Source organism: Cuculus canorus, chromosome 19 (assembly GCF_017976375.1).
Source record: "Cuculus canorus isolate bCucCan1 chromosome 19, bCucCan1.pri, whole genome shotgun sequence".
Classification (NCBI taxonomy): domain Eukaryota; kingdom Metazoa; phylum Chordata; class Aves; order Cuculiformes; family Cuculidae; genus Cuculus; species Cuculus canorus.
In genome coordinates, this window is record NC_071419.1 from 3,479,283 (window position 1) to 3,752,279 (window position 272,997).

The 272,997-nt window shown below is 46.9% G+C and overlaps 1 protein-coding gene across 2 annotated transcripts; it reads right to left on the reverse strand.

The window, feature by feature from the left end:
• Positions 1-32,262: 32,262 nt before the first annotated feature.
• COL5A1 (collagen type V alpha 1 chain) lies at positions 32,263-187,005 on the reverse strand. 2 transcript variants are annotated; one of them, XM_009569507.2, is made up of 66 exons: positions 186,803-187,005; positions 151,248-151,415; positions 145,674-145,887; positions 144,877-145,039; positions 118,596-118,727; positions 116,708-116,854; positions 116,337-116,585; positions 112,043-112,195; positions 111,697-111,753; positions 107,710-107,751; positions 107,401-107,463; positions 100,019-100,093; positions 98,382-98,474; positions 95,333-95,389; positions 95,142-95,195; positions 94,453-94,506; positions 93,536-93,589; positions 91,090-91,143; positions 89,820-89,873; positions 88,335-88,379; positions 85,183-85,236; positions 83,923-83,967; positions 83,269-83,322; positions 82,603-82,647; positions 81,366-81,419; positions 79,000-79,044; positions 77,371-77,424; positions 75,351-75,395; positions 74,179-74,232; positions 72,529-72,636; positions 71,886-71,939; positions 70,315-70,368; positions 65,827-65,871; positions 65,441-65,494; positions 64,473-64,517; positions 63,314-63,367; positions 62,669-62,722; positions 59,147-59,200; positions 57,457-57,564; positions 57,187-57,276; positions 57,040-57,093; positions 56,318-56,425; positions 54,479-54,586; positions 53,815-53,868; positions 53,112-53,165; positions 52,805-52,912; positions 52,656-52,709; positions 52,459-52,566; positions 52,293-52,346; positions 51,804-51,911; positions 50,669-50,722; positions 50,246-50,299; positions 49,722-49,775; positions 49,240-49,293; positions 48,414-48,521; positions 47,920-47,973; positions 47,769-47,822; positions 46,969-47,076; positions 46,421-46,474; positions 45,718-45,753; positions 44,880-44,933; positions 44,270-44,528; positions 43,777-43,889; positions 41,051-41,119; positions 37,072-37,305; positions 32,263-34,887 (listed from the first exon to the last, which is right to left on the reverse strand). In XM_009569507.2, the coding sequence occupies exons 1-66, from the start codon at positions 186,900-186,902 to the stop codon at positions 34,741-34,743; spliced, it is 5,514 nt and encodes a 1,837-aa protein (XP_009567802.1). In that variant the 5' UTR covers positions 186,903-187,005; the 3' UTR covers positions 32,263-34,740. The 2 variants fall into 2 exon arrangements, with proteins under 2 accessions (XP_009567802.1, XP_009567801.1); XM_009569506.2 differs by lacking the exon at positions 41,051-41,119 and adding an exon at positions 41,174-41,242.
• Positions 187,006-272,997: the final 85,992 nt, after the last annotated feature.

Sequence of the window (272,997 nt, forward strand, 5' to 3'; positions counted from 1 at the left end):
TAGAAGTACAGAAAAACCTAAAACCTTTGGCTTTCAGCTGCTCAGAATTATATAGCCTCCTTGATAATGACTTAGTACTTAATTAATAGTCATTGAAGTTACTCATCATACCTGACTCAGTCTTGCCTATGACAAGGCTGCAGAAGCTTTCTGCAATAAGAAGGCAGTTTAACCCCATCCCTCCTGGATCTCTGAGCTGCTCCCTGCTCTCACCCAAACATTAGCTAACATCTCTTAGGACCTGCAAAGCCAGGGAAGCATCACGTCAGAGCTCTTTTCTGCTACCCCGTTTCCAAGGGCAGCAGTCCTAGAACTGAGGGAAACTGTTTTCTTGGTCACAGGAATGCTGCAGCTGAGGGAAGGGGCAGATGCAGCCCCCAGAGCTGCAACACGGCTGCAAATGCTGTGGACATGCAATCAAACACCCTGCACTGAAGAACTTACTGAACTGATCTTTAAGGGCAAAGGGAGGCAATGCACATTCAGCACAGCTTTATGTGAGCACTACAGAAATGCTTAAGAATAAATTAAATGCATCCAACTCCCCTTCGAACGACAAATCAATCTCATTTACACGTCTCACTCAGAGCTCTCAAAGTGCTGATGCTGGGAGAAAGTTTCTCCGATTTTCTTTTCTTCTCATTGTCTGTCCTCATAGGTATATTCCCTGTCTCCCTCCAAAGAGGTCTCTTAAACAGCAATCTCCCAGTCCCACGCTGGAAGGATGGAGCTGAATCAGACCCTGTGGAGGAGAAGGGAAACCTGCACGCATCTGACTGCATTCTTGAGGTGAGACTTTCTGCACAAGCTCATTTGCTCCTGCTCCCTCCATGCTGTCATCTCTAGCACCCAGCGACAGTAAAACACAGCTCGCTGTTACTAAATTGGGATATTCTTGACAATGACATGGCAGGAATCAGCAATCTCGGTTAAATTAGCACTGGGGCATTGTTCCTGTCAGACACTGCCTCTGGACCAGAAAGGAGCTTTTATTACAGGATATTTCAGTATCTTCATATCTTCCATATTAACTGACCCCTACATCACGAAACCAGGTTCTACAGAGGCTTTGGCTGCAGGGGCTCTGTGGTTTATAGCAAAGGAATCAGGTTTGTATTACAAAGGCCAGCAAGGAAAGCTTTCTGTGCTGCCTTCTCCAGGTGCTAAGATGAGCCATAAACTCGAGCTGACTGGAAGCCTAAAATATTAATTGATCAGCCTACTCCTGCCGGCTACACAGAAGTGATTGCTATGGAGTAAACCAGAGAAAAGATCCATTTATGTCTCCCATGGAGTATTTTTCCTCAAAGGAAATTAGCACCTCTCTCCTAAACAGGGACTGTGTGATTTTTAGTCTCTTTTTGTATGCTTCCCACACCTTTTTTTTCTCTCATCCTGAAGTGTGCACACCTGCTGGCTAAACAGAAATGCGGGAGAAATGCTAAAGAATGGGAAGAAACATAATCACAAGTTCTTGTCACACATACTAGAGACACACCGGGGTGATACAGCTCTCTGGTTAACCGTGGAAGAAGAAATCTGTAGGTGTAAACACATGCACGTACAGAAGCAATTGAAGGTTAAAGCTATGAATCTTCTACGTAGGTCAGGGGTCCCTCCAGCATGGGATTCACACTGTGAGCCTTATCGAGGAGCTGAGGCACCCACTGAAGAAGTGGATAAAAGCACACGCTGTGAATGATTATTGCCTACAGCTCTCTATGCCAACGGGACTGCCAGCAAGGGAACCAAACACTCAGCTGGTGCTGGGTTTGGAGGGCAAGGGAAGAGACCACCAGGAGTGATGATGCTCTCTGTACTAACAGCTGGCTTGGAGGAGATAAACACACTTGTAATCCCTAGGCACGCTCCCTTCAGTGCTCTCTGGGAGGTGAAGCAGACACATTTCTGGGATTTCATCCTAATCGCTAACGTTCTTACTTGTCTGCTTCCAAACTGAATGTGGTTTATGCTCAGGAAGTCTTTGGCCATAAATTGATGAGGTCTCAGTTAATTGGAGGCAGCTGGGAAAGGACTCTGGAGCCCACTGTGGTTATTCCCATGAAAACATCTGGTTCAAGCACAGCTGGAACAGACTTAGCACGAAACACCTCAGCAGAACCAGGCAGAAAGCATCCAAAGGGATGTGTGATATGAGCAGAATGCGTGTTTTGTCAGCAAACCCGCTTTCTAGAAGTGAGACTGAGAGGTGGCTCGGTGCCTTTCTCCTCCCAGGCTGAAGGCTCCAGGTACACTCCCCAGCCGGCACCAACACCCACAGAGAGCCCAGGTTAACCCCGAGAGGCACAGGGGTGCATTTATGTGCCGCTTTCCAATGAAAGAATATTTACAGGCAATGAATAAAAAATGATGGTGTAGTATCAGTTTTATGGGCTTGGCTCGCTGGTAGGGAGTAGGAGGAAGCCTGCAAACCCCAGCGTTCATTACAAGCCGTGCATCCTTGGCTGTTGTACGTAATAGTCTGTTCCTAATGAAGCTTGAACCAAAGCCAGTGAAGTTGTAGAAACGTAAGGGAGTGGGGAAAAAACCCAAGCCTTGTACTCTAAGTCTGCATTAAATCTTGTCTGCTCCATAGATATTAAATATTACAGATGATTTTGGACCTCTGGGTGATGAGAGGTAACAACACTGAACGCAGCACCTGCTGTATTTCATGCTCAAGCCCAGAACCACGGGTACCTAAAAGAAATACATTGGAAAATATAGCTCTGCACATGTTATAAACCTTATATATAGGGTACCAAATTCTTCAAAGGTTCAGCACAATCTGTTGAACTTCTCTAATGAGGAGGAGGATCCTTCACACAAAACCAGTAGTTTATGAATGCGGACTTTCATGCACTGTGCTTGACTGCTATTTGTCAGACTAGATCTGGCAGCTCTGAAAGTGGTTTGGAAACAACAAATCACTTAGTACATTGCCTCCAAAACTGAAGTAAATAAAATCCCAAGGCATAACCAGTCCACGGTCACTGATTCCATCAAGCTCTCTGCTCTCGACATGTTTTTATACGCAGTTATATTTCAGTGGTGCTACAGGACTATCTGCCCCATTTTTAAGCATATCAGCTTTCTAACAGAGATGGTCCAGTTTCATACTTTTCATTTCCCCCTCTGAACACCAGCAGGAAGGAAGATGCAAGGGTGTCACAGAAATAAAGGGAGAAAGAATATTTTACAGGGCTGCTCACCTATTCTGGTACAGGCACGCTTGTAGCTAGTAGTTGCCTGAACTCCCTCTGCAAGCCTTTTTCCATCATTCCTTGATGATGGAGGACATTTGCTCTGGATTTCAAAGGATTAATCTGAATTTCAGACCAGAAAAAAGGCTTTCCTGATTCTCACGCCCTGCAAACTGAGCCAACAGTGAACAAGCAGTAAATGCCTCCCATCCGCTTGAAGCTTGAGTGGAGAGTGGTGCCGGTACAGCTTAACAGAGGAGACCTTAATTGTTAGCAAAACGTAGACTGAATCAGGTTGTTCCTGGGCCTTGAGCAGACACAAGTGAAATCATTAAGAGCTTTGCCACTGACTTTATGAAGTGCATTATTCAATTCCCAACTGGTCCAGGAAGAGCTGGCTTTGCTTCTATCAGATCCTACCTTGACATCACTTTACATTTAAGGGGTCCCCAGTGGTCTCAGAAAGAATTTCCCTACACTAGCACCCCAGAGCTGAGCAGAATTTGGAGGGCACAGAGCACAAGTGCTGCACAGGGGTCTGCCTTTCCATTGCTTTTGAGAGGGGCAGATCCCCAAAGGCGAAACGTGAGCACCCTGTGCTTATTCTGACCCGTTTGCTTATCAGGTGAAGAGCAGTGCAATGCATAACCCTCAGTGACAAACAGATTTCCCCCCAGAATGCCATAAAGGACTTGGAAAGGACATTTATGACTTCATAAAGCACTTTGCTAACGACTCGCTTTACCACTGCTAAATCAACTGAAATCATTTAGCGCTGTCCTCTTCTAACTTTCCACATTTGGTCTACAAGGGAAGGAAAAAAAAAAAAAAAGGAAAGAAAAAGAGTGCTGACATTTGCAAAATACATCTCAACCCATATTAGATGGTGTTAATTAAAATGACTTGCTGGGTAATGAGCTACAGGGAAAAAAAAAAAGAAATCAATCAGAGTCTAAGTGCAATTAAAATCCAGCTCGCCCTGCTCTGTGCCAGCGTGGGCAGCACCAGCGCTCCATCCTCAGCGGCACAGGGCACCTTGCAGCTGAGCCTGCACAGCTTCCTTCCATGAATAAACCTTTCCAGACCACACCTCCTTCATCCCTGCAAGACAATATGATGGGGCTCATGCCTTTTGTAGGGGAAGCCAGTGGCATCCTGGCCTCCGTCAGAAAGAGCGTGGCTAGCAGGAGCAGCAAAGTCATCCCTCCTCTGTGCTCAGCACTGGTGAAGCCGCACCTCGAATCCTGTGCTCAAATTTGGGCCCCTCACTACAAGAAGGACATTGAAGGGCTGGAGCACATCTGGAGAAGGGGAAGGGGCTGGAGAACAAGAGCTGTGAGGAGCAGCTGAGGGACTTAGGGTTGTTTAGCCTGAAGAAAAAGAGGCTGAGGGGAGTCCTTATTGCTCTCTACAACTGCTTGAAAAGGTTGTAGAGAGGCGAGTGTTGGTCTCTTCTTTGAAGTAACAAGACGAGACGAACTGACCTCAAGTTGCTCCAGAGCAGGTTCGGATTAGACATCAAGAAAAATTTCTTCACTGAAAGGATTCCCAGGCACTGGCAGAGGCTGCCCAGAGGAGTCGAGTCTCCATCCCTGGAGATGTTTAAAAGATGGGCAAATGAGGTGATTAGAGATACAATTTAGTAACGGACAGGTATGATTGGACTTGATGATCTCAAAGGTCTTTTCCAACCAAATCATTCTATGATTAAACAACTCCCATGGGTGCTCGGACAGGCAAAAGGAGCAACCAGGAAAGGCTCAGCAAGGCACCAGGCACCAGCAAGCCTGTGCCAAGGGAAAGCAAATGCTTCTGCTGCCCTTTTCCCAACATTTCTCCCTCCATTTCCTCAAGATGATCATTTCCATCATTGCTGGAAATGAAGCCCTGAGCCTCTCAGCTGCCCAGGTTCACCCCAGCTCCGCTCAGAGCACACACTTCAATACCTGGCTATGATCAACACCAGCAGAGAAGTCAGAGGACGTTTCAAGAAGAAGGAAAAAAGTAATGAGACGGGGAAAAAAAACCCTGCAATATGAACAAAACGCACTGTTTCATCCCTCAAAAATTGCCTTTCCACTGGTTAGATTGTAGTGCAGATTAACAGCAAGGTGAACATTTTATAGCATCATTGCAAGCACTCTGTGTATTTGAAAACTGAATTACAGGATGAACTGTAACCGCATCGCCGAAGTGGAGAATTGCTCTGTTGTGGAGCAAAGCCTGGCTGTGTATTCTCTAAGCATTTTGCAGCTCCTGCTCCAAAATTCATGTAAACATCTGCCTTCGCTTAAGTGCTTCCTTCATACCAGTGCTTTACTGAGCAGGGGCCTATTTCAGAAAATGCAATACAAGGCTTCTGCCTTCTAAAGCTCTTATTAAGTGTCAGAACAAAATGGGCAAAACTTGGTAGTAAAAGGAGCCTGGCTGACAGCGCTGGAGAAAAGTGGCTTTTATTCCTCTTCTGAACAGGTACATTCAGGCAAGCGGCAATAACAACCCTCTGCTCTTCCCAACCCAGCCCTGGAGGACAATATGCAGAGATAGAGATGAAGTTTAGTCTCGCAGGCTTGCCACCAAACCCAAATAATATATACATCATATAATATATGACAGCAATGCTGCGTTGATTCTCTTGAGATTATCCGTGTCACCAACCTGGGGAACAGTAGCCGGGGGAGAGCCGGCAGGTACAGCTCTGCTGAGCTGAGCAGCGTTCCCCAGCAGTCAGGAATCTCGGGTAACTCCCTTTCAGTTTGGGTTTGGCTTTGAAGCAACACTGCAGAACCAGAAGTTCATATTTCCAGACTTCTTTACTAGACCCTTACATGATGTGTCACTCATGGGGTCCACTACATTCACATTTCACCATTTATTTCTAAAAGAATGGGGAGAAAGAGTTAAAACTGAATAGAAGACGCATTTTTTTTCCTCTCTCTAGCTCTCACCACCCCTTGTGTGTTCAGACACACCACAAAACTAACACAGCCTTCAATTTTTTAAATAACTTATTACTGCACAAGCGTCTGAGAGCCTCCCTGCTCTCCTCCCTCTGTTCTTTCTTCCCCAGCTGTATTTCTCTCATGCACAATGGGAGCTGAGGCAGAGTGGACCAAAATCAGCAGGAGGCTAAATAGGGAGAGGGAAGAGCATCTTCTGTTCCCAGTGCCCATGGGAGAGAGCTCTCCTCCCATCTCATGCCTGCTCCCATTATTCTGCCGTTAACAATGAGGCACAGCTGCAAGGACTATGTAGGAGGAGAAGCCCTGGATGAGGCTTGATAAGAAACCTTTTCTGCTGCTCACAGACACACAGCAAAGGAGGAGGAAATTCCTACTCATCGCCAGCATCAGAGCAGGCACCATTAAGGGCACCCAGGATTTTGGCCATCAGTCTTGCTCACCAGCAACAACCGGCATCACGGCACAGAGCCTTTCCCTCCTAATGTTAGCCCAAATAATTGATAAGCACTGTCAGAAAATGTTGGAATGAAGGCAACTGTACCAACAAGCGCTAAGTAGGGGCTTCTATTTATTCCAGCAAAGCCCTCCCCGGTGTGTCAGGGGAACGGGCACATATGCACGGCAGATTTAATTTTCTTAAATAATGTATTGTTAGCCAGGGTGAGAGCCGGGGAAGTGCTCTGGCAAGTGGTGATATACTGAAGGCAGCTCTGAAATGTCATCACTGCGATAGAGCCCTTCAGAGGACAGGGCAGATCATCAATCCAGATTTGAGCCTATGTAAAACCTGGATTGCGTGCAAGGACATATGTAGCAAGTTGTTATGAAAACCCCTCCGCCTCCCTGCTGCCAGCGATAAATATCTCTGAATTTTCCCCAGCGAGTGACAGGAATGCCAGCCTTCACTCTGGGGAAGGCAGAGCCAGGGAGACAAGCAGGGTAGCAGATCAGGAGGGAAATGGATGGGGTTTCTATAAAGCGAGGGGGATCCAGCCAAGTGGGCATGAAGTGTTTTGACAAAGCTGAATACCTACAAAAGGGCTGGCAGAGCTCCGGGTGCCACAGTCGCAGGTTGAAGGTTGCTCTGGCAGCTCAGGATGGATGCGACCCCCACACGCTGCAACATCGCAGTGCATCAAGACAGGAGTGAGTTTGCTCTTCACACCTCGGGAGGACTGAAGCATCTCCCCCACACTTTCACAGCCAGCAAAAGTGTTCGAATTTTCTTCAAGGAAGACACTAAGCAAACAAATGGGAGTATAAGCTATTCATCACTGCCTGAAAACAAGTCCCTTTGACTCCTGTGAAGTTCAAAGGGTAAAAGAGAGAAGTGGGCACACTCAGCTGCACCTGAGCTGCTTCAGAATAGCTCTCCTCTCGAGATGTGTGCACACTTTTAATTATCTGTGTCGAGAGAGCATGTTTTGGTAACCAGAATAAAGATGGAAGGATAAATTTAAAACCCTTTTCAGAGTGTTTTTTTTTTTTTTTTTACAGAAACCAAGCCAAGCTTTGTGTAAACCATCACTTTATATCCAGACTTGAAAGACTCCCGATCTAGCATACGGATATTTGCTGAAGGGAGGTAGGAGCTCCTGACTCAAAGCAACTGCCTGTAAGAGTCAGCAGACACTCTACTGTTGTCTCCTCCTCACTAGCTTTCAGTTTTGTCCAAAAAGTAACTCAATCAAGTTCTCTGTCCCCCCAAAAAGCACCAGGCACCGGTATCAAGAGCAGCAGGGACACTTCAGTATGTAACTAACACTGGTGGGGAAGGAATCCTCCTCTCTTTCTTGTGGAGCTGGCAAGACTACCTTAAGCAAAAAGCAAATTAAAAGAAAATAGCTGTGTGATTAAAAAACGTACGGGTTAAAGAAATCGTCAACAGAGATGCAGATGCCAGAGGAGCCTGTTGCCTTCAGAAAACATTGATCAACGCCTTTGTCAGAAGGAAGCCTTATTTCCTTCTTCCTTCATGAACTACCAAAGATGATGGGATGCAGAAATAAATGATGAATGAAAAGCCTTAATTAAATGCAAACCAAGAGGGACTTGGGGCACTGTATTTTAATTCGGTCTTCTGACAGCACTTCATAAGCCTGAGGACAACGTCTTACTTGCATTTTGTAATGCAAATGAGCTGCTGCACTAGCAACCTTCACTCCCCCAACAGAAAAGATAGGAGAGTAGACAGCTTTGGGAAAAAAAACCACTTCTGAGAGGCCACGAGGACCTAGCCATTCTTGAGAAAAATGCTGCAGCAAGCAGTTTGCTTGGATACCACAAGCAAAGCCCTGTCAGCCGTGAATGTCCTCCCCAGCCCATCCTGAATATGTGGGATTTTCCTGGGAGCTGCCTGAAGTAGCCAAGGAAATCCAATCACACTGGGAATAAGGGCCAAAAAACAGAGGATGCGGGAGGAGGCATTGAGGACAGGGCCTTTCTGTGCTCGTCTTCTCACATCAGAGAAGTCCATTCTGTTGGTTGGGTCTAATGGGGAACTCAGTTGATAAGGCTCTGAGCTCGTCTTGGCCCCACGCACCGCAGTGCTGCCAGAGCACTGCCTGAGGGCCATCATTAACTCGGGCAAAGGCAGAGAAGGTGTTTTGTGGCAAGAGCAGGTCATAGTCCCCAGTAAAGCGATAGGAAATGTCTTCCCAAATACTTTCAGGGCCTTTATATATTCTACCCCAAACTTCTAGCCTTTAGACCCACCTAGGGGGGACTTGAAGAGCTGCTCCCTGCATCTGAGGGGGTAAAAGCCAAGGAAGAAAGGATCAGCCTTTAACGTTGGACTCGCCCACTACAAACATACAGTGCCCAAATAAAACATTAGGGCGGTAAGGCTGCAAAGGTGTCTCTCAGAGTAGCATTTCATCTTCAATCCACATCACTGTCCAGCGCAAGAAAAGAACTGAAAGAGCTTTCCCTCTGTGGGCTTTTTCTTCCTCCCCTAGTCCTTCCAGATCTAATAAACAGAGCTAATAGACAGCTACATCCCGAGATTTACTGCATTTAAGGCTGACACAAGAATCCAGAGATGGAGCCCTGAAGCATTGATTTGTATTCAGCACGAGCTGTTAGCTCGGGGAGCAATGCCAAGCGCAGCGCTGAAATTCCTGATTTCACAGTGGAAGACTTAAAAGGCTACAGGCACAATGTCATCAGAGATGGTTTGAACTCGTTCATGAGGTTTTTAGTAAGACTCTCAAGCCCTCCGTTTGGGTTCTTGGAGGATTTATGGGTTTAGAGAAGAGCGGTTCTTAATACATCTTATGAGAAGTTCAAACAGGAGAAGAATAACTCTTTGGGAGACAAGTGACAGTGGCTGGTAACAGGGGAACTGACTCCTACAGCTGCGATGTGCTCCTTTTCCCAAGTCCCCTCTGGGGCCCAAACAAGTCTCCTCTTTCCCAGAGTAGCCTGGAGAAAGTGTTCATTCACATCCAGTTTGGCAGCGTTCTTATTTACCTCCAATATCTTGAATCTTTAGCCATTCCAAGGAACCTAGAAGCATTTCCAAGTCTTTTTCTTCAGCTATACCATTAAGAAGCAGAATCTTTCTCCCATACCATCACAGGAGCTGATAGATTTTGAGGGGTCTCACAGAGCAACCAATGTCACAGGGCCAGGGCTAATTCAGGCTCACACGATACAAGGAATCCATGGCCCCGTGGAAAGAAGGGCAGGTATCATTTACACTCCAGCATGAAACCATCCCATCTGTCCTCCTTGGAGGCTGGGCAACTGGTGTCCCTGTCACTACTGGCAGACCACAGCTCATTGAACACTGCAGTCAGACTCACTACTCATCTCCGGCAGACAAACTGACAGCTTAGTGCTCTAGCATCAATATTAATCGGCTTATTAACAGAGGCTTGTAAAACCAGTCCCAGGGATAGGGGGGGGAAAGGCATGAAATCAGCAAAACCAATCCATCTTTCAGATTTTTAAGCTTTTGACTATAGATTTCTTTCCTCCACCCAGAGTCAGCTGAGCAGGGAGGGGGCGAGACCCACACAGTTAAACAAATCAATTGATGAATTTTCTCCATGACATTCAGGGACTCAGTCCTGGGCTAATCGTAAAAAGGCACTGCCAGAGGATTTTAATAAATCCCTTTAATTAAGTGATATGTTTTAGAATTAAATTATGATGAAAACTATAAATCCTTTTCCAATGAATGGAGTTCAGCGTGCACAGAAAGAAAAGGGCATTACTCTTCCTTTATCTTGTTTTTTCCACTCCTTAATACTACAGGATTCAAACAATTAATTAGCAAACAATATAAGAAACCATGTCATTTATCACCCTGCAATCTAGCCTATTAAATTAGCGGGATTTAACCTTGTGCTAGCTAATCCCGTGCTAGTAGACAGGTTTAGCTTTTTTCTCCACTTTAAACAGCTCTGGGGCTTTGCTCTGAGATAGGTCCCCATAGCTGAGACTGGGGCAGCACCACAACCACCTGGGAATGCAGGTGGCCCAGTCTGGGACCTCTCCATGGGATGCCTGAACGGTATCCTCTCTCCAGCACAAGCAAGGTCCATTCCTCCAGCTTGCCAATGCCGCTTGAGAAACCTCAGCCCTATACATTATCCCCAATGACGTGTTCAACCAAACAGCCTCAAGGATATACGAGCAAAAGTGTTATTCATGCCATTGAGCACAGCAAAATACCCTTATACGTGAGGGGTTTACATTGGGAGTTTGCAACAACCTGGCACAAGGTAGGTGGTTCACTTGTCCCGGATGCCAAAAGACTTGCTCGTGCACCTCATTGATAGTCACAGCTTGCAGCGGCACTGAGACCTGCTCAGCTCCAGCTTTGGCAGGAACAGATTTGTGTCCTGCTGCTGCCCTCGTATCGATCCCTAGGCACTTGCCTGTTTTGCAGTACATCGTTCCTTGAAATGAGAAACATCCCTGTGGGACCAAGCTCAGCACCTTGCCAAGTCCCACAGGAGAATTGAACTGCTATTGAACAGGAGCATGCAAAGTAGAGCAAGAACAATCCCTAGTTCGTTCACCTCAAGCAGACCCAAAGGCAGAGTGGAGAGGAGCTCCGTGCCTTACATTGATTGTTTGTTAAGAAAGGGACTGGCAGCAAGATGACGATTACAGGGGAACGAAGAGGAGGGAACGGGATGTCTTGCTGTGACATCACCCTTCCATTGTGTCTGTGCTAGGAAGGCTTTGCTGAGGTTGTTTCTCCACTGCTGGTTTTTGTTGTACATTGAGCACAGAAGCTCCTACAACTCGGTACAGGAAAACCTTGAACCAGGGCAGCTAAGCAGGAAAGAACGGAGTTGCATGAAAACAGTTTGGGAGAAAAAAAACGCATAGAGCACTGTGCACAAAGCTTTACCCGCTCGATGGGTTGCTTTATCCATCACCATTTTGTTGTATAATGCAAGGGCTGTCTCAATGCGGCACAGAGAGAGTCAATAATGACGGGAGGGAAACTTAACAAGAGAGATCGTTCTCCAAGATACAGCCTTGTCACAGCTGAGAGAAACAGAGGTTCTTTGTTAACATATTTACCTTGTTCCACCATCATTAGGTTTGCTGCATAAATAGAACTGTTCATTCTCTTCTCCTAGCCAGTTCACCTCCTCCGCTGGGACATCAGTGCAAACAGCACAGGGTACCAGGCCGCTGTAATATCTTTTTCCAATGAGGCTGATGGTAATTTCAGGAAGAAAGAGAGAAAAAAAAACCCCAAAATAACAAAAACTCAATTGGAATAACTGTTTGAAGGTTGTAAACAAGGTGAAGGAAAGGCACAAGTAACATAACAGAGTACTGAGAAAATAAAGAGACTAATAATAGGAACATTCTTAATATTAGCTTCTCTGTTGCTACAGGAGGACCAGTGCCCTGCTGCTATTTCTGAATTCCACAGAGGCTGCACCAGACCAGCAATATCGCTCATCACACACTCACTGCTTTCTGGTTTAAAAACATTGCTCCATCACTAAGCAATTTACCCCTAAACCAAGCCGTGGGTTTTTTTTCCTCCTGGATCTCCTTCACACAGAAAGAATTTGGGAGTCAACAGATTCATAGAAACTTTTCACAGTCATTTGGAAATATCTCTTATTTGAATTAAAAGCCCCAATCACCATAGGATTTTTCAGCTTCCAAATGCTGCCAGCATTAAATTCTTCCAGCTTACGCCTACTTGACCTCAAAGGAGAGGTACACATGCAATGAGCTGTTTCAGAGCCCCTTACAGTTTGCAAAGAGGAAGAACTCAGCAGGTTCTGGCTTTTTATGGAGCAAAAGCAATCAGGAGCCTCACCTGGTGAAAGACTGGTTTACTACCATGTTCCTCAGAATTAACTCTCTCAAATCTTGGTAAATGATGCAATTCTGAATACATTTCAAAAGGGAACAAAATAAGGGTTACCCTGAGGTCTCCCACCCTGGAAACATTTTCTGGGGCTTTTTATTTACTCTGCCATAAGCATCACTACTTGAAAAACAGGGATAGTTTGCACAGAGGTGTTCGGCAATATCACTTTGGGGTGGCATGTACGCATCTCGCCTCTTTATTGCCTGGCAGCCCAGTTATCCCATGCTTCTTTTTTTTTCTGGCCAGATGGAAAAACCTACAGGAATCAAGAGCAATACTAAGGGGAGAGAAAGAAGAACAGATGCTGCTGTTTATCCATTCCCTAGAGAAACAGAGGATCATAAATTTTCCCAGTTAAAATTCTCTTGAAAGATGGCAATTCACAAAACACAACTTAATGCTGGTAAAACAAAATTGTTTTCAATAATTAATATACAAGATACCTTTAAGAAAGGCAGAGGGCTTGTGGAGTGGAGGTGCAATTATTGTTTCATCAAAGATTGATTACATGTGTGGCCAGTCATTTGAATAATGGCTCTGCTGACACCTTAAATGGAATGATAAATGAGGTTGGGTCCACTGCTGTGACTTGATGCACAGGTTGACTCATGGATGCTAGTGAGAAACAGCAGCATCTTCCCAGCCTAAAAGGTCATCTGAAATATTAAAGAGCTGAAGATCAAGTAACTATGAATAAGGTCAAACAGAATGTTATGGTGATAGGACTGGAATTAATGGAGTGATAATTTTCCTCCGTTTATGCATTCATTTTTATTTTATTTGTGTTATGAAAGGAATCCAAAAGGATGGCCTCGCTCCGAAGTGAAAGGCTGGGTGTTTGTAACCAGGCACAGCAGAACAGCTTCTCTGTTCAGAGAGAGAAGGAAAGTTCCCACTTTAAATGACAGGAGCCATCTGGAAAAGAGTAGTTGAAACCATAGTGGTGTCATCAGCTCGTGGGAAAAGTGCCATGAAATCTCTAGGAGGGAGAGGAGCCACCTCCCTCTGATCCACAGGACAGGGCAGGCAGCTCCGGGAAGGGTGGAAATGTGGTGTTGTTTCTGAGGCTGTAGCATGGCCAACCCTGGCAAGGGCTCAGAACACCAACCCCTGCCTGCTATGCTCACCAGATGCCCCCATGGGCAGGTCTTCCCACACCTGAATGATGAGCCTGGAGGGATGCTTATCAGTCCCGCTTGTAACTGTGCTGAGCAAGGAGGATCCAACCTCTCGAGGCTGAGGCTGGAAGCCTGGGGGGCTGTAGGAGGAGATGGAGCCCTTGATTTCTTCCAGTAGCCACTGGCAGCCGCGTACACAGACATTTCACACCCCTGTCCCTCCAGCTTCCCTCAAAGGGAACATGAAAGGAAAGCAGCCAAAGCTCATTGTCTCGGGGAACAGAGAAGGGGGACACATTAATTACTAAAAGTACATCTCACAGTTGAACGCTGTGTTCAGGGCCCAGGAAGGCAAGTGATGGGTGTGTATGCCAAGGGTTTGAATTGCAGAGACCCGGGACCATCAGCCTTCTCACAAGCCTTCTCCCTCCACCCCTCAGCACTTCTCACAAGCCTTCAAACTATCGCTAACACTGATCGTACTCGAGACAAAAGCATTAAGCCCAAGACATCTTGGCCACGGCATCCTTGGGTCGTTGTGCCTGCAACCAGCAGAACTAGGAGTGAAGTGGCCCCTCTCTTCAAAGTGGGGAGCAGGGCAACGCCAACATCATTCTGCAGCCAGCAAAGTTTGCAAGGCAGGAGTTACAATAAGAAATAAATTTATGTCGGAAATAAATGTCACAATCATATTCATGATCAGTTTTGCCCTAGAATACAGAGCTAAGCAGACCCTCTTCTATCAAAGTCAATTAAATGCTTGCTATTCTCCTAAAACCCAGCAATAAAACAAGAGCTGTACATATCCATTAAACTGCAGTACACATCCATTAAACTTGCTTTTGCTGCTGCAGCTCATTTACTGCCAGGCTTGGACTTGATTCTGATCTTGTTTACATGAGTTTTACCCTGGTGTAACAGCAGAGGTTTTGCAAATTCACTCCAGCTGATTTACTCCAGGTGCTGACAATCACAAAGGGGATGAGACAGAGGCTTTCATTTCAGAGACCTGCAAATAATCTTTGTTCCTCAGTAAACCCCAGAGATGAATGGTTTGCTAAACAGCCAGGTTTCCCTACGCATGCACAAATTTATATGCAACTCTTGAAACAAATTTCTCCTGGAGATAGGAAAGCTTTCTCCCTGCAGACACCTTTGGGAAGGTCTGCACTGTCTGCATGATCCCCCTTGGATCCTGGGAAATAAGAGTTGGAGGTGACAACGGAGGGTGCAGTGTTGGGGCTGGCTGGGCCATCTGCACAAAGTTGAGTTCCTGGTGTGTAATGAGCTTCATTACCAAATTAACAGCAGAGAAATCCTGAGTGGGGAACCTCCAGGCCCTCAGCTGTACTCAAGCTGTCAAACGAAATCACTTAAGAAGAACAAAATCTCCCATCTCCACCGTGTATGAGTCTTGGCTGAGAGTTTGCCTGTGTCAAGAGGAGTAATGTCCTTAAGTCTGGGACTGAATTTCTCCCCTGTGCTTTACCAGACACGAAGAGCTTTACTGGATCTTATACTCCGCAGTCAGCCATGCCAATCCTTTTAAAACAAACCTTAGAAAAGCATCTTGAGCTTCTCCTCTTTGCTGAGACTGAAATCTCTGCCTCACTTCCATCCCCTCACACCTTTACTAGTGCCCTGGGTACAGTAAAAGTATGTTCCCTCCCGTGTATTCAGGATTCATCGTACGGACGGTGTTGAAGATGATGGCTGTGATGGCAGATATAGCTTAACCACCAGGCATGGACCATAGAGCATCCAGAAAGTTTAACTTTCTATAACTCCTGTTGGAATATCAAAGTGCTTGTGAGGAACCTGCTCATGCAGTGCAAGACAAGGTGTTGAAAGTATCAGCACTTTAAAGATGCTTTTGCTCTCGTAAGATTTCCTTAAGAAGCCTCTAACGGTAGTTTTCTTAAAAGGAGTGGAAGATAACAGAGAAATAGTAGAAAGGTGGAAAAGGGAAAGGAAAAATCCATGTCATTCTGTAGGCAGAGCATGACGGATGTCAGGCAGGCAGGGAGACAGTTTCACAAGCATCTGCACGAATGAAAAGCTTGTGTCCCTTTGGCTTTCGTACAAAGTTGAGCAAACGCCTTTGAAAAGGAGATCCATACATCCCAGAAGGCAACAATACCTCCATCCCTTGGCCTCTGTGGAGACTGTCCACCATTAGCTGTCCCATTTCTCACTCCCCCACTCCCAGGAGCTGTAGATTAACAGAGAGAAAAGCACACATGAAGGTAGACACCAAGGACTTCTTAGTTTTGGATGATGTGCTTGATGTGCCTTTGGGCTGACCCCCAGTTATGGCTTTCATTTTGCCTTTAAAGCAGCTGCAAGCACAAAGCTATGATGCTTTGTAGCAATAAGCAGGGCTGTAATGAACTCAGTGAAAAAGAAAAGGTCGCTATGCCCTTGTCTATTAACGTGGCCCGGCAGAAGGACCTAGTGATTAATTAAAACTGTGGCCTTCACATGAAGGGGAAAACCAACCCATATTCAGTCTAATTGGCTTAATTTTTATAACTGTGTTCCCCCAGAGATCCATTTCTAAAACAATTTGGACTATTCTTTCAATATCCTTTACTTATATCCTTATGATCATCTCATTCATTCTAATTTGGAAGGAGGCCCCATGAAAGAAAGAAATAAAATGGAGTTTTTATGTCTGATGTAGTGCCTGATGTGAATTCCCTGACAGCAAGAGTTCCGGGTCCTCTCCTAAGCAACAATTTTATTTTTTTTTTCCCATTCCTGACTAGGAATAAAAACTGCATTTTTGAGAAAGAAGATGAATAATGACAGCAGCAATATTCTAATGTTTGCGATGGACTCGTCTTAACTTTAAAACCAAGACAGGATATTTTCATAGAATCACAATCATAGAATAGTTTGGGTTGGAAGGGACCTTAAAGCCCATCCAGTCCCAATCCCCTGCCATGGGCAGGGACACCTCCCACTGGATCAGGGGCTCCAAGCCCCATCCAACCTGGCCTGGAACCCCTCCAGGGATGGGGCAGCCACCACTGCTCTGGGCAACCTGGGCCAGGGCCTCCCCACCCTCACAGCAAAACGTTTCTCCTTCTCAGCTTGGCCTTTAATTATTGAAGACAAAAGGGAAAAAAAAAAAAAGAAAAAAAGGTGAAGGTGAAAGCTTTGAGATTTATAGCGCCCAATAAAGGCTCTGTACACAGTGATTTACAGAGCCACAGCAGCGGTCTGACTCCCGGAAGAAAAATGTCCTGCCCTGTAGGATTTATGAACATCCACCTGGCACTTCCAAAATTCTTAGAGCAGCTCTCTGTTAGCGCTCACCACAGGGGGTTCGGTGAGGCGACAGACACGGAACATACACCTGGATGCATGTTTATTTACTTTTTAAATCACCTTGAGGGCCACAGACATAGGGGGATGTTCCTGGAGATTCCTAATCATCACTTCTGGCTTGTTTTCCTGGATATCTGCATGAAAGCCATCAAAATCAAGTCTTTATTTTGGCTGTTTCAGCTTCCCAAGATGAGGTCTCTGTGGCTGCAGATGCCGCCCCAGGCCTGAGACTCACCAGCAGACGGGGTGCTGGAGGATTATCACAGAATCACAGAATGGTTTGGGTTGGAAGAGACCTCAAAACCCATCCGGTTCCAACCTCTCCATGGGCAAGGACACCTCCCACTGGATCCGGTTGCTCCAAGCCCCATCCAACCTGGCCTGGAACACCTTCAGGTATGGAGAAGCCATGACTTCTCTGGGCAACCTGGGCCAGGGCCTTCCCACCCTCACAGGAAAACATTTCTTCCTAAGATCTCATCTCAATCTCCCCTCTCTCAGCTTGAAACCATTTCACCTCATGCTATCACTACACCCTCTGATAAAGAGCCCCTTCCCAGCTTTCCTACAGGCCCTGTTTAAGTTCTGGAAGGCTGCTCTAAGGTCTCCTCAGAGAACTTATTATGCTGGAGGGACTAATTACACAGAGGGATAGGGATGCCTAAGTCCCTTTTTAAATGCCAGTCTAAAATTTGTGATTAAATTCTTCTCCCATCAGTTATCTAGAGGGAAAGCAACTGGTTTCAGGTGAGCTCAGTTCAGCAGGGAAAGAAAGCAGCTTCTGGAAGGCATTGGTCCCACCTCTCCAAGGAGAGTACAAACTTTAGTAGCTGATGCCAATGCCAAAAAGGATGTATTCCCTTTTTAATCAGTTCTACAATGTTTCTGCATCTCCACCGTACAGGAGAACACATCTGGAAGCATCAGACTGGTAAAAAATAACATAGGGAAAGCATAATTTAAAGCGGAAGGCACGGGAGCTAAGAAATGTTTCCAGTGCAGAACTGAAAAGCACTGGGGAGTTGCTGAAGATGAACAGGGGAGAAGGCTGACTCAGAAGGGGGTGATGGTGTGGAGGAGACATCAGGAAGAGGTGGGCAAGGAGCCCCTAATTTCTCTTCCCCTCTGTTGTGATGGGTAGGAGACCCATTCCCTGGAAATTCACAATTCTGCAAATCCCCTGGTTCCCTGGAGCTGGAGAGATGTCAAGTTATGGCGTGCAAGAAAGCTTTAAAACATATTGATATTTATGGGACATCAATTCATTTGCAAGCCATTACAGCAAATCTCGATCTGGATACGAATCTGAGCAATGCAACACTCTCTCCTCCTGCTTCTTTTCCCTTTCCCCCACCTCCCCTTGAATATACAAAACACGCCTTAGTGCTGAAATATATATATAGCCACCCTAAAAGCAATGGAATAAGTGAGTCAGCATCCAAGTTGAGTGATGAGATAACTCCCACAAGCAAAAGATGGTGAGAGTAAACAGTGGTGAGAACTCCATGCCATAGTTAGGCTCTGAAATACCAGCCCCGTGCCGATGCTTCTTCTCCAAAGGCATATTTAATTTTGTTTTCTTGGAGGGAAGTGAGCACCAATGGTCCTGCCTGCCGGCATCAAGGCAGGGCGGAAGCTCAGCAGTGGGGACAGATGGACCCGACTGTGAGTCATGGTGAAGAGGCTCCTTGTGACAGACGGTGAGAAGGAAAAACAACTCCATGGTATGGCAATCTGCCTGTCTACCCATCTGTGCCAGCAAAGCATGGGGCAGGAGCAACCCCTGTGAACCTCTCGTCCCCATCGCTGACTGCCCCTCAGATCAGGATGCTTGGGAAAGACAGATCAGGTCCTTCCATGGTCCTTGCCCTTGGAGAGAGAGTCCTCTGGGTGGCTTCTCTTCTTCATCTCTTCTCTCTGGTGACCAATAATAGGACCTGAGTGAATTACAGGACAACGTGCCAGGGGAGGGTTAGGTTGGATATCAGAAAAAGGTTCTTCACCCAGAGAGTGGTGGAGCACTGCAACAGCTCCCCAGGGAAGCAGTCATGCTGCCAAGCCTGACAATACTCCAGAAGCATTTGGACAATGCCGTCAGAAACAGGGTGTGAATTTTGGGGTTGTCCTGTGCAGGGACAGGAGCTTGACTTGATGATCCTTGTGGGTCCCTTCCAACTCAGGACATTCTGTGATTCTGTGGGTGGAAGATGGGCTGCTCTCAGCCCTCATCTGCAGCACTGGATCCGTCCCCAGAGCTTCAATCAGAGGAAATTGTTCTAGAAAGCCTAGGGAGATGTTCAAAAAGTCATTTAGCACTGTGCCGGGCTATGCACACCCGGGGGAAAGGTGTGGTGGAAGAGGTAATTGGTTAGAAATGATTTTTTAGCAGAAGTTTCTTGATCATTAGCATATTAATGAAGTTTTTAATAACATGTTAACCTTTCCTCATTCCTCCACCCTGAAAAATCACACCACTTCTTTGGTTCACTGAAAAGGGCTGCCCTGAGGAGATGCGGTTCTTCCAGCCGGTATAGTCATTAGATCCAGCACAAGAAATAGTTTCCTCTGGAAAACACTTTTGGTGCCCGCAGGCCCCCCTGAATCGCTGGCATGATGTCTGTGGGGCAATCCAGCCTTCTGCTGCTCAAGGCCCAGCTCCCTTCTTGGAAGCATCTGCTTTGTTATTTATTTTATTTTGTTGCTGGCATTTATTTATTATCTGGTGGATTTTAGTTTTCCATAAGCAAACATGACTGGGTAAAAACTCAGCAGGGATAATAGATGCTTTATAGGTGCCAAAAATAAAATACCAGCAGATGCTACGCAGGAACTAAAGGTGTCAAACAGCTTTCGCTGCCTCTCGTGCTCCTCAGGATGCACCATTCCTTTCCTCTCTCTGAAACTCTATTTAGTGAATGAAACTGTAGTTTTCTCATACAGTATTTTACCCAGCAGACCCCAGTTACTGACCAAGGATGTACGCTAAGGCAAAGGAGATTTCTACCTCAATCTCAGAGAAAAATAGCTTTGGGTAAAATGGATTCCTTCTCTCCTTAATGCCTTTTATTTTACTCACGTGGCTCCTCCAGCCTTTCCTGAAGCAGATTCAGTCCAAGCAGACAATACAGATGATTACCTGTTATTTCTCCTCACTACTAGGGTTTCCACAAGCTCAGAAATATCTCCTGCATACACCACCAGTTATAAAGGGCTAAGCTGAAACCTAAGCTCTGGATATGCCACAGGATTGATGAATTCAGCATCAGCCCTGGTCTAGTGGGGCTTGTAAGCGCCTATAATTTCATTTTTCCTGCTGTGATTTATAGAATAGAATCATAGAATCATTAAGGTTGGAAAAGGCCTCTAAGATCATCAAATCCAACCATAAACACAGTATCAAAGCCCACTAAACCATGTCCTGAAGTGCCGTATGTACACATTTTTTGAACCCCCTCCAGCGATGGTGACTCCCCCACTGCCCTGAGCAGCCTCTGCTAATGCTTTACCATTCTTTTAGTAAAGAAATTTTTCCTAATATCCAATCTAAACCTCCCTGGCACAACTTGAGGCCAAAATGACACAAGGTGGAAAGCCCTGCTTGTATTACTTTTGAGGGAGTTGCTGGGTGTTCGCAGACAGGTTTGAACTTTAAGACCAAGCAAGCAGGGAAAAAGAAAACTTCACTAACAGCAGCAGCAGCAAATAGTGAGATGCCACACGGCTTTGCAGAAAGCAGGGATATGGAAACTTCTCACCAAGTAGCTCAGAGTTGTTGATGGCAACGAGAATACTAATCTTTTCTTGATTGCCTGTCAGCCAAAATTATTCATCCCGGGTGAGCAGATATTTGCAAGGCTGCATTTCTTTGGTATTTAAACATATGGGCAGAGGATCCATCACAGTGATAAATGAATCTCGACAGATTTAGAAAATCAGCTACAGCCCAAATCTGGACAGGGACCAGGAACCTTTTCCTGTCTTTGAAGGAGTCGGAGCATCCTCACCTCTGTGCACCGTGTTGCAAGTGAAACCCACCCTGCAGCAGGGACATGCGAAGCAGAGCCCATCACAGATGGGAGAGGCAAGTGGGCTCTCTGCTGTCAGAGCCAAAGCGGGTCTGGGACCGCCAGGATCTGGTGGTCTGGACAGTAGTAAATAAATTAACAAGTAAAACCAATGCAAATGGAAAGAGATGTTAATCCCCTGCGGCATCCTGCGCAACCTCTGTCACAGTTGGACCTCCTGAACACCTTCCTGCTTGATTAACTTAGACCTCCACACCTTAGGTGTGATTCACCTCCACACTCTGGTTTTGGAAGCCTGACTCTGAAAAAGAAGGGGAGCAGTGACAGCTCCGTCAGGATGAAGAACCGGAGGGCTGGAGACACACAGGTGCCTCTCCCTCTATCCCTCATCATCCCAAATGAGCCTGATTGATAAAAACGCAACTTTACATCCTGCATACAGGAACAAAGCCCACGGATCCGATCCTCATCTGGTGCAATGGGACTCTGCACTGCTGGCGCCAGCAGAGCATCCATGCTCTGCACCAGCTGGGGAGAAGTCCAAGACTTTGGCTTCACTGAGTGCAGTCAAAAAAGCATCTCTTTGCCATCCTGTCTATAAATCATCTATGCAGTGCCTATAAATCTCATCAGTCAAAGGAAGCGATACCCAAAGATTTATTTTTACAGCTAGCTGAAAAATTTTCCTCAAAGCATCTCTTTTAAGTGAAAACATTTTTTTTACAATGTGGACATGCAGCAAAGTTTCTTGTTTTGAAAAGTTTCTCATCCAGAAAACTGCTGTTTCTGAGGATTTCTGGAATTTTGAATGGTGAAAGGAAAACGGAATATTTTGTCTTAGGTTTTCTCCCTCTTCTCTACAAGAAAAAGGATAAATATATTTCAACTCCGTTTTATTTTACATTATTATTAACATTTAGGCTTCAACCACATCAGGGACACATTACAGGGCATCCATAGCATTACATGATATAGAAAATTCTCTGAGCCAAGAAATGTACAATCAGGCTTGAAACATGATGGATGGATTGTGAGAAAAGACGACAGGTAGAAAAAGCTGCAGACTTGGAGAGGGCAACAGGCTGGGACCCAACCATGCATTTAATTCTGTTATCCGCCTCGGACTTGGTGTACTCTTGACCGAGTCATTTAAACCATCATCTCCCCAATGGCTGTTGGAAGGGGTAAAGCTGTTACTCACGTCTGCTGTAGACTTATTCTTGCTCCCATAACGTCTCTCTTTGCTTCCTTGTCCACATATTGGCCTCTATTTTCAGCCAAAGTCTTTCAGGGCTGCTGCAATAAACAATAATAGTAACTATATAATGAGATTCCCACTCTCCCCCCCCCCTTCATTTGATTTTTCAGGCTTGATTACTGAACTCATATTTCCTCCAGATAATTTACACTGCCTTGGCTGCAAACAAACGGGCACTTTATTATCTGCAATCGGCCTCTACAAGATGACTGTGGCTGTTCATGTATCGATGGGTTTGAGCTCTGTTTTTCATTTTACCTCTGAATGATATTTCTGAGCCCTTTCCTGGGTGAGGAGAGATAGTGCATTTGTTATTGATAGAATTTCCATTTAAATTGAGGATGTTGCTCAGTGCAACACGTGTACCAGTTAAGAGACTCTTTCCCCCAGCAAAAGGCAGCAAATTATATGAAGGAAAAAAAAAAAATGTTAGAAAAGGGAGGGGGAGAGGGAGAAATCACAAAACTTAATATGAAATCCAGCTGGATATATGCCTGCAATAAAACATCTAGATCTTAATAAGGCTGTGGGTAAAGCTTGGATTACACACCCAGCTTTATATGCTATCTGCTATTCAGCAGCTGCTTCTCTTGAAAGCTCCTTTCTCTGCTCGTCGATCCGATTAGCTCACTAGAAAATTAGAAACAAAACAACATGAAATCTTCTGCTTTTACAAAAATAAATAGAAACACAGCCACGAGAAGGGAGTTGGAGCAGCCCCAGAAAAGCCTTTTCAAGTGGATAATGACTCTATGGGACACACGTTTCAGGTGCATTTTCTTTTAGTCAGAAATTGTTATTTGTACTGGAAATTAGAGGGAGGAACAGTAGGAAAATGAATCCTGATGGGGTCTGCAAGTCCTTTCCAGCCCTTCCCCTGGGCAACCAAAAGAAGGCGCCAGAATAGCAAGAGAAGAATGAGTCTCCTCTCCTCCATGGCCACACACCATCAGCTCTGGAGCAACACTGGGCAAGGCAGCATCTTGGAAGCAGATTAAAGGGGTTCTGCCCCCTGCCTCCATCTCAGCTGGAGCCTCCTGGACTCTCCACCTGAGATAAAAAGAATGGACACAAAATAGACCCAGCAGCTCTGCCCTTGCAACGTAGCATCCCATCAGGGTCACATCCTGCAGCCCCTAGCACGGGTTTGCACCAATCCAGAGTCCAGTTCCAAGACACTGAGCCCACTTGAGCAAAGCGAAGTCAGGAGGGTGTAACTGGTGCCCTGAAGATGCTCCTGTCTGTTGGCTGGCAGCCTGGGATAACAGGTAGTGGTTATCCAGAGCACAGAAGGTGCAAGAGGCAGCTTCATCTGTCACGGGCAGTTTCTAGCCATTAGGATCCTTTGGTACCTGATGGGATGGCTCAGCACCACCTGCCCTCAGCTGCTTTCTATTTCTACTGCGATGATAAAAAAAGCTTTGCCATAAGCCAGCCTTTCCGATCACATCTTATCAGCTCTGGGCAGCTGGGGCAGGATCCAGCAGGCACGGGTATGCCAGCCTGAGTCCCATCATCCTGCCAAGTAGAAAACACCCATACAAACCACCTTAATCCCTGCAAAAAGTGAAAACCAGGCTGCATCTGCTCCAGAAACGCACTCAGGCATGGACTCATCTGGCCAGGCTGTCCCCGCTCTGGGTGTTGGGGACAAAGGAGGGACACTGGGACCATAGGCTGCTTTCTAGGACTAATGTGCTGAGCCATGTTTCTGTGCCGGGCTGGTTTGTTCCTCGCAGGCAGCTCAGGATCCATGAGATAAGCTCTTTTATTTATTTATTTTTTTTTTTGCCATTTGCAGGGTGACCTCCAAGTCTAAATCACAGGTGTGAAGTAATCCGCTCCATATTGTACGTTGGCGGTTGCTACGGGGGAAGAAATGATTAATTTATCACCCATTCCAAGATGTGAAGAAAGAATGATAGAGAGGGAAAGAGAGAAGGAAAAGAACGAAGAAAAGGCAAAAAAAAAAAACCCTTAGAGTAAACCTGCCTGAGCTGCAGAGGAGCATTATTTACAGTCCAAAACTTCCACAACCATCTGAATGTAAAGCAGAATCACATCATCGATAACATCATGTCCTGATCAGAGGGAAAAGACGTCTGAGAAGGAAGAGGAGGGCAATAATGGCATATTTTCACCTAGCTGGGGAGATTGCAAAGGGATTTTAATTCCGAAGATGCTGAACAAATTGCAGATGAGACTATGAGAATAAATAGTGTCTGGTCATAGATCAGCACAATTTGATTTTCTCGCGTTTAAGCACAACGGTATCAATCATTAGAGGGGAGGGAGCGAAAAAATCAAGGCGGCAAATGACTTATTCGTCATTCCTTACACAGGAGAAAAGGAAAACCTTGCACTCCACGGCATGCAAGCAGAGGAGGAGATGGGGGATCTTCACAGCCACGCTGGTGGAGCAACTGCAGCCTTTCCCCAGCAGTTTGCAAGCTCTGGCTGGAACAGGAGATGCTGCAGGAGCTGGTGCGTGTGTGTGGGGGTTCTCCACTACTTTGTCTACAGTATTTAACACAAATATTTTGGGCCTGGAGCTTCACTGACCTTATTAACAATGTTTAATAGCAAATAGCTGGCTTTCAACCAAGGGTCTCAAAGCCTTTTGGAAACATTTGTTTAATTAGCTTATACAACACTCAGCAATAGAAGCGTCTGTGTTTTGCCAGACATGAAATGGGGAAATTACAGGAAAAAGATAGGGAGCAAAGTATGGAGAATGTTCTACAACCCCCTCAGACCTACTAAAAATACACGCGTGGTGCTTCATGTTTTCCAGACCCTGGGAAAGAACTAATTAATCCCCAGGGAGTTTGCATGTAGCAAGTGGAAAGAAATATTGGGGAAGATTACTGATCTCTTTTTCTGACCTATTTCAAGATCTATATTTGAATCCGGCTTTTCTTTTCCAAGCAGACCAGCGTCCACTTGTAGCAGTTGAAGATAGAGGCGGCGGCGGCAGCGCTTGAGCTGCAGAGGCTGACGGTGCCGTATGTGACCCGCAGGGGGTTCTCTCAGGGCTCCTTCACAGGCAGGTGATGGAGAACATCAGCGGAGGCGTTTTGGGGTGAGGTGATGCCTGTCATCGGGGTGGGCTGCCTGGCGAGATCCCTCCCAGTGTACGGGGCAGGCTGTCCTGCATGGAACAAACAACAGCAGAATTGCTGATCAGAAAGACATTGGCTCGGTGTATAAAACCCATAAGGCTGAGAGATGAGAGGCGCTATTCAGGACTGAATGGCTTCGCCAAAGATGTATTTCAGCACCTATCCTTTCTTCCCCGTCTGTTGAGGCTATGGGCTAAAAACTGTGCATTATTTTATCGCCTCGGCCACTGGCTACGAGGCTCCCCAGGCACCACAGCACCGGAGTTCGGGATGCAGAAACAGCAGACGGGTCCTGCTGTGTCAGTCCATACTCAAAGACAGTTCCTACAAAACCATTTATGTTTTCCAGCAGTAATAGATGGATTAGCAGCTGTATTGTGCAGCAAAGGCACTCACAATCCAGGCCATAGCGTGAACCAGGCACGCCGCTTAGCCGGGTGCATCAGCAAATGAAATGCAAAGCAGGACAGAAAGCTGGGGTGGGATGAAGGTATTTATATACAATAAATATTTAACACTGCTCAGTGTTTCCTCCTGTAGAAACTTATTGCAGGAATTAATTTTTCACACATTCTACCTGCTCCTCTCTCGCCCTTCAGCAAGGTTAATCTTTGCCCGATGCAAGTTTGAAGATTAAATCCATGGTGGTGTACAAACTTCCCATATAGTTTGATTCAATTTCTTTCATTCGCCAACAAAATGATGGACGCATTTTGAATTCACAAACACTTCCTCACAGAGCAGATAATTCATGAGGAGAAGCTCCCCTCCTTCCTTCTCCTCCTCTCTCCCTGTTGTGTATCTTAATTAATGTTTCAAGTCTGGCAGCTTTTTGATTTCCATTTCAACAGGGTCTCTGATCAGCCTGATTGAAGAAAAACCTTTAAAAGGGACATTTTTTTCCTGCTTTCTCCTGAAATTCAACATCACACTGGCAGCAGCAAGGAGCAGCTCTGGCCTGGGGTCCAACCTGCAGCAGAGATGCTTCAGCTCCCAGGGAGATTGGAGCTGAAAGGAAGCACTTTTCCAACCCAGGCTTCTCTCTGGGAGGCCCCAGCAGATGTTTGGATGTGAATCAGTACTGCGACCCCAAAGAGACCAAACTCTTCACCACACTGGTGCGCGTATTAGGACTCCAGGGAATGGCAGGAAGATGCTCGAAGGGAGGGTTCAGTTGGACATTAGGCAAAGGTTCCTCACCCAGAGGGTGGTGGAGCACCAGAAAAGCTCCCCAAGGAAGCAGTCACAGCCCCAAGCCTGATGATATTCCAGAAGCCTTTGGGCAATGCCCTCAGGCACACGGTGTGAACGTTGGGGTTGTCCAGTGCAAGGGTAGGAGCTACATTCAATAGCTCTTGTCAGTCTCTTCCAGCTCAGGATTTCTATGATTCTACGTGGACAGGAGACCACCCATGCAGAGGGACCCGGGTTTCAGCCCCTGCTCAGCCACCCAGGTGAAGTTTTGCACTTCACAAGGCATAGACAGTGCACCTTTTCCATCTGCGTCCCCAGGCAACGGGGCTGCAGGGCAGTGCTGCAGCTCAGCACCCACCTTTTGCAGGGCTGGGACTGTGGCTTGGTCCCATCGGAGGATGTTCCCAAGGTCAGGCTGGCAGTCAGTGCCAAAACGATGCTTATCTGACATGGTTACCGTCTTGAGCAACCCCAGGGTGCTCAGGGAAGGGTTCCCAGGTGCAGCCTGTGGATTTGCCCTGCCCGAACTGAGGGGGTACAGAAAAACGAACATTTGCCAAGCTAAGGAGCAGCTGACAAAAAGCCAAGGAAAATTTCTGCAAAGAGGAACATCTAGTTGTCAAATTAACATATTAATAATTAGTCAGAATGAGAACGTTAAGTCCCATTGCAGGGCCCAAAGCTGGCACGTTTGCTCTCTGCGTTCAGCTGTGTCGAGCAGCAATTCCAGGGGTGCCTCTGAGCGTGACAGCCTGTGCCTTACAAGATGTAATTTTAGCGCTTCAGAGCTCTCTTAGTTATGCATCTCTTAAAAAACAAGCGTGTTGGCTTCTCTCTGAAGGAGAAAAACAGCTTCTTCTTTAGGGTTTTCATGCGTTTGATTTCTTTGGGGTGTTTATTTTTGCTCTGGGCTATTTGAGAAAACCCATTAAATACAAGTATAAATTGCTAAGTTTTGTTTGCTGTGAAGGTAGAAACACGCAGGGCCTGTCTGAACTATTGAGTTTGTACCTCTGGAGAAAATCACTTTGCTGCCGTGATGCCCCAGGATGGAAAAAATCTGCAGGCAGAGAAGTTACAAGGAATAAATGAAATGGCAATAGATGCCATAAATAAAACTACAGCACAGTAACACCCCCCTGCTTTGGAGATCAAAAGTAAAACCAGCTTTCAGTGCTGCAACTTGGGTAAAATCCAGTGAGGGCTCCGAATCCAGCAGGTTATTATGCACCCAGAGAAGATGCTGGTACTGAAGCTTTCATTGGTGCAACAGAGGACCACAATTCCCCACAGCTGGAAGTGTCAAGGGAGGGATAAGTTAATGGCAAATTATTTCAAGGCTGTAATGACCTGAAGGATTGCTCCCTAGTGCCCTTGAAGGACAATCGCGGTAGACCAGAGCTTGGTGCTGGTGATTTGCACAGCATCCTGCTCCTCTGGGAGGAGAGGTGGAGACAGTCCAGGGGGAATCATAGAATCATTGAGGTTGGAAAAGACCTCCAAGCTCATAGAGTTCAGCCATCAGCCCAACCCCACCGTGCCTGCTAAACCATGTCCTGAGTGCCACATCTACATGTTTCTGAACCCCTCCAGGGGTGGGGACTCCACCAGTGCTGTGGGTTTAAAAGATGGGTAGATGAAGTGCTTAGGGATGTGATTTAGTAGCGGACGGGTATGGTTGGACTCAATGATCTCAAAGGTCTTTTCCAAACTAATGATTCTATGATCACAGATTGCTTCCGGCCACGCTGTGCGTGAAGGTCCTGAGCATCACTGCTGCTGCGCCCTGAACCCTGCGAAAGGGACATGATGCTCTTGGCAGAGGAACACCAGGCTGGCAGTGCCAACGGACACAACAATCAGCCTGGCGTGACTCGCAGCAGTGCTCCATCCTGCTCAGATCACCCATGGTAAAAAAAGAGAACGTATCTGGAAATTGTCTGTCTGGTGGAGCACCCGGCTGCCAGCAAAGCCAGAGCAGTGAATTTGCAGTGGCACGGTTCCTGTGCAAGGTGTTAAGAGAGAGGGGATGCATTTGACTTGCACTGCATTAGCTTTCATTGGATCCTCTGCAGCTTAATTTACAAGCGGAATGGAACTGCCAGGAGGCATCACCAGCTCACTTGCTCTTTTCTCATAGAAAGCCACAGAGGTGTGAGGTTTTTTTTCCTCCAAGAACTGTAGATCAGATCAGTTCTAACCTTTTTTTTTTTTTTAATTATTGTCTCAATGAAAAGACTAACCAGGCTCAGCTAGGGAGAAGATGCTCGACAAAAGCAGCTGGACGATGACGATAGCTCTAGCTTGCCTTGTATGCTGTGAAAACCTCATTCTACCCAACACTTTACATATTCTTTCCATGTTAAGGCACCTTCCTTTCCCCTTTTCATTATAGCCTCCCACTTTGTCTTGCTCTTTCCAGGAAAGATTTAGTCACGCTAAGGAAGCCCAATACTTTGTATAAAATACCCATTCAAAGTTTTTCTTCTGGGTTGTGTGCCCAAACTCCCATAGACCACAGGGAAGAGATGCCCAGGATTCAGTCTCTAAACGTAATCATAGCTAACACCTCTTTTTCAACCATTTTTATTTTCACCAGCCTCATATAAACGTGGTATTTAAGGAGCCAAGAGGAGCATTGCTTTGAGAGATAATAATAGATCAGGGTGCATCCCAACCAAAGCCGTCGTGTCTCGCAGAGAGCAAATGATGTGCGATCACGGTATGATCAGATTGGGCTGGGAATGGTGCATGGCAGAGCTGTTCCCCCCCAGCAGGGGCTGCTGACCCCAGCGTCCTCCTAGGAGGAGCAGGAACGTGCTGGTCACTGCTAGTACAGCCCCAGATGAAGCATAATTAGAGGGAGCTGCATGTTGGAAAAGGCACTTTGGGGCGTGCCAAGTGGGTACTGCCGCGCGGGCAGCCGGGCTGGCAGATGGTGAGGCCGTGGCTCCATCCCAGTCTGCCCCCGCACACCAGCTGCTCCCAAACAGCCCCGGCCAGGAGGCACCTGCACCAGTGCTTCATCCCAGCGAGCACCCCTAGTTCCCTGTGCCTCCCGTCCTACAGGTAACATCTCAGTGGAGTCTCAGGTGGCTAATACATGGCTGAGCTCATGCTGAAGGCTGTTTACCCCACTGTCTCCTCTTACAAACCACATAAGGATGGGCTCGTTTAGGGACAGCCACTGCTCTACCAGCTGAAGCAACCCAAGAGGCTTCAAGAAGCAAGACAGGGAGCCGACAGACACACAGCTAGCATGAGGACCTGGGCTCCTTCCTTCAGGACTGGGCCAAAAAATAAACCAAAGAATAATTCCCATTTTACAGGCAGAAAGCAAGTCACACAGAGATTCGTGTTTTACCTTGGGAAACAGCAGGAAGGAAACGCACAAATCCTGGAGCCTGGGTCAGCTCAGGTGACTAGATGGGAAGAACGGTCCAGGCTTCACCTTCTTTCTTAATACACAGAAGTGCATAAATCTCAGCCTAGTTAAGACTCTGCCTGTTAAAAAAAAAAGAGAGGGGGGAATAATCACAAAATCCAGTTGAACTAAGCCTGGTAGACTTAAAGCTTCCCCTGCTGCTGGCCCAGCTGCTTTTAAAGGTGATTGGAAACATATTTAGGCTCAGCTGCTCTAGGTTAACTCTCATTCCCCAGGTTGCACTGGGCGCTACTCCGCTCTCCCCGGGGCCAGCGTGGGCTTTGAGCTTGGTCCTCCTGCTCTCCTTGCTGCATCTTGAGGTTTGAGCTGCTGACCCTGCCCATCCCTGGGGCTGAGCCTGGGCAAAGCCCTTGGCTTGAATAGTCTCCTCCTCACCCCATCCTCAAAACAAATCTGACCCGCCTTACACTGTTTCAATAATCTTCTTTCTGTTGTGGTTCTTCCAAATTTACCCTTCCTATTTCACCCGTTAGAGATACTGCACTGTAGCTCCAGCACCAAATAATGGATTTTCTGTTATACAAAAAGAGGTGAAAACCATGCCATGGCTTCTATGTCTGGCATCTCCAGAAACAGTCGCATTCCTGCTCAGATCCCTGTTTTTTCCTAACAGCAGATCAAAGCCCCTCCCAGCAGCGAGACCCTCAGGCATTTGTTAGGAGTTCGTGGCAACCAGCAACGATCAAGAGCAAACAGCAACTGGCAAGTCAGCATAGACCAGGTTCATGTCACCTTAAATCATCATCAGGATCTAAACTAAATATTTCTAGCCAAGCCTAAGTAATTAAAGCCATTTTCCCACTAGTTTCTTCCCCCAACTTTGGCACCTCTGCACTTCTGGGGTCCTTTTGGATGAAGATTTGGCCATAAGACCTCAACATTTCCCAAACTATTCCTTAAGTAGGAGTTATATACTTCAAAGATTATCTACACTACAATTACAATTATATACTGAAAGACTTTGGTTCCTTATCTGAACACCTCTCTTAATCTGAGATCTACCCCGAACTTTACCCAAAGAATGAAGAGGAGAGGCTGATGGGACACACATCTGGGCTTGGTCATTGCAAAGCTTTGTGCACAGGGATGGGTTGGAGCAGGTACATGTTCTTGTGCTATACGTACCTGCTGTGCTGCAAATAAGGACAGGTTTCTGTGGTGCGGGCGTCTTCTTGGACCTGCAAACCAGCAGCACCAACCTAACGATCTTGGCAAGAAGCCCTTGAGAACGCAGCAGCGGTGGCTGGTGTCAGGAGGCAGATGCATGCAATTTCTTCCATTGTGTCCAGAGGAGCCATCACCTTCTCACCTATCCCTGGAGTGAAACCCGCAGAGAGCAAGGAGGAGAGGATGAGCAAAGTATCCCCGACCTCATTCCCCTGAGCACATCCATGCAGCAGTGCCCTGGGGCTGAGACATGAGTTTGGGGGTTGAGGAGCTCACCAAGAAGCTGGAGAAACAGTCTTTTTTCCATCTTGGGATGTGAAGATCAACTACAGCAAAGGCTGTAATATCAAGCAAAGATTCCTCGAGTGCAGCTGCTGCCAGGATGGAGAAGATGGAGATGCTGGTGGCAACCTCATCTTCTCATCCAAGTCCGGCAACTGAAATCTCCACGTTGGATTTTGACACCGTTGGGTCTCACTGAGACAAAAAAAAAAAAGATTCCAGGTTTGGAAGTTCTCTCTCTGGTGAGTTTGTGTTACTACTTTACAGTATATATTACCTTTAAGCACTTCCACTGCTCCTCTGATGAACTCTGCAGGCTCCACCGAGCAGAGGGGTCGTGAGGAAATCACGCTGCAATCAACTCCAAGAAGACATTCACATCACGTTGGTTTAGGTGGAAACAGTAAACTTGATTTATTGAAAAAAAAATCTATTACATTTATTCCTTTATTACACAGGTTTAAAATATTTAAAAATAGCTCTTATGGGCATTACACTTAAATTTTATGACATGTTTATTGGACTTTGAAGAAATGTACAATATGTCATTTGACACTATATTTTAAAAAGGGCCTTATGTACTAAAGTTTTTTTTCCATAGGTTTTATTTTTCTTATCAACATTTGTTCAAGTCATATATATTAAAGGGAGGAGGGAAATAAAATTACACAAAAAGAAGGTCTGCAAATACAAGTAGTAATTTTATTGCAATATACCGTAGCTAAGTGGTCTGGGGGAATCGGAACAGTTTGGAGCTCAGTACAATTACAACACTGTGGAATTCAACAGAGGAATTATTATTATTTTTTTTTACTTAAAGCAAAGAAATAAAAGGAAAACTAAAAGAAAAAAAAATAGCTCCCTTGATGAAAATTGAGAACAGAATCACATGACCCAGACAGACGCACACGTGTGTACATACAGCGAGATATGGCTTATCTGGCACAGAGAGGAACGTGCAACCCTTTCTGACCTTCCCACTGGCCCTGGACAAGGTTCTTGCCAAGGTGACCTAGAAGTTGAATTTTCCAATATATTATTGTTATATCTCCTTTTCACTGCCCCGCTGCCGGAGTCTGCACTTTTTAGGGTAGCACCTTTTTTTTTTTCCCCCTTCCCAAACGGAAGAAAACTATGAGAGAATACACCAGCAGAAGGGAGATGGATGGACATGGCTCTCCCAGCCCAAAAAGCACCGCGCGGCATCGCCGCTGCCTCCAGCACAGCTTTGCCTCCCTTCCCCGGCTGCTGCTGCTTGGGAAGGAGGGGGGAGAAGACATCATCTATAGGCTTTTCTTCACAGTAAACGTGACATCTTTTCCTTTACGGTGAAAGCCCCTCCTTGGCTCAAGCATTAAAGGTAATACTCCAGGCCAAATAAGAGTAATAAACAACCCCACCCTGCAACATCTATTTTTCCAGCCGTGATATCTAAATAGGGAGAAAACAAACAAATGCAAAGAGAAGAGGGTGTCAGCAGGTTGCAAGCTGAAAATGCTTCAGGCATATATATAACAAATAAAGCTATGCTGGCAGAGCCACCGAGGGAAGAGCAGGAAAATTGCAGATTCCCAGGAGCACGTGGTGGGCGAGCGCCCACCCGCCTTCAACATCGCGTCAGGACATCCAACACAGGCATAAATTAGCACCACAAACGTTCAGCGACGGAGTACGAGTTGGTCTGGTTACCACCGTATCAACTGCATGAATAGTCTTGGAAAACATAAAACCCAAGACAGAAGCACATTTAATACTTTTTCTACATGGGCTGTACAAGCTACCATAATACAACGAAGGAAAGGAGCAGGAATTCTGCGTAAGGAATATGAAGGTGGCATGCATTTATAATCCGACCGCAGCAAAAGCCTGCAGCCTGGGTTGAAGGTGGCTAAAAGCAAACTCTAGGGGGAGATTGGCCAATGGCAGGGTATCACCAGTGTTGTATTAAAGTTCTTCAAATAGATAGCACCACAGAGACATGTAAAAATAAAAAGCACCTTTTTTTTTTTTCCTTTTTTTTTTCCTTACATTTTATATTCAGAGAGGACAAATGGATTTCCCCTGCCACTGCAATCTGCCGCTGCACGTGGAATTTTGCTATTATTTTCAAAGAATGCTGAAGAAAAAGGAATTTAATTAATTTAAAACACGTATGTTAAGGTAAGCGAGTGCATCAAAAGGCAGAGATTCAAAGCAGATCCTGCTTTTAGGCTAGGGTTTTGTAGAAATCTCATTAAAAAAGTGGCTTTAATTTCCTTATTTTGAAGCGAATCGTTCCAAAAGGCATCCGTGGCTCAGCGGGCTGGTTTGCCACTCAATGGGCCCTCATCCTGCAAAGACTCAGGCCTGGGTGTAACTCAAGTCTCTCCGGATCCAGGCTTGGGGTTGGGAAGAGGCGGGAGCAATGGGGATGTGAGCCGGCTGTCTTCGTTCCCAGGTGGATGCTTGGCTGGGACGGTGGTGGGAAGGGTGGTGGGTTTAGTACAGACAGGTCACATGCAAGTTTTGAAGCCGGAAACATTTAAACATTTAAAATAATATACAATACAAATATTTACTTACAAACATACAAAAATAGAAGCACCTTTAATACATGGGAACGAGATGCCCAGTGTGGCTTTGAGCTATCGAATTCATGGGGTTAAATTCGGTAAAACTTAGAATCATGCCATTCAATGGAGATATCAAAAATTCTAGACACGGCGGTGATGGCTGCTTGCTAGAGCCGATCCAAATGTCGTCGAAGTCAATGAAATGCCTCTGCTGAGCTTTGGCAGGGTTAGGATTGGAGCCAGGACTGCCCAGATTTCAAGCTGAACACGGAGTTTCAAGTTTTTTCCATTTTTCCTTAGAAACAAACAAAAAATAATCTATAGACAAGCGCTCGGTATCGCTTCATGCCGAGAAGAAGACCTCTTTGATGGTGGTGGGGTCTGCTCGGTGGCCGTGGAGCAGCAGCAATGGGAGCAGCAGTGGTGGCCGTGTGGGGACAGGTCTCCGGGCCACGCATGCGGCGGTCGGTCATGCGATTCTGTGTCTGTTGTGGGAACGGTCCTCTGGGTCGGTGATTCGGTATGTCTGGGTGCGGTGGCACAGAGGAACTTGGGCAAAATGAAGAACAAAACAAAACGGAAAAAAATAACCCATCGCTGTCCAGTTTCAGAACGTGCATGTGACAAGGAATTCTTTTTTTTTTTTTTTCTTTTTAATTAATTCAATGGCGCAATGAGGTTACGAGGTTGCTCATTTGGAGACTAGTTTTCAGGTGGCTCTTAGCCCATGAAGCAAGCTGGTCCCACCTCGAATCCAAATTTCTGTGACGCTTCTCCGAAGTCATTGAACATGATGTCGACTATAGGTACTTGCTCTACTTTGGGCGTGTTGATTTCCAGGATAGTCTTCTGATAGCCCTTCTTTGCCTGATGGGAAGAAGAGGGAGAGAGAGGAGCTCTGATGATGCCTCCAAGCCAGCAATAGCAAGTTATCATGGATGAGCATTCACCGGTCAGCTGAGAATATGGTGATGATCTTGCCTAGGAATTTTCTGAGTTGAATTAGAGGCACCCAGAACTCAAACGCTCTACATTTACCATGCAGACACGCTCTAAAGTGGGATGGTGACCACTGAGCAAACCCCGGGGGAGATAATTGTCCTGAGCCCAAACTTTGGAGCAGAAGAATCTGCTGCCATAGAATCACAGAATGGTTTGTGTTGGAAGGAACCTTAAAGATTATCCAGTTCCACCCCTGCCATGGACAGAGATACCTCCCACTGCATCAGGGTGCTCCAAGCCCCATCCAACCTGGCCTTGAACACCTCCAGGGATGGGATAGCCACGAGTTCTTTGGGCAACTTGGGCCAGGGCCTCCCCACCCTCAGAGGAAAACATTTCTTCCACGCCATAAAGATCAGAAGACACTAAGTCTGCTGTCAGCACATCTCAGAGCTTGAACGGGAGCGTGGTAAAACTGTTGTGTCTGTTGTACAGCTTTTTTGCCTCCCTGAGGACACGCATGGGTTGTTGAGCAAATGCGAGTGATTTAATTTGAATATATTAGTTTGACTATTATCTGAGCACTACCAAAATGATCACATTTAAAGTTTGATGGAATCCACAAGGTGATGTTGTCTTTTTATCGTGCCTGGTAGCCATACAGTTATTTCTGAAATATAAATAATTATTAGAGGAGCAGAAGTGCACCCGAGGGCATACAAAGCTGCACAAACAAGTGAATTTATGGAGCAGCTTTTGGCTCTACCTTACCCTCTGATTTGTGTGTCTCGGAAGAATAGCTTATATCACAGCTACTGAGAAAGGGCTGTAAGATCAGGAAAAACACATTCAAACAACGGCCTGAAGATTAGCCCTGGAGATCCACCAGCACTGGCTGCAGCATCCTCTGTTATGGCCAGAGTGGGGGTCCTTCCAGGACCTCTGTGACAATGCCAGGTGGGGAAGCCTAACCTCATTTTTCGTATATAGAGCTCAATCTTATAAATCCTGCCTGGGGTTCATCGAGGATGACCTACCGGGGTACTGTAGATGGTCTAGGAATACAGGAGATGCAGAACACCTCTTTCTGCAAGGCTGTGATAAACTCCCTTGGCATATTTTACCCCCTCTTACAGCCTACAGGAATATCTCTAGCAGAGACAAAGGACTGGGACATGCTGGTTTGGAAGCAATGCCCAAAGCTCTGAACCAGGAGCTCTGTGCCCCACCATCACACCAGGGCTTGACCAGCCTCTCCTGGTGGACGCTTGTTGCTCCCACCGCTTTCGTTCTTGCCACAGTCGTTTATTTGCAATACTGACACTGGCTGTGCCTATGGTCGCCTACGAGGAGCAACCAAGCAAACAAACTTGAAGGACCTACAGTCCTCATTCCATGCAAATGCCCCTCCTTAAAGAGAGGAATGTGGGGCACCTGAACCAAATCACTTAAACCAAGAATCTTCTTGGCTTATCTGGCTTAAAATGTGCAACGTATCATACTGTAGCATTCCTGAGACTTAAGGGAAAGGGAGAAGGTACTCTCTACTGAGGACACATTCAGCAGGAGATAAAACTTCCCCACACATCTTCCAGAAGTGGGATGGACGGCCTCTCCCTCTCAGTGAGAGTGTTTAAAGAAGTGATTCTAATCTGATTTTCCTCATTGCTCCTACAGCACAAACCATGCATGTGCTAGAACAGAACTTCAAGTTATATGGAGAACTTTTTCTGTCAAACATCTCAATCTTTCTGTCTCGTGGGCTTCAAGTACTGCAGTTGCAGAGGGTGAGAATTATGCACGATTTTGCACCAGCACGCTGGGTCTCAAAATAAAAGCAAGCAGCACCTGCTTTGCCAATTTTCTAGCTCCTAAGGGCAGAATTTTGAGAGCTCAGTCCTGAATCAGGCACCCATCAGAAGGAGGCAGAAGCAAAGAGAGGGCTACCCAAGCAAGTGGTTGAGTCACCATCCCTGGAGACATTTAAAAGACACGTAGATGAGGTGCTCAGAGATATGATTTAGTAGTAGAGAGGTACAGTTGGACTCAAGCACCTCAAGCCACGACCCCTTTTATAGGGACTGGCCAAGAGCAGCTCTGCCCACGTACCGCACAGCCGTCGAGGACGGCTCGGATGTAGGGGTTGTTGTCGTAGGACATCTCCTCATCGTTGGAGCCCAGGAAGCGGATGGCCTTGTCGTAGCTGTTGGTTGTGGCATCGTGCCAGGCTACAGACTGGTAGCAGTTGTAGGTGATGTTCTGGTGGGCCGAGGCGCTCAGGAGACGGAGGAAAGTCATCTGCACCACTCCGATGGGGTTCCCATCCGAATCCACGTAGGAGAGCTAAGATAAGTGGAGAAGGGGAAACACTGGGCAGTGAGGGGTAACGCAAGACGCTGGAGGGGCTCTGAGGACCACCAGTCTCACTCATCTTTACTACCACTGCATAAGGCTCAGTTTTATCATCTCTGTGGGGTGCAGACACTGCTCCTGCCTCACTACGGGCATGGGGCTGCTCTGATCCTCCTGTCACCAGGATGTGGCTACCAAGGACAATTTGCTATCTCTCCTGCTGGTTGTGAGTTAAAAAAATAAGGCTAATGCAAGGCAGGAGGGAAGAGGGAGCGGGATTTCAGACCCGGTTGCAGAAAGGTGCAGTGATAAGCAAATTTGGGGACTTACGTCTCAAGTTTAAGCCAATACCGAGCATACTTCTCCAACTTTTGAAGAGGAAATAAAGCAGATTGCTGTAAGGGTTTGGGGCTTTTTCTGCCCTATTTGAGATGATTAGCTGACCACTGTAGGTATTTTGTTCTGCACGCACTGGGGTATTTCCCATCCATCTTCCCTAGGCACCGCTGCCCTGGCTTTTAAGCAATCTTTGTGCTTAATCTGCAGCAATCCTACTCCTGCTGAGAGAGAGGACTCCACGCTGCCCTGGTCAGCGAGGCTACTCTCAGCTAAAGGGAAAATGCATTTGCTGTCCTTAGGGCACTGTTATGAAACACAGAGCCGCGCTGACACAGGGATACGCTCCATCCTGCACCATCTCCCTTGCAGGAGAACAGTGTCTAGAAACACATTTCTGCAAAACACGATTTACTGAAACCCAATTCCAGCACCCAGTGGATCCAGGTCTGTCTGGGACTTTCATCCACCATCAAGGAAGCAAACGCATAGCGGGACAGCTAATTTACACGGCATCTCCAGCCATGGCCAAGCTACCAGCGCCGCTGTTCGTTACTGTCCTCTACAGACAGGGAGTTTCTTTAGAAACAACCAGGAGAAAAATAAAGGCACACAAACAACATGGTGTTCTTCGAGGCACCGTGGAACTTCGGAGCAAGCTGCAAACAGTAGAAGAGATTCATAACCAGGCAATAAAATAATAAATATAATAAAAATAAAGAAGTATACTAACCGGTTGTCAGGATACCGTTGCACTGTCCTCCTGAGAGTTAAATATGACTGACCACGAGAGCGCCACGCACGCCAGGAGGAGAGGTACCAAAAAACCACCAGGACGAGGAAGGAGAGGGACACAAAATGCCAGCTACTTGGCACATACCCAATGACACACAGCGCTACTGATCTGCAGGACCCACTTTTCTTATTTGTTCTTATTTCAAATCAGTTCTTGGGTTGGGAGCCTTGTTAAGGGGGTCTCGGTTGCTGTTCTGCCTCTGCAGTTTGCATGAGGCTCTGTCCCAGCTTTGCAACTGGAGGCACTGGGAGCTGTGTGCATCAGGCTTGCACGTGAGAACATGGTTTCACAGATATCAGTTTTATCATCTCTGTGGGTTGCAGACACTGCTCCTGTTTTCCCTGTGACAGTATTTCCCTGTGGCAGATGCCACGTGGCTATGAAGGACAACGGGAGAGGATGGGTGCTGGCCTTGTTAGAGCTACGGGGAACTGCACTTAACATGGGAAGAAAAGCAAAGCCCAGAAGAAAACATCTGCATCTCTTTTATCCCCCTAAATGCAGTCTCTGGCTGCATCATGAGAAATGCTAGAAAATAATCTCCAAGTACTCTGTGTCATTTATTAATGACAGTTCAGAAGCATCAAAAGAAGACACTTTCTTTGTATTTCGTATTTAATATGTCCTTCTTCCTTTAGATATCCCCAGAAGAAAAGCAAGCATCATCAGGGCTGCACACCTCATGCGAGCACTGAGATTCACATGGAGACCCCCCCATCAGCTGCCTGCGCCCTCGACAGAGCTGAGCAGCCGTGTGGAAATCTTCCCCTTGGCTTTTGGGATCCACATGGGCTCAGCACCCTGAGAGACCATGCTCGGGCTGCATGGAAAGGCACCAGGGACCTTCTGGAGCAATGCTGCATCCAGAGAGGAACTCAAACTCCTTCATCCTGCCCATCTGCACACAATTGATTTTGGATTCAAGTGTCTCCCCAGTTTACCATTCTCATGGTTCCCAGTACGGACTGGGGTGAAGCCAGAGGTACATTTTAAAACAATCAAACTTTACTTTGTGTGTTAAACAACCCTGTGGTTTGCTTAGATGGGTCTTCTACGTGCTGGTGGCTTTTTTTTTCCAAACAGAAAATGCAGGACAGGTAAAAAAGCAAGAAAATAGCAACACAGAAAGATGGAACAAAGGGCTCCAAGTAGCACTGAAATTGCTATTTAAAAAAATAGCCCTAAGCTCTAGGTTGGCAATTCAGCCACTAATATAGCTGGGAAAGAGTCTGGATGAAAAAAAGCAAAGAAGATGGAGAAATGGAGGTACTCATAACGTTAACTGATGAAGTGCTCTGTAATTAAGCTATGAGTAGTTGCCCTCCAAGGAGCTAAGAGGCTGAAGCCTTGGCTTTGCGGCCTGATTCGGTGATGCAGAAAAGCTGCAGAAGCCATATTCTTCTTGCGGGCAGAATCAGAGCAAATGTGTTTAGTGGCGATGAAATGTGGCTTGGGAAAACAACGCGGTGGTTTTCTTTGTTTTTTTGCCTTTTAAGGTGGAAGTTTGGGGCACTGCAAGAAACTTCTGCCCTGAGAGAGGATGACTGTGGGAAGCAGCTCAGTATGGTACATCAGAGCGTCTCCTGCTTGCAGGGGCTCGTCGGTTTTATCCAGTGAATATTCCTTCTTCCCTGATTCTCCTGATTTGATCGAGCTCATTATCTGCCTCCTGCTAATCCTACAAGAACTGATACACACGTAGGAGATTTCTGCTGCTTAAAGAGACCTGGCTTACATTAATCAGTTACTGCTCTGACAAGGATGCTCTGACATCCCTGACTCTGTGGGAGTGATCTATCCACAACGTGAATGTCTCATTACAGGACAAAATACTACAGCATTCTACGTGTAGCTGTCTGTCTTGCTCACTGACAGCAAGCATTGTTTGACCTTACGACAGTTCTTCTCCCTTGAAAAAATCCTTAGCTGTGTCTAAGTCAAATTCCTGTCCACAGGCTTGGCAAACGCACCTGGCTTGAAATCTTCCTTTAAACCCATGAATTCATGTCTCCCAAGCTCTGGGGGATGACATGGGAGCACCAGTGTGGCTCATCGCCAGCAGGGGAGATCTTTCTGTTGGGGAAAAGCTGCCCCAGATCAGAGATGTGCAGATTCACTGCCTCAGCCTGGGTACCAGCAAGCACAGGCTGTGCAGCAGCACATCCAGCTTCAGGCTGAAGAATCACATAAGGGATCTCTGAGCTCTTGGGATAAGGTTAGACTACTGGGGGACAGCAGCATGGGACATCCTTGCCACCACGGGAACTGCTTAGGAGGCAGCAACAGCCTCATGCAGGATGCAGCCCACTGCACTGCTCTGCGGAGACAGACCTGCAACAGCTCCAGCTCTGCAAGGTCCTCCAGCTCATCAGCGTGTCCTCTTCTAACACAGGGGAAAGGTCATCGCCTGCTCCTAGGTTTCCAGCCAAGCAAACTGGAAAGAAGTGTCCTTATTGGGTTTCGGTTCAGTATTCCACCGTAAATGTTTTTTGACTGCAGCTTGCAATGGATATTAGTCCAGCATGCAGAGTGCAACAGGTCTGGCCATACCAAAGCAGATGACACGCTCTGATTCAGACTAGAGGGCCGAGGTTAGCCACTTACCAAAGACCCCCGCTTGTATTGACTATACCATGTGGAAGGCTTTTCTTTGGGCCAACGAGCCATTTTACTCTGTAAAATATGACATGGGTTAAAGAAAACAGAAAGCACCAAGATGCATCTTACCAGTTTACCGCGCTTGAATTCACTGAACCAGGAGCCTGGGTTCTCCTTTGGCCAAGAAGTAATTCTAGCCTAGTTTGTGGACAGCAAGGAGGAAAGAGAGAAAGAAGGAAAAAAAAAAAAAGAAAGAAATAAAGTTACATTCAGTTCCACAAGCAGAGTCTGCATATCTTATTGAAACCCTCCAGTTTCCTTTAAAATATTTCCTTAATCTTTATACACCAGTAACAAGACCAGTTGGCAGAGTCTTAAGGTACCAGAAGCCTCTCAAGAAGAATGGGATGGCATTGTGCTGCCCCAGGTGCCCAGCGCTGCCACGGCACCAGCATCCCTTGCTAAGGGGTGATGATCTCTGCCTCCTAGATATTTTGGATAGAAAACCAGCAGTGCAGTTTATTGGAAGGAAAGATAAAAGGGGGAAAAAAAGGAAATATCAGTGGTAAAAGGTGCATTGATCTTCATAGGAGAGCTAAGGTGGAAAAGAAATGCTCATACAGGAGAAAGCTGCTGTCAATCAATGTCAAATCCAAGTGTTGTGGGGCTGGGAAAGGCAAAAAGCACGAGTGAGGAAAAGCCTCTGCCTGCCTCCTGTGTTTGCGCAGCAATAAGGTGCAGTACAGGCAGCGCATCCTCCACAGTCAGTGCTGGACCATCACACATGATGGAGCTCCAATTACCTGGAGTGATACAGAGGGTGACCTTGACAAGAAACGAGCTAGCAAAGCATCCTTTATGGCAACCCCATCTATGCAGCTGAATCAGTTTTGTTGACTCGCAGCACAAGGAAGGACCGTGGCTGCCGTCTGCTCCCTCGCCCTCCCACAAGCTCCCTCCCTTCTGCCATAAATCTCTCCGGAATCAACAGCCAACCCATATGCAGGTGTCTTGGGATTGTTCTTTCCTTTCCAGTATGTGAACCATAAAGCCAGTGTCCTATAATAAAACCACTCAACCAATACTTAATGCTGCTCCGGTAGCTGTTTTCATTCCTCTACATGGAAAAGGAGCAGGCTGAAGCCTTTTCTTATTTATGACGGTATTGCAAAAGCATAGCACAATTTGCATTCGAGGAGCAGCCTGCAGTCAGAAGAGCAGCTCCACAGTGGATGAGATGGGGCCAAAGAGCCACTCACAGAATCAGCATGGCAGGAGCCTGAGCAGCTGTAAGATTATGGGCAGACTCTGCTTTTTGAGCTGTCAACATTTTGAGGAGAGCCATGGCAAGTTAATGCAAAGGAGAAGAAACCTATCTCCTGTTTAAACAGCCCTAACAAAAACTCAAGGAAGATTTATGGTGCATATTTGCCCTGTGCTGGCACATATTTCTGGTGGATGAAATTCAGCAAGCAAACGGCTTAAGCCGTTTCTCCAGGAGGACACTTTGTCTGCACCTTAACCCAGCTAGAGCTCAACTGTGACACTGAGAGCTCCCCCAGGCTGCTTCACAAGACTTTCTGCTGGGCCAGGGCGAGAGCTGGTCTCCAGGCATTGGGGAGAGCAGCTCCAGAAAACAGAGCACATGGATACAGGACAGAAATGAGGAGTATGGTTGAGCTAAGCACATCATTACAGAAATAACTTGATCAACCTGGTGCATCAGTGCCAGGAAGAGCACTAAGGCTACCTTCAATCATTTAGAAAACCAAATATCCACAAGAAACACCAGGAAAAATGACAGGAGGTAAATGTTTATCTGCTCTGCCTGAAGAGGAATTGGCAGTGCTTATGCATGCAGACAGCAGAGCCGCAGCCCGGCTGCGGGAGGGAAGACAAGGAATGAGTTAAATGAAGTTCATAGGGAGCCACAGCTCCTACATCAACATTCACGTCTCCCTTTGTGAAGTAACGTGAAAAAAATTAAGGTTTTAACATTTGTTATGCCTGGGAAATCACCAAAGGCTTGACCCAAATCACACCTTATATCTGACTTACTCAAAGAAATTGTCTTTGTAAACATATTCATTATTATGGAATGGATCTATTAGACCATATCCAGAGGAGGCCACGAAGATGACCTGAAGGCTGGAGCACCTCCCATCTGAGGATGGGCAGAGAGAGTTGGGGTTGTTCAGCCTGGAGAAGAGAAGGCTCCGAGGAGACCTTATAGTGACCTTCCAGTGCCTGAAGGGGCTCCAGGAAATCTGGGGAGGGGCTCTGGATCAGGGAGTGCAGGGACAGGAGGAGGGGGGATGGCTTTCAGCAGAAAGAGGGGAAATTTAGATTAGATATTAGGAAGAAATGTTTTGCTGTGAGGGTGGGGAGGCCCTGGCCCAGGTTGCCCAGAGCAGTGGTGGCTGCCCCATCCCTGGAGGGGTTCCAGGCCAGGTTGGATGGGGCTTGGAGCCCCTGATCCAGTGGGAGGTGTCCCTGCCCATGGCCGGAGGTGGGTCTGGATGGGCTTTGAGGTCCCTTCCAACCCAAAGCATTTGATGATTCTATGATTTTAGAAGCCAACTTTGTATAACAAAGACATGTTCTGGATCTTTAATCTTTACTCGCTATTGTTCAATTCTGCTGAAATTGTCTGCCTATGAATATTCATCTTAGGAAACAATCTCTTATCACCATAATATAGGGGGGTGGAAAAAAAAGTTGTGTGGACTTACTCCTTCAGATTTCTTATCAGGGTAGATGCAAGTCTCTCCACCAGCCGTGAAATTACAGTAAACTTTGAAAGAGTCCCTGGAACATCCTTGGTTAGGATCAACCCAGTACTCACCTGGATGCACAAGAGGGAAGAGAAGGGAAGAAAGAATCAGCACCGTAAGGGAAGGATGGTAGGCGCTTACAGCAACTGTCTCACCAGAGAGCTTTCATTTCAGTCATAGGCTGAGATAAATAGATTTATATGTATTTTTTTGAAAACTGGTTGCATTCTGATTTCAGATTATACTGTGGCACCTTAAAGGAATAGTTATTTTGCATTAAACATCCCCATTCTTCTCCACATATTGCCTTTTTGTTAGCCACATTCCTCGTGGGGAACCAGAGGCCCAGGACTCCCCAGATTTACCCCTCTTCCTGCATTCCCTTGTGTATTCATTGCATGGAGGTGGGAAACCCAGTGTCTTCCCGCACTCCCCCTATCCCAGGACGCACCGTCTGGGAAATCAGGGTGACAGAGCTGCAGATCCTTGCAGGTACGTGCTGGGTTATGTTGAGTGCCCAATGGATGCTTCATTTGCTCAATTTCCAGTTTCAAGGAATTCAGCGAGCCGAAAATTTCCTCCATGCCATCTGCATAGTCCATGTAGTTGTCGGCATTTCCATCATCCACCAGCTGGCTGGCATCGATGTTGCGCCTGGTCCTCTTGGAAGACTGGATGGGCAGCGGCTGGATGACTTCTCCAGGAGGACCCTGGTTTGTGGAGAAAGAAGAGACAACTTCTCATTACTTTGGCGGTGGGGAAGAGACAAAAGAGATGGCCAAAGCCACCACCGGTGCTGAGAAGCAACATCATAAGATACACAGTAGGCACATAAACCACTCATGTTGGCTTGAACACTGGCTCCATCTTTTCTCGTTGTCTTCCCATTAGTAACTTCTCCCTTCACATTCTGCTTTCTTACTCGACATCTCTAAGAGATGCCAATCCATTGCTATGATTCCTGATATGCTCAGTCTTTGTCCAGAAACCTACTTCCCAACATTACAACACCCAATAAATCTGAACCTCATTTCACATTTCATGTAATGGGTTCTACTTACAGGAGGCCCTGGGGGCCCAGGAAGACCCGATTCACCCTTTGGACCTGTTGGACCCTGGGTGGAAAAACAAAGGAGAAAACACATGAGCCACTCAGAAAAAAGCATTTGTCTATTATATCATATATCAGATATTTATTTAATAATCTCTTGTGGCAAAAACTTTCTTCCTCTCCCTTCAAGAACACAAGAGGAACATCCTTGCAGCCCCCCAAAAAATGTTTGGTTTGGTTATTTTTGAAGCTTAGGTAAGAGAAAAAGATCAAAAGCTTGGGGTTAAACAGTCAAATATTGGTTAGGGTTCCTAGGGAAAAGGAAGGATCTTCCATTGCATCCAAAACATTAACTCTTCAGATTAATTCAACAGTTTTATAAAGTAAATAAAATCTTAATATGAATTAAACACCGAACTCGGCATGGGGAAAAGGCTCTAGGATGCTGCCCAAGAGGAATTTTTAGCTGCCTGCATAGGAGATCTGTAACATGAATTTTGCTTCAGTGTCGCAGTTCTCACCGAGTTCTCTGCTTTTCAGCTCACCACCTCCCGCCTCACAGTCTATTTTTAATATCCTCTCCTTTACAGCGGTAGGTTTTCTCCTAAGGACTATGCACTGGATTCCTCCTTCTGATCATTGCTGCACTGATGTTCAATGAAGTACAGTGTGTGCAACAGAAACCTTGCCCAATTATAATTTCTGGGCTTCGACAGCCTGAAAAGCCTGTGTTTGCTACAGCCCTCATTGGCTAATTGCCATAATGCCACTGATGTGGAGGTGTCGCAGCAGGTGATGTGCTTAATAAGAGCTCTTCAGCCTCATCATTTAACAATATCTATACTCACTGATGATCCTTTAGCACCTTTGGGACCAGGTGGACCCTGTAGAGAGAAAAATACGGAAAGGATTCAGTATATTTCCTAGCAGAGAAGTCAGACTCTCCACAGAGAGACACAGAGCAGTGTTATGCAAGGTGGGGTTTTTATTAATTCACTTCCTTTCTGCTTCCACTTTTCACATCCACTTGAGCTCGGTGTTGCTTTGTCAACACACAAAAAGCATTTGTGTCAGACCAATCTGTGTCAGCGCTCCACAATCCTGCTTGGGTGGGGATGGAAAAGCTGCTGTGTGATAACTGTAACCCAGGGCTGATCCTGGCTCCACGCTAAGGACACCCAACGACTGCAAATGCTGCGCACCCAGCGGGGCAGGATGCAGCCTTTGGGCATCCGGGCAAAGCAAATGCAGAGAGCAAAAAGTGCAAGAAACCACCACGTGATTGTAGATAATCCAAAAAAAAGGGGGAGAGAAACAGGGTGGGCCAATTTCCCTGCCTTGATCACACCGTGCCCATCTCAGCTCATGCGTCACCCCCCAGGACTCCAGTAACGCATTCAAGTGTTTCTGATGGACTCAGCTGGGTGACCACCATCCCCACCAGCGTCCTCATCCAAGGTCAGGCCAGGAGGACTGAGCTGGGTATCTGGAAGCACCAAGGCAACTCCAGAAGGGCTTGGAGGAATTAAAACATAATTACTTGTCACATACCGGTAATCCTGGTGGCCCTGGGGGTCCAATTGGTCCAGAAGGACCTGTGATACCCTGGAAAATAAAACCAGAATAACATCGGTTTGCCTGCGGCAACACTGGCTTATGACTACACAAGTAACATCTGTTCACAGATGACCACCTGATTTTCAAGGACTCTGTACAAATCTGGAGCTTTAACTATTTTTTAAGCATGTGCAGATCCAGACGTGCATGACCAGGGAACTTCACATCTCATTTAGGCACAGGCTTTTAAAAATCAGTTCTCTAGATGCATATTTAATGTTACCATCCCTCCAAATCTACTCAGCGCTTTTCATATGACCCTTGAGAATCTGCTTTCTACTAAAATGGGTCATTTTGGAGCATCTCTACATTTCATATGGAGAATAAACTACATTAATATAGAAATTAGTCCTCAAAAATGAACACGAGTTTCCTGCTGAGATTGACCATCTCTGCTATGCCAAACCTGTACAAAGTCAGCAAACTCCACAAAGCACATTAGCTCAAAAGCACATTTAATTAAGGCCTTATGGAATATTTACCTGCTCTCCTTTGGGCCCTGCTGAGCCCTGGGGGCCTGGGAGACCTCTGTCACCCTTTTCTCCCTGCTCGCCTGGTGGTCCAATAAGACCAATTAAACCTGGATGACCCTAGAGGAAAACAGCAGATGTTAATTACGGTTTCTCACCAGAGGTAATGGAACTCCAAAACTACCCAGCAAAGACATTTCTAGATACAACTGCAAATATCTGAGCAAGGTGATAGGGGTTTGTAGCTGTCCCTGACACCTGGAAGGGACAGAGCAGAGCAAAGCGCTAGCTTATTGCAACAGAAAATGCTACAAATACCATACAAGAACCATTGCACTGCACTAATGCATATTACATCAATTTCTACAAGACTGAGAATCATGCCCCAGAGCAAGCCAGGTGTCTGCACCTCCTCGTGCCCTCTGCTAAAGCGCCCGTGTTCAGGCAGCCCCAACAACCACAGCTGTGAGGGACGGCAAAGGCTGACACGCAGCGACTCAGCTCCTCCGTGTCACCTCGTCATCATCAGCACTGGTGATTTGGGGATGGGAAACCCGATTTTGGATCCAGATGGGCAGTGGCACACGCTTGTCCACAGCACAACCTGCTTCATCCCTTGGGACACACAACTCTCCATCTCTTCTCTAAAGAGATGTCCAGTGCTTCAAGAGTATGAGAGAGTGCACATGAGGCTGGTGGCACTCCTCAGCCTTGCCCTGTCAGCTGCAGGAACCCTCTACAAGGATGCTGTTTTTCCCATATCCAGACACAAGCACCAGGTCACGCAGGGAGATCCTGTGTGCCATCCTTACCTTCTCCCCTTTAGGACCAGAGTCTCCTTTAAGACCAGGCAAACCCGGCGGCCCCTTTGGGAGACAGGAAGAAAACAAAGGAGATTATTAATTCCTGTAAAATGCATTCATCACTTTCAAAAGCTCATGGAATTTGATGGTTTGGACATACCATTGGGCCTGGAGGACCGTCTGGGCCAGGGGATCCTGGGAGACCTTGTTCACCCTGCAAAACAGTGCAATTCCCTCAAAACAATCATTCACAACAGCAGTGCTCCCAGCTGGGATTATTCTGATTATTCACCTGTCTTCAGCCGGTCCCTGTGCCAGGGAACATTAGCCCTGCCTTCTCACAGATGGCAAAGGCAGAAGGATTTACGTTCCTTTCATGATCAAATCTCTACTGGAAAAGGAACTTCGGAAGTCACGGAAACTCTTACCAATGGAGAGCGGGTGAGCAGTCCCAAGACTCAAATGAAACATGCAGTGAGATGATATTCACAATTATATTATTTCCACTAAATATGTTTTATCAGGCATTTAAGCACAGACAGAACATTATACCGAGAGAAAGACATCTTCCAAAGCAGATGGGTTATGGTGAAGCACTAGGAACAACTCTGCCTAGAAGCTTTCTCAGATCTTACTCAGTTTGGGAATACTCACGACAGGACCAGGAATCCCTCTTAGACCATCAGGGCCAGGCTTCCCTGGAGCACCTTGGGGACCAATTGGGCCAGTCTTCCCAGGAGGTCCTTCCAACCCAGCTTCACCCTAAATACAAGAGGTAGGCATGGTTTAGTTTGCATTGGGGCACCAAATGATCTTCTCAAATACGCTGTGGCTGCTGCCAAGACGTCACAGAGTGAATGCAGTTCTGCGCAAAGCGTGTAAAACTTCCTGTTCATCGATCTTTCTCCTGCTTCCTACACCTCATGCACTGAGGACAAGTCTCCCAACACCTTCACTTTTCAGCCTTGCCTGTTTCTGCTGATTTCCAGCAGGAACGGCCCTTTGACTGTGAACTTTTCAGAGCAAAAAGCTTTCCTGGGCTCAGTCCTGGGAAATGGACATCCTCCCCCACCAGCGTTCCTGTGGCTGCTGCGATAATTGGATCTATAATTTTGCGATCCTACTCTACATTCCCCCACTACCCCTACCAAAACAATAACGGTCCAATAATGGTGGGTTTGCCCTGGGAAAGGACACAGGGCTGCCTACGCTGTATTATTTACCACACATTAAATTGCTAAATACAGCATGTTGTCCTCTCGAAACAAAAAAAACCATTCCCGTGACCTTACCAAGCCCTAATTATCTCCACAGAATTTGTTAAACATAAGCTTAGATTTGAGGCCAACGGCCCCAAATTCAGGCTAATTTGTTATAACGCACAGCAAAATCAAATTGCTGTTGTTCAAACACCAATGTTGTCTGAGGGTGAGCCTTTCGGCGCACAAAGGACATAAGAGAAGTGAAATTCAGCTCTTACCTTGGCTCCTTTCTCTCCTTGCCTTCCTTCGGGACCGGCTGGACCAGGGGGGCCCTAGAGAAAGCACAAAATAGATGCAAAACACAATTAGATGGCACTGATCTGAAGTAGTTATTGGAATTAGCGAAACGATACTGCAGCCCCAGGGAAGGAGACAAAATGGAGACAAATATCCCTGAAAAGCTTTTTAAATTAGCTCCTTGCTAAATTAATCCCTGGGCTCTGCCAGCAAGGCAGGAAGAGCAGGAGCACCTCATACTTGTATTTTCTTTTGGGTGTTAAATCCTCTTAATTCCACAGGATTTGGCTGACAATTTCCCATCGATTTCCAATGGTTGTAGATGGTACATTGAATTTATTGTTATTTTATACTTATTTGATATGCCACTGCCTTGCATTTACTGTAGACCAAGTAACAACATCAGTTTCAAAAAAATCAACACAAATACATTTGGAAAAATGCTCCTGGGCAATCGGCTTACCCTTTTTCCTGGGGGTCCGGAGGGGCCTGGCTCTCCCGTGGGACCAGGGGAACCCTAGATGGAAAGGGAGGAGAACAAGTCATAAACGCACTGCAAGATACGGGAGGAAGGAGCAAACATGTAAAACTCAAGTTGAGATGCAGAGTCAGTGCTAAGCCAAGGCGTGGGCAGCCAGTACAACTCCCAACACCTCCTCGGGGGTGCAGGTGGTATCTTGTTTTATCCCTTCCCACCAAGAAATACCATAAGGCATGGCAAAGTTAAAAGGGAAGACTTGGATTTTGGGTTCTATAAGTTAATTTTTTGCTCTCAGGATGCATTGCCGAGCAGCCTGGATGGATGGCAACAGCCAGGCTGACACAACCAGCAGGGAGGACAGGTCTGGACAAGCATCAGGGGACCAGCGCAGCAGAAGCTGGTCGGAGTTAGATGTTATATGTTCTTCTGTGTTAAAAGTCCTTGGACTCACACACAGAAACCGCAGAGACTGAAGAGGAACAGATCTCATCTATCCAGTTACTCACAGTCTGTCCAGGTTCGCCATCATCACCTTTGTCACCAGGAGGACCATCTTGACCCTAAAAAGGAGGAAGAAAGAAAGAAGCAGGAGTATTTAGGGCACAAATACAGTTGAGCTGTGTCAAGAGTTGCAGGTGGGGTTCATCTGGTCTTCACATCACCGGGCACCATCCCTTCACATCTCTCGCTGAGAACACTGACAACAGCAAACGTCCTCTTGTCAAATACTGTGGACAGCAACATCCACAGAGCTCCTGCCCTGAAGGCTGTAGCATGGGCAGACAGTCTTATGGTAAGACTTCCTACTCTTTCCCAAAGAAAGGAAGAGTAAATGCCAGAGGAGCTACTGGTGCACGAACAGCACACAGTCCTGTTTCACTAAACCAGGAGGAGGAACCCAACTGCCCTTCTGTGAGACCAACACTTACAGCTGGACCGGGTTCTCCGGGAGGACCAGGGTCACCAGGGAAACCAACCGGACCCTGCAAAGAGAGAAGGAGGATATCCCTAAGTCAGTGATATTGCATCTGCAGAAGTGGAGAGCACTAGTGCCTGCTACCCCAGCGACAACACAGGGGGTCACTCTACGGAGTAAAAACTTAGTTTCCTACCCCTAACACAATTACAAATCACATCCCTTCTTTGCATCTTCTGTAATTTCATCCTGTGACAGCCACCGGTTCAGCTCTGCTTCCAGACTGTGCAAAGCTCCAGAGGCAACACTGGCAGTTTCATCTACTTTTTCATAAATGCATTGGACAAGTGACAGCGAAACCCTCACAGCTTTGGGGAATGTGTAGATTAGAAGATTTTGTTTTTGCTTACTACATGATGTGTAACATTTTTCACATGAAGATCCTCTCAAAGCATTTAATGACTAAAACACTTCACCATTCTTCTCCGTACAATGTCTACTGTGTACTTCAAACGATTCTGAGACCAGCGTTACGACAATAGGCTTCAATCAATAATGCGATATCCCAAAAACCCATCTGTTAAGAGAGATGACTAACTCCCCTGCCTCCTCTGCTGTTTCATGCCATCTTTGCTTATCGCATAATAAATTTCTTCAGCCAGCAAGCATCAAAGAAGCTGGCAAGATAAATACTGTACCATTGTCATCTGGTATAAATCAGTATAGCTCTACTGGCTTCAACAGAACTACAGCAATTAGCATCAGCAGGGATCTGACCCTAGAGGTACAACTCCCAGATTCACATAAATCTCCTCTACGCTATTTTGGAAGCCACGCTCTGATGCTGAGGACCTTGGCAATAATTTAGCTTAAGCACAGAATAAACCGACTGCAGGCCCTCTCCATAGAGGTGAGTTTCGTGATGGGCTGCAAAAAGGACTAATAATTGAAGTATTGCTGGGAGGTAGGGTACAGCTGTATCTTCTCCTCATTAGCACCCTGAAGAAGGGGACTAATATCACATGTCATTAGAGGAGCAGTTTGTTGGCTGGTAAACTACTTCAAATTTCCACAAAAAATCTGTGCAAAACATCTTTTCATGCAGAAATCTCTGATGGGCAGGACAAGGAAACATTGGGGGTACTTACAGGGCTGCCTTTGGGACCATCATCGCCTGGTGGACCTTTGGGCCCAGGTGGACCAGCAGCACCAGAGGGACCTGCTTCACCCTTTTCACCTCTTTCACCTTTAGGCCCCTGTAAAGGAAAAAGGGTGTTTCTATTATCCAAGCGAACAACTTACCGCTTTCTAATTATCCTTTCATCAATTCAGAGAAAGAAGCTCTATTTGTATCTTAAAACATGAGGACATGATGTAGCAGTCCCTTCCCACAAAGATTAAATGGCGCTCATGGTCTTCAGCCATGGGCAGTCCATATTCGGTGACTAAATATTATACAATAAATACCCAGCAACATGGTGACATGTTGCCTGAGACCCAAACCAAGGACATGGCTTGCTCTGCGGGTCCAACCACATCCACACCTCTCTGCCATACCTTCCTACCAGCAACTCAGGGGACACCACTGAAGGAAAGCTCTTCTCTATTACAGAAAAACCACCCCACAGCGTACTTACCGGGAGGCCAACCTCGCCAGGAAGACCAGGCTCACCAGATTCACCAGGTTCACCCTGCAGAGCGGGGAAAAGAGGATGAGCAGTTATATTCCTGCAGGGTGCTGAGTTTGCTGCTGACATAGCAAACCTCCTGCACGCTTTAATCAGGTTTATCTGGATGCTTTACCTTCTCTCCTACTGCACCAGGATTGCCTATTCCCCCGGGAGAGCCCTGTGGACCGTCTGCTCCTGGTGGTCCAGATGGACCTCTGGGTCCAGGCGGGCCTGGTGGGCCCTGAGGGAAAGGAGAGGTAAATTTAAGACATGTTTCTTGGAGCAATCTCTATGCCAATAATGAAAAAAAGAAGTATGAAAGCATCTTACCATTTGCCCAACATCGCCTGTTTCTCCCTTCTCACCAGGTGGTCCAGGCAAGCCCTGTGGAAGTGGAGAAGATGAGTTTTGGCTGTGAACGTCTCAGGTTGCGTTGCAGCTCTCCTTACTCTAAGACGTCCCTTGATGCTATAAATTACCTGCAAGCCCACCGGGCCGGGTGGACCAGGGAAACCTCGGGGTCCTTCATCACCTTTCTGACCAAAGAGGCCTTGCTGTCCTCTGGGACCTGGCTCTCCATCGGCACCCTATGAGGAAAGAGTCTAGCACAGCTTGGCAAAGACACAAAGCAGCTGCAAAGCTCCATGCCCACCACCTCCAACAGTGATGACCTACTCGTGCGTTGGGCATCAGCACTGTTAGGCAGAAACTGACCCTCTTTGCACTTTCCCAGGACAGTTTTTATGGCAAGAAAGAGGATTTCTGCTAGCAGAGGACAATACTCACAGCTGGGCCAGGCTGACCGATTGGACCCTGTGGGCCGGTAGGACCTGGTGGACCCTGTAATGAAACCGAAGTGCAAAGGCATCATTAGGAGCACAGAATAAAAAACACATCTGGAAAAAATGATGCCCTTCAACACAGCCTCCATTAGACTTGTATTCTCAAACCAGAGGGTGAGGACAGGGGCACGTGTCTCAGAACACGCCAGCATTCCTCAGCCCTGGTGCCAATGGCACAGCAGACCTATCTAAACGTGTTTTTTTCTCCAGCAAAGCCATTTCACCCCTATTCACATCATCCCATCCCATTCATTCAATATTATCCCATATCAGTTCTACGTAGATACTTAGGTGTAATTAATCTTCCTCACACTCTGAACAGCACATAAAGGCTGCTTCAGTGTGCTACAAGCAACTAGAAGAACAATTACAGCCAAACATCCAACTTTAATGGCTGCCAACATTCCACAGATATTTACACAGTACACGGATGACCTTGAAACATCTCAGTGTGTTCTTGGGAGCTAGAGGAGAAACACGGGTCAGGCACTCATTCTCTTGTTACATCATGGGTATTTGATGAAACAAAGGAGAAGATGGAGCAATGATAGGAAGAAATTAAAATGATATCATTTTCTGTTTCCAGCAAGTCACTCAACACCCACTTCCTCCAGGGAAGCAGCTAAGATGATGTCCGTGTCACTCACCTGCTCTCCTTTGTCGCCCTTGCTGCCCTTCTGGCCAGGCTCCCCGATCTCGCCCTGCCAGGTGTGAAGGAGCACAGTTAGTTCACTTGGTGACCACTTCCTTATCCCAACACTCAAGCGAGAGCCCTATGTGTACGCACCTTCATCCCAGGCATGCCAACTCCCGCAGAAATACCTCACTAAGTTCTGAAAAAGGCCAGAGGATTGGCCACTTTAGGTGTCAACAAACCCTTTCGCATCCCTAAACTTTCCTTAGCCGCCATGAGATGCTGAAGCATCATTTTGCAGACGTTGTTAGCAGTGATGAGTGCTTCATCCCGGCTACTCTAAGAATCCTCCAGTCCAGAGGGGCTTAATGAGAGACTGGGGAAAGTTAATTAATTTGGAAAGGCCAGGTATGGACAGACCACCTGCTCCAGGCTTTGGGGAAGGCTAGTTAGCTTCAGCAAGTGGTTCGGCCAGCAGAGCACACGCAGCACAATGCCTGCTGCTCCCCAGAAGACACACACTACTGATCTCGCAGGATTGCCAGTGCCATAAAACATCCTTGTGTTATGACCAGCAGCAAATCCAACCCAATGCAGCGGATGCAGCATGGTGGTAACAGGGCACGTTGTCCTGTTCCTTCCCAGAAGGACCCTACACAGCAGGGAGCTGCTCCTACCTTGTCTCCATCCTCTCCGGGGGGACCAACAGGACCTGCTGGACCTGGAAGTCCCACTGGGCCCTGGATGCCATCTCGGCCAGCTGGTCCTTGAGGACCCTTCTCACCCTGGAAGCAGAACAAGCAGGTAGGTCACACAGAGCTCTCCTCCCCCCTCAAACCAATCCATTACATCTCATTAACGTTTTATTCAGCTGCTAATGACCCCTCCGCTATATAAGCATGCATAGCAAAACCGGTCTCCAGCTGATATTTCATCAGGCTCTCTCTGCTCGCTGTCTAAAACAAGACAAACTTTCTACCTCCAGAGATAAAGAAAGAACAAACAAATCTGAACGGTGAATACCCAGATCACAGCTGCAATTTCACTGCTAAAGCAATACAATCAGATTTAATCTGAGCCCTCTGCTATCTCTCTCTGGATGACAAACAAGACCCCAACTAATTTTCATTCCCACAAGGCAGTTTTTATTGATTCTGGTCCTGGCTGCCTCAGAACTATATTCCTGCTCCCTTCCTGTCTGATTCCCAACTAATTGGGGTTTCTCAGGAGGCCCCAATCTCCCTCCTGAGCTTCTGGATAAAGGAAAACAACTGAAGTGAATAAAGCAATCTCTGCTGGCCTCTTGCTTAAACATCTACTCATATTTCTCAGACCCAGAGCCTCAATTGAATTTATTTGTTTGTAAGAACTGAACAGTGAAGATTTTTCGGTTTCCTTGTACATAATTTAATTACATCTGAATCCTGGGTGCTTTCTCTGAATAATTAGATGCCACATAAACTGCTTATTCATCTCTCCACCAATACACCACACAGGTACTTGGCAGGACAGATGTTCGTAAAGCTGATTCACCTGGACGTTCTTGCCTCTGGACTAGCTGCTGAAGTTTCTAATACGCCAGTGAACATGGAATGCAGTGGCTGATAAACACTTTTGATAACAACAACCAATCAACCTAAGTGTCCTCACACAGCCTGAAGTCACCGGTAATGAGCATTTGCTCATTTTGCTGAGCCTGAAGCTGAGCTTAAGTTTGCATCAGGCAACCCAACAGTCCCTGCAAAACCGTTTGGGCGTGAATTAGAGGCACAGCCTCCCTCCTCAGGACCGTCACGGTGATGTGCTCTTCAGGGACAGAAATAGCCATCCCAGCCCACTCTCTGCTGCCCGCACGTGACATTTTGCGCGCGTGCCTGGGGAGCGAAAGACGTGAGATTCTGCGCGGGCTGGCTGGTGAACGCTCAGGAGAGGGACCATATGGCAGGACTCAGCCGGGCTCTGTTCGCGCTCCGGCTGAAAGCAGCTCTTTCCACGGGCACCAGCAGGATGCCTGGGAACGCTGATGCTGCAGCAGCACGTGGCATCCTGGGCAACGGAGCTGAAACCACCGCAGCACCTTCCCGGGCCGTCCCTTGGCCGGGGCAGAGCGAGGGCAAAGGTTTATTTGGGCTCAGTGGAAATTATTGCTGCCGTTGCATCCTTCTAAGCAGTGATGGAGTTGGCTCCCCTCTCTGCCCTGAGGCCTGTCCTTCAGCTGTTTGTCACTAGGTCACACATGCTGTCATTTCACCTGTTCGGTCCTCATCCCTTTTCATTGCCTGAGGACATTTCAGTCCCTGGGATCACATCCAAATCTGACAACACCAATGTCACAAACGAAGCAGCTGAGCAGCTAATGCTCAGTGGTTTGATGCACCCAGAACTCCTTCCTAATTGAATATATAGATATATTTAATCTTTTATACGCTTAGCCCAGGGAACGTTTCCATGCTCAGCTTCCTCCAATACACATTTCTATTTGACCCACAGCTGTCAAGCTTTATACTGGTACTTACTGGGGCTCCCTTTTCGCCTGCGGGTCCCGGGGGTCCCTGGGGGCCAGGTCGCCCTGGCAAGCCTATTGGCCCAGCTGATCCTGCAGGACCGCGCTCACCGGGAGAGCCCTGTTCAGAGAAGGAAGGAAGCATTACCTGGAGTAGCAAGCTTCACCAGACAGAAAGAAATCCAGCAGTAGGATGCTGCAAATGCATTGTCAGCAAGTGAGCACAGTTGATGAAGTGACTGCCATGTGATGACTTGGTATCATCAGCCTAAGGGGTGTTACAGATCTTTTTTCATTCAAAACCCTGGAAGGGCTGAATTCTCCTCTGGGTGGTGCAGGGAGCTCAGTTCCTGGGGGCACATTATCAGCTTGGAACAAGAGCGTGAGCCACTTTGTGGCCAATGCAGCAGGGAGGGTTGGGTGATGAACATTTTCTTCCCAGAGGGCTGTGGGGATGACTTTTAGAGAGAAAGCAGGTGACTTAGAAGCGAGAATCTTGGTGTCCTGAATCATTCCAGCTCCCTCAGCTTGTCACGTATGTTCACAGCGGACACTACAGAACGATTGAGCTATCGCATTTACATGCGTGTCTTGTAAAACAAAGCAATATCCAGCAAGTTGTTAGTTAGGGCAAAGGAAATAACAGATAAAGCACCGAGCTGTGACTAACCCTCCGTTTCAGTTGCCAAGCTTGTAAATACATTAGATGGTGCCTGTAAGGGCAAGGATACTCACTGCTGGACCTGGAGGGCCTGGGGGACCTTCGTTGCCTTTCAGCCCTGGAGCACCCTGGAGGGAAGGAAAACAAAGTCATTTGGGGAGGTGGGTGCAGCACCACCCGGGCATCCTTCCTGCCAGAAAGACTGGGCAGTCTCTACTCACGATGGGGCCAGGGAGACCTCTTTCTCCAGGGAAGCCTCGCAAGCCTGGGGGACCATCCTTCCCTGGGAGGCCAGCGGGACCAGGGTCACCCTGTAACGACAGTGATAAAGAGCTGAGGATCTACAGACTCGGTAGAGACCCAGCTCCTCCCTCTGGGCTCAAGTTGTGATGAGACAGTGCAAACATCATTTCTTTTTCTGAATCATCCCTCTCCATCTCTGGGAGTGGGGCTGGCGTGGAGGGTGAACACAGTAGGCTGCTAGTCTCTACCTTGGTTCCTTCTTTTCCAGTGAGGCCAGGAAGACCTTGTTCACCCGGGGGACCTGGAGGGCCTGGATGTCCCCGCTCACCCATTGGCCCAGTCTCACCAGTTGGACCCTGAAGAAACAGAGATCGGATGGTGAGTATCAGCAAAGCAATAAAGGAAGAAGTTCAGGCTATCAGTTTATTCTTTTAGGTTGCAACGGGATGGAAAACGCTCCTTCCCTCAGCTGTCCCCTGCAGTGCCACCAGGAATCCCTGCAGAGATGCTCCTTTGGCATCTAAAAGGACCTTGTTTTGGAAGTGGGCATCGTTGCACTTGACAGACTATAGGCATTAGGAAACTCTTTAATGAAAGATTTCCCATAAATGAGATATTATTACTACAATTATTATTCTTAGGGATTTTTTTAATTGAAAACTTCCCAAGTACTCTGCAATCACACTGATTTGTCCTTATATGGAGCATAAATAATGGATTTAGCTTGTACTATGCAACAATTACTGACTGGCTCTGTACTGTATGCAGGCATTAAATGGTAATGAGTGTAGGCCCAGTGCAGAAGGGTCCCAAGTGGCCCATTTTGAAGGAGGACAGAAGTAATACACACAAGACTATAGCATTCCTGCACACTGGCGTCCGCTGGGATGGTGGCTGTAATTCATGTCATGCTGCAGGGTGCCACTTAGTGTAGGCAGAACAATAACACTGTGATTGCTCAGCAACCACCAATCAGGCTTACCATGCACAGCGGGGCCAACTAAAATTGCCATAGAACCTAAGGTGCACTTGAGAAGATTGGGGGAATTGACCCTAATCAGGGAATTTACAAATCAGGGGCTTTACACTATTATTAAAGAGGACAAATTATTTACTTTGTAATTAAAGAGCAACTTCCCCAGCAGTTCAGGCAAGAAGACTCAACCCAAAGCCGGTCCTACTTAGTCTAGGACTCTGCCCACAAAACCAATGCTTGAGCCTTGCCTGCCTGTACCTAAGGGCTACAAATTCCGGATGTGCAGCTACTATTTCCAGATTGCACCAAGTTCAATTCAGAATCCAGCAGCACTTTATACTGAAGAGGGATGCGTTTCTTCATAGCAGCACGTAAGAGCACTCTTGCATCACACTTACGCTGCCCTCGATGCCCCAGCAGCTGTACTGCCCTATGAGATTACGTTCAACTCTCTGGTTGTTTAAGGTCTTCTAGTCAGGCTGTGTGTAGCTGATCTTTCTCTCACCCTACACCAATTTTACACCATAGTAGCTCTGTTAAGTTCACAGGAGCCAACTTACTCACGGCAGCCTTCAGGCACGTTGTGTAAATGCCATCCTAATGTTTTGACATTAGACATTAGGAAGAAATTCTCTACCATGAGGGCGGTGAGACACTGGAACAGGTTGCCCAAGGAAGTCGTGGCTGCTCCCTCCTTGGAGGTGTTCAAGACCAGGCTGGATGGGGCTTTGAGCAGCCTGGTCTGGTGGGAGATGGATTTGCAACTACATAATCTTTAATGTCTGTTCTAACCCAAACCATTCTATGATTCTATTATTTTGCACCCTGGCCAGGAATTTCACAGCCATAAAGCTTTCTTCAACACGATTTCGCCTCCCCTGGAAGACGAGACTCTGTGCTCTATAAACTGCGGTCCCAGCAGCTCCAGCTGAACCATCAGAGCTGTGCCAGATGGCTCTTACCTGAGGACCTACGACACCAGGGGGTCCAGGAGGGCCGGTCTTGCCTTGGAAACCCTGTTAGAGACAGGAAAAAGAGAAAGAGATGACACTCCTACAAGAAGTGCTCCAGCGAGGGTCACAGGCTGCCACCCAACTGCTCCTCTTCCACTGGTGAAACTACTGACCAGGAACGGGTGGACACCCAGAGATAAAAGAAACAAGAAATCAAAAGGAAGGTGGAAAATGTGTCTTTGTACATTTACACAGGGATGAATCAGAGGAAGAAAAAGGGATTCTCAAAGCTCAGCTCTGCTGTTTTAATGGAACTACTGCGGTTTGGCTGAAGGATTGGCCATGTATATTTATAAAAAAGAATTTGCTACACATGTAAAACCTATAGAGGAAACGGCTATTAAAAAAATCAGAATGTGCGAGTTTCTTCATGTTAAGTAATCCTTAATAACCATTTCCCTTCTCCTGCTCCCCGTTTTGGGACTGGTTTAGGCTTAGCTCTGTTTCAGGCTTAGCTCCCAGGAGCTCGGAGGCTGCGTGACCATCTCCCACGTGGGGCACGGGCAGCTCCAGTCTCCAGCCCCGCTGAAGCCCACAGCCCACCAGCCTGGGGCTGAGGGAAGCTTTATTTCCTTCATCACCGTCTGCTGAAAGACATCGCAAATGTGTTTCTCTCCAAATGCTGATGAGTAGCGAAGTCTCCATGACAGCTACTTATAACGACATTTGAGGAGTGACAATAACAAACTATCACCACCGCAATTGTTGAGCTCTCCTAAGCCACTCTTTAAAAAGCACATTAATTATCATCCTCGCTATAGCACGCTGACAAGCTTGAGAAACGGCGTTTAGGGCATACAGGCTATTTTCTCATTGCCACAAAAGACGATCAGATAAATCCCAAGCCAACGATAGTGTGTCATGCTAAAAAAGCTACTCAACGCTATTCTAGAGCTGCCTGCAGATCACAGAAAATGCCCTGTCGTTGATGGGGAAAAACTGCAAAACATCTTTGTGAAACGAATGTACAATTTAAACTCTTATAGTAGAAAAATATTTCAGCCAGTTCTGTGCAGGATGTTTGTTATTAATCTGAAGAAAGAAGTTTACTTTTATCCTGTCTGAGCCTGGGGCACAGAGCTTTTAGAATTTTTCTTGGCTTTTTTTTTTTCAGATCCAATCTTTGCGACTCTAATACGGTGAAATATTTCAGCAGCCGTCAGCATGCCTATTTGCTACTAAGTGAGAAGTAAAACAAAGGGAACTATTTGACACTCAGATTTCAAGCCTAGGTTTTCTTGCGTGAAGCCATGGAGTGTGCTGACAAGGCTACTAATGTGGAAGTATTATTTAATTCATTTTTCTCTCCTCTGAGTAAGGAAAAGGGGACAAAAAAAGAGAAACTTCTGCTACCTGGTGCTGCACATGTCTGCACTCACCCCAAGAGGATGCAAGGGAAAGGCATCTTTGCAAGCTTGCTGATGGCACAGATTAACATACTTTTGGGTTTCTGGAAGTATTTGCCTGTGACTGAAGAAAGCTATCGGGTAATACTTTCAGACCTCAAATAATTGAAAGCCCATTCTCCATTTATATGGATGTAGACTTGGAGTTTGATGCTTTATTCCAAGTTTATATAACAGCAGACAGTAGTAAAGTTTTTACTGCTTCTAATTTGAATGTAGGTATCCTGGATGTCACAGACAACTCAATGAAGGAAGACTAAATGTCACAGCCAGGCTCTGGCAGGTGAAAATTCTTCTCTTCACCTTTAAGTTGATCCTGACCTGAGGACTCTGTGTTCAGAAATACCACAACCATTGCCTCAAACGTCAGCCTTACGGAGTGTAAATAAATACCCGGTATTGCACTGAGTGGCATTTGCGTTGCCTTGCTTAACAAATGCCAGGCGAGTTAATTAAATTGTTGTGTGATAAGTTGAAGGGGAAAAAAAAATGCATCATGTGCAAAGCCTTTTTAATGTTCATCTGCTTGGAAAGGCAGTGGAGAAATATGCAAAGCTGAGTAAAGGAAGGTGTTTTTTTCCTCCTGTAAAATAAACACAGAACCAAGAGTCTAAGGGCTAACATGCAGCATGCAGCGCTGGGGAGAGGGAGGTACCAACAACAAGGAGTGAGCTGGATTGTAAACAGCTAAGGAAAAAGAATAAACATCCCAAAAAATGCCAAACAGAGGGATAGATACAAATTACCACATGCAGAGGAATGCACAGCAGAGGGGCATTTTTGCTTAGGGGATCCCTCAAGCAAAAAAATGAAGCAGAAAACAGACCAGAGATGCACAACAGCCAGGGGATCATACCTTCCACATGCCTCATCATTCTCCTTTGGTGAGAAACAATGATTACATCTGTGCAACAAAACCTTTGAAAATGGACAAAGCAGTACGCGTACGATACAGGGAGGAACCTAAACAGCCAGGGACTGCTGCCTGGGCCACAGAGAGGGATTATTGCTGGCAGCGGCTTAAGAAAAACTTGGTGAGTGACTTGTGCATAGCTTTGGCTAAAAGGTAGCATTCAGCAGAGATGCTCTTCTTAACCAGGTGCTAAGGCAGTGTCAGATACAGGAGTGTGCTGCAGTAACCGGTATGGACAGGGAAACCAGAGCAAAACCATTGCATCCCTCATCTTGGCCAGGAATTGCCTCCCTTTTAAAACAAGCGCTGCCAAAACTGGGCTGCAACTCTTTTCTGATATGCAACAGTTCTTGGCATTCACCATATGGTGCATCAAGGTGTGAAAGGCATCCCCATTGCATGTTCCAGAGAAAATAAAACTGCGTCTGACCTTACACAGGCAGGTGCAAAAAGCTGAGCTTGTACAGGATGAAGCCTGTCTCACATGAAAAATCTGCTATTGCAGCCCTAGAGTTATGCCTGTGGAACACAGAGACGTCAAACCTGCACATCTCCAAAGGACAGGGTGGGAAAGAAAGCACAGACTTTACCCTTAATGCCCCAAAGAGCAGAGAGACAGCCTCCAACCCTTGGGAGGGGCAAAGGGACAAGCTCTTCAGCAGCTCCTTATGGTAGAAAACCTGGCTGCAGGGTCTGCTTTGAAATCATCCCCCAGCTTCTCCACCTCTTGAAAGCAAGTGCTACACCAAGTGCTGGTGCTGACCCAGACTCAACCCTAGCCAACGTCCTCCTACTTCACAAGGAGCCTCTGCAGAGTCCATCACAGCAGAAACCTCTGACGCTGATCACCAGCATCACTGTATCTCTGCTCACATTTTCGCTGTGCATGATGCACGTTGACCACAATCTACTACAGGGACGGAGAATGAGGAGTTGGTGCACAACCTTCATATAAATCATCATTAGACCGACCCGTCCTGCTCAGAAGAGGGTTGCTTCCTATAGACCATCCCATACAGCTGGAGAGACATAGACCTCTAGGGAAACCAAACGGGACCACATCTCCCCAGCTGCACAGAAGGGTTTAGAAGAAACAACCGGCAAGACAAGACTCAGGACTAATGATCTGCCCAAGATCTTTTATCTACTTACGGTTTCTCCTCTCTGTCCGGGGTGACCAGGCAATCCATCCTTCCCAGGAGGACCCTGGAGCAGAAAAAAAACCAGTGTGAGAAGGAACACGACCACATGCTCAGCAGTAGAACTGTGATAAGGACTGGATCAAGCCTGCTTGCCTCCCTGCATTAGTTCCCATCCATTTTACAGTGAAAAGGGAGCGCTCAGAACCCTAAGAGATACATCCCTTTCCCATACCAAAAAGAAAGTTTTATCTTGCAGGTCCAGAGTAGGAGCAAGCTGTTCACTACAAGGAAAGAAATCACTCCAAAAAGGTTTCTGAGATTCCCCCCAGCAGTGTACAATAATTGCAGATGAAGAAGTGTTACTCCGTTGTGCTGTCCTCCCAGTATAAGAGGGAAAATAAAGAACAGAGCAGCCATGAAAGATCCTAGTGATACTGAGTCATTAGGAAATGAACATTCATAATCAGCTGCAATTTACTTGGCTATTTAAAAACTTAAACCGTCGGGTTATTATCATGATGTCTCAGTAATGCTTTTTATTGGGTACGTCACCGAGTGTCAGAGAAGCAGCAAAGACTGAGCTGGCACAGGCAATCGCAGCTGGCTGGGAAAGATTCTATGTATTTCTTTGTGTGTTCTAAAAAGAGTTACTTACAGGGGGGCCTTTTGGTCCAGGAAATCCAGTTGGTCCTTGAGGCCCTGGTGGTCCCTGGGATGCAAAACAAGCCAGAAAATGTGGTTAAGGAACCTGCAGCACTTTACTGTGAAATACCAGCTCTGCGTAAACAGCAGATGAGCACAAAGACACGAAAAGGCAGCTAACTTCTACCTCAAAGAAATGCCCCAAAGTGCGAGATGCAGCTGCACAAGGCCATCCCTTTCCCATCTCAGCTCAAGTGAGAGCATCAGGGAGCTACCAGCTCATGCTGGAATGAAAAAGAAGAGAGCTGGTAGCTTTGGAGCTGCGCTTCAGAGCGCTGCTTCCCTGGTGGCAGCAGCAGCTCTCCCCCTGTCCTCCTTGGCACAACCGGCAGATCTAATACAAAGGAGGAACCAGATTCACGTATTTTCTCCCTAGGGAATTTTGTCGAAAAGTCACAAGCAAAACAAAAATATGGGGGAAAAAAAGCAGAAGTTGATACTAAAACCCATGAAAGTCCTGTTGTTTCAGCACCTTCTACTCAGCGTGCTGTAAACAGGAGAAAGCAGCACAACGTTCTTGGTGACCACCTCCTCCAGGAAACTGGGGCTCTGGCTGTCTGCACAGACCCCAAGTGTGACTTTTCCCTTTTCCCTTACAGGCTGCCCAGAGAGGTGGTAGATGCCTCATCCCTGGAAACATTCAATGTCAAGTTGGATGGGGCTCTGAGCAACCTCATCCAGTGGAAAGTGTTCTTGCTCACTACAGGGGGGGTGGACTAGATGACCTTCATGGTCCCTTCCAACCCAAAGCATTCTATGATCCCCATGGAGTGATGCTCACACAAAGCACCCAAGGTCCCATTAGAGCCTTCCTCGGAGAGCTCAGAAGGGAGCTGAGGGCTGCAGGCGACTCATAAGACCTCTCTCCATGTAAGTATGTTTCACCTCAGATTTCTAAACAGACTTTTTCAGTTTGCTGACAGAGATGTGCTAAGCCACATCCCACCCCCAGCGAGCTGTTCACCCCTCTGTGCTTCATGTGATTCCAAGGGTAGGATGCTCCCTGCAAAAACCCCTCAGCACCATCTCAGCCATGCAAATCCACCTCATTTTGCATGTTAAAATACCAGGCTTGGACCGAGTCCTTCTTTAGCCTCACCAGTTTGCCTTACCCTTTCTCCAGGAGGACCAGGGGGGCCATCACCACCAGAGTTGCCCTTTTAGAAATAAACAAACCAACACACCATTAAAAATACATGCGGCACCGTTGCAGCTGCTTTGCTCAAAGACTTCAAATGGCACCGAGCCCACAGCGACATCCCACCCCACTGACTCCCCCGGCCCCTCTCTATTAATAATTCTGTATTGGGAGCAGCATCTAATAACAAACGAAGAGCTGCTCATTCCCCCCACGTTGCTTAATAAAAATACAGGAAAGATAACATCAGCAAGCTTAGGATATTTCCACCAGATAACTGCCTCCCTCTGAGAGATAAATGCTGCTGCAAAGATGAGTTATTTATCAAAAATTCATGCCGATACAAAGCCGAGACATTTATTTTTAAAGCCGGCAGCACAATGGTGACAACACCTCACGACGAAAGCTTTGCTTCCATCACACACGTGATTGATGGTCACTTAATCAGTGTCTGAAGCAGTTTCTGGAGCTGAATGTGCCTCCAGATTGGCTAGCAGAAAAAGTCCTTTTTTGCCCAGTGACCAATTGTGGGTGCACAGTGTGCATGCAAAGTGGCTCAGCAAGGTGCAAGGTTCTGGAGCTCAGCAGTAATACGTCCCCCTTCGCCTGTGGCAGATCTCTCGGATGCTTCAGGTGCTACTTAAACACCAAAAATTAAGGCTTAGGGATCAGTGGATCGTAGGGTTGTGTGGGTCCCTGACGTGAGGGTGCTCCCTCCCCTTCTAGTTGCAATGGCTCTCCATTCATCCATGCACTTGATGTCCTGCTGAAAGGTGGGCCAACACATGTTTAGGATCCATGCGTGTATTTTATGGATGGGTTATGAGCCTTTCGGCTGGGCAACAAAGGTCAGGAGAGAAGCGAAACACAGAACAATGAACCAGACGTTCTCTTACACCAACACTTTTTAGGACAACTCCAATAGGCTCCCCAAAACCTTACCTTTGGGCCGGGTTTCCCAGTGCTTCCCCTAGGGCCTCTTTCCCCACGTGGACCCTTAAGAAGACACAAAAGACAATGTTTTAGCTCTTCTTGCTACCCACAGCGCTACATTAAGATCAGGCAAAGCATCGAGGCACCTGGGCCATGTGGTGTCACAAGCCTTCCCACCAGGAGCAATGGGATGACAGAAGCCTTCGTCACTGCCACTGGAGGTCTGATGACTTTAAACCACATTCACTGTGGGGCTCAGCCTCAAATCACTGTCCCCCCTTTGCTTAGCTTTAACCACTGAAGGCCAGATCCCACCCAATGAAGAGAAAAAGACCCACTTTCCTCTGGCCTTAAAAGCTTTCAAAATGCACAAGAACGAAAAACTGGATCGTTACCGTTGGACCGCGTTGCCCCCTTGGACCTGGTTTGCCAGGTGTCCCCTGGAAGGAAAAAGAAAGAGGAGTTAGCAGTGAGCATCGCAGCCTGAACTTGCAGCGGATGGACTGAAAGGAGAGCCTACAGGACATAAACTTCGCCTCAAAGTTTCCCAGTTCTCATTTGCAACGAAAAGGACAAAAGTATGTTGATTTTTGGCTCCTGATTCTTCCATTTATTTTCATTTATAACGCTTGGACAGGCCTGGATGGTAATTCCAATGCCCAAATGATACGTAACACCTGAAGGAAGGAGATACGTTAAAAGAACATCCTGACTCCTTCCAAACACCACAATGACTTTCAAAGATGTGACCACTCTCTCAGATCAGGCGGTCTCCTAAAAACCATCCAACACGCCAGAGCCAGCAGAGAGCTCAGCTCTGCCACCCCAAACCCACCAATCCCTTTTTCTGCTATCTTCGCTGGTCCCTCCCCTCAGCTCCCGAGGTGGGGAAGGTCTGATCCTCACCTTGGATGGCTCACCCCGACACACACGTGCGTTACGAGCCCTGCGCTGCTAAATATTTACAGACTGCCAGCAGCAGAGCAGGGCTCCCGCTCTGAGCAGCTATTCTACGCCACACAAGCCAATTAAGCTGCCCCACATATTTACAAATCTTCCTTCGTCTCGGTGAACTTTGTGCTAAATAAGTAATTTAAGACATTGTTTTGCAGCAGCGACAAAGCAGCAGGCTTATGAGATCTGACAGATGCACTCAGCTTCCTCTAATGGGGGACTGTGATTAATTCTGACAGGGAGAAGACAGAGACGGCTGGGTCCTAAATCTGGCAGTGCGTTAAGCTCCATTACCCTGCCCCTAAAAGAAAACTAATGGCCTAGAGCTTGCTCCCTGAAAACGCTATTTTGGCTAGTGTCAAGTTGTTAAAAACACCCAGTAGGTTTAACTTTTTTCCCTTTGGAGTTGCACTTCGCTGTTGTTACCCATCGCCTGGTAAAGGAGGGGAGAGAAACACTTGCTTTCTCCATAAGGAACACAGAATGCTTAAAATATCACTTGCCATTTTCTGCCCCAAATCCATCATCTCACAATCCCGTCTTTTCCTATTTGGCACTTATTAACCAGGCAAACGTACAAAGAGGAACTGGGAAACTTTACAATCAACTTTCTTCAAGCTACTAAAATTAGTCCTGCTGAATCCTCCCTGTTCTGCGGCTCCATTTAATAAACCCTGCTGGCATATCTGCTTTTAATTAATTACAAAAATAATTTTAAAGCACTCCAGCTGCTTTTCCTTTAGCTATGGGAGGTTAAATTCAGTGCAGGTGGAGAGGAGCGTGTGCCGTTTTCCCTGCAGGTAGCCCCATGCACTCCTTCATCTTCAATTCTATTTTTAAGCAAAATTTTCTCCCGCTTATTGCTATCATTAATCATGCATGCAGCACTCCGTACTGTTGGGAAGAATTTATATAGCACTGTAAATGTACACAGACCTATATTTTTCAAACTAGGATACTGAGGGAAAGGCATCTAAATTCAGATTATTTTCTAGGCGCCCAAATAAATGGTTGGATTTTGGTGCCTCCACGCACCCCCCCAGGCTGTGTCAGACTGGGCAAGCAGGGAGATCTATTACCCCGTGCTAATGGCAGAGGCCCATTAGCCCTAAAAATAAAACCAGTTACTCACATCTAACTATTGATTTTCAGATCAGGTTTTAAAAACATCCAGCAAGCTCACCCGAGGTGCGGGCAGCAGAGTGGGAACGAGCACTGCAACACGCAGCCGCTTAGCAGAACCACCCCAATATTTAACAAGTTATACTTCTACAAAAACCCCAAACATCCTTCTTTCCCCCCGTTTTTAACTTTGCCAGCACTTTAGTGCAGCTGAACAGCTTCAGGTTTGGGGAGCTTCAGTGCTACAGGCTTTGCCGGCACCAAAATTCATCTGCCGGCGCTGGCAGGATCTGCTCGTGCTGCTCTGGTGCCTTTGGGTTTCACCTATTTTTAATTTAAGGACTTGGGAAGACTACTTGCATTGCTGAAATAATGAGATGGAAAGCTTATTTCCATTCCTAGATTATGACGATTGTAAGAGAAACGTGATTCATATCACTTTGGACACAAACAACTGCCTTGAACAACATCATAGTAACACCTTGTAAAAAGAAAAGAGAAACAAATGGGTTTCGGTTGTTTCAGCGGCAAATTGGGCTATGCCACAACACACTGGGAAAGCAAATTGTAGAAACGCTCTTTCTTGACTATACGTAGACATGCCCATAAAATAGCAAACGTAGTGGTCTCGGGAGAAACAGAGCAGGATTTATCAAGTCTAACTCAACAAGGCTTAAATTAAATTGATGGTCTTCCATTCGGTTTGTGCAGTGTGATCCCAGCTCAGTCTATCATTCAGCATATATTTGTTTTCCATTTCTTTAAAATCAGATATTTAGGAGGAAAAAAAAAAAAAAGAAAGAAATATATCACAACAGTTACTGAAAATCAGTGGTTTTCCTACTCTTAAAAAACTTTCATGCTGGGCTCCTTAGAGTAAAAGAGATATTTGTTCAAGAAAATCTTCTATCTCTCTCTCTTGCATTTGAGCGCATCAATAAAAAGAGCACATGCTGCTGGACTAAGTGTGGAATGGCATAAATTCTCCAATCACACCTTGGAGAGAAAAAAAATTAAAATTATAATAAAATAAACCAACTTATTTCTATTTGACAGACGTGCACGAGACTGTGCTTCCCCTTAGGGGTCAGGGAAATCCGGACCCTGTTCCTCACGCATAAAAAGAACATAATTTCTCCCCAAGTCCCTGCCTCCTTCCTTTAAATCAGAGGTTTGGGGGCTGCTGGTGCAGAGGTGTCAGCACACCCCGGATGTATCTCAGCTCCCAAGCCAGGACAACGTGAGCTGCCCTATCTCTTTCCAGGCTGGGCTTGAAATGCAAAAACCCCTTTCAGTTTCCAGATGAAGAAATGTGGCATACCAGGGGTGTAACGTAAGTGTCCTCACTATCTTCTCCTAGGAGCACAAGGCTCACTTAGAATAAAAGAGAATAAACCACTGATTTTGTCTTTCCTTGTCTTGTTAGCATTGACTTGGTCCTAAAGTTGGGCCCATTCCTACCACATCTGCTCCATCCTCAGTCCCCTTCAGGCTGGACATTGCTAAAATTCAACCACCCTAATCCTTACGGAGGGTTTCCCATCTCAAACAACCAGCTCCCTGTCCCTGCTTCTCCTCCCTGAAAGGTTTCCCATCCCAGCAGTCTGGCTTTCCATCCCCTCAGAATAAAACGAGCAGATGGAGTGAGAGGGATGCGGATGCTCGGGGATGCAAAGCAGCACATCTCTGCTCCGCTGTGGTGCCAATGCTCTGTTTTACATCACCCAAAAATCCAGCTCAAGGATTTTATTGCTGTATATTTGATAAGGCGGGTGGTAATTATAGGGCTATAGTGAATTCAAGGCTGTTGTAGCAGCTGCCTTATTCATGGCCTCCCTCCTCCCGCCCGGCCAGAGCAGAGGGAAGGGAGAGGCTGCGGCATCTGTAGTTCAGAATGAAATGAAAATTACTCAGTGGAAAAAGAAAAAAAGGGAGGTGGTTATAAACCAAATTTCAGTGGCCTGATATTAATGCAGAGCAAAGTGATTTATATTTTTCTGGGCTCCTACCAAACACGTCTGTTAGAAGTCATTTGTATTTAAATGAGAGTAAAAAGGAAACTAATTCCACTTGCTCTCCTCGCTCCCCCTTTTTGTCTCCGTGAGCAGAGCTGGTGCAAGAAGATGACTTCATATTCGCAGTCTGAAACCCCCAACCCAAGCACTTCTTCCCCAAAATAAGAACATCACCAGCGTGTTTAGACATCCCTGCCTGGGAGCAAAGTCTGTGGAGGTGGGTTGAGAGGTAGAGACAAGTCTGGAGGACGGAGCTCCCACATTTTAAGAGTGTTTAGGAATTTCATATAGCTCTGCTTATTGAAAGGAGGAACTCGTAAGCACAATTTCAGCTATGCGTTCTGAATCTCAAGTCAGCCTAAAGATGGTTCTTGCTGCTTCTGAACAGATTCACCCATCTTTCATAATTACTGTTAATTAAAAAGCTCTTTGTGCCCTGAGCAAAGTCTGACAGCACGGGAAGAATTCAGGTTCAGAGAAATCTCTTAAAATATCTTGAGGGAAACATTTCCAGGGTTTAATTGGAAAGCTGCTTTCTGCAGAGCATCCTCCTCTCCCAGCTGCCAGCATCAGGAGCTTCTGGCCTGCTCCACACTCTCACCCGTCCTGTGGAACCTTCTCCTGGGCTGTGAGTGGGTGGGATGACCCTTCCTGGAGCATCTTCTTTGTGCAAAAGCAACCAGAGGATCAGCCCAGCAGCTGCTGCAACGGAGCATTCCCCCCATCCTGCCCAAGGATCTTTCTTTGGAGACGAAAAAACCCGGCAAAGCTGCTAAACAAAGTGGTTCTTACCCGTGTGCCCTTCTCTCCATTGGCTCCTGGAAATCCTGGGAAGCCGATGGAGCCCTTGAGGGAAGAGGAAAGAGAGAGAGGTTCAAGGCATTGAAAGGGGCAGCTCTGTCCACCCGCGCCAGGCGCCCGCTGCCCTGGAATAACCCCAGCCAGCGCCAGTGATGTCTACGCCTCCCAGCGCTTCGGTTTAACCTTCCTTTAATAAAAAACAAAAACGAAGACAGACCCCAAATGACCTCAGAAGAAAAATTTCCTCCAAAAATAACAAAAAATAAGGTCTATGCCTCATTAGGAGTCCCTACAAAGGCCCAAGTTGTATTGGGTGCCCGAGGAACAGGCAGGCTTTTGGGTTTTAGTTCCTAAGTCACTGTGTTGCACATGAAAATTTAACTCCTGCCTTGTTCCTTTCTGATGTGAGTGCCTGGAGAATAGCTGCTGCTGCTTTTAAAATATGAATTAGTCAAAGAAATGCCAAAAAAAAAAAAACCAACCCACCCTACCCCAGATAGACAACGCAAATTAAAAAATAAACCATCAACACCACAACCAGGAAATAATCTCTTTCAGATAATTATGTCTCTAGTGTTAAACAAGCCTGGTGTTTTCTTTTTCAAGCAATGAACATAAATAATAAAATATGATTCTTAAAAAAAAAACAAAACAAAGTTAACAAAAACATAAGTTCCCAAAGCCTCCAGGGCCTCGAAAACCAGGCTGCAGCACTGGAATTCACAGTTTTAATATAAAAAGAACAGTTAAAAATAGTTCAAATGAAGGTGGGCGTGGAGATAAGATGCAAAAGATGTTTGCATTTTAATTTCAGGGAGGCCCTGATTCATTACCTATTCTACTTAATTAATTAGTCAACACTAGCACGGATCCTTGAAGATATAAAACATGATACAAGGAGAAGGGTTATTAAGCCTATTACCAGCATGAAAGCTCACATTGAGTCTCTTTATACCCATCACCAAAGCAGTTCTGCATCTCTTTGTGCAGTGCAGCCCTGTCCCACCGCATCTCTTCACATCGCTTTGCAGGAGATGGAAGAAACACAGATGCAGTCACCGATTCCCACCAGCCAAGGGCTGGGAGCGATTTTAACCCATCTATGAATTTGTCCTGCATGGGTTGGAAGGAAGGACTGTGAAGTGGAAAATGCTGCTGTTCCACCTCATCCCATCCATGGGGGATTGAGCCCTGTACTGGGTTCAGTTCCAGAGCCCTCCACACAAGGAGAACATGGACCTGTTGGAGCAAGTCCAGAGGAGAGCTACAAAGATGATCTGAGGGCTGGAGCACCTCCCGTATGAGGACAAGCTGAACGAGTCGGGATGGTTCAGCCTGGAGAAGAGAAGGCTCCAGGGTTGGATGAGGCTTTGAGCAACCTGACCCAGTGGGAGGTGTCTCTGCTTCTGCAAGTGGGGTGGACTAGATGACCTGTCGAGGTCCCTTACAACCCAAAATATTCTATGATTTTCTGCACAGCCCCACCACCAGAGCTTGGCTGGTGGCCGCTTGCCTTCCCAGCACACGCTGCACCTCTCGAGGACTGAACCCATCCGAGTTACCTTTGGGCCCTGCCTGCCCGGGTAGCCGGGTAGTCCTGGCACGCCGAGTTTTCCCTGAAACACAAATAAAAGTGTGTTAGCGTGGACAAGAGAGACTTCGTGAGCAGCCGCAGATATTCCCAGAAGAAAGGGGAGATGCCAAGTACAGAGAAGTCAAGAGCAAGGCAGATGTGACATGGGTGGAATAAAGCTCTCAGGGCATTGGATCATCCTCTGTCCTCCTTGGGGAAGCCCTAAGGGTTGATGCAGAGTGAGCACTGTAAACATTTTCAATTAGATGCACCTAGAAATTAGCCTGCAGTCCATGATACTTCCCATTTTCTCCTTTGTTTTTTCTCCCCCTTGATCTTTTTGCCAAGGCATTGCACCCAAGCAGATAAACCCAAAGAGACCAACCCCTCAATGCACTCAATTCACACCTCTGAAATAAAACCATCTCCCCTGGGTCCCCTCTGGTCTTTGTGTTGAACAACTCAGGCCAGCCTTCACATAAAGCATCTACAGCTCGCCTTCATCCCTCTGCCCTAAAATTGACCCCCCACCAATGGAGGGCACTGGCCTGGCCACCCACCCAAGATCCACCCCAAAGAAAAGTGGGTTTTGCTGTTAAACATTCCTGGGCGATTCCATCCTTGAGACTCACCTTCTCTCCAGCAGGACCAAGAGGACCAGGATCTCCATTAGGGCCAGAGCGACCTTTGGGACCTTCTGGACCATCCTCACCCCGGGGACCAGGAGGTCCAATTTCCCCCTGTTAATTACAAGACAAGCATTGATGAGGCAAGCAGGTCCCAGAGCCTGTGTTTGCTGACAGCACTTCCCTCTTGGCTGCAATCAGATACTCCATGGAGCTGCGAATGCAACTCTTGGTCTTCACCAAAAGGCTCAGCTGAGACTGTCATTGAGTAAATTGCAGAGCGTTATTAGAGCACCAAGCTTTCATTCACACAGCCTGGCCGTTATCTCCAACAACAGCCAACAAAATCCCGTGGCCCAATTATCCCATCTACACACAGCACCTCTCCACCAAAACATCCTTCATTAGCTCTGATTGCAAAGTGCCCTTTTACCCATCTCCTGGTTCCAAAATCGCAGTTTGATGTGCAAGCAAAACCTGGGAAGTGTTTAATTGAGGGCTGAACCGGGGCAACTAGAGAAGAAAGACGGGGCTGGAGCTTTTGTGTTGAAAATCATTAGGAAATCTGAGAGCGGAGAGGACCGAGCTATTAACGTGAATTGTTGTGGCACCGCAGACTTCAGCACACAAAACAACTGTAATTTTGTCATGCAGGGTAACTGGATATGCTTCCACGCTGAGAACACAGGCAGCCTTCTTCTTGCTCACCAGAAGCTGGGTGCAGGCTGATTTATCTCTGAGGTTCTTGATTACCCCTCATACTTTCACTGCTCATCACAAACACAAAGAGTTTACTGGTGGGAACTGGAGTTGTGAGCTTTGCTTGAAGGAGCTTATGTCTATGTGCATTTGGCGAGGACAGGAGTCGCCTTCCCGAGATGCCTCCTGTGGTCCTTCTTTCTTGGCAAGAAGTGGGGGGCTGGAGAAGCTTCCAATTGCTTTAACTCCTCAGGGTTAAACGCCAGCAGAAATGGCTGATTTGGTTTGACTTTGACAAGCCTTCACTCGAGGCACACATTTTTCCTTTAAACACAAGGATGAAGGACTACAGAGCTCTCTTGATCACTAGGAGGTTTTGGAGGGACACAAAGCCCCAGGCAATGCATCACTTCGAGGAGACGACATGCTCTGTGGATTTTAGAAGCTTCTGTGACCAGCCTGCCCTGCTGTTAACAGTACCAGCCGAATATCAAACCGCACCCGCGGCGGTTCTCACAGCGCTGCTTTGGTTTCTGCTAAAGCCCATTCCCAGTAACTTTACACTTGATGTTGGTGGTATGGAGGTGCATTAGGCTCATTGAAGAGAGATGCCTACCAGACCCTAGATCTGATATTATGGGGAAAAAGAGGTACTGGAAATAAATACTTAACACAGCTGTATCACACAGTACCCTCACAGTCAAAGGAACAAGACAGGGCCCTCTGGTATTACTTGGTTTTAGCTTACCTTTGAGGTGGGACCAGCAAATCCAGCAATTTACAACTGCTGTACTTGACATGAACATGGAACACCCAAGTTCCTGCCTCAGCATCAGACACGTCAGAAGGACTCTGACAAGAGCCCACCTCACTGGTCTCCCCAAGCCACATCTGCACAATAACACATGGGCTTGAAAGACAAAGTACTACCAGATCACATCAGTCACACGCTCTTACCCGGTCTCCTTTGATGCCCATATCCCCTTTGAAGCCAGGGAAGCCATCTTCACCCTAAAGAGCAGAGGAGGAAAAAAAAAGACAAGGTGTATAAGTGGAAAAAGATAAAAGGCTTTTCTAGCCTCACTGTATGGCCTCTACCCGACAGGACACGATTAGGTCCCCAACTGCCCATCACGTCGGCTTCTGTAAGTCTTTGGCGTGCACAAATGCGCGTGAAAACCCAGCAAGGCTGTGACAATCGAGGTCCCCCAAGGGGTCACAGCAAGTATTACCTACATGCTATCCTGACTGCAAGTCAACAAAACATATCTGGCCCAATGTGAACACCAACATCTTGCCAGTATCAGGAACTAACTATTTCTGAAGTACAACTGGTTTTATTTTCATGGAGGATGTTTTACACATCATGCTTTGAGGCAACCTCTAGGACAGTTGCAGTATTTCTCTCAGCTAAGAAGGTTTAATTGCAGAGCTCAAATCAATAATGTATTTCATCCTACAGCAAAGTTCTCATAGACAATCAAGACACAGTTTCCAGAAAGACTTTTACAGTCCCTGGCAGGATTCCCTAGCTAAAACTGCTGGATTTTCTGCCGGAGTACTGGGGCAGGAATGAAAGAACACGAATCTGTTTATGGGATTCGGGAAGATTTTTTTCCACCTCCTACTCTTCCTCTGGGAGAAACCAATTGCACGTTTGGGATATGCAGAGAGAGACTGCGTTGACTTTCTTACCGACTTGGGTTTCATCGGCTGTTTTGATGACCAGGCTGGGCAGCATATCCCATACTCTCCTACCCAGCTGCAACACCCCCAAACCCTCCAGCTCCATCAAATCACTCAAGCTGCAAATTTTATCGGAAGGAAATCACCCCAATGCTGGGCACTAAGCTATCGGTAACGGCTGGTTCCACCCGAACACATCACAGAGGCTCAATCACTCCCAGGTCCAAGCCAAGATGTGGCAGAACATCATAGCTGGCATCCAGACCCAGCCTGCGCACACTCTAAACATAAAGAGGTTATCAGTCCTTTGGGGGCTCAGCCCCCTCTGCTCATCTAAGGGAAACCCCGCTGTACAGGAGAAAATGTCACAGGGAGCATCGTGGGGTCTGCAAACATCACCGGAGGCTTCAGAAAATCAATCCGAATGCACAGTGTTAACTCACCTTTTCACCCTTAGTGCCTTTCAATCCACGAACACCATCTGCTCCCTTGCAGGAAATAAAACAAGATGTTACAAGGGTATAAGCAAGCTGAAGACTAAAGAATCATTTGTCATAGTGATTTTTACTTCCTCTGATGTTGACAGCAGCATCTCTGCAAACTGTGCTGTTCCAAACCAATTAATTATCAGCCCCTGACGCCTGGCTCTTGGGTCACCAGTGGGTACCTGACCCACTGCTGACTCGATTTGGCAGCTGGGGTTGGTGGTCTCCGCCCATTCCCTGCCCAGGAATTACATTTCCAGTGTTAAAACTCACTACGAAATGTTTTTCTGCTCATATTTTCCAAAAAAAAAACCCTTTTCCACAACTGCCTTGCCAGGACACTGAACTCACTCAAATATAGACAGAAAAAACGGTGCTCGAGCTGTGCATGGACACTTGGGAAGTGAATTCCTTTTAAAATCTCCAAGCACACAGTCAGAGCTTCCCGTGTTGCTCTGCAGCGGGTAGCAGCTCCGTGCTCAACACCCCCAAGGGTCACACTTGGCTCTTTTATGAAGGCGCTCCCCTCTGTGCATGTGCTTTTTCTTTTAAAGTACAATTTTGGCACCAAAACGAGGGGGGGAAAAGCAACATGACTGGTGTGGGCATTCATGACACAGTGCAGAAGCCCTCTAAAGCTTCACCGAGGCGTGGAGGTGCTGAGCGTGGTCAGGATCTGTCCCCTGCTATACCCATGAGCCCAAATCTGTTGTACTTCTATATGCTTCCCATCTATTCCACCTCTTGGGATAAAACCTCACCCTCAGGTATCTACACCAGCTGCACTGTGCAATGCAACTCTGAGAGAAAAAGCAGAAGATTTTTTCCTTGAGGAAGAATATTTTGCTTGGGGTATTTAAATTTTTTTCTTCCCTTTAGCATGTTAAGAAAAAGTAGAATTAAAAGTACAACAAAATTTGGGCAGCAGGAGAGGGTTCTGGTAAGCAAGGCAAGATCTGAAAATTATTTATAGCTGCAAACCCAATTAGATGCATTATTTTCCCCCTGAACTGGAGGCTTGTGCAGATAGTAGAACACTGCTTGTAGGAAGCAAAACCTGTCTGCACGCACAATGGGTTCGGTGCCTGACACACTTTCTCTAGATCATTCTAATGTGGAACAGTTCCACTTTAGCAGCAAACACCACAGCAAACCATTCCCTAATGGACTACTACGTCTCAATCTGCAACCTTGCAAGAAACGAGATGAAAGCTTGTTTTGGCTAAATACATCCCGCTTATATTTCGAAGGCAGAACGGCAAATGGGTTTCTGCTACCGAGAAAATATACATGTGGGTTTAAGAAGGCTTAACGTCGCGTACAGTCGGTCCCCAAGCTGTGTTTGTACCTGCTAGCACAGATCCCTGCAGATTCATTGCACCTTTGGGATGCAGGATGCATCTGCACCTGTACTGATACATCTTGACGGGCATAAGAGCCAGAGCTGAATGGGGAATAACATACCCACCGCCTCCTTATCAGCATGCAAGCGCTGCCGGCAGCGGGAGCAAGGAAAGAGCTGGAATTCAGTCTAGTGAAAAAGCATATCGCTGAGACACACAAGCTTCAGCTAACAAGGTTTTGGATCAGGAACATGAAAAGCTTGCTTTGTTTTAGTAACGGGCTATTTTTGCTTTATTAAAGAGCCTTGTTACGGCTTCACATTCTGGCTGAGATTTACTTGGGGTGTAAACTGGAAACAATTGGAATGGGACTGAGCCACGCTCACAAAGAATTAAAAGAGAACTCTCTCCAAAGCACTGGATGATGGTAGAAGGGGTTATCGGAGAGCAGGGGATGTGTAATCCTCATGGCCTGTGAGAGGACATTGGACCAACTGTCTTGAGTGGTAAATATGATCAGCGGTGGCCCCTAAGCTTCCTGATGGGGCACGTGTGTCCACTGGTTCTCCAGCATAAGCCAGAGAACTCGGGTTGAACAAGTAACGCCATGGACACTCCTTCAGAGTCCTCCTTACCTTGACTCCACGTGGTCCCGGATAACCGATGGGGCCCTGGGGACCTGGTGGACCCTGGGGTGGAAATAAAAAATAGCATATCAGAAATCAACACAAATGTGCAGCAGTAAGGAAAGTGTGGGGAAATCAAATATTCCAGCCTCCTGGCTGCTTCAGACTGAGTGGAAATGGCAGCGGCCATCTGAAAATAACTCAAAATAGCATAGAGTTACAGGAATGTCAACACAAGCAGATGCACCAGGCTGAGACAAAGGCAAAGATTCATACAACAGAAAAGGAGGATGAGAAGAATCGGGATAGCAACAACTTGTTAGAAAGGGGATTGACACACAGAAGATTAATGGTTTGTGTTTTGGATTAAAGAAAATAAATTCTCTGAGAGGGAAGAACGTGTTCTTCTGTCTCTCCTTTCCCAAGCCATCCTGCTTTCACAGTAATGCCGCAGAGCTTGTGGTGATGATGATCACAGAAGAGAGTTATTGCTTGGGACACAAGCCTAGGGGTCATGTCCTTCAGCCTCAGCTGTGTTGGAGAGGAGATGTTCACAAAGCTCCTTTCCAACTCTGAAAGCTGCAAATCCCAAGGGACACCACAAGCTGTGCCGGACATGGTGCCCAATATGAGCTCTCTGACAACTCTCCTTCCCACCCTCACTGCTATGCTGTCTTATACCTGAAAATTAATCGTTATTGAACCCAGCTAGCTTTTGTTTTGTTCAATTCCCTAACTAAACAAATACCCTTCCACTTCTCCCAGCCTGAGATAGACAATGTTTTCCAGCCTAATAGGCAGATGGAGCTGATGAGTCGGTGCTGCCCATGGTCTGCTGGCACCCCAGACCTCACTCAAGCGTTGGTGAGAGGAGACCATTGGCATGAGCCCTCCTCCAAGATCACCTCCCTGATGTTTGCTAAGTATCTCCCAGCGCAGGGAGCACAGACACAACCACTTCTTGGCTTCTTATTTTCTGCAGAGGTGAATGGTTTATTTTTGCCCTCTCACGCCACCAGCCAGACAAATGGCTGCGGCCATGGGTTGTGCTCCGTGCAGCACCCGAGCAAGGCTCGAGTGGATGTCCATCAAACCAGACTGCGCTCTAATCAAAGGCCCTTGACTAATGTAATGTTTTTCAGCTGAACAGGAGACAGCGGGGATGCAGATGGTAAATCTCCTGGACAGACGGACGACTGTATAATTCAAGGACTCTAGCCTCTGGCAATATTCTCAAATATATTGTTATAGAGGGATTTGGAGAGGGAGGAGAAGAAAAAGGAAGGTCAGGAAATACAAAAAGAGTTATTTTCTGCATTTGCTGTGCCACAAAGGATATTTATTTGTGTCTAATTAAGAGAAGGCTTCCCTTCACAGTTTCAGTTTTTGCATCTGCAGTGTTGCTTGCCAGGAAAGCTGGGAGGAGTTGAGAAGAGACCAGCCCAAGCACCAGAAGAGATTCCCAGCAGATAAAATCTGGGCTCAGCTTTCAAAATTCAGCCAGATTTGCTTCTTGCCACTTCGACTCACTCGCATTCCCTGGCTGCCCAGCCATCCCCAGAGCCCCATGGAGATCTGTCTCCATCCAGCTACCACGATCTTGCCCACAGCAGTGATGAGGACCTTGTTGACACCTACCTGACTCCCCTTCTCTCCAGGAGGACCTTCCTTGCCAGGATGACCCTATTAAAAAAAGAGACAAAGAGAAGAAGAAAAGAGGTCTTAGTGCACGCCCAGTGCTTCAGAAGCCAACAAGCTCTCTCAGGCAGCTATGATTTATTTCTAAGAGAAAGCTCTTTCCAGGAAGTTCTTACTGATATAAGCAGCCCATGAAGCCAACTTGCAAGATCAAGCTTTTCTCAAAAGCAAGCGAGCTGCACTTGGGTCCTTGGTGGTATTCTACCTGATTATTTCACACTTTCACCCTTTACCAACTTTCAGCAAAGCACAAACCGTTTTGCAGTATTATTCACATATTAGAACACCTCGATGAGTTCAGTAGCACATAAATTTTGCAGGTAGGAAACCAGATGAAATTAACTCCGCGTGTTAGCAAACTTGTGAAGTTCACAAGGCGCCCAGACTGGTCAGGGCCCCTCATTAATTTCCTAATTCAGAGAGTCCATTACAAGATCTCATGACAAACGCTCAGCTAACCTGCATCCCCGCTAGACGGCGGCTGGCTGGATGCTGGCCAGGATTCGTCTTGGGATTTGGTGCTGAATAACTCAACATCCTAGAGTTTCCATCATATTATTATTCATAGCTTTTAAGAGCTTTTTGCTGGGATGGCAGTCAGAAGAAAACAAAAGTATGAATTGCCTCATATATAGCTTGGAGGATTAGTGAGAAACAGGGGAAATCCACAAAAGTGAGTTTCAGTGTTGATTTCCCTACTGTTCAAAGAGGAACCAGGATGGACGATAACTCTTTGGCTGGCAGTGGCTGTACAAAAGCAATCAGCTCCTTGTGAGGGCACTCACTGCACGCCCAGAGACCTCTTCTTTTATAAAGATGACGAGAGCACATCCAGCTGCTCTAAACCCACTAAGACCTTCTGCACTCAACAATTTCTTTACTTATAAACTCTCCTCGAAACACACAAATGACTTTCTACCAATATAACAAGGAATACCACAAGAGTATTTTCCATCATCCGTCTTCAGAATGGGAATGTCAGACAAGCCAGATTTCATAAAACAAGTTGGTTGAATAAAGAAATAAAATGACAGCTGTCATTTTTACATCAACAAAACAGAGGAGAAAATGCAATTTGAATTCGTTCTGAGAGATAAAACGGCACCAAGAGCATTAACGCACAAAGGGAGGCAACCCCGTGCTTGCCTTCAGCTCCTGAAATCTCTCTGCACCCCAGAGGAGGCAAAATGGAAATGCAGCAAGATTTCAAAAGCCTTTGTCTGCTCTGCACTAAATCATCATATTTTTCAAAATGCCCATCTCCATTACTGCTACTAAAATAAAAAAATTGATGAACAACTTGGTTGGTTTTCAAATCAAGATGCTTCAGGCCCTCGGGGATTTTCTGACGTCATCCAAGACCAATTTCTAGAAAGAGAACGTGAGTAGGTTTTTGTCTTTGGAAAGAGCATCCCACATGCTCACAAACCTACAAACTGTCTGTGGCTGCCGGTGGCCGAGCAGACCCACACGTGCTCAGCGTGCAGGTCTTATACAGCCTTCAGCCTGCATAAAAACAGACCTGGCACCTTCTCCAGCTGAACTTCCCTGGAGGATGCTGGAGGAATTTCACATTGAAAGCTACAGCCTTAGAGATGGTCTGGGCTTTGCTTTAGCTGCTCTGTTGACTCAGCGAAGAATTGCACAGATGTTTGAAACACCCTCCATCGAAACGATCATCCCAAGGTAAGAAATGTAATTTTTCTTGCCACACGCTGCATTTGCATTACTGGAATGTAACTATTTTACACTCGTCATTCTTAAAGCCAGGTGCCTCCAAGGTGTGGGCAAATGAGATCAGGTTGAAAGGCCAAAGATTTCTCAGACCAATTTCCAGAGCAAGGGGCAAATGAGGTTTAAAGTAGGATTAGGAGGAAGGTGCAAGAATACAACACCTCTGTGCAGTTTCAACCTGTTCTTATCACCATACAGCAGTGCCCAGAGGCCTCGAGTGAGATGAGGACCACCCCATGCCAGTGGTGCAGTACACATAACCACACACACAGAGGAGAGCAGCTCTACCTTGGTGAGCTGCCAACGTAAGTAAAACAGAGAGGAGAAACAGGAGGAGGAGCAAGAGAGGCTCAAAGAGAAGGTGAGAAGCACCTAGTGCTGTGGTGTGAAGCTGAGCAAAGCTTGGAGCAGGGCCAGGGCTTCTCAAACACTTCCACCCACTCAAAACGTGGGCAGGGTGAGCCTCACCTTGCAGGTTCACATCCTTCGTAAGGGTGAAGGATGTGGATGGGTGCAGGAGCAGCTCACCCCAGCCCTGGCACCAAGCAGAGACACAAGAAAAGATGACTTACCGGAGGACCATCCGCACCAGGCATGCCAGGAAGGCCGGGTTTGCCCAGCGGTCCCTAAAAACAAACAGAAAATCAACAGCTGCAGTAGTCAGAGTCTCCAGAGCATCAGAGGATGGGGCTTTGGAAACACATTTCTGGCTTTTCCTAGCTTTGAAAAGCTGCAGAGATGCAAGAATGTGCAAAAAGCTGCTGCCATTTGTAGGGAATCTGCTTATTCCCTTGGGCAGAATTGTTCCAGCATCCTGGGATGCTGCAGTGTTAGCGACGCTGCCCCACACAGCAATGCGAGTTCAATGGAATTGCCAGGGTATGAGGCATCAAACTTCTGTCCTGCCCAAAAAAGCATGGTGCTGCACGTGTGCATAAGGACAAGTTATCAAACTACAGGGCTCACTGGACCGAGAAATGCCCATCCTTTGGTGACAAGTGCAAGGCGATTAACCAGCAAAGGAAGAGCAGAGCTGCCCCCATTGACTGTTCTTGCCACTTTAACACCGTTCGATGATTACCTTTTTAATTAAGCAACCCCCTGATTTCTCACACCACCGGAGCGTCACTGCTGCTTCATACGTGTGACTCAACACCGAAACCAGAGTGTCCTTTATGTGGCAGAACTGCCAATGTGCTCCTGCACAGGAGGGTTATTGATAAATTGAGTCCACCCCAAGCTGCCAACACAAGGGATTCTCCCAGGACACACACCATGTCGCTGCCCAATGGGAGCTGAGCAAACACTGAAGGATTACTCCTCTATAAGCAAAACTGTTGCCCTTGTTGAAATCCTGCTGGTCCCAGGGCTGCCAGGAGGAACCAAGACCAGCACCTACCCCACATCAACAGCAACGGAGAATAGAGACAGCTGGCACAGGCAGGGAGGAGGCAGAGGGAGGGGATCTCAGCTGAGCAAGCCAAATCCACCAGCTCTTCCCATTACCATCCCACTCAGACTTCCAGGCATTTAGCCCACAGAAAGAGACAATTTTCAGCCCTCTCCTAATGTTTTACCATAGGCCGCCTTCAAAATGTTTCTCTTCAGAGGGGAAATGAATGCAAATATTATGAATTAGAGGTAAACCGTGCTCTCTTGTCTCTTTTTTGTCTGGAATGAGACACATTAGACTTTCATAGATACAGCTGCGAACAGATGTTGCATATGGGGCAAAAGAGCAGCTGAAGTAGCAAATGCATATTAATGGAAACAGTTGTCTTAACTCAGAGCTGCAGTATTTAAACGTACTTTCTCTCCTGGGGGACCGATTGCGCCTTGTGGACCTGGAAGACCCTGCGAAAAGAGGAAAAAATAGGGTCATTAAGGAAGAAGTTATTCCTTCCAAATGCATTTTGGCAGTGCCTCAGCTGAGCATCATTCTAGTGCCTGCGATGGCTGGGGATCTCCCCAGCTCCATTCATTCTCAAAACGTCCTGCAAGAGACTATAAAACTTCATTTTTGCACAGCACATCTCCTCTGGAGAGCTGCACCGCTCTGCTGTGGGCAGCCAGGCTCATCCCCCGGATGGAAACAAAGATGGTCCAAGGAGCAAGATTTGGTGAGAACCACAGAGAAGGCTGACATCAAGGCTTGGACATCTGTATTACCCATCTGGCTCCAGAGCAACTTGACCATGAAATGCTGAAAGTCAGACATGAGCTGCAAGATGCGAGTTGGCCAAAGAGACTGCTCAGACCAGGGTTTGGCTTTGCACCACAGCAGCAAAAGCCAGGTGAGAACCCGGAGGATGTGAAACTGAGAGCTTTTTCAGGAAGATTTTGGGCCGGGAATGTATCATCAAGCCAGTTCCCAGCAAATCTCCACATCGCTGGTCTCATCTCTGCAGAGGTGTAAAGCTTGTTCAAAATCATCATTCCTTTTTTCTACCCCTGGGAAAGGCGTTACCCTCTTACCTGAGCGCCTGGGTTACCCTGCTGTCCTGGGGGTCCTGGCTCTCCTTGAGGACCCTGCAAGGAGACAAAGACAGAGCTGAAGGCAGGAAAGGTGAGAGCGGAGCCTGCCCTGAGCTCTCTCACAGCATCTCGACAACCTCTCTAACTCACTGCCAGACACCAAGAGCTCCTGGGAAAGGGAAACAGCTTCTCTCCGTAATAGGATAGGGAAGGGTGAAGTTATTTCAAGGCACGATCCCTTCTCTGTATGGACATGCAGCCCAAATGAGCTGAGCAGGGCTGTAACACAACCTGGCTTTGTGTTGGCTCTTCCACAGGGATTCTGTTTCATCCCATTAGTACAAAGCACGAGGCACATAAAGATTTTTTCCCCTCTACGTTAAATTACAATATTTTGATATTCACTAGAACAACACACATCTTGATGAAAACGTTTGATCTTTCATGGGGAAATAATGTGTAATTCCATCAGAAGTTATAATAAATTAACATCCATTTGCTGTAGCAAGACACCCTCTGTGGTTTTCACACACTCTGATAGGAATCTGGACCAAGGTAAAAAGCAATTAGCAAATCTAATTTAATACAGTACATTTTATATTTCACTCTATATAATATCTGAACTGTCTGTGAAATCTGCGCTAAAAAACTTACCACGTTCCCTTTAGGACCGGTTTGTCCATCCATACCAGCCACACCCTGAGAAAAGATACAGAGAACAGCACCACTAAGAAAATCTCTCATTATTTCACACCACAAAAGCAGAAAAATTGCCATAAAAATAACAAAACACCAGGAGGCTCTTTGGACCGGGTGGAAAGGGAACCGTTTTCTAAAGGTGTTTGGTAAAGCAGCCAATTCCACGAACCCAGTTTACACTTTCAAAAGCCATTTCAATGTTTCCCCACTGGTTTATCCTGCCTGTGAGGCAGGAATCAGCGCCAGGTCAAGCAAATTCTGGCTGAGGACCGCAGCCGGATCGCCTCCAACAGCAAGACAGCATAGAGTAGCAAACTAAAAAGAGAAATGGGACAAAAGACCTCACTCGGGACACGAAGGCATCGTTCAATAAGGCAGTGAATGAGGTGAATCCTTGTGCCAAAATGAGGATTCAACCACATAAGGCAACTGGGGTCAGCCACCCCCTAAGCATTTCACTAAGGGGGTAGCATGGGACACGGTCAACTGGAGATGTCTCGCCGGGGGCTCCCCTGCCACTGTTTTGCTCTAGGGCAGGGAAAGATATCTGGGTATAATGGCATTCTTGTCAGAGATAAGTTTTGGAGCAGATCCTGAGCCTTCATTAAATTCAGCAGCACTCGGAGCTCAGAGGGAAGATGTCTTTGTGTCCCAGGAGGTGCTAAGGGCTTCACAATGCTCACCATTAAACGCTGACCCCTTTAGCTTTAACAGCAGCCTGGGTTTCGATTTTTAAGTTCTGGGACTTGACTGAGCGGCAGTGATTTATGGAGAAAGCCCCTGCATCAGCACTTCCAGCAGCGCACAACAGATAAGGTGAATGTCTCCCGAATAAAAAAACTGCATGTTCTTTCCCTGGCTTTCACCCGAAATATGAACAAACTGCTTTAAAGTCTCACCAGCCCCCAGGCAAAAGTTAATAGCAAAGCCACTGTGTTAATAACTCTCATTCTTCCCTTTCAGCCTGAACGAGGCATTAATATTTACTCAGGTGGGCCAAATCTTGAGCTGCCGTCAATGGACGTGACGCCACTGAAAATGGGGAGAATATGGACTTCGAGCCATAACTTTTCTTTGACCACCACTTCTTTGTATTGCACAGATGTACAAAATTATGCGGCTGCATCATCTGCTTGAATGACTAATGGGGACAGGGTACTTTGCCTGGAAAGCTCAGCTGTCTGCTTGAGGAGGGCAGCAGCCCCAGGAACTCACCGGTGGCCCTGGAGGTCCTGGTGGCCCCTTCGGTCCCAGAAGTCCTCGGGGACCCTGTTGGGAGGAAACAAACAAGGTTAGCGTTCCCAGTGCCCCACTGTGCTGCCGCGAGCGTGGATCGGGGCGAGCTCGTGCACGGCTGAGCATCGCCCTGCCCGGGGAAGCGTCAAGGCTGGGACAGCAACGACCTTGCTGGTTTTGCAGCAACAGCAGCCTTCTGGGTTTATGAACCGGTGAGAAAAATCCAGTTTGTGTGCATATAGCCTTGACTTATAAAGATAAATAACATAAGCACAGGCATTTTTAATTTGGATTGGAAGAAGGCCCACTTAAACCAACTTTTCTATATTAATTTAATCATATTCTCAGATTACCCTGTAATGCACACAGTGATGCAAACCGCTTTGCAGCCAAGTCATTGTAGCCGAGGACCATTATGAAGAACGACTTGATACCATAATGGATCATTAGGGTTAGCATTTCAAAATCTCTCCAGATTCAATTTTTATCATTGCAATCCATACGACTCAGCAAGGCTGGGAAAGGTTTTCAATCTGCAGCACAAACGTACATTTTCAAAGGCATTTTGTTCTTAAACTTTAACCAGTCAGGACTCCTCATATCACGGTGTTTTCTTTCCATTTCTAGCCTTCTCATCAGATTGAACCTTACATTATCTTCAGGTAACTCGGTAGGATCGGAGCATCACACTGAATAAGCAGAGGCATGGCAGGAGAAATGCATTCTCTCTGCAAATCACAGCACAGCACCTCCTCTACCTTCAAATTTCAGGTGGGTTTGTAGTAAAAGGAAAGGGACGGTGTCTTGTGCGCACTCAGGTGCAGATCTGAAAGATCACCTTTTAAACATTGGCTCTTCCTTAAATCAGGGACCGCAGAGGAACTCCGGGTATTTACACGGATGGTCCTTGTTCACTGCCATTGAGGAAAATCGTTCTTGATTGATAGGCAGTTTTATCTGTCTGCCCAAATATTATATATCCCTTTCTATGGTGCAGAGCGGACAGAGGAATTAAAATGTAATGTTACAGGATAAAATAGGAGGTTTGAAGGAAGCGTCAGATCTTGCATGATGCGGGGTTGATCCTGCAAAAATGCATTTCGCAGCAAAAACTGCATAAATTGAGTGGTCTGTCCCAGGCACCAGAGACCTTCACGGCCTGAAGTCTTGCACACTGAGCCCCAGTAGAGCAGAAACTCTGCTTGTATCAGATGGTGGTGGGAATTGGAAGGAAACAGAGCAGGAGAGAGACAAATTGTCCCACCACTAGCTTCACTTACCAATAGATTTGGAAAGACTCTGCTTTGGCTTAGGGCAGAGAAAAAAGACAAACATGCAGATTTAAGGTGTATGTATTTTTGGCAAGAAGTTCTCTGGAGCAATTAGAACTTTTACTCTGCCCATCACAATTATTTTTACTCATGTTGCTGCAATAAAAATAAACTGCCCTGCATGCATTACAATCATTTCACTTCCTCTTCTGTTACTGTGTTACCTGAGCACATAAAAGCTTTTAAGAAGTTAATAACCCATAAGTTATTGCTTAGACATGTGCTAAGGAGATAGCTGAGTTGATTAATCTTTCCCAGAAGTTAATCGGACATCTCGTCTATAATTTAGTTCCAGTAAGTCCGTAAATGCCAACCCTTCCCTTTCTCACATGAAGGGTGCCCAACAGTTCTCATCAATTACTCTCGTGCCACCACGCTGGGCCTTAGAACAACAAAATAAGACATTTTGAAAGCAAAGCTGACAGTAAACGAGAGATAATGTTCTTTTCATAACAAAGGAAATGCATATTGGATGAAATAAGCAGCCAACAACTGCACTATACGTAAAAATCGACAGACAGCCCAAAGCAGAATTTACGATTGCCAGTAAGATTAAAAATACTTGTTATTGGGGGGGGGGAATTATTTCAGAGTCTCAAACTGACAACCCAATTGTTTTTTTGGGAATGCACTTCTGAAGTGCAGGGACAGGATGAGGGGGAATGATTTTAAGCTGAGAGAGGGGAGATTAAAATAAGATCTTAAGAAGAAATGTTTTGCTGTTCAGGTGGGGAGGCCCTGGCCCAGGTTGCCCAGAGCAGTGGTGGCTGCCCCATCCCGGGAGGGGTTCCAGGCCAGGGTGGATGGGGTTTGGAGCCCCTGATCCAGTGGGAGGTGTCCCTGCCCATGGCAGGGGGTGGAACTGGATGGGCTTTGAGGTCTCTTCAGACTCAAACCATTCTATGGTTCTTTTCGTGGAATGCTCCCTGAAAGCATTTCTTTGGTCGGTCCGGTGGATTTTTGTTCAACACCACTAGCCTTTCCTTTTAACCGGACTGTTACTAGGAACTCCCTCTCTTGCTAGCCCTGGTTTGGCTGCTCCAGCGTTAGCAGGGTGGGGAGGCCCAATCATTGGCAAACTCTGCAGATTTATGAAGTTTTCTTCACTGTGAACGGAATATCGATCCCACAAAAGTCAGGGCTAAAAGTCCCCTTGAGCTCAATCCTGCCAGGATCTCATCCTGCCATTTAAAAGAGATCGCTCGCGCTGCGCGATGCTAAGCATGGGGACAAGGGACAGTAAGGTTAATTGATGCCATTACCCATACAATTGCAGACAAAAGCTTTAGTCACTGATGTTTGCTATGAACACTCATGAAAACTGCATTTCACGTATGTTTACCACGCATAATTTCTACCCCAGCCCACTTACCTGAATCCTAAATAACACATCAGGAAGAAGGCTATGTGCAGGAAAGGAATGAGACCAATCTAAGGTAAGCTTTACATTTACAGTTACATTTTTTTTTCACAGAGTAGCCAGTGAGCAAACAAGACCAATGAGAATTTTCCTCATTAAAAAAAAGACTAAACATAAAAAAACCAGTCAAACAACAGAAACCCAGAAAAAATCTTTTCTTCTTGGTAGCCATCGTAGTGAGAAAAAAAGCAAACCAGAGTTGTTATAGCATAGATACTCTCTAAACCATTCATATGGATCTTCAAGCAAGAGAAGCTCAGTCCCTGCAGGACCGCAGGGGTCAAAAGAGCCACCCCATGGGTTCCCTAAACCCATTATTGTCATATCAAGACCTTGACCAAAGCAGTGCTGCTGTACATCAAGCCAGAGGAGATACTCACAGGTTCTCCAGGAAGACCTCTGGGTCCAACTTCTCCATCATCTCCCTGGCTCAGCAGCAAAGGCACAGAGAGAAGGAGCAAAAGAGACAGAAGCAACCAGTTATATTCCAGTCACATCGCAGGTGTTTCATTCTTGTTAAATAATAATCACACAGAAAACCAGCTTCCCTGGAGTAATAAAGAGGTAGCCATGCATAAGGAAGACCTCGTAAGCCTGGAGACTAATACTGCATGTGCAGAATTTACCAAGGATTAGAAATGCTATAAGGATGCTTCATAATTCATGTCGATGCTTATAAAGATGGATTTGGCTAATAGGCAAGATATTGTAGAAACAATTCAGGGCATACAAGTCAATAGCTGCAAGATTTAGTACAATACCAAACCGAAGGGCAAGGCAGTGTGGGATCGTCATTCTGGGAATGTGATTTAGCCAAATTAGGGCTCCTCAGATAAACTAGAGGCTGCAAAAGGGTAATTCTTCATCTCTCTGCTTCCATCTCCTGCTGATGCCCCACTGATCCCCCGGGAATATTAGATGGTGCTTCCCAGAGTTGTTTTTAGACCACCCAAAACTTGAAGTTTCCTCTTCAGAAATGAATGCCAGCGGGAACCTTTGTAAACTCTCCTCTTCTGACGATTAAATTCATGCTCTTCTTCCCAGTTATGCCCTCTGAGCTTCTCTCCCCACACACCTTGAATGGTTTCTTTTACTCTTTAGGATTAAAGTTCTCCACACACTCATTCTTCCCCCGCAAGACATGGGTTTGGTCTTTTCAACTTCAAAGCACTTTACAGCCGCAACTAATTAATCCTCACAACCTCGTGGGGAGGAAAGGTGTTATTATCTGCACTTTACAGAGGAAACAAATAGCCAAAAGTGGAAAGAAATCATTGTGGAAGTGGATTAGAGCTTGGGAAACCCACACTCACTCCTCTAATTAAACCACGTGCTCCTCACAACCAAGGATTCAGCATTTTCCATGTCTCCTTTTAAACCAGCCATTCTAGAGCAGTAACCACTTAGTTTGAGCTTTGCTAAAGGCCTTCGACTATTGACTAAAAAGCATAGAAGGAGAAATGAACAATTTAATCTGCTTCCCATGTCTGTCTGGAACTTCAGTTCTCCAAGTCTTGCTGCAATTTGATGGATGATAGAAAATTCGACGTGATAATTTGCTCACCTACACAACAAACACTTTTCTTGTGTGATTTTTTTAACAGAACCTGAGTTTTCTGACTAAATCTTTAAAAACAAGTTCTTCTTTTGACTTTTATTCCCATCTCCTTGCTCTGGCTCCCCCCCCCCTCACCATGACCACCAGCAGCAGCCCCAGGACATGAGGACGGGCAGCAGATCACACGGCAATGCTTGAGCGCTGTCTGCTCTTGCCACGTCTCTGGCTGATATTGCATCTGCTTCTTGTTTATAGGAGTTACTTATGAATTCAAAGGAGTCAGTTATGAATCCAGAGACAGACTTACCCTCTCCCCATCCTCTCCGGGTGCCCCCGGGGGTCCATGGGGGCCTGGCTCACCCTATAAAGGAAAGGCAGAAAAAGTTTCAGAGAAGACAGCCGTGCTCTGGCAATGGGAAACATTGGTTAACGTTGATAAACCAAGCGATGGGCTTGACTTGTCTGTCTGTACCATGTGCTGAAGGTACTCATATCCTCACAGTTCCAGTCTCTCTACTCAATGAAGCAGCAACCCCTCTGCTCAGGGCCACACATGGGCTCCAGCACTGCAAACCAACGTTCTCCAGGGTTTAGAGCTCAGGATTTACTGATGCCACTTTGTCAGGGGTCTGGGAACTGAGCAGGCATTGTAGCCTTCAAGGAGAGGAATTTGGGTTCTGCACACAGTTATTACTTTACTCAATGCATGCTATTCCATTTCTGGCTGATTAAGCATCTCTCTCGGGCACAGCCATCCCTTTCCTGTGTAGTTTGCAATCACGATGCAATCTCTGCTGTTCAAACACTCCCCTGCTTTCTAAAGCAAGGGCTGCACTCTCTAGGAAGAAGAGATACAAAGAGCCTGCCAAAATAACTGGCTTCCTTTTATTTTATAATTAAACAATGTGGGGGGCAAAAGCAAGAAGAATCCCGTTACCTGTTTTGCAATTCCCATCCACAACTACTGTCTGAAAGCATGGGTTTTAGTCTGCATTTTGCTAAAGAGATTTTTTCCGTCTTTCCAATTTCAAGCAATCCCAGAAGGATCTTGCAGCTTCCAGGGACATAAACGCTGCACTCAGGAGGAATCCTTCCAGTACCTGAAGGGGCTCCAGGAAAGCTGGAGAGGGGCTATTCATAAAGGCTTATGGTGATAGGACCAGGGGGAACGGGGATAAACCGGAGAGGGGTGGATTAAGACTGGATGTTAGGAAGAACTTCTTCACTACGAGAGTGGTGAGGCCCTGGCCCAGGTTGCCCAGGGAAGCTGTGGCTGCCCCATCCCTGGAGGTGTTCCAGGCCAGGTTGGATGGGCCTTGAGCAGCCTGAGCCAGTGGGAGGTGTCCCTGCCCATGGCAGGGGGGTTGGAACTGGATGATCTTCAAAGTCCCTTCCAACCCAAACTATTCTATGATGCTATGCATACTGTGACATCCCACATGTCACGAGGCGCTGTCATCCTCTCCTAATTGCACATTGAGGCTTATTCCTAGGAATAGCTGCCCTCCTCCCAGCACCTCCTCTTGCCAAGGTTTCATTACAGACAGCAGTCAAAAAGCAAGTGGAAGATAACTTACTCTATTTCCTTTCTCACCAGGCAAACCAGCCAAACCATCAAAGCCTCGGTCACCCTAAAAGAAAAACCAGTTCAGTACACATTTCCACCTGCTGTTGAATAACTTTCCAATTTGTTTCCTTTCTGTGTCAAGGAGGGATCGATTTTCTCCCTCAGACATTCAGCCTTCACCTCCCATCAGACCAGCGATGATTTCAAAGTTGTAGATTAAAAAAAGAAAAAAGGTCACTACTTCCCTTTCCTTCAGCACCTAAGGTTTTATATGTTTTTCCATGTGGATTTTGGAGCTTCTCTGGGTGACTTCTCCATGATCTAAGGCATCTCACTTCTGAACAGGTTCATCTTGCCCATTATTTATTAATTCCATGGAATTTCAAATCCACTGGTAAGCAAACTGGACACTGATACTCCCACACCTGCCAACAGGTTCCTAAACTCCACCTTGAGCTTTATAACAACCACCCCATACATCCTTTTAATCCTCCTGGACACTTCAAGGAAACAAATATCTATACAAATAAAATCTGGAAACTGTTTTAATGAAGTCAAGATCAGATCTGCTCTGACCTAAAAAGGAATGTCATCAGCTGGTAAATTGGGTGACTTCACACAGATGCTTAAGGGTATCACAGGGTTGGAACTTCGTGATCTTTAAGATCCCTTCCGACCCAAACCATTCTGTGATCTCCACGCCACCCTGCAATGAGCAGCCTGCTCTGCCCGACCCCAGCCTGAGCAGCCACAAAGCCAGCAGCGAGACCAGGGATTTATAGAAGATATACAGTCCCAAAGCACTGATACTGGGAAGGCAAACTGAGGCAAGGACGGCTCCCAGCATAGCTCATTTCTTACACAGCACCAGTAGCTCCTGCCACTGCTGTAAATGCAGCTCTGGGCCAAACCGAGCTCTGGGCATCCTTCTGGGGAGCACGATGCTGAGCCCAAAATAATGAGCTCTGCTAAAAGGTCGAGTGTATTAATTTGTGCTTGGCATTGTGCTAACAAAGGCACGCAACCTCAGGCTGGCAGAGCCCAGGCAGTGCTTGCCAGCATCTGCCTGCAAACGACCGTGCGAACGTTCCCTCAGAGTGCTCCCTCAGAGTGCTCTTCACGTTCCCTGCCCAGATCCATAGATGCTCCCAAAAGAAACAGGCAAAGTTAAGAAATTCAAGTGTGGAGAAGAAAAAGCAAAGCCTCATTAATCCTAGATCAGGCAGGTCAGTGGGAATCAGCCTTAACGGGGCTTTCACCCATGACCACATGACTCCCGTGGGCTGGTATGTTGAGAGCTCAGCAAGCTGCAATAGGGCTTCTCTTCTCCAAACTTGTGCCCAGTTCCAGTTTCCTGTGTTTTGGGGGAAAACGGGCCCCCAAAATGCACGGAGACAGACTTTTAGGAAAGCCTCAAAATTTTGGAAAAGAGAGAAGAGACAAGGTGTTCGCAAATCGTGAGGGACACCATCTCAACATCTCCTAATGCCTGGGGCAGAAGGCATCACCTCACAGAGTTGTACTTTCACACATCAATGGTATGTGAAAACAGCAGCAGCCCCGCTCTTACACAAATCCTTTACCTGCTGGCAAGGAAAGGAAAACTGATTGCACCTGAGTAATCGGAGGACAGACAAGTTCACCCAGGGTAACCATCAGCTCTTTTATTTCACCAGGTCCTAGAGCATTGCTCCATTCCCACTCCCAGCAACTTCCCTTCCCCTTCCCAGCATTACTTGTTATTCTGTTTCCTCTTCACCCCTGGCACCCACTCCCTCAAGGGCAGTCGACGCTCGTTAAAGCACTTTACTGGATAAATGATTTGCAGTCTCCTTTCTTGGTATCAAAACCCCCATCTATTCCAACTTTAAGTATCTACATAATAAAGTACTTAAACCATCTCATACGTGATTCCCTGAGCAAACTTTCTCTGCATTCAGTTTCAGTGGAACAGCTTCTTTCTTGTTTGATAATACCAGCAGATCAGCACTGAATGAAGGGATTTTGTCTCAAATAAAAATACAGGGCATTAAAATTCCTCACCACGCCTTCTACATTTCTTCACTCAGTTAATAGGTATTCTTTTTTTGGTAGTTATATTTTAGGACGTTTCCAACCGCTCATTCATGTTTGTTTTTCATAATTGGGATTCCAAAGTATTTGTTCTATATCTGCAGCCAAGGGAACATATTTCATTCTTAAGAGGATCCAGCAATTTTAAAAATTTGCATCAAGAAAAAGGAATGGATAAGAAAAGAAAGATTGCTATTCATCCTTCTAGGTGTGTGTTTAACTTCCCTTCTCAAACGTGAAGCCCACAACTTCAGAGGAGTCGCTGGACCATTTCAACAACCTCCTCCAAGCCAGGTGGGCTCCTTCTGCCAAGGGTCCCTCAGTTCATCCTTGCTAAAAAAAGCAGATGCAGATTCCAAAAGCATATAAAGATGTGGCGCTACCTTTGGTCCTGTCTGGCCTGGCATTCCCCGGGCACCGTCGCTGCCAGCTCGTCCCTGCAACAGAGAAAGGCAAAGTCAAATATAAAGGGTAAGGCAGGACCGCAGGGACATCTGCTCTTCGGTCTGCAGCCGAGTGAAGTTTTATTTAAGTTGGAGCTTGCCAGGCGGGGAGCAGCTTCCCTTGGCGAGGGAAAAAGTGCTGGTCTGTTTTTGAAGCACCATCCCAGACTCAGCCTGGCACTAATGAGGAGGGCGAGACAAATGGCAGCAAAGCTGCTTCACTGCGTGGGATGCTGGGACATGGTCATTGATTTTAATTTGAACTAATTAATTTCCATCACACTTTAAGATACGCTAAAGATGTTTAAGGTATGCTGAAGAGGATGCCTACAAACTGAAATGAGATAAATTGTTTTTAAGAAAACCATAAGTAAGCACACAAAAGGCTTTCTCATTTCTTCTCTTGGCAAGCTGAATCACGACGAGCCAGAGGATGGTGTGAAATCAAAAATCAGCATCAGGGATGTTGACAGCGAGTGAGGACAATTTCTACCAGCTCCAGAAACCCTCCTGGGACTGGATCCTCCTTGCACACTATCAAGACCTGGAGACTGTCCAAATCAGCCTGGAGCGTTTATACAGCTACAACCTCAATGCCACAGAGCAAAAAACCCCAATGAAGACAAAAGGGTGGGAAGTGTGGACTTGCTGTTCTCCCCACACTACCCAGACTTTTAGCTCTCATCCTTATTTGTGTCTGCCCAGATGGACAGAGAGGTCCTGGACAAGCCACCGCCTGGCCGCCCGCCCGCTCTTGTGCAATGCTCCTGGCACAGACAAATTGTTTGGCAATGGAAATAACTTCTAGCAGAAATCGTAGCTAACTCAGTCATCAGTGCAGCTCCCAGGACACTCACCCTGCGGCCTGGTTTTCCTGTAGGACCGGGAGGACCCTGGATGCCTCGTGGACCCTGGAAGGCATCAAGGAGAGAAGAAGAAATGCCATCACTCAACAGCACAACAAATGGATCAGCACCTGCCAGCATCACAGATCAGGCACTGCTCGGGCTCTGAGAGTCACCCGGGCTACAAAATGGGATGTGAACCCCTCAAGCAGAGTCCATGGTTCAAAACACACAAGGAAAGCTCAGGACTGAGTGTCTCCAGACAGGAATTACAGGCATTTATCCATGAGGAAGCTTTTGTCCTGCAAGCAGCTACTTGTGGTGGAGACAAATCACTTTGTCCACCCTGAAAAAGTGATCTTTCTCTTAATGCAGGATTTACAGCACGGAAGAACAATTTCCCGAGTGTTAGCAAACTCCCCCCACCCCAGCCTATCTCATATTTACGGGACTCCTCTGCAGATGGCTTTGCAGGAAAGGACTACCACCTGCAGGATTTTGCATGGCTGGCTTAAGAGTATGCCTCAAGTCTGCCTTTGGATACCTGATGGGACATTAATATGCAAAACAAATGTTCCCACACCTTCTAGCTTTCAGCTGGCATTGGGTTACTGAATCACTCCTTCACAACAGCCTCTAATGCAGGATCGGTTGCTCTACACTTTCGTTTTCCCCCAGCGCCCCACTTTGCCCGCACTCACCTGAGGTCCCATTTCTCCAGCTTCTCCCTTTAGTCCTCCACTGCCCGGGGGTCCCTTTGGACAGAGAACATCATTTATTACATTTTTCCATGATAGAGCCAGAGAGAAGATTCATATCATGTTAAGAAAGAGTCATTCATGCAGGTAACCCAGAGCACCTGGGTCTGCTCCATCCTCGCCCATCCACTTACCATAGGGCCCGGCCGTCCCGTCAGACCCATCGGACCCGCTGGTCCTCTCAGCGCCAGCTGCAACAGAAAGAGAAACGTTGCTCAGTTGGTGTCTCTGCTTTGTTGCTGCACTGGGACAAAGCCACCATCACATCATCAGCTACATCTTCTCTCTATGCCCAGAGAACCGGAATCCTTGGAGCAATATCCTTACCCTTAAGTGAGTTTATCCAATATCCAACCTGCTGCCCCATCAATTCCTGCCTGCGTCTGCAAGCGGGCAAAGCCCCCGCAGGGTCACTGGGCATATAGACCTACACCATCTGCCTGTAGGCATCTTCCCCCGTCCACCCATCCTGCACTGGGCACGAGGTACCAAACCGCTCCGGATGCGTGTAGACACATCCTGGCCCAGACCCAGAGCAGATGGAAGAGTTACCTACGTTTAAAGCAGATGGGAATCTGTCTCTGCAGGTCAGATCCTTTTTCCCATCATCACGTAGAGACAGAATTAAACGGACACTTCAGCAATTAATTACTGAAGGTAAATGACAAACCTTTGGGTCAGTAGGCTACAGGGGTTTGTTCACGCTTTTATGGTCTCAGTACAGGAGGATTTTTTTCTTTGTGATCCTAAAACTTCAATTCTGGAGGATTTTTTTTTCCTCTTTTTTTTTTTTTTCAGTTACTACTTCATATCCTCCAAACAGGACAACAATTCTATTTGCAACAGGGAGCTTTTAGCTCAGTAATTAGGGAGCCACATAACCATAGATCAAATCCGTAATTTCCATGGTGGGTAATAGGGCTGGGTCCACACTTTAAAGCATCACTTGGACAATTTGTTCCCTTGTGACAATTCAAGGCTTTAAAAGACTTGTAATTATCTGTGTACTCCAGTAATTAAAATCTCCCTGTGATTGCACTTGGAATCGCATAAATATTGCACAAATGCTAGATTATGTGGCATCTTTTTACAACACCCCATTAAAAGGGAGCTGCTCAGAAACATTGACAATGTTCAGTGTCTACTGAAAGCCAATTTTTAAGAGAATAAATCAACCTAATGATACAATTAATAATGACAATAACAAGAAAATCAAACCTCCAAAAAGGAAAGAAGGTATCCTTCCCGCTACAGGACCCCGTTCTCTCCCCCTTCCTGTCATATCCCACAAAAAAAAAGTCATTTTTTTCCCTTTCTGCCTAGTAGAAAGAGTTTTCAGCTGATATTGTCTGATAATAGGCTGATGTAACTAAAAGAAATGGACTTTTTTCCTTTCTAGAATATTCAACATTGCATCCACAGCCCAAAAGTCACTCAGGATTTGTTTGGGTTTTAAATTCTTCCCAATGTTTAACTGAAACTAAAAAACAAAACAAAACAAAACAGAGAAAAGGGGCAGAAGGAGGGGGAATTGTCTTTGTTTTTTTCCATAGAGGTCACAATTTTCAATGGGCAAATAGGAAAAAAAGAATAAAAACAAAGAGTCTGAGAAAGCAGATGCTTCTCATGAAATTGTTCATCTGGTCAAAACCCCTATTTCCCAGCAAAATAAAATGCTGATGGAAAAGTTGTAGGCAGCCTCGAAATTAAGACTGACAAGGTAACATCAGAAACATAATCCAACGATATTATTCTCCAAGCAAGGCTAATGGACAGGAAAATGCAGTGGCTGGTGGCATCAGGGCCCTGTTCTCTATCTGAATATGTATAAAATCAAATTCCTTTGTAAAACAGGAGTCGGATGGAAATGAGCATAACCTCAGCTAACCCAAACCCCTCGTTATAAAACCGAACGAGGCATGTGCCACACAGGTAAGTGGAGATAACAATGGGCTTTATTTCCTTCGTGGGTGAAATAAATTGCATTTTTAGCCTCTTTCAGCAGATCAGCCCAAAGTGTCTGTGCTAAAGCAATCACCGATAGCTCCGAGTAACAGACCGGCTGTGTCTGAGCCACAGCCCAGCTGCAGACAGATGTGGGCTTCAGACCCTGAGGAGCGCAGCGATGCGCCACCTCTGGATGGCTGCATTTGGCCAGGAGGGGAGCAATGCCCCTAGAGCAAAATGTATCCCTAAACCAGCTTGTATTTTGCCTTTTACTGCAAAGGTGTGCTTACAGCCTGAATTTGGCCCCTCCTGGGCAAGACCGGGGCAAACACAGCAGGATGGCGTTTGTGGAGTCCCCACATGTTGCTTTCCACAGTTTAGAAGGCACCGTGGCGTTGGGCTGATGGTTGGACTGGATGAGCTTGGAGGTCTTTTTCAACCTTAACAATTCTCTGATTTCTGATGTAATTGTGCGTCTCGCATCTCTGCGTTTAACATGTACCAAACGTAACTTCACACAAGCGCTCACGGAAGAAAAATGTCAAAGCTGTGTTGGCTAGGAATTAAGTTTTACTTTGAACAGATGAGTATGACGCCTTAGAAACTAAGGTACTCATCAAGCCAGGGAACAGCAGTTGTACTGGGAACGTGCATGGCCGATCTCATCTCACCAGCAAGCCTACAGAATAAACACCTCCAGGGATTACTTGATCATCAATCAATAAGGTCATCCAAGGGGGGAAAAGGCTGCATAGGTAGTCAACACGTATTTCTAAATAACTGAATTAAAGAAAATTAGAGTCTGTTGAAATTGGTGGAGCTGGGAGCAATGGACATCTGAGACAAACATTTAATTATTATGATTTACTGGGAAAAAAAAAACCCAAACAAAAAAAGAGGAAAGAAAACTCCTAAAGGACAGTGCAATTGTCCATATAGACTCTCAGCATAAACAGCAAACACCACTGAAGTCAACAGGTCTTTGTCTACTGGCACCAGCAGAAGGCCAAGATCTGTAGGCAATTTAAATCCATGTTTCTAGGGCCACCAGCAAAATGCCAAGTCATCCAGATGTCATCATCTCAAGCCACACAAGCCATTCCCTCTCAGAGAGGCTGTTACCACCACCATGGATGGTGTGATTGTGAAGACATCCCCTCAGACACATTTATCCTGCTACTCCTCCACTTCCTTGGGTGCCTGCTTCGAGAGACATCCCCACCATCCTTCACTTACCCGGGCCTGCTGCAGGATGGCTTGGGCTTGTGCCTCCTGGGCTGAAACAAGAGGTCCTTTAGAGCCAGCATCTCCTCCTCCACTAAAGCGGAACTGATGGGAACAAGATGGTGAAAGCAGGTCACAGGGTTGCCGTCCCTCCAACCTCACGCTAATCTAACTCCTAAACAACTCTGTTCAGCATGACTGACCCATCCCCATCACTGTCCTTCCAGACCATCCTATTAACCATTGTCCCCTCGGGTCACCCAGCTCACAGGCATAAACCAACTCTTTCCCATGTCCGTACCCACACAGTAAATTCTGCCAGTTCCAAGTAACGCACAATAAGAGGGATTGTAGGCTCTGAACTCTAAGGACCTCACACACCACCGTTCAAAATTAGATGCAAAGTTCTCACAGGGCCGATACTCCCCATGTGGATGCTGCTGGCCAGGAGACCCCCAGAGATGGGGTTGCATCAGGTTACTTGGCTGGAGCTGCCTGTTTGCCCTCGGACAAAGGCTGTATTTCTCAAGGGTGGCAGAGTGCTTCAAAGAACAGAGTTTGGCCTATTGTTCAAGCCAGGATCCTCCAGCACACAAAGGATTTAAAAAAAAAACCCCAAGCATTGATGTTTTATTTTCCCAAACTTGAATGGGAAAGACTTTAATGTTTTCTTCTGTCTCTTCCACCCCCAACAGCTACAAGCCCACTTCCCAGGACACACACCCTTCTTCTGCCTTAATTGCAATGTGTGTTTGGGGTTTTGTAAGAAGGGTTCTCCACGCTGCAGAATCTACTCGGCGGCTCTTTCACCTCCATTTCACCTCTGCGTTTTGCTTGGTTGGCGCTAGGTGTACGACCACACAATCTTGGCAAGCAGATCCAAAAAAAGATGCAATTTATAGACCTACAGTTTGTTACCGTAGAGGCCAACAAATGTATTGTAATGGTCAACTAAGCAGCATGTTGAGCACTTGGCCCAGGCTGTCGCAGGCACCCTGCCAGGAACCTACACAAGTATCACCCTACCATTTGGAGCCTGGACAAGGGTGCTGTGGTTTTTTCACTGAAGACTCTCTCCCTTTGGTACCTAACCACTTATTTTCAGCAGCTGTTTTCCTTGGGTACTCTCGCATCAAAGCAGACACAAAATATAACCATTCCTTTAGCATCCCAGGATGAAGAAGGCTGACTCAGTACTTGGTAACTTCATGCACAAGAACAATGCAAATTAATCACTGATCATCAAAAGAGATCAGTTTATTCAGGTGCTTACAATTTTGGCACCTGCTTTGAAGAGATATTAGAGGTTCCCACCAGTAGGAGGGAGGGTTCCGCCTGGAAATCGGGCCCTTGAAGGTATCTCCAGTTGCTTCTTTTATGACTTTCTCAGTCAGAAACACTTAAGCTTATTCAATACTTCTGAGAATTTTAACCTTCTTGCCCTGTGCGTTTGACCAGTGAAGAAGTTACAGTGCTTTGCAAAAAGTAAATTTACAAAGGGAACCATCTGGATCCATCTTTTATACCATGGAAAACGTGTCCCTGGTGTACAAGAGACAAGAGATTTCTGCAAGAACAAGTACTAATCAGTAGGCAAAGCCAAGAAGCCCGACTGATTTAAATCTTTTTTTAGTTACACTCGTACTTACAGGCAACATAAGCATTGTCCCTGGTGGTCCTGGTAATCCATCTGCTCCTGGAAGACCTGGGCGACCAGGTGGTCCCTACAAGAAGAAATAAAAATAAACTTCCATAGCGTCACTTTAGTTATATCCGTACCTACGTAGTTGTGGCTGTAAAAGTCATATCTCATGATCCAAAAGGCTCCCTATCGTGACAGACTTAGTCCCTCCCTCTTCTTGCATCCTGCGCCTCCCTAGTTCCAGGGTCTGCCACATGTAATTTTTGAGTGAACAATAGCAGTCTCTGCGATGTTTGAAGTTAATGGAATCAATGTTTAGTTGGACCTGTTAAAATCTATTAAAAAAAACATATGAAACTTCATAATTCAGTGAGATAGAAATGTGGAAAGATAAATACACTTCTACACATGTTCAGTCATCTGGGTAATTTCATTTTTCTCTCTTCTTTTTGTTTTTAGTCTTATGAGGCTACTTCCATCTACAACGGAGCAATCCTGTCAGAAGTAGTAAATCAGCAAAACTCTGAGGATCTCGATGGAGCTGTGCTGATTAACATCAGTCAAGTGTCTTTAAAGAAGATACTAAAGAAAGAAGTATACAGTAAAAGATATATTGACGAAACTATAAATAATCAAATATGGCCAATTTTCCTAGAACGGCCCATAGATTATTTGTATTCCCAACAGTGGACTTGCAAAAAGATGAAGTTAACCCAAATTTGCACATCCATCCAGCAATCCTACACGCACATGAGAATGACATCCAACTACTCCATTTGCGTGCCTAATTGCAATTTTCACACCAGCTTAAGGAACTGAAGGCAAGAATGACTTGATCGCATCCCAGGGAGGCCAAGAGGAGCCCTGCTGCTCGTTTCATGGCAGGACGGACAGGACTGTCTGGCCAACAGCTCAAGCTTGAGGACCGGATTTTCCTCTAGTTAGTAAACACCAATAATAAATCCATCTGTGGGAATCCAAAGCTCTTTGAAGGGCAAGCAACAAACATCTATGTTAGTTCTCACTCTCTTCAGCCTGCCTGAAGCCCTTCAGCTCATGGAGACACCAAACAAAGGTAAAAATAAAACCCTGCCTCAAATCACAGACATATGGACACATTACAGGGACACAGAAGAGGCCAACTTCACCCCAGAAAGTTGCACAGTCACTCTAAAAGACAAAGGGAGATGGATAAAGATGAGAAAATGAGAAGAGAAAGAGAAATAGGCAACAAAGTCCCTAAAAAACAGAACATTTTAAAAACCCCAAAAACCAAAATCAAAATATTTGATGTGTTATCCCTGTCCCAATGAACTGAGGGCTGGAACACCTCCCCTGTGAGGACAGGCTGAGAGATATGGGGTTGGTCAGCCTGGAGAAGAGGTGGCTCTGGAGAGACCTTAGAGCAGCTTCCAGAACCGAGAGGGGCTCAAGGAAAGCTGGGGAGGGTTTTTATATCAGGACATACAGGGATAGGATGAGGGGGAACGGTTTTCAGCTGAAAGAGGGGAGATTTAGACAAGATCTTAGGAAGAATTTCTTTATTGTGAGGATGAGGAGGCCTTGGCCCAGGTTGCCCAGAGCAGTGGTGGCTGCCCCATCCCTGGAGGGGTTCCAGGCCAGGTTGGATGGGGCTTGGAGCCCCTGATCCAGTGGGAGGTGTCCCTGCCCATGGCAGGGGGTGGGACTGGATGGTCTTTGAGGTCCCTTCCAACCCAAACCACTCTATGAAGATCTTGGCGCCTCTCTTTTCATCCCTCACAACTTTGTTCCCTCTTCTTCCATTCCCTCCATACCACATTCAACTTTACATTCCCCTTGTTGTCTCCCTCTTAAAAAGGAACCCAAAACATTGAAGCCAAAGTTTCCAGCACTAAATTAGAGCCCAGCACCAGGGTGGGGTTGAAGAGCTGCCACCGCTCCGCCCTGCCCATCGCTCCGGCTGGGCTGCGGCTGGACTTGGACCACAATTACAGGGCAGAGTAGGGCTACGGATGAAGAACCGAGGTCTGCACTGCAACCGGCCTGGAATAACAACGCTGCTCCAGCACTGCAGCAGACAGCACTGCAGCCAGTGATTTATCAGCAAAAAAAACCCCCTAAACCAGCATCTCCCTCAGCACTGAAGGGAAACTGCATAACACACCAGCCCATCCGTTTTTCAAGACAAGCTCATGATGCTACATTCCTGCTGTTTACTCAGTCTGGCCGACACCGGAGTCCCAGACTCCACTGATGAGGGGCAGAGGGCAGTCTCATCTGTTGGAGCAGAAGCACAAGCACAATAAATAATTTAGGCCACACTCATTTCATGTAATAAACTTTCTCCCCTCTCTCTCTCTTCTCCTTTAAGTCCAGTCCTGCGTATGATGGATCAGGAATGAGCTTGTTTATCTCTCTTTGTGTACCCTGCCTGACAAATGTTGACGCAATGTTTTTACACATAAACGCCTCTTTGTTTCAGGTTGGGTACGTAAGGTCTTTTCCTTGCAGGGTAGAGCAGTGGGGGGCAATGGTATGGAAGAAAATCAAACCCATAAAGCACTTTGTAAATTTAAATTCATGAATGCCTTTAAGAAATGCAGCATGCCAGGCTCTCAGCTGGTGTAAATCTGTGTCACTCTCATTATGTAAATAGAGATTTGCTGATATACAGCAGCCAGGGATGGGGACTTCAACTTTCATTTGGTGCAGTGCTCTAAAATGCCACGCTGAGTGCAAACACTAATGCAATAATTCAAGGGAATATTTAAACTGAAGCCCTGGTGTGTTAGTGCCTGGGCTCCTCGAGTAGCAGACAGACAGAGTGGTGCCCAGCAGACCACAGTATTAAGCCTCAAAATTTGCTTTAAGCATCTCTCTCTAGGATTATCTTTTTTTTTTCCCCTGTCGTTTTTAGCCCTGGTTGGAAAATTGTGCAACAGATTTTTCTGGCTGTGTTTGGGGTCTTTAAAGTAAGGCAGCACTTTGCCATCTGATGGTAAAAAAAGGGCACCCTGGAAACGTCAAGGCATTCAGAAACCCAATAAGGATTTTAGGGATCCAATCTCTGGGGAAACCCTAGAGCAGCTTTCCCATACCTAAAAGGGGCTCCAGGAAAGCTGGGGAGGGGCTTTTTATCAGGGAGTGCAGGGACAGGACAAGGGGAAGCGGTTTTCAGCTGAAAGAGGGGAGATTGAGAGGAGATCTTAAGAAGAAATGTTTTCCTGTGATGGTGGTGAGGCAGTGCCAGAAGTTGCCCAGAGCAGTGGTGGCTGCCCCATCCCTGGAGGGGTTCCAGGCCAGGTTGGATGGGGCTTGGAGCAACTGATCCAGTGGGAGGTGTCCCTGCAGGGAACTGGGTGGGTTGAGAGGTCCCTTCCAATCCAAAACATTGTGATTCCACTTCTGAGATGCAAAACTGCCCTCAGGGGGAATAAGTCATTTGGGATGCAGTGACCGTATGCTCTCAGAAGATACAGCTTTGTGACCAGCCTTCCCCTGGATGCTTGCTGATGGAGCCCAAGACACCCAGACACCCCAGATTTCCAAACACAGAGCGGGGTCAGTGACAGAGCTGCAGTTTGCTCTAGTGCTGCATCCCATCTTGTTCAAAGGAGCACATTTTCCTACTTTCTTCATTCCAGTCCAGAGTACCCATGCTTTCTGGTCTCCTAAGTGCCATATTTTCTTCTTCCCACTACTTGAAGGAACCTGCCTAAGTCCTCCTAAACCACCCTCCCCCCTAGATGAGTCCTCCGAAACCTCCCACTAACAGGCTGCTCTGCAGCTTTGCCGATGACACAAGCTTTTCTTTGCGTTGCAAAATAACTTGGATAAATGAACAAACTGACATGATGAATAAAACAGAGCTAAATGAGTGTTGGCCAATATTAACATAGCTGAATATTGTTGGTATATTAATTCAGTGCACCTGCCTGATTGCAAATAAAAAGTCTTTCCATCAGATGCAGGCATAGGAAATGTTCCTCACTGTACACATAGAAGCGTCATGTAAATTCATGAGCTATACGCAGGGTTAATAATAAACAAATTAAACGAGGAGCTGCTCTAATTGAAAAGGAGTATTTTAATACAGTTGCAGTTCCCAGCTCTGCAAGTTCATCACTCCTCTCTGCACAATATGTTGTATTACATTCTGTTCTGGACACTTAGAAAGGCAGGATGTGCCGTCTGTGCTAGAATGCAAATTACGCCTTTCATCTAAGGGTGTGGAGCAACATCATCTGGGACAGTGTGTCTGCTGCTGATTGGCTTTGAAAGGCCATTCAAGAGGAACCTGGCTAGCAAATCTCTGCATCTGCCTGGACAAATAGTGGGAACACAGACTCTCTCATCACCAGGGTCAGCATCCATCCTGCCAGGCAACGGAGTTCTTCAGAGCAGAGGAAGCTCATCAAGATACGAGAAAGCTGGACAACATGTAGGACCCATGCAGGATGAAAAGCCACCAAGAGGACAACAAAGCCACAAAGCTCCTCTAATTAATCCTAGACCACTGCAAGATACAAAACACTGCTGGGAGCTTGTCAAGCTTGCCCATCCTCTACGAAGTCTGACATCCAAAGATGCAGAGCCCTCCTTTGGTCTTTCTGCCAGAGCAGTATAGGAGGAACAGGGACAATAGCACCTTAAGGGTTAAGCAACCTTGCTGAGCTGTGGCCCTGGCTCCTGGCCATGGGCTGAGCCCACAGCTGTGTATTGACTTTCTGAGCTTGCAGGCACCGATCGATGGAGTACAGCCAGGGCCTCTCGTTCTCAATCATGTCACAACCACAAGAAACGTTATTACTGTTGCATCAAAAACCAATAAATACACCAGGAGTGTAAATGATGTGTGGGTCTTCACAGCAATGCTCCGGGGGTGTGGGAGCACAGCCGCCTCCAGCCAGGTCACCAGGAACCACGTCAACAACAAAGGGCTTTAATTAAAGAAACCCCAAGGCCCAGGTTAGGGTCACTGCCACGAGAATGCCCCAACATCTGAGTAATATCCTCAAGTACATCTTAAAACCAGTGCAGGCCAACAATGATTTTACTTCTCTCAGTGACTGTATTCCTCAACATGCACCTCAAGGGACCGGATAATGAAGGTTTGGAGCTAGCTGGTTGCTTTCTGGGTCGCCCTCACTTGTCCTCCCCAGGCACTCCTACCCCTCACGGGCAACCAGGAGGCAAACGGGATGTGGTTCCCCATCTGAAAACCAACCGTTGGATCACAGAATCACTAGGTTGGAAAAGACCTTTGAGATCATCAAGCCCAACCGTACCTGTGCACTACTAAATCATAACCCTAAGCACTTCATCCACCCATCTTTTAAACACCTCCAGGGATGGTCACTCAACCACCTCCCCGAGCAGCCTCTACCAGTGCTTGAGAACTCTTTTCGTAAAGAAATTTTTCCTCCTGTCCAAGAAAATCAGTGGAGGACGCTGCAGTGCACACGAGCCTGCCTGGGCTGCCTCACCCGCCAGGAAAACATGCTCAGGACCACAGCATTCAGATCAGGGAAGCAATTGCTGATAAGCGCTCCCTTCCCTCAGGAAGGTGTTTTGCATTCACCGGGTGACAGTGCTGACAGCAGCAGGACGGTGTGTGTTTGGGCACATCTGCTGTGACCTGTGTTGCTGCTGCTCTCCTTCCTCCTGCACCTTCCAGGAGAAACTCTGGGAAAACAGACCCCCAACCTAGCCTGCCTTCACAAACCCACCTGCAGGCACCTTTTTGCCACCAGGACTGTTGGGATGCCTCAGGCCACAAGGAGCCCCACTGCCCAGACGGAACAGCAGTACACGAGAAGATATTTTGAAAGCATATTTGACTGCACTCAACATCAAGAGGTGCCAAGGCATGGAAACGGTGTCAAGCTCCAAGCTCCATTTGTTTTGCTCACTCAGATCTGCTGAAGTCAATGTATTTATTGATGCAAGACAACTGCTGCAGGTACACGTTTCCCTGTGACACACCTGCACCAGCCTGCAGCCCCGCACAGCGCTCCATCGAGACAGGAACTACTCTATTCAAGCCAGCACAGACCCGATTTTGGTGCTCCACCATCCAAACCAGTATTGTTCAAGGGTATTGGATGCACTCTTCTACCTTAAGATCCAAACCCAGCTGCCGAGGTAGCCAAGGCTGATCCCAGCTCACCCTCTGTGCAAAGCCAGAGTTTGTTTGTGCTATGGTGAATCTTCCACTCGATGTCAGGCCAAAATTCCTACTGGGCACAAAGTTGGGAGTGGCATGGAACCTGGTCCTCGTCTGCCCAGGTACCCACAAATGGGTACCCACCTGTGCAGGTACACCTGTGTGTCTGCTTCTGCCAGGGATGGGGAATGTGCTTGAACAATGGGGCAGTGGTTCAGATACAAAAGCAAATGAGGAGTGTATTCCAGAGACTCAGTTTGGGGAGTGAGGAGGGTGGGTTTTAATTTTTGGCATTGCTAAGCATATGGATCACCACTTAAATGGCGCTTGTGCACCACTTACCGACCCGAGGTTTGAGTTCAGCACCTCCCAAAACACAGATCACTCCTTATCTCAGGAGTGAGGACTCATCAATAATAAATAAACATGCAACACTGACCAGTGTGGTGCTAAACTATGAGATTTGGGGTCACAGTACACGAAAATGCTTGGAAGCAGCTGCATTCAATGAGACCCCCCCCGAAGCTGGGGGCTTCTGCAGGCAGTTTACAAAGCTGTGGCTGCCAGGGACATAACTGATTTAAAGCAAGATCAAAACCAAACACGCAAAACCTAAGTCACTGCATTGCTAAAGCATATAAATCAGTCTCTAGTGTTCGCTGGTACAGACCAATAATCCACCCACAGAAAAGGCGAGGTGCTGTGTGAGAGCCACCTTCCCACTGGGAACAGTCTGGGATACAAAATAAGCCTAAGGGAAGACCCACAATAGGGGCGCCGGCACAACCCTGGGACCATCCTGGACCCAAACTAAACAAAATCCTCTAACGGGACTCACACCTCCAGCTGGAATAAGGATGAAGAATCGCCACTCATTTGACTGTGCTAAGAGCTATTTTGTGTGTTTGCTTATCCTGTTTTCCCAATGCCACAGCCCAGTTCCTGCGCTGGAATGAGCAGCTCTGTGCCAAAGGGTGCAGAAAGCAGAGAAAGAAAGAGCCTTACTCTTGGTTTTAACCTAGAGAAAACTGCTTAATGCGTTTAACTAGCATGTTTGCTCCTCAACCTTTTGCCCCTGGATGTAAAGGTCTGCCCTAAGCTCCTTTTGGGTTGACTCGGAAGAAATTGCTGTTACAGGATGAGCATTATTTTAGGGCTCCAGGGATATAACACAGTCCCACTCTGCACAGATAAAATGACCAAAGGCTTCAGACAAAGAGGAGGAAAACTTAGGTACTCACTCTCTCTCCAGGATCACCCATTAAACCCACGGGTCCAGTTGGTCCTGGAGGTCCTGGAAGGCCCTAGCACAGTAAAAAATAAACACAAAAATAAGCCACTAAAAGAAAATATGTTATTATTTGTAACATATTTGTACAACGAGCAGGAAAAGAATTAGAGCTTTCTGTTTATTTTTGCATCAGAAAATCGATCCCAAAGTTCCCCATACACGTGCGTGGCATATGGAAGCGATAGAGCCCAGGAACAGCTGTGTGCTGAGCCGTCCATGCGCATCCTTCGGTGCAAGGTGTAGACAAAGTGGCACTTACCGCTGGGCCTTCGGGACCGGGTGGGCCTTCCACCAGCATGCCCTAAGCAAGAGGAAGACAGAAAAGCCATTAGCAAGGCACACTCTCGAAGTCACTTTGATTGCAAGGCAAGAAAGCCCAATGCTTTTTCTGTTCTTAAGCGTTTCAGGTCTTGCTGCTAGGTCTGGACATCCCAGAACTGAAGGGTTTCCACTCTTCAGATGACATCTACTGTGTCCCCATTGCCAGAGGCACAAAGGGCACTGCCTGTTTAAAGCCAAACGTCATCTATTTGAATCACGCAGGGCATGGCAAAGCAGCCCTTTCCCCCAGCACCAAGCCCACCCTCGCCCCAAAACACCGCGTCGTGACTCTTGTCCCTTAGCTCATAGCCAGCCAAAGGGCCAATCCAGCAGCATGTCTAGCTTAGATGGTGCTGGAGGGGGAGAAGAGCTCCTCTTCAGGAAGAAACTGCTTCTACACCCAAGTAGCTTAAAAAAAAGAAATTTATAATCAAATCGCAAGGTTTTTTTTTCTTTTTTTTTAAAATTACTTTCCTAGCAGCCTGCACGCTGTGATTTACTCTGTGTACCTAGGAAATCACTGTGTGGGCAAAATGGTAGAATAATGTTATTCCATTCCTTTTAATCTAAATATTTTGTCATAACTTTAAATCAGGTCTATCGTGTACTCAGTAGAAATGAGCTTATTTTTTTTTTCCTGCTCATGGGGACGTAAGAGGCAGGAAAGAAACCTCCCAATAAAACTGGCAAATGCTTGCCAGAAGGCATCAAGATGATCTGTTGGGAAGAACCCTACAGCGAGCACTGCCCTTCTACCTCTGGAGCAGTGGCTGTGCCCCCAGCAGCACCCCTTCAAGACAAAGCAGACGCGGTGCTTGCCAGCTCCTCTGCAGCAAACAGGGATGTTCTATGGGATGAAATCAGCCTGGGAGAAGCCCAGATGAAGCGAGTGCAAGGACCGGTCTAGGGTCACCCTTAGCTGCTCTCCTGGGCTCAGACTCTGGTGCCAAAAGCCTCGCTGACCACAGCAGAAAGGGCACAGCTGAATGAACCTGAAATGTTTAGAGGAAAATCCAGGCATTCCTGCCCCAAAAGCCACAAGTCTCTCAACCCAGAGGAGCAAAAAAAAATGGGTAAAGCATGCTGCCAGGAACCACACCTGCTTCCATGAGTGAGATGCAAGCTTCTGCACAACTAATACATAGCGCCAGCACTATTTTCTATCTTCCCAATGTCCTTACCACTCATTGCCACCTCTTTTAAGATCTTTTAAGGATGTGTTAGGGGAAAAATGCTGCTGTCATCCCAGAAGCACCTGTGCAGTCGTTCCTTACCAGTAAAGGACTTAGGTCATGGACTTTGCCCCACGTCCATGTTGGTAATTTCACCATATACCATGGAGACACTGTTCTCTTTTGGGTGGGACCTAGAGGTGAACCCTACACAACATTCCTCCCACCTACACTAAGCATGAGTTCTTTGCTGTCGGAGGGTACCTAGAGGTGAGCTAAGCTGTTGGAGAAGGTGTTGCCCGGGACATCCACTAAGGACAGGCTCCTTTTCAAACAGTCAATAGGGTCACTGTGCAGGAAGCCACACGTGTCCCAGCAAATCTTTCCCCACATGGACACCCCAAGGTTCCTCCCTGTTGAGGCCAACGATGGCATGTTTCGGTGTGGCAGGCTCTAAACCAGAAACTAATAATTGTCTCTGGGTTGACGCAGAGAGCCGTGACCCACACACACCTCCTCAGGACTTCTCTGGGCTGCTGGGTGCCAGCATTACCGTGATTTGAGCGTGCACGGCACTGAAGCTCTGCTTCCCATGGCTGGCTGCAGAGCCTTGGGATGCTCCTCCACAGCAAGGAAAAGGTTGGGCTAATTAGTCAATTAGCGATACAAACATCTTTGGCATCTCCCCATATTTATCTGTTGTGTTTATGTTGAGCTCTAGCTTTAGGGACATCTGGAGATTCTCTTCGGAAAAAAAAGCCTCCACTGTTTATACGACTGCTCATCAACAGGAGCAATGGAAATGTGGGTGGGTTTTGGGACCAGGACCAGTGGAGGGATGCCACCAAGGGCAATCACCTCAGGGGTAGCAAGCAAACCATGGATTTGAGACTGTTCCAGCAGAAAACAGAGTGTTGCTTCCACTCAATCAACACCCAGGTGCTGCCCACACGTGAAGGTAATATCCCAGCAACAGCCTAAAACCTGGCTGCAACACAAAGGTGCCATGCAAAGGCTGCACAAATCCTTCCTGAAGATGGGTGCGGGTACCAGGGTCCTCCAGGAAGGACAGAAGGCTCTAAGGAGGCTGAAGCAGCCTGATGCCTCCAGAGCTGGGATGCAGGGGGTCCCAACCACCCCTGGCTGCATCCCTGCGCCTGTGCTGCCCTGCTGCCTCCAGCAAGCGTCAGCACAGAGCAAGGATTGAAGGACAGACTGAAGGAAAAGGAGAGAAAATCCAGCAGAATCTGACATGTTTGGTTTTTATTTCCACCTCTGCTGCAGCTCTCATTAAAAAAAAAAAAAAAAGAAAAAAAGAAAACTAAAGGGTGCAGCAAATCTGAATTTCTCCCTGCTGAAGAAGAACCGCACAGAGAGGGAAAAGACGGCATTTGGTCTTGTTTACTTTCTGGCAAAAGCTATACATGCTCCAGTGTTTTGAAATAGTGAAGGCAGCCAAATTCTTTCTGGATGATTAATCTTAACTATTTTGTTCGCTTTGTAACATTTTCAGAATGGTCCTGGACAGGGCAGGGCTGGATTTCAGCCGTCGCCTTCATGGGGTTCAGCTGCCACCCACCCTTTCCATAAGCAAATCCCTTTGTGTGCAGAGGGAGACCCAGAAAGAAGGAGAAGGAAGGAAAGGTAGGAAATGTTTTTATAAGGCACTCGCTTGGGCTTTTCAAGACCCGCTGCTGCACCCTGGGTACCCCCTGCTCTCTGCAAAAGAATCAGGCAAGGAAGGAAGAGTTAAAAGTAAAATAATGGCCTCCGAGCGATGGGAAGTGCTGCCGTGCTGCTGGGCGCCGCGCTGGCCCTCTGCCAAGGAAAATTAGGTTAATTGAGTTGCTGGTGCGCAGCGAGCGTGTTCTCGGCCCTTCGGGGACGGTGGTTGCGAGGACCTGAAGCATCGTTTCCAGCCTAGGGAGGAGCAGGTAGAGGGGTACCTCAGCATCCCTGGCACACAGTGAGGGACGGACACACAGCCACAACCAACAGCTCTGCTCAAGAGGCGCAAACCCCAGCCGTCCCCACCACGAGGGCAGCTGGGGACCAGCGCCATCCTCACCCCAAGGGGCTGCTCCGTTCAAGACCCACTTTATTTGCACACTGCAAAGGGCACAGACAGTTTATGACTGTTCTTTAGAAAGAAAAACAACCTCAGAAACAGAACTGAAAAGAAAGAGTGCCAGGTTTCACCTGGGACGATACAGGGTTTCTCTGAAAGCAGAAGGCTGGTGGACCCCAGAGCAGGCGTAGAGCAAACCTCCCATCTCTTCTCTGCTCCCACAGCTGTGTGCAGGGAAAACCCTTTTATTTCCACAGAGATGAACCCATTAGTTGCACAATTAAAGGCAGCCCCAAGCTGCAAGTTCAGGTCAGGATATGACCTGGCCACTGGCTGCAGGCGCTTGGGGAACAGGTTTGCAGCTCCAAACCCCCAGAGAGGTGAGACATGCCTTCTGCTCAATGCCTCAGCTCTAAAAGGCCTAGATTTTATTCTGTTAAATGAGAGATTTCATGGGAAATTCTGCACTTCCTTCATGATTTAGGTCACTTCGTGAAGTGTAATAAGAAAAATAATTACAATATTTTAGATTAAAAGTTTTTAAATGAACCAAGTTAATTCTTCCGTGGGAAATTTTCCGCCCAGCTGTACCAGTGAGAGCACCAAGCCACACTGAGCATACCCTGGGTACCGTTTTCCTTGGGAAGAAAAAATAACCCAACCAAAAAAACCAGCTGATCCTTACCGGCTCAATAATCGCAGGCTCTCCTTTCTGTCCTTTCTCACCCCGTGGGCCACCGATCTGCAGCACACAAGGGAAACACAAAGTCAGATAAAGATGACATCACCTGTGTCAGCATCACCACTCTGAGAAGGAATCAGAGATCCTGGGACCAAAAACTGCTGATATATATGTAGAAAAGAAAACGGACACCTCCTCCTCTCCTTGTGCAACACACAAATGCATTGCAGGTGGATGAATGCAAGTGAGATGCTCTCTCAGGGTTTTGCATCACGAGTCCTTTCGCTACAATTATGGGCAGACAAACATTTTGACGTAGGCTTATCCTGAATGGAAAAGGCACTCTCACCCCTTCGTAGATGGTGTCCTGGTTAGCAGGCATGCCAGGGCCAATGTCGGGAGAGACTGTTCGGTCGTAATAGGTATCGTAATAATTCCCATCATATTCTTTTATCGTCTCCTCAGTGAAATCTTTATCCAGGTCATCTCCTCCTTGAGCAGCCTGGAAGCAAAAGATCAGCAATACATCAGGCTGCAAATCTCTCAAGGCTGAAAATCTAAGGGGAAGATCATGGAGGCTGCACTTCATAATAATAGCTGCAAATCAACACCACAAGGAATGTTAAATTATGGAGTTTTAAGGTCTCCAGTGACCCCCAAGAGTCTTTTGCAATGGCAGGCAAGAAGGTTGGGGGCTCTTCATGACATTTCATGAAGATTTCTCTGTCAACTCCCAAAATAACACTGTGAGTGTAAAAGTCAGAGCGAGGAAAAGAAAACACACCACAAAGAAACAGCTCGTGTCAGGAGGATCCTGCAAAGTCTAAAGGCCTAAAGAAACAGAGAATGGAAGTTTTACTTATCTGTCACAGTCTCAATATTAGAGACAATGGATTATTAAGCCTAAAAAGTCACACATCAACTTGCATACATAAAATCCATATCAAAACCACAATGTGTCACTATGAGTATCCGATTGCAGGAGGAAATGTGGAAAAATCCAAGTTCCTGTCTATAAAACCTTCCTGTTTGTTTAGTCTGGGATCTAAGCTGTGATTGTGCTTGTCCAAAGCACAGAAGGTGAATTTTTTACAAATCTGATGCATTAAACCCTGAATCCTTTCTGAATCCTTTCAGCAAGGGATGCTATGGACCACAAACAAGGACATCTAACATGTAAGAGAACCCTTGCCTTTCTCTGTACTACTGGGCTTTCTGCAGCCTCACAGCCAACCTTTACTCTGAACACCATGTAAAGAAGAAAATGTGCCTAGAATATTTTCTTCTGTTTCTTTCCCATTCAGGTAATGACCAAAATGGTCTATGAATTGAATTATTTCCAGCGCTTCCCAGACAAATTATCCCCTCGCTACTATGAATTCAAAATCACTTAAATGCCACCACCACTTTCTGACCTCATTTCTGTGCCAAAACTGCTCAGAATCCCTAAGCGTGAGCATCTGTATCTAAATTCAAGAGGTTTTAAAGTAAGAATAAGCCCAGTGGCAAAGGCAATCATTACTTTGCCACCCCATCTTCTTTTACTGCTGCAAATATCAACTAGTCTTTCCTGAAATTAGTTTGGTGATTACTCTATTAGAAAATATGGAAGGGTTAGTACTCGTTTTCCTTCATATCATTCAAATGGATCCAGTGCTACCATACATCTTTTATTCTGTTTGAAATCTTTTAGCTAGGTTTGCACTTAAAACCTGTTTATCTTGCTATAAAAGCTTTTGGAGATAACATAGCAAGCTTTTTTCACATTGCATTTTTTGAAATTAATGTCAAAAATGTTTGTTTTGATATCCTGATTAAGGTCCCCAAATCAATTTGCATGGCAAGATGTGATATTTTGAATAACTGGGCAGAGGAGGGAAGGCCTCCATGCTGAGATTTGCAGGTGCTTTGGAGAAAGAAAAACAGAACAAGAGCCTAAAAATAATCTCCTTAACCATGCTGTTAGACAACCTGAATCGGAAAACAGTCCACAAAGGAAAGAGGAGGTTCAAAAATCACTGTGCTAAGTATCACGCGTCCCCTTTGCTGATAAAAGCTTCATTTAAATCACTTCTCAGTCTTCCCTTTTGAGAAGCAAGGCAGACGTAAAGCCCTGCTGTATGCATCCGGACAAGGAAAGCAAACTGCCTGACGAACAGCAAGCAATGAACGAAATATATCTGTCCCCAGCTCCTCTTGTTCACAGGAGCATTGCTGCCTCCTAAATCTCAGAACCGCTTCCCTGGCATTTATCATGGAGTTATTAGCCATAACGAAACCCAAGCCCAGGAGAGTTCAGTGACTGCACCTGCCTCCAAAACCTCTCGTGCAGGCTCCACAGTTCCACTTGTATAAAACAAAAATCCTATTTTAATTCCCACCGTAGGAATTAGGAGTCTTCCCAAAACACGGAGAGGTGAACTTCAACAGCAACAGACCCATCCTGACCTTGCAACAGGCCTGCGAGGGGATGCTAAAAGTGACTGTTGTGCCTCAGACCAACATCATCCTGTTGGATCCCACAGCCCGGTGTCGCAGTCAGCCTCCGCCCTGCCACACGCTTGCATCCCCGAGCCACAGCTTGGGAACGGTTTCCAGCTGCCAACGGAAACCTGGACTACTTGAAATCATGCCACGCTTATTTGTGACCACAAGCACTAATTTCTTTCCTAAACTAGCCAAAAAAATTTGGTTGGGTTTCTTTCAGAGCAAATAAACTTCTCCAAGCACTCCAGCAGCCTGTCTCCCACAGAAACCCTGATCCTAACAACAGGTAGTAGGCAGGCAATGACACACACAAGCTCCTGATCCTCACTTCCATACCGCTCATAGAGCAGCTTGGTCTGGATTAAAGGATTCGCCTTGCCCAGGAGATCATGGTTGCATGAAGGGCCCTTAGCTCCCACCCCAAGGTGTAAACCTGAAATCCATATGCTCTTAGGTGTTTGTCCCTCAGGTTGGCACATCTGGGAGTCTTCCCCAGGTCACACTGTGTTAAGCCTTCACCTCAGAGCACGGGAATCTCCTTCAGCGAGGCAAGCTGTGTCCTTTTCTCTGCTTAAGCTGAAAGATTCACTGGAGCAACCTTCCACCCCAGGAGCAGCCCTACAGCCCTCTCTATCCAAACGCTGTCTCTTTTGGAGCTGCTGGAAGTGAACAGTTTGCACTCTGCCCCTGTGAGATGCTTTGCCAAGAGCAGGCTGAGCTTTCACATAGGAAAGCTTCGCCGTGTGTTTCCCTACCTGAACTTTCTTCCTCTTCTTATTTCCTTTTCCTAACAACTAAAGCAGCCCTTGAGCCTCCTACTTCCTCATCCATTTTTTTTTTTTAAGGTCATGCTATCCAATCTTTAATTCCTCTCTATTAGAAAGTTCAAGCTTGGCCAAAGATTTCTGACTCATTGTCAGGAAACAAAAATTTCCCATCCATGGGTTCTCTCAGGTTGGCACTTGATTCCTCAATAGGTGCCTTTTCTGTTTCTTTCTGTGTATCATTCTGGGCTGCTCAATCTCCTTCACCACAGCATTTTTTATCCCCCGTTGGCTAAACCCAAGCCCTGATGTGCCACCAGCCCTCAGGCAGTTGGCTCCCTTCCTGCCTCGCTCCAGCTGCTCAGCTCTTTGCTTGGACACTTTCCCTGACACCTTCTCATTCAATATTCCAGGTCCAACTCCAAACACATCGGCCAACTTTTGCTGCCTCTTTTTGCCACCCTCCAATGCCCTCCTGAAAGCCCTGAGGTTTGGCAGTCCAATAACCAAGTAGTAGTTCTCCTTTTGAGGAGGAACCACAAAACTCTGCCAAGTCTCATCTTACCTCCCAGGAAACTTTATCTCACTGTTGACACTCCTGGATAACGAAGAATTTGCCTCATCTAGGACAGTTATTTCCTTGCATGGTGAGCTACACAGCACACAGCTGCATGACAGTATCTCAGTCTCATCTCAGACCAATGTTCAACTATTTAAAGACCAATATAAAAGGCAAAAACTGGGCAAGTCTTAAGGACAGAAGAGGCTTAAGTGCAATGCATTTCAGCTGAAGTGTATTAAAGAGTGGGTAATTGGAAATGTAATTGCTCCAACAGAAACGTCAGCTGTGGGATCTGGACTGATCTCATCTGTGAGCAGATCGGTGCTCAAAACAGAGGGTCTCTCTCTGGCTGAATGCAGTAGTCTGAAATCAAGGGTTTATCCCAGTATTGAAATGAAAAATATAATGATGCTATTCAGTGAGGACATTAAAGTGAAAAATATTGATGTTCTCCATCAAATCAACTTTTTAAGGATTTATATTAATAGCTTTAAAACAAAGCGCTTTTACTCAGATTTAAACACCAACCCTCATTTTTCTTGTCAGATAAGCATTTTGCACAGGGAAATGCAGATGTCAACATGAACAGATTTTTCCAGGGGAATAATTCTCAACCAGATTCTAAATATCTGTGTTCCACACCTTGAAAGATCTGTATTGAAAATGCTTTACAAGAAGCTTCCTCTTCCAACAGCTGCCCGAACTACTTACAGATTGACCATATGGGTGATCACATCTCCTTTGCTCTCAGAGCTATAAAATACCTGAATTGGTTTAAAAAAAACCCAAAACAACCCAATGCAAAAGGAAAAAACATTCATCAAAATTACATCGGTTTCATTGTAGGTGATGACAGTACTCGTGGGGAGTTCCGCTTCCACTGCATTTTCAGTGAGTCCACCCTGGGGGTCTACTTCTTCATTGTAGTTGACATCTTCATAGGGGAGAGGTGTGAAGTACTCTTCGTTAATGGTTTCATAGTTGTACTCATCCACGAGGGGGTCATCCACCGTGGCATCCCCTTTCGGCCGCTTGCCAGGGCCCCCTCCAGCAGGTGATGGTGTGGGCGCAGGATAGTCCTGTTGCAGAAATAAAACACCAGAATCAGAGAGACAAAACCAATTCTCCATCATCCTCCACCTCCACCTCTTTAAAGGTGCTATTTCTCAAGAGCAGCTTTGCAAGGACCCCGTGTCAGTACCTGCTTAGTTTCAGGTCTCTCTCCAGCAGCCACTTCAGGAGTGTTAGGTTTGGTGGTAGGTGCTTCTGGCTTTACAGCTTCATCAACATCTTCATAGTAGGGGTACTCATAGTAGTAGGTGTCACCTTCTCCCTCTCCGTCGGTGTACTGCAAGGAGAAGATGAGAAGCAGAAAATAAGCTGGCAGCACCCAAGCACATTCCTGACAGCTCTTTTAGACATTATTTCATGTCAACACGGCCATGCCATGGTGGCGATATCTTTCCCTCCCTTTTGTTCATCATCACCTTTGATACCTTCACAAACAGCCTGGCTTTGGCAATGGCTGTGACTTGAGGATGCCGTCCTGTGGCACGTATTCCCATTTCAGACAGGATGAACCTACCCTGCAGCAATTCAGTCACCCAAGATAACACGATAAGAATAGAAAAACATTCATTTCTTTAACCTTCCCAGGCCACAAATCTGAGAAAAAGCCACTGGAATCACGCAGCTGCTTCGAGAAGCGGCGATGCTATTTTCACTTATCCAACTACAATTAATAGCATCCGTGTTGCTTCCCATCCACCCGTGGCCCGCAGGCAGAAGGGTTTCAAGACTAAGATATTTTCAGAGTTTTCCACAAGGCGTCAGTCATTCTTCAAAATGAAATGCAAACAAAACATTTGGTTACAGCCGGGCATGGCAAATCTCTCCGTCAGCCCATCGCTCTCACTGGCAGCAGACGCTGGCGCGTGGAAGAGTTATTCTTACATGGAGCAACACAAGCTCCATTACAAGCCAGCCCTTGTTGAACTGCTGGCTCCAAAAGAAGAGTTTTATTTTCCTACTACAACATATTTTGACCATCCCAGAGTCTATTTTATTTTCCTTATTTATTGTTTCTCCAGAAGGGCTGCTGGAGCGGTTACGGCATTTCCCTGGGTCTGGGTGGCTGTGCCTCGCTGCAGAGCATCGCTTTACTCCCCAAAGCCCTGCTAGGTGCAGGTTTTGAATTCACTCCCAAAGCTAAGTCAGAACAGGTTGGTATGTTTACAGCTTTGCGGGGATACGGCAGGAGCCCGTGGATCCGAGACCAGCTGAAGACAAGACAGCACACGGACCGGCAAATCAGACCAAGAGAGCAGCCAAGATGCCGAGAAGTGGCTGAGAATGCCAGGCACTTTAATTGCTGTGAGCTGACCCTGAGACCTCTTATAAATGTGGAACATTCGAGTGATGCTCTTCTGGAGATCAGTCACGCCCAGGCATTTCTAATTGAGCAGCAGAAATAGAAAGGGACCCTGAACTGGTCTTTTTTGTTGTTGTTTTTCTGGGTTTTTTTTAAAGCAAAGATCTGAGGCTAACAAAAAATACTTAGCACAGCATCTTACACAGATGAGCCTGCAGCCCTTCAGCAAAACCAAACTTCAAATACCAAATATACAGGCAAAAATGTTTCCCTTTCCTTTCATACTCATTTTTTTTTAAGGATATTGAAGAAGAACTGATTAGTCTTTTCACATGTTCAACAGTAAAAACAAAACGTAGATACAGGCGCCTGTTTTGGACAGGATTCAACCAACCAGGGAAGGTCAGGGTCTCACACTCGGCTCAAGGTTGTCCCTCCTGCAAGTTTTTAAGCTCTAAGCAAATATTCATTTCAGTCTCTGGAAACATGGACGACTGCAGGAAAGGAAGGGAAACTCCTGAGGGCAAGAGCCAAGGTGGCAGAGCCCAGGCCAGAACCCGCAGATCTTCAAAGCAACCTTTGTTTCAGCCCGTGCCTTGCAGATGAGTTGCAGGGAAGGTGAACGGGAGGAAGCAAGTGTGGCATGGGGCTGGATGCTGCTGCCCCAAAAGCATCCCCATCCCTTGGTGAGTGTCTCCAGTCCGCGCAAGAGACTTACGTATTCATCCTGGTTGGGGTCCTGGGACTGGGGGGAGTCGGGGATGGCGGTGTCGCAGTCGGGGCTGTAATGCTCGCAGTAATCATGGGCTGCTCGGGGGTCTGCCACGATCAGGAGCTGCTGGATGTCGCCCTGAGGAGAAGGAAAGCCACAGAGTTAAGAGGTGGATGCTGCCCATGGAGCCACAACAGCCCAGGACTGCAGTCAAGGGGATAAAACACCAAGGAACAAAAAGCAAAACGCTTGACAGGGTGACCTCTCTGACACAGATATGAGATGAACCAGGCAGAAACCTCCCTGTGTCCAGGTCCAGGTCAAGCAGGCACTTATCTCCAGTTGCTCCATGAGGTGTGAAGCCACTGTGCTTCATGCCCAGTCCCGAATGCACCTTCCCAAAAGATAACCACATCTGCGGAGAGGTCACCCCTACGACTCCAACAGTGCTGACAGCCCCGGGCAAGTGGGTGCAGTAAAAATAAGAGAAACCACCCCAAATCAGCAGTATCTCATGAACAATAAACAAACTCCTTTCCTGCTCCATCCCATGCTGGGCTCTGGAGTTTCCCTGGCCAGAATACTGTTTCTTAGCTTCAAAACTTCTCTGCTCCATCCCATCAGTTGGTCCCAAAAGACACCCGGGTAGATGTCTTTCTATTTAATGATAGAAAAACATGGCTAAAGCATCAGGAGGAGCATTACAGCAAAACTGGGAGGATGACTTGGGTATGTAATAACAACCAGAAGCTGTGAATGGAGCCTGGCCAGACCGGCGAAGAGCCTCCTGGAAAACCAAAGGATATTCTTCAAAACATAGGCCAAATCTGCCTTCGTGCACACAAGCTGCACTCGCTCCAGCCACGGGCGCTGCTGCGTCCACAGGGAGCTCAGTCTCCCGTGAACGTACACCATCGACTTCACAAGATAACGTTTACATCTTTGGCACAGATCTGCTGGCAAAGAAGGTTGCAAGGACTGTATGGACCCGGCCGTATCCTACCCTGCTCCCAGAGTCAGGTTACAGCTGCCTGGAGTTTCCCTCCTCAATTTCCAGGTTATCGCATCCATCCCTGCAGCAGCTCGCTGTAACATCTGTCTCACGCTACACAAATTACCTTAAAATTGAGCATTAGTTTAAGTTTATTAGTCATTGCTTCCTGTGAATAACCTTTACAAAATTAATAGAAATGTCTGCAAAATGGCTTTCAATTACTATTTTAATAGAGAGAAATAGTCTTTCCCTCCCTTTCCCTTTTTGTTTTTTACTATTCTGGCTATTTTTTTTTCCCCAATGTAATCACCAAAAGAATGATGATACAGTACTGGGAAAATAGAAAATGCCAAATTCTCATAGAACATTTCACTTTCCCATCCAGCTCTGGTCACCACCTGACAATGTGACCTGCAGAGTGAACTCGGCCATGGTGTGACCAAGAGGACATCACCCAGCTCTGAGCAGAGACCTGAAGGAATATGGGGGTGATATGGGGTTACTCACACCATATAACATTGTCCCTGTCTCCAAAGACAGTTCAGAGCAACAGAACATGCTGTGCCTTTGGAGGCCCCTCCAGGGGAGGATGTCCAACCTGGCCAAAGCAATTTGCTTAACATTGATGATGTCAAGATCCTTCCAGCTGCTATTTCTGCACACAAGACCTCAACCACCCCTGCCCCTCATTGACAGCTGAGTTAAGCCATTTATACCCTTCTCTCACTTAGGTGGTTAAAGCTCCCCAGTTTCCATAGGGTTATGGGGAGTGTCCAGCACTGTTGGGATAAGCTGAAATAAAACAGCCACAAAAGCAGACTTAATGCTTGTCTCCGAGAGGCAAGGAAGGAAGGCTGAAAGCTTTTTCTTCCTGATAAGGTTGGATTTACACCTCAAGGAGAACTGATAGTCTGCATCCTGTAAGCGACCAGGACTACAACTGTGTTTCCTCGAGGAATAGATAAAGCAAGGAAAGGCATGTTGGCTAAACACAGTGCAAAAGGTTAAGCAGAAGAGAATTTGCTAAAGCTGAGTTTGCTTTTAGTCTCTGCTGATGGCAGCTACTGAAACACACACGGAGAGGAATCTTGGCTCGGTCCCACCCTGCTTCCCTGCAGCACAACTGGAGCTGAGTGTTCCTCTGGGTCTGATGGCTCAAGGCAGCATCTTTCAGTACATGGAAAGATGTCACCTGCAAGTCCCATGAGCCACAGGGCCATGGCAGAAACCCCAACCTCACTCAACACACCAAAGGACGCGCTGGTGGTTGCTGCTGAGTGAGCAGGGGAAAATGAACAAGGGAAGCTTCTTGCTAGTTCTGGGTCAAGAACCTGAGAAAATCAGTGCATAACTGAATAAATTTTGTATGCAATGTGTGCCAGGAAAAAGCGTGAGTCGCCTCAGACAGCTCCTTCAGACCTCACCACGCTTCACGAGCATCATTCAACATGCCTACTATTTTCCCATTTCCTTTTCAAACCAAATCAATCACCCTGCCAGCAAAGTTCATCTTTTTCTCGTTGCTCCACCGGCAGCATGCTAAGTCAGAAGGAAAATCCAATGCACCCGGTTTTGGAGGAATGAGAGCCCCAGGGAATAAGCAAGCTCAAGCACACTGACATGGGTTGAGGAGCTCAGTGGTGGGGGAAGGAGAGCTCACAGAGCTGCTAGACTGACCATTCATCTTTGTTTCATTAAAGCAAGTGCACGTCACTGGTGGATACCCTGTGTTAACACTTGTAAAAAGCAGACAGGAGTAAAACCTTGTTAGCAAGATTCCCAGTCAACTGACCTCATCCCTCAGTGCAAAACAATAAAATGGGCTAATTTAGCCTGTAATAAAAAGCCCCACTATCTGAACTTCACAAAAGATGCACAAAGCTCTGCTGTCAAGAGCCCCATTTCTTTGATTTAAAAAGCCAACTTTAAATAGAGCAAGCCGTGCTGGGAGGTTCGCAAGCTTTTTGTGTCCTCTCAAGTGTGTTGCCACTAATAAATTTCACCAAGACATAGCTGCCCCCAGCGCGGGCTGACAAAGGCAGCAGCCAGCTCCGCTCCCGTTCCTTGCTCAAGTGTCTATTTTTTTCACTGTTATGGTTACACAAAATACCCAAAGCCTCTCTCCTTCCTATGTCAGCATCTGCTTTTTCAGCAAGAGCAGAGATAACGAAGATACCAATAATTTCTCCACACACATGCAACAGCTATGCATTTTCCATGAAGCCTTTGTAAGAGAGAGAACTTACCATTACACCAAGAGAGTGGTTTAAAGACTTTACCAGCCAAGTCATTTAGGTCTTTAAGCCTTACTTGAAAATAAAGAAGTATCCAAGTCAGTGAGCAAGTCAGGAACAGATTGGTATTGCCCTGAAGGAGAGGTCACCAGCATAGTGTCCTCCAGTCTCAGCCACCCATGCAGATAGTGTAAAGTCCTCTGCTGGTATGAGAACAAGTTGGGCACATCTGGGCACAGAGGGTTCAAGAAAGCGCTGCGGTAACCAGCGTACTAGTTAGCGGGGAGAGGCAAAGCACAGTTGGGCTTTACTGGTTTGATTAAAAATTTGGAAGTGGAGGAATAAAGAGGTCATTTTTTGCCTGAAAATAACCAATATTTCATCCGTCAGAAGAAATCGTTTTTAAAAAGGGGAATAAATCACATTTTGACCTTTATTCATAGAACTTCCCGTGAAGAGTAAGATGCAGGACAGCACATTTATGAAAATGATGGTGAAATGCGAGGCTTTTATTTCCTCCACCAAACAAATGTAAGTGCTAACTGTCCGGACCAGTAAGAATCTACCTGACATTTATGGTAAAGCCATTTATGCCGGATGACTCATTTGCTTTATGGATTAAGTTCCATCCAACCAGTTTAATTCAACTCCATTCAACTCCCCAGCCAGCTCCCAGACAAGAACGGAAAAACTCTTCTGGAGCATTTTTTAACACTTATTCTATATGTGTGCAAAAATGTCACATCGCTTCCAATGACATCAACTGCAGTAACTTGGAGAAATCGCTGTGGTTCAACAAAACAAACAGCTGGAGAGGATAATCAGAGTGACTTCATCTGGCATTGGCAGCAGCTCCATAAACACTGGGATTCTTTGGGGCTCTCACTGTGACACACTGATAATTAACTGGACTGTTGTTTCTGTGCATCACCTACTCCAGAACTCTTAATATTCATAAGAATAAATGCTGCTTGATGTGCCTTTTGACATTTAAATTGGACAACCACGGGCCTAGGACAAACAATTGTACATGCACACAGAAAATCCGCAAAATTATTGGAAGCAATTGGGATGTTGCTGAGTTTTATTATGACAAACTCACTGGTTCCATAAATACAAAGTCAGTCAGGTGGGTTTAAGAGTGGCAGAGGTTCAATGTAGCTCTGTGAAGTGAATGCTTAGAGATCTCAGCCACCAGCGAGCTTCCAAAAAAACTAATCCCTGTCTCGGAGACAGCCTGCCAGCCTTCAGATGTTCCACTTGATAAAACCTGTCAGCACCACTTGCCCATGGATGGAGAGTTTCTGCTAAGGACGCAGTGGCTGCCCTGCTCCTGGGCTCCAAGATGTTCCTTGCCTGCACATGTTGGAGTAAAAGTGGTATTGGAGAAGTCAAGAAAGAAGGGAAGACCCAGAGCACACTGTGCCCCCAGTGCAGACAGATCCCAACTTAGAGGTATGGTAACTACTCAGAGCATTGCTGTATCCTTTGTTGTACTGGCATCATCCCAGAGTCCTTTATTTAAACACAGCTGCTCCAGAAAAGAAGCCAAACTGCAGCCATGGGGTCAGATGAGGCCTCATCACCCCTGCTGCCGGCTCCTGCATACCTGCGTCCTGCATCCCTCTCACTGGCCAGCTGTGGACAAGAGTGAGCTCACAGCAGTGGGGGAGCAATTGGTACCCAAAGGGCATCCTTTGGGCTTCCAAAAATTTTGCACAGTGAAATGCGAAGGCAATAGCTGAAGGTCTGGCTAAAAAGAATAGAAAAAAAAAAAAAAAGCCTCAACTCACATGCAATCATGAGTCAGCTACAGATATTTGGTGGTTTGGATAAGCCCAACCCGGATGTTTGCTTCCCCAACCCACGCAGAGGGGCCGCAGGAACACACGGGGCAGCTTTGCTGCGAGACCTCTGCTATTTTGCCTGTCAGGCTCCAGTCACCACAAGAATGGCTCCCTCCTGGCTTTTGGCACTCAGATAGGAGCCTCTTCCGAGCCTTCTTTAGAAAAAAACAGGTTTAATTACACAGAAAAGGGATATAAATTTCCCTTGAACTAAATACAGCTTCAAGGAAAACCCCCTCTTAAGGGCTGATGATAGTTTCTCTTTCTCACTACATCTCGGTTTGGGAGAGAAGGTACCTTAAGAAACCCTGTTCCCACAACACATCAGCTTCATCCTCCATCCCCAACCCACCTTAGCATTTCTGTTATTAAACTTAACAGAAACTACAGTAATTACTTGGACAGCCCACATGCCTCTTCCCCTGACCACAGCAACAAGAAGAAAATAAGCCCTTTGGCTCAAAGGTAATTAACCTCCCCAATAATTTTCAACCTCTATATTTTATAATCTCAGGGAAGAACCCAGTGTCCTATCACGTAGGGACCCATTAACTTGTTGTTAGCCCTGGGCACTTGCTTTGAAGGAACAGGGCAGAGGAGCACAACCTCCCCTCTGTGCCTCTTGCCCTGCTACCCTTCACTCCAAGCTGTCCTCAACATCCAGCCCTGCTCCAACGTAAGAAAACGCGGTCAGGCAACGTCATGTCATGCCTCTTCCATCCATAACTGCTGGATGCTCTGGTCAGCTGCTCTATGACCTTTATGACTATGAAAAAGAGGCTTTTTGAGCAAGGAGCTGTTTTTGTACACGCGTGCAGAGGCCACAGCGTGCTGTAGGTCTGTCAGCATCATATTGGAATACAAATTACACGCAGTTTAGCAATGATTCGTTACTGGAAGGGAAGGACAAGTGCTTCTCTAAGAGAACAAAAGCCAGATGGCTTTGCTAATTCTGGAAAGCTCTCCCGAAGAAGCTGTTGCTCTGCCAATACCCAAATACCAGTCAAGGACTCAAGTCATTAGCAGAGCAGAAGACACTAATAGGAGGTTCATTTCTAGGCAGCTACTTTCCCCCAAGCTCTCATAACCACACAAGGTAAATAACGCCTGCCCTAACGTAGGCACATAGGCTCCCAGCAGCAGCTGAAATGTTGAGCACCTTCTGCGCTTGCCAGAGTAAATGTGAAGTCAGATCTTATACCACCCCATCCCCTTTTTTTTTTTTACTTAAGGGACACCACAGAACTAATTCCCAAAGACAACGTACACCACAGCCATCGGCAGTATGGATTATTTACATGACAGAGCTTTACAGGAGACAGACAGACCCATCCACCATTCCCATTTCTTATTCACAGTGGGTGAAAGATTGTTTTGCCTTTCCAAATGACTGGGTTTGTCAAAACTATTAATCATTGCTAACTTCCTTCAGCTGCTTTCCCTGGAATCCTCACCAAGTCCTGGCAGCCCTGAGCCCTTTTTCTCTCTCTGGTCTCATGCAATACCTCTACAGTTGCCCTTTCCTCAGCCCTCTGTTACCCCTGTCAACTTAACCCATCACATCCTACCCCAACAGATTCTTAAGAAGGGACTGGCGATACCCTGAAGAGAACAGAAAAGGGAAAAAGATGAACAAAACTGACCAAGCTCGAATGGATGTTTAATGATGGGGCAAGAGCTTACGCCGAGCTCCAGATTTGCCACTCTGACCACACAGTCCCATCCTCCCCGCACCAGCTCCCGGTCCCTTCACTGCCAACATTGATGTGTTCCCAGGCACTTCGCCTAATTGGAACCTCCATCCTTCCACAAGGGACATTTAATCACCAGTTTAAAGATCCCCAAAAAGCTCTGGGGCTGCTTTATGCTTTGAGGCAATTGTACTTCACCTTATTCATCCTCGACCCCAATTGACTGAAGGGGGCTGTGCACTCAGATGAATGCACAGCTCCCACCGTAAGCCATAAATGAGCATTGCTTGCAGTGGGCGATGTGTCTTTCCTAGCTAAAAGCTGATGCCTCGGCCTTGGATAACAGTTTTCGTTTGAAAACCTACCAAATGGGTGGAAAACACCCGATAAAGCAGATTAGAAACCTGCCATTTAATTAAGACCCAAGAGCTTCAGGGACTCAGGGTGGAGAGCAAAGCAATCTTTAAGAAAGAGGCAGCCTGGAAAACAGGTGGCATTGGCAAAAGAACTGAAAGTTATCAACTCTGAGTAGTTACTGCAAGGCTATCACAGCAATGCGTTACTCCAGGGGTTTTGTTTCAGAGCTGGAAAAGCCACTGTGGGAGAACACAGCATCTCCCAGTAGGTTCGCCTGATGCAGCCCTCCAGTTGCAGCAGGACCCGTGGAGTCAGGCTGCGCAAGAGGCATATCAGCTGGTAGCAAAGGAGATTTTCTCCAGCAAATGGGAAAATCAAAGCTAGAAAAAAAAATAGAAAAAAAATCTGAAGGTAGACATGGCCAAGGCAGGAGAAACTGGACCGTGGTTTAAGCCTCATCCTCACCACACTGGCTGCAAGGCTCCCTCAGGAGCATCCCAGGTCAGGCAGTGCAGAGCAGGAGGCAGCGTCCATCCCACGCACGTACCAAGGGACTCGTCCAGCTTTCCTTTGACTCATGTCTGGTGCTGCAAACCACCAGACATCGGCTGCGTGCTCCACAGGCTGCGCTGCAAAGCGGACAAATACTTTTAAGAACTCTTGCAGCTAATTGCACAAGGGATCGGGACCCACCCAGAGGAGAAATGACTCCTCGGCTTCTGTTTATCCTCACGCCTTAGAGCTCTGTACGGACCGCTTTCCATCAAACGTGTGGCATCACCACCACGCACTGCGGTCCTCTGGAACAGAATATCTGGAACAGAATATTTGCATCCCTCCCACTCCAAGCTCCCCGTTCCCCTGCTGATCCAGGTCCCTCTTAAAAGCACTGCCATCCACAGGGCCAGCACTCAGCTGTCGATTTGTCTGCTTTTCTCCTCCTTTGAGTGAGCACAAACATCGTAACTCTTGATGGGACAGGAAAGTACACCCAGGGCAAAGCAGCAGCCAAGCAGTAGGGACTGAACGGAAAGGAAAGGCAGCCAAGATGCCTTGAAAATACAGCAAATGCAAAGAGCTGCTAAAAAGTACCCAATAGACAGATATCCTTAAGTCAACAATCGTCATGCTCAGACACTCAGCTCCACCAGCTATTTTAATATATTTATGTCTGTTAAACAAACCACAATCTGTCTGCAAGGATTTCTGGGTGTGAAACAATCAGTTATGGGTATGGAAAGTGGGATGGGACTGAATAGCTTCCCGTACTCTGCAGCCCCAGCCTGGAAGGGCAGACAGGCAGGGAGAAGGGTTGTGTAGACTGGTGTGACAAAAGGCTGCTTTATATTCACTCCTTCTCTACAGCCTGGCCAAGCACTGTGGTAACATAAGAGGCAAAAATAATATGAGAAGTTTCTGCAGCTATTTTGCAAAGAGGGGGGAAAATAATAGCACACAGTTCAGGTCTTTAAAGGCAAAAAAAAAGAGAGAGAAACAAAGAAAGAAAAGAAGAAACCCCTGACTATTCCACCTCTCTCCACCACAATAAAGAGAGGACATTACTCTCAAACTTTATTCTCCTGTTGTAAAGTCAGTCTTTATATTTGAAGAATAAGCATTCTTAAACGTTCTTCCTTTACGCTGTGTGTTCTGGGCAGATGATCTGAAACCCCCCCAACATATTAGAAACATGTGCAAAGAACAAGGAATCTAAACCACATGTTTTTATTAAACTGCATGACTTCCAGTTCAAATTTCATCACATTGAAGTAAATATTTTCTTTCTAATGTAGCAGCTGCATGTTAGGTTATCCCTAATAGATGTTTCATATATGTACCCATATGCATAGATACATGCAGGTGCCCATACACATGTCCTACGCTGATAATCTTGACAGACGTCAATGTGAGACCACAAAGCTGATGCCGATTTTGCTATTTTTCTTCTAAAAACAACCTGCACACACACACAATTGAAAACTAAAGCTGTAAGGGTTCCAGAATTTCAGAAATACCTGATTTAAGGCTGCATACTCTAAAATCCATCCCTCTGTCTAGACATATTAGCACACAGGCTTTAATGATGACCCAGGAGCACAATACTTTTCTACAGTACTTCCACCACATGTGGTTCACGAGGGCCCAGGACGCTCTCCTCTGCACCTCTTTGCACACCATCTGCACGCTCCTCTAACCTCCACTTTGTAGCCCCAGTGCTTGCATACATGTATATTTTTAAGTGTGACATCTATAGATGCAGATGTTAAGCACTACTACCTTAAATGCACTCCTTCACTGACAGAGGAGGAAAGCATCCAGATTTAGATGCTTTTGAAATGCTCTGACTTCCTAATAACTTAGTTTCCACTTGGGGCATGCATCCTGCTAAAATTTCACATATCCCTAGTGGCTTTCCTGAAGCCAAGGCTTAATCCTTATCCCCAGCCTCTTCCAGCGGAAGCTGGGACATGCCTAATGCAGCTATCGCTGGGTGTTTACAGAGCGCCTGGGCATCACCTCTGGAGCACAGCATGCATTTCCCACTGGAGCACTAACCACATGCCACGTCCACAGGGATGGACACTGACCCGGCCAGCACAGCTGCAGGAGCCCACACCACAGGCACCGATCTTACCATGAAGTACCAGCTTGAAGCCAGCTGAGCATGGACCATTTATCCCACTCACCGGTCACCCATGCCCTAATAATCTTTGGGATTTCTACCACCTGTAGCAGACGCAAAGCCAATCCACAAGTCCTGCTCACACCAGTACCCACCAGTGCTCTCATTTCAGCTCCAGTAATGCAAGAAGCCCATACCCTCAGGCGGTGAACACCAGGTTCCAGGTGCACCTTAGGGCTGGAGGATGAAGAACTGTGTCCATCTAAAACAAACAGCCAGCTGGGGACCACCAGTCCTGGCCAGCTGGGGACCACCCTCAGGTGACACTTCTCTCTGCGAAACCATTTACAGCTCTCCTGCAGTAACACCTTCCCCAAGAAAAGAAAATGGGATAGGAACTGGAGTTCCTTGACTAAGTCACCAAAGGCTTCAGAGGCATTAACAGCTGTCGGATGGAAACCTTGCAACGTGATCTATCTAGACCATGTTACTAACCAGGCTTGATTGGAAGAAATAAATCCTCCGCTGGCTTATTTTTGAGCTGCTGGCCAGGCAAAGGTGTTCGTTCTATTTCAGGGGAAGGGTAAAAAAAAAAATAAAAGGGTAGAAAACCTGATTATAGAAAACCTTTCCAAAGTGACTCAGTTTTCTTTGGCTGCTCCAAAACTCCCATGAACGTGGTAAATAGCCTGACTCTCTTTTCCCCTCTCCAGTTTTGACTGAAAAATAGGAAACTCATTTCTGAGAAGAGCTGGAACAAGAGAAAAGTAGGTTCAGACTCTGCATGAAGGGCCAGCTTGGCAGAAGGACTTGGCACGCTTGTACCACCTCCTAGGGAATGTGTGAGATGTTAAGGTCAGAGCTGGTGTAGGTCCTTAGCAAACCTGATCTGTGCATGCTCCTTGTGTGGGATCTTAAACGCTGCCTCCATTCATTTAAGGCAGAACCTGTTCTTGTAGCTTTGCCAGCACAAGGAGCTAGAGCAGAACTGGTTCCTCCCTACAAGGGTTCTACCTAGAGGAAATAGTTGGACTATGAGCTGCTGGCATGCTAGAGGGAAACATCTTCACCAAAGAAACTACACAGCCTTCTGGCCGCCTCTGTAATTACAACTGCTAGCAACTAAACGCTCGTTTCTCCGGTGTATACCAGAACCCACACACAGTTATTTAATTTGAAGGTTTAAACTGACACGTAAGGAATCGTCCTCTTCTAACGAATTCGTTAAGACAGCAATGTCTTTTTTTTTTTCAGGCTGGTTTTGCCTGAAAATAAGCCATGTGTGATCTCTGTGCTGCCACAGGTGTGTCCATCTACTTCAATAACTCTTGAATTCAACCTTTGATTTCAATCCCTTTTGACAGAGGAAAAAAGCTCAAGATAATTTAAGTTCTACAAATATCATAGAAACAGACAGTCAGGTAAAAGAAAGGCATCGTACAAGTTCACCGTCTGAGGGGAGAATTTGCAGCATGAATTCACATCTGATTGGATATAGAAGAATATATAAGAAGACATCTCTTTAATGTTCCTACCACGGGGAAAGCTCTAAGCAACCACAAGGCTGAAATTAGAAGGAATCTGGACTTAGGACTAATGTCAAGGTATCTCTGAGGTTCCCAGTTGCAACAACTGGAAAAAGCTGAACTGAAGCACCGCAAAATAAGCAGTTCTTTTTGCATTTCTGCCTATACATGGAAAACACCCTTTTAACCTCAATTTTCCAGACCCAAGATGAATGGAGGAGAAATCCAAGCATCTCTAGGTGTCGGCTTGCCAGCTCCCCCGGCAGCTCTCAGGGGAACACCGTGGGACAGCGGTGTTTGTTGGTACCTGTGATCAAATGCCAGTGACATCCAGGCTGGCACTGCCACCCAGGAAACCTCAGAGGAGCCTTTAGTCAAAGACAGCAACTTTTCCATCTGCACAACAGACTTTTAAGCATTACTGGCTCTCCGGCAAACAGTAGGATCAAACCCTTAGAGTTTTTCTATATGACCACACAGCCGCTTGCCGCTCTATGATTTCTGCCTTCAAACTCTTCATTTGGGAACTTCAAATCAGCATTTATGTCATAGTCCACGCAAATTACAGCCTTGATCCCTAAAAATAGAGGCCCCACAATCACCATGTGCTCTGTTGTCACCGTCTTTACATTTAACTTCATAGCTCAGCCACTGTACAGTTTGGTTTCATTCCCTTCCAGATTACAAATGCTTAGCTAGACGTGCAAATCTACAGGACAGCTTCAAAAGAAACACTAAAAACTGCTCAAAAATTGTACTGCCAAGTTCGCAGGTACTCTTTAATAGGCGCACAATCTGTTTACAATATTAAAACCACCAGCTGAGAGTGACTTCATAGCAATAAATTATTCAAAAGAGATATAATGGCATTTTTTTTGAATAAGCCAGAATCCAGACGTTATTTTCCTTTTAACTTATTGACTATTCCAAAGTGTTCACAAAATAAGGTATTAATAACACACCAGCAGAAGTGTTTCAAGCAGTTACTTCTGGTGTTTTTCAGCCAGGACCTGATTTGGCTCCGGTCTATTCACACGGTGCGGTTTTGTTCCCTAATTGAAGCATCAAAGCAGATTACGCCTCTGAACACTTGCAAGCAGCAAATTAGACTATTCAAAAAAAAAAATCCCTTAATGCTTGCTCAAAAAGTTTGCTTCCAGGGATAAGCTTAAGCAGGGCAGTTCGGAGGCACCCGGCAATAGGTTTTTATAACCCCAGCCTCCTCTTGATGCTCCAGGCAAGCTTTCCTGCAAGGATAAAACCATAGGATTAGGTGATAAGGTGCTGCGCTCCCTGACAGCCATGGAAGCGCCTGATGTGACAGCGGGGCTCACATTGCCAACCAGCAATGCCAACTGCTGGGACAATCAGGGAAGGTACCAGAACCAGGCAAAGTTTGGCTTCACATCAGTGGCTGCAGTGAAAAAAACACCACTGAAAGATTTTTCCCTCCTCTGCACGCACACCCTGCCTGCGGTGCTGGGGAGGAACAGGCAGCAGGTTGCACCCACCACACCACCTGGGTGCTAACAGCTTCGGCAGTGCCCCGAGGCCGGGGTGAGGGGCCCAGCGAGGTCGGCATTGCCAAGACAAGAGCCCCATGGGCAGCATCCCACAGAACTCACAGTCAGACCCACTCCAAAGCTGCCTGCCTATTGTGGGTGGCATTCCCATAAAGGGAGGACAGTGGCAGCCTGACCTTCCACTGTCCAGCATGGAAATTACAAGAAAAACACAAAAGCCCAGCCCAGGCCTCTGAGAAATGAACAGGACAAAATGAATAGATGTCATTGTCTGCCATGACCTGCCAGCCCTTTAACTAGTGGTTAATAAAGCTGAGAGGGGAAGAGGAGAAAATGAAACAATGAGCTATCTTGAAATAACGCCCTCATTTTGCATCCCATGTATTCCAAACAGAGCTGCCTTTCTGAAGCATTTGCTCAATATCCTGCGCTCCAAAGATCAGGCTCAAAAAAAAGTGATTTTCTCCATTTTCCTCATCGCATTCATTAGGAATTCCTGGAAGGAACCCAAGACCCCATTTCCCCTTGTATTCCTCTGCCCAGGGCAGCCCTGCTCTCCCCCACCACTCTCCCAGTTGTCACCACACAAAGGGCATCTCCACTGCAGCAGTGTCCAACGCGCGTGGCCTGAGCAGCCCCGCGGCCTGGCTGGTGTCCCCAGCTGCAGGCTCTGGGACGTCTCCTTTTATCCAGGCCATGTTCCTCATCCTCATCCCTGGGAGGCCACTTTGGATGAGGCTTTGAGCAACCTGATCCAGTGCAAGGTGCCCCTGGAACTGGATGGGCTTTGAGGCCCCTTCCAACTCAAATCGTTCCACGATTTTATGATATGAAGTGAGGAAACTGCAGCATTTCCCTTAGAGAGGAGCTGCACCCTAGAGGGGAGCACGCAGTCTCTGAAAACTCCACTTAAACCCAAATTAGAGTCCACGAGGCTGCCCAGCCTTCTGGTTTCTTCTTGTGGTTGTGCTGACCTGACCACACACTCAAGTGCCCCATTTTCTTTACCATTTCCCTCAGAGCTGCATTTCCCCCATCCAGCTTCATCTCCTGATGTCACTGCCTTACCAAGATCTGACCGTACTGTTCCAAGTTTCCTCTCTCCATCCAAATCAAATAATCCACTAATAACTAAGCTAAAGGGCTGGGTTTTTTTCCTATAGAAGTTATTTTTCAATGACATATGTGTGAACCATAAGGGATAGTTTAAAAACAGATTCTCCTTCATTACAAGCTGCGGCACAGCACATCGCGGTGTTGCTCTTTTGTGTCTTCCCCTTCCTCGCCAAACGATGCCGTTTCCTGGCTCCAGTTTCATGTTGATTTATTTCCCTTTCATCTATGGAAAATTAGGAACGAGATCAGCTTCTGCTGGCTGCGCCGCCCACACGAAGCTGGATACGCCAGCATATTGTAAAGGGGACTCTCACACAGTGGAAAATATGTAGTGAAGTGAAGCTCTTGGCTTAAGCCGCCCATCTGAAACTTGCTGTTGGAGCTGAGCTGAGCCAAAGTGGAGGCAGTTGCTGAGTTTTCAGTTAGCCCTGTGTAAACAGGGTCGTGGTGTCTGCCTCGGAGGTGTTGGTCCCAACGACCCAGAAAGTTTGGGCTTCATTCCCACCCCTGGCTGTGATGGAGGGTGGGGGATGCAAAGGGAAAGAGAAGGTCTAGGGAAGGTGGCGAACAATCTGAAGGGAGACTTGAGGAGCAGCCAGTCGTGATACAGAAAAGGAGAAGGAGGCAGGAAAGAAATCTGATCCAAGATCTCATCAAACTTCATGGCGATCAAACACAGCAGATAGCTTTTTGCAGCTCCACCAGACAATTCACACCACAGCTACAAGAGCAGGAAGAGAAACCAAGGAGCAACTCCATGCTGCTGCTCTATGGATTTCCCATCCTCTCCCTAAACACTTCCCAAATTCCAGTGCGAGCCATCACACAGCTCCAAAGCTCATGGCTCGCTTTGGAAAGCCTAACTTCTCCCTAAGTCTGGGCTCCCTTCCATCGCCAAAGGGTGTCTCTTTGCTTCTAGCAGCACATCAGGGCTTCCTGCTCCCATCCCACAACAGCTGGAGCTCTTCTGAGTACTAAGATGTCAAAAAGCTGCATATCCCTTCCTTTCATCCCATTGTTTTTTTTTTTTTCTCACAGCTGAAGTAATCTGGAAGCTGAGCTGCCACTTTCTCAGCCCCACAGACAGTTTTCCATCCCCGTGACTGCCATGACCCCAAGATCCACCCTGAGACTTTATGCTTAGCCCTACACCCCAAGGTGGCTGAAGATCAAGGCGCTTGTATACACAGAGGCTTTTAATCAGGACTTGGAATGTTTTCTGCCCCAGGAGGTAAATAGAGAATCCAGGTTTTATGGATTAAAGGGAATGGGGGGAAAATAGACCTGGCTGCCAAAATTATCTCAGGATATAAGTGGGATTACATGCTTAGCCGTGGGGATATCTGCTGACACACTCAGAATTTAACTTAACACCAAATTTTGGTTGGCAAAGAATTTTCCGTCATTTAGCAGGTGACAATCACCAAGCCAGGGAGCACTAAGCAGGACACATCTGCTGGGACCACCCGAGGAGAAAGCTTTTGTGCTGGTTCCTATTGCTTTTTCCCACTGTTGCACCAAAACTGGCCAGTGTTGCTCAGGAAAAAGCTGAAGATGGATAGGTGAGCTAGTGTGCAATACCTCTCATCCATCTCCTTCCCTCTTTCTCCAGGAAACCAGACCGTCTCCTTTGATGATGTTCACATACTTCTCACCTCCTTACTTCAAAGTATTCCTGCAATTATGTTTCAACACTGCTAATTGTCCACGAAAGATGATTTTTCTTTTTTATTTCCTTCATGAGGACTTCTGCGTAGCACCTCCCAACCCAGCTTCAGCATTCAACAAGTCTTACACCTAAACCATAGAATCCTGCATAGGTACCATAACAAAGCTAATCCTAATTATCCAAGCTTCTCATCCCACAGAAAGGAAGTGGGTTTGTACACCCTATGGCCTGAAGAGTAGATGTGAGGTTCAGCCCCGAAAAATGGTTGTTTGAATAAAATCCACTAAGGAACAGCAATGGATGCAGTCTGACCAGCAATGGCAGCAGTAGCTGAGCATCACAGCTCAGATTTCTGTATTCTGAGCAGCAGGCTGGAAGAGGGTAAACACAATTTGCAGATAAATTTGCTTATGCGAGGCATCAAAGCCTCAGGAAAACCTTCCTATGTCTGCAGAAATTCCAGAGCAGAGAACAGTGCACAAAAGTAATATTCACCACAAATTCTCTCATCTCCCCACACATTTTGCCTCAGTGGCCAAAGCACTGTTTGTTCAAGCAGCCTTGACCTCCTGAACCATGGCCAGTACGTGGCTACGTGTGGAGAACAATGAGCCCACGGTTAGAGACTTTTTTTCTGTGTTCTTGGAGGGAATAAAACACACATACACACAAAAAAACCCCACAAATCCCATCCAATATTCTGCACAAATCATTAGGAATACCCTCTTCCAGCCCCCATCCCCAGGGTGATGTATTTATTGTGAACATATACATTCGATCCCGCTTGGCTCTGACAGACTAAGTAGTACACCTGCACGCTGGGGATGTCTGGAGTGGGCTAGGATTTTCCTTTGGGCTTTGGCAAGCAGCCCAGACTGCCTCAAAAAATAAAAAATAAAAAGGCCTCGCTGTGCGTAAGGAACATGTGTTTCATTTGTTCATACCTAAATGACAGGGGAACGGGTTGAACACAAAGTCAACTAAGAGGCTTCTAGTTAGGATGGGTTTTTTTCCTGTGCTGGGTTTACTCTGTCCTCTCTGCAATGAGAGGTTATGTGCATAGAACCCTAGCTGAGAGAAATGAAGACTTCAAGCAGTATTCTGCAAAAGCAGGACAGAAGCAAAGTCCTAAATTTCAAAGAAACATCAGCTGGAGCACTGGCAGGTCAACAAGGACGCAAACCCAGCTCCCTGCCTGACCAGCTTGTAGAAGCTCAGCGCTCACCATCCTCTTCCTCAACACCATGGCTCTCCCGTGAGCTTGGCTCAGATGAGTCTGTACTCCCACTAAGTTCACTGCAACAACACAAACTGATCAAGATTGGATTTGCCGAAGGAAGATGATGTTTTCCTGTCCATAGGCTTCTGCTCCAGAGGGACAGGACTTGGATTTGATGATCCTTGTGGGTCCCTTTCAACTCAGGGCATTCTACGATTCTATGAAATTCATTTTTATACAAATAAGACTAATTGGGGTGTCACCTTCCACTTAGAACAAGCTTCTCAAGTTAGCAGGCAAAGGGAAACATGCGCTGATGGGGTTGGTGGCACGCTATGGCTCTCTGCTCTCAATAATCACTTCTCCATATTGCATAGTAATGCTGCCAACAAAGTTCAGCTGGAAACTTCTCCCGAACAGCATGAGTATTTGGCTTTTCCCCCACTCTCAAGCTGAAGAAAATCATCTTTCCCAAGCATGTCTGTTTGCTCTTCTCTTCAGTGCCTTTCTAGCACTCCAGGTCCCTTCACTGTGTCATTTCTGCTCCTGAAGCCCTGTCCTGCTGCCTGCTCCCAGCAGACATCCATGTCCACAACACTGCTGCAAACCTTGGCATGATGTCACCAGAGAGGAGCAGGTTTCCAGCATTACATCACCCTGTCTGGGCTGAGCAATCAGCCTTTTGCACCTCAGAGTTTCCATGGAAGAAACTGAGCCCCCTCGTCCTCCCTCCTGCTATCCAAGGGGGTGAAGCAAACTACAAACGAAGCCATCAGCTGAAAGAGTAATGACACTACACCTAACGGCATCCATCACGTATAACGAGCCTGCCTGGGTTGCTGCTTCCAGCATTTAAATATAAAACTCTGCCAGGTGAATGTCAGGAACAACCAGACCCAACTCTGCTCCCCAAACCCTTCAATCCCTGTGGTGGATGGAAATTATTTTGAAGGATGAGCTTTGCTTCTCAGAGACCACTCCGTTTTTCTCGTTAGCAGTTTCAACCGGTTTACCCCACTCTGCAGGAAAAGAAAGTTAAGGCAACAGCCTGCCTTTCCTCTCCATGTCATGGCCCAGGCTGACAGCAACGATGCATAACCCTGCACGGTATCGCTCAGCATCCCTCCCACTGACAGTTCTCCCCATTTCCGACTCAGCATCCTTGCCCATGCCCTCCAAAATGGCAAAAGCTCACCCAAACCAAGTAGCCCGCAGGAATCCCTAGTATGGCATCTATCAGGCTCCAAAATCTGCCTATTTGAAACATAAGAATAAAAAAAATATTTCCCATTTCAGTACCCCCTAGAGTCATGGCACATCACTATTATTGTGACAAGGAGCAGGTAGGAAAGCCAGCAGTTCCTCAGACCAGGGTGAGGTCCCATGTCCTTCACCAGCGATTCACCTTAGGCACTAACTCTGGATTTTAGTGAGTTCTAAGCGCCACACAACCTCAGCATTCAAGGTGCTTTGATAATAAAATCATAAGGAGGAATCCCTCAACAAGCAATTCCTTGGGTTTGGGTGCCTTTTCCTATTTACAGACACCACCACCTGTTGCTGCTCTCAGGCTCGTGACCGCCAAGCAGGGCTCCCTGAAAGCTTCATCTCACCACCAGGTTCCTCAGTGCTGGTCTGACTCTGCTGCCAGCACTTAAGCTATTCAGCCTATACCTAAGAGAATTCTATATTAAACAGCTATTAGACACTGCCAAGCCTCCTGGGATTCTGCTTTCTCCTTATCTCCTTCCACGCAGAGTCTTTTATCTCCTCTGGTAGACACAGGGAATACAAAGTGCTTTGGAAACCCACAGCTTCCCCTTATCGCCACCCCAAGTAAGATCAGTATGGTTGAAGGATCACCACTCTACCTCATCTCTAAAGTACAGCACCTGCAGTATCGTACAGAGCGTGAGTATCCAGAGGAATTTCAACATTTAACCGATGCCGGTGTCTGAAACTGAAATTCAGACCCCCCAGCAGCCAGAGCCCCATTGGTACAATGTAATGCTGGACACGAGAAGCAGCCCCCACCCAATAAGAGCCAGGCAGTGCCTTGAAGGAAACGCTCCACATCACCCATATGGAGCTAAAACCCATACGGGTCCTCCTGCGAGACTGACTTGTAAGGGCTTGACTCTGCACAAACTGCAAGAAGCAATAAACCCATGCAGCTTCTTAGGCTGATGCTTAACTTGGCAATATTAAAAGATAAATGATGCACTATGTAACTGTTAAACATCAATAAAAGCACTTTTATGGTCCGTTTGAACAATCAAGCACATCTCCCCACGCATTGTGTGCTATCAGAGGCCTGAAGGCATTCGATACCAGCAAACTGCAGTAATTATCTACACATGCCAATGCACAGTTTCTTTTACAGTTTATGAAACAGGATTTACCACTGACCAAAAAAAAAAAAGAACCCAAAATAAAAAAAAAATTAGAAACATTAAATGTGTATTTTGTAATCATGACTAATAAGGCTACATCATTACAGGCAGCCCTGACACAGCCACAAAGCCTGACTGCAGTCCAGATGGCTAAACTGCCAATTACCCAGCAAATCTAAACGACAAACAAGAGCAAAGTGTCTGCAAACAATTAATCCGATGTTTCCACCCTAATCCTCCCTTTCCTTGCTGGCACCTGACAGATAGAGGTCAGATGAAACGGTGTCAGTGTAGGATTGAAATGAAACCACCTGAAGTATAGGCTAACTATTACAAGCTGGTTTGCAATTCTTATTCTGGATGTGGTCCTGCCCCTCCCTCGTTACAGACACGCTGATAAAACCAGATGACGTCCCTGGGCACCTGTGTAAGACGATGCTGTGTGCGAGACCTCGCCAACTGGAGCCAAATATCACGTTTGGGTTTTGATTAAACTGACTGCATCGCTTGGACTCTGATACAAAAATCTCACTGTTAATTGCAAACCCATCCAAAGAGGCATAATCTTCAATAATTGTAGACATTTTCTAGGCAACTCTGCTCTGCTGGAAAAGCCTAGTTTTGTGATTTAATCCATATGTCTCAAGTGCACCATCACACTAAAGAAGATCCCTTTGAAAAAACAAAAGCAGAAGAAATGACGAGAAAACCAGCAACTAAATGGAAAATTATTAGGAGACTGGGGAGAACTACAGACATCTTCAATAAAGAACCCTGATGCTGGCTCAGACCGTTTTATTTTCCATCATCTCACACCATGGTATATGCTAGCGGTGTAAAACATCAACTTCTTGCACTCCCTGAAAGGCTCTACAGCAAAAGAGGTGAAATCAGATTTGGCAGGGCCAGAAATGCACACAGCCAGAACTGTAAATCAGCCTCTTTCAGCAGTCTGCCGAGCTAGGGAACGTACACAGGAGCATGTATCCATGGCACATCTTGACAGAGACATTCAGGTTAGTATGGAACCCTAATTAGTTTTAAAAGAGCTTTTTGAAGGTTAACAAAAAACTTAAGTATGAGTTCTGCTCAGTTCCTTCCTGACCCTCTGGGCTAAGAACGCGATGGGTTCAACGCTGCCCACGTGAGAAGCCTCATTGAGCTCAGTGGGGCCATTGCCATGCTTCTGGGTTTGAGAATATTAAGGACCTTGTTGCTTCTCCTGTAAACAAATAAATAAGCCTTGCACACTCTCAGTACTTTCCCCACCAGGCTGTTTCCATTTGCACAAGAGCCTCCTGCAAACAGGAACAGAAAGGACGACAGCGCTGAGGCAAGCTTGGGTCTAGATGCCAACCACACAGGGATTCAGAGCTGAGGCTCCTATGGTACTTTTGCACCCACGAGTTGAGAAAAATGCCGATGTTGCAGGTGGCACCAACCTGGCTTCCCCAAAGCCCAATGTATTAGATGCACAGCTCTTCTCCTGCAGCAGTAGACAGAGGCTATTTGACATGTTAACAGATCTGCATGCAATAGAAGACCCCTAAATCTCTCCATCCTCAAACATAAGACACATCTACGTGTACGTTTAAAAACCCTTATTTTCATTTCTACCTTTCATTAAAGCAAACACTACTGATTTGGTCTTATAACTTCAAAGGTGTCTGAGAAAAATAACGCACAGCAACTTTAAAAATAAGAGTACTTTTCAGAGCTGGAAATGCTACAGCCAAGAGCATGGGAAGGGAGGGGGGGGAAAAACCCTGACGATAGTGAAATGAAATCTGGGATTATCAACCACAGCGATAATTGTTTTTTTCAGTGTAAACAAGGCAGAAGATGAAAAGAGAGTTGGCATTTCAACCCAAGAGCAACACAGCACCTGAACGGCCCCAATGTCTCAGCTAAGAGCACTGAAGCATCTATTTTGCTTTGTCTTGTTGCGCCTTGAAGCATTCAACAGCCCTAAGAGCACCTCTGGCATCTTGCCCAAGCTTTCTGGCTCGCCCTAGCACAAATTGCTTTCCCTCCATTTCTGGTGTCTTGATTTCACTCGTGGTCTTTGAAAACACAAAGGAGAGAAGAGAATAAAAAGCACCATCCTTTCAGCATCATCCAAAACCCAGCAGCGCACTGTATCTCACCCCAGGACAAACTTTGGCATCAAGCTAACAGCAAATACTTCGTCAGCCCCTCAAGGTTTCACTGCCTTGGCAGAATGGTGTCCGCAGGTGTCCAAGACCCTCTCACTTTGCACCTTGTTTGGCATGACTGGAGGAAACCACTTGGTTTTACACTACCAACTAGACTAATGAGACACAGTTATGGCACTCAGCTCAACAAAATCAGCCCCTCCTATCTCCAGAGGAGCAAACAAACCCTAAAAAGCAATATACATATGCACTGAGGTCTTCCGCTTATGGGAAAGCTACACCAAGAGTAGACCCTACTCTAAAATGATATTTCTAGAGGATCAAGACCCCAGTCAGCTTATGGGACAACCCCAGACAATTTTAAAGAGATGAACCAAAAATAATTTACATCAAAAATACTCAGTTTTTCCTGCAGCATCGTCAGCAGTTTTACCAAAATGTACTTATTTTTTGCTAATACCTACACCAAAATTCTACTGATAGAATTCTACTAGCTCTGCCAGCGAGGTACGGTACTTCTGTCGGCAGAGCAGCCTCACACTACAGTCTCCTCCTGAGAGATCAAAAGACATGGGGATTTTCAGCAGAAACATGGAAGATATCACACATTTAGAAATTTGGCAGCGTCTGGACGAGTTTCATGTTGTTAATCAGCGCATCGCTGTGAAGTGATGGTCTATTGAGAACATTGAGTAATAAACAGAGCTGGGGCACACGCTACTGCAGAAACCGGACTTGATGGGAATACGTGAGATGCTTTAAAACACAATTGCAAAGGGGTTAAGTTCACCTAATCCAGCCCAGAAACAGTAACGCTTACCTATCATGGACATATTCCATGCATAAAGATGCTCCAGCTGCAGGTTATGGGATTTCTTTGTTCACTGCTGTAATACAGCCACTTCTGGGACTGAAACGCAGTACCAGCGACCTTGCTGACCCAGGACTTGAACTTTGTTTCAACTCACATCTGCTAAACCAGAACAACTTCTTTAGCTCACAGCCAGCTCAAATGCTTTTCCACCAGACCACCACGGCAAACGGCAGGTTGGAAAAGGCAGCCCATGGGAAAGTGCTACCCACGTGGTCCTGGGACACGGTGGCTAAATGGATTAAGTAAGATGCACACTGCTTTATCTAAACATACCAAAGCCTTTCCAAGCCTTGGTTAGCGGTAGGAAAGGGCTCATATCTGAGCCTGACTGCTCGTCCTGATAGAAGGAGTAAGACTCAGGAAAACACGTGCCATCTCCTGAACCCAGCACAAAGCTGTACATGGAGTAGAAGCTCCTTGGCATGAGCATCTTCCAAGAACAACCTCAGATTAAAGTCCACAAAGCACCCAAACAGCCCCCAGCCACAGATGATAGGTACAATATGCCACAGAAGTGTGCACGTAACAGTCAAGTAAACTCTCAAGCAAGCAAAGCATTAGCCTGACAGGCACTCAACTTATTCTCAGCTCTTACAGCAGCACAGGCTACAAGGAACAAGCACAAAAGGCTGACAGGTCACCCTTGGGATTGACACGCTGCTGCCAGCGGTGATGGGCTCACACTTCTAGTTTCTTGTTATCCACACAAGAATTGAAGAGATCCTGCACAAAAAGGTGACTCCTGCAACAGATGACGGGCACCGAACAGGCAGCTCCTGTGGTGCACCACTGCAGGGTGGAGGCAGGAGCAGGGCCATCCCATCACCAGGATGGTTTGGAAAACCTCCCTGCCTTTTGGGCAGAGGATGCTTTGCTTTTTGGGAAAGGGTCTTCCCAAACTTCACCCTTCTCTATTCCCACGCCTAACCATTAGGCTGTCCTAGGACTTGAATTCTTGATGGTTGCACTCGATGATCTTTTTCCAATCTTAATGATTTTATGATTCTAACGCGTTTTAAAAAAGCACAGCAAAAGAAACAGTTAATGCCTCTAAAAATGATATACATTCACATGTCTTCTGACTTCCTTCCAGTGCTGCCGTAGCCACAGGAACGCTGCTTACTACAGCCTGCACGCAGAGAGAGTATGTTTATCCTGCACTATGGGCTATTTTCTTTTCTCTTTTTCTCTCTCACTGAAAAAAACCCCTTTGCTGTCTCACAACAGCATCCTCAGTCACAGCTTGAAGCCATCCGCCACTTCCCAACAACAGTGTGAGAGCCTGTCCTGACATTTGTAAAGTTCTGTTTTGAACAACAGCTCAGCACAAAACTTAACTTGTACAACCTAGGCTTCAGGCTTGGCCCCTTTTCAAACCTACCCCGGCCATACAGAGGGATCCACACAGCCTCCAAACTAATTGAATTTTAATGAGAGGAAGTCATTTTTCCACTGGAAGAATGCTGCGCTAGAGAGAAATAGTTTGAAATTCCTCTAACCTTTCCTGCCACGCTTTTTCTGCAGCCGAATACAAGCAAGGAATTCCCCATCTGGGTACTCCACTGATGAATACAACAGAGCGGTTTCACTTGCGACCCCAGGTAGACCTGGAGCTTAAATAATTACAACTTTTTAAACAAAATTATCGGAGGGTTTATTTCATTTCAGTCCTGACAAGAAGAATATAATTTCCCACTACTTCGAGCTCCTGCTGATCCATGCTGAAACACAGTCCCCCACAACACTGCCATCCATCCCACTTCCAGCTAATTGGGGTATTTTAACTTCCAGCAAAGGCAACAAAGACGTAAGAGCCACGCAACTCCACGGGTACAGAAAACCCCAGGGAGCACTTCCTTAGCCGAGGTTTGCAGAGCAGTTGCCTGCAGGACTGCAGCAGCTTCAGCTCATCCTTCTGCAGTCAGTCTAGCATTATCAGCTTTCCAGGAATACCCAACTTGAAGAGTTTACACCCATTTCCCATTGTTCTGAGCCACATTTTTCCCTGCTTAGGCTTGCAAATTGCAGGAAGAAGGAAGGAGGGACCAAAGGAAATTAAGTTGCTGAGATATGAAGGAAATGAGTTTATAGTCCACTGCCTTCATGAAACCTGTTAATTACATTCAGTTTAAAGCTGCTGGTATCTCAATCGGTACGTGTGCAAACACCCTGAAAAACCTCTCTGTCTGATGAGGACGATCGAAGAAAAAAAGGACAAACACCAGAACTAGAGTTTTTTATGTACATGCTGTACAATATCAGTATATGTTATGACACGGGGGGGGGGGGGGGGGAAAAATTCCTTATTTCCACTTCTTAGTAAGTGCCTGAAATGATCTTGTAGCTGCATCTTGTACCCAGAGCAGGCAACAGGCTCTAGCGGAGGGGAACAGTCACTCTGTACCACCCCACCTCCCAGGGTCGAGGAGGTTTCTTAAGCCCTTTGAGCCTGGTCCTTAGATAAGCCCTTTACAGCAAGGAAGCTGGGGCCAGATCCTTGGGAAGGGCTAACAGCGGGGCTGGGAGAGCATTGCCATCCATAAACGGATGTTCCCTTGCCGGGCAGATGAATAACTAGCCCCAAATCCAGGTAAGCATATGGGAACACCTCAAGCTTCATGAGCAGCTATGCAAACTGTGTTACTTTGCAAAATGAAGCAGTCCAAAAGCGTAGGTTTCTTATCCAGTTTGGATGCAATACCAAGTTCTTTAAGTGGACCTTCTAGATCCTGGGATCCAGCGGCCGCCCAGAAAAGGTCACCATTTCACACAACTACTCCGCTTAAAACACAGCATCTGCTGAAATTGCTGGCAGAACACCCAACACTTGCAAAAGACACTCCAGTGCCCATTAAATCCTGCCTTGACTTTCTGTTTTAATTGTTAAACTTCTCAGGGAATATTTATTAATTTACTTCAATTTAGAGAGTCAACTTTAAGTCTGTAACCGGGACTTTGGCAGCAACGTTCAGTCCATGCATTCTTGCTCTGTTTACAGCAGAGCAGCTCCCAGATGTTGGTAATGTTAAACAGACTACAACTTTCCTTCCAAGAGATAGCAAGATGGAGATGAGAGCTGGCTTCGCTATGGCTCTGGTTGTTCACCAACATGAGATATTCCCCATCCCTTTGCTGGGTTGGGGAGGCCCACGAGATACAGCTCTTCCTCCACATAAATATAATAAAAGTTAGGGAGATAAAGATCAATAGGTCTTCGCTTCCACTCCATTGCACTGGTGCTGATTTCAGGGAAGCAATTCCAGCTTCGCAAGAAACATCAGGGACGAGATTCTCATACACATGAAAGCCTCAGAAGTGCAGCAGACCACAGAAGTTGAGATCGCTAGTGAAATGCATACGTTAAGCTAGCTGCTGAACCATGGGAAGAACTTCTACCATATGTACCTTGCCTATAAATAATCCTCTATCTCTTTGCTTAAATCAGAGGAGCTCATGGGAATATTCCACTCATCGTGATCTTAGTTTACTCTTCTAAAGCAGCCGCTGTGTGGGAGGTGACAGGGCTGCCAAACCAGCTCTGGAGGAGAGTCCCCTTATGGCACGGTGCGAGAAACCAAGATCAATGGCCAACATATGGGAAAAGAGCAAATTCCTATAGCCCCAGAGTGAACTCTGACTTGCAAACGAGCTGCTTTCCCCAGTCTTCATTTACTGCCCCTGCAACTTTATCTAAATCACAACACAGGGTTGAATAAAAAGCCCGTGAGCCTTTCCTGTGCTAAATTTGCTGAGAGCACAAAAGCTGCAGACCTACAAAATCCCAGTGCAGGGGCTGGTCTAGAACACCAGCAAGGGCATAAAACCAGAGGAACTCACTCCGACAGGTCATTTGGCCCACTGTTTTCATCTACTACATCATTTACTACAGAAAATATTTACCTAGTTGAAATAAAAACTTTAAACAAAAAAATAAATTACGTACAGTGTTCTATTTTGCAAAAATCTAACGAAGTTTCAAAAACAAGCTGAAAATACTTTGCCAACCAGAACCCAGCTCATCACCTCTGCGGAACATCTCCAGAACCGTTCACTGTCGTGACTTACCTCAAAGACTTCCTCATCCAATATCCTTGTTCCAAATACGATGATGCCATTGACATCAATGATGGGATGGTCACTTCGGTCCAAAAACTTTGTTATCTTCTTTTTACAGTCCAAAATCAAGGTGACATTTTTCTTCTGCACACTGATAGCTATTCTGTGCCACCTAGAAGAACACAGTCCACAAAGGTGTTAAACAGAGCCTTGGGCTTTCAAGGCCAAGATAGCAATTGTATAGCAATGAAGCGTTCAAAAATCGGCGTTCTGCAAACCTTCACGCCAACCATCATCTGTAAACACATGAAAATCATCCTCGGGCTGACCTCGAAAGGTTTTCTATTTGAAATAGAAAAGCTGTATTGAAAGATGATACCACTCACTTCTTATCCCTGCAAACAGGTAGGAGAGTGCCTGCTTCAATAAGAGGCAGAGGAAGAACCACGCCAATAACTCCCTGGCTGGCTCCCCTTTCCACCTTCCTTAAGTCCTATAAAAGGACTCGGTGTGGATTTTGCAGGACAAACTGATTCCTTAAGGCCCTTTGCAGCAAAAAATCAACAGTGTTTCCTGTCCCCATCAGCATCGGGCAATTTGCACTGACTGATATGCGATTCACACTTTTTATATATAAAATATTTATTCACCAAAGGGCAAAGCTCAAGGATAGGGCACTTGGTAGCAGTCAAAGGTGTGTATATACATTTATATATACATGACTCCTAGTTTAAACAACTTTCAGCATGCTGGTATTGATATAAACAATGTACTGATTTTTCCTTTGTGCACAAAGTTTCACTTACTTGCCATCTGCTAGGTTAATGCCTCTAAAGAGAGGATAGTCTTCTGGGCCTGGCTTTCCTGTATGGTCTTCATACAGGAATACAGGAGATCTACCCATCTCCACACCAATTTGCTGGATCCCTTGCTCATTGTAAATTGAGATCAAGAAGGACTGACCTCCTTTCTTCGCTTTTACAGTGGTTAGAATGGAGAAGTCCTCTGGGAATGGGGAAGCTGGAGTGGAAAAGCAAAGAGGTTAGTCAGGTCCCTTTGAAAATTAATCCCTACAGAACAGTCCTGGTGACTAATGAACCATAGGGAAACCACTGCTTTATTCCTCCAGATGTGTACACATCAACCCTAAAAAAAATGTATACTGGGCAGAATCTTAGTGGCCAGGTGAAGATCTGGCTTTCTCCCAAAGCCTTCTGTGATACAGGGTTGAGATGGGCTGCAACCCAAAGTAGACTCCACCAGCAAGGCAGTGTAGAGCAGTATCCTTGGAGGTTACGTGCTGTAACGGCACATTGCAAACAAGCACAGAACTGAGCACCTCTGAGGACCGTTCATTTATGATCAGAAAGCCTTTTTCCAGCCCTTATTGCAATCTGTCAGAGCCAAAACCTACTCCATATTCAAACTTGCAAGTGAAGGATCTACTGCTTCGGGATGAGACCATAATGCTGGAGAGACAGAGGTTTTCAAAAAGCTGTTGGTATACATCTGTATTATTTGCACCTAACCCTTCCTTAGCAAGTCCTAGAGCTTTTCAGGAGACAAGACCAAAACTTTCTTTTGCATATATCATGAGGTCCCCAAATTAACTTAAGATGTCAGAGGGACGGAGGAAATTAAGCATCCCGTGCCTGTTAAGCGCTTATGATACTGAAGGATTTTATTTAAGGGAATAGGGAAGTTGCATCAGGTTTTGTATATTCCAGATGAGAACAGAGCATTCTGTGGCTCCAGCTTTCAGGATTAGTGCAGATGAAAAAAAATCTGGGTAAAGAAACAAGTCTGGCAATCGGTAGGAGACGCTAATTTGGCTGCATATTGAAAAGCATCAAACAAATTTCCTAGCTTTTCCTTCACTCAGGAAAGCAACCCTGTCTGACCCTCGGGTGATTGCTGTCTGTATTTCTGCAAGGTTTAGAGGATTAAAGCCCTTAAAGTATGGAGCAGGTATGGTCAGTGCTCTGAGCAGGGGAGGGGTCAACCCCCTGCAATGGCAGATCAATATGTTTCAAGTCAATATGGGCATCAAATCACACCCTGTGTAGGATACAACCCCTCCGCTTGGGTTTCCTCTGCAATTCAGACTCAAAAAATGAGCCCAAACTGAAAGATGCAGATGCGCATCCCGAACAGCACACCTTAAAAAGACTAGAAGCATTTGTAAAGGAGTTTCTTGATCAAATTCTTATTGGAGATAATAATTGAAAAGGAGGGCACCTACAGGGCACACCCTCCTCAGATGCTGCGTTTCAGAAGTGTGAGACTTGCAGGGTGGCTTTCCTTTAAGGTCCAGGCTTTCAAAAAAAAACAAGAATTGCATTGTACCGCTGGGTATCTGCTTGGGAAATCTTAAACCACGGCAGGGCAGAGCAAAGTGGGGCAGCCCTGCCATGGGCACTGGGGTGGGTGTGCTGGGACCATCTCCGCGTGTGGCAGCCAGCAGCACGCAGGGAAGAGAAGAAGACAATGGAGCATTTTTAAACTGCGGATCCATATAAAACCACAAAAAAAAATGTCAAGCTCTGTGCCCACAAGCTTCAAACAGATTTCCCTCACCCTTTTAGAACTTTTCTTAGATAGCATTCAAGGGCTGGACAAGGGATTTTGACCCAAGGAGGGGACTGAGAACATAAGAGTGGGAAATTCTTCCAACCACAAAGCTAGCAAGTTCAAACACAAAGAGACCATGAGCTCACTCTCTCCTCTTCTGTTTGGGAGCTGCTTTAACTTTTATTACTAAACCGGTGTTTAGGATGCATCTAGCTGCCCAGCACGGGGCTGCCCCGCCAGGCAGCAGAGGAGGCAGGAGGCACGAGCAGGTTAGGCTGCAGCTAAAACAAGCACCGCTACGAACAGCTTGTGCAAAGAGAGGACACCAAGCGGGACACTGAGGATACCTACAGAGACACTCTGTGTTGGCACCAAGTTAATATCCCTCACCTTAGTTAAATAACATTTGGAAAGAAGCGTAAAACAGTATTCTGAACAGAAGACTCACTAATTAAATGCCATGATTATAGCTTGATTTCCCCCTAGGACACAGGCTCAGATATTTGGCAGAGGCAGGCATCCTATTACTGCATCTCCCATAGGATGCTCTGAGCTTTATCTCCCTCCTGCTGTACACAAATCCTCCTGTAGCACTGAATCAAGACCATACGCCTTCCTGGTTCCAATTACAGGCTACAGTTTTGGGCCTTTTATGTAAAATAGTTCATGTCCAAAATTTCATTATGAATCCACAATACAGTACCTTTCAACTTGGACAAGCTGCCAACTCATTAAAAAGCTGCTTTTAATTTTTTTTTTCATTATTATTAAAACGTCTCCATGGTGATGCGAGTTTCTCAACCCAAATAACCATAATGGATGAATTATAGCTGACATTACTCTCTTACTGCTCTGCTGTCCTGGCAAAATAACAATGCCTTCACTGTCATAGCTAGAAATGACCCAGGCTATTAAATGATGTATGAAAATACATCCACACAGATAGTAATACTAATAAATACATCATAAAAAAATATATGAAGCACAGAAATTGACCCAAATCTCCTTGAAGACAATGGAGACACCCCTCCAACAACAGGTTGGGCATTAAGCCCTTATATTCATTCACTTCTTCAAATGAGCTTGGGCTGGGAGATGTTGCACATCCACCTCTTCACTTAACAGCACTGCATCGATGCTGAATTTGCCTCTGCGCTGCTATTTTACCCCATGGCCAAGTCTTTTCAAATCAACCAAATGCAACCTCCTGCAAGGGAGCAAAGAGTTAAGAGCCCAATTCTGCAGATGGAGCCACGGAAAGAGGGGAGGAGGTCCAGGGTGGGCACAGATCTCTCCACTCCATGCAGCTCCCCATGCTCCGATGCCATTAGCTTCACTTGAGCGTCTGTGTATGCCCCAATATGCAAACCAGTGGAGTCCAACTGAGCATCTTCTCTCCTGATCACCGTGACCACTAATTAAAGGCCCTTGTGCAGCCTCATGGCCTTCAAAATAAGGACAGCTGGGACATCTTCATAACCCTCATCCTGCAGGTGCATCCAAACACAGCCTAAAATAAAGAGCCCTGTTGCTCATCTACGAAGGACAGGAAAGCTTTAGCTGCTTAATAGGAAAAAAAACAATGAGATGATCCAGTTCCTGACACAAACACAAAGCAGACCTGGTGTGTGAAATGGTGTCATTTCCAGAGCCGTTTTTCAAAGGAAAAACAACTCTTCAACAGTGTCACCAACTTCTGGCCTTTTTCATCATTTGAGAAGACTCCCACTTCAGGAACGGCGTGTTTCCTCAGAGATGACTGTTCAAGCTATAATAGAGGGGTTTGAGCTCTTAAATATATACGCAGACACTCACAAGCAGTGTGGAGAATATAGAGTTTGCTAGAAGAATGCAAATGACATTTTGCTGGCTGCCACTGAAAACTTTGCCTTTCTTGCGGCTGCTGGAAGAGCACGGTTTTGCTGTGAAGCAGAACCTATTTAAGGAGTGAGGACAAAGAGCATCTCGCATATTTTCTCACTCTTGTGGGCTTGAGAAAAACAGACAAGCTTTGAGATATAGATATATATACATCTTGCTTTGCTGGCTGTGGAAGCAGAATGCAAAGCCTATAAAATTACCATCTCAGAGAAGCAACAACTTCTAATTAGCACAAAACATTATGTGGAGTGTACATTTGCCAATGGTTCTCTATAGCAGAGAGGGAAAGTTATGCTATAACCCATCCGCCTGTTAACATGAAATCACTAAACCCGCATTTCCCCTGGTACATTGCACTGCAATTACTTTTTTATCTTTATCTCCTTTCTCATTTATCTGGTGGTGTGAGCTGAAGTCGCATCTAGCTATGGAGATGCACTGAGCAAACATCTGTTGATCTGATGGAAAACACTAGGGGTTCATCACTTTGCTCTTCCATTCCGATTTCCTTATCAAGCAGCAGAGCAGATTCAATGACTTTGGAAATATCTAGAGAGGGAGAGTGCTGCTTCAAGCATCCCACGGTTGTTCAGGTGTTGAAATGACTGAAAAGTTGCTCGCTGACACCAAGCAAACAAACACCACCCAGATCCTCTCACCCAAGGAGGAGAGGAGATGCAAACCAAGAACTTGGGAAGGGTTGACCATGTGATGGAGGGCTGCAGCTCCGGCATAGCTGCTCCCATCTTCGTGCCAGGCTTTCGGTTCATATGGCAGACACAGGGTATGCTCCTGCTCACCACAGATTAAATATAATCTGCCTGCTTATCATCACAACAGGATAATAATAAAGTCAGAAAATAACCTTAGTGCTAACACATGCAATGCAGGAAATACAGGACTGGGGGATGCGAGCAGTCCAGCCTCGGAGTCCTCACTTAGGCCATTGACAGGCTGGGTCCCACAGATACAGCATGTTAATTAAAAAGTATTGGTAGTGGCATGCCATGTTACCTCTAATTTAGCTAATGCATTTTGTATTATTAATGGTCTCGCAAACACCAAAGGAGAACATGTGTCTGCTTTGCTTAAGTCATCTGCTGCTCTGAAGACGAGTTACGTGCAGCATCTTTCTGCCTCAAAGGTGCTTTTCTCACCAAGCCTGGGAAGTCCTACCATGCTTACTTCCAGCATCTCCAGGTAAAACAGGGATACGGGAGTGGCTCCTCTACAGCTTTGGAAAGAAGCCTTCTGATGGTGACTGTGTTCAAGACTGAAGCTCTCAGGCAGCAAGTAGTTGTTCAGGTCCATAATGTGTCTGGTCTTTTCACAAGCAGATTTTACTCTGCAGTAGCAATTGTCCCATGGCCTGAAAAAATTAAAACTCCAGACCATCCTCGGGGACAAGTAAAATGGTCAGTAGCTCACATGCTCTTCGGGGGCTTTGTGAACTCCCGCAATCTTAGTGGCCTTCTCTAACAAACCTCCAATTTCTTCAAACAGCTTTTCTTGGGACATCTGTTCTTGTGGGTCAGTCTGTTATTTTTACATAGTGATTATTTGTGTTATGAGAGACACCATAGCCACAGAATAAAACCCTACTGTGCTTGGCACTCCACAAACACAGAAGAAAATGCAGTTTGTGTTCCTCTGCATCTTCCAAGTCTCTCTCCCCAGCTGGATGTCACTGTGTGATAATGAGACAGTAGAAACTTTCTAACATAGGGAAGAAACAGATGTAAGCATCAGCCACATCATCTGCAGCGAAACCCATGTGCAAGTGCAATGATAAAAGAACAATTTACTGCAGCTCCCTGGAACAGCACGCTTGGAAAATGAAGGAATTACACAGTACCCTATATGTGCCTGCAGAATCCGAGATTGGGATCAGATATTTCCGCGTGACAAAGAAAAAGCTGCAGACTCACCAGGATACAGCTGCTTTGTTGGTGCACTAAGCTGAGCATCTTTTGTTACTCTGTAAGCAACATCTGCTTCTTTTGAAGATCTTCTGCTTGTGCAAAACCCTGTTGTTTTTGTGATACCATCAGGTAAATTATGAAAATCTAACACCTTCAAGAGGTCTGCAGGTTCAGCTGTAAAAAGAAAAGAAGAAAACGAGAATTAGCAGGCAATAAGACGGGCGTTTGCTCAGATCCAAGTCATTATTAGCCTACGTCACACAAATCATTCATCACAATTCTAAAAACAGAATAAACACGTTTTCAATACATCTGCAAATACAGTGTTAATATCAGCTTTGATGTTAGAACGCTGTACTGCTGGTCAGAGACACTAATTCATTGTTGATCAGCTGTCTGCATGAGGGCAGAAGGGACGATATACTCTCTTATTAGCACCCTGGGTAAAAGTTTGTTCTGGTTTCTGTGGCCTCCACCTGCAGTCTATCCCTTCAGTCAGGAATTCAGGGCAGACTACGGAGGCGGCACCTCCATCCTGGCCAGGAGCAGGCTGCAGCAGGGCTCAGCCACCACAGCACCCCATCCATCAGCCCTGTCCCTCCTCCTCTGGGCATTTTGACTAATGACACGGAGCAAAAGGCTCTGTTCCTCAATGACATCCCATTAGGCTCATGTTTTTGCTGAGACTCTCACTGCTGCAGACATTAAACCAGTTGACAAAGAGCACTTGCCTCACGCCCAGTACTCCCCACAGCTACAAAGCGAGGGCTGATAATTGAAGTTCTAAAGACTACACTACACTTGATCTTAGCCAAAAGGCCGAGAAGTGGCCACTCTCCTCACCCTTAGAACTGGATGGGCTTTAAGGTGTCTTCCAACCCAAACCATTCTAGAATTCTATAATAAGCAACCGGCTGCATCCTTGGGGAAGGGCTACAACGTGCACATCAGCACCGATCACAACGAACAACTTAGCCAGGGAAGGAAAAAGCAGGTACAGATCTTTTACAGAATAAAACGTTTTGGTTACCAAGAAGATCAGCCTAATGTTCGCATGGAAATTTTATGTACATCGTTAGACAGCTCTTAAAAGTTTCCACAATCCTGAGAAGCTGGGACCTCAATGAGAGGCTCCAAATACACAGCAAATCCAAGTCAACACAGCAGATAATAAAGGGCTCAGAGAATCTGGACTGAGTAGCGTACAGCTGTAATGTTTCCTCATGTCTCTTTTTCCTATTAGACAGTAGAAGGATGACACGCATTTGTCTAAGCTGTCCTCACCACTTGGATCTTCCCACTGCCTTTAACCGTGTTTTCTTTCACACAGAAATATCTGCACACATACAGCCCAAGCAACTAAAGTGACAATAAAACTCCAGCTCTGCTTCCAGTTACCTCCCCGTGCTCCAAAAGATTCAAGTCAGCCAGCTCCTAAGCTGCTTCCAACATTCATTTAGGGAGGAGAGAGGGAAAAAGGCAAAGGCAAGGGGGAGGGGATGTGAATTCCAGACTCCTTACATCAGCCCAGTCCTGCGTGTGGAGGGACTGGAGCCTCTCTCCGGCACTGCACATAAGCCATCCCACAGAGAGCAGCCACGGAGGGGCCAAGGTGTTTGCAAGAACAGAAACGTCTGCAAAAAGAATCCATCATCCAAAAGCTCGGCTGCTGTTACGACAGGGACTTATGAACATCATCTCCTTTGGCAAGGGAGTCCCAGCTGACACCAGAGCCGGTCGTGATCATCTCTTAGGAAAGATGTGTATGTTGCTGGACAAGTTAAATGCTACTCATGGTCATAATCTTATAGGTAAAGTTGTACAGTATATTGACAGGAAGGAAGGAAGGCATGAAAACAGAAGATTTCATCAGCTTTATACGTTAGCAGAATGACACCACTTGCAAGTCACACGGCAACTGCTTGCCAAAAGCTCCTGCAGCAGTTATAGCAAGGTGATGGGCATTCAAGAGAGCTGGACCTCCTCCAAAAGCAAACAGCCATGAGCAGGGAACAGGCTCGGAGCCTTCCCAGCAACCCCCACCCTCATCAGTGCCCTGGTGCAGCACTTCTTATTTGTAAAGGATGGTTCAAGCATCTGTCTGCCTCCCTGTGCTGCTGTGAGCCTCCAAACACAACATGCAATTCATCTTCATTTTGAAGGAAGATCCTCCACAACTATGATGGATTAGTTCAAAGCGAGATATTCAAGTAGAATTACAGCCTGCGTATCGCACAACCTGCAATCCACACAGGTACCCAGCAGGACTGGAATTAAACTCTGCTCACAGATGTGCATGAGTGTCCCACCTCTCCTTGCTCCTGGAAATAAAAAAGGAGATGAGAAGCCAGCTGAAGCCCTACAGACCACTCACATTCCTCTCCATCACCAAGAGCACCGGTTTAAGTAGGACTTGTGCAACATCAAAGCCTCCAGCTCTTCCCAGAAAGATGTGCTTCAAACAGGAGCAGCTCTTATTCCTGCCCAGCTAATCAGTTTGTTTATTTCCCCTTGATTCTTCAGCTCAATCTAAATTCATCAATCTCCTGTTAGGAGCTATAATAGCATCGGGCACAGAAGGATAGAGACCAGACTGACCAAAATCAGCCTCTATGGAGTATTTCTTGCATTGGGCTTGGCCTTCAACCAACAAATAAATTACCTCTGTTAGTTTGGGGTTTTTTTTCACCTGCTTTTTTATGAATAGCATTACTTTGCAACACCACGCACAGGATCATCCTTTCACTTGAGATGCACAGTGCTCCCCAACGAGACCAGCAGCTCGGTCCCTGCTGCACTGGAGGAAGGTGGCAATACACCTGGTACACAGAGGCAAACCCCAAATAGCCAGAATGAGACCAAAATCAGACCAGAGGCTGTCCCAGAAGCTTGCATCCAGCAGCACAAACCCTTTGAAGAGCACCAAAACGGAGAATTACTTCCCATTTTGACAGAGCAGAGACGAATGACTCACTAATGAACCAACAGTGGCAAAAGGAGGAATTAAATCCTTACTTCCTCTGTGTCTGACCAAGGCTTTAAACACAAACCCAATCCTTCTGCGTTAATCTGATTCTTAATTATTTAATTACCTGTAAAAACTTGGAACAGAAGAAGTCAGTATTAAGTTTATAACTCTATTCCCACTCAGCAGTGGCCCATAGTCACTTTGTCTTTCTTACACGTCAACATTAAAGCAGCTCAAGCCGCATTCATTGAAATAAGCTCCCCGGCTTTGGGCTGGGCACAGGCTCCAACCCAAACAGGGTCAGTGTGGCCATGCTCTGCCACCCTTGGCAAGAGCCAAACTGCCTGTGCAGGCTCAGCTGAAGGATGCAGAAGCAAAAGTATCCCCAAGGAAGTCAAAAGGAACCCAGAGCATCATTAACAGCCAGAGGGGAGTATCAGAGCACCCTGAAAACCCCTGCCTGTGAGCAAAACCTCAATCACAACACAACGGGGTTGTTCATCCTCGCTTTTCCTTTCCCTGACTGTTCCTTAAATTAAATTTGAAGAGTGAAAGCAGTCCTAAGCCCTGTTGATCCTTCAGGACTTGTGCAATAATAAGAAAGGATTTTTTTAAATGCCATTACCCTTGCCTGTCACAGAGCAGAAGAGGGGACAACCAGCTCACATTTAGCAACTGCAGTGAAGGTCAGTTAAAGACTTCCTACGCACCACCTACCACCCAATCATCATGCAAAGGTTAAAGAGCTAGCTTTCTCCAAGCTTGATATCAAGCCCAGACCTTCCTAATTTTATCTTATTTATTATCTTATCCTTATTTTATAAGGCATTTTGGTGTGCCCCCACCAGGGAAGCTCTGCTTCTCCTTCCCTTCTGCCCTCACTTGAATCCTGTGAGGGTTACCCGGTGTGACACCCTCCTCCTCTGCTCCTCTTATTCCATCACCCCCTTGGCTGTTTGTCAGCTTAGAATCATAGAATTGCTAAGGTTGGAAAAGACCTCCAAGATCAAGTCCAACCATGAGCACAATACCAACATGCTGATTAAACCATGTCCTGAAGCACCACTTCTACACGTTTTCTCAACACCTCCAGGGATGATGACTCCGTCCATGAAATGGCTACATCCATTTAAGAGCTCAATACTCTCAAAAGCAGCATAGGTCAGTAGAAAAATAAAACATTATTCCCCCTCCAAAAAAAAATAACCCCAACCCTAATGGAATTGGTGCTATTAAAATTCAGTGCATGACAGAGCTGCAGCTTCTGTAGACTGTGCTAGAAAAGCCCAGCATATGCAGCATTAGCCAGAAGTCATTAATCTAAGCCATATTTATGCCTGTAATAATTATTTTTAACACCTGAAGCAAAGCTCTTGAATAGGCCCCAAAGCACTTTACCGAGCGTCAGGATACATAAGTCGCTTATATGTTACTTGTGGGTATCTGCTTTTCCAGTGTCTGAAAAATTACCGAGTTACAAATAACAAACCTCGAAACAATTCTCTCTCCTGTCATTTTTCAAGGTCTTTAATTAAATCCTTATCCCCAAGGAAATCTGCAATATTTAAACTTGCTACTGAGCTGAAGGCTGAAGCTCTTGTCGCCTTACAGTGCTGGTGACAGCCGTTCTCCGTGGCCTCTCTGCTTTATGCCACAGCATTCGGAGGCAGTTGCTCTCCCCGGCCACCCCACGTCCCCCAGCCCTGCCTGTCAGGGTGAATGGGTTGACAAAACCAAGCATTCAAAAAGAACACAATCTACTTTCCAGGAAGTTATAAAGCTTAGATACATTTCTTTTCCCAACTCTACATATGCAAATGTTACAAATCTGTTAAAAGTCCAATCAGGCACAAGAAATTCTATAAATCTCTTGTGAAAGCTGCCTTGCGGTTTCAAAGAGTGATCTTCAAGCTTTTCCAGCTGTCATTTGGGAAGACTTTTCTTTTTCAAATGAAGCAATCGCATGGCAGAGACTTTCAGAAAAAGAAATTGAGAAAACCCCACTCCGTATCACAAAACTCCTCATACGAGTTGGCAGTGCCACAACATTGCTTTTTCTCAACTGCAAACTTCAAACAGCGCATGTTTGGCACAAGGATAATGAGGACCCGACAGCAATCCCAACTCTCCAAGCCACCCACCAACCTGCAGTGCCAGGTGCCCCAAAGCTGGGTACGTGGCATGGGACTGGAAGGAGCAGAAGTGCTCTTTGTACTACAGAAATAGCACATCTGGAAAACCCACCCCAAATCCTAAAGTCTTTGGTGCATTCATTCGACCGCTAGTGAAAGGCTCTGGACCGATATCCCCTGAGATCAAAGCCAACCCTCTGAGAACATTTGCAGTAATGAGAGCAGCAGATGAGTTCCCGTTCCTTCCTTTGAGGTCCATGGCTCCACCAGTCAACAAGAAAACTACCTCTCCAATCAAGCCAGTGCCCTCACTACGATGAGCGCCGTACCTGCAGCAGTTTGCATACTGCAATAGAGTTGGCACCTACATCTACCTTTTCCTCTTCATAGACCTCTAACGCATTCTCCAGTGGAGCTGTAAACAGTGAGTATTTAGTGTATTGCCAAAACCAGATTTACTTTCTCAGCTACTTTTTGCCCATCTCACCAAAACGGTCAGGAGGCCCCTAAAGATCTCAATGGACCAGTGAAAAAGGTTTTAGCAGTGCAGTTTAATCAATCAAAATTGGATCCATGCCACCCGCGCTGCCCAGAGCAACACACGGTCTGTAAGACAAGAACACAGCTGTGCTGCCACACAGCAGCTGGATTGCAGCTGGGTCCAACGCTGGGCTTCGGAGCTCAAAGGCTTCTCCTTTCACTAACCACCACTGCCATCCTAACCTACACCTGTAGCTTATTCAATCTTATCTGACAAGAACAAGCATACCATCAACATCTTCACTGAATGCATTCCCAGAACTCAGAGTCAAGAAAATCCCCTTTCTTCAATTTTTTGCCCTTCAAAGTGGAGGAAAAAAAAACCTCATCAGCATCCTGAGACACCACTGACCCGTTATAGTAACGCAATAACCGAGACATTTGGGTATCTGGAGAAGGGGGTCACCATCCTGGAAGAGTAGAGAACCATTCTTCTATATTTGGGTTCATAGCAGCTAAAGGGCATCTAAAGACCTTCAAGACTCAATGACACAGTACTTAGTCATCCTGCAGCTTGCGTGTAATTATTGCCAAAGATTTGAGGTCATAAGGTGAAGAATGAATAAGCATTTATGCTCCCGGCTCATTCCAGGTGCCCTCTGCAACTTTCTCATCATTCAATACATCACCCACCAGTCTGGAGATCTGTATCCAAGTATTAAATGAGCGGTGAGGCAGGTTTACTGCAAAGCAAAGCCTACCTATGTGAACAAGCAATATAAAACAAACTTGTTGTCTTATTCCACAGCAAATAATGACAGTAAATAAAGTGAATACTTTTTTTTTTTCAATATTTCAAGAGTAGCATCTCTTTGAAGAGCACCTCAAGTCCCACAGAAAGGTGGAAAGCATCATTTTCATGGAAAAAATCCAAGCAATACTCTGCAGTTAACCTGGCCACAGTTAACCAGCTGGCTTAAATTGCTTTGTTTCTCCTGCACAGAGATCTCTAAGAGTCTTCAGGTTGGCTGGAGTGGCTTTGTTGTGCTCACCCCGATTTCCTGACTCCTCAGAGTCAAAATGAGCAACTGGACCTGAGTGTCCTGGCCCTTCGCTCCAGCCCCAAGGCTGTGCGTGGAAGCACTGTGCTCAGACAACCGAGAGCTTTCCTGAACCTCCTCGTCTCTTTAACTATCCGTCTTGCTTTTGACCTTAACCAGAAGGATAGTTTCATACATTCCAAAGCCAAAGGGATAGCTGAGAACTGACAAAAAAACAATAAATAACTGTATCATGTTCAATAAGTAAAGGACAGGGAATTTATAAGGAAGATCAAAAACTTGCAGCTTTAATGCAACAAGGTCCACTTGTGCCACCGGAGAACCTACTCCTCAATGTCCCCATCTCTCATTTTGGTCATCTTTAAGCTCAAAAATCACCAGTATGTGTGCTATGAGGTACAAGAAATGATTTCATAATGTACTTTCAGGTAGTCAGGTGACAAGTATGAAGTTATCACCATATTTTCCCAATTAATATCAATATATTTTACACAAACAATGCCAGGCACAGCACCACCCTGTCTCACTGCGTTACCTTCTCGAACAGGAAAGGAAGATTCTGCAGGGCTGCCTGAACACACAGCAAAAACCCACTCCCAGGAGAAGACAGAGGAGAAGCTATGGCATAATTTTTAAGGAAAAGATTATTTCCAAAAGAAGCTCCAAAAGTCTCTGAGCTGCAAGAGTTCAGAGCTGGGTGCACTCACACGACAGTGATTGGGGTCACGAAGAGCCCAGCTGCGACCCAGCAGCAGCATCACGCTTTAATCCCAACCTGGGAAACCAAGCCAAGGTCAGGGTCTCCCCAGGAGAGAGCTGAGCCTCCACGCTGACAGAGCTCCTCGCAGGACACCGTGCTGGGTGTCTACTGCCACACAGAAAAAACACTAAGGGAAGACAAGCCAACCACACGGACCCTTCCATCTTTACCAGCTTTTGCTTCTTTACATATTTTTCCAAGATTCTTAGTGCCAAATAAACACTCAATTATTTCCTATGGAGGAACAAACTCTGACCAGCAAGACAGAGCAAAATGTGCAGGGAGAAGGATGCCCATTTAATTGCATTTGGGGTTTCTCACAACCCAGCCAGCTGCACAGAGGTTGAAAGGGATGTCTTGGCTTATACTAGGAATTAAATACGCTCCTGTGCAGAGATCCATAAGAGACAGCCAAACACAGATGAGAATTAAAAGCTGCTTCACTCAGTGATGTGTTTTTATGGAGCCTGGTGCCTTCAGGTCATGCTTGTGGGAATTCAACAATTTCTATTCCTTATCTAAATACTCTCCACCACTGATGACTTCCTAGCTGCAGCCCTTGGATAGCCAACGAAACCTAAATGGTAGAGGCTAAGACAAAATATAGCCAAAAATTATGAATATATAACTCCAGTTGCCATTGCTCAAACATCCTTTGGATGGACACAACGCAGCCTCTTAAACTCTTCACTGTCCCAAAATTATTTATCCAGACAAAAAGCTAAGGCATTTTAAGAAGGGGAATTGAAGAATCTGAACAGAATTGAAGATAGAAAAGTTCGTCCCCCAGGTAGGGGCATAGTACAGCAAAAAAAGCTCAGCTACAAAAGGCGTCAGATACTCATCTGGTGCACATCAGCTCCTTCCCATAGCTGCAGCAGAGCTGGGTCACTTCACACTGTTCTAGATAGGCGAATATTTCACCAATGACTCATGTCATCCCCTTATGGGGCTTTTTTAAAAGCCCAAATAGTCCTAACTGTGAACAAAGGAAACCATTATGCAGAGTCAGATTCAAAAGATCGTATGCATAATCCCAAAAGGGAAAGAACAGAAACCCAGAACTGATACTGGAGCAGCTCTGCAAGACTACATTAAACTCAAAGCATCAAATAATCCTTGTTCCGCTGAGCGTAAATCTTTTTTTCTTGTTAAAAAATAATCAATCATTTGGGTTTCTAACAAAGCGGTGGTGTTAGCAGCAAACGGCAAGCAAAGAGCAGGCTTTTCCTTGGCAGAATGTAATTAAACCACGCACAAAAAATCCCTGCTGCAAATGCCATGCAAAACTTAAAGACGCAAGGCACAGAAAACAGGCAAACGGTTTGGACTTTGAGAAAAATTCCAGACCTCAAAGCAGATATCCTGTTCATTTTTAAGAGCTAAGGATATCAGATTCTTCCCTGGTAAGGGAAGGAAAAATACTGGAGTACAGGGCTGGCTCTACACACATGGGGATTGCTTGGGAAAGGAATAAGGGTGGTGAAGGGTCAGAGAGAAGGACAGGCTTTCTTCTGACAGCAGAGCAGCTCTGGCTGGGCAATTCCTGCCCTGTGCCAGCGTGGGAGCCAGGGCACGTCTATCCCCAGGCCAGGGAGCAGCAAAGTGATGCATCTGTCACTAGGAAGGCAAGGGCAGCCTGCTGGTGCGTGCCAGGAGCGTGTGGAGGAGAGCACCCACAGCCCCTGCCGAGGAGCTGCTGACCCCCATTCTGCAAATCCTGGGGGGAGGGGAGGGGGAAGCAACAAATAAAACCCAGATCACAGAAAAAAAAGAGTGGGATCCCCAAAAGGGCAGGTACGAAGGTGCAAAGGGATCCACAGCATCGCTTTCCCTACTCATAGGGCATCCCTGCAAGGATCCATGGGATTTGGAAAGGGTTTCACCAGTTGTTCCCAAGAAGAGGGACACAGCTCAACTTCAACCCCCCTCTCCACGGAAGCAAACCATCACGTTGGCTCCAGAGAAAAGCACAAAGCCTTTTAAGGCAGAGCATAAGTCAAGCCCTGCCAAACCCTCAGCCAACGCCAGTGCTCAGTGCAACTGTTCAGTGTCCGAGAAGTTTTTATGGGCCCATCTTGACAGCAGGGTCAAAAGAATTAGGTGAATCACTGGCTTCACAGTCACTGTCCTTGCCTCTGCTCACACGCCCAGGCTGCAGCAGGGATGCCTCACATACCACCCTGCCCACAGCCCCACTACTCAGGATCGAGGGAGCTTCCCAATCCCCACTAGTTGGAGCGAGTATTTCTGGGTCACTGTGACATTTTGGGAAGTTTTCCAGCAGAAGTTTGATTACTGGCAGGAGTCTTGCCCTTTAAACAACAACTAAGGGCGAATAGAGTCTACAACTTTTCAGAGTTATTAAAATTACAAACCCACACGCTCAGCAGATCTGCAAAAGGAAACGGTGACGGAGGGTGACTCCATCTTCTGAATGATTACCCGAGAGGTCTTAAACAGAGCTCAGTTTTAGGAGCAGTTTCTGAAAGCCAGCCATAAAGGGATGCAAGTTATGTGCAAATGAACAGGCACTCTCCTCTCCTTCCCTCCTGCCCAAAGCCTCTGGTTCTTTTACTCAAAAACTCCAATTTCTCTCCTCGCTAAGGCCCTCGGTTGCCTCAGCCCCGAGGCAGCACGTGGAGCTGTACCAGCAAGAGCACACGTACGCAGAGCGGAGCGCTTCATGGACCGCGGACACGACAACATCGCTCAGGGCTCTCCAAGTCATACTCCATTTCACACAGTCAAAGCAACTCACCCAAACCATAGATTTCATTCGGGCTAACAACAGTTTTAAGCAAAACAGTAGTAGGAACAATTTCTTTACTGAAAGAGCAGTGAAGCACTGGCAGAAGCCACATAGGTGGAACCTCCACCTATGGAGGCGTTCAATAAAAGAGCAGATGTGGCACTTGAGAATACGGTTTAGCACACACGGTGGGGTTGGGCTGATGGTCGGACTGGATGAGCTTAGAGGTCTTTTCCAATCATAATGATTCTACAATGAGTTATCAGTATTTTCTGGCCAGGCCATACGGGATATACCCTTCCCAGTGCCCCTCTAATGCCCTGAGACTCACACCCTAAACCGCTTGCAGCCAACACCAGCTTCTCACTCTCTCCAGCAGGTGCATTTGAAGGAGTAAACGGAAAGTTCAACCCTTTGTCTTTGCTCTGAGGAGTGCTATGTGGTTCCAGACGATCTGGCACTTGGACAACATTTGCATTTTTCAAGTACTTTGTAATGATCAACCACTTAATGCTCTTTACAAGATTTAATTAGGGCCTGATCTTGCAGCACATTAAAGACAACAGAAGTTTTGCAACCAGTTTTCATAGGGTGCAGAATAATTACTCCTGCAAGGAAAAAAAAAAGAGGCTGGTCTGCTCATCTCCCAGACAGGGGGCAATAATACATGAAGACCTGACATAACAGTCACTTGGTCAGAGCAAGCATTGAGCTGCCAGGGCCACCCTCTGCTCCTAGATGCCGCAGCACATCACAGAGGGCACTTTTTTTTGCCTCCTCCTTTTGGTATCCAAAGCATCGAATCCAGAACAAGAAGGGTATCTCCCCCTTTGATAAAACCTGAGAGGATGGAGATCAAGGCAGTAGCCTCCTCTGCATGACACCTCTCTCAAAACCTTCCAAAAGTCCTTCTAGGAAGAACAACCAAAATTCAAACAACCAAACTGTGGTTTTCCTGAAAAGCAGTACTTCGCAGCCCCTGTGGGTCATTTATATGCGGGTGACCATCTCACTGCATCCCAGAGATGTCAGTGAGTACCTAAAGACATCGGACAGGAGTTCCATCAGGCAGACTAGAGCCATTATATACAGACAGACACACGGTCATGCTCTACACCCAGAAAGCCCCAACCCACCCACAGTGGATGCTTACAAGCACCCAGCAGCCTAACACGCACATCGGGACAGTTTGGGAACAGAATGAGCAATGGTCAGGGCTTTTTCTCCTCCTCTAATGCTAGTGGCTGGAAGCACAGCTGAACGCACCGGCGTGCAGAGAAGCAGCCTACATCCAGACAGGATGCCCGATGCCACGTTTCTTCTTGGTGTTTCAGGATTAAGGGAAAAAAAGGCTGATTGGGCTACTTTCTACATCAAATCCTGTGCCAAGGGAAATGGGACCACCCTCACCCCTGTAGCGCAAAGTATTGTGTACCCTTCTCAGCACCTTCCAGCAGTATTGAGGGAAAACAGGAGATGCTGGAAAAGGACCATTAGGGCAGGCTGTCCAGCAACCATGGCCACAAGGACACACATGTCCAACCAGGACACAAGGGATGAGGCACAGAGAGACAAACAGCATCTTCTCTCAGCTAAAGCAATACAGCCTGGAAAGAGCAGCCCAAATGGACAAGCTTTGGGAGAACATTAGCCTATCTGGAATAACACCCTTTCCCCAGCCTTCCCATAGCCATGCCCAGGCCTTTAATTTCTGTTGTCATAATGCAAATGGAATGTCCAACCACAAGCTTAATTAAACACATTAACACAAGCACCTGCATAATTGCAATCACCTCTACAATAAACATTGCGGCTAGAGTCAGGCTGGCAATCAGCATCCTGTGGTTGGCACATCACATCAGCTGCTAAAAAGGGAACAAAACCACAGTGGGGTTTCCTGCAGGGCACTATCCCACATCCTGGTACAGGTAGCCCAGCTGGGATGCTTCCAGGATACAGGCATTTAGGAGACTCATTTTCATGCATTGTGGGGTTTTAGTTACCCAGGAAAATAATGGGACCAAGCATAAGTTATTTTCATTTTATTTCATTGGATGATTTTAAAGAAATCCCAAGACTGAATTATTTCCAGCACTCCTGGATGCTTGAATATTTCAACACAGAAAAAGAAATGGAAACCAAATTCTTCAACTCAGATGTTTAAATCAACGCACTCATAGCATTTCCTTTATCCATATCTTATTTTCTTTCAAAAAAATGCAGCAGGAAGGCAAATTTCAAATTGATATCTGCTCGACTTGATGAAAGGTGGTGGTTTTGAAGCTTGTTTCCCAAAGTTTTCTCAGGAACATTAGTTCCTCAGAGCTGATCTAGCTCACATCTTCACAATGCAGGTGCTGCTTGAAGGAAAGAACAGCAGGAGCAAGAGGCAGGACTGAATTAACCACCCTCAGCCAAGAGTTTCAACGGTTCTCAAACACCATAAAGCCACTAAAGAGCTGTGATGCCCTCAAGGGAAGTCTGCAAGTAAGTGGTGAATTTCTCTCTCCTTAAGTAAACCAGTTCCTAATGATTTTCTCAGTTCTAATCCCTATTTATTCAACAGATCTTACCCCAAGCAGGTGTTTAAATGGATTTCTTTGGATTTCTTTGTTGTTCACTATGAATGAACATTCATAGTGAATGAACGTTTTACTTTAGGCCAATCGAAGGGGTTTTTATGGACAAGCTGGAGTTATATATAATGTGGTGATGTCCAAAAATAAGGAAGGGGCTTATTCAAATACAACACTCCAGTTCCCACTCCTAATTTCCAGTCCCATCATAAATCCAACAGGAGTACCTGGTGCATTTCCCTACTGCCCCAAATAAGAAATGGCACTTGGGAGGTTCTGCATTAAAAGCAGAGCATCCTGCCCCGAGGGTGGAAGGGGGTTTATCACCATTAATCAAGCACATCAAGTGCCATTAGGGTAACATCAAGAAAGTCCTGTTCAGCCTTGACTGACCTCTGTGATCTCTGACCCTCGAGCATTAGGGGAGAAAGCAGATCCAGCGACCCCCTCATATACTCAGAGAAGCATCTGCATTACAAATAGCTATCAGGAGCCAAAGAGGAGCTAATTACCAGCCCCCTGCACCATCCTACCTGTGATAGGAGACAAACCCTCCCAGAGGCAGCAAAGCCACCACCCACCACCAGAAACTACCTCTCCTACTGTTCCAGAAGCCAATTTAAAGGAGAAAAGACATTTTTCCTCATCACGTACCAATATTCCTATAAGATCACGGCTTCAACCCCTTGCAACCACAGCTGCCACTATGGAGTTTTGCAGCAGTAACCAAATTACAGAGGGGCGAGAACTGATTTTAGAAAATCTGAGTCACAGCTGCCTGATTGCCACCACCTCCCTTCCATTACACTGGTGCCCATGTGATTTGTATATTGGCTATTCTTGGAACTATCTGCTGCTCTTCATAGCCGAGGTGTCATTTCAGGTCTTCTATTATAGAGGAAGGAGAATTCAACCCCAAAGATAGCATGTGAATTGAAATATGCTACTAATAAAAGCTAACCAGAAATATCCAAGATACCCATCCAAAAAGCTTTCCCAGGACTCAAACGAACACTAGCCCAGACAAATATTTACATAATTATTCACATGAGTTTGTTTTAAATAAAGAGTCTTTTATTATTATTACTTTGGCATCAGCCATGTAATTAGGGGCCACTGACAGTCATAAAAATCACAGTGAGTTCTCTTAGCAGCACTAACAAGAAGTGGTGCTTGAGTGATGGGCAGCCTCAGAGTTGTTCCCTGCCCTCCTGCTTCCCTGGAGACATCAGGAAAAGGACTATGTCGCTGGAGACAAGAGGATGGAGGAGGGATGGCTTCTGCTTCTGGCTGACTGCATACTGGGGCAATAGAAAATTGATGGGCAAAGGATAAGAGGACTCCTGGACAACAGTGTCCACTCATGTCTGGTTCTGTCTCCAGTGCCAGCATTGTGCTATGACTTGTTGGTCAATTCTATGCCTCTCTGCTTGATACGTTAGCTTTTGGGACTAGCCTTTCTCTGACTGCGTGCAAACAATCCGGCAGGGGAATTCAATTCTGAAGTCCTACTGCAGCACAAACATGATACAGGTTGAGGTAATCCACTTGGCATAGAAAGAGATGAAAACACACACCAAGGTACGTATGGCAGTCTTTACTAATACTACAAATGCAAAAGACTCAATTTTAAGGTGAGATTTCCATTATTGTGGCAAAGTGGAAGATAAGAAAAAACACTCCTGGCTTGCAGTAGGAAACAAATGAGATTTTGTTTGGAGGCACTTCTGTGCACGTTTCCAGATCAAACCACTGGAGAGCCAAGGCTCCCTGCACAGTCTCCTCTCACCAACCCCATTCTTGAAATAGCCTCTTTCTGCTGCTGGAAAGGAGCCAAAGTGGTGACACCACCTTCAGCCCTTCAGGTTCCTCCAGGGACCTTGCTTCAACAGCAGAGGTGGGAAAGCTGGTTACAGCACACACAAGAGCAACAGATCTGCTGGTCTGCAGCCCATCTCCAGACAAGGCACTCTTCCTTTTGGTTTGGTTCTTTTTTCTTCCCCGCCCCAGCTGTGCTTTGTGCAGGAGATGTAAAGGCCACCAAACCAGGTCCTTCAGGACTTCTCTACTTGGCCCCTTTTCCCTATGGCCTGGCTTAGGCACTCGTTTCTCAAAGTCACCAATCTGAGCCACTAGTCAAGTTCAGTGCCTAAACCTCTGTGCTCCTGAGCCTTTGGTAACAGCCTTCCATTGACTGACTTGTTTCAACAAAGCTCTGCACGTGCAGCCTCCAAGCCTCGCCACTGCTTCAGCTGCTGGTGCCTAAATACCTTCCGATTTTGTCAAATCTTCTAAAAGAGATGACAAGACATAGCATTTCCCTCACAGCCTTGCTGGGAAGGACCAGTGCCCATGCTTGTTCCTGGGCACCACCCTCACTATGCACATAGAGCTCAGAGGTCTGATTGTCCACCTCACCCCCACACCATGTCACCTGCTGATACCTAGCAATGGATGGCTGAAGTACATAATCACTTGCTGAATATCTTTTTCCTTCTCTTTTCTCAGCTTTATTGTGCTCCTGAGGTCTTTCCAGCTGGGATTCAAGTTACTGAAAGTAAGACAATCCATCAGAGGATGAATGAGAAAGAATAGAAATGAAGCTTTCTAAGGCCATAAAGCTAAGCTACATGAGCAAGAAAAATTTCTCACTCCTCCTCTATCGATCTTTCCACCTCCAGGTCATGTGTAAAGAGAGGAAAAAGAAACTGCTGCCTTTGGAAGCTGCTGCCTTCACAATAAGGAGGCAGGACTGAGACCCAGTGCTTCATCATCAGTTGCTTGGTCAAACACAAGGTCTGTGCAAGATGTTCCTGAGGAGCCCGATGGAAAGGTGAGCCCCTATATTTGCATTTGCAGGGGGAACCTGAATCACTGAGAATCCATTTAACTCAAGTAAAAAAGCAATTAGCATTCCCTCCTAGTAAAAAGGCAGATCATAAGTACCAGGTAATCTTCCTGTGAACCAGTCTCAGAGCACCAATAACATATGAAAACATATTTCCCTCCGGGATCCTTTTCCAGCTAACGCAACTGAAGATTTCTTTGCACAATATTCAGTGAATGTGGTGACCAGTGTTGCAGCTCCTTCTCTAAGTAAGGAAAGAGCTCCGTATTTCAGATGCTCTATCTCCAGGACACCTTTTCTACGGCTGTAAACAGAAATAACCCAAACCAACCTTGCTCTGCCTCACAGCATCTGGGAGAGCTCATTTCCAGTCTCAAACTTATTTTCAGTTGCCTGTAACTGGTTCATAGCCTGAGCTCTTAATCATACTTGGAGGTTTAAAGAGCTCCATCACAACTTTGATCAGTCAGGCCTGTAATATTTGCAGACTGCTCTAATGATGCTTTCCATATCCTAATATATATATATATACTCCAAATACTTTCAGGAAATTATACTTCTGGCTTCTTAACTGCAAGCAACTAACTTAGGTGACACAGAAAAAGGAGCTTGGCAGACAGATGAGGTGCTTGGCACGGCTGTGGGGTGAGCAGCACTGTGGGGGAAGACAGCCAGACCCTGGCAGCAGCAGGATGCCGAGCCCTTCGAACCACCATCGCCTGCCTCTGACAGGCAGCTGGGTAAATTCTCATTCCCAGGCAGGAAAAAAATAAATAAAAGCACCAAACAAACAGGGTAAAGGGTGGCACGTGCATGCTTTTGGCAAAGGGAACCAATGGGATTAACGTCCTTCTTTCATACTTGTGCAGAGCAACTTGGCCAACCCTTTGCACATTCAGCAGCAATTCCTGCCTTTTCAGTCGTGGTCAGTGGGAGGAGAGGGAAGCCCAGCAAGATATTGTCCCCTTCCAATGTAAGTTCCTCCCCCTTCCCAGGTCATCATTGAACTTGTTCTTCAGATTATAGTTCATGCAGCAGAAACCCAAGAGCATACATTTAGGGGTATCATGAGTATAAACAATAAAGAAGGAAGACACATAGGGGCTCTGGGCGTGAAGAGCGATGATTCGTTCAGATCTGAGCCATTTCAGAGCTCTACCAGGGGGTCAGATACAACAGCAAGATGAAACAAAGCATTGGTGCAGCTTTATGAAAGGATCAAAGATGGAAAAAAAAACCTGAGTCTCACTGCCAGCAGTAGTGAAATGCAATTTTAATCCCAAATACAGACTCTTCCTCCTGTTTCAGACTAAAAACCAGAAAACAAAGAGATGCTGAAAGATCTATTTCACTGCAGGACCACTCTCCTGATGTCCCCCAGCATAAAATCGTGCCAAATTTAAAACCGGTGAAATGCAGAAGAATAACACCTTGATATACCAGCCACTAGAAGCTGGACCTCTGGGTGTTTGTTTTTGTTAACTGAAAAAAACAGCTTTCCAACAGACAACTGAATTCTCTACAGGGAAACATCTAAACTCCAGTTTAGCAGAGCTGAGGTTTCCTGCAGAAGCCTCGTATAGTTCTATGCTCCCCACCACTCTCCCAAACCCTGTTCCCACTGAGGAATAGTGCATCACTTTGCTTTCCAAACAATCCCAATATGTTTAGTAGCAATTTACTTAGTATGGTGAGGTGATAAGGCTGGCAAAATCTTTCCCCAAGGGATGGGTAATCAACAAATAAATTGTTTAAGAACACAGCACAACAAGCATTCATTTACATGACATTGAGAAATGCAATCACAGCATATAGGGAACAAGGAGCAAGATCTAACACAGCAACCCTGGGCACCTCCAGCAGCTAAATCAGTGCCCCAAGCTCCAAGGGGAGCGACTCAGCTCCTGCACTAAGCTGTGCAGCCCTTGAAAAGCCATTTGGCTTCAACTGATTGACCCACCGTAGCCAGACTCAATGCAGATTGATATTGATACGTACTCTACCTATATATCTTAGCTACAGCACAAGGAGAAGACATCTCTCACCCTCTCAAAGAACGTAGAAATGCAGCGGGTAAAAAACACAGATGAGCAAAAAGCAGCCCAAAAATCAATACTCTGACATATTAACCACTTTTAAACTGCTCTCTCTGTAACACAGGACATTTACCTTGACATTATCCCCTTCATTTGTCTTAAAGGCTCACAACATTTCTTGTTAAATTTATTTTCTTGCTTTATCATAGCAGGGTAATGCGAGCCGCCTTGAGCAAGGTCACAGGAGTCAGCGTGAAACGAAGAGACAGTCCATCTGCAGCTCTGAACATTAGACCATACTGACTTGACTAGCCAATAAACTTCCCCTTAATCAAGTTAAACATTAAGTGTTAATTAACCGAGTGCTTTATAAGCCTTAAACTGGATTCTTCTGCCACGGCTATTCAGTCTCAAACACATCCCAACCTTCCCCCTCAAGCCCACACACGAGAACCTGCCTCAACACCCAAGCCATTCCGCAGAGCCTCCACAACGATGTCAGTCATCCTGTGAGGATGAGGACTAACGTTCTCTATTGCCCTTTAACAGTTTAACAGGACCCATTTTGAGCAGACAAGCTCATGGAGAGTGTGAGCAGGTTCCTGTCCTACAAAAAGGATCTGTTGGACACCTGCACCTGCGTGCAGCCCAGCCAGGCAGCCCCAACCCACCCAGCACCTCACATAGACCTGCGTGGGTCAAGAAAGATCTGCTTTTCAGAGCAAAGCACACCGGAAACTACCGTGGCAAACTCACTTCTTTGTTCTTAAGGGACTTTAACTTCAGAAAACACCATGGTTAAGCAGCAGAGACGCTGATCTCCTCTGCACGCAACTAAAAGCATCATCCAGGCAAAGACACGATAAAGAGAGCGCCCTTGACAAAGAAACTGGGAGTATAAAGGTGCTCTGAAAGGACAGTTGACTCCTAGAGATGCACTTAGAAATATTGCCAACCTACACTGCATCCACGCCACGTGGCAGCACCCATCAGGAGAGCCAAGCAGCAGCACAACCAGCTGGAGAGTTGAAGGCAGAGAGAGAGAAAGAAGCAGTAACCTTGCCAGTAGATGAAGTTGCATCTGCAGAGACATTCTAGGCAAGCTGGTTGACAGGACAAGCTGCAGTACGGCTGGGGACAAAGCCTGCCAGGTGGCTGAGGGACACTTCTCCAGCTGTGCTCCAGGGCGTCTCAAAAACAGAGCTGGATATACTTTCCCAGATAAATTTGTGCCTGTGCGAAGGTCAGAGCTTTGATCAGCATCAGAAGAGCGATTTTGATTAGTGAGATATTGACGAGGCAGGAACACAGCTCCACTGTACATAACCAGAATACCACAGTAGGTCCTTATGTGGTGTAAATCAGGGTTTCAGTGGAGCAACGCTAACAGCAATGGGCAATTCAATGCAGGGAAAGATCTGTCTCCTACACAGATAAAAACCACAGTCTTCACATATGACAGTCAGAACATAAGTTACCCGGTCCTTTGTTTGGACATGATCCTTGAAAAGCAGCCAGCCAGGATGAAGGAAGACATCACTGAGTAAGAATATTTCCAATTCAATGATGACAGCAGCATTAAAATACCCACAGAGGCAAATAGGAGGGAGCCACACACAGAGCTGCCAGCTTTAAGCAAAAGCCAGACGGAAGGATAATCCGAGCTACAAGTGTGCAGCCCCATCCCAGGGGAGCCTCGCGGCGCAGGAGGAGGAAATATTTGGGAAAGTTTGGAGTCTTGCGATTAAAGTTCTTTCCAATTTAATCCAAATAGAGGAGACGCTCGTGAGCCAGCCCGGCTGGGTATGCACAGGTAGAAAGGGAGCCGAAAAGCTTTTCAAAACCTACTGCAGTTATAAGAAGGGTCAAGGGGAGAGAAAAATACAAGCAGGATCAAGTCTAATTAAAGAAGCAAAATAAATGACAGCTAGAAAAAGGCAGGGGCTATTTTCATACAGAGCGAAGGGTCGCTGCCACGTATTTGCAGAGCCCCAACACCCAGAACGCAGGGAGAAAAGAGGTCCTTTGTGAGAGGGATGGGGAAGCATGGGAACGCTGGAGCCCTGGGGTAGCTCAGCGGCATTACTGTACTTAGCACAAAAGAGAGAAACAATAGGGGGCAAAAGGAGACAGGGCTGTTTATTTTTCCGGGTTTGGTAGGCAATGGAGGGCTCAGTGTTGGGAGAGACACTGGAAATAGTGGCCACTGAGGAAAAGAGATTATCAGGCCCAGATAACAGCGAGGTTAAAAATGGCAGAAGCCTAAATTAGGTATAGTTAGAAATTCTCTGGTGACAGCTATTTCCCTAAGGTAACCGGCAATCTGCTTAAATAATTGTGACAAGGTAGAGTTTGAGAAATGCAAAGGATTATTAAAAGGAATTATCCAGAAAAGCCCTTCCACGAACATGCTCTCTCTTTATAAGAGGTGAAATGCAGAGTAGAAACAAATCCCTTCAAACTACATCCAGCAGTTGTTGTTTCTAAAGCTCAGGCTGAAGTCTCTCAGCTCTGCTTCCAACTTGGGGCCCGCGTGAAATGGCAAACAACTCCCTGGAGCTCTGCACGGTTCCCGGGGCCAGGACAGCCCCGGTGCAAACGGATCACGGGAGGGAAACGCCAATAACAGTTCTCTGTTATCAATTCTAACAGCATTGTCCTGAGACTCACCCACCACCCCAGCTTACAAAAATATCCAGAACTCTTCATTTTCTTCATTCAGAGAGCTGTTAAGCTGAAATTCAGTCCTTCATTGCCCCAACGGACACCCACAGCCAGCGTCCATCCCTGGAGCTTTGCCAGCATCTGACCAGAGCAACTTCTCTACAACCCTGTCCAACTTGAGTACTTCTACAATTCCTGTCCCAAAAGAGCCAGAGAATCCAAGAAACATTTGCAAATAAGATCCAACTGCATCCTCTTGCAGACAGGGGGGCAAATCACAGGGAGAGGAACAGCAAGGTGCCTCCCAGACAAGCTGCTGCATTCACACCATGCCCAGCAGAGAGGAAACCCAAAACAATGGTAGTCTTCACTCACCAAGCCATTCTTTCCCCAGGAGACATCCCTCCCTATCGAGCCAAATCAAGCTTTCTCCATGATATCAAATAAAGACCGGTCATCCTGCTGCAAAATCCAGGTCTTGATGCTGTTTGGAGTCACAGCGTAGTAACTGCATTTCAAGTCCCAAAGGCTGTTCTCGCTATGGAGCGTGAAGCTTCACCTCACACTGGTGAAACCGAGACAAAAATCACTCTGTCACTTCAGTTCAGGTCTGGTAGCAATTAATCCCGTTGAATTTGATATTTGAGATAAATGGAATAGGGAACACGCTCCTACCATCTGGAAAAGCACATGCTGACACATCTAATCATTTGTGCATCCACTCATGAAGGTGTGTAAGTAATGCTTGGTATTTTTACATATAGAGAGAGAAGGTAAATGACACATCAAGGCATCAATTCATGCAGACAAGTCCAGCAGCCCAGCACCACTCCATCATACAGATGAGCAAAAGGCACGTTAAGTACTGGAAGCAGCCAAATGAGGTAAGAAAATATTTGGGAAACTGGAGATGAGGCAAGTGCCAAGAAGAGTTATCAGCATATTCCAAGTAGACAGTCTCCTATATTCCACAGCATGCTTGATATTCTCTCCATCACTAAACCAAGCAGTACACAAAGTACTTTGTTTTAGAGTATACACAATAGCTTAAAATTAATTTGTGTACATTTATATGCCCTCAAAATTACTCAAAGGGAGGACAGACTTTTCATAGCTACACAAAAACAAATTTTGTCCTTACAAAAGTGCAGAGGTCACTTACAGTATGTTCCTCTTCCCTTCATTAACATGCTAAAATCTTCTCCAGAGCAAGAAGTCATTGACTTTGATGTTAAGACAGACATCCTAGAAAATACAACTTCAGCTACCCACAAGATTCAAACCCCTGAGAGTTATGAAAGGATTCTGCCCTTTTCCAGTGCTCCTGGCTCCTCATGTCCTTCTGCCCATTCTAATGCATGCTGAGAACTTCCAGTTGCAAGTCCACAGCTACCTGAATACATAATAGATTAAAACAACTTCATATTAAACAAGATGTGCCAGATTCACCACTGTGTCAATTCACAGCAGCCATAAACCCAGATTAAGAGTTGTCAAGCTCTGTGGCACGAACCAGGAGTGGAACACTAACCAGAACCAGACAGCCCATACGAAACATTCCACCGAGGCTGGGTCTGCAGGTCACACATCAAATCTTCCTTGTTCCAGCCCTGCACTCCTGCCTCTAGGCTCAATTGTGTTCTTTCTGCAAACATCTAAAATAATTCTACTACAGCCCATTGTACAAAAGAAAAAGGCTTCTGCTTTTCACATCCCAGCCTTGGTGGAACATTAGTCCCTCCAGCAGCAACTGCTTCCTCTCCAAGAGGAACTGACACCTTGCCTTACAGAGCAGCTCCAGCTCCACATCCACCCCCTTCCCCTGCTCCGAGAAGCTTTACACGTGTCAAGACACTTCGGAGTGCAGTAACGTCGCACTGCTCAGCACCGCAGGATGCTCTCAGCCCAGTGAGCTTCCTCCCTGCCAAGTACGCCACTTCCTTTCAAACTGCTGATCCAGTGCCTGGCAGATTTCCAGGGCCATGGATGAGGACTGGTTACTGCACCTCTCAAGTTCTGATTATTATTTCTCACCAGGCTTTACTTCCTAGAAGAATTTTCCACATGCCTTGTTTAATCCTGTGTCGACTGACATGACACAGGCATTACCTGCCGGCATTAACACTCCTTCCACTATCATTCATCACTCACAAAAAGGGAAAGGAAAGCATTGAAACAGATCTATTCCCCTTAACGCATTTTCGGGGGGCCACATCTGCAGCTTTTGGTCCTCAGCATACAAGAATTCATTTCAGTTTCACAGAAGCTCCCCATCATCTCCTGCATCTATGGAGAATTTCCTATAAAACACTGTGGGGCTGAGAATTTTGCCATCATGGGAAAAATAATCAACTTGACCCCACAAGTCACAAAATGGGTATATCAGGACTGGTGAAGGGTGTGAAGCACAAGTTTTATGAGGAACAGTTGTAGGAACTGGGGTGGTTTGGCTTGGAGAAGAGGCAGCTAAGGGCAGAACTCACTGAAAGGAGACTGTAAGTGAGGTGGATGCTCCCGAGTAACAAGTGATTGGACAAGAGGATATGGCCTCAAGTTATGCCAGGGGAGGTTTAGATTGGATATTTGAAAACGAACTTTTCACCAAAAGAGTGGTGAAGCATTGGCAGAGGCTGCTCGGGGCAGTGGTACAGTCCCTCACCTCTGGAGGTGTTAAAAGCAACACACAGACACGGCACTTCATGACATGGTTTAGTAAGCACAGTGGTGTTGGTCTGACAGTTGGACTGGATTATCTTAGAGTTCTTTTCCAACCTCAATGATTGCATGACCCAAATCCCACCCAGGTTCCTTAGAGGCCACATGAGCTAAAGCAAAGATGCAGCACATTTCACTCCCAGAGAAGCAGATGTTTCAGCTTCGTCCATAGAAAGTTTAGTCCCAGGCCACAAACTGGCCAATCCTGCTCAGATTCAGCTCTTTTCAGGCTTGCAGAAATCATGCTCATTTTAGCAGTGTGGTTGTTCATTATTTGGGATGTTTGTCCCCAAGGCAAGGAGGGCCCCGGTTTGTCTGGCCAAGGCTTTGGAAAAGGGAGCCGCAGGAAGGGAAGCATGCTGGGTTACTCGGTTACTCTAAATGTACAGAACATCTTTAGCTGATGTTCTGACTCTGAATGTTTCAGAGCATCACTAAGTTCATTGGTGTGAATTTTTAAGACCCTTCAAATAAGGAACCCAAAATTCTTTACAGACAATTCCACACCCCAAACAAGCTCCAGCTTTTGTTCTGGTTCATATTTCATAGGAAAATCTTAGTCATTTTGTGTTAGCCTGGCCTATTCTCCATTGCCACAAGCAAACACATTGCATTTTCCTAGGCTGAATCCCAACCAGGACTGTAAATGCTCCATAAAGTGCCAAAAACTGCAGGCCTGGGGGCACAGAAGGCAGCAAGTCAAAAGCGGTGGCAGAGAAGAGACGAAGGGTGGGTTTGTGACTTGGCTCCGACGATGCTGTACAACTTCACTGCCTGAATTTCCAAGGTCAACAGGAGTCAGGTCCCACGCCTGCATCCACCCACAGCTCCACATGGACCACTCTTGCAACCCAGAAGCGAAAAACCCCATCTCTGCCCAGCCATGGGGGCACTGGCCAAGGCAAAAAGGGTCAGACCAAAAATCCTGGCCCGTGCACGGGGATGATTTTTCCCCTCATTGCACAGGAATCCCCCCTAAGCAGGGCCCACAGCTGCATTTGGAGGCCGGGTACAAAGCGCTACATCCAACATCCTTAAGTCATTGCTGTCTGTCAAAGACTGCAAAGTTGTTCAGCTGTGCTTTCCCATTTAAGGGGTAAAGGGTTGATGCTGTCTAGCACTTAGCTCTGCTCACAGAGACCATCTCAGACTCCAAGTGGAAATGCGACTGTGGTTGGAAAAAAGAGAGATGGAGACACACTGTGGAGAACTTAACCCTCTGTGCTGGCTCTGGCAAAAGGGTTAAGCATGCTTGCTGCCTCTTCTATACATAGTCTCGAAAGACAATAACCACCAGCACATAAAGGCTCCGCTGCTTCCTGATATAGCTCTCTAATTACAGAGCACTGAGAAAATCCATGCTTCCAGAGCAGATACGGCCCTCATTGTTTTTCTGGTTTGCATCCTGCAGGGAATCGGGACTGAAGCTTAAAAAAAAAAAAGAAGCCAGAGGCAGTTATGAGCACTGGGATCCGTTTGCTCCTCCTCCCAGTCCCAGCTCCTGAGGTCAGCAGGGAAAGCATCCAACAGTTGCAGAAAGACAGACTGTTTCAATTTAAACATTCGAGAAAGGCAGAGTGAGGGACTTTCTCCCAAAGCGTACAAGACGTGATAATACGTCTCTCGCGATCCCTGCAAACCCTTGCGAGAGAACATTCCAAGCAGTTTTCCTATATGAGGATTTGCCAGCGTGTGCCAAAGGCAGTGACCAGGAGGAAAGCTGCTTCCTCCTCCCACCCTCATACTGCTTTTGGATCACAGAAATGATGAGGGGATTCTTAGTGATCTGTCCTCCCTTGTTACAAAAGGCAGAATAACCAATGGAGTCAAGAGAAAAACAAACTTCAGCCTCATCAAGAAAAGCATCTGCAGCCACAGGGCTCCAGGCAAGCAGTCCTTATCCTTCAAGGAATCGACAGCTTTCCAGGATGAGACACTGAGCAGCCCACGGTCAGGGAGCAGATGCTGTACTCGGGGGATGGACACTCCTATCTCCTACGGGAAACCCTCCAAGCAGCACGTCCAGCCTGGCTCCTGCCCTGCAGCTTCTCAGGCATTGAGGCACACAGCAGCATGCACAGAGCAGCTCTGCCCATCCTAAGCAGAATCATTAAGGTTGGAAAAAAAACCTCTAAGATCATCACGTCCAACCATCAACACAACACCATGTCCCAAAGCATCACATCTACACTTGATTTGAACCCCTCCAAGGATGGTAACTCCATCACTGCCCTGGGCAGCCTGTGCCAGTGCTTCACCACTCTTTTAGTATTTTCCCCTAATATCCAATCTAACCCACCCCAGCACAACTTGAGGCCACGTCTTATGCTACCAGCAACTACAGCCCACCTGTCAGCAGTCAAACACACCTATCCATCTTACCGGCCTGCAGAAAGCTTCAGCTTCTATACAATATCAACACAAGGGTTATACACCCAGCGTTTCAGTGGCCTAACCAGGCACAGCCCATCCATGTGTGAGCTACAAGCCACTGACACCTGCCTTACTACACCCTGGGGTCAGCATCACACTATTGCATCATTAGCAAAACAGCCTGCCTTCCCAGTCATTTGATATCAAATGGAATATGTGCTGAATTTCCAGCCTCGGATCACCGCTCTTCTGCCAAACTCATTTGAAAGTTGTTTATGGAAGTGGTCTTGCACTAGGTGTGCAAGAAAATGGTTGGCTTAATTTTCTCCTGAAGGTGTATTTTGACGTGGGAGGATAAATCAAGATTCTGAAGTGCTAGCTATTTGTTGGAGGAATATCTGTTTTGCACAGGAGAAATGATTTCAGAACAGAAAAATCCAATGGCTAGAAATCAAAAATGTAAATATCCCTATGCACAGTCTCTCAGGATTCATATTCTGCCAAAATACCTCAGCAGTACTAGACAATACGCAGGAGTGTCTGCCACACCATCATCTCTAACACTGTGGATGCGTTCTTTCCAGGATGGTGAAAAGCAATGCCAATAACCAAGGGAGGGTGTTTCAGCCATGTGAAAAGGGAAACCCACGGGTACAGGAGTCTATGACTCAAGGAAACTCTATGCCATTAAAAACCTCCAAACCAGCTTCTGTCTTCTGGCCACCACTGCTGTTTTACTGAAGTTGCCCCAGTAGCATCAATCTGGCCAACTCCCCATCCTATCCCACTCATCACATGGCATTAATCCATCCAAAGTTCACCACTCCCATTTCCACACGTGCAACCCACGAGCCACGTTTCTATTTTCAGCGCTCTGCCAGTGCGGTTAACGAAGCTGCCTGGGGCTTCTCAAACGAAGCTTTGGGGCTGGATATTAAAAAAAGGCTCAATTTACAACTGGGCATTTACTAGGGTAGGTCCACACTTACCTCCAGATCCATGCTTACTTCCAGACACCCTCCAGACTCACATATTCCACTGTCCCACTCTGAGATTGTGGCTTCTTCCCTCAGGATGGTGCAGGACCGAGCCAGAATCCATCGTTCAAAGGGCACGCACTTTCTCACCAGCTTTTCAAGAGACTCCATCCCATGAGAGCACCTTCACAACACCAACCCTTACTCTGAGTGTTAGAAGAAAGCAGCCTCAGCTAAGTAAAAGGAATCTCTACATTGATTTGGAGGCCTTTTCTGTGCACCACAAGGTATACAAAGATAAGAACAAGAGCTCGCTAACTACAAGTTTTGCCAAACGGCAGCAGTGAGCCCTGTGCTTCCAGAATATTACCCCAATTTTCCATACACAGCCCACATCAGCTGCTGCCTTCAGAGCCCTGAAAACCACCATTGGCAAACCCCAGCTCCCACCACTTCTAGGTGGTTGAGCATTTCAGCAGATCTCCGCCGAGATTTGCTCCTGTAACTCCCTGAAAGCACAGTGAAACAGAGCTGTTTGGCACCAGCTGAAACACCTGGCTTGGAATCTCCCTTTTCTTTCCATTTCTTCTGAGCAGAGTGACATTTGTATTCACAGTGACTCATCTCCTTGACCTTTCTATTCACTTTTAATAGTGCAAGCTGGAAATAAGGGCATACAAACAATGCATTTGTTATTCAGCTGATGAACCGCAGCTCTCAGACCAAATCTCTACCCCACAAGAGAACACAGAGCGGATCTCATTCCAGCACATCTAGAATGAGCGTCCTCCAAATACCACACAAACCCACTGCTTAATTCATATTTGAGGGGTGTAAAATCACCGTGTAAAACGCTGCAGGAGTACAAGAGATCCTGGGAAACTGGCAGTGTCATCTTCAGGAATTCAGCTGCAATGAATTCTTACTTAAGTATTGTCTTGGAAACAAAAAAGGGGGTGGAGGGAGGAACAGCAGAGGAAGAGGCCAGCAAGGCGCTCCATGAGGATACATGAGCTCAGCCAGAGCACGGAGCTTTCCTGTATATCCACACAAAAAATAGAAACTCCAGCTGACATGCAAATGAAACTCTAAATCTGGCTTCTAAAATTGCCGGACAGTCCCTGCAAGTGGGGGACTCCAGTGGACTCCTTACTGACCTTTCTTCTCTAGGAGTTCCCCTCCCCATCAGCTTCTCACAGCCTTTCCGGCAGAGCTGTAGACTTTGCAACTTACAGCAGTAAAGAGGAGAAAGGCAAGGAGAGAAAATGGCTTTAAATAGTTTGCTTAAAGCTAAGCTAAGAAAAAAAAAAAACTTACTATTTTATTTATTCTGAAAGAATTAGCATCTCCTCGGCTGCAGATGCACAGCCTGATGCAGGGGGAGATGGCAGACAGGGTCATCCCAAGCTGACAGGAAGTTTAGCTGCATTTAAGCTAAGCAGAACATCCAGGTCTTCAGCAAGTTGCAGATTCCCAAGGATCAAAGGTCTTCCAAACATGCACCTATCCACATTAGGATAACAGGGTGCCTAGCTCCTTTGGGAGACACCCAGACACTGCTCAGACCACTGGAAAAGTCACCTCTGAGCACAGCAAGACTAAGGTTTGCCCTTCTGCAGTGACCCCAGAGCAGCGGGGCTGAGCACCGCCAGGAGCAGAGCATCGGGCACGGGAGACTTTGAGAAATCAAACCCAATGCACAGGGATGGATGCGCTTAGCCCAGAGCTGCTGGGCTTGTGGCAGAGCACAAAACCCACTGGTAACACATTCGGCAACCAAATACACCAGAAAGATTTCCTTACATGAAGAAAAGATGAACATCACCACCCCAAAGCCAGCGGAAAGACAGACTGACATCAGCTTACTGACCCGTTCTTGCTTACAGCACAGGCTTGGCATGCAGAGCCCCTCAAGGATATCCAGCACCTTCCAGATATTCCAGAAAGCTTCTTCCCAGTAAACTGAAGCATGTGTATGGCTGCCTAACATCTTCTGCCTGCTTTGGACTTCAGTTATGGATTTAATGCTTCCAGGGGTTCCGAGAGCAGGCATGTGGTCTGCACTGTGCCCCATCATATAATATGTCAGGAATCTGTCCGAATCTAGACAAAAATCCAAATAGCTTTCTGGATTTGCAATGTAAGGCACTGGTGTTGATGGACAGGAAGAACAGCAGCCCAAAGAGAAGAATTTTTCCAGCAGAAAACTCCAACATAACCTGAGGCACAGGGATGAAAAGAAACTTAGAACGCTTCAGTGCTTGAATACGTGTCTTGTTGGCATTTCAGTCTTAAATTTGTGTTAAAGCAACACACCTCAGCACCAGCTTCCACACAGGGAGATGGAATCAGGCCTCAGGGTATGGGAAGCAGAGGGACTTGCCTAAGGGCTGGGAGAGGGTCTTGCAGCAGAACGAGTACTGATGTAGCTCATATTCCACTCATTCAATCCCCAAAACCTATCCTTTTCCTCTCCAGCTCATTACACAACCCTAAAGAAAAGCTCCAGCATTGTAAGTACATTAATCCCATTTTCCTAGTTTCAAAAAATGACATCTCTCAAGATCGTGAAAGCTTCCAGATGATGTTAAAAATTCTGTTGGCTTCTGGAGAGAGCCCAGACTCAGAGCAACCACCCTCAAAAATGCCTTTTGTGTAGCTCCTTCATTTATTTATTTTAGAACTAAAGATTTTCCAGACACGTCCACAGAGAAACCACAGCATCATTTGGATGGTTCACTCAGTGCTAGGCTTCATTTCAAGAGCCTTGAAACTTGCCAACAGTAACCCAGTGGCTAATTATACCATGTCACCAACCTAAGTTTTTTCCATATAACACTAGATTTTAACAAAATTTTTCCATTCTTTCATGTTTAAACTTTTTTTTTTTTCTGGTTTGGGTCATTCTCCCCATACTGGGTTTTTCTTTATTTGTTTCAAAGGTTTATTTTATTTTAAAAACCTGCCAGCTTGCAAACTCCATACAAGTAAGACAAGCTCCAATATAAGCAAGTATGAATAAAAGCTTTGATACACAGTAAGGCCAGGCTGCAACTGGAACAGACAGACCCAGGAACCAATCTCAAGCAAGCCAAGAGTGCAAAGGAAAGGGAATGCACTGCCTAGATTAACAGCTAAAGGTGAAAGTAACAGGCAATTCCAAGAGGCAGAAAAAACAAACGCTTAATGGTCTGAAGATTGCATTCAGCTTGCCTTTATCAAAGATTTGCACCCACAGCCAAAGAGTGAAACTGCTAGCTCAGGACACCACTGCACCGCACTGATGCTCAGCCAAACTCAGCACTGAAGCTGTTTCCCAATACAGATGCAAAGCACTCTGCCTTCTCCAGGAGGCACAAGGCAGCACCCACCTGGAAGGGTTTCCCTTCCAAAAAAAATCTCCCCAAGACTCCCCAGAAAGGCAGCACCCCAGGAGCAGGAAATGAAAACCTACCAGCCTTTTCCGACGGCTACTCCTGACAGCTCAGTACAGCACTGCTCTCCAAAAGGGGTCCCAACCAGAGAGAAACAGAAAATAAGGGCCAAAAGAGGCACTGAGCAGTCCCGATACAGAAAAACAACAGAGCACAGAGAAGTCTCCACAATCCCAGCAGAACCAGAGCTTGGAAGGAAGCGTGGGAGGGGTGGTGGCTTTGGTTGCATCAACTCTCCTTTGTGGCTCCTCCACCACATCAGCCAATTCCCCCCTTCATGGAGACAGTGTCTCCCAATGCAATGCCAGTACCAGGTCCTGCTGCTTACACCAGACTTGCCATAAATCCAGGATCGATGGTTGCGTTCCACATTAAACAGAAGCAGAAAGTCAAGGACCTACACAGGTAGCAAAGGGAAACCAGGTGAGATCATCCAACTCAACCTCCAGAAGCAACAAACTCGTGTGTACATCCCTTGGTGGCAACACTGACTTTTACTGTGGGACACATCCTGAGCATCTTAAATTTGATCCGTTTCCAGCAGATGACTGTTTAAGGCCACAGCATCCCCAAAATATCAGCAGTACCAATATCAGTGACCTACAGCAGAGTAGGGGCTCTCCTAAACACAAGTAAAAGCCTACACTGGATAAAACCACCCAAAGTGGAAGAAGCCTTCTTCCACATGAATGAAGTCCGAGATGTTTCGTTGTGGTTCATTCCTGGTTTATTGCCCAGACGATTCTACTCATTTTAAGCAGCAGTTTCCATTTAGCAAAATCAAAGTACTGAAAAGTGATAATGGTGTTTTCAAAAGAACCCAAATAATGGTTTAAAACTTTCTCTGCAAAATAATTCATTTTATAGAATGATATCTGCTTCCTGAGGATAAAGCTCCTGCTAAACAAAGCAGGCAAGAGCGTACACGGGCGAGCGTGTACATAAAGAGATGAAGTGCCAAATTTATGCTGGTAACACAGAAGGGATTTTCCCCATTTTAGGGGCTGCTGCCCTTCAAGGTCACTTCACACGACAGCAGAGCACAAGCTCCAAATGCAAGTGCTCTTCTCAAATCTCTCTGGACTCACACACCTCCGCCCTGCACAGACCAGTCTTTACTATCTAATGCAAAGAGCAAAAGTTCTTAACTCAACCCATTGGAAGTCCTTTAAGGTCAAACAGCCCCTCCCGAGACACACACTAAGTGAACAAAGTCCTGGACCCATCTCTGCACTTGCAGTGTTTGCTGCCATCCAACAACCCAGGGGCTCAGCTCCCGGCTCTTCCATGGTCCCACCATTCTCCAGATGTAACCACAGGCAACCATGCAAACACAAACAGCAAACCCATGAATCACCATGGCAATGCCTCATTTGAGCACTTTTATACCCTACTTACAGCATCTGACCTGTCCCCTCTTCTCCTTATTGCCCCGCGTAGGTTTGCTGGGTGACAAAGCCCCTAATCCTCGATCTGCTTGTGCAGAACCATTCACAGCAGTATTGCTCTGTGCAGTGCTTCCAAGTAGGCGGCTTTTGTGTTCACAGAGAGTGATTGGCCATCCATCCTCCACCTGCACCACAACTCAGCCCCAGCGCTGAGACAGGGACAGCACAGGGAACACATCCAAGAATCAGGACATAAGAAAAGTAATTGTTAAAAAAAAACACCCAATTGCCAATTTGCTTTACCTCTACAGAAAACATAAGAAAACTCAGACTGAAGAGCAGGTTCCTGGAAAGTACTCTCAGATTTATTTCTGAAGTCCAACTCAGATTACCCAAAACACATCTATAACAGTTACTCCACACAAATGCTTCTGCATTAGTGGCATATGCCAGCACAGCGCCTTCTGCTTCTCAGCATCTGCTGCCACTTTACCTCAGCTTAAGGAGTACATCTGTAATTCAAAGCAGTTGTGAGAACACATAACCAAAGCCTATGCCCTAAAATCAGGCTGCAGGACAGATGGGGAAACTGAGTCACCAAAGGAGAGGTGAACAGCCAGGATCAGACTGCACCTTTAGCATTAGAATGGTTGGACTCGATGATCCAGTGGGTCCTCTCCAACCTGGTGATTCTATGATTAGAAGGCAAGCAACCAGGCACATGCTACCAGGGGTGATAGAACATCTACCTGCTATTAAGAGTTTGGCTCTTTGGAACAGTGGCAGTGACTTGCATGCTGCAGCTCCAAGGAGAAGTTATTTCAGAAATAAAACTGTTACACTGAACACCACGCAGCGCAGCAGCTGGCAGCACACATGCAGAGGAACATCACTCAAATGAACTTCTCTTGGGACCTCCCCCTTGGGTTTGCCCAGTTAAATACAGCTTCTTTCTCCCCCCACACACACTCCTATTGCAGCAGTGGTGGGAGAGCTCAGAGCCGGAGCCACGTTACCGAGTCACACCCCAAACGACTGTAATAAATATTAGTGCAACACCTGCAAGGCTTGACCTGACTGCAAGTTAGCATGAGACAGACACTGATTAGTTATATTTAGTCTACGTGGCAAGAGGAATGAGTCTGGAAAGTTCATCTCCAACAAGAAAAGGTAAAGGGCAGGGACAGTACCCATTTAAAATAAAGATGCACATCCACTTTACAGCCCCTCTGTATTTGTTCTCAGACACGTGGAGTTATCTAAAGCAGAGTGACACCAAGACAGCTTTGTTTATTGGATTACCCTTGCTCTTTTAAAGAGTTTTTTGTGAGTATGCAGGATTAGAGACCCAAACTTGCAACAGCAGCGGGCAATCCATGCTGTTATCCCTCTTTGTACACCAGTGATAAGCAACTCTCGAGCGGGTTTTGCCTTGGAGCTACCCCTAAATACCAGAGATGCAATGGGATTTCTCCCATCCCCAAACAAATTAGTGCCCAGGCAGTACCTATGATGCTTTGGACTGAAGATCCAACATTCCTGTTGGCTTTGGTGGGCGCTGGCAGAACCAGCGCATCGACTGCGAGGCTGAAACCGGGTCCTGCGTCCAGCGCTCTAGGAAGACGAGCGCAGGAGCAGCCTTCAAAAGCCACCTCGAAGGGAATGGTCAGCAAAAAGATTTCCTTTTAACCCCAGTTTACATGGAAGAATAATACATTACCTCAACTGAATGCCTCCTCTGGACAAGGCATGCCCAACAGCTGGGTGCTTTTAAATTACAAAGCTCTCTTCCAATCTGGCACTCCATCGACAGCACCATCCAGATTTTTCACTGGAAATCAGATCTGCCATCCACTCCAGAGTTAGTGTCACATTTCTTCTTGTAAAACAATATCAACACTTTTAACTGGCTGGATAAAGATTATTATTTTTCTAGCTTATTCTAGATAGTTGGGGAAGAGCCAAGAAGAGAAGCAGCAGATGGGAACAGGATACTTCATCATTTCCAGCATTTTTATTTCTTTTAAAGGGCACGCCATGTATTCTTATTACACTTTTCTTCACCACTAAAGGAAACTGCTGCTTCCAAAAATTTTCACCCAGAAACCCGATTCGATTTCATAGGGATTTGTAAACCAGAGACAGATTCCAACTTTGTCTGTGGGTTAGATTTTTGTGTGACATCATCTGTTAAAATATGGGAAAATCTGAGCTGGAAGGGCAGTGCTCAGAGCAGTTCAGTCCACGTCGCCTTTGACACTGCAATTTCTCTATTTTTCTAGAAACCCTCTCTGAAAGAAGTCTACCCCCTTTTCTTTGGAGCCACCTGATGGATCCACTTCTTAAGTTTATGGAGAGGGGCAAAGCTGCTCTGTACAAAGAAGCCAAATAAAATGAAACTGAAACAGAAACAATCTGAGCTAAAATAAAACCAAAGAGAGCTTAGAAAGATTAAAAGAGAGTTACATAGATGAATAGTCAATGCCATCAGCAGTGCCAGTCTGACTCCTCCCTCATCCAAATTATCTGATGTCCTATTAGGAGGCTCATTAGGACAACTCAAAGCCTTTCGCTGCCTTTCATTACTTGGAGCTGCACACTGGCCCTACCAAAGCCCTCCAGCCACCCACTGCAGTATCAGCTCCAGGCAGCCCACAGCTCCTCCAGCTGCGGCCACAGCTGGACCCAGAAGTCTTAGAAAAGCTCCTAGGGAGCCTTAGAAGGAGCTAGGTCTTAGGCTGAAGCTGTCTGAAGGATCTACACGGACAAGGCAAAGCGTCCAAGGATGCTCTGAAACCATTAACATACAAGAAAAAGGAAAACTTGGTCATTTTTTCTTTGATATAGTAGAGATTGGGGAGTAATTCAGTTTTCAACTAATACAAAGTACCAGAGTAGTCTGACAAGCCAGCTGCACGGGAAGAGAACTCAAGATCAGCTGTTATAACATCATACCAGTAGGCTTCTTCTAACAAAACCAAGTCCAATACTTTTGCAGTACAACCACCGCTTGTGGCAGCTCTGATTGCCGTTAACTTTTCCTGCAGGGATGTTACAGAGGGAGTTTATTCATTGACCAGAAACTTAATTTTCCATCTTGCTCAGAGTTTGCAAGCAAACCATTAATGAAAGAATGTCTCATCCGCCCACTTTTTCTTCCTTAAGGCCATTTTAAGAACTTAGAAATTACAATCATTTGCAATCCGGATGGTATATAGAGAATCCCACACGCATTTGTCCTGGTAACACACAAACAACCCTGCAAACACCACTGCCCAGGAAAATATGCCCGGAGCGTGCAAAAAATCAAGCGTGAAAGCTGAATCCCAGAGAGCTCAGCTCCTTCAGGGCACTTCTCCCTCAGTTTCTCAAGTTACCCTGCAGAACCGCATCTACTTTAACTTCGCAAGATTTCAAAATCAGCTTTGCCAACAAACTGCTTCTTCGCGTTTCCCTTGAAACGCAATATTTCCAGACCTCAGAACACCCGATGCCTCCAATTACCCTCTACAAACTCAGCAAAAGCGCTGAAAAACACACAGCAAACTCTTCCAGCAGCTCTCCATCTGCCCAGCTCAGGAATTCCACAGCCCACCCGGGGAAGGCAGACATTTGGAAAGCATTCACTTGATGAAATCAAGTTCTTTCTTAGTCTGATTGTAAAAATGACATTCCAGTTGTTTTGGGGTTTTTTTTTTCTCCCCTGGCTGGATGTCTACTGCTGTCGCACATCTGGCACTTCGCAGCGCCGCTTTGCCACGTTCAGCTACAATTTTAGGGCAAGCCCTGGAGATTTTGGGGCTGGCGAGGCGCAGAGGGAGCCTGGGGGTCCTAAGAAGAAGCTGCCAAGCTTTTATGTCCCCAAAATCTGCTGCTCTGATGCACAGAGAACCCAGAAATTAACTTCTAGGCAAAAAGTTTCTTCTCAAGGAGGAAGAACTATGCAAGAAGCGAGGCTCCCGCTTGCCTAAATATATATTCTACATATATACACAGATATATAAAGAACTAAAAGCCTGCAGGAACACATCCTGGCTTTTGCTCCAGAAAAACAAGCTCAGCAACAGGCTGCTCCGCTCCAAGAAAGGCGAATAAAGTATTGTTTTAAGTTTTTTTTCTCCCCCTTTTACGGGCCCCCTGACAAATGGCATTCAGAGACTCGGGCAGCTAAAGGAGGTTGGGTGGGTTTTTTCTTCCCTCCGGAATGCATTGAGTGAGGGGAAAAAAAAGACCAAAGAGGTTTTTTTCTTGTGTGTCCCCCACCCCACCACCTCCCAAACCACATCTCGCCCTCCTCCCCGGCTCCCCTTTTCGGAGCTGGGATTCAGTGCTTGGGGAATAGCGATAGGAGATGGGATGGGGGGGGGCTCGGGAAGGGGGTTTGGGGGGGTGCTTACCTGCCCGGCCAAGGGACAGGGCACCCAGCAGCACCAACACAGCGGGTACCAACCAGCTCCGTATCCAACTGCGCCTTTTCCACCGCGTGTGCGTATCCATGGTCCACAAAAAACACCGCACCAGCTCGGGATAACTCAAGGGGAAAAGGGTAAAAAAAATAAAATATATATACACAAGCGAAGAGAAGCCTCTCAGACCCCCCCCAGTCCCCCCCCCCCCGAGGAGCAGCCGCTTTATAAAGCCATGAGGGCTGTCGGGGGCTCCGCTGCGCTCACTCCCCGCTCCTGCAGCGACAAAACTTTTCTTTCTCTTTTTTTTCCCCCCCCACCCCTCCTTTCTTTCCTCCCTTTTTTTTTTTTGCCTTCTTCTTTTAAACCCGATGCAAGAGTTTGTCAATCTCGGAGCTCAGCAGCAAATCAGCACCGGGAGGAGCGGCTCCAGCCCGGCCCCCCCCCCCCCCCCCCCCCCCCCGCCCGCTCCCCCCCCTTCGCTCCCGGCAAGTTTGAACCCTGCAGGGCTGCAGCAGCCCCGAAAGTGCTTTTCCTTGCGTCCCCCCCCCCAGCAACGACCACAAGCTGGAGTTTTCTTGCCCTTTCTCCCTCCCAGCCCCCTAGTCTTTCCGGCTCCCAAGGGAGATAAGGGAACGGGGTTTGTGGGAGCGTGGAAAAAAAAGCAAGGATTTGGGGGAAAAAAAAAAAAAAGCAAGGATTTGGCAAAATAAAAAAAAAGCAAGGATTTGGCAAAATAAAAAAAAAAGCGAGGCCACTGCTGAAAAAAAAATGCATGGAAAGGGGAAAAGTGCAAGCAGGAAGGAGTGGAAAGGGAAGGAGGTGTCCTCTGCCAGGTTAGCTGGGTGCTGGGGTGGCAAAACCCTCCTCTGGCAGGCAAGCAAGGACAGAAGAGGGTGAAAGACCTGCTTGTCCTAAAGATGCAGCCACATCTCACCCTGGGGGTCAGCTGCCCCCCCCCAGCTGCACACACACCTCGTCCTGGGGTCTGACAACCACCCCTCAGCTGCACCCACACCTCACCCTGGGGTCTGACCACCCCCCAGCTGCACCCACACCTCATCCTGGGGTCTGACAACCACCCCTCAGTTGCACCCACACCTTGTCCTGGGGTCTGACCACCCCCCAGCTGCACCTACACCTCACCTTGGGGTCTGACAACCACCCCTCAGCTGCACCCACACCTCATCCTGGGGTCTGACCACCCCCCAGCTGCACCCACACCTCATCCTGGGGTCTGACAACCACCCCTCAGTTGCACCCACACCTTGTCCTGGGGTCTGAGCACCCCCCAGCTGCACCCACACCTCACCTTGGGGTCTGACAACCACCCCCCAGCTGCACCCACACCTCATCCTGGGGTCTGACCACCCCCAAGCTGCACTCACATCTCACTCTAAGGTCTGACCACCACCCCCTGGCTGCACTTACACTTTACCCTAGAGTCCAACCACCCTCCAGCTGCACCCACACCCTGTCCTGGGGTCCAACCACCCTCCAGCTGCACGCACACCCTGTCCTGGGGTCCAGCTGCCTCCCCCATTGCACCCACCCCTTGCCTTAGACTCCAACCTCCTCCCTGGCTGCACCCACACACACCTCACCTAGGATCCAGCCCCCAGGGCTCTTCCTCTCGCTCCACCACTGAGCCCTGACAGCCTTTACCAGTGTGATGCATCAGCCATCACTAGTGTGCAAACATCAACTCAAGTTTTACTTGTTCTGGAATCGTATAGTAATATCAGAACAGGACTAAGGGGGGGGGAAAAAGATGTAGAAATTGATGCAACTTCTCCACATCAGATCATCCTCCAGCAGTGCCCTCCCTCGCATCCCAGGAGATAAAGGCAGACCCCACGCTGCAGGACTGGGTGATACACAATGCAGCAGAACCCTCAACAAAACCAAGATCGGATCTGGAGATCAGAGAAAGAAGAACGACAAAATGCAGCCCTCTCCTTCAAGTGAGAGGCAGTGAAGACACTTGCTGCTATCGATACCTGATTTGTCAGTGCCATTAAAAGATCTGAACATCATCGTTAGTGTGCATTCAGGTGACACTACAAGTTCTTGTGGGTTTAGTGGTTAGAGTTGTACCAGTTTTCGTGGAGGGGTAATTTCACCTATAGACTCATACCCCGAGTCCAGCAAAGCACTCCAGTTCTCCACAGTCCTTGGACTCCTTAAACAGCATCCTCAAGGCCTTCATTGTCCACAAGGAAAATAACCGTTGCTGCCACCTGAACTCCCGCATTCCCTGGACTCCAGTCTCCTTGTCTATTGATTTAGTTGTTCAGCCCTGCAAGAACCTGGGCGGACACGGGCCATTCCATTGGGGGTCACTCAGCCTATTCCACCTCCGGGCTGCCTGATGGAAGAAGTCAGCACAAAGCTCGCGTCAAAGCTTCAGCTGTTCACTCAACAGAAGTCTTTGACCCGCCGGAATGAACGTTTCTTGGAATGGTAACAGATAGCAAGGTAGCCCACCAAAACCCACAAGCACAGGAGGCCAAATCCCACCAGATCGAGCAAGGGAAAAGGGGTGCTTTCAGTCAGCTCAGCTTGTACTCTAGTTATTTAATGCTTCAATGGGGAAAAAGCTTTAGGAACTCTCCCTTTACCTCTGAATGTGTTGGGATGCCTTCCCCCTCTATCCTCCCTGTGAAACTGGAAAGGCTGGAGCAGGAGCCACACACAAGAAGATATTTTCCGCTGAAAGAGCCTTTCACCAGAGAGAGGTGAAAGGCAGATTGGCTGCAAGCCCCTGAGTCTCAAGCTGGGAGGAGGCACGCAGCGTGCATGTGCTGGCTGCAGCCACGTGTAGGGTGGGTACAGTGCCAGTGGCACTCCCGGGCAAATCTTAGATGAAAGCACCTTCCAGTTCTTGCCTTTCATGAGTAACCAGATGACTTGAGGCTGGCGAGACAAATTAAGTGATGCTCCAAATTCAGGAGGAGCCTGGAGGCAAGCTCTTTCAGTACAAGTAACACCTGTGCAACCCTGCAAACACCACTGCAGAGCACTCACGGGGTGCAGCCCAGCAGTGACCATGTCCATCACCACTGCACCTCCCTCCTGCTTTGAAACATCCCGCTACTCCAGCAACAGCCCTTTCCACAGGGCCACGGCTGCATCTGGTGTGGAGTAGATAAGCTATTCCACAGCTCTCAAACATTGCAAGAGATGCTTTCTCTCCCCTTCATTTGTATGAGCAAAGCATCTCGGGCATACGGATGTTGAACTGGGACAGCTAAAAGCACCAGCAGCCTTGTGGGTTGCAAATGCCCTCCTTACCAGTAACCCTTCTTACTATGCTAATGAATTAATAACTTGATCCACAGCATTTCTGTGGATGCCTAATCCCTCCCAAGAGGCACTACCAGCTTTGCTGACGGAGGCGGTGTCTGGTTTCAGCCCCAGTTGCATACATGCCAAGATCCTGGGTCTTCCCATCCCAGATGTTGGCATTTCTGATCACACAAACAGCTCATTGTTTTGGAATGAGACTCCGTTTTGTCCTCTCCAGCTGCAAGTGAAAATCCCACTAACACCTGAGAACCAACCAGTGTTGACATTCCCTGCCCTTCCAGAGAGGTACAGCTCTAGGAGGGGGGATATCTAAAGGCATCACTGCAGATGAGGAAATAAAAGCAGCTCAGAGCAGAACACTCACTCACATGCCACCCATTTTCCAAGGGCTCCCAACTCCAGAAGCAAGCCAGAATATCCAAACCTGCACCTCCATCAGATGCAAAGCCACTTTCCTTCATAGTAGTTGGGAACCTGGACTAGGGAGCTTTTGCTGAGCAGCAAGTCTGAGTTTCTAGTTGCTTCCCAGGTGAGTTAGAAGCTTGCACAGACCTGTTTGCCCCTCCTTCACAATAACAGAGAAATACAGAAATAAGCTTGTAATGGCAGACTGGAGAATTCCAGCATCTACATGCCAAGCTTAAAGAGCCAACCTCAGAGTCGGAGCTGGCCAGATCATCTGGTAGTCCAAGCTCCAAGCAGATTTGCATGACCTGGGTTGGTCAATGCCAACTCAGAATCCTTCCAGCAGCCAGGGGAGCGTCTGACGAGCCAAAGGAATACATTACAGCAGTGCCAAATGGCCAAAGATCTTTAAGGAACAGCAGTTTCTAGAAGTATTCTCATGACTAAATGCATCTTGAGCTCAGCTAGCTGTGGTTTATGGGGTGGAGGACACAGTTGTAGGATTAGAGAAACTTAATTTTTTAACCTTTGTATCTGAAATCATTTATATGCTATGAAAGCAGACATGAACAGTCAGCCAAAAAGCCCCCAAAAAGGCATTTTTCTGTGGTTTGAAAGTATTGAGATAGCCAGAAAGAATAACCCTAGGTGTCACTGATAACCAGTTACACCCTATGGCTGATGAGAACAGACTGAAATGAGACTTTCAGAACTGCCTGAGCTGTTACACACAATAAAAAAAAAAGAAAAAAATCAGGAAAGACAATTCTTCCCAGGAATTATTTCAGGTGCTGTTTATGAGGAGCATACATCTAAAAAATACAGTTTTCCTCTGCAGTCTTATAGCTTGCCTTTATTCTTTGCCAAAATATAAACAGAGTCACATCCCTACCCCTAACTCAACTTAGATGAATTGTCTTGCACTGAAGTCACAATCCTGACTTATGATCTCATGCTTGTTGCCATGGAAATGATTGCTTGCAAATTCAGCTTAAAAAAAAAATAGAATTTAGTGGTGTGGAGACATTCTGGATTGGAAAATAAAGCTATGCATTTATCTACAGAGGAAGCACCACATCTGTTATCCTGAAGCTGGACATTGTCTCAAGCCTCGGTGCTGTGTGTGGTCTTTAATCTGAGCAAAGACCAGGTTGGATGGGGCTTGGGCAGCCTGATCCAGTGGGAGGTGTCCATGCCCAGGGCAGGGGGTTGGAACTGGATGAGCTTTAAGGTCCCTTCCATCTCAAACCGGTCTATGATTCAAAGTGCTTACTGTGCTATCCAGGGCTGCTCCTGGCCATCCCCACAGCTGTGGTGTGGCTGCAACTTCTCCAGTGCCCTAAAAATCTTCCCAGAAACATGGTTTTGAACAAAAGGTCATCACAAATCTGCATTTCTAGGGCATCAACACCAATGCCGCAAAGCTGCAAGCTACCCGATATCAAAGGTGTTGAGTAGCTCCTGCTGTGTTCCAGTCAGACTCCAGGCTGACTGGAGGCATGAAGGATAGACTCAACAGGTAGCTCCCAGGTGTGAAAAACGTACAGCTCTAAGAGAAATTAAAATTTTTCTCCCAGAAAGACAAAACACAGAAATAAAAATAACACCACTCCTGTGGTTAAGCAGCTGTTTTGGATTCACAGGCCAATTTCTATACAAAATAGCTCCAGTGCTGCGAGTCTAGGAGCTGGAGAGCCAATTCTCCCAGATCCCAGCTGCTCCGGTGGAAATTCAAATCTGATTTTTTGCCGTGAGGTGGCACCAGGACAAGCCCCGTCAGTGGAAAGAGCAGCCAACACAAGGTGGGGCTTGTTTTTTTTTTTGCATGTTTAAATGCTTCACAGTCAAAGAGGTTTAAGAGAGGAAATAGCTTTATAAAGAGAATAGACTTTCCACTCCTCCTCCTTTTCCAGTGTTGCCTTTGCTTTCATTTCATGTTAATGACTTCAAGCCTTGTATGTGTTTGAACCATATCAGCCTATTAAATGCAGAAGGACAAACACACCGTGGTGTCTGCCTATTGAGAACGATGAAGGCAGTTCACCACCTTCCCCTCCATGCCTTGGGCCAGCCTGGAGGACTGGTAGAAGCTGCCATTCCCTTTTCACATCCCTGTATTTTATTCCCTCATGCTCTATGATCTGCGGCCGATGGCCCAGGCTAAGCCCTATATAATCTGTCTAGACTTCAGGGACATAATCCTTGGTGCTACAGAAAGTGTTACGTTAAACCACAAGGCTGCACATTAACAAGGACCTGTGATTTTATGATCTTCACAAGCGTCAAAAAATGAAGGACTTCCTAAGTGACTCGGACTAAACTTTCACTGACCCCAGTGGAGGTTTCATTGAATACAGACCACAGTTCATTTTCTAGCTCAGGCTTGTCCATCACGATCATGTCCGAAGATTAAAGGTGAGCCCAAACCACAAAGCTTGTGTACAGGTCCAAAATCACACAGCAACATCTGGCTTCAGAGCTTGAGCTTGGGTGTCAGGAATATTTTTATCTAGATCACTGTGGTGTTCATTTTCAAGCCTATCCTCAAGGTCGGCTTTTAGGATTTTCCCCAGGGACGAATGGGGTTGTGCAGGAGTCAGATGAACAGACAACTTATTTCTCGTGCGTCTCCACTTTTTGGATGATGGTGATTACAAGTTCACTTAACACCATCTGTCAGGACCAGAATAATTCTTTTTTTCAGCAACTGTTAGGTTGTAGGGTTCCCCCCTCCCCATATCGTTGTTATTCCGATAATACCGATGAGCAGGTTTGCTGGTAAAGCCCAGTTTCAAGAAATGAGGTCCTTCTCCTCCCTGCTGCCTTACATTTCCTGTAATAATGACCAGGACAGATATCAATTGTGCTCATCCTTTCCCTCGTTACCTACCTCTTCAAGAAACCACCACAACATTTTTGCCAGATATTCTATGCACAGTTATTCAATATCAGTAAAGACCATCTTTTAGAGCTTCCAAGCATAAGCAAGGTGGGGTGTTGCACCAAGGAAAAGCCAGCAATTGATTTTCCCCAGGTACAATTTGGTGCTCTGAGCAGAGCTCTTTCCTGATGAAGGATGTGCTAGAATGCTACCCAGGAAAGCCCTGAATTCAAAAATATAAATTTCTGGAAATGCTGGGATGTCAAACCGAATAAGAAGTTGGCAGAAGCTGCAAGATTTGACCTATGGTGTATGGAATAGCTCTAGCAAGCGTGGCAATCCAACCTCTCCACCCTGCACAGCTTTTTCAGAAAGAGCCATCTCCAAGAGATGTCTGTATTACAACAGTTCCAGAGCCGCACGCTTCGAAAATCAGCCCATGCAACCCCAACGCGTGCTATCTCTGCATAAGTGAGAGTACAACACCAAACAGGTAGAGTTTAGGGCATATATGGGATTGCTGGGTGGAAATTAAATATCATAAAAATTAGACTAAGATGCCAGGGAAAAAAAAGTCCTTAAGTTAAGATCTCCTCAGCCATGAAATCTCTGTTAAATTTCCCAAAGGAAGTGGTGAAAAATCCCATTGCCCGAGTCATATCAAATCAGTCTGGACAAAGCTATACACTGCTGGGAACAATCCTGCCCTGGTATGAGAGTGGGTTGCACAACCATAGACATCATCTTCTCTGATGGTGTCTGCACCTCACTAATACTGGAAAAACGTGGGTGCATTTCACAAGACAGTGCAGTCACAACACCAGGACAAGCGCAAGGCTCCTGCTCCCATCATTGAGCAAGTGGGTTACAGCCTCCTCCTGCCTTTGCTGGCATGGATGGGCATCCCAGCACCCCTCCTGCCTGTTGACCACATACATTCTTCAGGATAAGGGATGTCCTTTGTTAGGTTTTCCACACACATAATGGCAAAAAGAAAAATCACAGGGGTTTCTTCATCCCCATGAGCAGTAACAATATACACATCTGCGTGTCCTACATACGTACAAGCGCATCCAAAGTTAGCATCATTTATGAATTATTCTACCTACCTCTAGTAACCAATTAAAGCCCCTCAGTGTATTTTGGTTGCATTAGCTGATGGTCCCTTCATTCTCTAACCCTTCCTCAAAAAAAAAAGGCAACTTAAAGGCTAGAGAAATTACCAAGCAATTTTCATTCACATTTTCCCTTCACTAATTTGTCGGTTAATCATGTAACACAGTTTCCAGGTAACTATTTCCATTTATAACTGTGTTGCATTAACTACACCAAAAATGGCTCATTCCATAGATTCCCCTTTGATGTCACAAGATTACAGATTCATTCCTTTGAGGGCTTCTGGAGTGAGAAAACCCTTCATTTTGTTGTCTTTTCTCCCCCCCTTGTTGAAGTAGTGGTTTAGAAATTATGAGAACACAAGGATGCTATGCGCACCACCCAGCCATCAAAACCCAACTTAGACAACAGGCAACACTCTTCGTAATACTCAACTACTTTCTAAATAGAGAGGGGAAAGAAAATGTCAGGCAACGCAGTCATTTTTCTTGATGAATCACTCAAGGAACCCAATCCAGCAACCAAGCGGTCTCTAACATGACTAATTTTTACTTCTGTCTGTTCAGTGTTTCCAGTAAGTCACCTACTCGGACACATCTGTACCTTTCCACAAGTCTCCACGCTGACTGACTTCTTTCCCTGGTGATGGGTTTTGCAGTTTGGAGAGCTCTGGGGTGAGCTAGACAGCATGGCCAGAGGTCCAGACCTTGGCCAGAAAAAGATGCCAGCTCATTAACATCTTCCACTGGACTCACAGTGCTCATACATCCACGTTAAGCACCGATATACCACCCCAGGTCACCCCACCGCCTGCTAGATCTGGTTCTTGTTCCAGCTTCTTATTCCATCTGAGTTTTTAGGATGCAGCACCCACACATTCACCATAGATGCTCCACTACTGCTCGGGGATGACACCTCGTAGCGCTGGGGTCTTCCTGTAGCGCATGCAGTTTTCTGAAGTTATTACCAGGTTTTTCAGCTGTCTGAAACTGGAGGTTGGGTGGTCACCTCACATAAGGTGCCATGCTTAATTCCTTCTTTTAAATACAGACCTGGTTTTGCCACCAGTTCAGTTCCAAATCAGACCAGCATCCTAAAGCCTCCCATTTACATATTTCAGGGGGTTGGTCCTTCGTTTTGTGAAGGGAGGGAGTGGATTATGGGCACTTACTCCAGACCATCCTCAGCAGCTCCCACTCCAGAGAAGCAAATGAAAGAGCAGAGCACTTGACAGCTCATTACACCTCCCAGCTGTGGGTTCCACACTTATGGGTGTCCTTAACCTTTTCCTGCCCCAGCACCTTTTACTTACCTACCACACAGCTTGTTTTCCTCTAGCAATACTTCCTCATGGCTTTGTATTCATAAATCACGAGGCCAGAGGGGCTCACGTTTCACAGAGGCCATGCGGATTCAATGAATTAAATCTTGTTTGAACTAGAGTATCTTTCTTAGCAAACCAAACAAACTTCTTGACCCAACTTGTCCTACAGCAAAACGAGTCCAGAAGGAACTCCTGGCTGCAGTGAGAAGGTATTTTGCTTGAAAACTCAAGTGTAACAGCTTCACTCGGCGCTGCTGAGAAACTGGAAGCTCTGAGGAGACACCCTTATCTCAGACTTTCTGCTAGGTCCAGGGCTGATTTGTGCAAAGACCCTTTATACCCTTCTGGCAGCCGTTCTGACTTCTTGCTATTAGAGATGCTTTGCTTGGTGTCATGCTTGGCTCCTCTGAGCCATTTTTCTCTCTCCCCCTTGGTCCCTGGCTTCAGCAGCAGAAATACATGTCTATTAGCCAGATCAGCCACCCAGCTGATTCAAACTGATATAGCTCCATCAAACGCAAGGAGGCTTCACACATATATAGTTGCAGCATCTCTGCCCCCACGCCTTCCTTTGAATGAAGGAGTCAACAATTTAATCAAACATAACTGCGATTTAACTTCCAGGGTGACATTAAATCTTATTGCTAACTGGACTCTAATACTACAATCTTCCAAGAGCCACAGAAAATCTGTTTTCCAGAAATGCCTTTCCATTTAGACATCGATTTATTTCCAGCTCATACACAGCCCTCACGCAGGACTTCATCCCCTTACTGCTCAGTTCCACAGGCAGCGCTAAGCAGCCAGCTGCACGCGTGGGGCTCCCGTGCCTTGACTCACGCAATATCAAACCTCAGATCAGAAGTTCTGGGCCTATTCCATAGAATCGTTAAGGTTGGAAAAGCCCTCTGAGATCATCCAGACCAACCACCAGCCCAACACCACCATGTTGACTAAACCATGTCCTCAAGTGCTGTGCCTAGAGGTTTCTCAAACATCTTCAGGGGAAGGAGACTCCACCACTTCCTGGGTGGTATTCACCACAGCCCAATGCTCCACTAAACCAGCTATTCACTTTAGGGACATTTTGGTATAGGTTCCACTTTTAAGCCTGTGTGTATTGAAAAAAAGACAGAAGAGTCTTCAGATGAAGGATTCAATTGACAAAGGTCACCAGCGAACATGACCAATCTATTATACTGTTAAACAACTCAACACGCAGGGGTTAATCAATGCTAGCCCAAGGTCTAATCCCTCTTCCTGCTTAATAACTCACTGAAAACAAACTTCTAATGTTCTGGAAAGAAAGATAAATGCATGGAAGGCTTGAGAAGGTTTGGTTTTCAGAGCTCTCGGTTACTACAAAGCCTGACTACTGTCAGTCTGACCAGATGTTATTTCCATCCTTGTGAGGATACGGATTAGGGAAAGGTTGGCTGGCGCTCTGCCAGTTTACAAGAGTCAAAGCACTGGACAACTCCTTAACCTGGGTTAGCGGGGCTGTCCTGCACAGACAAAGCAAGAGTCACTCTTCCCTTGGGGTTTCTGTGCATATTCCAGACCTCTATTTATAGCTGTGATTTGTGCTTTTACAAGATGGTAATTTCACACTGCTCATAAATCTTTCCCTGAAAACTGGTATTTGTAGGTCAGCAAAGAGAGGAAGCCAGCAACCAAAATTGCTGAACTTCTGCAGAAGCTGTACAATTGGGCCACAAACGCTGAAATGCAGTCAGGAGGAATCAAAGAATCTTGTGTTGTCTCTCCTCTTGGAAGTGGATGTGTTTTTTCCATGAGCATCAGCGGCTGCTTCTTACACATTGAGGAGGTTGTTGGGGATTTGGGAAGAGGGTGACACTATTTGCTTACCCAGCGGATACAGCTTACTGCATCAATATGCCAGCCAAGTTTGGACTGGCAAGTCACATCTCTGACATTATGTCATGGAAGTGTCCATCCCTTTTGGCTTTTTTGCATTTCTTACACCTCTGGGGTCACATTTTCCCTCAAAACAGAACAGATGCGCAGCAGAAGGTTATTTCCTTTGGCATTTAAGGATTTTGGGAGGAAACTAAAGGTAGTTTAGACTCTACAGCATTGGAAAGCCCACAAATACAAACACTAAGCTGTCCTTAAGACCTTTGTATCCTGTTGATTCTGGAGCAGCCTTGCAAAAGTCCACTCCCATGGAAAAAACAGTCACAGTTACTGCAGCTCACAGCAATCACGAATGCTTTTAACAAGCAGGCATTGCAAGCTGGGATCCTCAAGATGCAGAGGCTCAGATATCACATTTCTTTTTCCTTGTCAATATTTTCATTGCTAATCATAGAATCCTTAAGGTTGGAAAAGACATCTAAGAACATCAAGTCCAACCATCTACACAATACCAACATGACTACTAAACCATGTCCGGAAAGTGCCACATCTACACATTTTTTTGACACCCCCTCCAGGTATGGAAACTCCACCACTGCCCTGGGCAGCCTTTTCCAATGGTTTCCCACTCATTCAGCAAAGAAATTTTTCCTAATATCCAATGTAAACCTCTCCCACTCCCCGACACAACTTGAACCCTTAAGGAAACAAAAGGAAACACCCTTCAGGCTCTGCCCATCTTTGCATCTATTACATCTGTCCTCTACCACCAAAGTAAAACAGCTTTTCCTCCAAATGCTTTACTGTTACCCGTAAACAGGCTTTTTATAATTAGGAAAGAGATGCTCAATTCCTGAAACCAACAAATCCTTTTCTAAGTCACAGCGAAACGCAAGGGCGCTCCAACTCCAAAATTAATTCAACTTTTCATTGCAACAGTTTTGCCTACTTCTGAGCTACAATAAGCGGTTTACAGGATGTTTGCTGTTTGGTCTAAAACCCAAACACTTACTGCTTGTCTAAGCTGGTGTGTTTTGGGTTTTTATAGGCCACTGGAAACTGCAAGCATCACAAATAGCTCCATCATTGCTTCTTTCCCTTCAGCTCTCCAGGGTTATTTGACACTCAAACATCCAATTGAAAAAAAAAAAAGGATTACAAAGCAAATAGTCCAAAACCAAAACTCTTAAAAAGTAACTTGTAAAAAAAAAAATGGTATCCTCTTAAAGACCCTATGCCTGACCTCTGCCTACTTCCACCCAAGTGTGTCAGTAGAACTACGCACAGCCAAAGAAATCCCACTGGCACAAGAACTACTTGAACTTCAGTGAGATTTTCAGGTAAAAAGTCCCAGGTGCTGGGACTGGGGTCTGAGGAAGGCCGGTCATTCATGGAAAGCCAGAACTGTGTTCTTGCATGCTGGCTTCATCGTCCCTCCCTGCAGGTTACAGGCAGTGCAGTGCCCCACCTCCCAGCGTCCACACTGGAGGACCTCAGCTGGGTGGGTCACCACGGATGGTGGAGGGGAGCTGGGATCCCACCCAGCAGCTCTGCCAGACCCTCACTGGAACAGGAGGCATCTAATGTGGAAAGCAGGTGTGCAGGCGGAAGACGTCGGGTTTGCAGAAGACAAAGCAGGCACGGAGCAGCCCAAGGGAAGAGCACCTGCCCCAATAAAGCAAGTTGGTTGCGCCTAATAAAATGCCTTTGCAGCAGAGGCAGGAACCCCAACCAACCAGTTCTCCCCCACATCCTCCACTCATTTGTCGTAACACAGCAGGAAGCAGTCTGGCCTTTAAGATACCAAGTCACATCAGCAGGGACCAGGCTGAGGACTTCCAGCAGCAAGATGAGCACAGCTCCTGCCTGGATTGGTAGCTCATCACTAAAGCCAAGGGTAAGAGCCTTTGGACTGAGTCACCAGCATGGGGAAGAAGCCTAAATTATTTCCCAGCCTCTCTACTGACTCTTTGGTGAATCAATCACCAAAGTTCAACGAGCAGTCCCTGCACTGGCTGCAAAGTTACTGAAGGTTTTTGGTTTTTTTTAAAGAAAGAACACTGAACATTGGGTATTTTGAGATGTACCACTGTCTACCTGATTTGGAGCACAGATTTAAACCCAGCCTCCTCCTTCCTTGCTGTGGAAGATAAATGAGAAGTTTCCACAGGTTTAGCCCCAGAGAAGCAGAGCTTGCCAACTGCAAAGGAAGCAAGCATATCAAAATCCTTCTCAGACAGCTCTGAAAAACATCCCGTAAATCTTCCACTTGTGACTTTTCACTTGATCTACACCAAGGGGGAAAAAAAAAAACCCAATCAGAAGTGGCTCTTTTCAGATATCAAGCTGTGGTTTAGCTCAGTATTAATTCTGGAGTACAGGAGCATCGGTTACGGGTGCTGTGTAGTGTGGTACTGAAAGCTGCTCAGTCACATTAGATAAGGTTCAGAATTTTTCAGCATATTTTGTAGTAGCTGAATTGTGTCCTGATGCTAGGAACATCACAGATGTGCCGGTCCAATCATTTCCCAATAAAGCTACACGCTGACCTCTTCAGCACCCGCATTTTTTTTGCATCCCCCAATGAATAACTAAATACCTCTGAATATCTGCGTTTCTTAAGTCTGTAGTTTATGCACGGATTGAGCAAATTCCTCAGCCAGGTTGGAAACGCGTTTATGAAAATATCAGTCTCGAGTCCACTGTAAAGTCATTATCCCCCCACACAAATCCCCACGGTATAAATAAAGCCAGACAAGCTCAGCCGCTGCTCTCCACTCGCATTGCTACAGCCCAAATTCTCAGACACTTACAGGAGGAGATGCCAGCCTCCCACGGGTACCATTTGTAAGCCCAGGAGCAACCCCCATCCCGAACAGTGACTCACTTTGCTACAATTGCTTCCTGCGGTTCATTCTCTCACATGCAGAATCATCCCCGTGGGACAGAGAAAAAACTAGCTGGTGGCTGTTTTATTTAGTGCCAGCTACAGCATCTCCTCTGTGAGAGCCGCAGCATCTGATACACAAAGCACGATAAGCTGCATGCATGTCTTCCTTATCATCCTACTCTTGCTTTTCATTTACTGAAGTCCCGAGAACACAGCGGGAATCATATCTTGCAATACACAGTTTGGTCTTCAGAGACACTGAGCATCTCAGTTCACTGTGGATGTTTGGCCCGTGGCACTGCAAGTATTATTTAATAGCAGGATTAAGATCAACATTTGCTGATAAAATATAGTAGTCAATTTAGCGTATCCAAAGTTGTTTCACATGTAAATCCTTGCAAAGTAAGACAAAGATGGAGCTTTGTGCGCAAAACTGAGCTTTGCCAAGAGTTAAGCTTACAGGAGAGCAGAATCACCGTATTCCACAGCAGGAGCAGCACAAGAATCCAGAGTTTGGAGTGAAGCTGGATTCGATGATCCAGTGGGTCCTTTCCCACTATTCTATGATTTGCACGAAGCCCCAGAGGAAGCTTTGAAAAAGCCGTGTGGAGTAAGGGCATCAGCATTAAGAAAAACCGCTGGAGAAACAAGAAACTCCTCAAGTGGTGACCCCAGGCACTCTGCAAGCGCTGCGTCCAAGGCAGCTACAGGGAGGTGGAAGCACTACCTGTCATGCAGCAACCCAAGAGAGCCTCTCCTTTCCCTCTTCGATTTACCACCTTGCGGACAGTCCAGTTGGAAGCAGGGTGTGCAGCTTGAGCCACTGTGGCCATCACAACCCTCTCCTCATGCCTCTCCTCACAGCAAACACCTATCCCCTTCCCTTGCAAGGCTCCAGCTATCAACACACAGGACCAGGCATCACTATCGTTTCTCCTGCATGGTAAAGGTCACACAATCTAAACAGCATGTTTTCATCGTTGAGCTTAAGCCAAATGACAATTAACCGTACAGGGTTATTCATCCCCTCGCTAGCTAAGCTATGATATGGAGTTAACATTATTAGTTTAAACAGGGACTCTGTTGTTTCCTCAAACGCTGCATTGGCATCGATAGCCCTGGGGATGAGGAACAGAGCTGTGCTCTCTAGCCACCCCTCCCATCTCCTTTAAAGCACAGTAATATGAAGAGGAGGTAATCTATGGGCTTTGTTAGAAAAGCAGAAGGCTACAAAGCTCCAGCTTTCTATGGCTTTTGATAATTCTATGAGCATCCCTACCAAAACACCACTCAGAGGATGTCAAACGGCCCTTTCTAGACACACCACCCCTCCGGGAAGCTCACCATTTGTTTCTTTGAGAGCAAGAGGCATCGCTCCAGTGTTCCCCACGCTTACCCAGGTCCAGCTGCCATGGTGACTGCGATGGTTCCCTCTGAGGCCCCCAAAAGCTATTACCAGCACGTACTTTGGAGGAGGCACCGGTTCATAAACACGTCTTTGCCGGGTTACGTAAACCCATGCCAACTATTACTGCCACAAAACCTTGAAATAAATGAAAGTTTCTTGCCACAGTGTTCTGGTTTTGCCTTGTTACACCGCAATCTTCTCTTTCCAGCTCAGTATTTACCTGCGGAAAGTGGAGCTGGTGTGAAAAAGCCTTGGTATTCAGAGGTGAGAGACAAGACTGCTGCTACGCTTTAGGGAAAGCTGGAAAGAGAAAAGCGCCATCACAAATGTTTCTTCTCAGTCTACTCAAATCCTGCATGCAAATTTGGAAATTCAAGTTACATCGGTTCTAGCGCACCAGGCAGCATTGATGAATGAGCATGTGTGTCAGAGAGGTATTTTTTTACACCCAGGGAAGAGTTAAACATGAACATTATATTTAGCAAGGTTAACTGAAAATAAATCTCTTGCAAGAAAAAGAAGAGCACAGTATATCAGCTGCCTCCTAAGAGCTGAATTACTTCTGGCTTTCCCGTGTTCATCACTTATTCTGTCCAGAGGTTTGACAACACTGCAGTTACAGCTGACAATACACACGGCACAAAGAGCCAGGGCCAAGGCTCGGTCCCACTCCGTGGGATACAGGCCATCGCCTTAGCTGCTCACTTCCAAAATTAGCCAAGCTATTTGCATTTCTCATACATAGCGTGGCTTTCTTTTGACGCAAGAAGAGAAAAAGGGATTTCTTCTTGCCAAACACCTCTAGCAGCTAGAAGACATCATAATGAGTCTACCAGCCCTTCAATGCATGAGAAGATATCCTATGGAAAAAGCTACAAGTCCTCCAGACTGTTGGACAAACCTTACTTTTTCCCCTTGTTAGACCAGAAATGGACATAGGGAACAGCTGGGATGTTGTTTTTAAACAAAAGCAACTAATTTAATGAAATGTGGCATTTATGAGCTGGTCAGCCTTCAGAATAATTAAGTTCAGGGGCTCTCTGGGTTCCTGAGGGCTTCTCAGTAATGGAAAATCAGCTGTCTGCCTCCGGGATCTATAGGCTGCAATGAAGAAACTCTTAACCCCTATGGGCAGCTCCGGGACTGATGTACCGCAATTGGCATCCTGATACAGAAGTGAAATCCCAGTTGTGACCTGGAATAGCAAACTCCCAGCACTTCTACTACAATACACAGCTGGCTTTTTCATTTCTTCTGTGCTTTTGTTTTCTTAACTGCCTCCAGCAACACAAGCCTGCAGTTTTGTGAATCGGAGCTGCAGCAGGAGCTCCGAGTCCAACTTTGACTCAAAATGAAAATCCACGAGTGAAACTGTACACGTGTGTAGGCACCAGCAAGGGGGGAGGGAAGAAGCCACAGAGCCAAGGATGAGAAAGGCCAGAGTCTGAATTGAGGGCGGAAGGAATGCAGGAAGAGAAGAATACACATTTCTTTTCTACTCTTTGCGTTTGGTTGGGTTTGCACATGGCAAATTATTCCATAGTGGGAACAGACCTACAGAAGGAAAAGTTGCCACATTTGGGCTGTGCCATAGCTTTCCGAGGCTGCGGCAGCAAGCGTGGGATGAGCAGGGGGGAGCGCTCCCTCTACCATTGCCAGGGGAGAGCAGCCTTATGGCACAGCTCCGGACACCAGCATGCAGAAGAAATAAATACATCCCACAGTTCAGGGCTGTAAAGATCACAGGGCGATGCTGGGATATATATTGAGTGCCAGAACCTCCCTGAGTACTCCTCCAAAGCAGAATAACTGCAAAGCAAAACAATAATAAACAGAGAAGCTTCCAAAAGGGACACATTTAGCCAGTCTGAGATAATAGGATGTGTCTGGTGCTGACAGTGCTGTCCTATTCATTTATCCACTAAGGCACCAGACAACACTGCAAATCCTATCCCTAATACACTTGGTATTGCACAGCATCCAACAGCCTCAACAGAGAACAGCTTCACCACCTCCTGGGATGTTTTCAACACCCCACACAGCTCAAGCACACCTCATAGGGTCCTGTTGCTCCCGAACCAGCTTTCCTGGCAATGGTAGTGGCAGCTGCCCTTCTGCACGCCCAGATGCACCAGGCTGCAAATTGAGTGTCTTACAGAAGCCATCAGCCCTCGCGTTGTGCTCCCAGCTGCAAGGAGCAGTCTGAAAACCAAGCAACTTCCAAAGCCGTAAATTGAAACGATGATTCAAACTGGGGATACTGGCCCAGGAGCTGCTGGGCTAAACCTGGCCCCTAGGAAGGTTGGCTGGCCATCAAGCCAAGCAAAGCGAGAGGATTGCTGTGGCTACGCTGGCTCCTGGCCCAGGGCAGGGGCTGCGTTGGTCTGCAACTGCACCAAGACCTTCACCATTAGGTTGGTAATCCCAGCAACCCTTGGACAAGGAGGATTTGGGCAGCCCTGCCAGAGCCTGGCCCTCCTCAAAAGCTGCCTTCGGGGCTCTTCGCTCCTTCAGATGCATCCGTGGTTCAAGAGCAGCTCTGCCGCTCTCACCATCACAGGAGAGCGGAGGGGTTTTCCTTCTTTCCCCTCAAAAAAAGTCCCACAAATCTTTAAGAAATAAATCACACGGTACCTTTGTGAAAACTTAATACCTGGCATTAGTAAGGAGCTGCCAAGACACTCTTATTTTTGAGTCAGAAAACAGTCTTCTCAGAAATCCCAGTGTACTAAATTAATCCCAGGAGGTAACAGACTGAGCTATTGCTACTGTAAATAGACTTTTTCATTATTCTGGAGCATTTTGAGGCCAAAAGACTGTCCCAACATATTGGAAAGTGTAAGTAAGTGTCTCGCTTCTCTGCAGAAGAGGAACATTAAACAAGCAGAGCAAGACAGATTGATTAGTTCTTCCATTTAGCTGGCAGGGTCTAAAGAGCGATTGTTGTTGCTGCTCTCACTTGTTTCTCTCACTGGGGAGGGAGGATGCAAACTCCAAAGCCTTAAACGCACTGTGGAAAGAGCTCACACTGGGATAACAGAGCCAGGTCCACGTTCTCAGCAGTTCCAGAGGTGTCAAACACAGGGCTGGTAACCACCAACATGAACCAAGGAGCTGCCCCAGGTTGTTTTTGCTCTTAGCTACAGACACCATTGTCTCTCTTGGCTAGACAAGACAAGGTGACGCTTATGCAAGCTGGGCTGGGAATTAGAAATGGCTTTTTAAAACCTTGCTCACACTTTTTTCCTTCTTTTTAAATTAGGAGCTAGTTGTTCCCTGCTCCTTACAGCAGAGCGATGGCACTTGGTTTGTCCTAGGCAGGAAATTCTTTGGAGAACTTTAAACCCCCTCTGCTCCATCAAATTCAGAAACACAATTAACATGCAGTATAATAGGTATCCCCATGTCTCGGCTTTTAAATGAGTGCATGTCTGGTCTCCAATGCAGCAAAAGCTCATTTAGGAGACAGCTCATTACATTGAAATAGAAGTTTAGTTTCTCTAAACTATCTTTTGTTTCTCTTCCTCGCCTCTCCAATTATGGTACAGAGATACTCAATAACATATTGAAAGCCCATACAACTCTGGAAAAGATTAAAGAGTTATTTCAGACTGAAATCAGAGTAAGAAGCTGTGCAAGATTGGTAATGGTTAATGAGGATTGACTGAGAAGCTGCTTTATAGGAAAGTATGAGCTCAAAAGCCACGAAGCTGTATGCAGTCTATAAAGTCAAGAGGGAAGGGAATATCACAGGGGAGCAGACCAGCCTGGCTGGATACAGGAGCTGTGCCTGACGTGTACTGCACGGTGTGACTCGAGAGACAATTCAGGAGTCAAGACCTGATCCCAAAGTCCCTGTTTGAATAAAACACATTAACCCAGAGGAAAAAAAGAGAAGCAAAAATCTGCAACTCCCATTTTACAGGGCATTGGAAACAGAGGAAGACAGAAGTCCAAAGGCCAAGATTGTATCCTGAATAGGATTTTGGATCAAAAGCAACCCTTCCTTTTAACTTCCTTCCCTCTCCCCACCCTGGGGGACCCCCTGCCCTGCACAGCATCCAGAAACAGTCCCTGCTTGAAGCACGGTCCCCATACCATTACCTTTACCTCTTTGTACTGCGTGTACACGAGAGGCCGCCCTGGTCTGGGCACAAAGCCTGGCTCTGCACATAAAAAGAGTCAAATAATTTCCAGGTCTCCAACTTCAGCAAGATGGATGGGGGGGATCACCCTCTCACTGCCACGAATTCACCAGGGCAACGAGGAGCCTGGGGGCGACTTCTGTAGGAAAAGCCTGCAGCAAACCCACAGCAGCCCCCACCTCCTGACAGCAGCAGCTGGACCTCACTCAGGAGCTCCATTTCCACCTTTTTAGCACTACTGCAGAAAGTGCTTTCAAACTGCATATTTTCCACCAACTTCACATTCCCCTCCATCTTCTCAATTAATTTCCCCAGGCTTTTAGCACCATTTTCAGGGGTGGCAAAGTCAGAGAGACAGCACATAATGTCATCCTATTTCCTTTCACCAGTGCTTTTACTGACACCCCTTGCACAAAGCAGCGCAGGTGTCACCATCACCAAATTCCAGATACTCAGCTACCTCCCTGTGCTCAAGGATTGGTGCTGACGCCCACTATCCCACCTTTTTCCCCTTCCATTCCCAAAGCCTTCTTGGACTTGCTCTCTGCAAAGGGGAACTGGGTGAGAACCATCAAGGAGAAGAGAAGATCTTCTGCTTTGATCTGGGTGAAGAGGAGAAACTTCTCTCCCATCGAGCACAAGAAAGAGCAGCAGCCTGGACCAAGAATTGCTGCATCCCTGCAACCACCATGAGAATATTGCAGCAGTGCCCCTCAATGTGCATTTGTAATAAATGTTTCTCACTTGCACATAAATGAAAGCACCTGAAGACACCCAACAAGCATTTGGAGTGAAACCTGGAACTATCAGCTTCACGCTCTGCAAAATTAGCTCATCTTGAAGGAGAGGCCAGCAATTATTGCTAATAGCTGGAATTAATTCACCATTAGCTAGGAATGTAAGAGACTTGAGAAGAAAGCAAGCCAACCCTCCAAGTCCATCACAGCAACTGCAGAGCTACAGAACAACACCCCAGCATTGTGGACACCCCAACTCTCCTCATTAATTTAGAGCTATACATTTTAATTTTCCATAAAGATATTTGCTTTTGGTGACACTGCAAGGAGATGCTGGTTCACATTTTCCTGGGACTTCAGCATTTCAACTTCAACCACTGTATTGCATTACAGTTGCTAAATCCTTCTCTGCAAATAATTAGACACAGTAATTCTGGATTATCTTTAATTAATGAGGAAGAAGGCACAGGATCTCCAGTCCCTGGGATGCTCTTCTGTTGTTGTGTCACAAATTAATTCTTATTTTCTTAGGCTGAAAGCAGTCTCCTCCCCTCACAAGTCTCATCTGCTGCTCCTCAAGGGTTCAGCTGGACCTAAACAACCTGCACCAACTTTCAGGCTAAGGCTACGAATGAGTTTTCATTATTTTAGGTCCCCGCTCACACATGAGCATATAGGCATTCTCAGTATATGCTGACTAGAAATCCAATTTTGCCATTAGCAGTCAAGTGAGTTTTCCCATTGACAAAGGTACAATAATTTACCCATCAGCTTGAGTGGGAAGCATGCGTAGCTCCAAGGTTTCCTTTCCCAGGGACCCCATCCAGCTGCCATTTGGTTTCAATTTGAGCTGATTCACACGCCTTGACTTTAATGTGCCTTTGAAATTCAGGTTCAAGTGAACCAAACTAAGCTATGAGCAATAAATATCACAAACCAATACCAGTATTAAGCAAAGCAAAAAAACCCGCTCTCATTCAAAAGCTCATTACTCTATTTGTAAAGCTACTATTCATTCACAGGTATAGTTCTTGTCTTCTAATTAAATCCCATTTCAGCAGAAGGTAAATCCTTCCACTTAACAGCAGCCTGTGCTCTGAGCAGGTCAAAAGAAACGCACTCTGCAAAACCCAGTGGTCTCTGAGGAGCATCCTCAGCCCTTTGGCTCACACGGGCATGGAATCAAGGAGCTCTTTTTAACTTTATATTCTACACTCAGTCTGTTGCTGAGGTGCTGGTATAGTACAAATACATTGCTTCCAGATAAATGCATTTAAATGAATGTCTCTTTCTCATAGCAAGAATATGCACATAAATAGTGTTTTCCCCCATTAACGTCCCTCTCTCGCTCTATAGATAGACGCCTGTAATTCCTGGATCACCCAGTAGCAGACCTGCTCCACCTCAAGCTGTAATATCCAACCAGCTGTTCCTACACTGAGGAATTTTAGCCTGTCATTATCCACAGCATTCAACGTGACCCACATCAAAAACCCCCAGGCTTTTTATAGATCAAATGCACAAGGATTATATAAAATCTCTGTATGAAAGAAAAGACTCCCTTCACCTTCATTGCCAGGTGGGGACCCCTCCCGAGGCAGAGCTACGCAGCTGCCTGCAGCATCCTCCTTACCACGAGCTGGTCCTGGGGTCCCCGTAGACCTCACCGGGGAGGAGCGCTTTGCATGGGAGTCCCAGAGAGTATTTCCTGCACTTACTGAGGATGAGGCTCCTGAAGTTGCTTCCTGAGGGCAGCAGGCACAAAAAGACTGATGTTTTTCAGCAGCATCACAAGAGCAGGATGTAGAGGAAGAGGTCACTCGATGCATCTGTCCTCCAGCTCAGACCTACGTACCCCAACACCACCCCAGGCAAAGCAGAAAGGAAAGGGCTACCTGTGGGCTCCTAATAAAGGCCACTCCTTTTTCTCAATCACCCAGAACTGGGCTCAGCTGGCGGCTCAGCTGTTAATAATGGGAAATTTCAACCTCCTGTTGCTTTTTTCCTAAGCTTGACTATTCCGAGGTGTTTCCTGCAAATCTTTCCCACCTGTCCTATACCCTTTCTCCCTTGGCAGAGGTCAAAGCCCTGCCAGCTGCCCTGCCAGAGCAGGGCTCGCACAACAACAGCCCTGTGCAGAGCCCTGACCTCTGCCAGCGGGACAGGAGAACGTGCAATGGGATTTGTCCCGGCTGCCCTGGTGCAGGCAAGCAGATGCTCTGCTGCAGCTCTTTTGATGGGAAATAAGAAAGGCTGCTCCCACCAAGGCACTGCCGTGCTGTGAGTGAAAGCTGAGGTGTCAGCCACCGCTTTCCTGCCTAATTCCCACATCAGGGATGCGCTTTCTGCAGACATGGATTCCCACTGCGGTGTAAATGAACGCAGCATTGTGTTTTATTTCCAACCAAGTGATGGCAACTTCTCCTCTCTAACATCATATGTATAATTTATCATACAGTGACATTTGAAGGCGTATCAACTCCGATACCGTGTCACAGCTTTACAGGTTCAAGAAGCATCTGTTCCTTTGCGTTTCCCTTCCCAGCTGCCATGTTTCAGCGCTCAGCCATTTCACTGTACGTCATTAAACCCCCGCTACACTGCGACCCGAAGATGGCTGCGCATCGCGATGCCAAAAAAATTCCCTTCGTGCAGGCAGCTTGTAGTTCTTGTAAAGCACCGAAATGCTGGGGGAAAGGCACCGCCGTAAATCAACTTTCAGTTGGAGATTCATGGGGCGATTACAAAACCAGGTCCCAGGTTAATGGAGAAAATGATACTTGCGCTGCAATGAACCAACAGATTGCAGACCATGCAATTTTCCTTTTGTGTTTACAGCTGTCTGATGTCCCTTGGCATCGGAGCTCAGATCACAACAGAAACCAGAGCTTTTGGTCAGAGCCTGGTGATTTATTTGTGTCATGGACATTTGCCCACATGTAGGATGATAACATCTGCATGGATCGGCGGTGTTTGTGGGCCACCCCTGTTTATTGTGTGCCTGTTTAACCCACTGACACAGCGAATACAGGCATTTATTAACCATCTTGCTCTAATGCAGAAGCAGTCCTTGGCACAAAGCTGCCCGTTCAGACTGGACTTATTGATGTGAGGCAGAGGTCTTTCCTTCCACTTATCTTGAGTCCCAACTGGTTTTTCTTGGTCAGTGTTAGGAAACCAGCAGCAACACCTTGTCATGGAGTACTGTGGAAGCATGGAAAACATAAGCCTTGGCACAAAGAGGCCACTCACTCTTATTTTATCTTCTCCCTACCTGACATCCAATACTGTATCTAAGTTTTATCTTGCTTTGTTTGGGGCAGGTGGTCCCCATTCCCCCACGTGGGAAGCAGGACCCTCGTGCAGCAGCGGGTGAGAGCACGGAGAAAGGTATGGGAACCAGCTGCAAAAATCCCACTTCTGGGCTGGCTCCAGTTTATGGGCCAGACTCCATATGTTCAGCTATTCTCTTAATCTCCAACCCATTTGTACTCGTCAGGTGCCACAATCAGTGCCTGATCAAAGCCCTGACCTGCTGGGCAGCAGCTGCACCTGAAATTTCCTGTCACCACAGTCACATTTCATCTGCCTGCTGCTCCCTCCAGGGCTATAAATGAGAGAAGGGAGACTAGAATTTGATCATTGATGACTAAAAAACCCATATCTCTAAGAAGCAACTCTTCGTGTTCCCTCCAGTACGGAAGAAGGGACAAGATCTTGGTTTCTGAACAGGTTTGGGGTTTTTTTGTGGGGTTGCACCCTTAGGAAAAGAGCTTTGCATTGTCTCTAAGCCTCACCTTGCTTCTTACCCACTCTGCCTACCATGGACGGGATGGACTGGTTTTACTTTTGGAGACTTATGGCTCACTGCAGAGGGATAAAGCAGGTCTCCGTCACAAAGCACACCTCACTGCTGAGTGGTGAGGAACCAAAGAGCCTCCCCGGGTCCATCAGAATTTAAGTAATTTATGGGTCAGGACTGAAGCAATCCCAGCTTTAAAGAGACGAAGGGAGCCCTCACCAGCACAGATGGGGAGAGGATGTCAGGGATCGGACCCCACCATGGAGCAGGACTTGGCTGCCCGGCTGGATAAGCTCTGCCATGGTGTGGGCAGAAAGGAGGCTTCTTTCCAGTAAAAACATCCATCACACCTTCCAGTCGCTCTGGCAAGTGCTAAGTGGAGAATTTGATTTCTGGTACCCAAGCCCTGCAGACAGATGTGCTCATAAACAAGCTGATGTTTATACTTGTTTCGCTCCGCCGTGCTTGAAGCCAAATCCACCGTGTCTCTCCAGCAAAATATTTTATTCTTAATTTATTAATAAAAAGAATAGAGGGGAAAATACCTCCCTGGGGAGAGGTAGAAACTTTAATTTAGCAGCTAAAGGCTTGGCTGAGCCAGCTAGAAATTCCTGGAGTTATGAACATGAGGTAATTCTGGCGTAGGTGAGATGTGAAGGTGGAGCATGTCCTCGGAGAAGGGTTCAGAGCTTCCCTGGCACCTCAGGCTGCATTTCCTGCTCTGCCAAACCCCCATGGCTCTCCAGCCCCCACCTCCCTTAGATGCTCCCATCGGACAGACACCTATCGCTTTCCCGCTGGAGCTCAGCCCTCCAGCCTGGACAGCCCGGAGACATCACCCCGGAGGAGGAAGCCCAGCTTGACGGCTGCACCCGTGCTGTTTGCTGTCACAAGCGCCTGTGTGCGTTCTCTCCTGGTCTGGGTCATGAAGGATGCTCACCAGCTTTTATACTTCTACTTGGAAATGGGATAAAGCTCAGAAGCATGTCTGATTCCTGCTGTAGCAGCGCACACAGAGAGCAGCCTTGTGGTTAAAGGCCTGGGTCTGGGTTTCATTCTCAGATCTGCCGCATGTTCTCTGCATGACCTTTGTCAAGCTGTTTAATTGCTCCATGCATGGGCTGTTTGGCTGCAAATGAATGGGTTTTTATCTACCAGTCCTTATCTCGCTTGTCTAACTCGCATCTAATTTTGGTCCAGCAGCAATAACTGTGCACACGCAGCACTGTGGAGCCACAAGATATCCTCCAATTTCCCTTATAAAGGAGATGAACAAACAGATGAATCACAACCAGGTGAAGAACTTCCCTTGCTAGAGCAGCTCAGCTTGTTTAGCCCAGTAGACCAGGAGGTACACCTGGAGAACTGGGCGTTGCTTACAACAGAGCATCATTGCAGTCCATCTCCCCGCCTCAAACCCTACTGCTGTGGCTGCCACATACCCCGTGGGGAAAACTGGCGATCAGAGCAGGGACAGCGGTAGGGACAGACAGGAGAACATTGTATGTTTATTCTAGAATCATAGAACTATTAAGGTTGGAAAAGACCTCTAAGGTCATCCGGTCCAACTGTCACCCAGTCCCCACCGTGCCTACTAAAACCTGTCCTGAAGTCCCATGGCCACAAGTTTTTTTAACCCTTCCAGGGACAGAGGCTCCATCACTTCCCTGGGCAGCCTGTTCCAATGTTTGACCACTCTTTTGGTAACGAATTTTTTTCTCATATCCAATCTAAACCTCTGCTGGCACAACTTGAGGCCGTTTCCTTTTGTCCTATCCCTTGTTACTTGGGAGAAGAGACCAGCACCCGCCTCACTACAACCTCCTTTCATGGAGTTGTAGAGAGCAATGAGGTCTCCCCTCAGCCTCCTCTTCTCCAGGCTAAATGACCCAAGTTCCCTCAGCTGCTCCTCATAAGACTTGTGGTCCAGACCTTTCACCAGCTCCGTCCCCCTTCTCTGGACACTCTGCAGTGAGTCAATGTCCTTCTTGTACTGAGGTGCCAAGAACTGAACACAGGATTCGAGGTGTGACCTTACCAGCTCTTAGGTGAGATCCCTTTCCAGTGAGCTGTCAGCAAAGTTCATGTGCAGTTATGTCCATTGCAGAGTTTATACATCGTGGCCAAACACACTGCCGTATATTTACGTGTACATATCTGCACGGGGTGGTGCGCTCTGCAGCACAGAATAATTCGAGAGAGGTTTAAGAGGAACTGGTGGATCACGAGGGACCTATAGAGGGTTCCTGGCTGCAGAGGCTTCCAGCTGCTGATCCATCTATGTACCATTTCCAATCCTGCATCATTGTTTGGCACCACCTATCAAGCAGCTGATCTTCCCAACCCGCCCTGGACTGCAGCCTGGCGGCGCACAGCAAGCGCACAGCTCTGCTCCACTGCAGTTAAAATCCCCATCTCTCTGCTGAGCTGTTGTCCTTCTACCACAAAACCATTTCATTTTTTTTTTTTACTTTAATACAATAATCTTTAAGAACACTGTGCCTAAGACTGGCTTCACCATGTGAAGGGGACCTTGTGGTGCTATTGTTTTTAATCAGAGTTTCAGTAGTAACATTTTTCTTTCTCCAACTATTCCCTTGTTAAGCTCTGCTCCTTCACTTCTCAAACAGTGGCAGGTTCTGGTGAACAAAGCAACATTGAGGAAAAATGTGTCTTATACCTGTCTTTCTTGAAGGCTCCTATGATATAAAATAGATGTTTTTCCTACCCTGGGCTGTGTAAAACAACCTGCAAGCAGCCAGTCTGATGTTAGAGGAGGGAACACGCACAGCTAATACAGACTTGGAGTGACTCTGTCCGTGTACCCCTTGCACAAAAAAAATCACTGTTTAAATACCCAGATCTGCACAATGAAACACAATGACAGTTCTAAAGACTTCTTTTCCACTCAAAAATCCCCCTCTGCTTTTCCACTCAAAAATCCCCCAGCTCACGGACTTGGAGTGACTCTGTCCGTGTACCCCTTGCACAAAAAAAATCACTGTTTAAATACCCAGATCGGCACAATGAAACACAACGACAGTTCTAAAGACTTCTTTTCCACTCAAAAATCCCCCTCAGCTTTAGGAAACCTCGATTTGGAAGCAGGATGTTGATGATTCTGGTGTGACCCAAAGATAACCACGCTCCCTACAAACACCCCCTGCCTCGAAGCCCCTGCCCAGCTCATGTTGCTGCTTGGAAGTGGAGGGTGCAGCCAGAACTGGTGCTTCCTCAGCAAAGATGAGATTTCCATTTTATTCTTGGGCAAACAAATGCCATTCCTGTTCATTTCCATCAGGGAGCGGCTAAACAAGAAGTAGTTCAAGTGAGGATAATTGCTGGCCGGTAAAGAGAGGAGGCAGAACTATTCCAACAGACAGGGCATTTATAAATGGAGTCCCTCACGGTTATTATATCACTATTTTATGTGAACTTTCCATTTTCAGCAGGGTTTCTTGTAAAACCTTGGTAAAACTTCCCCAGCACAAAGTCCAAGCGCACCTCGCCTTCAAAGCAAAGCCGAGCGGAGGGCTGGTGCCCGGGCTGCCAGTGGCTCCAAGCGCCAGCGCTCCTGCCAGGAGTTCCAAGGGCACAGCGAGCAGAGGGCAGGTGCTGCTGAGCCTGAACAGCGTCCTCTCTCCTGGGCCTGATCCAGAAAGCACTGGTGACAGAAAACTCTGGCTTTGCTAAACTCTGGATGGGGTCCTCAGTTTGAAATGGAAGATGCAGCTGGCCCGATCTAGGCTGCGGGTTTGTGAGCTGACAAAAGTAGAGGATCATCCAATTCTCAAAGCAATAAAACCCAAGTAAATCTTAAACAATGGCTTTGGGACCAAGCTTGAGTTTTTGTCTCCAAGAGTACCTACTAGCATGCAGAGCAACCTGGCAGCTTTCCTTCTCTGTGTGATGTGCAGCTTGGAAGATGACAGCAGTGATAACACGGGATTCCTCGGCAGATACTGAGCGCCAGCTAGAAAGCAATATCCACCCCCTGTGATGGCTCTCAGAGTGTGTGGGACAAATGCAAATCACATCCAGATTTGTGGCTGCAAGTCCTGCGTAGCCTGCCAGGCAGAGCTGGCATCGCGTTGAAATCTATGGAGCAGAATGCCTCAGACAGCAGTAGATCAGGAGTCAGCGTGAAGGAATCATTTTTGAAAGGAGTTATGTGCTACATTATCCTCACTTGTTCATGACCAGCTTAAGGAAGAGAGCTGCCTGCAATTAGATATGACAAACCAGCCCCAGCTTCCCTCTTTTGTGTTACTGCAGGTGATTTCTTTTTAGCCCCGAGAGATGCTAAAAGAGAAGTAACTGTGTGAGCTGATGTAAGCCTCAGCAAAAAACTGCCATGGGAAAAAAATCCCCTGTAACAGTGCCTTGTAGTGGATCTGAAATGGTTGGATACAGCTGGAACTCTTCCAGGGTCACCCAGAGCAGGAATTCTGACCAATACTTTGGGATTCCAAAGTGGAACCGTTCCTGCTGTGCTCAGTGCTTAGCGGTCCCAGGGAGATGCTGCCACGGGAGGAAGGGTGCTTGTTTCCTTTGGTAATTTGGATTGCGTTTTAAACGTTTCTCAAAGGTGCAGTGTTCAGAGAGCACCTCTCGGCATTTCATGCACAAATTAATTAGGGCAGCCACCCAAGTGCCAAGTCCCTGGGTGCTGGCCTGCTGGCCACAAGAGCATGCTGGCGTTCAGAGCCCATTTAAGAACAGGGGATGGGAAACAGGAAAAGTCCCACCCCAGGCACAAACCCTGAGTATGGCTAAGCTGGAATTTGCTCCCAGGTCAGTGGAGGAGCCAGGCTTTCCTCTAAATGGATTCCTGTGAGTCGTGCCTGGGGCGCTGGAGGGCTCCTCTTTTGCAACTGGGTTTAAACACACTGCTTTGTACAACCCGCTGTGGAAGCAGAAGTGGCCATTCCAGCTACCGACCCGAAAAAAGTCAGAGGCATTTAATTCACTTCCCTGCAAAAGCTTTTGGAGCTATGGCGTATGGAAGGTGCTGTAAAAATCCATCTCCTGCTCTATAACCAATGTCACCGCCAGAGCTAATTGCCTATCAATATGCCAGGTTTTTATAAGGCAATCCATCCTTCTGCACTCAAAGGCGCGTGTGGTGAAAGGAGAAAATAAGACAGTTTCTTTGTTGTTTTCTAGGTTATTTTAAGCTTTTCCCGAGTCGATGTTTGCTTGTTTTATCTGTGATTTTAAAGCATCCCTTAGCCCCTGTGGCATCCTAGTATATTACAGAGTATTGAATGGGAAGCGCGGCTGTTCCCTGTCCTAGAGGTGAACGCTGGAGGAACTAGAGGCAAATTGGGAAAGTAGCAACCGTGTTTCTTCAGTGGGAAAAGAGGATATTTTTCTGTGCTCAAGTACAACAGCACAAGCAAGCAAGTGCTAGACTGTGATTTTGATTAATACTTGGCTAGAGATGATCTTAAACTATTGGGGATTAGGGAAACAGTCCTCCAACATTGAAATCTTGGAAAAGAAAATCTGCCTGTGAGCCAAAAAGCTCGAGCACCAGCTTAGAAACAAAATAAGAAAGCAAAATTGATGTGGACAGAGTCTCAGCTGGTGACAGCAATATTGAAGCCTTCGGAGCTGTATGGTATCCATGGGCAGCGTTCAGCTCAGAAAATCTGAGGGCTGTTGTCCCTGGAATTGGAAGCAGTGACGGTCATCAGGTGTTTTCTCCCTCTGTTATGAGGTGGGCATTTGAAATGCCTGTATATATATCAAAGCCTTAAATAACAGCTGGAGACTTGAAATGATGTTACAAACTGGTAATGTGCCTTTAAAACAAAATGAAATGAAACCTGCCACAGAAAATGTGCAGCTGCGAGAGCCCCGAGAGCCCCCACCGTGACCCCGAGTGGATGGAGAGGAGCCTGCGCAGTCACGACTGCTTTTGTCCCTCATCTCAATAGAAGCTTCTGGAACAGGTTGTCCAGAGCAGTGGTGGCTGTCCCATCCCTGGAGGGGTTCCAGGCCAGGTTGGATGGGGTTTGGAGCCCCTGATCCAGTGGGAGGTGTCCCTGCCCATGGCAGGGGTGGCACTGGATGGGCTTCAAGATCCCTTCTGACCCAAACCATTCTATGATGCTATACCTGATTTGGGTCTTTTCTAAACTCATTTCTGCAGGTGGGCCAAGGCTATTTGGCTATTTGGGCCAAACCCCAGGTATTCCTGACAAAATTCTGGCACCAAAATAGGCATCAGGGACCTCTCTGTGGGCTCTTCACTCCCAAGTGCCACTCCAAGGAAATGCCTGGCCCTGCATATCCCAAACTCTGTTCTGACATGCACGTGGGGGAAAAAACAGTCAAAATAAACAAAGTAGAAGCTTCTGTGTGAGGCGAAGGGGCACAGGAGCTGCCTTTTGCTGCAGGATACATCTCTCTGCTCTCTCACATATCTCTACCAGCTCCAAGTTGAGCGTGTTCTCCTCAGCCCCAGTTGTTCCCAGCTGAAATCTCCCGCACAAACAAGCTCCTTTCCCAGTTTCCTCCTCCCTGATGCCAGGCCTGAGGATTTTCTTAGAGCTGGATCCCTCGGAGTGGCTACTCCATCTGCAATCCAGTCTTTTGATGGAGGAAGATGTTGGCTAGTGGGCTCCTGGCTCCTCTGCAGGGGAGTGACCAACTGCACTCATAACTCCTTGCACCCACAAAGCAGAGGAAGGGCGATGGCTTTTAGGAGTCGTTCTCCCCTTGAGCCCAGCGCTGCAGAATAGGCTATGCCCAAAATTCCTGCAGCGCACGCAGGTTTGTGTTGGCCTGTTCAACGTGAGCCGCAAGGGCCAAGGCAAACAAAAGGGGAAAAGTGATTCTAATTATTTGATGCATTAAGGGCAGCAACATTTCCAGGAAAAACACAAGGGGTGAGATGAGAATTTTTCTTTCGTGTGTTAAAGCGCACGTCTTTTTTTTTTTTTCCCGAGCTCCTGTACAAAGCATCATTTGTGAGCTCTGCTCGGGGATGCAGAGAATAAAAGGCAGCAACAACAGTGGAGCTGGCGGCTGTGTGGATGCTGCCGCCGGGAGAGGGGTGAGATGTGGATTGCTGGGGAACCCACTGTATTGACAAAGGAAACATTGGTCATGGTGCTGGGGGAAATATGCCCTTAAAGCTGGGAGCTTTGAACAGAGCAGCTACAAAAATCCCCATTTATTGTGCAATAGGAGAATTCGGCTAAGCTGGAAATCTCCCAAATACATCTTTACCTGCAGCAGTGCTGCCAACCCTGGCTCCCCAGTGGGATTTCAGACCCTTCTTTCTGCTTTTTTTTAATAGGTTTTAGTGGGGTGCTGCAGCAGCCAGGGTGTCCCTCGGGTTCCAGACCCCTCCCTGGAGCAGGGATGCTGCACCTCCAAGCACTGCTGGACTTTGAACACAGCCTTTTGCCAGCGCAGGAGTGCACACATGGAGAGTGGGGCTGGGACCTTGAAAGAAGTAGCAGCAAAACTGCCATGACACAGTGGTACATGAAACGTTCAGACAAACCTGGGAAAGGAGCCAGCCTGGGCAGAATTAAGTCCACCAGGCTTTTCTTGCTGTCCCTTTTGGTGGAAGTGCATTTTGTTTTGCGGACGTTGAAAGATGTGACCAGTGGGCAAAATACCTACTGGGCCACCAGAGAGGCCAGTACTGTGTGCCAAGAGCCTGATGCTCATTTGACCAAAGCCTCATCCCTCTGACATGACTGAGCATCTTTACCAAGTATCTGCTGCCTGAAGTCTAACATCTCCCTCTTGTTCAACACAAGGACTGTTTCTCTCCCCAAAGCAGCCCCTTCAGGGACATCCTCCTCTTTCAGACAAAACCCAGCTTTTGGGTGAGCTTTTTTCAGCCATTTCCCAGAAGTGGCAGGCTGCTGCTTTCCTAGTTTGACAGAAAAACTTCCACGCTTGGAGAAATTATGCTTTGGATTTACCGAGCCCTAAGCTGGTGGTGCTGAGGAGATCACTCCAAGCAGAAGTCGTTTGGCTCAAGGGCAGCTCAGCACCTAAGCAGGGTGGCTGGTCTAGAGCTGGCACTGTTAGGCTTATAAAGAAGCAGACTGTGTCACTAAATGAGATGAGATCCTGCGGAGGACGGGCATTTAGCAAGCTGCCTGGGGAATATTTGCTCCCTTGCTTGCTTAGGTTTCCCCCCATAAGTGTGCAGTGAGGACCAGTGACATCTGTAAAATCCATATTCATGCTGTAAGGGAAGGGTTAAAGTAAAACCTGAAAGAGCTGCACGCGTAGAAACATTTAACCTAATTCTGCTGCGAAAAGCATCCCCTCTGCAGACATTTCTCATTTCTAGAGCTTAACCTGGCCTCTGCCCAAAGCAACGGTTCATGCGGGTAAAACGCATTCTCTTTTGCAACTCAGCTCTGCTCGTGTGCAATGTCTTTCCAGGTCAATGAAGCGAATTTGGCACCAGCCAGTGGCCGTTGGCCAAGGGGGTACCAGGCAGCTGCCTGTGACCTATCGGCATCGCAGGCAGCCGGGCTGCTCGGCAGGTGCACGGCAGCGAAGGGAAACCGCGCGATCCCCGGCAGGTACGTGCCTGTCCGGGGCCGTTACTGCTCCTCCTGATGCAGCCTGTCAGAAGAGATTATCAGCAGCGCTCTGCGCCTCCACCACCTTGCAACATCGTGCTTCCGGTTCGTTTGCATCTCCCAAGTGGATCTGATGCTGTAGCAATTACTTAGTAAATAAAGGATACTAATTAAAAGGCTCGTTAATAGGGTAACTGGAAGAACCGCTTAACCAGAGATCTCCCTTTGTTGCAGTAAGTGCAGAAGAAACAGGGAAGTGGTCTGGGAGTATCCAGGTTGTCCCTGACCTTACAGGTACTGAGGGAGGAAGGGATTGCGTGGTGGGGTTTGCCAGATGAGGTTCGGGAGCCCCCGCAAACACTGGTGACCCAGAGAATGAAACAAAGGTTGCTATGAAACTCAATTACAGTCCTGAGCAGGAAGCTTAATGCAGCTCCTAAATGCTGGAACTTGATGCCTCTTTATTACTATCAGCATAAACTGCCTTAAACTGGGGTAGATAATACTGATTTGAGTTAGGATTGTTGCTGGGTTTAGCTGGACCTTCGCCAGCTGCTGCGAGGGGAGAGTAAGGTTTGCCGTGTAGCCTGCACCGAAAATAGGAGAAATAGGGAAAGATTTAACTAAAATACAGAGCAGTCCTGGAAAGAGGAAGAAGGAAAGAAAAAGTAATACATTCATTTCTGTTGCATCGAGGAGTGGGAAAGCTGAGGGTCAGCCAGCTGGCTCGGGGCCACGAAGGACGATGTCACAGGTCCCGTTGTTGCAGAACCGTGTGCAAAGCGAGTGGGGGCAAAGGCAACTTGTTGAACAAGGGAGGGAGGAGCACGAGGAGGCTGCGAAGTGCTGTTAGGGACACAGCTGGCGAGCCACCTGGCCATGGAGGCCGACACATCTCATTTTCCATGCAAAAGGGCCAGAATCCACTGGCCAGACAGTCCTGCCTGCAAGGGGCTGGGCGCAGACTAGAAAATAGCCCCGAAGTTCATGAGAAGGTCAAGTTTCTGGCGTGCTGTTTGGCACGGGCTGACCAGTGGTGCCTCCATGGGAGCCAGGAACACGAATGCTGGAGAAAAGCAGAGGAGACGAACCCTGTTCCTAGCACAAACTGCAAAAAGGCAGTTCTATAGAAGCAGATTCTTGCAAATGAGCTCTCTCGAGAGGTTTTTCACTTCTCTTTGACCCACCGTGAGCCAACCCTTTCTTAAGATTTCTGAAGCTTTTCTAGTGGGGGAGTGTAGAAAATGGAAAGGCTGATAAGAAAGAAAATGTGCACGAAAATAAAAGAGAAAACAAGTATTTCTGATCATTCCCAAGCAACTCCTCCCAGATTGTTCTATTAGGTTTAGTTGTTGTTGCTATTTTTATTTACGTGGCTCCAAATTGCTTTCTCATTCATGAAAAACATGTGCTCTGTCCTCAGTTCAAAGAACAGGGGAAGCGGTGGGAGAAACCCATCAGCCCTCTGTGCCCACATCCCTTGTTGACAGCGTAGGGGAGAACATAAAGCTGGATCCCAGGGAAACAGGACAAGGACGTGGAAAGAGAAGGAGGGAACTGGAGGCGTTGGGGTCAGAGGAGGAGAAGAAGAAGCAACACTCAAGTTCCCTTGCGATGGAGGAGGATCTTCAGTACCAGAGTGATGTGGAACAGAGGCTCTTAATTACAGAGGGATCTGGGTCTCATTTAGTGTTAATTCAACCCTGGGAGCAGGAAAAGCATGTCAGGAAAATGAGGGCAGGTTTTTGACACATGCCCTGGAGGGAGGGCTCAGGTCCTGGAGGGGTGCGAGTGGGTGGGGGCCAGGAACAGGCTGACTTCACTCCGTGATCGCAGCAGCAACCGGTGCAGGAGGGCATCAGGCTGTCCCTGGAGCATTCCCTGGGGATTTGGAGAGCATTGTGCTTTTGGCATGTTCAGCTTCTGCAATTTGGAAAGTCCTCCTGCCCGTGGGTAAGACACTCAAAAGATTGTGGTCTTTTGCTGGCAAACCTTCCTCTTAGCTTTGCACCTGCAGTTCGGGACATGCCAAACCTCGAGTGCCTCAAGGAAGAAAAAAAAACCGAGAAGCAAAAAAGAAAGAGCTCACAGGGTCACCAAGATCTCCTTAGTGGGAGGCTGAGCCACCTCTATCCAAGATTTCTGCCTCCACTGCTTCTAAAATCACTGCGAGGGAGAGTGGAGCAGGATCAGATGTAAGACCCCCTGCTTCTGGCTCTGCTTTTTAGATGCCTGGTCTAGGATAAACCTAAAGAAGGTGTGCGGGAAAGGCCATCTCAGAGGGTTTTATCTCCTCTGTTCTGGACTCCTGCACGGCAGGAATTGTTGGACAAGAGCTGCCAAGCTCTAAACTGGTGACATTTCAGAGTAACGCTGAGTGCTTGAGCCCTCCTGGAGGCATCTTCTGCCGTGACAGCTCAGCCATCCACAAACCCTACAGTCTGTGGCAACGAATCCCAAGGGGGAAAGCACCACTCCGGTCCATTGCAGTGATTCGAAGGGACTTTGGGTCAGGCCCAAAGCAAACACAATTAGGTTGCAGGTAGGAAATCAGACATGCAGATTGAGAGGCAGCTTTTTAAAGCCTGGATCTCTACAAACACTGAAAGTAAAAACCACAAAGTTTTATTTCATTGCCTCTGCTTGACTCTTTCACCTCCAGGCTCTATTGATTCACTAGAACTTTCTAACTATGGTCAATAGCATTTTGAAGTGTTTATATTTGCAGTATTTCTGCTTATTAAGGAAAAAGTTCTTTTTAATATTGGCCTTTTCTTTTGCCTTCAGCTGGCAAGCAGCTCCCAGAAGCTTGTACTGATTCTGATCAGATGTCTAAAACTTTCCACATGTGATGCCAAATGAGCATCTCTGACTGTAGAAATGGCTGTGGACAAACGCGTGTATATCTAGGAAAAACAAATGCTAAGGAAAAGAGACACAGAGCTGTGTGTGCAGTGAAAATGCCTCTCTGCTCCATTAGAGCAGTGCGGAAATGTGAGATGGAAGGAGCTGGGAGCAGGATGGTGAGAGTGGGAAGGGAAGGATCCGGCTTCGCCCTCACTACGCAGGTCCAAGTGTCTATGATGATGCCAGGAGGTTGGGAAGAGAACGTTGTGTAGTATGAGGGAAAGATGAAAAAGAGGTATCAGTAAACTGCATTTCCACGAAGGCTGATATCACACTCCTGCATTCAAAGGTAATAAATACGTGAAAAGCTCCCAGAGCAGTGGTTAAACCAAAAAGAATTGGCAAACAACGTTCTCTAACATCTGCTATCTTTAAAAACATATGTCTCTGAAACGTAAACATTGCACAGGACTCTCTGAAGGTCTTGCGTGGTCCCTGTTGTGGGCAGGGAGTTGGGGCCTGAGGAACTGCAGTGCGGGGTGGGATGGAGGCCACCCAGCCCTACTGCGTGCCCTTTTGCAAGGACAGCGGTGTGATGGAGTTGGTGCCAATGGAGAAGGTCTCCTGGAGTTTGCCATGAGCTACACCCTGTGTCCAGGAGCAAATGTGAGATATCAGTCATGGCACACCTTGCTGAGCAAAGACAGCTTGATTGAATTTACTTATTCCTCCTCTTACGGTTTCTCCAACAGCTGTTTGTGCCTCTATGCAGCATTCACAGATATCTTCTTGTCCCCAGATCCTTTCTCTGATTTGGGGACTCAGTGAGGGGCTCTTTAAAGTGCTCTTCTGCGCTGGAGCAAGGCAGCCTTATCCCTAGTTTGCCAGTGTGCGCCAAGCCTGTCATAGCTGAATTGAGAATAAAAACTAAGTCTTAGCAATTAGGCACATGTCTAGGAGCACTCTTCATCCTCCTCTCACATGGATTCTGCCGGCTGCCTAACCAGGTGTTGGTAAAACTGATGCGCAGTCGGAGAATGTTATTCATTCAGAGCTTGGCACCTTCAACAGCATGTGTCATGGGAACGTGGAAGGCATAAAGAAGACTAATTTCTACATGCAGAGCAGCAGCATTTCAGGGAGGAGATAAAATTCAGCCGCAAACTCGCAAAGACTCTTGCTGAAGATGCTTGCTCAGCTCTCACACTCTCCAGAAAGAAAAACTGCCTGCTCTTAGGCAAATGTTCAGCCCACACTATCAAAGCTTTCTCACTCTGCTAACTTCCTCGTCAAAGCACGCCTTGCCCTGGTGACACCCCATCTGTGTCATTCACTGGCCCAGTAATGGCATCACAAAGTCCCAATGTGAATGTCCAAGGCTCCCTGGAACACTCCTGGTAGGATGTGTCTCCATGAATACGCCCCGACGGGACTGCCAACATCACGTCCCTGCCATGTCACCAGGATACGGTTCACAGGTCGGTCACATGCAGATGAGAAGGTCTGAGCCTCCATGTGGCACCCGTCCGCCCGCAGAGCATCACAAACCAAACTTCAAAGCGAGCTCTGCATCCTTTTTACTTCTAAGCAGCATATGGTCCAGAGCAGAGACAAATTCCACAGACGAGGTTGCCATCTGAGCTCGGTCCATCTGTACTGAAGCATTTAGCTGCAGCTGATGAAACATGAAGGCTGGAGCTGAATTTTCCAATATCTCATAAATGTTTAGCAAAAATATCCACTCGACGTTATGCATTTAATAAAGGGGGTTTTTTTTGTTGTTGTTATGTTCTGTATTCAGAATAATGCTCTACAAGGCATAGGAGCAAGCTCTGCTTTCAGTTATTCCGGATTTCGAGAGGTCATACCCTGTATTTCTGTACAAGGAGAAGATGGTCTGTAATTTTAATTGCTATTTAAAATACCCGTAAATGAAAACAGAGTATCTGTCTGGTTGGTAAGCTGAGCTGTTGACAGATGTTTCCAAATGCCTCATTATAAATGCAAACAAAACAATTTTTGCACTCCAAACTTCTGCCAGGGATGCAGAAGAAAGCAATAAAGCCCCGTTAGGTGATTCACAGGGCATCCTCCCAGGAGAATGAAAAAAATACATATTTACCATATGGTGCAATCAGATGCCTTCTAAAACCAACCAAACCTACCCCCTTTTCTTCAGAAGTATCTTCATGAGCGAAGGACAGAGGCATCCAGAGTGGGGTCAGATTGCATCAGAGGAACAAATCTCTCCTTTCCTCTCCATATCCTGTTTCTAATTTGCTCTAATTATGTACACGTTATGTTTAATTTATCCTGTGACGGGATTTATCCTGTGATGAGGAAAAAGAGCAGTTCCCAAGGTTACAGCAGGGGACTCGGGTTGTCTGAGCTGTGTTTGCAGTCATGCCGGTGTCTGTCTGCCTTTTTGAGGGGAGAGATTGGGTCCATCCCTTTAGGGACACGGCGAGATTCCTTCGGAACCATCTGATTCTCAGGCGCTGCCATTTCTCTTATGGCACAAACAGTGATAACTTATAAATAAGGAGCTATTTCCCTGGTTTAGAGACAGAAGCCTTTGCATTAGGGGTTCCACTCAGGTCAGGCGGAGCCTCGGGAGCAGAGAAGGTGAGGAGCATCCCTGGCGGGAGCAGCAGCAGCTGGGTGTGCAGGAGCAGATGTTCTGCAGAAGGACGTGTCAGGGCGATCCCGAAAGGGACATGCCTTTTTGGTTTGGTTTTTTTTATTCAGGGCTGGGATGATTCTGATTTATCCAGACAGCATCTCCTTTGCTGAGGAGAAAGCTTCACTGCATCCATGGACTCCAGTCCAAATTCAAGCCGAAAGCAAGCAGGGGCAGAGCTATCTCAGAGGCCACAGTTTGGATGAAGAGAGATATTTCTGCTGAGAGGCTTTCAGGAGTACACTGGCTCCTTGGGCTTAATTTTCCAGTGATTAGTGTGGAGAAGGCTATTCGCTCCAGAGTACCCCAGGAATTACAGAGAGCATTGGTCTCCCAACACCACTGAATATGTTTATTTTTGTGTTTACTACAGTGCATATCCTACTCCCCAGCTGCCAAACATCTCTGGCTGCAGACCCCAGTCAGTGTCATGGATGCCACAGCGCCGGCTGCATCTCTTGCTGAGGTGCACAGCGCAGTCAGAGGACCCCATTGCAAGAAGACACATGGCGCGGCATGGGTTTTGTGGCATAGTCGGCCACAAAAGCCACATTGAGGTCCCACAGCTCCCTTTACACAGACCCTTTCCCTCCCTTAAGCAGCCATTGCACTTTCAAAGCATCCAGACAGCATTCCTCTGCCTCGTGAATGAACGAAATAGGCTTTTCCAGAGTCTGTCTGCAGCCCAGATGCATTAAAGGGACAACTGGACTCCTCTTTCCAGGAGATTCTTTGATCTCTCCGTGAAAACGGACATAGCATTATTATTTCTTTTTTTTTTTTCAGTATGCGTTGCCATCTATGGGAGATGCAAAAGATGTAGGACATTTGGTTATCATAACGCAGTGGTTTCAATTAGCCAAATGCCCCTGCCCTCTTTTAAACCGGCTGGCGTTCCTATCAAAGATGATGTGATGGCATCTGGGGAACACGTTGTAACTCTGAAGCTGAAGATGTTCTTGCGAGACTCCTCTTTCCTTTCTGTGCTGAGATTGTTCATGGAAATCATGTAGGTTTAATAAATCCCAAATTAAAGGTTGCTCAATCAGAGACCCGATCATTACAGATACCAGGGGGTTTTGTAAGCAGAAGCCAGCGGAGGGTCATAGAAAACAGTGTTGGTTTGGTTTGCTTTTGGGTTTTTTCTTCTCCACCACAGCAATAGAGCTCAGGAGCACAAAGAAACCTCTTTGATCCCATCTCCAGTGATTCTTTTGCTGTCACGGTGGAAGCAGAGATGAAGAGGAACATTGCTTGTTCCTGGAGAGACACTTTCAGTGTCCTGCAACCCCTGGGAAGGAAACACGTGGCAATGTACTGCAGGAAAGAGCATCAATGGGGAGAGGAGGATCCCCAGTTTGTATTTGCTTTGCAGCACCTACGTGATGCAGCCACAGTCATTCCACAAGCACATTTTTAGACTGTGAGTCAAATTTCATGGAGGTTTTGCAATCATCCCAGAAGCATGTTTGATTTATAGTTCCTTTCCACCAGAACACATGGGAGGACACTCCAGTTCTGTTAATAATATCTGGAAACAGAGGCATTGCACAGTGAGGGATTCTCACAACAAAAATTGAAGTGGGAGACCAGTTCTCATGCCCAGTACTTTCTGGAAATTGGATGAAATTGTGCACACTTTTTTTTTTTTCCTTGTTCCTTTATTCAAAGAACTCTCAGACTCCAATTAACATTTAGATAAAATTGGAAATACATTGGTTGAGCCCCTAGGTTTAACTCCAAACTGCTCTGAACACAAACTGCATTTATTCGTATGTCTCTCTGAATGCAGACACGTCACTTTTGCTCTAATTCATAGAATCATCGAACGGTTTGGGTTGGAAGGGACCTCAAAGCCCATCCAGTCCCACCCCCTGCCATGGGCAGGGACACCTCCCACTGGATCAGGGGCTCCAAGCCCCATCCAACCTGGCCTTGAACACCTCCAGGGATGGGGCAGCCACCACTGCTCTGGGCAACCTGGGCCAGGGCCTCCCCACCCTCATCATATGTAATTACACGTGTTCAGTCTGCATTTCAGGAGAAAAAGTGTTGAATACTGCAGAAGAATGAATTTTTGAGATTTTATGTTAATTATGAATTCTTAATTAGGGTCAGTGGAGTCACCCTCTCCCTTTCTGCCCACTTTGCACTAACTCGTGGGAGAACCTCAGTGGTCACAAGTAGATGAAATTTGTCAGGATTGCAGCTGTGATCAAAGTCCATTGCATGAGCAGGAAGGCAGAGGTGCAGCATCAGCACGAGGTTCTTGCTCTGGATCATTTGATCAAGAGTTCAGAGCAGCAATGGTCCTTTGTGTGAGCATGGAAGGCACTCGACATTGTAGCTTCCAAATAACTCTTACATTTTGCCTTGCTGTGAAAGTATTTGTCCTGGAGACTGAGAACTCAACAAACACAAAAAAAAAAAGAACTGGAGAGTTGCTGAGTAAAGACTCTTCCAGATATGATGGACTGGATCAGAGCCAGAAACTGGTAGGAAAATAAAGTCTAAGCTCTGAAAATTTGACCAAAAATGTTAAGTTAAAGGCTGTGAGAAAGATTTCTTTGCCATGAGGAAAACTGCTGAATTGGGCTGGCAGGAGAGCAAGAAATGCAGCAAAGTCACAACTATGACATTTGCTCTCTATCCGCCTCACAGTGAGAAGGGGACCCATCATCCCATTTCTGAGGGAGAGCACCACATGGGTGACTCAGCTCAAATCACCCTTGGCTCCTTTGCTCTACCTGATTGGTCTCTTTTTGGACAAAGCTGAGCACATCCAAGGGGAGAAAACGAGGTGGAGGGACCCTGTGAGATTCCCCAAGTGGCTTAGACCTGATGAGGCAGGTACTGAGTCTCTCACCCAGTGCTTCCAGTATGGTTCCTGTTTCCATTGGATATCCCAGCCTGCATCCAGGAACCGTTCCCCTGGCAGCATTCCCCCTCCCCCCCAAAAAAAGATGGTTTTTTGAAAATATTTGCATTTTACAGGCAAATTATTTTGTAAAGCTAATACTTTTCTATCAGTTTTAGTGCTGAATGTCTAATTTCAGCGACATTCTCCAGGATGCTCTGGGTATCCCCAAGGTGCTGGGGGCAGAGGCTGATTCCTGCCCATCACAGTCAAGGAATACTTTTTCCTACCAACTCCCATTGTAAAATTTCAACATGGAGATTTTCTTCTGTGGGAAATAAGCAGTTAGGGCAGTTTTAGGATCAATTAAGAGTGGATTTGAATATCAGACTGTGACAAACAATGATGATTTGGCTTTTTGGCAATTTAGAAATTGTGGAGAAAACAATTAAACTTTGTTTTGATCACTTCCTCCTCCCCAAGTGAAATACATCTGCCTGGATATGGGCAAAGCACCCAGGTTTGAGTCCAAGCTTTAAAGTGTTTATTCTTTTTAAGTAAAAATCCCAACCTAAAGGATATTTTCAGCATATCTTATATTTCTTCTTGCTTGTTCTATAGAAATATAGATCTTGTTTCTAACAACTTTCTATTTCAAAATAACTCCGAATATTTGTCTTTTTCTAACTGGTGAAATAGGGAGGTACAATACACCTTTTCAAAGCTCTCTATGATGTTTGAACCTGCGTTTTCCTGTTGAGAAAGCTTTGTGAGGAAATGTCACCTACCTTTGGTAACAATTCAAACAACTAAAAAGCAAGAAAAAACAAGCTAATGGGTGTATGTGCTGCATATAATCATCTCCACATACAGGATGTACCGGGAATGTTTTCATAGCTGGAGGAATAGAAGGCTGCTTCTAGGAAATCATCTCCTCAAGGCACAGACTACATGAAACGCCACAGACCACGAGGTTTTCTGATGTGGACTTCACTGACTTGAAAGTTGAGTAAGAACTAAAGATCGTGCTTTAATGGACCAGCAAGATCTTAAGCAACATCCCAGCCTTCCACAGCAAGAGAGGGAAACGCCACATCCTTCTGCTCGCAGCAAAAGAGGTAGAAGAGCAGCAAGAGATGATGTGTTTACAGAAACATCCCTAAAGCTGGATCCTTTCCAACCCATTACTCGGTGCGAAGGAATGCATTAAATAGCTTTTAGAAAATGTATGGTGAAACACACAGCTCCATATGTCCCGTGTCATCACCTTTGTGATATACTCCATGGCCAGGATCCCAGCTCTGAAAGACAGAGCCAGACTAATAACGCACCCCTCGCTCCATCCTGCTCGGAGCTGAGCACTCACAGCCTCCTGCCTGTCCCTCCTAGCAGGGGACATGCACATTTTGTCCCAAAAATCTCTCTAGGGAAGTTCAAATGCAAACCCAGCTGTGATGCTCGCTAAGGCTCAGCAGCGCAGGGATGGAAACTGCTTTCTACCTGAGTTTACATGCAAAAAAATCCCGCATCTAACCAGCTTTGTCCTAATCCTGCTGTAACAGGCAATAACTAAGGCTGTTTCAACAAGATGGGAGAAGAAATGCAGGCTGAAAACCTAAAGGTAAGAAGCAGCAAACCCTGAAGGCAGGAGGTTCAGCTCCTGTGGTCACAGTCCAAGCATCGACACCCAGGGAGCTGCCAAGCACTGCCTCTCAGAGTGATGGTGCAAACAAATTGCCTTTCCCCTCCGGGGTGCACACCACCACCAGCCTGACGATGGGTGCACTGCTCAGGGGTTAAAATACATTAAATAACAACCCCTTTGCCTTCGTGGCCTCTTTGCTTCATTGGTTCCAGGTACGGGCAGGGTCAGCTCAGGCCAAGCAAGTGGTGCTGGTTAACAACTGGCATCGTTCAAGCAGACAGAGCAATTGAGAGTCAAACCCAAGTCCTGGTGGGGATATGTCTGTCCGTGTCAGGGATGGGACCTGCTCACCCTGCTGTAGTCCAGGAAACCTCAGCATGGAGTTATTCTGCTTTCTTCCATCAAAGCTTCGCTTTACACTTTGAGCTGAAGTCCCGTGAAGCGGAGGGCACGTCCAAACCCCACAGAACGACAGGTCCTACAAGTCTCTCCCAAATTCATCCATGGGACAAAAGCCCATGGGATAGATGTGCTCTGGGAAGAAGGGTCCCCCGCTAGACAACCAGGCTTTCATTCCAGATCCTGGGGCAAACTTGGACCCTGGGTGACCAGCTCTCGTTTCCTGTTATTTAAACAACAGCCTCATGTTGAGATTCCAACGATAAAGTCAAGGCGATGCTTTTCCAGGCAGCGAGATAAAAATCCCTTCTGAACTTGCAACTCCTTAACTTATCTGGGGCTGCTGCAGAGCTAGAAACAACTTCAAATAAATGGAATTACAGCGTGCCTTTTACAAGACATTTTGCTGTTTCTTCACTGCACAAATAAATCCCTTTGTTCTGTCAGATAAAAATGTGCAAGAAAAGCCAGTTCTTAGTACAAACTCTATACCTGATTATTTCCTAAAGCAAACAAAAGAAAAGATGTTAAGAAAACCGAGTTTTCTAAGAACAGATATGAATGTGAGGGACTTCAGGTTGCAGCTATGGTTTATGTCCCGTTAAGGCACAGTCTTTGGGTGGGGGTTGTAGTTGGGGTGTCCGAGCCAGCAGGAGCGGAGTTGGATTGCTGACTCTCCAGAACCGGATCCAGGGTCTGATTTACCAGCTTGAGCTTTGCTTCTGCAAAGCTGAATCGATCCAGATCCAGTGCCCAGACCACAGTGCTGGGAACGCATCAGGGTGTCTGCAGCTTTTCAACCGAAGTGACCAAGGGTCAGAGGTTGTGACATTGAAGTTGCCAGGAATTTTCCATTAGGAACTTTTCCAGTGCTTTTTTTTTTTTTTTAAATTTAACACCCCAAACTAAAAGCCCTGGCAGAAAATGTCACCCTCCATCTTTCCTCTCCTTCTCCTTTGTCATCCTTTTTTTGCCTCCTCCCTGACACAGAGAGTTCTTACCATTAGAAAAGAAGCAATGGGAAAATGATGGCAAGGGGAAAATGAAGGAAACTGAGTTTCTGCCCCTTAACGTGCTGGATCTGTAGCAGTGAGAAGTGGCGATTCCCAAGGAACTTATGACATTAGGTGTCTAACTTTCCAAGGGATTTAGATGCCAAATTCCCTCCAGATTCCCGAGCAAAGCACAGCCCAAGCGCCTATGTAAGAACCAGTAGCACTGAGCCTTAACACGTCTCCTCCCTTTCACGTCAGCAACAGCTCTGCTTAAGGGTTAACGGTGTCTTTAACTTCTATCAGCCGGATTGCGACTCAATTTTGTATTTCATCTCCATCCACAGAACTCCTATTGATGTCAATATCCTGTTAGGGTTCTTTTTTTTTTTCCCCTTTTGATGTTTGATTTTCTCCTGCTGGCTGCGTGCATGTAGGCAGAGCCCGATCAGAGTGTACGACATTTATTTTAACAAGAGAGGAGAAGGAATGGGATGTTTTGTCTCACTCAACATCCCCTGCTTTGTGAGACGAGGTAGCTGTCACCAGATCCCCTACATTGCACATATGGAGTATAGAGTTACTCAGCTGACAATAATATAGCTGTTAATTGCAGAGAATGAAGTCTGCCCGGGCTGCCGAGGGAGTCGAAGCCCTGAAATCCTTGCTCGGGCTGCGGAGGGTCAGTGAATTGATGCTGGGATACAGGACACGTTCCCAACCAGTGGCAATTCCATGCTGATCAAACACACTACTACCAGCTGTCGCGGTGGCAGATCTTCATGGCAGGGAGATTACTGCTGCCGACTGCCACGTTTCTTGGCAGTCTCCACCCGGCAGGACTCCGGAGGCTGAAATCCTCCTCCCTTAGCAGTGGGATGGTCACTCCACAGTCAGGCAGAGACTCGCAGCTGCTTCCAGTCCAAACTTTGGTTTGATGGATGCTCTTTGGATGAGGATAAAAAGTTGGATTTGCTCTGCATTTTTTCTACACTCTACATAAAGTCCGTTCGTAACAAAGCAATGCCTTTTTCCTGTGGCATAGGCACAGAAAAAGGCTCTAAAAATCTTTCACAAAATCGGTGTTGATGTTGTCTTCACTGAATGGCATAAGCTGTATGCAGGCAGAAAAAAATGCCCATGAAAAACTTCCCTAATTTTGTCATATTTCTTGTAACAAATATTTTCAGCTTCAGAGTTTGGAATTCAAAATTTGGGTCCAGATTTCCTTTGGCAGCGATTTCCTCAGCTTAGGATGGGCTGACACAACTGGGGAATGAAGGCGTGGATTGAAGTCTGAGACAATTTGGATTCTGCTCACACTCCACAAGTTCAACCCATTTCTTTGCAAATAATTTCCTCCGAGGAGGCATGACTGCCCGGTCACCCTTCCCCTGGCCGAGGGGGAAGAAGGGTCGGTGTCTGGAAGGACAGATGAGAGTCAGTGCATGTCATGGGAGTGCCATGCATTCATGCATTCATCCTAACACACGACCAGTCAAAAGCTTGTGCAACCAAAGGTTGTTTGATTTAGCCCTCTTGGAGGAGCCTAAGACAACCTTCCCAGCGATAACTAAGCTAATAATAATTGAACAATTTACGACTGCTCTGTTTATGGTAGAAAGGCTGACCGCAGAGCGCACGGTGGTTTTCTGTGCACTGAACCTCACTAGGAAAAAATGTGAAACCCACGAAGAACAACAGAAGTCTGCAGTTTTCCCTGTCCTCAAAACGTTTTCCCCAGTAGTTGGAATGTTTCTGATGTGGCATTTCCTACCTTCCTGCGCACGGGCCAGGAGCTGCAGGACCGTGGCTCAGGAGAAAGAATGGTAGCACCGAGTAGACTCCATCTCTGAGGGCTTTCCCCATCCACCGCTTAACAGAGAAAGATGGGAAGGTGTCCTTGAGACTGAAGGGGGGAGCTTAACCACAGCCCTTCCAGTAGCAGACTGGAGGACACATCTGCATCGTCTTCAGTCTGTCATAGCTTGTTTTATATATTACTGGTGTCATCATTCAATTTAAAATCTCTTCCTTGCTAAAATCACATGCTACAATCAATAAGTCGGCACGTCTACAATTCTTTGGGATTCCCCGGTGCAAGACAGAGCATATAAATAATAATCAGACCACTGTGAGACCAGATACTTTTCTCTCTTGATCAGCAAAGAATATGCTACTTTTCTACACACAGCTGACATGAGCAAAAATAAAATAATAATAATAGCAATTACTAATATGATAAATTGCTATGCAAATCCACCAGCCATCGGGAAAGCATTTTACCAACCTCTTTCCATATTACGGGGTTTAATTAATGTGATATATGAGCAAACATGTATTTTATTTCCAGAATGGGAGTTGTAATTTCCTGAGGCTTGGAAACCCAGATGTTTTTGAGTTTAGAATATATAAGGATTTGTTTTTAAAGAGTATTTCAGTAAAGGTTGGAGAGGGAGGCTTTTTATTTAGCTGAAAGTTTAATTTGTGTGCTTTCAGATGAAGTTCAGAGCTTCTGATCAGATGTTTGCTGGGAGCAGGGATAGTGAAGGGCTGAAATATGCAGACAGCCACAGGACAATAGCTGTGGGAAGCCTTGTCTGCCTTTGAAATGAACTCTCATCCAAGGAACGAGAACGATCCTGGGCTGGAAGAAGCCTAGGATGCTGTTGGGCAGTGGGAGCAGGGATCGTGGCCCTTGAAAGGGAGACTCAGATCCAAAAATAAACCTCGCTTTGTGGCACAGGCTGAGCAGCCACCAGCATGGTGTGGCACTGGGAGGGTTCCCGCGCTGGTTTTGAATGATACCCTTGAGATGACACAGTTAGAGAGTTCCTGGCATTAGTCATGTACAGGCATAATAAGGACCCATTTAATCTTTTCCCCTGGGTTTCTCTGCCTCGTAAGGGTTGGAATAGTGACTCACATCTTAAGTACATTAAACCCATCTTAATGGGCCCATGGATGGAGAAATCATTAAGGAGTTGACAACATCTCTAGCTCAAAAATCAGCACACACTGAGTCATTAAATGTTCCTGTGATCTGGATGCAGACCACTGTATCTCTAACCCTTTTTTTCCCCACCCACTTTTTGCAAGCTTGTGTTTCTCATTAACTTTTTCCAAGTTCCACCACCTCCACAGAGCTATCATGAAGCACTATTCCAGATGTGCGATGCCATCCCCTTCTTGATGCTGGTAACACATTCATAGGATTGAACCATCTCTTGAAAAGAAAGAGCCTTTAGGCCCAACAGAACAGAGGATGCTAAAAGCCACGGAAGTTCTCATTTTTCTTATCCTGTGTTCTCTTTAATGCTACCGATCTTGGGAGCAATTGCAAATAGGCTCCTCTGCAAGGACCAAAAAGCTTCTCTGATTTTTGTCCTTTGAGGCCTTTTAGGAAACAATTTAAACTTAATTATGTCTCAGTTAGGGTCTCCCTTCCTTTTTCTTTGTTTAGTTCACTGGATTAGAGAGCAGTCATTTGGAAACCTGTGTTCCGCCGTGCTGAGCGAGCCATCCTACCTCGACCAGCTTCATGCCTCTCACAGTCAGGTTCATCTGCTGTAGAAATAGATTTTGGCAGAAGTAATTTTTCTGCCCAAACACTCCAGAACCTGTTTTCTCTAGATCTCACAAAATACACCCAAATGTCACTTTATGTTCTTAGTGGAGTCCAAAGAGTTTCAGCTCCTCTTTCCCAGCAAAATTAACCCTGGCTGTTGACTGTGTCTGCATTCAAGAGGCCAATAATTGTAGAGTTCTTCAATCAAGTTGTGTCTGGCAGCAAGTTCCTGCTGCCTGGAGCCTCTGTAACCAAACACACGCCTGAGTGGTGCAAATGCTAAAAACCCTCAGGCTGATTGTCAGAGGATGGAAACTGCAGACTCAACTTTTGGTCTGCTCAACAAGTTTAAATAATAGGGCTATTAGGTAAGTTGATTTCCAAATCAAGCTGAGCGGCAGTGATAATTGCAGTGGAGTATATGCGGACCTGATGCTTCTACTAATCAAGGTGGGGTTCGTGCTGTCACAGGTATCTGGAGCACAAGCTGATTGGGATCGTGATGCTTTTCTACAGGCAAAGTAAATTGCTTTTATGTTGAGTTTGTTCACACCATTAAAAAACATGTCCTGGCAGCAGTAGCTCCCGGCCCAACAGCAAACTTGCTGTGACTTTAGGATACTACAAGCATGGCTTGAATTGGAACAAGCTGATGTTCAAACAGAAAGGCACAGTTGCCACATCGAGTCCCCTGGAACATTCATTCCTGCATGACAGCTTTTCCCTTCAGAGGGTTTGGTAGATGCTGGGTAAAGAAATTCTGAAGGATGTTGGCAGTCCTAAACTCAAGGCTAGGAATTTTAAGCTAAACAAACCGTCTAAAAGCTAGAAGGATGTCCTCAATAGACATAGAAAACCCCAGTCTTCAAAAGTCATGTGATGGCTCAATACATCCCATTTAATAGCACTTCAAACTTCAACCATTACAAGTCTCTCTGGTATCATTAAGGATGAGGATTTCCTCTTTTTGCAGGAAAGGGAGTCGCTATTCTTCCATAGCTGTTGGGGCAACCAAGAAAACACCAAATATCCCCGACTGCTAAGGGCTGACCATGACAACTGTCCTACTACCGTCAAGAAACAACAGATTATATTTCGGAAGTGATGTGTATCCCTCCATACCTAGATCCTCTAAATTAGGAGCTAAAAATACAGAAGGCTGTCTAGACATTTTAATCAAGAGCTCATTCTTCTTCTGCCTACTATTTAGCTTGTAAGCACCATGGCTGAAAATCATCTTCCAAACACAGAGACTTCACAAAATTGCAGGGAGAAGGCACCGCTATGTCATTATCCTCCCCAGAAAAGCCTGGTTAAAAATACACCACATATCCATGCAGAGGGGCAGCAGCTTTCAAATGCAGTCACCAGCTCAAAGGCATCTTAATTAGGGATAAGTAGTCTTTGTTTTGTATTCCCTGAATAAAATGGGCATCAGTGAGAGGTTATTAGTTGAGATTTGGGCTCTCATCCTCTTTCTGGTCAGTGAAAGCAATGTAGCACCATGGAAATCGACTCATTAGTGTCCAGTGGATTTGGTGGGATGTCCAAAATGGAGCAGGTGACATCCCACCCATAGCATTTCAGAATGGATATAAGCAGCAACTGTAAAGCATCTGCCACATAGAAAACAGTCATGCTTTCAGATGGGCTTTTGGTGGCTGTTGTGCAAGTGCCCGTGCCGTGAAATTGTTTCCTGCTCCCTTGAAGTGTCAAAGTGAAACAGGATGGTAAACAGCTCTATTTCTGCTTCTATTTCAAGCCATTGTCAGCTTGCTTCTGCTCATGTTCAGTGCTAGAGCCTCAGACCATGAGCTAATTTGGCTCCTTGGAGCAGAGGCGGAAGCCAAATAGAAAGGGAAAAAAATAGAGCAAACAAGCTCCCCGTTTTGCAAGGCAAAGGGCTGGGATGGCACCAGCCTGCTCTTTCCATTCCATCCCATCCCTTAGCAACGTAATCCTGCATTTTCTGTGATCACTCCCTGCTCTGCGTTTTGCATGCGGCTGATGAGGGACTGGAGCGATTGCTTGTGGCTCACCACAGTCAAGACTGTTTTCATGTGGCCTCGGTCCCCTCTGAAGGATACAATGCTCTGGAATGAGAATATTACAGCCTTTGTGAGCCATGGCCTTTCCTTCCTCCAGAGGAACATTGCATTTCGGTGAGGTAGGAGCGCCTGGTAAGGCGCTCCCGTGGCACCTCTTCCAGCATTAAAGGAGTCATAAAAGTCCCTCTTCACTTCTTTCAGCAGCTTTTCTGCTGAGCACTGCCCACCTCATGTCCGTGAGCTTCTGCCAAGTGCTCCAGCGAAGCACACAGTAAGGGAGAAGCTCCAGGAAAAATGACTGTTGAAATAGTAAAGCCCCGTAAAAAATGGTTCTGTTTCTTCATGTGTTTTGTGTGATTTTTATCTGACAAATGCTGAATGAACCCGAAGCGTTTCAATGGACAACATGAAAAATATTTTCACATTTTAGCATCAATTCCCAGTTCTAGAAATAGGAATGCTTTTTTCTGTCATTCAGGAGAAAACTGATTCTTTCCGTTCCTTTTCCTAAAGCCTGCTCAGCACCTTAACATAAAGCCAATTTTCCAATAGAAAAGTAAAACCTGCAAAAGCCATCCTGAAGGGTGTCTCAAGAAGCGCACACACATTAACATTTTGATGAATTTGTAAGGGAAGCTTGTGGCCTCGCCACAGGCCATTAGAACATGGTAACCCCCCAAACTTTGAGCACATTTCATGTTTAATTGTCTCCAAGTTGTGCCCTGGGAAATCTTTGTTAAAAACCAGATCTGAGAAGAAAAACATCAGTGATGATACTGGTACCAGCCAAGTCAAGAGATATTCCTAGCCGGAGTCCCAACGGCTTCAGCCCTCTCTGCTGGCTCCGGCAGGTGGGTAAAACGTAAAAATCAGTGTGGGATAGGAAGAAAAAACAATGAGATTCTCCAAAACATTGACCCTTTCTGAAAACAAAGGCCTTCAGAGGTGGATTTTGTACACTGTTCACCTGGGCCAGCTTCCCATGGGCAGCACACAGCACAAGTATAACTCATTCCTATCACCAAACCGCCTGGTTGAGAGCACCGTTTCCCCTGCTTCCAACAAACAGCTCAGATCCTCCCAACTCCCCACATGAATTCAAGCTCAGCCTCTTGCCCAAAAGGGTTTCATTAACAAAGAGCCAAGATCTTTGCAAATTCTCATTAGATGGGCAAATTTAAGCACTGTCAACGCTGGGAAAACATCAGGTTCTTGAGGACTTACCATGGCTCTTTGTTGTATGATCACTGGAGAGCTGATGGCCATTCATAAACTCTGAGTGTTGCAACATGATCTCTTTTTTTTTCCAGCATGTTTTAAGAAAAAAAGGGAGAAAAAAGAGAAAGAATAAAATCTTTTAGCAAAGACATTTCAACAATTCCTTTAATGGGTATATAAACAAGAACAAAATCAAACAGCAATTAGCTGTAATTATACTTCAGCCTAAAAAAAAATCCCGCACATGTGAAATGATTACCATAGCAATTACTGAGGACTTCTGTGCACATTTGGCTGGCATAATTATACCAAGCGTGCCCTTCAGGAAAGAGCAAATTCCTTCCCTTCATGGTTGCTGGGTTTTCCTCCTCCCCACAGACCTTCAGGGATGGCTTTTATAACATCTAGAGCTAGAGAACCGGAGTGGTAAGAGTAACAAGACTGAAATACTGCTGGAGTGAGAAGACCAGGAAAAAAAAATGGGAAGCCCAAGGTAATTTACAGCCCTTGCGTGCTCTGGATAACCAAAAGCTCAAGAAATCTGGCTGTAGAGGATAAGTTGACCAGTTCAACAAAGCCAAGTGCAAGGTCCTGCTCGTGGGTTGGGGCAATCCCAGTTACAGGCTAGGCAGATAATGATTCGGAGCAGCTCTGAAGAGAAGGACTTTGGGGTGCTGGTGGATGAGAAGCTCAACATGAGCCAGCAATGGGCTCTTGCAGCCCAGAAAGCCGACCCTGTCCTGGGCTGTATCAAAAGAACTATGCCCAGCAGGGCAAGGGAGGGGATTCTGCCCCTCTGATCTGCTCTCACGAGACCTCACCTGGAATCCTACAGTTCTGGAATTCTCAGCATAGGAAGGGCACGAATGTGTTGGAGCAAGTCTAGAGGAGACCATAAAGATGGTCCAAGGACTGGAGCACCTCCCACACAAGGGAGAGGTTTACCAACATAGAGAAGAGAGACCTTAGAGCAGCCTTCCAGTACTTAAAAGCCTACAGGAAAGGGAGGGGCTCTTCATCAGGTAGTGCAGGGATAGGATGAAGGGGAACGATTTTCAGCTGAAAGAGGGGAGATTGAGATGAGATCTTAGGGAGAAATGCTTTCCTGTGAGAGTGGGAAGGCCCTGGACCAGGTTGCCCAGAGAAGTGATGCTGCCCCATTCCTGGAGGTGTTCAAGGCCAGGTTGGATGGGTCTTGGAGCAACCAGATCCAGTGGGAGGTGTCCCTGCCCATGGCAGGGGTTTGGAACTGGATGTTCTTTAAGGTCCCATCCAACCCAAACCATTCTATGAGTTACGAGCCAGGAGTCTTGTGCCCTGTTTGTGTTTGCGCACTGGGCTGTGGTGGCCTGGAGCAGGAGCATCCAGAGGATGCAGCATATTGTCTGGGAATGCTACATTGTGCTATAGGACAAGGACAACACAAGGCCTCCAAGCTGCTGCACCAAAATACAGGGGGTTCCAGCAGGTGGGGGGTGTGACAGGGCTGAATAAACCTTCTTACAAAGGCAACAGCCCCGGTAAAGGTAATGACAGCATACACGACAAGTCCACTTGAGTTCTTGAGTCAGGTCAGAGCTTTGCTAGGAGTCTTTCTTCCTCCAAAGGCAGCGGAACAGCCAGCAGGCTTAGTTCTACTCCAACCAGCGGCACTGTTCAATCTTGACTTACGGAGGAAACATATGGAATGTATTGAAAAAATATTGCTGCGCTCTCTGCAACTCCTCTCTCCCTCTCCTTGGAGCAAGGACCAGAAATATTAAACATCTGTGATTCTTTAGCACAGATTGACTTACTGAGGTGAGCTCTCACCCCATGGACCACTGCTTAGTCCACCCTGAGGGTACCATGGAGGGACGTGGCATGCATTTCGGTGAGATCGGCACGCTCCTCAGGAAACGTGCTCTGCTTTCTCAACACACAAGGTGTGCAGATGGAGGCAGAACTGCAGTCATGTCCAAACCTTCCCAAGGCATTTGGCTGTCAGGTTTGGCCAAGCAAAGGTCCTGCCAGCCCAGATGATCCATCATGGACAGATCAGTGCCATGGTCTCCTGTGATATCCAGTTTTTGAAAGCCTGTCTTTAATAAGTACAGGGCTTTTTGAAAAAGAAACGACTAAAACAACAGCTCCTTCACAGCCCACACGTGTTTTGTGACCGGCTGCTGCTGTGCAGTGACAACAACCACCTGTGTTACAGCAGATTGTTCTGACAGGACTGCTGCCTGATGACACCAGCCTTGCGCCGGGGCACTGCGCATCGCTAAGATATTAAATATAATTGGATTTCAATACTGTGGAAGGTTTTACTCTGCTCAGCACAGGGCTGAACGTTACCTGGGGCTACAGGCAGCTCAAGTCTGCTCTGGGAGGTGTGGGGAATTGGTTGGGTGCCCCATGCAGAGCTCAGCCCAGAGGCAACTCACACCTCCTGTGGCTGCCAGCATCTGCAAGCCTGGAGGAAATGTGCTCCGACTTGCCCCTCAGATCAACAGGGGTGATCAGAGGAGATCAGGAGCCAAGACACAGAGAGCACAGATCCACCCTTTTATCCATCCGTGCGTTTCAGTGCAAAAGGAGAGCAGAGACAGGTGAGAGCGTGACAGGGTCATATGAGGGCACTGCAGTTTCCATACACAGCAAGAGCTGTAGCAGCTTTGCTGCCCTGTGACAGCCCCACCAGAAAAGCCACTGGGTTTCGTTGCTGTCTTGGCCCTCAACAGCATTTGGGGCTGTTCCAGCTGGAACAAATGTCAGTCTAGAGATCCTGAGCTTCACTGCCCATCAAGACCTTTGAGTATCAGCTCCCCATGAAACACCCTGGTTCACACAGCCAGTGGACAGGACTCTGCCAAAGGTTTTGGTGAGCTGTAGTGGTTGCAAAAGAAAGCAATGGAGTCTAAGTCCATGTTCTTCAGCCGCCGTGGTGGGAAAAGAAGTCTATCTGCCCAGATTGACAGTTCTACAGCCCCTGTGACAGCAAACCTCCTGCGCTGATCTCTCCCGGCCAGGCACTGAGGTGCAGAGCTCAGCAATATCCCCTTTTTAACCCTGACGATTTATGACTTCAACATAAAGTCTCCCATTTCTTGAACTCACCCAACAGATCTTATGTCAACTTAACATTCTTTCTAAAGTGCCTGCAGTGTTTATTCAGCCCAGCCACTGGTTTATTCTAGTTAAATATCTGTTTCAATTTGAGGCAAGTTCATTGTAGGTTCCTATGTCCCCACTGCGGAGCTTTAGGATAAAAAACCCACTCGACAGCTGAGTAAATGACACCGATAAAGAGCTCTGATTGGTCTGTGGCACAGTTGAGCGATAGGAAGCATAAAACCTTGAGCTAAAGATGTTCCTATGTTATATGTTTGTTGGTACTGCTCTGGCATTGACTCTGCTCCTGCTTTCCTATGGGTCGAACTGAGTGCCCCTCTGGGCATGTTGAAAAAAACACCATCTCCTAATTTTTTTCTGGGAAAGGAGGCTCATTTACTTCAGAGGGCTCAGCAGGAGCTGTAAGAACTATGGGATGTTTCAAATGGAAAACATATCTGTACTGCCTCCCAAAAGGAGGAAGGATAAACTGCCAAGGCTGAAAACTTGGGCTCTTTCATGGGACCCAGAAGGTTCCTTCCTATGCGATTGATTCTCCTGCACAGACATTTCTATATATTTTTCTAGCTTTAAAGTTTAGGAAGAAAAAAGGCACCAAACTCAGGGTTCTGGAAGGATTTGAAATAGCACAGCTCTTCAGCTGTGTGCTTTGTGGTGCTGCCTGAGAGTCCTCCTGAGATGCAAAACCCTGTGGTCCATGTGCAGTAAAAGGATGGTGAAATAACCACGGATCCTCCTAAAGACTTTGGGAAAGATTTGGTTTCCTTCTTGTGAGCTTCTATGAGGCCTTTTATAACAGAGCTTTGTGGGTGGGGATGTGAGTTCACTTGGGGTCTGAGCCAATTGAACTCAGTGGGAGTCCTTTGAAAGTCCTCTCCTATGCCCTGAGCAGGCCCTGGACTCGGCTTGCGATGAGAATATTCATGGGGAAGGATTTACTCGAAGGAATGTTTTGTGGAAGGAGCAGATTTTCAGAGCGTGTTGATAGAAAGTGATTATCGACCTCATAAATAAGAGCATTCGCACAGGCAAGGGTGAATTAAGTGAAGAGTGCATTAGGAGCACAGGTCATGCAAAGTCAAAGCCCAAGGAAAGGAGTCTTTCAACTCGGAGAAACTGCTCACCTGCTATCAATCCTCCCGGATATTTTAGCTTACAATTGCATCACCTGGGTGAGCCGCTCGTAGCGTGAAGAGATGTGGCAGGAGGGAGCGCAGGCTGTGTAACACATGGCATGCCAGGATTTTTTTTTACATATAGGGGTAAATATTAAAGCTTTGCAAGTGCTGGAAGAGTGGGAGCAGTTAGGGAAGTCCTCACTTCAGCGTGCTGCTGCATGAGAGGTGGGGAAGGACCGTGGCAGCCAGAGCACCCCGGGGACGGGGCCCTTCTCCTGCGCTGGGCTGCTTCAGCTGCTCGCACTGTTTGATTGCTCTCCTGGCCTTCCCTTCGCATCAGCTCTGCCAAACATTGAGTGGAACCATCTGATAAAAGCTGGAAGTGTATCAAAGATGTGATTTGAACACAGTAATTTAGTCCTCATCTGCAGTCCAGAATCACCATCTGCTCAACGTGTCCTGCCCTGGTTCTTCACCACTCAGTGAGGACCTCGTACAGCATCGCCCAGCTTCATCTTTTGCTCCAACTGTGAAACAAACCCAGAAACCTGATTCCCCTCTCACCCTGGTTTAAGTCTCTGGGCTTTTGTGGATGTTAGGAGAGAAGTGAACCCACAAGGAGTTGGTGGAAGTATCAGAAAATGGTCAGGGTTTGGATTTTTGGAGAAGAATTAGACCCTTGTTGCATAGCTTGGCTTGGAAAGTTGAGTTAGAGAAGTAGACACGATAGCAGCCTGGAAAGATTTCAAGGGCCTGAGCACAGAGGACTGAGATGAAATATGTGGGATGCTAAAAGGAGGTGTGACTAGGAGTAACAGAATGGTATGGAAGAGGGAAGGACTGTGCATTACAAGGCGAGCAAGATCAGCCACGAAAAAATGGACATTATGGATTTTTAATTTAAGTAGTTGCTTCATTGATTTTGTTGAAGTGCCATTAAACGTGAACAGTTTTTACCAGCTGGATCTGGGGCTTTCAGAACAATCACAGGCAGCACTTGGGCGTCAGGGCCAGTTTATATGCGTTATCCCTCTGTACAGCATCGTGCACGGTGCGGTTTAGGGAGCTTAAGAGTCCCCTCTCAGTAAAAGTAAATACAGATTTTAAGCCAGGGGATATGCAAAACTTGCTGGTTTTTCTGCCATAAATTGGGAAGAAGACAGGATCTATGTCCTAAAAGACTTCAGTCTTCAACATGTGAGACTGTGGGATCTCATATATTTTTCATCTCTGCCTGCACAAATCTCTGTTGGCGTATGAAAGGGACTATCTGAGACCGGCTATATTTTATCTGAGACGAAAGTTATTCATTAAAAAACCCTCTGCATATTCTTACGTCAGGCACTGGGAAGCTATTACTAATTAGGGACAGATGAATCAATTCAGATAAAATTAAATCCTGTTTCAACTTTTGCCCCAGTTTCCAAGTGACTCCTTCCCTGCAGTTCGGGGGAGTCTGCTTGGAGCGCTTGCCTTGTTCTTCTCACGGCTCAGGTTGTCTCTTGGTGGCTCTAGTTTGCAGGCTCAGGCTTTGGCTTCTTAGGAAATACAAGCTTTCTGTCCTGCTTCAATGAAAGCATAAAGACCTGCGCATCCTTCTTAGTAAGGAAACCTCAGACTGAATAAGCCTCAAGAGGGCACAAATATAAACCAAAGCCTTACTTTGCTGCAAAAAAAAAAATGGAATTTACATTAATCAAAAACCTCTTAGGAGATTTCTAACGCAGTTTTAAAGGCTCAAGGAGATTTGGAGATGGAGGATTCCCACCGGCTGGGTCTCTGCTGGGTCGCGGTCTCTGCTGGCATCTCGCTTCTGCCTCAGCAGAGCAGTCAGAGCGTTTAAGGGCAAAAGGCAGCTCTGCGTTGATCGAACATCATCTCCCGCTGACACCCTCCAAAGCACCTCGCTCAGCGGCTTCTCCATCAAATCTAATCACCTGTGGCCAAAGGAGCATTTGCCTATAGAATGACATGCAAAGCAAATCTTGGCGTGTCAACTTAAGTATATTTACTGCTGATTTATAATCAGGCATGTAAGCGGAAAATCAGATTTGCAGTGTTCGGATAGACAGCAGCAGTGTTTCCCTTAGCCAAACCGAACCCTTAGGCTTTCTGAAATTCATTTATCACTGTAGTCTCAATCTCCCTGGGAAGAGCTCTGCAGCAAGCAGAGGATCAGTCTCTATTCCACCAACTTTCCTCACCTACCGCTGAGTCCAGGGAAAGTTTCTCCAATCACTTCACTGACTAAGATTTCCTCTTCCATAAATCCATTGATAAAATATTAACCGTGACCTTTCCTTTTGGACAGAGGGTACGATGAACATAGGTGACAGTGCCATGATAAGTCTGTGCTCGAGTCAAGCTTTGAGTTTCACCAGCCGGTTTCCAACATATTGGTTTTCTAACAGGGAAAACTTGATATTTTTCCCAGAAAAACATATGCAAATCTCATTTCTCTGTTTCTTGCTAAAACGTTCATTTTTTGATGCGTCATCCTCCTCAGAGTATTAGCAGCTTAGACGTTTTCTGGAGCAGGCAGGCAAAGAGAAATATTCAGAAGAACATATATACGTGTATGTTCCTGTTAGCCACCTCTTGACTGTTTTCTTGCCTTGCGTGCTGCTCACAACCAGGATGACTCACAAGATCGTGTGGATGGCGTACTTCCCGCACAGGCATCATCCCTGGATTTGGTCAGGGGGACAACCCCTTGGGATGGGACTGTTATGCTTTCGGGGGACTTTCCATTGTTTTGGCCATTGCCTCAATTTTTCAGCTGAGGAAGACATTAAATCCTCAATTTCCACTGCTCCGCTCTCCAAGCTGAAAAGAAAGGCCCTCCCTGACCTCAGAAAGGGACCTCCCTCACTCTGCAGCATGGGGTCCTGCCTCTTGGCAGGGTTTTTCCTCCCTACATTCCATATGACTCCCATCCCAAAGCACAGCCTCAGCTCTGAGCACCAGAGAGCACTTCGCCAGGGCTGGAAGGCTTCCTGGCTGCTCCGCACCACAGCAGCACTTGGGGGAATCTCTTTCACCAGCCTTCATAAGTCCCTCAACCTATTTCTGCTATAAATCCCAAGGAGTCCACCCAGTGACACCCCATTTTCCATCACGGGTGCAGAATTGCAGGAAAGAAGCCTGGCAGAGCGGCAGGGGAGCAGTGCCAAAGCAATCATTCAGGGCAGATGAACCCCCAGGCTTTCCCCAAGACTGACACATCATTGCCCATGGCCATTTGAGACAAGATTGACAGCTTTCAAACTCATTTTGGAAGCCACTTCACAAACACGTAAAGAACAAACCGCAGGAGGCTGCTGGGTTCATCCTTGCAGCATTTACAACTCAGCTACCACAAGTTGGAGGGAAAGTGGTTCTGCTGTAGATGAGCAGGGAAGGGGCCAGAGGTGTTTTAGGCAGCTTTCTACTTCCTGTCTTGATTGCAACATGTTTAGGTCTGACTTTAGCGCTGGAGCTCTTCTTCCTTTCCAAACGAACTCTGTTTCTCATAGGGAAAGCAAGAAGACTTCCAGCTACAATGAGCTCACGCCAAGTCCATTCAAATCTGTTTGATGGTTGCTGGTCTGGTCATGATTAGTCCAAGATGAGGAGAAGAGAAGGGGAGAAAAATCAAGATAAGAAAGCCTTTCATGCAGGAATACTGTATTGCAATTATTTTGGGTTTTATTTTATGAGTTCACAGGACTGTCACGGCATGTTCATCTCCAGTTTGTCTCTGGTAAACAACATGCCTTTCAACAGGCAAGAAGAAATTAAAGCTTGTTTCAGGCTCTTCCCAACATTTTCCTTCTTGTGCATGGCCACAAAGACCAGCAGCAAACACCCATTCCCAAAGCACAACACCACAGCCAAGAGGGAACGGGCTGGAGAACACCGTTTGTGTTGACCGAGGGCAGCCAAGGACTAAGGGGATATTTCTAGGGGAACATCCAGCAAGTGGGCTGGAAGAATTCTGGCCAAAACTGATTAGAATGCATTCAAAACAGCCTCTACAAAATACCTTGTTTTTTTTATGGAAAAGCAAGTGGAAGAGCACAAGGAGCACGCAGGAATGTGGCCACTACAACAGTGTTTAATTCATTCTGTTGATGCTTTTTTTTTTGCACAAGAAGTCCCCTGTAAGAAAGGAGAACGGCAAGCTGGAATTCGCAGGCTCTGTTCCTGCCATGGATGTTAACAGCTTTTTACATGGCTGTAGGGAAGGAATCCAACCTCGGGGTTTTTAGTTTGGTCGCCTCTAGGAGAGGCACAGCCATAGGTCGGTGCCTGTGCCTTCTCCTCTTTCCAGGTCCAGAGACGTGGGAATTGACTCCCAACTGCTGTTAAAGCCATCAGAGGGGACAGTTCAGCAATGGGGCAATGTGTCGCTTCTCCAGGGCTTTTGCAGCCTCCTGTCTTGGATGCTACCTATGCAAAGCTCATAATTTCCATCTACCCCTCCAAACTCCGTTCCCTCTTTGGGGGTCTGATGCTCCATCTCTGCTCCGAGCCTAGCTTCAAACAGCTTTAAAGAGGTGTTGAGAAGAGCTCCAGCTAGTCTGTCTTTCTGAGTAGTTTTGCTGGCTTGGAAGGATGTCGCTGTCGTGTACCTTGTTCTCGCATCCTGTGGTGCTGAGAACAGACAGCAGATCATTTCCTCGCCGTGCAGAGGTCGCAGGGCTGACCTTTCTGCATTCACACGCAGACTGGCACATCTGAGCACTCAGGAGTAGAGCCTGGAAAATGAATTTTGTCAGGCTCCCTGCAGACAATGCTAGTCTCCTTCTGAGGGAAGCTTCGGAGTCATCCCCACCACTGGCAGGCTTTCCAGCGAGTATTTGCATGGAAAAGGAGCATTTCTTCTCCTCCATCACTGCATGCAGCAGTGAGGAAGCCACAGGGTGCTACTGAGAGATGGGGAATATATAGGATTAAAAGCAGCCCTGGCTCCAGTGAAAATGATTGCAAAACCCTTTTTGGCTTAGGCGAAGCAATTTTCCCACCATCAACATCGGTTCTTTCTTCCCAGAAAGGTGCGGGACGTGACAGGAAGTTACAGTCAGAGTTGGGCAAATGGTGCAGACGTTTTATCAGGAATACGTGCCGGTGTCTCTGTTGCAAACGCCCGTGGCTGTGCCTCGCAGCTTTGTTTTTGTGAAGGCTGAATGCTCTGGGGAGCTAATTTAGAAAGCAGATGTGTTCACCAAAAGCTGATATTCTGTCTCTGTTGTGGGTCCCTTTAGCTGGAAAATGGAAGGTAGGACCAGGAAACCTTAGAGAAGGACATAGACTGGTTAAGTCAGAGCAAAGCTATCGTTCACTGCAGCAGAGCCAGGATTTTACCTCTGGACTTGCTTCTAGCTCTCCCCCAACTCACTCTAGAGAAGTCAGTTGTCCTATTTTTGGTCAAGGCTGCAGGCTTCCCCGCAAACGTAAGCTCTGTAATTTAAGCAGAACACGCTGGAAGTTGACCTGCAGGCGCAAGGAAAAATGTTAACGAGTCTATTATGTTGCTCCAGAAGAGAAACAGAACCAAAACCCAAACGAGCTGCAGTTTGGGAAGCTTGTGAAAAGCTTTGCAGACCAGCAGTGTTCACAGAACCATTCTGAGTGATTAAGAAATTACAGTCTCTCCTGAGACAACTCAGCAATTAATGCATAAACTCACAGGAGTCTGAGGAGAGATTTTAAATCAGTTTTGCAGTCACCTACAGACTGACAAGAGCTTCTGCTGTGCAGTGTCTTTGCTGTTCTTCATCCCAGAGTCACTGGGAAAAAAACTGTGTTAGTGTTGATGGTAGTATGGCACTGGAGGGGAATGAGGGTGGAAGAGGAAGGCTCTGGGCAGCTAACGCATTTATTCAGGATGAATAAGCCCCTTGTGGTAAACAGAGCTCCCTAATCTCCCTCTCTTGTGGTGTAACTACTCCAGTGGTATCAGATCTTTGCTATACCAGGCAATTTTTCCTACCAATTACCCACCAGTTCCAGTCCATCTCCCTCTGAAATAACAGGCGGGTCATTAATGTCAAATTCCAATAGGATGATAAGGGAATTTATTGCTGAGATGATCACTGAAGCCCGAGTGATGAATGGGCTCAGAAGGATTTTAGGGTATTATTTCCCAGCGTTCACCAGCCAGTTATCTCCTTCGCTCGGCACTTTGTGTCTGTAGCTTGTAGGCTGGCTCCTCTACGGCTTCTCAGTTTGCTTTTAGGGGGTTATTTCCGTAGAAGGACGTGCATGTTCCTCCAGGCTCTATTTCTGTTACAGCTCTTCTTGTTCAGAAAACAAGACAATGACAATTAGATCCAAGGTAGGGATGATACTTTTGATTGGGTTTGTTGTACCTGGCACCCTGTCAGCAGACGGCTCGGCAATAAAGAAGGTGCACGTTTAAGGTACTTTATTCATTGCCGTGTAGTCGGTTAAAATGAGCCGGAGAGGAAATGCAATTTGAAGATAGTTTCCTCGCTGCTGTTCAGCTCCAAAATTTAGGTTGTTTGGCTTCCTTTCCTTGCAATGAGCTTTGTGGCTTTATCTGAAGCTGTGTAATAGCAGAGATAGATCAAAGAGAAAGGTGCCCAGCTGCAGCCCAATAAATTTGGGTCACAGGCTGGGGGCTAAGCAGGGTATCATCTGACAGGTTGGTCCACTCCATGGTATAGTTCAGGCTTTTTAAGGATCTTAGCCATCGAAGCAGAAAAACATGAAGCCACTTTCCTTCACCCAGGCCAATTTCGACCAGTGGCCAGAAGCAAGAAGCAAAGCAGAACGAGAGAAATCCTTAAATTGTTATTTCTGGTGAAGAGGAAGAGGAATCTGATCTCTTTTAGCAACCCTAGTAAGCCTTAAAACCTACCAGCAAGCCCCAGCAGATCTTCACACACAGTTTTTCTCTCCAAGCCAAGTTCTTCAGTGTCCTTTACTCATCAAGTATCTTCTCTTGCATCACACTGCAGGAGAGACGTGATATACAAAGCAGACGCTCAGAGCAGCTCTAGCGCAGACAGCCACTAACAAGGCGTGTGCATGCCATGAAGCAGCGGAAGGAAAATATAGCCGAGGACACAGATTTACAGTTTGTTTTTACAAAATCATGATCTTTTCAAAAATCTGGAAATGTACCCTGACAGTGTCCTAACGAGGAAGGGCAGGAGGCACTTCCCAGGGATTATACGCAGCTGGAAGATTGAACCCTGGCTGTATTTCTCATTCCCAGAGATACAATCAAGGCTACCACGCCTTTTTGTTATTATAAGCGGAGTAGATTTTTCTTTTTGGGCAGAGAGAGATAATTTCCCAATGCAAAGTGCTGCCCCTTTCCCTGGCTCTGGCTGGAGTCAAGCACAGTGCTGTTCTTGACCAGTTTCCTGCATGCCAAGACTGCCAGGCCTTGCAGCTCTGCCAAAGAACAAGCTAAGCTTTGCAGAATGGCTCAAAAGTTATCCCATCTTACAGTGGGGAGGAACGGGAATTAAATGTGGCTTTTATTTTTAACTGCATTTTTGGTGCTTTTGCTTTTGCCTCTGCAGGTGCGTAGATAGGGCAAGGCACAGTCAACAAAAAGACCCCAAATCTGCTGAAAGTCAAAACAATTGAGGTGGGAATAAGAAATCAGTCTGGAAAATCTTCATTTCCATATGAATAAAAACTGTCCTATTCCAAAGGTAGGACAAATACAAGTCTTTATGGCTGAGGAAGAAATTGCACCTCTGGAAACCTTCCTGTGTGTTACAAGGAGCAAATGGAAAGCAACAGAATCATGGTGTCATGCAACAAAGCCATCTCAGCATCGTTCCCATCAGAAACCCAAGCAAGAGCTGGAAGGCGTGACCACTGTTTCTACCTCCCACATAGCTACTGGGTGATTTTAGATGAGTCGATTCATCTTTCTGCTCAGGTTTTTCACATATAAAGTAGAGATGTTAGTCTCCTGTAGCTCTGCTCTACATAAAAGGTGATGGGAGGAATCCTGCTCTGCCAGGTTCAGCTGCCCTTTGCTGACACACGGGATACTGATGTTTCGAGATCATTACTCTAATCTAGGTTGGCCTCATCTATAATATCTCACAGAGAGAAAAGTTTAAGGTGTTTAGAAGCAAAACCCTTTGCTAAGTTTAGTTGGAGATGCAGTTTATAGTATATTTAAAGTTGACCAGAGGGCAAATGTTTGATCTGCGTTCAGCCTTTCCCCACTTTCTTCTGAAGACAGTCACATTTAGGGATCTGAAGTCTGGATCTAATATATAGCACAGTATTAATAGATGTTGGAAAGGGTTGCGACAAGCTATTACTGAGGCAAAGTAAAAGAAATCAGATGTTTATATACAATTATGCTATCGTGCAGATCAGTGAGGAGGAGAGAGCAGAGACAGTAAAAAGAAAAAGTGCCCTTTTGCATTTGGGGATGGCATTGAGATGGACAAATAACGAGAAGAAGGCATGAGGAGCTCAGGTTTCCCTGACATCCCTCTTGCAGAGCAACGCAGGGGAGGAACAAATCCTAGATCTGCCCAACTCCTGCTCTGTGAGGACAGGGGGTGTTTGCCCCGCTTGCGGTGTCCCTGCCAAGCACCCCCTCAGTGGGTGGATATATGGCATCAGAGAGTGAAGCCAAGCCTCTCCCCTGCCCTGCTGACAGCACAGGCAGCAGACCCTGCTCAGCCCAGAGGGGATGCTCTGCTCTGCTCTGCTCTGCAGCAGTTGCAGCAACAACAAAACCATTTTCAGAGAAGTTGCTCTACTTCTCCTTTGGTCCTCTGGCTCTGTAACCCACCCAGCAGACAGCAAGTCAAAGAAGGTTGTTCCTCTCCCTCTTGATCCCGGGGCTGGTAATACCTCTCTGGCCAAATTTCACTCTGAAATATGCACACATACACATCAGCATCGTGTTTTCGTTTGCTCCATCCAAACCTTCTAGCAGAGGGTTCCCCGGGCACGTGCGGTGCCAAGATCACATCAGTGGTGTTGGACCCCTGTGGCACCAAACCCCAGTGAAAGAGCCACCTGTTCCCCTTGGGATGGCAGGACTGGCGTGTCACCCAGCAGATGGGGGCACACCACAACCCCCAGCCGCCCTGCGGTGCTGTCCCTGCCGGAGCTCGCTCCTCACTGCACACACGGACTGCAAAGCAACTCCGTCAGCATCCCCAGGAAAGTTCCCATCACCGGCGCCCCGGCCATCCACACAGCCCGTGGGAGGATTAAGGCAGAAAGAGGGAGAGAGGGCAGAGAGATAAACAGTTTCCTACACAGTCATCGCTTGAGCCCATCTTACAAGAAACACATGGTCCCTGACACAATATTTAGCTCTACTGTAACATGGTCCATTTGGAGGCTGGTGGCTGTGTGGAGAGCTGTAGTAAAGCATTCTTTGCTGGTAACACACACACACACAGAGAAAAATCCACCCTTAGTAATAATAGCTGTGGTTAACTCCATAAAGGCTGGAGAACAGGGTGGCGGTGGGCTGCAGGGATCTGCTTTGTCATCCCAGGATTCTGAGGAAACCCTCAGCTCTTCTTGTTTGCAATGCTTCTCCCGATGGGTGTTGAACCCTTGGCTTTGCCCCATTGGAACCTGAAGAGAAAAGCTGGGCCTGGATTTTTAACTTCAGTGTGCTGTTTCTCCACTCAGAAAACAGTTTCGGGGAGGATTGCTGTGTTAAGCCAAAGAAAAAGCCTTTTTCTTTTTCTTTTTTTTCTTTTTTTTATTCAACTTTTCTGCTCATTAGCTCAGGAACTTACAGTTGGAGTTGTCACTAGGCTCCTCCTGCCAACATATTGCAGAGCTTTGCGGGAGTTACATCATTTGGCCTCGGAGGGCCAGCTAAGTGGAAACACATTTGTGTTCATGCATGTTGCTCAGACTCCTTTTCACTCGTTCCCCAGTTTTGCAGGCGCAGAGCATGAGGCCAGGCAGAGGAGCAGTCCCTGGGAGCTCGTATGCCCTGGGCACCAGACTCCTTGCCTGCTGGGAATTCATCCCATTATCATGGGTCCTTTGGCACCCTCTGGCTGAGTCAGACCCCTTTTCTAAGCACCGATAAGGATGAGGGGCAGCTCTGTCTGCTGAGCTCAACCCTGTGAGATGCGAGGAGCACCTGGTGATCAGAAATGCACAACTTTCCCAGACACATTTGTTTAATGTAGTTTATCAGCATCGAGTCAGCTGTGTGGGTGAGCCCTTTACCCTCTTCCTTGTGTCGCAGCACCTCCCAGGACAATTTGCCCAGCGAGGAGGGCTAAGATCAGGCAGCTGTGGCTCAGGCTGTGCCTCCTCAGCCAGGCGTTTGCAGCAGAGCTCCCCAAACCCAATGATGCCTCCACAAGAGAGAAAGTCCCCAACCCACCAGCTCCCATTTGAATACCTGACTTCACCAGTGGTGGGAGGACAGGACCTCCAGCAGCAGAGACTCTGGAGAGGCACACACCAGTTTGTTCCCAGCTCAGTACCAGCACGGGGGGCACCGACTGGGAACTGCAGCTGGTTGCCCCTATCCACGCTGCAGCTCTGGTCCCTTGACCTCAACAAACCCGCGTTCTGGTTAGCGTTTGAGTCAGTATAAACTGATGTAGAGAGAGGAGCAGGATCCCATGGCAGACTCTGAGCCCACAGCCTCAAAGGGAGCAGTGGTGGGAAGGATGTGTTCCGATTAACACCCTAAGGACGCATCCTGCAACATGCTGAGCCCAAGACCTATCCCTTGAGAGCCTGGAGACAAGCAGAGAGAGACGGAGCATCTCTCCGCTATTACAACCAGCAAGGAGCGGTGCCTCAGGACCACCAGGTGCCTCCCGAGCATCCCCGCAGGGTGCCCGCTGCCCTCCGGAGCTGCGGCAGCTCGAGGAAACGCGAGCGTTAGCACCATCTAGTGATGCCGGCTGCGCTCCTCCCGGCGGAGGGCTGCCCGGGGGGCCCTGAGCCAACCAGCCACAAAAACCCCGCCGTAGCTCGGCTGGGTGCTGGTGCATTGGGTGCTGGTGCGCTGGGCTGGGTGCTGGTGCACTGAGGTGGGTGCTGGTGAGCTGGGCTGGGTGCTGGTACCCTGGGCTGGGTGCTGGTGCACTGAGCTGGGTGCTGGTGCATTGGGTGCTGGTGCACTGAGCTGGGTGCTGGTTCTGGGTGCTGGTGCACTGGGTGCTGGTGCACTGAGCTGGGTGCTGGTGCACTGGGCTGGGTGCTGGTGCACTGGGCTGGGTACTGGTGCACTGGGTGCTGGTGCACTGAGCTGGGTGCTGGTGCTGGGTACTGGTGCACTGGGTGCTGGTGCACTGAGCTGGGTGCTTGTGAACTGGGCTGGGTACTGGTGCTGGGTGCTGGTGCACTGGGCTGGGTACTGGTGCACTGGGTGCTGGTGCACTGAGCTGGGTGCTTGTGAACTGGGCTGGGTACTGGTGCTGGGTGCTGGTGCACTGAGCTGGGTTCTTGTGAACTGGGCTGGGTACTGGTGCTGGGTGCTGGTGCACTGGGCTGGGTACTGGTGCACTGGGTGCTGGTGCACTGAGCTGGGTGCTGGTGCTGGGTGCTGGTGCACTGGGTGCTGGTGCTCTGGGTGCTGGTGCTCTGGGCTGGGTGACAGTGAGCTGAGCTGGGTGCAGCGTGGGGCAGTCCTGCCCCAGGGAGGGAGTAAAGGGAGTGTAAGAGACCTGGAAATTGGGTAATACCATCCCAGGGGTAGATCTTGGGTGGTGCGAATCCTCCAGACCTCGCTCACTCACCATGTTTTGTCACTTCATCCATCCACGGTGGACTATGGATGCTCTCCCACATCAGCCTCCAGCACAGCCCTGCCCGGCACTGCATCACAGGGCTTTCCCTGTTCAGTGTGCAGCGCAGGGGGGGAATTTAGCTCTACTGGAGGCTGTGCTGGCTTCAGGGTGTGGAACTCCTTGTCCTGCTAGCATGGAGGATGCAGACACCAGCAAGATCCCACCCAGGCTCGCAGGACGTGGTGGCACTTGCAAGCGAGATTCTCAGATGAGCAAGTAGTTTTCTTAAGGACTCATTTCCCAGAATTATTTAGGTTTAAAAGTACTTACTTGAGTTTAAAAGTACTTAGTTGAAACCCTAGGAAAATATGAGTTAAGAGAGTGGCAGGGCTTCAGAGGCTTGAAATGCTGAGTGAAAGATGTGTCACAGACACTGAGTTTTAGGGATGGGTGGTAAAAGGACTTGCTGAAGGTTTTCAACGTGGCCTGTTTGATACAGAAACAAAACTGTTTAAAAGTCAAGGGGGTTGTCTAGAAAATCAATCAATCAATCAATCAATCAATCCTGCCAGGGCAGGCACCTCTGAAACTGGGGCAGTTTTGTGAAAGGACATTTTGAGCAATGAAGTGCCACCAAGAGCCTGCTCTGCTCTCTCACAAGGTGAGGGTTGGAGGATTGGTTTGTTTCAAATCCACAGCTTTCAAGGTAAAGTTTCTGGTACTAGACAGGAATCAGGAATGATGCATTTTGCTCACAAAGCTTATCTTGACAGCCTCTGAGCTCCTAGAACAAAATATTTGTCATACCTTAGTTCTTTGCCCAATTCCAGCTGAAAACAGCCCAAGCACCTTGTCCCAGAAAAGGTGATACCTAAAGCACGACAGGGGAGAGGCAGACAATTTGCAGAGCATGGCAACAGCACAGATCATTGCCGTTATTATAATAACAGCAAGCATTTGGGGTTGATCTGTTGTTATTAAAGACTGGGATGAGATTTACTATGGGCAGGAACACCCGCTGCTGGAAGAGCCCTCCACCTGCCTCCAGAGCAGTGGTATCTGGCTGCTCTAAGAGATGCAGATGGGCTTTGAGTCTCATTTAATCTCGGATTTCCCACGTCCTCCCTCAGCAAGATTTGACTGTGTCACTTAGACCTACCTGCTGAGCATCAGCTGCTTTTAGTTTACACCCAATGCTCTGCATCTCACCTTTGCTGGTGCCTCTGCAAGAGGTGAGGCTGTCATCCTTGAGAACAAGAAAGCAGCCGTCAAACCTCAGTGATTTCCACTCCCAGAGCGGTTTGGGGTCCCCAGCAGCACAGTGCTTGGTGGGGATCAGCTCTGTTTCAGCCCAGCCTGTGAAGGCAAAAGGCAATGCCTTAAGGAGGGCTCCCCCAGAGCGCTGCCCACACCTCCGAAGACTGAGCTGCGCTTCCAGCCAGCTCCAATCCGTCTCTCCCTTTTTTTCAAGGAATACACAGCATGTTCCCAGGCTGGGCTGACAACCAGTTTCCCCTGTGTCCAGGGGCCTGCTGGCCCTTTCCTAGGTGAGCTAAGCGAGCACAAATGTCCTCCCTAAACAACAACAGAGAGGAGACAGCTGGATTCGAATGCGCGGTTCTTGTGCGGGCTCCTTTTCAAATGACTCATAAAAGTTCCTTGGCAGCTGCCTCTGTATATCTAATTGGGATCAGGTTAGGGGCAATGTGGATAGCTGAGGATGGAAAATATGTGTCGAATTTACTCCTCTGTCCCACTGCTGATCCGAAGGCTTGGGAACACTCCTGCTGGAGCCTTCTGCTACGCGCTGGCTCCTTTTGCTCCGGTCTGAGCTGTTCAGGGGCTTGTTCTTCCCATTCCCTGCTGGAGGCTGTCCTTCTATCCTCTCCCATATGTTCTTCCATCTTGAAGCCGAGGCAGAAGCATTGCCTCGCCACGTTGGCGGGGGCAAAGAGGCAGCAGCAGTTCTAGGGGAAGAGGGGGACAGCAAGCAGCAGCCTCCGATGCCCCAGGCACTCAGCATGACTCACATTGTCCAGACCACAAAAGAGGCATGAGGACTGAGGCTTTTCCATCTCTTTTTAGTCTGAGAGCAGCAGCAGCTGGCAAACAGTCCCGTTCCCTCTCGGCAGGAAGGCTGGAGCAGCATCACCCTCCTGCCCCACACACAGAGGTTTGCTAGTTAGCAGAGAGAACCAGCAGAGCTCTTGCTTGTGCGAAGCATGGTGATTCCCCAGACCTCCTCTCTGGTGCAAACACATCAGAGTGGCTCTGTGTTAGATCAGAATGATCTAACTGATGTCCCGCTGCTCGCCTGATCAATGACATTATCCCCATGGAAATGAGGTATGCACATCTCCAGTGCAGCCCAACTGGAGTCAGTGGAAAGCACTCAGGGAAAAACACTCTCAGTCTTCTCTTGCTGTTTCTTTAGCTTGGAAAAAAAAAGCGTCAGGGGCTGGAGGAAGCACAGTGTTTCCCAGTGCACACAGCACAGCTTGAACGTGATCCCCAGCACCTTGCCCCATGCAGCAGTGCAGCTGGGTGAGAGCATCCCCCTGTCCTCAGTCTGAGGGGTCTCTGTGCTCATCCCACACACTTCTTCCTCACAGACCCAAAGCGAAGGGAGGAAGGACCAGCACAAAGCTCTTGGAAAGAAATTTCCAGGAAAAAGAGACACTAAGTAGTCCCTGAAATCCTGACAGAAAAATGGAGCTCTTGGCAGAGACAAGAGCCATAATTTTTAGTAGATCTATATTTGGTTGAGAGAAAGAAAAGCCCCTCTAAGGAGCCTCTGCTTTCAAGGCAGAAAACAGCACCCTGGTTTGAACAGAGCCTGGAAGCACGGAGGCAAATCCTACCAGGAACATCCTAAGAGGCTACAAATTCCCTTCTGCATCCTCCATGCGTCCACTTGTCACGGCACCTCAGCTGTAATCCCACCGCCAGCCATCAAACACGGCTGCCCATCTGCATCCCATCCTGCCTCCCGCTCCTGCAGCCCTCCTTTCAAACATCAGTCATGATAAAAGAAACCCTGGAAAGGTCCTCTGCTGCAGCCACTGCCCAGGGGCACGTCAGCCCATAGCCAAAAATCTCGATAGCTCTTCTTTTCTCAGCCATTTTTCTGCCTGAAGTGGACATTTTAAAAGGAAAAAGTGAGAAATGAGCAGAGGGCGCTGGGACTGCACGCACAGCCTTGCAGGGTCAGATGTGCGTTGCCTCCCTGACAAAGTTCCTGTTCACTTCTTCTCCCAGTGTCTCCTCTTGATGGGCACACCCAGGAGCTCCTGGAGGTGCCAGTCTGTCACACTTTCTACTTTTTCCGTATGAGGCTGTTGAAGACCTCAGGAAAACCATGGGTTCTGCTTAAGTGGTCCCAAACTGGTGATTGTGAGCCATCACAAAGCCATCACAAAGCATTTGGGAGGTGGTCGAGTCGCCTTCCCTGGAGGTGTTTAAGGAATGGGTGGATGAAGTGCTGAGGGACATGGTTTAGGGAGTGTTAGGAATGGTTGGACTCGATGATCCAATGGGTCCTTTCCAACCTGGTGATTCTGTGATTCTGTGATTCTGTGATCTTAAAAGACCTCACCTAGCCAAGGAGGAATGGTGCTGGGGCTGCTCTTCACCAGTCGAGGACTCACTTGGTGATCTCCCTGCTGCTTTATAGGGCAGTTCCTCCCAGATTTGGGAGGTGATGGCCATCTCGCAGAAGAATATCACAACCCAACCTCGTCATAGCTGTTTGTGTCCCTACAGGAGCCATTTCTCTACTGGCCAGCCAAGACCACAGAAGGATGCCTAGGAGGGAAAAATTTGTTTGGGCAGAGGGTAAGGGGCAAGCATGGCTCATCCCAGCAGGAAGGACCCAGCTCTCCAGGGGATGTTTGCAGAGCAAAGAGCCAAATGCTCCCAGCTCCTGGCCAGGCAGCGTGCCCCTGCCCTTGACGAGCTGATATGACGTTGCAGTTTGGTTAAAATGTCTGAGTTCTTCCACTGTTATTTTTATAAGCATCATCCTGGTGGTGCATGGCGCGATGACAAAATGAACTTTGTCCTCTCTCAGCTCACACTTTTTCCAAGAAAATAAGTCTGGTTCTTTGCCAAAAAGCTGAAAGTGAATAAAACTTCTCTTTTAAATTTGATATCTTCACTATTTTTTGCTGTTTGGAAGCTTTATAGAGGAAAACCCCTGACAGAAAATACTTCCACAAAAATTCTCAAGTAGTATTTTGACAGAAAACTTGGTGTTGCTGAAATTTGTCGTGAAGGGAGGAAAAGAATAGTTGAAGAATCATCTCAGCAGCAATGCTGGTCCTGGAGCCTGTGGCACTCACAGCCACCAGATATTCACAGGGCTTGATCAGATGCTCGGCATTTATTTGGAGAGACTGTCAAGTCATAAGAAGAAGGACCAAAAAAAATAGAAGGAGACAGAGTCCTCCTGTTTTACATCACTCCCATCTAATGGATGGGAACTTCTCCCAGGCCATGGGAGGTCACTGCTAGGGTAGGATATTGGGTAATGTGGACCAGTGGTTTGGTCTCTGATCTGCTCAGCAGTTGTACTATTCCCAAATTCCTAAAATTTCACGGTCAAATATTTTTAGGTTGACATTCAAACAGAGAACGATTGGCTCCATATTCTGGTAATCTGTCGGATAAAGGAGCATGAAGCACTGTCTCATCCCACCAGGTTAGCGGAGCCAACTCTGGGATCTCCACTATTCTTTGGGAGCTATTTAGAAATCATAGAAGTCAATAAAACTTTGAAGTTGTTTTGGACTGGAACCCATGATGATTAATTGGAAGCAGATGCTGATGGAGGTCTTTCCTGGAAGGCTGGTGTGGGGGCAGGCACACGGACTCTAGAAGACAGAGAATTTTTATTATTGTTATCATACATTAATGTCTCTGCTTTAAAAAATATTTCAAATCTAGTTGGATGTGTCACTGGGTGCCTCACACTAATGACAGGCAACGACCGCATATGTCAAAGCAGTTCAAAACTAAACGAGACCTGGGCTTTGAGGAAAACCCCCAAATAATTTGATTTACTTAGACTAAATGTTCCTGCAAAGTCTGTTGGATTGGATGGACATTGTGGATGAATGGATGGATGGATGGATGGATGGGTGGATGAATGGGTGGATGGATGGATGGCAGACCAGCACTGGGCTCCTCCATCCCTGCTGTCCTCAGACTGTTCTGCCATGGAATAAAAACGTCATGCTTTTTGGACTGCCTCCAAATCTGCAAAAATGATTTAAATATTTCTAAAACCACTGCTTTCTGGTGAGGAACAGCCTGCCAAGGCCAAAAGCTGGGATGCTGCCTTACAGACGAGGTTTGCTGCCTGCATCCCAGCCCATCCAGTGAGGCATCCCCCACCGCAGCCTGGTCACAACCCTCCCAAGACACAGGAGAACATGGAATCATAGAACGGTTGGGGTTGGAAGAGACCTCAAAGCCCATCCAGTCCCAATCCCCTGCCATGGGCAGGGACACCTCCCACTGGATCAGGGGCTCCAAGCCCCATCCAACCTGGCCTGGAACCCCTCCAGGGATGGGGCAGCAACAACCGCTCTGGGCAACCTGGGCCAGGGCCTCCCCACCCTCACAGCAAAACGTTTCTTTCTCAGATCTCATCTCAATCTCCCCTCTTTCAGCTTAAAAACCATTTCCCCTCATCCTATCCCTGCACTCCCTGATCAAGAGCCCCTCCCCAGCCTTCCTGCACCCCTTTCAGTGCTGGAAAGGATGCCCTGGGCTTCCCTCGCATGAGTGAGCCAAACACCACCTTGCATCGACAGCTCTTAAAATCACATTGAAATGAAGAGGAGAAGACCCACAACCCTGTTATCTTTCCTACTACATAACAACCTAAAGGTGAGACAACTCTGCTACCGCTCTGCAGCCAAACCCTTTGCTGGAAGGAGCCACAAGAGGGCATTCGTTTTATATTTTTCCCTACCCAGAGAAATCCAACTTCTGGATAACGTTCCTTTTTCTTATGCCCAAGGAGGACTGTGGGAATGTTACGTTGTGAATCCTAAAGTGGTAAGAAGATGGGCTGGCTAATAACGGCTAGCCTGGCTTTCTTTTCATTCTTGCAATCCGGCTTTTTGGTCACCTCCATGGAATAAGAGGAAGGTGGAGAGAGTTCCTTCAATGCGGGGAAAGAAGAACACTTTGAAAATTAAAATGCTGAACAACAAACAAACCTAAGCCACAACATTACCATTGCCTGAAGAAAAGGCATAAGAATTAAAAGCAACATCTTTGAAAATGTCACAAAACACATTACTGATGACACCTCAAGTACCAACAGTAGTTTAGGTATTAAAGTCGGTTCAGCGTGCCTGCTGGCACCCTGCACTTCCTTCTGAGTTTGATTTTGAAGGAGATGTTTCCTACCCTGACAGCATCTGTGCTCATACATGTCTGGTGTTACTCCAAGCCTTCTCACTGTCCTTATCTGGGTTCACTGCCTCGAGTATAATTAGACTTGCTGGATTAGGGCCATGTGCTGTAAGCACCCTGCAAGCGTGCAGCGATATATTTCAACCGTAAAGTGCCATTTAGCCTAGACCCCTTAATGAAAAGATCATGCAAACCAGATGAATGTCATTAGGCTGAGGCAGAAAACAAATCGGAAGCAGAATGCCCCTTCGTATTTCAGCGGTATCAGTGTTGAAATAGAAATAGGTAAAGAAATCAATATAGACCAATGCATATGAAAATGAGACTCATAGAATCCTAGAATGGGTTGGGTTGGAAGGGGCCTTAAAGAACACCCAGTCCGACGGGCAGGGACACCTCCCACTGGATCAGGTTGCTCAGAACCCCATCCAACCTGGCCTTGAGCCCCTCCAGGGATGGGGCAGCATCACTTCTCTGGGCAGCCTGGGCCAGAGCCTCCCACCCTCACAGGAAAACATTTCTTTTTAAGATCTCATATCAATCTCCCCTCCTTCAGCTTAAAACTATTCCCCCTCATCCTCTCCCTGCACTCCCTGATCAAGACCCCCCTCCCCAGCTTTCCTGGAGCTCCTTTCAGTACTGGAAGCTGCTCTAAGGTCTCTCTGGACCCTTCTCTTCTCCAGGCTGAACAACCCCAACTCTCCCAGCCCGTCCCCATATAGGAGGTGCTCCAGCCCTTGGATCATCTTTGTGGCCTCCTATGGACTCACTCCAACAGATCTGTGTCCTTCCCCTGCTGAGAACTCCAGAACAGAATGCAGCACTCCAGATGAGGTCTCATGAGATCAGGGTGGAGGAGCAGAACGCAGAGCTGAGCCTTCTAGACTGGTGTTTAGAAAAGGAAGGTGCTATCAAAAATATCCTACAGTTGCCTGCCTTCCTTCTTTTCCTCTCACCACGTGCCAAATTTGATTAAAACATCGCTGGTCTCTGCCAGCCCATGAGACAGAAGGAGAGGAAAGGAAACAAAAATCAACCTGCCCTTCCACTCCTGCCTTTCCAGACTTAGCACAGGCTGCGTGAGGTCTTGTCTAGGATACGTTTCTGGGGAGGTCAGGGCATATGCCAGGGAACAGCAGACACTCGTCCCTCTCAACGGCAGCATTTGGCTCCAGCATGATGCTCATGAGCTGGAAGGTGCCTTCCTTCCTTTTGCTTCTCTTTTCTGGCCCCAGCAACAAACACACAGCATCCCGGGATGGTGCAGGCATCCTGCATCCATCTGCATCACCAGGTGCCTCTCGGTGACACCCCCCAAGCAGAAACAAGCCATTGAGCATAAAACAGAGCAGATGGCACAAACCCATCCAGCTCCACAGGGTGCTATGGTCCTGCAGCACCAGAGCTCGGCCGGCGTTCAGCAGGAGAGATCCCCATCTCCCAAGCAAGGGAAAAAATAAAAAGACAAAACCAGAGAGCTCTCATTCTCTCCCACTGACCCCATAAAACGAGGGGATGGAAATATTGGCAAATCTGTCCTTAAACTAATTAAGGATTGACAAACGAGGGAGCATGGGCACAGGCCCTTGACAGCCCTGAGTGATTTTCCCTGCATTTCCACTCTGCAATTTAATATTCATGAAAGGACAAAAAAAAGCCCATATCACCACTTATGTGAAGGCAAACCAGGAAATAAAAACAAGTTAAGAGGTTTAGAGGATCAAGCCTGTCATAGCACGCATTTCTGGAGGTGCAATGAGCCCCAGCTCAGCCTGGGGGACTGCATCTACCCAGCCATGCATCCACATGAGACCTGGGACCAACGTCTGTGCCATCAGCTGAACTTTGAGATCCTTTTACAAGGGCTGAGAGAGTTGGGGTTGTTCAGCCTGGAGAAGAGAAGGCTTCAGGGAGAACTTAGAGCAGCTTCCAGCACAGGAAAGCTGGGGAGGGGCTCTTGATCAGGGAGTGCAGGGATAGGATGAGGGGAAATGTTTTTTAAGCTGAAAAGGGGGAGATTGAGATGAGATCTGAGAAAGAAATGTTTTCCTGTGAGGGTGGGGAGGCCCTGGCCCAGGTTGCCCAGAGCAGTGGTGGCTGCCCCATCCCTGGAGGGGTTCCAGGCCAGGTTGGATGGGGCTTGGAGCCCCTGATCCAGTGGGAGGTGTCTCTGCCCATGGCAGGGTTGGAACTGGATGGGCTTTAAGGTCTCTTCCGAGCCAAACCATTCTATGATTCTATGACTTCTGTAGAGGGGACGTGCAGGGAAAAAGGATCTCTGGTCAGGGCATTCCCCTGTCACATCATCCCCAATGGTCAAGTTGAACTGTGAGCAGATGAGCACTGTCAGAGTCATCCTAGAACTGGTCAAATTTCATCAAAACTAAGCAAATCTCCTAATTCCTAGACACAGAGAGGCAGAAATGCGGAATATAAAACCCTTCAGCCACGAAGAATTCAGCTGCCAGCGCCGCACCTATGTTCGCACGCCTGAGTGTGTCTGCAGGTGTCTGGGAGATGAACCACCCTGAATTCTCTCTGTGAAAAGCCCTGAAATCGTGGGGGAGGGCTGGAAACTCTGTGTCTCTTCCTTGGGGGATTTGATGTACTTCCAAACCATTTGGAGGCTGCCAGGTTCTCCAGCTCAAGAAGAACAGCAACGTACATTAATCAAATTAATTTCAGGTTCCTCTTGCCAGCACGTGGCTGTGACACATTCACTTCCCGAGCTGACATCTGCCATCGTGCAAAGATGTATGGATGCCAGCCCTCGGGTAGCAGCACAAACACCTACCGCTACCAAGCTGCCCCAGGCAAAGCTGGGATGGGAACGATCACACACGCTGAGGATGAAAAACCAACCTCATCTCTGCGGGAAGCGAATCCTAGTGGAGAGAGAACATCTCTTGTCTGGCCAGCCACCTTTCCTGGTCCAGGGTCATTTCCCATTGCCACCCTCCATCCTTTGATGACCAAATCCATACCAAGCTAAAAGGTATTAAACATCCCAACAGCCTTGCAGCCCTGTCGTTCGGGGCAGTGACATCCCCAGCGCCTTCTGTATTCTTCCGAGCTGCTTGCTACTCTTTAATATGAAATATTTTGAAGGCCAGATAATAAGGCCATTAATTCTTTGGCTCATGCTGTGAACTATTTAATGGAACATGACAAGAAAACAGTGTTTCTTTCTTGGGAGTAATTATTGTTTGACTTTAAGTCTTTACCTACGGCAATAGCTGTAAGGAGAATAGTCCCATTAAAGGCAGGTGGGGACTCTAAATCCTTAGAAATTAGGCCCGTTTTTTAACCTGAAAGACATTATAAATGACCATAGCTGGGGCAGTTAATTTACACCTAATTTCAGAACATTTAATGGTGCTTCTTTTCATCGCTGAACCAGGCGCTTGGAGACACTAATAGCTGGTGTTTTCCCACATTGCACCTCTTCCCATGCCTCACGCCAGCCCAGCTGCAAGGCTGAAAAAAACAGGGATGTTTCAGATCGCTGACCTGCTCATCTTTTCCAACAGCAAAGACAATATTTCAGGATGAAGTGTGTTCCCCAGGTCAGAGTAAATGCCCTTTTCCTCAGCTGAGGGATGCATCCTCTGCTGAAGGTGCTGTTCAAGACTCTGGTTTTATTTTAAGGAGGGGTTTAATTAAATCCAAGCATGTGTAAAAGCACCGTTCAGACACAATGCACGGAGTAGTCGAGGCCTCCTGCAATCCCGGCTCGCGCTGCTGTTCAGCAGCACGCGGACGTGGCTCTGCTGGGGTCGGGCTGCAGCCAGCAGCTCTGACTGACTGCAGCCGCGCTCTGCGGCTTCGCGTGGAGCTGGGGGTCCACGTGGCAGTCTGTGACAGCTGTTGGCCATGCGAGGCCAGAGAGCAACACCCCATGAAAGGGATTCAAGAAAAAGAAAGCTTTAAAAGAGAGAGATGGATGAGCGGAGGACGGGGAAGGGGAAGGGAATGGAGGAGGTGTGAGAGCAGCAGGTGGACACAGAGTCCTGACCTCAAGGCTGCATCAGACAAATACTTTGCCTTTAATTTTTCCTCCACACAGCTACAGACCCTGTGCTGCCAGCTGGAAAATCCTCACCAACAATAATTAGTTTATACAAGTTTGCTGTACAGGATTATGAGAGCTTCTCCCTCCGGTTTATTATTGTAGGGTTGCTCCCCATTGCTAGGCTACGTAGTGTTGCTGTTGGCGTCGAGGGCTGTTGGCTGCGTCGGAGCCCACATGTGCAGTGCTAGGTGACTCATGAGATCTGGATCGAGCGTTTCAGGCTGCCTTTAAGCTTCTCAAGAAGAACATTCCCTTCTGCTGAGGCACAGCCCCAGCCACCACAGCTCCGCGACAGCCCGCACCAGCATCCTGGGCAGGAGGGAGTCCTGGACAGCCCCGCTGGGGACCTGAGCACCCACAGGACTCCAGATCCATGGGTGAAGAGCCCTGCTCCCACGCACCCACACCGGGGGAGGCTGGGGGGCATGGGGGTTCCCACAGCCCCAGGACATCCCTGCTCCTCACCCAAATCTTCTGCCCCAGCTGCAAGCTCTCATCACACTCCTGTTTCCAAGGAATGCCCAAAAAGTGGCTGCAGCACTGGCTGATTTCCCTTTCCAGAGCAAGCCCCCAGGAGATCTCTCACTAATTAATACTGCTCTCTGGACAGACCATCCTCCCCTGTGAATCAGCTCCTCTTTGCAGGGAATGGCCAGGATGCACGCTTTTGTTATTTTTTGGTTATTTGGATGTCACTTCTCCTGAATCTTGACACCTGAAGGGACACGGTCTGATTGCCTACTTTGAATTAGCAAGTGCCGGGAGTGATGCAGGCTCAAGGAGTGGAAAAGCCACCCCTGGAGAGCCACGTCACCCAATGTCCTGGGGATCCAAGTGAGACAGCTTTCCCTGGAGCCAGGGCCAGCCCAGGGCTGGGCTGCAGCTCTGGGAAGTGTGTAGGAGTTCAGGAGTTCAGCCACAACTGATGTGAAACATCTCCAATCTGCAAAACTGGCACGGGAAAAGCTGTAACCCAGCCATTGGCTTCTCTTTAAAGTCAAAAATCCCAAGACCGGATGAGAAACTCAAAGCTGACCAGACCTGCTCCGCACAGGGCTTTACACTGAACTCAGTTTGCTGCTGACAACGAGGATCCCACAGCTCCCATAGCCTTTGTTTTGCTCCAGAAATCAAAGAGCTACAGAGAATCACATCTCACCAGCAACTTCGCACATTTACTGGCAAAAAAACACACTTAACGGCCAGACCCCTGCATCTCACTGCTCTGCTTTGCCCCCTGATTTCCCACAACGCCCCAGCCTGCAGCTCCTGGCAGCCCTTGGAGACACTGAGTGGCTACAACCTACATGGCAGGCAAGCTAAAGCCTTGTGTCCACGAGTGTTGTGCTGAGGGATGGCCTTATCTCTTGTCTCTGTCCTTAAAAAATTGTGCATGTGTCTAATCAGCCCCTCGTGCCTGCTGGATTCCTGGATAGTAATAAATCTGGGATTCCAGCTTGCACAGATTTAATAAAAGGAGAAAGATAAAAAACGTTCCTCAAAAGGCACCTTTTAGTAAGACCTGTTTCTGGGACAGAAATCCTGGTTTGTCCCAGTTTGTGCCACACCTTGTAGAGGGTGCCATGCTCTGCCACCCAGGCACTGCAGGGAAAATGAACCTGGAGTGGACGGCTGGATGGTCTCTGGCAGGGGCTGTACTTCGGGGTGCATTGCTCTCTGCTCGGGGGACGCAGGATCCTGCTTTGGTCCCACATTCGTGTCCCTTTCCAGCCTATGTTGGGCAGCTCGGGAGCGGTTGGGGTTGAAATGGTGAGCAGAGACTGTGTGGAGGGGCGGAGGGGTTCTAGGGCTGGACTCAATCTCTTTTTCTAGTTTTCAGTCTAGTTTTCTGAAAATACAGTGTTCAGGCCATCTCTTCACCTGCATAGTTGTCAATCCTCCTCTTGAACCTCCCAGCCAACTTTTGCCAAATTTGGTGGAGGCACAGAGGCCTGAGGAGAAGAATTTTGAAGACACTTCATGAAAACGTGCAGCTGGATAAAGCTGGAAGGATCCTGTACTTACCCCATCTCGGAGAGCCAGGCAGCAGGGCCAGCACAACCCTACGAGCCATCAGTGATCCCACAGGGCCCTGTTCTGGGGCTGGGCTGGCAGCCAGGTGCTCAGCCATGGCCTCAACCTGCCATCTAGTGTTTTCCTCCCAGCTGCCAGAGCCTGCAGCAGGCAGGGAAGCCCAGCCCGTGGTTTCGTTTGGCTGTGAAGCAGGAGAGGCCATAGCAAAACTTCTACTGGGACCCCTGAGAGCAGCAGGTGCTGCCTGGCGCCCATCACCAAAGAGAGACCTTGGCCAGCATCCTATAAAACTGTCAGTGTCAGCATCCATGGGCAGTTGTCCCCTCTTGGTTGCTACTGAAGATCTCCTGTGCCTTTCTCAGGTGTGCGGGCAGGTGATGGTGATGTTCTCCACATCCACCTCCTCCCAGTCACTCTCCAAACAAGACTGAGCACTCACTGTGTGCCTCGCACGGTTGCAGCTGATGGACCTCAGCCCAGGAACATCTCACACCCATGTCTGGATGGAGCAGACACCCTCCCAACTCCAGCAGTGCCCTATTTCATCAGCATCCTACGGCACGTTAGGACTGGGTTTGCAAACTGGGCTGGGGGCAAGCCTGGAGGTAAGACTGACTTTGACTTGGTGTTTGCACAAATCATGCAAGGCACTGTCCTGTGACTAGTGCCCTTCCGGAGAGTCCTCGCCAGGAAGGGCCGAGTCCCCGGCTGGCCTCAGCCCCGCATCTGGAGCTGAGAGGATGCTCAAGGCTGCCTGGTGCTGCAGCTCCAACAAGGGGACCCCAACCCCACCATGCTCCTCCTTGCTGGGCTTCTGCTCTGGTTCTGCAGCAGCAGAGAGAGCAGACAGCGGGGTCAGCACGGAGATTAAGGGCGCTTCAAGGCTGCAAGGAGTCTTTACTGTTCTTTTCCTCCCTCTTTCCCAAACTACTTTTTTTTTCCCACAGTGTGGCTTGTCTTTATCAGCAATGAGCGTTTGACCCTCACTGCTGGTTGGGCCTCACAGCTCTCCATTGCCATCTGCTGTCTGTGTCCCCAAAAGCCAGCAGCGAGATAAGAACCCCAAAGCAACGCATCTGTGATGAGGACACTGGTGATGGATGCATTAACTCATTCACGACAACGTCCCCGAGAGACATCCCCGGCCATAGACGAGGCTGTCACCCATCGCAGGTGGCTCTGGTTCCACCAAGAACATATGGAGACATCTCCCTGATGCAAAACGTTGCTGGGTTTGCTGGGAAATGGCAAAAATCGATGCTAATCCATGAATCTTAGTGGGTCTGGGGATAAGAGGTTAGAAAACCAGAGCTTGTTGCTGCTCCTGTTTAAGCATTGATCCAATGTTTCTAACACAGTGGGAGAGCTCCTAGGAAAACCTCAGGCACAGCCACAGCGTGTTTTCCCCTGCTGCCAGGGAATAGGTTCTGGCTCCCAAGTCACTCTGGTGGCTTATGATCTTCTCACTGTGTGTACCAGGTATTCGCGCTTTTCCTTATAGTTTCTTCCCAGAAGTCTCAAACACAAATCGTTTGTGGTCATGGAATTGTTCGGATTGGATTTTCACATAGAACCGCTGGGCAAGTGCCATACTTCAAGGAAACAGAGCATCCAGCTCAACCTCCGGCTTAAAATTGTTTATAAAACCCAGCGGTTTTGAAAATGGAAAGATTAAATTAGCCCAAACAAAAAGGCCCACTCTAAGCAGCACAGACTGTGCTGGAATGATGTCGTGTAAACAGGGAAGGGGTGGCCACGGTTACTGTCAGGAGTCAGACAGCACTGCCAAAGAAGGGTATTTCTCCCTTTGAGGATTTCAGGGGGGACATCCTGGGATGCACCCCTCTGGTCTTGTGCTGGTTTTCCTGCCCTCACTGCCTCTGAAGCAAAGAGAAAGGCACCACGGAGACATCGTGGTGAGCCCAGCATCCCCAGCCCACGGGACAGGGTGGGCAGTGGTGGGGTGACGACACGCTGCTTGGTCGCAGGGGACAGCTGTGGCCAGCTTCCCCCCTGTAACGTGCTGGGCTTCAACAGCCTGGCTTAAGGGAGTTAAAAAACAAAGCAGCTTTGGGCAAACAGCCTTTCTTTCTCTCTCTCTCAGCTTCCATTTGTTAACTTCCCTTTCAAAACGTAGAGGAGTTTGACATCAGGTGGTAAATTACCCCCGGACCCTTTAGAATAACAGATTACTCGTGCTTATAAGCCATAGTGATTTATTTGTTTTGTAAACCAGGGCCTCTCCTGCTGCTCCAGCGCACACTCCTTCCCTGAGCTGAAACCCAAGCCCTTTGCATTGAACACAAGCTCTATTCATCCCCCTGCTCCATCAGCTCAACCCCCTTCAAGAATCCCCCTCTGGTCCCTCCGTGGCCACTGTTCGGGCTGGTGCTGAGCGGTCCTGGGTCGTACAGAGAGGATGGTTTCAGAGGCTCACAAATGATTCCTGCACAGGTCTTTTTGGATGTGATTCTTTCCTCCTGCCTTCCATCCTACAATGAAGGTTTGTCCGGAGGATGCCCGTGGGCTCCCAGCTGCTGCCTGGGACCGGAGCCACGCGATCCTCTGCAGGCTCGGGGGCTGCACCCTGCGTGTGGTGCCGGTGGCTGCTGGGTGGCTGGGGACAGAAGTGATGAGGAAGCTGCTTGTGTGGTTCCAAACGCTCTACAAAACGAAGAGGCGCCAGAACACATCCCACTGGCTGATAAATTACGATACAGATGGAAAAGAGCTGAACGATGCAGCTGAAAAAGGCATTGGCATGACGAAGGACGTGGACTGTTGGTGTGTCTCAGGGTCAAAGGGCTTTGGGAGAGCAAGAACAAGATCCTTGGGGGACAGAAAGGCTGAAGATCTACATCACACAGGCAGAGGGAACACAGCACAGTAGCTATACTCGTGTTCCTGTGCTTTTAAGATGGAGAAGGGGTGTTTCATGCCAAGTCCAGGAGGCCAAAGGTTTTGAATGCCCCAGTTTAAGCACAACAGCCAGCACTGCCTTTGTCCTCCACAGAAAAGGCAGCTGGACAAAGCGCCCTTGTCACCGCGCTCTCCCTTGAGAAGCAGATGGCAGGTCATAAAGGGGGAATAGCAGCTTGGCAGCAGATAGAAATCAAAACCAAATGGAAAGCAGCCTCTTGAGAGGTGTTGTCCGCCTGAAATGCCAATAGGAAAATGTGTAGACAGGCTCTGAGGTGGGCAGTGGGACACAGCACAGATAGGGGTAGGAGGACATCTCTGTCCTAGAGGCAATGCCCGGGGCAGCAGCCTGTTGAGCTCAATTAGAATCCTAGAATGGTTTGGGTCAGAAGGGACTTTAAAGCCCACCCAGTCCCACCCCTGCCATGGGAAGGGACACCTCTCACTGGATCATGTAGCTCAGAGCCCCATCCAACCTGGCCTGGAACACCTCCAGGGATGGAGCGGCCACCACTGGGCAGCCTGGGCCAGTGTCTCACCACCCTCATTGTAAAGAATTTCTTTCTAATGTTTAATCTAAATCCTCCCCTTTCCAACTTAAATTCATTCAGCCATTGCTGTCCTTGTCTTCCCTCTCCGCCTTTGCTGGCATTCAGGACCTGGCACAACCAGTCCAAAGAGCGTCAATATTGTATAAAATCATGAGCTTATTTTCCTATCATCTCCGGTTCACTCCTCAACTTCCAATTGCCCCCATAAATCTTTCCTCCAGGGGCCAGCAGGTTTGATGTAACACTTTGCCTGGCTCTTCCCACCCCTTGCATCAACGCGCACAGCATCACAACGTGGCGTAGCCTTTCTGTGGTATTAACCGAGAGCCTGGCTGGGCTCAAGATGCAAAGCTGAGCCACACGCTATCCCAAATGCATTCCAGATGATAGTGGAGCGGCTTGCGGAAGGGTCCAGCTTTGCAAGGCTGTTAGTGCAACACCTCAGAATAACTCTTCAGTGACCAGAAAAGATGTAATTGGAAAGATATTTCTATTCGGTGGCCAAACACTTTCTGATCATGGAGCCTGCTGGAGACCAATTTTTTGGTTAATCCTGCTCCTCAGGAAGGAGCAACACCACTTCCCAAAGGGTTAGACGGTCCTGTTTATATCACATGGATTATAGGAAGGACAAGAAGGCTCCGTCATGGACAAGGCTGCAAATTCAGGAGATGTCAATCTGAACAGAAAATACCAGAGAAGGCGGTGTCCGCACTCATAGGGCTCTTCAGGGTTTCCTGATGCTCTGCCGGACCAGGGCAGGGATTTCTTTCCCTACCTGCCAGCTGGTGGAAATGAACTCAGAGCTGACAACATGCCAGGACCTGGGCTGCAGCTAAGCAGAACTCAGCTTGGCACTGTCAGCTCACCTACAGTTTGCAAAGAGCAGGTTTCATTTCCCATGTTTGACTGGCCCTAACTATGCCCAAGAATCAGCCTTGCCTTGGCTCTGTTATCCGCTTCCACCAAGTTCTCCTTGAGCCCCAGCAATGCATGGCTAAATCCCGAGCTGCATCTGCAAGGCTGAGGCAAGGGCACCTGCAGAGACCCCCTTCCCAAAGGCACCTTTTTCCCTGCAAACCCAAAGCATCCCAGAAATGGCATTTCCTCCCGGCTTTACAGCTCCAATTACAGCCCAGGATCCACAGTCATGACGCACCATCAGGGTCTCCAGGGCCACAAGCCACCAGCTGAATTTGCAATCTGAGCAGGAGAGAGCGGGGAAGAAAGGAAGAGTTTGTTCCCCCTGCAGCCGAGTGAAACCTGTACCATGTAGCAAAACCACACTAAAAATGCAACGATTGTGCTGAATGCAAAGCCATGTGAAAATCTCATTCCATCTCTACAGCTTCTGAGCCAAGCAGCTGAGGCACTGCTGTCTCCTCAGAGGTTTCAGTCTGTGCAGCATTTTTGTGCAAACTCAAAACTCTTGAAAGGCTCTTTGAAAAAAAAGAGACGAAACCAGCTTAAATTAAACGGCCGATCTCACTCTGTCGAACTCAACAGCAAGAAACCATGTGAGTTCAGCAAAAAAAAATCTGCTGTCTGCACTAAGCAAATACAAACAACCTGCAGAGGAGAAGGGAGCAGCTGTCTAGGAAAATCTGTGTTAATTGTTGTTCTGCTGGAGAATGCACGGCCTCGGCGCTGCAGTCTGAACAGCTACCGAGGCACAGGCGCTGAGCGTGCTCTGAGGAACGCAGGGATCAGCTCTGGCTTGCTGTTGGAAAAGGGAGAGGGGCAGCAAGCCTGGGGGTAAAGGGAGATAAAGATCTGAACCCTAACATTAGCAGTGTTGAAGTACAAGGGAGCCAAGCCAGCCTTTAGAGACTCGGGCACAGAGAACAGCACGAGCACCAGCGGATGGTACCATCGCCACCGTACTCAGATGCCACTTTTGGTAAGATTAGACCTAAATTATTCCAATGAGACTTGGAATTGCATTTGGCAAATACCAGACAGCTTCAAACATTTCCTCCCCTGCATTACTCCAGACAGAGAATGGGAAACAGCCTCTTTCCATCCAGCTCAGAGGAGCATTCTGCACAGGGCTTGGTAGTGCAGGTGATCTTTAGACAGGTTTAAAGGGCAATTACGAAGTTTCTCTCTGCTTCAGAGAGAATATCGACTGCATGGGGCTGGAAGTGCTGCAGCACGGATGCGACTGAGCTCAGGCTACTCCCAAAGACTTCAGACGTGGAGGCCAGCAACCCCCTGCGTTCGCAAGGACGCTTTGCACAAAGCTGCCCTTTCAAAACCAGTCTTCAGTTTTCAACACCCAGAAATCTCTACCCAATTTGCTATATTATCCCTCACCACATTTACTGTCGCTATGGAGGCAGAAGCTTCAGCACAGCCATGGTGGGAAACGCATGTGAAAGAGGCAGTGGAATTGCCTTGGTTTCTTTCATTCTCCAGGCTGAGCCAGGAGCTGAAAGCCAGCAAACCTGGGGAGATTAAACCTCTCCACCAGCATTTTCATGCTTAAGTGGAGTCACTGACTCTGTCGGGGTTCGCTGGAGCTCAGGAGAGGGGAATATTATGGGGTAATGCAAGCGGCACAAAGACGACTGAACATAATTAAGGCCTTAACGACAAATGTTGGACTTGGGTTTAATCTGCCAAAAAAAAAATCTCCTTCATAACATCCCCGCAGAGGTATAAAATGCTGAGCAAACCTGGAAAAAAAGCAGATAGCGCTTTTCATTTCCTAGACTGATTTATGCTCTACAAACAGTATCCCATGCTGTCGCTGACAATTTCATGCTGAGTTACTTATGCTGCCTTCCCGACAGAACGATACCTACAGATGGGAAGGAGATTTGGTATGCCTCGAAAAGAAGTGAGGACATATTTCTACTTGACAGGTTGTTTTCTTTGGTCAATGTATCGAAGGATTTGAGTTCATTATTTCACGTCTAGGCTTGGTTCCCAGCCACCAAAGGGAGAGTTGAAGTCGGGGGGGGTAGCAAGAAACTGAAATGCTTTTCCTGATTTCACCCAAGCAAGATGTGCCTGGAGACAGGGGAAATAATTAATTGGTGTAATCTGAGCCCTGAAGTCTTTGAATGAATATTTTAATTGTTTTTTTTTTAAAAAAAAAAAAAACTGGGGGGAAGGATTGAGTGCTTTAAGGCATTTTTTTGAGCCAAATGCCCTAAGCTACAAGGCACCCACGGGTGGTTTGCTGGGGCTGCAGCCCCGAGAGACCATGCTGGTAGGAGTGGATGGAGGAGGAGGAAGAGGATGGGGAAGAGGAGGAAGAAGAGGCAGTAGCAGCACAGATGTAGCAGTGGGGATGCAGCTGACAGGGAAGAGCAGCTCCAGCTTCCAGCCCCCCCAGGGCTCCTCCACATACTCGGGGAGTTCAGCCAGGCATGTTGTGCTGTGCCCTCACCTTCACCCTGCCCGCCTAAAACCCATTCATGATTTAGGATTAGTCTTGGCTTCAAACAGTGGGGCGGGAGCTGTAACATGAGCTGAAGCAGCGCAGGGTAATAGTCTGTGTAAAGAGTAGCAGTC

Coding starts and splice junctions, on each gene's coding strand:
- COL5A1 (XM_009569507.2), bottom strand. CDS start 186,902: ATGGATACGCACACGCGGTGGAAAAGGCGCAGTTGGATACGGAGCTGG. Junction 71,940..72,528: donor TTGGTCCTGCTGGAGAGAAG/GTGAGTCTCAAG, acceptor TTTGTGTTTCAG/GGAAAACTCGGCGTGCCAGG. Junction 53,869..54,478: donor CCGGAGAGGATGGAGACAAG/GTAGGAGCAGCT, acceptor CACACCTGGCAG/GGCGAGATCGGGGAGCCTGG.